This window comes from Thunnus maccoyii, chromosome 5 (assembly GCF_910596095.1).
Source record: "Thunnus maccoyii chromosome 5, fThuMac1.1, whole genome shotgun sequence".
NCBI classification, from domain to species: Eukaryota; Metazoa; Chordata; class Actinopteri; order Scombriformes; family Scombridae; genus Thunnus; species Thunnus maccoyii.
The window spans coordinates 5,219,807-5,504,798 of NC_056537.1; the positions used below are offsets into that span (position 1 = coordinate 5,219,807).

General features: G+C 39.1%; 27 protein-coding genes and 1 long non-coding RNA gene across 34 annotated transcripts; 13 read left to right on the forward strand and 15 right to left on the reverse strand.

The window, feature by feature from the left end:
• Positions 1–20,244: 20,244 nt before the first annotated feature.
• LOC121898055 lies at positions 20,245–22,343 on the reverse strand. Its single transcript, XR_006096343.1, has 3 exons — positions 21,966–22,343; positions 21,569–21,777; positions 20,245–20,761 (listed from the first exon to the last, which is right to left on the reverse strand). It is a non-coding gene; the product is annotated as an uncharacterized LOC121898055 (long non-coding RNA).
• Positions 21,729–27,459, forward strand: pdcd2l (programmed cell death 2-like). 3 transcript variants are annotated; one of them, XM_042412938.1, is made up of 3 exons: positions 21,729–21,805; positions 24,669–25,137; positions 26,485–27,459. In XM_042412938.1, the coding sequence occupies exons 1-3, from the start codon at positions 21,794–21,796 to the stop codon at positions 27,087–27,089; spliced, it is 1,086 nt and encodes a 361-aa protein (XP_042268872.1). In that variant the 5' UTR covers positions 21,729–21,793; the 3' UTR covers positions 27,090–27,459. The 3 variants fall into 3 exon arrangements, with proteins under 3 accessions (XP_042268872.1, XP_042268870.1, XP_042268871.1); XM_042412936.1 differs by lacking the exon at positions 21,729–21,805 and adding an exon at positions 24,354–24,426; XM_042412937.1 differs by lacking the exon at positions 21,729–21,805 and adding an exon at positions 24,354–24,426 and having other exon boundaries at positions 26,488–27,459.
• Positions 27,460–28,236: 777 nt separating this feature from the next.
• LOC121898052 (nuclear factor of activated T-cells, cytoplasmic 3-like) lies at positions 28,237–52,001 on the reverse strand. The gene is made up of 10 exons (XM_042412935.1): positions 51,601–52,001; positions 44,171–44,846; positions 42,727–43,143; positions 41,848–42,010; positions 39,684–39,883; positions 37,940–38,112; positions 36,895–37,035; positions 36,736–36,791; positions 34,676–35,480; positions 28,237–28,994 (listed from the first exon to the last, which is right to left on the reverse strand). The coding sequence occupies exons 1-10, from the start codon at positions 51,671–51,673 to the stop codon at positions 28,858–28,860; spliced, it is 2,841 nt and encodes a 946-aa protein (XP_042268869.1). The 5' UTR covers positions 51,674–52,001; the 3' UTR covers positions 28,237–28,857.
• Positions 52,002–54,389: 2,388 nt separating this feature from the next.
• On the reverse strand, positions 54,390–62,865 carry dus2 (dihydrouridine synthase 2). 3 transcript variants are annotated; one of them, XM_042412719.1, is made up of 16 exons: positions 62,775–62,865; positions 61,952–62,086; positions 61,818–61,863; positions 61,433–61,524; positions 61,275–61,318; positions 60,453–60,513; positions 60,327–60,374; positions 59,965–60,030; positions 59,436–59,506; positions 58,764–58,850; positions 58,398–58,566; positions 57,960–58,081; positions 57,434–57,574; positions 56,704–56,791; positions 56,483–56,556; positions 54,390–55,492 (listed from the first exon to the last, which is right to left on the reverse strand). In XM_042412719.1, exons 2-16 carry the CDS (start codon positions 62,066–62,068, stop codon positions 55,228–55,230), a joined length of 1,491 nt encoding a protein of 496 aa, XP_042268653.1. In that variant the 5' UTR covers positions 62,069–62,086; positions 62,775–62,865; the 3' UTR covers positions 54,390–55,227. The 3 variants fall into 3 exon arrangements, with proteins under 3 accessions (XP_042268653.1, XP_042268651.1, XP_042268652.1); XM_042412717.1 differs by having other exon boundaries at positions 61,952–62,089; XM_042412718.1 differs by having other exon boundaries at positions 61,952–62,117.
• Positions 62,866–65,596: 2,731 nt separating this feature from the next.
• slc7a10b (solute carrier family 7 member 10b) lies at positions 65,597–86,273 on the reverse strand. Its single transcript, XM_042412720.1, has 11 exons — positions 86,025–86,273; positions 78,593–78,797; positions 76,353–76,504; positions 71,710–71,835; positions 71,472–71,625; positions 70,582–70,705; positions 68,984–69,087; positions 68,793–68,889; positions 67,885–68,034; positions 67,604–67,781; positions 65,597–66,309 (listed from the first exon to the last, which is right to left on the reverse strand). Exons 1-11 carry the CDS (start codon positions 86,164–86,166, stop codon positions 66,179–66,181), a joined length of 1,563 nt encoding a protein of 520 aa, XP_042268654.1. The 5' UTR covers positions 86,167–86,273; the 3' UTR covers positions 65,597–66,178.
• Positions 86,274–87,842: 1,569 nt separating this feature from the next.
• Positions 87,843–91,035, reverse strand: LOC121897265 (Fanconi anemia core complex-associated protein 24-like). The gene is made up of 4 exons (XM_042411658.1): positions 91,017–91,035; positions 89,160–89,302; positions 88,923–89,078; positions 87,843–88,525 (listed from the first exon to the last, which is right to left on the reverse strand). Exons 1-4 carry the CDS (start codon positions 91,033–91,035, stop codon positions 88,274–88,276), a joined length of 570 nt encoding a protein of 189 aa, XP_042267592.1. The 3' UTR covers positions 87,843–88,273.
• Positions 91,036–91,117: 82 nt separating this feature from the next.
• LOC121897769 (tripartite motif-containing protein 16-like) lies at positions 91,118–92,852 on the forward strand. Its single transcript, XM_042412488.1, has one exon. The coding sequence runs from the start codon at positions 91,131–91,133 to the stop codon at positions 92,799–92,801; it is 1,671 nt and encodes a 556-aa protein (XP_042268422.1). The 5' UTR covers positions 91,118–91,130; the 3' UTR covers positions 92,802–92,852.
• Positions 92,853–95,427: 2,575 nt separating this feature from the next.
• On the reverse strand, positions 95,428–99,148 carry LOC121897267 (Fanconi anemia core complex-associated protein 24-like). The gene is made up of 4 exons (XM_042411659.1): positions 99,130–99,148; positions 97,289–97,431; positions 97,052–97,207; positions 95,428–96,163 (listed from the first exon to the last, which is right to left on the reverse strand). Exons 1-4 carry the CDS (start codon positions 99,146–99,148, stop codon positions 95,912–95,914), a joined length of 570 nt encoding a protein of 189 aa, XP_042267593.1. The 3' UTR covers positions 95,428–95,911.
• A 44-nt stretch (positions 99,149–99,192) lies between these two features.
• On the forward strand, positions 99,193–109,970 carry LOC121897268. The gene is made up of 4 exons (XM_042411660.1): positions 99,193–100,903; positions 104,017–104,295; positions 104,691–104,836; positions 108,125–109,970. The coding sequence occupies exons 1-4, from the start codon at positions 99,244–99,246 to the stop codon at positions 109,910–109,912; spliced, it is 3,873 nt and encodes a 1,290-aa protein (XP_042267594.1). The 5' UTR covers positions 99,193–99,243; the 3' UTR covers positions 109,913–109,970.
• Positions 109,971–112,479: 2,509 nt separating this feature from the next.
• Positions 112,480–115,739, reverse strand: LOC121897269 (Fanconi anemia core complex-associated protein 24-like). The gene is made up of 4 exons (XM_042411661.1): positions 115,733–115,739; positions 113,912–114,054; positions 113,675–113,830; positions 112,480–113,277 (listed from the first exon to the last, which is right to left on the reverse strand). Exons 1-4 carry the CDS (start codon positions 115,737–115,739, stop codon positions 113,026–113,028), a joined length of 558 nt encoding a protein of 185 aa, XP_042267595.1. The 3' UTR covers positions 112,480–113,025.
• Positions 115,740–115,772: 33 nt separating this feature from the next.
• Positions 115,773–117,533, forward strand: LOC121896857 (tripartite motif-containing protein 16-like). The gene has a single exon (XM_042410898.1). The coding sequence runs from the start codon at positions 115,816–115,818 to the stop codon at positions 117,481–117,483; it is 1,668 nt and encodes a 555-aa protein (XP_042266832.1). The 5' UTR covers positions 115,773–115,815; the 3' UTR covers positions 117,484–117,533.
• A 2,518-nt stretch (positions 117,534–120,051) lies between these two features.
• Positions 120,052–123,803, reverse strand: LOC121897270 (Fanconi anemia core complex-associated protein 24-like). Its single transcript, XM_042411663.1, has 4 exons — positions 123,797–123,803; positions 121,969–122,111; positions 121,732–121,887; positions 120,052–120,845 (listed from the first exon to the last, which is right to left on the reverse strand). The coding sequence occupies exons 1-4, from the start codon at positions 123,801–123,803 to the stop codon at positions 120,594–120,596; spliced, it is 558 nt and encodes a 185-aa protein (XP_042267597.1). The 3' UTR covers positions 120,052–120,593.
• A 92-nt stretch (positions 123,804–123,895) lies between these two features.
• LOC121896856 (tripartite motif-containing protein 16-like) lies at positions 123,896–125,638 on the forward strand. Its single transcript, XM_042410897.1, has one exon. It carries the CDS (start codon positions 123,925–123,927, stop codon positions 125,596–125,598), a length of 1,674 nt encoding a protein of 557 aa, XP_042266831.1. The 5' UTR covers positions 123,896–123,924; the 3' UTR covers positions 125,599–125,638.
• Positions 125,639–128,553: 2,915 nt separating this feature from the next.
• On the reverse strand, positions 128,554–129,737 carry LOC121897271 (Fanconi anemia core complex-associated protein 24-like; the record flags this gene model as incomplete). Its single annotated transcript, XM_042411664.1, has 3 exons — positions 128,554–128,956; positions 129,354–129,509; positions 129,591–129,737. Coding segments are annotated over 3 exons (555 nt in total), but the record flags the coding sequence as incomplete, so codon positions are not given.
• A 1,800-nt stretch (positions 129,738–131,537) lies between these two features.
• LOC121896858 (tripartite motif-containing protein 16-like) lies at positions 131,538–133,207 on the forward strand. The gene has a single exon (XM_042410899.1). It carries the CDS (start codon positions 131,543–131,545, stop codon positions 133,205–133,207), a length of 1,665 nt encoding a protein of 554 aa, XP_042266833.1. The 5' UTR covers positions 131,538–131,542.
• Positions 133,208–135,774: 2,567 nt separating this feature from the next.
• Positions 135,775–137,349, reverse strand: LOC121896859 (Fanconi anemia core complex-associated protein 24-like; the record flags this gene model as incomplete). Its single annotated transcript, XM_042410900.1, has 3 exons — positions 135,775–136,568; positions 136,966–137,121; positions 137,203–137,349. Coding segments are annotated over 3 exons (555 nt in total), but the record flags the coding sequence as incomplete, so codon positions are not given.
• A 1,635-nt stretch (positions 137,350–138,984) lies between these two features.
• Positions 138,985–148,963, forward strand: LOC121897272. The gene is made up of 5 exons (XM_042411665.1): positions 138,985–140,806; positions 143,777–143,841; positions 143,924–144,195; positions 145,080–145,225; positions 147,205–148,963. Exons 1-5 carry the CDS (start codon positions 139,148–139,150, stop codon positions 148,909–148,911), a joined length of 3,849 nt encoding a protein of 1,282 aa, XP_042267599.1. The 5' UTR covers positions 138,985–139,147; the 3' UTR covers positions 148,912–148,963.
• A 2,512-nt stretch (positions 148,964–151,475) lies between these two features.
• Positions 151,476–153,733, reverse strand: LOC121897273 (Fanconi anemia core complex-associated protein 24-like). Its single transcript, XM_042411666.1, has 4 exons — positions 153,718–153,733; positions 152,905–153,047; positions 152,668–152,823; positions 151,476–152,273 (listed from the first exon to the last, which is right to left on the reverse strand). The coding sequence occupies exons 1-4, from the start codon at positions 153,731–153,733 to the stop codon at positions 152,022–152,024; spliced, it is 567 nt and encodes a 188-aa protein (XP_042267600.1). The 3' UTR covers positions 151,476–152,021.
• Positions 153,734–154,670: 937 nt separating this feature from the next.
• LOC121897662 (tripartite motif-containing protein 16-like) lies at positions 154,671–156,596 on the forward strand. The gene has a single exon (XM_042412315.1). It carries the CDS (start codon positions 154,875–154,877, stop codon positions 156,543–156,545), a length of 1,671 nt encoding a protein of 556 aa, XP_042268249.1. The 5' UTR covers positions 154,671–154,874; the 3' UTR covers positions 156,546–156,596.
• A 2,918-nt stretch (positions 156,597–159,514) lies between these two features.
• On the reverse strand, positions 159,515–161,850 carry LOC121897274 (Fanconi anemia core complex-associated protein 24-like). The gene is made up of 4 exons (XM_042411667.1): positions 161,835–161,850; positions 161,028–161,170; positions 160,791–160,946; positions 159,515–159,903 (listed from the first exon to the last, which is right to left on the reverse strand). Exons 1-4 carry the CDS (start codon positions 161,848–161,850, stop codon positions 159,652–159,654), a joined length of 567 nt encoding a protein of 188 aa, XP_042267601.1. The 3' UTR covers positions 159,515–159,651.
• Positions 161,851–162,738: 888 nt separating this feature from the next.
• Positions 162,739–164,681, forward strand: LOC121897944 (tripartite motif-containing protein 16-like). The gene has a single exon (XM_042412752.1). It carries the CDS (start codon positions 162,943–162,945, stop codon positions 164,611–164,613), a length of 1,671 nt encoding a protein of 556 aa, XP_042268686.1. The 5' UTR covers positions 162,739–162,942; the 3' UTR covers positions 164,614–164,681.
• Positions 164,682–167,175: 2,494 nt separating this feature from the next.
• LOC121897275 (Fanconi anemia core complex-associated protein 24-like) lies at positions 167,176–170,927 on the reverse strand. The gene is made up of 4 exons (XM_042411668.1): positions 170,921–170,927; positions 169,093–169,235; positions 168,856–169,011; positions 167,176–167,969 (listed from the first exon to the last, which is right to left on the reverse strand). The coding sequence occupies exons 1-4, from the start codon at positions 170,925–170,927 to the stop codon at positions 167,718–167,720; spliced, it is 558 nt and encodes a 185-aa protein (XP_042267602.1). The 3' UTR covers positions 167,176–167,717.
• Positions 170,928–171,019: 92 nt separating this feature from the next.
• Positions 171,020–180,399, forward strand: LOC121897276. Its single transcript, XM_042411669.1, has 4 exons — positions 171,020–172,720; positions 175,832–176,110; positions 176,506–176,651; positions 178,544–180,399. Exons 1-4 carry the CDS (start codon positions 171,049–171,051, stop codon positions 180,329–180,331), a joined length of 3,885 nt encoding a protein of 1,294 aa, XP_042267603.1. The 5' UTR covers positions 171,020–171,048; the 3' UTR covers positions 180,332–180,399.
• A 3,063-nt stretch (positions 180,400–183,462) lies between these two features.
• Positions 183,463–186,147, reverse strand: LOC121897760. Its single transcript, XM_042412474.1, has 2 exons — positions 186,046–186,147; positions 183,463–185,371 (listed from the first exon to the last, which is right to left on the reverse strand). Exons 1-2 carry the CDS (start codon positions 186,057–186,059, stop codon positions 184,318–184,320), a joined length of 1,068 nt encoding a protein of 355 aa, XP_042268408.1. The 5' UTR covers positions 186,060–186,147; the 3' UTR covers positions 183,463–184,317.
• Positions 186,148–190,201: 4,054 nt separating this feature from the next.
• On the reverse strand, positions 190,202–197,656 carry LOC121897277 (E3 ubiquitin/ISG15 ligase TRIM25-like). The gene is made up of 2 exons (XM_042411671.1): positions 195,333–197,656; positions 190,202–192,062 (listed from the first exon to the last, which is right to left on the reverse strand). Exons 1-2 carry the CDS (start codon positions 196,995–196,997, stop codon positions 190,263–190,265), a joined length of 3,465 nt encoding a protein of 1,154 aa, XP_042267605.1. The 5' UTR covers positions 196,998–197,656; the 3' UTR covers positions 190,202–190,262.
• Positions 197,657–198,065: 409 nt separating this feature from the next.
• tdrd12 (tudor domain containing 12) lies at positions 198,066–221,607 on the forward strand. 2 transcript variants are annotated; one of them, XM_042411009.1, is made up of 37 exons: positions 198,066–198,175; positions 198,446–198,507; positions 200,831–200,995; positions 201,232–201,368; positions 201,697–201,816; positions 202,042–202,097; positions 202,198–202,283; positions 203,874–204,051; positions 205,131–205,192; positions 205,278–205,393; positions 205,525–205,590; positions 206,149–206,200; positions 206,667–206,746; positions 208,643–208,711; positions 208,890–208,967; positions 209,220–209,280; positions 209,828–209,935; positions 212,180–212,365; positions 212,710–212,863; positions 213,245–213,372; positions 213,522–213,713; positions 213,968–214,096; positions 214,444–214,561; positions 214,691–214,830; positions 214,954–215,183; positions 215,640–215,721; positions 216,093–216,274; positions 216,415–216,622; positions 217,180–217,272; positions 217,502–217,674; positions 217,786–218,049; positions 218,182–218,237; positions 218,578–218,659; positions 218,851–218,964; positions 220,972–221,125; positions 221,270–221,333; positions 221,443–221,607. In XM_042411009.1, exons 2-37 carry the CDS (start codon positions 198,484–198,486, stop codon positions 221,514–221,516), a joined length of 4,281 nt encoding a protein of 1,426 aa, XP_042266943.1. In that variant the 5' UTR covers positions 198,066–198,175; positions 198,446–198,483; the 3' UTR covers positions 221,517–221,607. The 2 variants fall into 2 exon arrangements, with proteins under 2 accessions (XP_042266943.1, XP_042266944.1); XM_042411010.1 differs by having other exon boundaries at positions 208,893–208,967.
• Positions 221,608–228,505: 6,898 nt separating this feature from the next.
• On the forward strand, positions 228,506–272,048 carry ankrd27 (ankyrin repeat domain 27 (VPS9 domain)). The gene is made up of 28 exons (XM_042412325.1): positions 228,506–229,177; positions 237,063–237,185; positions 241,327–241,437; positions 242,243–242,551; positions 243,367–243,426; positions 244,606–244,659; positions 246,299–246,364; positions 246,972–247,048; positions 249,100–249,221; positions 252,106–252,184; positions 254,294–254,426; positions 254,623–254,715; positions 255,591–255,712; positions 256,612–256,694; positions 256,854–256,969; positions 257,278–257,370; positions 258,152–258,349; positions 260,106–260,165; positions 260,890–261,006; positions 261,644–261,688; positions 261,800–261,916; positions 262,768–262,962; positions 264,873–264,992; positions 265,091–265,264; positions 265,918–266,011; positions 266,135–266,213; positions 266,301–266,364; positions 267,559–272,048. Exons 2-28 carry the CDS (start codon positions 237,084–237,086, stop codon positions 268,126–268,128), a joined length of 3,453 nt encoding a protein of 1,150 aa, XP_042268259.1. The 5' UTR covers positions 228,506–229,177; positions 237,063–237,083; the 3' UTR covers positions 268,129–272,048.
• Positions 272,049–273,407: 1,359 nt separating this feature from the next.
• On the forward strand, positions 273,408–283,326 carry LOC121897943 (palmitoyltransferase ZDHHC7-like). 2 transcript variants are annotated; one of them, XM_042412751.1, is made up of 8 exons: positions 273,408–273,481; positions 274,631–274,705; positions 274,909–275,226; positions 275,366–275,490; positions 276,770–276,866; positions 279,471–279,552; positions 279,816–279,946; positions 281,048–283,326. In XM_042412751.1, exons 3-8 carry the CDS (start codon positions 274,915–274,917, stop codon positions 281,225–281,227), a joined length of 927 nt encoding a protein of 308 aa, XP_042268685.1. In that variant the 5' UTR covers positions 273,408–273,481; positions 274,631–274,705; positions 274,909–274,914; the 3' UTR covers positions 281,228–283,326. The 2 variants fall into 2 exon arrangements, with proteins under 2 accessions (XP_042268685.1, XP_042268684.1); XM_042412750.1 differs by having other exon boundaries at positions 273,440–273,547.
• The last annotated feature ends 1,666 nt before the right edge of the window (positions 283,327–284,992 follow it).

Consider the following 284,992-nt stretch of genomic DNA (forward strand, 5'->3'; position numbering starts at 1 on the left):
GTGGATTTACACAGATGCTTGTTTACTTAAACGCAGGTCTTAAATATGCTTGTTTGATGCCAAATTCTGACTCTCCAATAATGCCCCCACAAACTCACACTGCAATGAATAACATCCTGATAAAGACTGACATGTCAGCATATTTTGCCCTCTCTCACAAACTCTGACAACTACTATGATGTTCAGTGATGTTTTATTGAAGAGCACAACCCATTAGACAGTCTCCCATTAGTCTGCTCTTGAGTTCACATGGCCATTGACCAGTGGTGGAAGAAGTACTCAGACCCTTTACTTACCTAAAAGTACCAAATGTAGCAATATAAAAATATAAAAGTCCTGCATGAAAAATCCTATTTAAAGGTGCTGTCATGAAAAGAGCACTTTGCCAACTGTTAAGCCTGGAGGTGGATCTATCATGCTTTGGGGTTGTGTTTGCAGCCAGTGACACAGGAAACATTGTACAGGTGGAGGGAAGAATGGAAATACCTGCAAATTCTGGAAGCAAACATCACACCGTCTGTAAAAAAAAAAGCTGAAGCTGCAAAGAGGATGACTTCTACAACAGGATGATGATGATCCTAAACATGCAGTTGTATGCAAAAGTTTGGGAACCAAATGACAAATAACATATTTTGTTGATTTATTTTAATAAAAAAGATGTAAACACAGCCTCTCTAGGATATGGAACATAAAACACAGTATTCTCAGCAAATATTAATGCATAGTTACTTTTTATGTCATGAATTGAACAAAAATCAAAGAAATGAAAACATCATTGTGGAATGTGCAAAAGTTTGGGCACCATAAGAGTTCTGAAGTCTCAGATTCTTTTTAACAAGGTCTCAGACCTTAATCAGCTCGTTAGGCCTGAGGCATGTCAACGATTATCATTAGGAAATGTCAGCTGGTGCCGATTTCAAAGCTTTACAAATACTCTGACTCTTCAAGCCTTGTGCGAACACTCAGCAACCGTGAGTTCCTCTGAGCAGCTGACTGAAAATTAAAGTTACTAATGCCGACAATGCAGGGGAAGGCTACAAGAAAACAGCAAAGCGTTGTCAGCTTGCTCAGCTTCCTCAGTGTGAAATGTAATTAAGAGATGGCAATTTAGATCAACTGTAGAGGTCAAGATGAGATCTGGAAGACCAAGAAAACTCTCAGAGAGAACTGCTGGTATGCTGGTCAGAAAGGCGAATCAAAACCCCCGTTTGACTGGAATGGTGCGACGTTCCACTGCGCAGCGACGCTCACACAAACAAGACCTTCATGGAAGAGTCAGTCGAAGAAAATCTCACCTGTGTGCTCATCATAACATCAGAAATATGCAACAGATCATCTGCAGAAGTCTGATGCGTTCTGGAAACAAGTGCTGTGGACTGATGAAGTTAAATTAGAACTCTTTGGCCACAATCAGCAGGTAGAGGAAATGTAGTGCAACTCAAAACACCACATCTGCTCTACACACTGGCGGCGGTGCACATTTACTCCCTGGAAAAGCAGCAGTTTTATCATATTCGCTCCCTGGATGGGCACATCTCAGCCACTGTACATCTCAGACTTCTACTACAGTCTGTATCGTGCGTCAGATGTGCGCTACAGACTCGACGTGATGCTGTCAGCTTTAAACATCTGGAGCCTTTGCGGCGACTTTAAATCCGCTTTAACATCTAGCGGTAACAACAGTTCAGCCGCACAGCAGCAGGTCAAACCAGGATCTATAAAACTTGATAATGAGCTGATCTCAAGTTGTTTCAACCAAGTCCAGCCGGCTTCTCAGCAGCGAGAAGAGAACTTTGAATTGGCTTTCACACTTTCATGTTGGGAAGGGAAACAGTCAAACTTTATTTTAGGGTCTGTGATTTCTAAGAGGAAAGAATTATTTAATCTGGTAATAACTGCAGGGAAATGGAGACGAAGTTCTGAGACAGTTATTTTAATTACAGCTAAAGTTAAAGAAGTTGTTGAAAGAACTGCTTCATTTAAAAAAAAACAAAAAACTGGTAACCTTTGTCTCATGACCTCAGTATTCATTAAATCCTGCCATACAGACACACAATTATTTAATATCATCTGCACTGGTCTGCAAAGTTATTCAGAAGTGCAAGTAATGCTTATTTTCCATCGTGTCTTTGTCAGTTTGCAGTTTAATGCACAAATGTGGGGAAAATATCAGACTTTTGTAGTCAGCTTATGACACTGTACAGCAATGTTTTATATCTAATTTAAAATTTAAGTAAATAATGCAACATTGATGCAGGTTTATATATAACGCCTCAAGTTGTATTTCTGAAGGACGATGAATCTTCCTCCCTCTGAGTGCAGTCAGTCTATCTGCTCAGCATACACAATATATGATTATATAAACTACACAACTTGTTTCTCTCCCGGCTCCTGTCTCATTTTTACTTTTCTTAATTAAAGGGAATCACGTTTCATAGTGTCTGACACAGTAGAGACGTATTCTGGGATGGAAAATTTATGGAGCTTTTGAACTTCTTTTAAAACTATTTTTGATGTAGCAGCCCAAACTATGAAACACAGAAGATCAAACACTTTATTATTAATACAAGGACAAAATTTATTAAAAAATTTGACAGTTAATTTTATATATTTTAAGCCTTTCAGGTCCTTTCATTTAAGCTTAAAGATAATGTTTAGTTTTTGAAAACAAACCACTTTCAGATACAAACAAAACCAGCTGCAGGTTAACAGTCTCACTGACATCTATCTCAAATTTATTCAGTCAGAATAAACCCTCCCATGAATATGTCTCCTCTGTGTTTCTTTAGAGAATACCTGTGTCAAAATGTTTTCAGTTTATTTTGCTCACTTCAAACACCAGGAGCGCTTTACTTTGAACCTCGCTGCCCACCGTCAGGCTGAATCCTAAAAAGCCGCTGCATGAGTCAGGAATCCCAGATTCAGAAGAGGCAGAAAAACCTGTGTTTTATGGACCGTTTCACATCTGAGCGATGAAACAACCGAGTCCAGGGTAAAGAAAACATGACTGAACCCTCCGGCTCGCCTCTAATCTCCACAGATCAAGGAGTCTGTGATTCTCCACCTTTGCTGGTCCTTTTTACCTCTAAAGCTTGCAACCTGGAGTCTGATAAACCCTGCAGAGATCTGGACTCGCTGGTCAGTAGAGTTTCTTTTTCATGGGAAAATTCAAACCTTTAGTGTCCCACGACCTGAAACATTAAAACCCCTGTATGACGGCGGTAAACATGATTCATATAAAAGTAATATAAATTTAAAACTTACAATGTAAGTCCAATTAGAGGTGCATAAATACAATCTGCAGAAACTTGATGTTGGCGATTTGTATTATCATGTTGTCTCTTTCACATTGTAAAAAATACATGAATGACCAAAGTCTTTCAGATTAAATGACTAAATACATTGTTGGTCCAGTCCAAATTTTCTGACCAAATCACGTTTTATGACATGACAACAACACTATGGTTAAGGTTTAGGAAAAGATCATAGTTTGGGTTAGAATTACTTTGTTCAATTGTCACTTGAATGTACACATATGATGTTTTGGGGCATCTGTTGAAATGACTGATTTTGTTGTTTTTCTTAGGAGGAGTGTCTCTGAAAGACATCTGTGTCGTCATCGACAGGTCACTGAAGAGTATCTGGAGTTTGGCTTTCATGGCTTGGCTATCGTCTTTTTTCATTACAAAGCAGAAGATGCTGAGGCGGGTTAAAATAAGTGGCAGTCGCCAGAGTTGACAGTTGTGATAGGTTGGAACCAACCAGCAGCTGCCACGTCTTGAGGCTGAAGTACCTTTAAGTACCACCGACGGCCACTAGATGCTCCAACTGACCCCCATTCAAAAAACCTCAACTTCTCTCTAGATATAATAAGTCAATCCATTTTTTCAGCAAGTCATTATGGTTTCAGTCTCTCAATTCAGGCCCTCTAATAAGTGTGCTCTTGGTCATTTTGGAAATTATCGCTCCGTTAATAAGATTTGAAGACATGTTGTAGCTTTGATGTCTGCTGTGTGGGAGTTGATTGACAGTTGGCTCACCTGTTACTTTCCCCGGCCCCCGGACTTGCTCCGGGAGTCAGACTGTTGTTGCAATATTTCACTAAGTTTAATGTTACTTGGTTATGATACCTGCCCTGTTAGCACAATTTAGCTAAAGTAGCTAACCCAAGTGTGCACCACTCTGTTCCCAGTATGTGTATGTATCCCCTACCCAACAACCTGGCCATCATCAAACTAAACGATCTTGGCCTCAACAGCCACCTGTGCAACTGGGTTCTGGACTTTCTTACAGGCAGACCATAAACAGTGCACATGGGCATTTCTAACCCCCCATAACACTGAACACTGGAGCACCACAGGGCTGTTTGCTGAGCCCCCTCCTATTCTCCCTCTTCATGTATGACTGCAAATCCATCTATGATTCTAACATTATAATCAAGTTTGCAGATGACACCATCATGATAGGTAGGATCACCAGTAACAACGAGTCCGCCTTCAGAGAAGAGCTCAAGAACCTACAGAGCTGGAGCCTGGACAATAACCTCATTCTCAACCCAAAGAAAACAAAAGAACTGATTTCGGACTTCAGGAGACTCAAACATAACAGCCACAATCCCATCAGCATCAACGGTGAGAAGATGGAGGCAGTTCAGAGCTTCAAATACCTTGGAGTCCACATCAGCCAGGATCTGTCATGGTCCATCAACACAACGGCAATGGCTGAAGAAAGCACAACTTCAGCTGCTGGTCAACTTCTACAGGTGCGCCATAGAGTCAGATCATTACATACTGGATTACAGCACTCTGGCTGCACCTCTAAGAACAGGAAGGCCCTCTAACGCATCATCAAAACGGCTCAGAGGATCATCGGCTCATAGCTCCCAACACCGGAAGAGATCTACAGAACCCACTGCAGCCGCAACGTCATGAACATCTGCATCTTCACCCTTCTGCTGTCTGGCAAGTGCTACAGAGCCCTGTATGCTCACACGACCAGGCTGAAGAACACCACCACTGTAACTGAACTGGACCTCAGCTACACTACACACATTTAAACACTTACACATGTTGAACATGTGCAACTGTTCGTACTGGCGCTAACTGCATTACATCTTGACCACTGTGACTGTTTATTAGTCATCTTACCTCTCTTAAAGTGCAATTATTTATCAACCGCTGTGTTCCTTTATTTATGTCACCGCCCCCCCAATTCTGTGTATATACAGTATTTCATTCTCATATATTTTATATTTTTTGTATCTTATACTGTATAGTGTCTATATGTTTCTTTTTATAGTTTTTTATTCTTAATTAGGCATCTGTAGGCTTGCTCCAAACGACATTTCATTGTATTTGTACAGTGACAATAAAGTATTTTATATCTGTTATGGTTCTGTTCCAGTCTGGCTCTGTGTTCCTCCACCGGTCTGCCAGTTGCCCTCAGGCTTCTCTGCTTGTTTCAGACTGGACTGAATGAGAGTAGAAGAGATAAGAGAGGTTGCAGATTATATTTAAGGGCCACTTGTGATACTGTTGCTTGCTACATTGACTCTCATAGTAACTGAGTGCAAAAAATGAACTGAAACTCAGAGCAACAGTCGCCGATTAATGTTACACGCAGCCTCAATATGCAGACCACCACACTCGACAGGTTTAATTAAAGTGTCTAGTTTTTTTGGTAAAGGTAATACTGAGGTTTGTTTGCTGTGTTTGCTCAGTGTGATATGTTCACTTATTTAAGTTATATTTATCTCCAAGACAGTTTAATGAATGACAGTTTATATATGAAGTGGATTGTAGATGATTATATTGCAAACTTTTATTTGGCTCATGGATGGAGTTCAGTTTTTGATTTGTCCTCAGTACACAGCAGCTATTTCCTTTTTGTGTGTTTTTTCTCTTGTTTTCCTTCCCTCCACACCTGCCCTGCATCAGTCTCGTTAGTCCTGCTCTGCTCCCTGCCTCTTCCCAGCAAATCAGCTCCCAGCCTGCCCTTGTGTCTTGCCACCTGTTCCTTGTTGTTTCATTAGTTTAGTGTTTGTATTTAAATTCTGGTTTTCAGTTCAGTTTTGTTCAGTCTGTTCTGTTTAGTTCTTGCCTGCACTTGAGCCTACATAAAGATATTCTTCAGTTTCTGTGCCTGATGTCTCACCTGCTTCGCTCCACCTAACAATGTCCACATATCTTAGCTCAAGATCAAAATAAAAACCTTATTAAATCTAAGCGATCCATTGTGAGGGTGTACACTGGACCAGAGGATGGCATGAAGGTTAAATCAGTTAAATTCAGAGCACAGATTAGTTATTTTTTCTTCACTAACGTCCTCGGTATATCATCTTTTTTTATTCCACGTTTTCTATTTCCTCGTTAAAACCTGGTGCCTACGTTACCCACAATGCAACTCGAACACTGACAGTTGGGTTGCATATTCAATCATGTATTTGTATTCATAATATGTTTTAAATTCCCTGTGGTGTCACAGCGTTATACCTTTTTTTATGGCTCTCTGTAAGATTATACAGCAGGTCTGTAAAATGATGAAAAAACAGAGAAAATAATGAACATATATTGATCCAAACCTTTCCTCACCAGACTCCATTCACTGTTGACTTAATTATGCTATGAGTAAAAAAAAAAACAAATAGATTTTTCTCTGTTGTTCATGACTGTGTGACACATGAACCAGATCAAGATTATTCCACCCTGAAGCCTCTATAATAATTATAGCAATTAGAAATTATAATGGTGACTTGCCTGCAGAGACTGTAATCTGAGTGAGACCTCTGGGTGCCGAGATGTGTGACAGACACTGAGAGGAAAAGAAAGAATCTGCATGCGGTCAAATACTATTTTACAGTTTCATCAGGAAACATGAAGAGCTGAAGACAACAGTGAAGTGTGACTGCCCCCTGCTGGCAGGAGGCTTCACATTCAGCCTCAGAGTGTCACACACAAGTGCAAAAATGTTAAAGATGACACATTGTTTTTAATAATGATAATAATAATACCTTCTTACCTTCTAATTTTATATGTTTTCTTATATGTTTTTATATATCTAACATCTCCTTATTTTATGTTTTATCTTATTGGTTTTATATATGTAATGTTAATGTAATGTTATATGTTTTTGTCATGTATGATCTTTACTTGTTTTTAAGCACATTGAGTTTACACCTTACTTCGTATGAAATGTGCTATATAAATAGATTTGACTCTTGATACCAACATCATCACCAATAAAATCACTTCAAGCAAAACATCCAAACAAGAAAATATGAGAAAAAAACAAACAAAAAAACATTCAAATTATGATTAGTTTACACTGTCAACTTTCTAAAACTTTCTTTGTCTAAAAAAATAACTAAAGCGGTCAAATAGTAGAAACTACAATACAGTAATTTCCCTCTGAAATGTAGCAGAGTGGTTTATTGGTTCTTGTTTATGTCGACAGAAATTAAAAAGGTATAATATGTAATTATTCCACATTAAAATGCCTAAAAACAACTAGACCTATGTTATATATGTTGTTGAGTTGTGTACTTACATTATCCCAAATGTGCCCAACAATTTTCAAGCCCAGAGAAATCTGTAATTTAATCAAAGTAACGGATCGTTTCATTTGGTCACATGTCAACGGCGTCATACCGTTGACATGTGACCAAATGAAGAGTAAACACGCACAAGACGCATACGGCGGCGCTGTGTTTGTCCGCTACAATGGCGTCTACCAAAGAGTAACTTACACACATACAAGATAATACATCGGCGTTGTGGTTGTTCCACAGAAACTGTTAAAAATTGACTTTTATTCGGTTTTAAGCCACATTTTCATGATAAATTTAGGTTGCTTTTAACTATATCTTTTAGCCGGAAGAAGGATTTTAGTCATTGGACGTCTGGATCTTAAGTTATCAGAGAAATAAACTGGGAAAACGTTAGCAGCAGCTCGACTAACAGCCCCTCCAGGAAGTCCGGTGGTGAAACAGCTTTATTCAGTGTTTTTACCTGTAATCACCAGGTCCGTTTGTTCTGGAGAGGAGGAGACCTCTGCCGGTAAAAACATCCCAAATGATTAACACTTGAGTAATCCTATCCCAGTGAAGCTGGTTATTTAATGACGAAGACAACAACTCCCATGATCCCTTGCTACTTCACACTGTCATCACACTGTTTTAATTGAGACCCCTAGCGGCTGAAATGACATATTGTGCCTTTAACATTTCTAGTTTTTTTGGTAAAGGTAATACTGAGGTTTGTTTGCTGTGTTTGCTCAGTGTGATATATTCACTTATTTAAGTTATATTTATTTCCAAGACAGTTTAATGAATGACAGTTTATATATGAAGTGGATTGTAGATGATTATATTGCAAACTTTTATTTGGCTCATGGATGGAGTTCAGTTTTTGATTTGTCCTCAGTACACAGCAGCTATTTCCTTTTTTTCTTTTTTTTTCTTGTTTTCCTTCCCTCCACACCTGCCCTGCATCAGTCTCGTTAGTCCTGCTCTGCTCCCTGCGTCTTCCCAGCAAATCAGCTCCCAGCCTGCCCTTGTGTCTTGCCACCTGTTCCTTGTTGTTTCATTAGTTTAGTGTTTGTGCTTAAATTCTGGTTTTCAGTTCAGTTTTGTTCAGTCTGTTCTGTTTAGTTCTTGCCTGCAATTGAGCCTACATAAAGATATTCTTTAAGTTTCTGTGCCTGATGTCTAACCTGCTTCGCTCCACCTAACAATGTCCACATATGTCCCAAGATCAGAAGTATAAAGTAGCGTAAAAATGGAAATACTCAAGTAAAATACAAGAACCTCAAAATTGCACTTAAGCACAGTATTATTATTGTTATAAAACAGAAGACTGGAGGCTTTAAGATGTAAATATATATATGTTAGAGAGCAGAAACAGAGCTAAAAGAGAGTGAACATTGGACTCACATTCACCAGGTGGACAGAAACACGACTGAATGAATGATAATGTTGCTCCATAACTGCTAGATGTGGAAATGAGCAACTGTTTGCTAACAAGTTCAACATATCAGTTTAAAAGATGATGTGTCAATGTTGTGTTCAATACTTATTTCCTGTTACTGCAGGTTTATAGACATTAGAAAATCATGACCCACAAAACCAACATTAGTTAGAAACTGTTTCACAAAGATGTGAGTCAGATCTATATCAGACAGTTGTGTTTAATTAATACCTGGTGCTCCACAGTGAGACGTACGTGGGACATATTTCCAGGGACACAGTGAAGGTAAACCCTCACCTCCCCCGCCCTGTTTCAGGCTGATTATAAATCAGCAGGTCGTCTGGATGTGTTGGTGTTGGCGTCCTGCCTGCAGCTGCTCTGGTCAAGACAGCAGAGGAGAGTTTCAGTAACGGGGTCACCCTCCCGGTCTCATCAGTGCTGGAGAGTCTGGAGCAGGCTGCAGGAGTCCGCTGATTCTGAAAGGATGAATGTTTGTTCATGTTGTTGTTCACTTTCAAATGTTTTGTGTATATGTATATTGTACCTATCCTGGGTAAAAGAGCACAAATATAGAAAATAACCAACAGAGGTGGAGACTGGCTGAATAATTGACAAGATAATCTCATTTTAAGGGAGTTTTTGCTCATATTCACAACATTCAATCTGCATTAACTGATAGTTTTGTCCACTAGTTTTCAGCAGAAATAAGTAGTGAACACAACTCTGACATGTCACCATCTTTTAAGTTGATATGTTGAACTTGTTAGCAAACAGTTGTTTATTTCCTCATCCAGCAGTTACAGAGCAACATTATCATTCATGTGGAGTCGAGTTTCTGTCCACCTGGTGAATCTAAGTCCAATATTCACTCTCTTTTAGCTCTGTTTTACCAACTCCTGAGGGAAATATCTGACTCTTTACCAGCCCCGTATTATGTGCCTTTGCTCTCCATACACTCTCTGACTTCTCAGTGCAAACTTTATAGGGGAAATACAATAGTTCTCCAGCAGTGGTTTACATCCTCCAAGATATTTTTGTGGTCGCATGGGAAGACATCTTTACTCAGTACAAAACCAACGTTTAAATCTAGAATTTACACAAACTGTGCCCAGCTTCTCAGAAACAGAACTACAAATATGGTCCCCGCTGTTCTCGTATTTGCTGTATATGATATATGTTCACCATCAGCAGACTTCTCCCATCAGCATCACAAATGTACCCACTAGAAAGAAAAACAGATTCAGGTTCATTTCCAATCCAATGACTTTATTGGTACAACAAGCTCCTACAGTCAAACTGTACAACAGTGCTTTTATTAACAGTTTTATTTATTTCTTAACAATCAATCTCTGTACAAAATTTAAGCCCAAAAATCTGTTTCAAAATGGTATTTATATGATCTGTAAACAGGAACAGAGTTCAGATGTAGAAGAACAAAAAAAATGAGCTGAAACTCTTCCTGAAGGTGCCAACGTGCAAAACAAAACAAAAACATTAAAGCCGGTATGAATAGATATTTTAAGTATCTCAGCTATAAAAACTGAACTATAAAAACTTTTTACATGTAACAAATATCCACATAGGTATAAATTCAACACACTGAACGGAAGCATCAAACTGTTTTGTCAGTTATAACTTTAATATCAGACATCAAAAACATTTCACATATTTGTCACTATCGTTGTTTTATCAGCTTGCTGGAATGATCTTAAACCAGCGTATCGCAGATTAAAGGTCCACCTTAAATGAACAGAACAATACTGGATTCATAATATCAATACTGCTTATTTTAGAATATAAATAACAATAATAACTGATATATTTGCTGATTTAAACTGTTCTCCATATTTGTCTTTCTTTGAAATTTAAGATCAATTAAGTCACCTGATGATGATCTAAACAGCAGCTTCGCTCCTGATATTTATGACCTCAGCAGACAGAAACACCATCTCTGATCTTTTTAGCTGAAGCTTTCATTTGTAGTGATTTCTTGGCTTTAGCAGAGGTGCTATAAACCGCTGTGACCAGTTGAGCCAGAACAGAACCAGTGCCGGACAGTGTGCGGGCTCAGTATGTGTGAGAGGTCTAGTAGTACTCAGTAGTCAGTCTAATCGAGGCAGGTAGGGTCTCGGTACACGGTATCAGCTCTGATCATGTGATCCATTACAACCACTGCGGGAGGAAATGTTGTGTTTAGAGGAGAAATGAGAATGTAAACTGTGAAGTGAAGAGAAAAATGGAGGCGTTCTTTGTCTACATGAATTTGATTAACAGATATTAACAGGTCTGTTCGGGTCGACCACATTTTGGATCGAAGTCTCTCTCTTTTGAAAATCAATTTATGCACTTCGGGTTCAGGCAGGTTTTCCACGGGTCTGTTTGACCCATGAAGACCTCTAGTTCTTGCCTCTTGAAATCTGCAACATCAAGGTTTCAAACATAAATAAAACAGTTTAATTTCAGCACTTTTTGAACAAGAAGTGAGGAGTGCTTTTAAGAGGAGGAAAATCAAGACTTTGTCAGTTTATGTGGAACCATAAAATAATATAAAAGAAATAAAACAGTAATATTATGACAAATAGAGAAATAAAGCAGTAAAAAGAGATGACAGAATGAATAAAAGAGAAAGAAATAAAAAGTAAAACGGCCGTTGTGGAAAGCAGCTCTATAAAAATGGATTTTTGAGCTGAGATTTAAAAGTACAGACGTCGCTGGCAGGCACAGAGCTGAAGTGAAGACCTCCATGAATGTACAGTAACTGACAGAAATAAAACAGGGCAGTTCACCGGGATAGATTATCTATCTGTATCTATCTGTGTCAAGTGTCTCTAACTTTATTTTAACAGCAACTGGACGTGAGGTGAAACAGACGGCTGAATCAATCTAAAAACCGCTGCTATGATTTTAAAAACTCAAGTCTTCAGTGATGTAAATTGCAGGTGATTTGTAGCAATTTGGCTAAAACATGCAAAATCACTGGTGTGTCATTTAAAAACCTCTGCTGTGGTTTCACTAATGGAGCTGCATCTCAGAGGCTCATCAGTGTTGGAGCTAATTAGCCGCTGCAGCTGTGAACAGACGCCGGTTCGGCAGCAGATACGAGACGAGAGGTTACAACTAGTTCAACACCGGAGAGAAACATTTTTAAAACTCACTCAACTGCCCTGAGGAAGAAATAGTCAAAGTAGGACAAAAAAAAACATGCATTAAGAGAAACTACTGGTGCAGAGTGGAGGGTTATTTTAACCCTTAAAGATCTTAAAAAATACTGATTAACAGTCCAGACTCCAAAGATATTCAGTTTACTATCATGTTGGACTCAAAAAGCTTCCAATGCTCATATTTGAGAAGCTGCAACTAGCATATTTTTTGGCATTTTTGCTGTAAAAATGGCGTAAAAACGATTATTCGATTATCTAAATAGCTGCCGATTAATTTTTTGTGAATCAGCTAATCGATTAATTGTTGCAGCTCTAAACAATTCCTCTTCTTCAAGCTAATATGTAGCTTCAGTTAGCTAAAGCCAGTCTTCCAAAGTTACAGTCTGTTTAGTAGCAAATTAGTAGCAATGTGCTTCTTTGCTAAGCTGCAGCGAAGGGAAACATTCAAAACAAATCAAAAGTGAGATGTGAGTGGTGCGTACACGCTATAAACCCTTTTCACGGACAGACATTTTGACTTGTCAAAGCAGGAAAAGCACAGGTGAAACTAATGACATTAACGATGGCTGCGTTCCATTAAAGATGCTATATGTAAGTTTCAGAGATTCCTTCTCATTAGTGACACCGGTGGCCGTTATGTGAGCTGCAGTCAGCATCCTCTTGCTCTGTAAGTGCGAGCCAGCAGCGGCGAGCGAGCTATCTCTAGCAGGTGGAGCACAAAAAATACTATCAGTGATGTTGCGGCCCTGAGTTTGAGTGTGTAAGAGTGTGTGTGCGGCGGACCGGACAGAGCGGAGGGACGGAGCCGCTGCTCGCCGACAGACGCTGAGCGCCAGGGAGCTGTGGGCTAATTACACCTGGACAGACGGGCTTCACAAGATAAAACTTTTGTATTTTTAGGCTTAGGTGGAGTTTGTGTTGGACTCTGTTGTGGTGGGTGCTGGTCGTTTGTTGACGTTAGCGGACCCCCTTTATTTCTAAGCTAACGTTAGCTAGCGTTGCACCCTGTTGGTGCTGTGGCGGGAGAGAGGCAAGGCACTCGGGAGCACACATAAATGTCACACTGTTTGGATTATCTCTCTTTTATATATAAAGGCAACTGAGAAAGTCAGGAAAAGTCTTGTTTTTTTAATTTCAGTTAATGTCTGAATGTTTTAAATTAAAAAATTAAACCTTACTTAAATAATTCTTACATATTGCACCTTTAATTGTCCCAGTAAGCCATGTCAGAGTCCTGGAACTGGCTCACCTAAATGTACTGCAGCCATCATTAATGTAATCAGTTCCACCAGTTTTTTCTGGTTTGACGAGTTAAAATGTCTGCTGTGAAAAGGGTCTGTTGAAACGACCTGCGTTCAGCGTGTCTGAACCGGCTGTCTGTCAGAGAGGACAGCCGCCGGCCAAACTGCCGTCAACAGACTGACTGACAGCAGAAATTTACTGAACCAAAATATTTTTCATGTGGGCTCCACGGGAGGAAATCACCAGTGTTTGTGTTTATTGATTCGCTGATTTTATTTCCCCGCCAGCTATAGCAGGCGAGGGGAATCCTGGATTACCCTGTAGTGAGACCGGCAAACTGACAGGCAGAGTGGGAGCCGATCAATCAATATAGAAAGTGTTAATAAGTTCAGAACATATATAGTCAACAGCAGGAGCTTTATAGGATTAAACAGGTGCATATTACGCTTCACTAAACATGACAGAGGAGAGAAAAGGCTCAGAGCGTAAAAAATGTGGGAGGTTCAGTGTGTAAAAAACACTTCTAAGAATGATTTCTATGTGGACTGACAGTAACATGTCACAGAGAAAATTGCTCACATACTTTACATTTCTGTAGTTACCCCAGGAGAAGTGAGGACAACTGTCTAATTGGGCGATGATCTTATTAGGGTTCAACACTAACTGTCATCTTCATCTTTACCTGAGGAAGACTTTCTGTGGTCATATACATGTACAATAAAAGAAATTAAGGAGCGAATAAGTGGTGTAAAGGTATTTTTAGGAATTTAATTTTTACCAATTTGGTTATTTAATGTCTTTGTTTTTGCCATTTTTTCAGCTTCAGGCCTTTAACGAGCTTAAATCTTGTTCAAAAAACAAAATATTACTGATGATTTGAACATCTGCTGTGGGATTTGATGAATTAATGGGTATTTTATAAACTTTTAAAAACATTTTTGCTCTGAGCACCTTGTTACGTTCTGACCCTGGAGCTTCATTTCGTGCAGTAATTGTGATTTTTTTTTTTTCTTTTCTTGCACACTCGCTGCAACAGCTCCTCCTTCCTCTTTCTGTTGCTCCTCCACCTCATTCTCTTCCTCTTCCTCCTTATCTTCCTCTTTGTCCTCCATCTCACCGTTCTCCTGCTGTGACTCACTGCTGGCCAGGTGCTCCAGGACCTGAGGGAACTGTGTCTTTAAGATATTTCTTTATATATATAGTTATTTCCTCTAAAGTGACAAGACTAATACAGATATTTTTGGTTTAAAAACATTATGACAGAGAATTATTAAATTCAAAATCAGGGAAGTTTAAGTTGTAATTTTGTGTGAAATTGTCCGATAAATAGAAAGAAATTGGCAATTTCTGACCTTAATGGATAATATAACAAGCTTTTAAAATACAACACATTGTTAAAGATGAAACCAGTGGTTTCCAACCTTTTTGGCTTTTGACGTCTTACAAAAAGCAGTGTGTAGTCGGGGTCACATTTCACATGTCTATGAGTTGTGAACAGCTCCACCAAATAGTGATTTTTCCCTCTAAACTTCTCACATGCTTTCATTTCAATAATTGTTCAAATGATCCAATATTTCAGCAAAAATCAAAGATTAGAGAGAATTTCAAAAATCTGAAAACAGATTTGTGTATCAGAACTTTGTTTTGCAGGACTTTTACTTATAATGGAGTATTTTTACATTCCTGTATTGGTACTTTTACTTAAGTATCTTTAGGATCTGAGTACTTCTTCCAACACCGCCTATAATGACCACTGCAGAATCCCTATTGATGACCTTTCCTTCGGCGCCTGCCTCAGGCCAAACTTTATTTTTTGACCCTCGAGCAGCAAAGACCTGAGAAAAACAAAACTCCATTTTCATTTATCTGACAATTTTGTTTTCTATGAACATTACAGGGCTGCTAGTGTCGCTACAGACCAAGTCTTGTTTCTTTTTGTAAATGGCCACATTAAGAACGTACTGATAAACTTCAAGATGTCCCAATATAGAAAACTCTGGAGGAGGATGATGATGATCTGGTTGATGTTTGGCCGAGCGTCGGCTACAGGGACGGCAGCCATGTTGTCAGTGGCGGCCTCCCTGGTCTCCATCATGTTCAGGGGTATCGTGTCGGACATGATGTGCCCTGCTCGAGCCAGGAGCACAGACACAAGTTGAGGACACACAAACACTCAGTATTTACCGGTATAAAACTATCTGTATTCATAAAATATTCAATAAAACTTTCACTAAATGTCACAACTGACTCATGCATACAAATAAATCTCATTTCCCTTCATTACATCATCATTGTGCTTGCAAGTCATTTGCTTAGTCTTTACTGTATCTCATTATTGTAATGATTCCCAAGTTGCATTTATTTTTCCATCATTTAATCTCCTCATTATGTTTCCCAGAGGTGTTTATTTATTCATCAGTATATCCCGTCATTATGTTTCCCAGCAGGATTAAGCTCTTTGTTAACTAACTAATGTACTCTCAAATTATAATTACCATATTTCCCAGAGCACATGAAGGCAGCAGCAGTCAGCAATGTTTTTTTTTCTTGTTGTTGGTTTTGTAGGTAACGTTATTTGCTAAAAGGTTGATGACTTAAAACTGCAGCAGAGTTATGAGTGTTATGAGTGTGTGTGTGTGCATAGGTGTGTGCGTATGTTGCCCTTCAGTATTACTGTGTTAACAGATCTGGATATTTTTGTCGACTTGATTTGGCCGTTCTGACAGATATGAAGCTTCTGCTCCAAACAAAGATTTGATTTAATATTGTTTTTCAGCCTCCTCGTTGTCTCTCTGGTGCAGAAAGAGTATTAATGTTAATATGTGTGTGTGTGTGTGTTTTCTTTCTTTCTTAAACTGTTAATGTTTGTCCAAAACCTTTTTATGCATCCATTAACAATCTCTGTAATCGAAAAGCACAAGAAAACATTGTGACGCACATCTTTATTTCTAGCAGTAGTTGTGTGATCTACTTTTTTATTAGCCCTGACTCATAATTTGACTATAGAGCTGCTATGTAGGTCCAGAAGAAGTGTGTCTGTCGTCCTCCTGTTCTGTTTGTCAATAAAGTTTTTTTTAAAAATGAATGTAGAGCTCCACTAATCAATATATTTCCTGTTAGAATTGAATCTAATGACTCTTCAGTTGGAATAGTCATCTGTTGATGAACCCACAGAGAATTATCACCAACTTCAATATGGACATGTTATACATCATTAGATCGATAAGATTCTCCACAATTCAACCGTTCAGATCGTTTTACGGAAACAATGACCACCAAAGAGTAATTCATTCAGATTTACCAGCATGGTAAACAAAAGAGACAAAAAAAAGGGGTGACTCCCTACCTTTGAAGCGGACATTAAGTCCAAATATGTGTCCATTCCTCGATTATTTATATTCCTTCAGTCCGTAAGGATCCATCGATCAAAAAAATCAAAAGGATTTTTCTTGTAATTAATCCAACCTGTAAATATTGCTGTGTGAAGTCCATTGCTAACTGTCTGCTGACTTCATTTGTCAAACAAAAGATGCACTTCTCCTGACTAAAAAATATTTTCTTTTCATTACGTTGCTGCCTACAAAATGAGTGTCCCTACCTTTTTCAGTTTAGTTTTCACCCTGGGACAGCCCCTTAAGTACTGCAAGTGCTCCCAGTTTGGAAGGCCAATAGGCTGTGGCATCTCATCTTTGACGCCACTGTAGGTCATCAGCTGAAGATAGTGGTTCTGACTGGGAGCCTGACTGTAGGCCAAAGCGGCAACACTCCTCTTCTGCAGCAACCAGCGCCATCTCCCTTGCTGGGTCGGGGGACGCTGCTTCCAGCACATCCACTGCTGGACTTTCACATTCCCGTGCTGCCAGAGGCGCTCAGGGTAGAGGCAGGACACCCAGTGCATCAGGCTCTCTTCATGCCCCCCAAACAGCAGAACGGCAGTGGCATACTGTGGATAAAGAGGAGGTTGAACCTGCTCTACTGGTCTCCATGCCAGTAAAACAGCCTGGACCGCAGCAGGGGACCAGGGTTGCTCGCAGTCCATTGCAATTCTTTAGGCTGTTCTTTACAGATCCTGTGCTTAGGACTTTGTTGGCAAACACCAATGCATATTGTGCGAAGGAACAAGAAGGGAAGAGAGGAGCATGGTGCAACATCACCATCAGTGACATGTTCTCCTTCCTTGCTTTGGTGATTTACATGGGCTTGGTGAAGTGCTCTACACTGGTGGACTTCTGGAAAGGATCTCGACTCTACAGTCTTCCATTCCCCTCCTCTGTCATGTCACGGAAAAAATTCTTCACCATTTGCTGTGCTCTGCACATAAGTGACACCAAAGCTGATGAGGAGAATGACACCAAGAGAGGGACATCCGGATACAACCGTCTTGGCAAGACAAAGCCCCTCTACAACCAAATTGTTGAATCATGCAAGTCACACTTCCAACCTGGTCAGCATATTTCAATTGATGAGCGAATGGTAGCATCAAAGGCGAGGATCTCAATCACACAGTACATCCCAGTCAGGCCTACAAAGTGGGGATACAAGCTATTTGTACCGGCTGATTCCAACTGTGGCTACACATTGAACCTTTTCCTGGACTTGTTGAAAAAGAGGATCGGGGCTTGTGGTACTGTTTGTTCCAACAGAGTTTGTTTCCCGAAGACCAAGGCCAACGATTTCACCAGGGTTAGTCCTCGGGGCACCATATTTTGGATCAGGGACAGTGAAGTGCTTTTTGTGAAGTGGATGGACACCCAAGAGGTCCTCATGCGTTCCAACATCCACAAGGCCTTCAATGGTGATACAGTCCAAAGGAGAGTAAAGACAGCTGGGAAGTGGGTGCAGACTGATGTCCTTGTTCCAGCCGCAGTCAAAGACTACAACCAGCACATGGGGGGGGGGAGTTGACCTGTCTGATGCTCTCATTGGGTCCTACAGTGTCATGCACAAGATCCGGAAGTGGTACAGGACTATTTTCTTCCATTGCTGTGGTATACAGACACATTCTCCACCAATAAACCCAGAAGGAATTCCAGGAGGCCCTTGTTGAGAAGCTTGCAGACCACGGCTCTGAGTCAATGTCTCAAGCTTCTAGCAAAAGATACATTGCACCCCCTAACCCAGCAGCTTCACAGAAGCTGCAGTACTTTGCAGAGGGACTTGATGTGCCTAAATGGAACTGCAGGTAGAAGGAACTGTATGCTCCACCACCAGAAAATACCAGTTGGCTGCGTGTCATGTGATGTGCCCTTGTGCTTTGTGGCACAAAGGGACTGTTTTAACACCTGGAGCACACTGAAAGGTCTGTAGACAATGATCAGAACGCCAGGACTGCCTTGGATCATTCAAATATGACTTATTATAGACGAGCACCAAAAACTATTTTCAGCCATGTTTGAACTGATGCAGTTTAGGTTGTGTTTTCACCACATGCTAAGAACTCTTGTGCATTAGTCACAAATTGTTTTACTGTTTACATTTGTTGGTGACATACAAATAAAGCAACCAGGTCACCAAACTCACCACTGACGTTGTGATATAATGCAAGAGCTCGAAGAGAGAGAGAGATTATTTATATGATTTAAAAAAAGGATGGGATATGTAGTATGATTACGTTTTAACTGTTCGTACTGTTGTTTTGATTGTTGTTGTTTTACGTTAGTGGATGTTTCAGGTTTTAGTTGAATTTATTCTGAGTCCGAGACTTATTTCCACTGTGGTCCTTAGCAATACAGAATTAACTTAAATGCCATACCAATAATGCAAGCTGACATTTAAAAATAAACTGAAACATTGAGAGAAATGCCAGTGGTAAGAGTGTACCCCCCTTTAACCAATCCTGCTCTATGGTGAGAGAAATTCACCAAAATAAATAAATACGATTCCTATTCCTGTGAGATATCCTGTTTATTTCTTTAAATCTGTAGACTAAGAGTTTGTTTTTCCTTCGCTCTGCTGGAAACTTTCATCTGACCTTCCAGAAAACTCAGTTTTAATTTCACAGCTAGTTTGTCTCATTAAACGATTTGAGTTTGTAGTTTTCTTCCTTGAGTTGAAGTATTGTTATGTGAAACAGAGTCTGTGGGTCGAGACCTAATCTCGATAGTGACCTCACTTAGATTTGACAGAATGGGTGGCTGGCTTGGTTGTTTATTTCACTGAATGGAGTAATCTGTTTATATTGACTTTTAAAGAGAGAATGCACATGGGTGCTGATGAGAAAATGTTTTTTTGACTGAACTTTTTTTTTGCTTGTGTCCAGGTTGTGTGATGAGCGAAGACACCTAGAGGGGTCTGGGGGCATGTCACGTCAGCCATCTTGGATCTCGTGCGACGTCATCTCGCCAGATCACGTCCACCGTCTTAAGGTCGCGTGACGTCATCTGGCCAGATCTCAGCTGCATGATCTGATGAACTGATCTGGGAAGCTCTTTGGTAATTTACTGCTGGTGCTAATGTCTCCGTAGCACTTTGTTATCTTGACGACGCCATAGCGCAGATTCACTGTAAACAGTAAGCTTTATGCTACATTCAGTGAGTGATAATTCTATGAGAATGTTGGTGGTTTATGGTGATAGGCTGCCCCCTGTTTGTTTGGTGCAGGTGGCCAAATCTTACATATTGCAACTTTTAAAATGTCATAATATAAAAAATGTCAATCACTGTTTCCCAAATCCCAAGGTGATGTCTTCAAATGTCTTCCTTTGTCTTAAACAACAGTCCACAACCAAACATATTCAGTTTACTGTCATAAAAGAAACCAGAAAATATTCATATTTGAAAAGCTGGAACCAGAGAATTTTAAATATTTGCTTTAAAAATGACTCAAAACAATGAACCAATTATCAAAATAGTTTGTGATTAATTTTCTGTCAATCAACTAATCAACTAATTATCAAAATAGTTGCCATTTAATTTTCTACCGATCAATTAATTGACTAATCATTGCAGACCTACACTGATCACAGGTTTGACTTACAATACATTTTTTAATCTATTAGACTTCAGTTTTGCTTTTATTATTATTTTGGGTATTTTTGCCTTTACTTGTAGTAGATGTGAGTGTATAAATAGACAGGAAACAAGGGGAATGTGAGGGCACACTCTGTGTGTCTTAACCACAAGCCCACCGGGTCTCCGCATGTTTAGTTTTGGGTCTTAATTTTACTCAACAACTGTGTAACCAGGATTCAAAGTTTCTATCTGAGTGACCTAAAAAGCTCAGAACTGAACAGCTTTACCTTTCCAGGGCCAAATCACAGACGCCATCCTGCAGAAATCTGGAGTTGAATGTAATATCAATATGATATTAATATCAAACTTAACAGCAAACAGAAACACCAACCTTTTTTTCACCGACACGGAGCGGCACGAACCTGACACACTGGATTAGTCTGGCTGTCAAAGGCAAAATACAGCAGGCGATGTTTACCATCACCGGCACACAGAGCTGCAGAATAATTATTAAAATGAGCTCACAGTGCCTGAATTATCACATGTCAAACTCCAAAGAAGAGTATTGCACAGGATGAAAGCGTGAAAAGTGAGAAGACATCAAATAAAGGGCAAGAAATACAGCTTTACTGAGTCTTGAGAAATGATTTAATAAAAATTAAAATACTGTCCTTCATGAATACTGGTTTTAATCAGGGGAGGGGCCCGACCCCTAGGTTGGGAACCACTGGACTAAACTAGCTAACTATATATAAAGTAGTTGAAACTAGCTCCACCTCCAGCAGCTACAACAGTAACATGCTGCTCTAACACTGATGCTTCACTATTAATAATCTAATGATGTCATATATAATAATATATCAGTCAGAGGGACCAAACCACTACTTTTACTGCAATACTTTAACTACATCAAACTCATAATACTTATGTACTTTTACTGCAATACTTTAACTACATCAAGCTCATAATACTTATGTACTTTTACTGCAATACTTTAACTACATCAAGCTCATAATACTTATGTACTTTTACTGCAATACTTTAACTTCATCAAGCTCATAATACTTATGTTCTTTTACTCAAGTAGGATTTTTCATGCAGGACTTTTGCTTGTAATGGAGTATTTTTACATTGTTGTATTGGTACTTTTACTCAAGTAAAGGATCTGGATACTTCTTCCACCACTGCTTCAGAGTATTATTTTGCAGTATATATATCTGCAAACACACACACACTACAGTTTTTACTCACGCATGCATCAACGCTGTCAGTCAGCAGGTGCAGGGGAGCATCTGCACTCAGGTACTGTCCGGCCGTCCCTGAGGAGGCGACTGCTTTGGAGCTGTGGGCCGCGTAGATGTGCGTCTATTCCGGGCTAGAGGAGCAGACGGTCAGGATGGTCCAGGCCAGCAGGGCAGCACCCACGGCCGTGTATGTGCGGGGCCAGCAGGGAACCGCCGCTGGAACGAGAAAGTCATGACGGTGAAGGTAACGGAGGTTTATGGTGCGAGATAACACGAAAACCGCTGTTTACACTATTTAAATGCCACATACTGGTGTTGGTTACATATTATGCGGCTAAAACTGCCCGATGGTTCAATATAACATGTAAATCGTAATTTAGTTGTGGCAGTTTCTTTTCTTTTACCTTCTCCTGTAACGTTTTTCCTGTAACGCCAACGTCACGTTACTAGCTGGAGTAGTAACGTTAGCTACCCAAACACCCATAAACCGTCACCGTCAGAGTTCGTATATATATAGACATATTTAAAATAAATGGGTCATCATGCAAATTGTTTTCCAGCTCCGTTTTCATTCTTCAAGTATTTTCGAGCTTGTGGAATTTTGCTGAACTGACTACATTGATCAAGAAGTGAAAGCTAATTGATCGTTTCATCGCATCCTCAGCGCGCAGAAGCTGACCGTTAACGTTACGCCTCCGCCATTTTGGAGTGAAAGCGATTAACTATTATCAAAGAACTTAGTGGCGCCAGAGAAACATCCCGCCTTCAAAGTGCCATTCAAAAGTAAGACAAATTTCTTTCTATTATATCGTCACATATTTAAAAAGGAAAATTAGGGATTTTTCCTACCTAGATCCTATTTTTCCATCATTTTCTATCTAAGTGACTAATGGGGTCAACGACTTTTGAAATTGGTCCAGTATTGAGCGAGAGCGCTTCAGCCAGATAATAGGGCTGTAATATAATCCTCTGGAGAAATTACGCCCACCAGTGTGAATCCACAAAAAGTGCTTGTTTTTGCCACTGACATGCTCAGATTGTTATTTTAAGTGTCTGACAACATTATAGAAAGGATCCTTACAGAGAAATGAAATGTTTTTTCTTTACCTTTCGCTTGATCCAGTCTGTTTGTTATTGTGCCTAACCAAATCTTGCGCGATGATAAGTCTCGCGAGAGTTGACACAAGTGTAACTTCCATCACTCAGTCAGTCACGGGAGGTTACAGGGCTGGTAAATTTTGTAAATTCAACAGGTGTGTAATGTTCTTTATTGTTGTGTGATCTAGTAAACTTTTTATAGAAGGTGTTATGACCCAATTTCTGTACTCTCTTTTTTCTAACAATACAATATATTAATGAATGTTGGTGACGTAGATTCTAATATATGGGATGATGAATCTGATATAATGTGTACGGTTGATATTTGTGATGCTTTTGGTGTGTTGTTTTTTTTAAGTATGGCTTTCTTTTACTGCTTTTTTCTATACTATATTGAATTGTTAGTTGTTTTGGGATGTTTATCACCCTGGGCGGCTTGGATGGTTGACCACAGCTGTCATCATAGAGCCTGTCAGCCTATTGGTGTGTATGATGTATAAATATGGATGTGTTTTCCAATTTTACAAATATTCTGACCTGACGAAGATAAGTCGGATCGAAATGTTGTCATCATTAAATATTTGTGGCTTGGAGTAAGTTAGCAGACATGACCTTTTTTTCAGAATACAACTGACTTCTTTTGAAGACATTTACAAACAAAACCAGAATCAGGTTTGTTGCCAAGCAGGTTTGCACATACAAGGAATCTGCCTTGGTGTTGTGGTGCATCAGTCAAAACCATACACAAAATTAAGTAGTCCTAAATGATATGAAAAAGAAAGTAAGAATTTACAATTTAAAAAAAGATGTAAAATATATTCTAAGTGAGAAGAATTGCTACAGGTTTAAATTTTAAATTGAGGAGAATGAGATGAAATGTACAAAATATTGACCAGGAGTAAACAGTATATGCAGGTGCAATTAATAATAATAATAATAATAATAATAATGATGATGATGATGATGATAATAATGATGATAATAATAATAATAATAATAATAATGAGAAGAAGAAGAATGCAAATTCAAGGCTTTAAAAAATAATTAATTTTGATTTTTCAAAATTGAAAATTTACATACGTATAAAAAAAACAATATGTAAGAAAAGTACAGAGCACGTATGTAACAAAGGTAGCCAAGTTAAAATTGAAGAAAAAAAAAAAACATGAAAAAAAACAGTACAACTGCAGAGAGGTACTGTTGGGACCATCAATAGGGAATTTATATCATAGCAAGTTAAAACATAATTACATTATGAACTTTGATTTACACAGAGGCAGTCAATAAAAATATAATTAATAGAAAGTCGCCAAGAATTGTACAATGTTTTACCCTTGTTTCTCAACCAATATGTAATTTCTTTAAAGAACAGGTTCAAAATGATTTAAGTCAGTCTTAAAACAACAGTCAGGTGTCCAAATGAACAGTGAAAGAGGTTTTCCTTGCTGTAATCATTCGTCTTGTTCATACTGGCTATTAAAAGATCCTTCAAATGTGCTTTCAACGTAAGTGATGGGGGACAAAATCCACAGTGCAAAAATGTATCTAAAAGTTTATCTGAAGCTAATATGAAGCTTCAGCGTCCAAATGAGTCAAATCAAGTAGATATCGTTCAACGTTACAGTCTTACTAATTTAATACTTTAAGTGGTATTGATACTTTTACTTAAGTAAAGGATTCTTCCAACACTGCAGGTCACAGAATATGATGGATGGATACCAAATACGGTGTAACACCGGTCTTGACACGCCGGGCTGTAGAGTTCCGGTGGGAACCTTTTTCATTCTCGTTTACAAATGTATATATAAGCTTCAAATTGTTTTTCCCGTCTTGTCACAGCTGTGTGGTTCGTTTTTTATTTATTGCACTATTTTGCAGCTTGTTTGCATTTTTACAACACCGCAGTTATATATTTTACTGGCGGTTATATTTTGATGACGGACCTCTGACGCTAAAGTTCCCTTCCGGTTGGTGTTTCCAACATGTGAGAGATGTCTTCTGCTACCCAGGAGGTGACTCTGATCGGTCTGTGTGATGGGGAGCTGGACTGTAAGAAATACCAGTCCTCATATCTGACCAACAAAGTCGGCGGTCAGCCGGACTGGTGGCCGGTGGTCCCCCGGCAGCCCCCCCGCTGTGGCCGCTGCGGAGCCCCGTTAGCACAGGTGGTGCAAGTGTACTGCCCGCTGGAGGCGTCCCCCTACCACAGGGACCTCCACCTGTTCGCCTGCCCGGGTGCTGAGTGCAGCGGCAGGGCAGACTGTTGGAGGGTGCTCCGCTCTCAGTGTCTGGAGACTGAGGTGACGGCAGCTCAGACATCCAGCCGGCCCGCCCCGGCCCAGGAGGCGTCTCTGTCGGCCACTGACTGGTGTGAAGCCGCTGATGACTGGGGGATGGAGGAAGGGGATGATGGGTGGGGAGGAAGCTTGAAGAAGGAAAGCCAGGTTCAGGAGAAGGCAGCAGCTCCCGAGACAGAAGGTAAGGTTGAGCAATATACATATTTTATACAAAATTGGTGGTAAACTATTTAAAGTCCTTCACCACTCAAAAATGTGTTTTGCTTATTCTAACTTCAGTTGAAAGTTTGAGCCTCGCTTTTTTGTGGAAAAATCATATCAGACACAAATAATTATTCCAAGCAGAGTATTTTTATGTTTTAAAACGTATCTGGAGGGGAACTTTAAAGGACAGGTTTACAGTTTTTCAAGTGTGTCTTAAAACAGCAGTCAGGAGCCCAAATGAACAGTGAAACATGTTTTTCTTGCTGTAATCATTCCTCCTGTTCATACTGACCATTAGAAGATCCCTTCATAATGCATTTACAATGGAAGTGATGGAGGACTGTGGATTTTGTCCTCCTTCTGTGCAAAAATGTATTTAAAAGTTTATCTGAAGCTAATATGAAGCTTCAGCATCCAAATGAGTCAAATCAAGTAGATATCTTTCAACATTACAGTCTTTTTAGTGCCAAAGTTCCTCTTTTTGTTACTATACTTCCACCGCAGCTCAACAGGGAAACACTGTCCGAGGAAACACAAAGAGGGAATCTGATGCTAAAAAGACTGTAAATGTGTCAGATATCCACTTGATATGACTAACTCAGACTGCTGAAGCCTCATATAAGCTTCACATCTACTTTTAAATGACTGTGTGGACACACTGTGGATTTTGGCCTCGATCACTTCCATTGAAAGCACATTTGAAGGATCTTTTAATATCCAGTATGAACAGGAGGAATGATTACAGTGAGGAAAACCTCTTTCACTGTTCATATGGACACCTGACTGTTGTTTTAAGACACACTTGGAATATTGTGAATCTTTCCTTTAAGTTAAAGCTGCATTAACATTTATCACCACTAGGGAGCAAAAAAACACCAAAACAAACTGACACACAGTTTATCAAGTTGTTAGAGTTAATATACACAAACATGCCTACATTATATTTACTTTCCTCTGGAAATCACTGTATTGATCTTTCTTGAAAAGCATTAATACATTTAGAAATAATTGGCAACTATCTCAATAATTGATTGTAGATTAAGTCACTTTTCATTCTCTGGTTCCAGCTTCTCAAATATGAGTTTTCTCTGTTTTATATCATTTTAAACTGAATATGTTCAGGTTTCAGACTGTTGGTCAGACAAAACAAAGACATTTCAAGACGTCCCCTTCAGCTTTAGGCAATTATGAGCATTTTTTCATTATTTTCTGACATTTATAGACTAGACTGAGCTTGTTTAGAGGGTTAATGACAATGTAGGAAATCATATCATGATATACATCTGCTAGAAGGTCTCATATTATTTTTTCCCATATTGCTCAGCAGTCAGTGAGATGGATGTCAGCAGCAGACTTCAGGATCTCTGTCTGGGAGGATCACAGGAAGACGTTCCCGTCTTCCGTCCGTTCTTCATCAGTGTGATGGAGGAATCGGATCTGTGTGGAGAGGAAGGCGACCTGGAACACGCCCAGAAGCTGCTGAGGGAGTACGAGAGGAGAGAGGGGGTGACGGTAGGAGAGGTGGAAGGTGACGAGGGCGGCGGGGAGGAGAAGTACGAGAAAACCAAAGCCCGACACGGAGACGCCGTCTTCTCCAGGTTCATGAAGAAGATCTCGCTGTGTCCTCAACAGATCCTGCGCTACTGCCGCGGCGGGAAACCTCTGTTCATCTCCGAGCCGCCGTCCAACCTGGCTCAGGTGGTGTCGGCGTGCGGCTCCTGCGGAGGATCCAGGACGTTTGAGCTGCAGCTGATGCCGGCGTTGGTCAGTCTGCTGCGGGGGAAGGACGGCGGCGCTGAGGTGGAGCTGGAGTTCGGGACGGTGCTGGTTTATACCTGCACCAACAGCTGCTGGACGGCCGGCTCACACTCACCTGTGGAGGAGTTCTGCTTTGTTCAGATGGACCCAGACCAGCAGCTTTTTAAATGACTGGAATGAACATTAGTCTTATTTTGCTTTGTGCACTAAAATTGAAACGAAGAAAGAAGAAAGAATCTAAAACCGAATATGATTTCTGAGTTTTCAAAGAATCTAAGAAATCCCCCGATTAAATCACATCCGTTGTTTTACACGCTGTGCAGAGGAAGTCTGACAGAGCCGAAGATGTTAAAAGAGCAGATCGACACTGAATCACAGACGGAAGAAATATGCTGCTACAGGTTTTAAACTTTAAACAGGAAACACACCCAATCAATCACACAAGAGAAGAAGTGAAAGAATAAATTTGGAGCCAAACCAACAATGAACTGATCTACTAACAAGTATTGTGTGTGTATCCAAAGCCTGATATATTTTATTCCTCTGTTGTTGTCCAAAAACTGTTAAAAAGTGAGTCACACCGCTGCACTGGGTGACATGTTCCTCTGTTGTGAAGAGTTTGGTCACGTTAGTTTGTTTAGAAACGGCTCCAAAGACTAATAACAGCGTCATGTTTGTCTGGAAAGTAGTTCTGTAAAAGGAAGACACCATTTAGCATGTGCAGGAACACTGTTTTGTTTACACCTTCGCTAGCTTGTTGTGCTACGTATCACAACCTCTTGACTTTGTGCTGAAGTTGATGTACAATGTAGTATCTTTCATACACTAAAACAGGGTGTAATGGGAATAAAAGTTCAAATATGTATATATATTTAATATATCAGGCTTTGCACACACAATACTTGATAGTGGATCGTTGATTTGGCTCCAAACATGAGATTTATTGACAATAAGAAAAACGCAGAAAATAACCAGACTGATCCTTTAATCTCATTAAAATCTAATTTTGTAATATTTAGGATCATTTTGCTTCTTTTTTTTTTCTTACAGAGCAGTGCAGCAGCAGTTTTCTCCCTGTGTGATTCAGTGCGGATTTACCCTTCAATAACATTCTTTGGTTCGGTCCTGCAGCTTGCTAATATTACCAGCCTTGACCTTTGACCTCCCTGTAATGAAATGTTGCTGCTATGAGAACCGAAAAGTCACACAAGTGCTACAAAGACGACTGAGGACTGTTGGAAACGCTGATATCTCAGCTCACACAGAATAAATTATTTTCAAACTTGTATCTCCTTTGTATCAATCATCAGGACACACATGATTTTACTTCACTTTTTACTTCAACCTTACGATACATTTCTATAATTCAGTGTCTTAAGCTTCACACCAAAAACAGTTCAGGTTGAACAGCAATAATGTAATTCAGCGAAGGAAATGTAAACCGTACAGAGTTAAAACCAAGCTATAAAAAATGTAAATAATCAGTTAGAGGACTTTTAGTTTTTACTGGACAAGATCCAGAGTATCAAAAATAGATTTCTTAATTAACTGGCCAATAAATAATGTCAGGATTTTTCTCATTCGTGTGCGACTTCAGCCTCTGTAACGGCATTAAGATTGTTAGGATGTGATGGTTGAATTACAGCCCTTTTTTATTGTTGTTTTCTACAGTTCATCCAATTCTCTTGTGAAACGTTATAAAATCTTTGGTTTGTCCGTGAGGTATGAGTCGTCTTCACGCTTTAATTCCTGAGACAGATGAGGAGACAGTAACCTGACGTGATACCCTGATAAACGAGGCCACAGGCCCGGCGGAGGCTGCTGATTGGATTTCAGGCACTTGAAGATCAGTTCGATGCACTTTGTGCAAACGTCACTGTCGGTTCATTTTTTTGTCCAAAGAGCGAACAGTAGAAGAAGCACTGAGAGGGCAGTGAGACTACTGCGGACCTCCGCAGAACGGTAAGGCGGCGTCACTGGACTTGTGTTCCCAGTCGTACTGGTGGTACTGGTCAAACTGGTCGGGCTGGGCACCGCTGCTCAGACTGCAGATGTCTCTGTCGATAATCTCGTTCACTGCAACAAAAACAGAAGCCAGAGACAAAAATCTTTAAAACATTTCTATTTACTGATGCACATTTCAGAAAACGATTCTTAAACTTATGAAATCTGAAAAGTTGAAAACATGATAAAAAATATTCATCTGAATTTTCTGCAGAAATTTGTGGCTGTGAAGCAAAAGTCTCTTGCTTATTGTTGGTGACAGTTGTTAACAATTTTTAAAGTGTTTTAAATAGATGATTAATCAATTAGTTGGCAACGATTAAATTAATCAGCAACTATTCTAATAATCGATTTGAGTCGTTTTTAGAAAAAAATTGTCCAAATTCTCTGATTCCAGCTTCTTATATTTTCTGGTTGTGGACTGTTGGTCGGGACAAAACAACATTTAAGGACGTCATCTTGAGCTTTGGGAAAAATGATCGTCATGTTTCACCATTTTCTTATATTTTATAGACCAAACAACTAATTAATTGAGAAAATAATCAACAGATTCATCGATAAATAACCGTTAGTTTCAGCCCTAGTTTTAACATCAAATAACTCCTGACTGAAGGTCCAATCACTTGCTTTTTTTTTGAGCTTTCAGCCCCGTTGGTTTGAGATCTGCTGAAAGTTTGTGAAAAAAGCTAGTAAGTGGACCTTTAGTTATGTTTTTTTTGTTTTGTTTCCCCTGCTTCTTGCACAAATGCATGCTGGGTTGGATTTTTGTTCAAATTACTGAGTAGACATGAAATGTCCTAATTTAAGGAGCGATTACTAGACTTCTTCAGTTCCCTGCAGGGCCACAGGAGGGCGCAGCTGGACACCAACTGTGACTTTCAGCTTTAAATATTTTCTCCATGTTCAACTTTCTATGATGCCTGAAGCAAAATAAATGTACGTGAACAAGTTCGTCTGGTTGTAAAAGAGATAAACTGGCTTTTTATCTACTAACTAATACATTATTTACTATTAACTGATTCCACATCATAAATCAGCACTTTAATTTACGACACATGCTGAAGTGGAGGTGACAAGTGATGTTTATTATTATTATTCGTAGCGGTAGTAAAGCTGCTCCGCTGAGTCTATTTGCAGGGCAGCAAATGGCTCCTTCTCTGCTCCATTCAGTCTATTCATAGCTCTGCTGTGAAACCTGAAGCTCATGAAGTGAACCAACACCAAACACCCCCCCTCCTACCCCCCCCATTCCTCCTGTTCATACTGAGCATTAGAAGATCCCTTCATAATGCATTTACTATGTAAGTGATGGGGGACAAAATCCACAGTCCTCCTTCTGTGCAATAACTATATTTAAAAGTTTATCTGAAGCTAACATGAAGCTTCAGCATCCAAATAAGTCAAATCAAGTAGTTATCTTTTACCTGTCCTTTAATACAGTAGTGGTTGAAGTAGCCTTTATAGTAGTAACAGTGAACACTGATATGGTGATTTTAAGGTCAGAACTTGGCTTAATTTTGTTGAAAAGTCAAAGTTTTTCAGTCCACTACTTGGGTTCAGACTGAAACATCTGAACTATCAGATTGTCATGAAATTTTGTAGACATTCATGTTCCCCAGAGGATGAATCTAATTATTTCTGTGATCTCCTGGCTTTTCCTCTGGTGCCACCATGAGGTTGACATTTGTGGTTTTGAGTGAAATGTCTCGACAGCTACTGAATGGATCAGAATGAGATTAAGTTCCACACATTCACGCCCCCCCTTCCGGATGATCTGTAATAACTTTGATGATCCTCTGACCTTTCATCTATTACCATCATCAGATCAAAATCATAGACGGTAAAAGAAATATGAAAGTAGCCACCGTTACGTCACCCATCGGTTTCTGAAGAACCATTTTGAAGCTCAAAGTGGGCCGTCCCAGCCATTGCCATCTTGGCAGTGCCTGACTTCGCCTAACTCCCAGGTGATCTAAAATGGGCAAAGAGGTGGAGCTGAGGCGGCCGAATGAAGCCTGGTTGCTGAAACAAGCTGCCTAGCAACTAGTGACCTGTCACTCAAAGCAGCCACGTTCTTAATTATGCATAACTTTAAGTCTTAATAAAATTTAAACAGCTGAGTTATAAAAAAAATCACCCCCCATACAGTTGTCATGAAAGGGGAAATTAGCTATAGAAACCAAAACTGTTTTTTGGCTGTAAACATGTTTATTTCTGCTGTTGGGCATTTTAACATGGGGGTCTATGGGGATTGACTCGCTTTTGGAGCCTCAAGTGGTCATTCAAGGAACTGCAGTTTTTGGCACTTCGACACTTTGGTTTATGACCAAATACCTGCAAAACTAACTAACAAACTAACTAACTAACTAACTACTTCCAATAAGCAGTACAAGAAACGAAGCCTACTAAACGTCTCATACTTAACGGAAACAATACAAAACCTCCTGCATAGGACGTCGTATCATCTGAGACAACTGGCGCTTTGCTTTATAGGACAACAGCGTCCACCTACAGCAAACTTTAACATCCACTGTGTCTAGTCTACATGCTGTCTAATGTCATGATTTGTGACATCACAACTGGTCCAGACATAAATTATTATTCAGAGTATTTTATTTACATCTTAAAACATTCTAAACCTGCTTAGGATTTGTGTGTTGTATGGCTTTGGGACACAGTCTATGGTTTAGATATACATTTTAATTTCTATATTTCAGTGTGAAGCATGTCTAAAACACATTGAAACACAGTAAGTGAAATAGTTTTCTAGACATCTAGAAATATTTAACTTTTTGCACCATTTAACCAAGGTTCAAACCAGATCAACGGCTTCCCAACATAGAGTCTCTCTACAGGGATCCCAAGATGAATGTTTGGGCTCAAAAGATGATCAACAAGATAGGAAAGAAGAAAAAGCATTCTAATCTTTATTCTGATCTTTTCTTTTTTGCTTGTGAGTTACTGGATAACTGCATCTACTCTAACACTAAGTTGAACTGTCACAACATGTAGACAAGAGGTCACAAAAACGTTGTTTTAAGGGGTCAAAACCCGAAGCACCGACGTAAACATCTAAACATGTTTTAGCCTTCAAATCACTAAATTAATCACCAGCAGCAGCAGGAATATTCTTAAAAGTGCTGCAGTCACAGTGGTTTTACTCGTGTGCTTTAATCTGTAACTTAAGTGTGAGGTTGAAGTTTCTTCGAGGTTCAAAGTCAAGCTGAAAAGTGAGGAGGGGGGCGGCAGCCAGGCGGAGGGGTCGGAGGCCTGACGACAGCTGCTGCTCGCCAGCTGAGACACGGCAACAGATTTAACCGCCGTCTGCAGCAACCAGCGCACACGGCTATTATTAACCCAGATCAGAGGGAAACACAGTATTCACACACAAACACACACACACACACACACACACACAAGGCCTGACATATAAATAACCAACATCATAGAGCAGCACGGTGTAGACAAACTGACACACACACACACACACACAGATGGATTGGATTTCCCACATTTTGAAAATCAAGTCAAAGCATTTAATTTTGGAGATCACTATTTTGTGACTGATCTCCTGAATGATGCACAAAACCTCTCAGCGTAAAAGGTCGCGGCAATTCGGCCAACAGAGTTTGTGATACAGTCACAGAGTAACAGTCAACACCGCCCGCTAAACACTGATCTGAGTCTCCTGCAGTTCATAAGACATTAAGACATCTATGTAAAAAAACAGGTTAAATTCGGTTTAAAAGTTTAGATGTCGTCTAAGTTACACATAACCGTTGGTTCAGCAGCAGTTAAATAACTATATTTTATATTTTTAGGACCAACTTCACACTGAAATCCCCTTTTCACCAGCAAATCAACAAATGTGTTTACTGGTTACGTGCATGCAGATGCGTCGAGATTGGATGTTTAGAAGTGTTTTTAATAAGTCTTCACAATACAGTATATAAACATGAAATCACTTTTCTGTATGTTTTTATCCGTATTTAACTCTGCCTGCTACACACAGACCCCCCCCCCCAGCTTCAGGACACATTAGCTGCTGCTAGAATAACTAGCTTGAATCTCCGAGCTAACTGTCAACGGTCCAGTTACCCATTATGGGTAATGTAGGCAAGAAAAAAAAGGAAAATATCGCTGGTTCTGTTGTAACACTTTTCATCCCTTTTTAAAAAAACCCTTCATCATGACTGTTACAGAAGTGTAATGCTAAACAGGGGGAGTACTGTCTTAATCCTCATCAATGCATAATTAAAAACAAGACCAATATGTATCGACCTGGTTGACTGGTCTGGACCGGTTTTGATAACACTCTCAGTATCAATTTTTTATATATTTTTTTTTAGCCACAATAAAATTAATCACTCCGGTTAGACACAAATAGCACTTCCCCCCGTTGTGTTTTTCTAGCTCTGTTTTTGTTTCGGAAAACTGAGCTTTAATATTTAATGTATTTAAATGATACGTTTGTTTGTCAGTTTATTTTGACTCAGTCATGCATACTGTCCCGCCGCAGGAAATACTCACCACAGCACAAAATGTGTATAAATCCGCAGCTGAAAATAGTCTCCAACAAAGGCCTGTTTGAGTAACGTTTGCTAAAAACTACAGTGTCCAGCTGTTTTGGTTTTTTTTTAGGAAAATTTTAGGAAATTACCACAGAGCCTTTTTTTAATAATGGAACTGTATATGTGTGGGGTGTTTTTAAAGGGGCCATATTATGAAAACTCACCTTTTCAGTGCTTGTGTTAATGTATTTGGGACTCTGATGAGCCTACTAACACAAGCTGCGAAATAAGAATAAGTCAGTTTGGTGTGGGTCGGCTGGCTCTGTACTCTTGTGATTGAACAAGCTATTCAGATTTGACGCCCCTTCTTACATCACACGGGGCGAAGCTAAACTAAACTAAGCTAAGGGTGAAAAACTTCCATATCGTGGGGCTGAACCAGGGGACAGAGCCACTGCTTGCCAACAGACGGCTGCTGAACGCCGGCGTCGCTGCTGCTGTTTCATCTTCTGGAGGAATAAACACTCGATTCTTCTCTGATCCGAAGCAGTTTACCAGCAGGAGGAGTTTGTTTTTTAAACTTTTGACCTAGCCGGTGCTAAGCTAACAGCGGAGTCACACACCACCATCTTAAATGCCGGTGAGGTAATAAATAGTTTTTAAGTTACACAGTATGTAGATATCTATGTGTATAAACAACAACATCACTGCTGTATTTTTGCCTTTAGATGAGTGCGGATGGAGCAGCTATAATGTTAGCGTAGCTCTGTTCCCTCTGAACTCCCTTCAGAAAACGAGCATTTTAAAAGTAGTTTGCTTGTTGTGCGGACAGACCTGACTAAGGATGAATTTTTACAAATTGACATCATGATGTAGTTATTTCGGCATCCCTTTGATCCGTTTATTGCTATTAAATCACAGCAAAATCTAAGTTTATTTACACTCAAACCAGCTGTTCTGAACAGGGCTGTTTAGACAGGATGAGAAGGCTGCTGTGCTGTTTGATCCTTGTGGTATTTTGACCAAAGCATGTCCAATACATTTTATTAAGACCCCAGGGAACTGTGTTAAATTGTGGAAAAAGAGTATAATATGGCCCCTTTAAAAGATCTTCAACAGGAAACAGTGAGCCTGGGGCTGAGAGCCACATACAGAGAAGGGAAGTCAGGAAGTATTGAGGTCTTTTCATGGGATTTGGTGAAAAATAAGCCAGCTGATGTTTTAATAAACCAAACTTCCTACCATCATCCAGTGTGATCTCCTGGAGGCCCAAGGATCCCGGATTTGGCTGGTCCACTGGCTCCTGCTTGATGCTCAGCACCCCTCTTGGGCTCTGGGAGAGCAGAGAGTCCTTCTGGGGTTCAGCGGGGGTCACAAAGGCTCTCCTGGGAATCAGAGACGGAGACGGATCCCTCCGAGGTCCACCGGAGGAGGTGTGAGTAGGGACGGAGGAAGTCTGAGGAGGCAGGGAGGAGGGCTGAGGCGGGATGGTGAAGGTCTGAAGGGGCACCGAGGAGGCCGGGGGAGGCATCGTGGAGATTTGGGGCGGGATCGAGGAGGTCTGAGGGGAGATGGTGAAGGTCTGAAGAGGAATCAAGGTCTGGTGGGGGACTGAGGAGGTCTGAGAAGGAATGGAGGAGGAGGTGTGGAGAGGGATGGAGGAGGTGTGAGGAAACATTAAGGAGGTCTGAAGCGGTGCAGAGGAAGGAGGGGGGTGATGGAGACGAGGGGCGTTCTGGGTAGAAGGACCACAATGCACTGGGAGGTTGCAGGCATCATAATAAACCACTTCTGGGCTGAGGGCTCGGTCATGAGGGGCCGCCTGACAGAAGCCAGGTGGATTGTGGGAGATGTGGTCCGGCTCCCAGCGCTCCTGTTTGACCAGCGGAGCTCCGGCCGCGGCAGGCAGGTGGCGTCTGGCTCCGGGCAGATAGGTGAAGCTCTGCGTTAGACTTCTTCTTCTCTTCCCGTTGGAGATGTAGAACTGGACTTGGATCGGACATGTTGTCTTTTTATTGTAAGGAGGGATCTCAACCACAATGTTGGACTGCAGGACAGAAACACAGAGACACAAAAACACAAAAACAGCTGCTGTCAGATTAATCCAGTAACACCAAACACCTGTTTATAGGATCTTACATAGACAGGCTCCCAGTTTGCATCAGAATAAATGACCTTCTTCCACTAAAATATAGTGGGAGCACAGCCAACAGTATATTATTATTCTATTTATTTTTATATTTGAGTTAGTCTATTTAGTTAATGTATAAAATTCAACCTTTAATAGTTTGTTTCTTTGATCTCCCTCATTGTTTTTGTATTTTGATTTATGGTAAGTGGCTGCTGTAACAGTTTAATTTCCCTTTGCGATTAATAAAACATTATCTATCTATCTATTAGTGAAACGTGTCAAAATGAATGCAACAGGAAATAATCTCATGATGCAAGTCACAGCTTGCGTGTTGCAAAGTTGGTGAAACAAATTGATGGTCTGCAGCAGGAGGTTTGGATGTGTAATTACATTTCCTCTTAATCTGTCAAATGTTTTATACTTTTTAACACTTTTTTCATCAATAAATAAAGAGCTGCAATGATTATTCAATTAATCGAAAATAAATTTAAAAAATCTAATAATTGTTTTAGTCATTCTTTAAGAAAAAATGCCAAAAACAGTAACTGCTTTTAGCTTCTCATATGTGATGATTTAATTTTTTCTTCATCAAACATGACAGTAAACTGATTCTCTGATTGAACCCAACTCCACCTTTGACTGTGGGAAATTATAAATTATATTTTTCACTATTACCTGATGTTTTATAGACATACTATTTATCACTTAATCAACGAAATAGTCGGCACATTATTCAGTAATGAAAATAATCATTAGTTGCAGCCTTATATAAAAAAATCATGTTTTTAATATTACTTATATTTCATATCTGCCACTTTTTCTAATTAGTTTAAGATGACAGACAACATTCAACAATATGAAAAACAAGACTAGAGCTGCAACGGTTAGTTGATGAAAAGAAAAATCTTGAACTGAATATGTTTGGGTTTTGTCGGTCGGACAAAACAAAATGATTTAAAACATCTCTAAGAGCTGCGGGAAATTATAACAGAAATTTTTTTCTGACAATTTGCAGACTAAACAATTAGTTTAGAAAATAATCAGTAGATTAATAGATAATGACGAGACAATATTGCAAAAAAAATATAGCAAACATAGTAAAAAACAATTCAAATGCAACGTTTTTTAATATCATGTAAAATATTCTTTATTTAATAGTATTTCTACTTACTCCGCTGCATTTTTCTGGCACAACTCTGGCATCAATTTCCCACAGCGATCTCCCATCTGAGAAGACATCAGTCACATAAACACGCTGGTTAAAAATCTCCTTCATGTGATTCGGGTGGTGGGATGTAAACTTATTCAGCGTATAGTGACGTGATCTCACCAGGCCCTTTCTCCATGAAGACGACTTTGGACTGCGTAGAGATGTTGGATCCGGTGATGAGCAGCTCCTCTCCTCCGTCCGCCGAGCAGCTGGTCGGACTGAAGCTCTCCACATGAGGAAGCTCCTGGCCCGATCGCTGGGCTGAAACACAACACGACACGACACGGTTTTTGTTTGGGTATTTAAACGCACGCAATATGCAATTTCTGCCACTAGGGGTCTCTCAATCAAAATAATAACAAAAGACGGAGTTTGATGACGTCGTGAAGTAGAGTTGTTTCTCTGATAACTTAAGATCCAGATGTCTGATGACTAAAACCCTTCATCTGGTTAAAAGATTCACTTTAAGACGACCGAGATCTAAAAAGTTAATCATAAAAATTTGGCTTAGAACTGGATAAGAGTCAATTAATGAGAATTTCTGGCAGGAAACCACAACGCTAGCACATTATCTTGTATGCATATACTCATTGCTAGATGCCATTGTGGCAAACAACCACAATGCTGATGCATCATCTTGTGCATGTTTACTCTTCGGTAGAGGGATGTATGACACCATTGACAGGCGACCAAAGGAAACAGACCGTTACCTTGATTAAAATGACAGATTTCTCTGGGTTTGAAGATTGTTTGGAAACATTTGGGATAATTTAGGTACATAACTCAACAAAATATATAACATAGGTCATTTTTAGACATTTATAGCGGAATAATTAGATATTATAGCTTTAAATATGTCTGTAGTTTCTCCATGTTAAATGACAGACTACAGGAGCGGCACATTCACTTACAGAGGAAACATTCACACAACAGGAAGAAAAAACCTCACTGATTATGATCTGTGTTTGTCAAATTTAAGCAAGATGAAGCAATACTTCACACCCTCTGAATTTCCTCTTGTGTTTTCTTCTATTATAACCCAGTTTCAAAATATAATGTGAATATAATGTTGAATATAATGTGCTGCTGACCTCACTGGAAGTCACACAGTGAACAACAAAGTCAGATGTAAATGTGATGCATTAAATATTACAGAGTGACTCACAGCACTCCACAGGAATAGATGCCGTCTGCAGCCATAACATCCGGCCGCCCGGCTGTGGCAAGGCGACCCTGAACACAACTCGCACCCTCGTGTTCTTCCGCCCGATATCCGTCTCTCCTTTCTTCAGCTCGATGTCGGCGTTACGCAGCTTCAGGATGCCGGCGCAGTCGATGCTATCGGAAAAGAAACAAACAAAAGACACACTGTTCATAATGCATTATCTACTTTAAAAGGGATGCTGTGGAGTTTTTGATTTCTAGCGAGGCTTTAAAGCAGTGTTTTTATGAGCGAGTCCCTCTCGTTCTGGTTGTATTCGTGCAGAGGGCAGTGATGCAAATGTTTAATACCTGCAAGCTATAAAACAGGAGGAAAAGGAAGACTAAGCAGGTGTCATCTGCTGACCTTCCCCAGGTGTCATCTGTGGTTCTCAACTTGGACGACAGGTTAAATCAGTCAGTGTGATGTTAAATGATATTGGCATTCACTTCAAAAAAATGGGCCTGTATAAAAGCAAAGCCATATATGTCCTTTGACGCCCTTTTACACTATTCCACTGATCAACAGTTGGTGGCAGTTATGTGCCAAGACATGTAAAAGACTGATAGACAATACTAATGCGGATGTAAATAATGCAGGTTTACAAATGTTGGTATTAAGAAATAGGCTTTGTTAATATCTGTTTTATGAGAGAGGAAAAGCCTTCAACACTTGGCCACTTTAATGAGAAACACTGAACACAAACACAACTTTCTTTGTTAAAAGAAACCTCCACATGGCACCTTTAACTCAGATCTTCTCTTCAGCCCACAGATGCTAAAAGCAGAAGTACTGCAACACTGCATATTGTTAGTTCTACTATGACTACTAAAAGATAACACTCATTTGTAATGTGTGAGAGTTGTCTAAATGTGTTTGTGCTGTTTGTATTGATTGTTGTAACAGATTAAAATGCATTTTTAATCTCAAAAAGACTATCAGCACTGGTAACAACCTACTACTATTACTACTGCTAGCATTACCCGTACTTCTACGACAACTGTTAAACCTTATTCTTACCTCTACTACTACTACTACTACTACTACTACTACTACTGCTGCTGCTGCTGCTGCTGCTGCTGCTACTAGCCTGAAGCTACTACTATAATGTAATTTCAGTACAATGATCAGGCTAAAATTTAACATTAAGATTATAATGAAAAGCGGATTGGGCCAAGAATTGAGCCCTGTGGTACTCCAAAACTGAACGTTGAAGTAAAAGAGGAAAGAATGTGTGCTGAGAGAGACGCATATCAGATCTGAGAGGCGCACATTATCTTAGCCTCCTTATCAAGCACATCTATGCGTGGTCACGTCGTCGAAGTTTATCTTAAGGTCAAGAACCACTAGCAAAGAACACTGGCTATAAGCAACGTGTATAAAAATGTCACGAGTAACTGCAGTTTCTGAGCTGAAATCTTTCAAAAATGTTAGTATTTAATGACTTGTAACATCTGGGATGAATAGTATTAATAATCTAATTATGTCATTTATAATAATATACCAGTCAGAGGGAACAAACCACTACTATTTTTCATGCAGGACTTTTACTTTACTTAATGGAGTATTTTCACACTGCTGAATTGGTACATTTACTTAAGTAAAGGATCTGAATATTTCTTCCACCACTGAGGGTAAACTCAGATTTTAATGCCTTAAAAATCAACTGTAATACTAAATCCAGGTGTGATACTGTTGCCGTTGTTACCTGGCGGACATGTTGTTTTCTGGAAGCAGAGGGATCTCCAGAACCTTGGTGCATTCAATTATTTTCTCCTGGCAGGTGGTGGTAACTGTCTTCCCCGTCACCCGGTGGACCTGGTAGAAGCAATGGGGGCGAAGGCATCGGTCGTCCGCCGTGCCGATGAACAACAGCAGGCTGACCGGCTGCTCGCTGTATCCGCTCAACTGAAGACAGAAATTCAATGATACAAACAAATTTGATGAAAAGCTGAATGGAGTCTTAAAATAAAATGGTCGAATGTGAAACTGAAATGTGAAATTGACTAAACGCAGTGTGAAGCATTGATGTTGTTTGGCAGGAAATTCTGGTGTTTTCATACAGTATATTGACTGGTCTGATTGGTGAATATGATTAAAGTTTAAAGGAATAAATGTTATATTTATATACCAAAGAACACTGGTTTGCACAATAATAATAAATAAAACAAAACAACAGTAAGCAAAAAAGTGTTTTGGGTGAGATATGGAGGCCCGAAAGTGAAATGAGAAATAAATTTTAAAAAATGCCAGTGATTGATTAAAAATAAATAAATACATTTTAAAATTTGCCAAAAAACAATAAATAAAGAAATGTGGATGATAAAAGAAATTTTAAAAAAATGAAATTTTAAAGGTGGAAATAATTAATAAAAAATACATATTATTGACAGATTATTGATTTATTGCACGCTTATCTATTTATTCTTTTATTTGGCAAAATGTATATCTATTTATTTTCTATTAATCACAGTGATGTATTTATTTATTTATTTATTTACTGTGTCATTTTTGGGCCCCCGTATCTACGGACAAGTACATAAAAAATAGACTGATTAAACATGAATGAATGAATAACAAACACATTGTGTAAAAACATTAATTCATTTAACAGGATCTATTTTAATCACTATACAATAAAAGGCTGAAGTGCATCAAGTCACGTTTGATCCTCCGTAGCTTTCTGACCATCTTTTCTTCACCTCCCACCATCAGTATGATTTTCAGTTTCCTGTATAACCTGTGCCCTTCTCTTGACAGTAAACGCTGTCAGTTTTTACACATGCTGCTGCAGAAAGCTCATCTGGCCTCAGCAGCGGCCTGAGAATGCGACACCCAGAATAGCCCTGCTGGTATCCGTTACATACGAGGCCTTGACGGAGCTTTACTGGTCTCGGCCTGCCTCTGTTCTCTGATCCAGAGGATCCGCGGCATCGTTCGCCCACAACATCAGCAAAAGACGACCGACACAACCACAGTTGCCCTGTGGTTTTTTTTTTATCTTTGGTGGATCATCAGAGGCTCAATCAGTATGGCCTTCAGTGTGTGGAGCCTGCAGGAGTCTATATGCAGTTTGAGAATATTTTCAATCTAATTACAAGGCTGCAACTAATGTTTATTTTCTCTTTTGTTTTTTTTATCAATCCATGAATCATTTATTTCACATTCATGCCATATCAGAGATGTATCCGACTTATCTCTTTTTAATAAAAATAAAAGCTCGCAAGTCATAAACATCTCTGTCATCCATCCCGTATGACGTAACTGCTGCATCACTCTATAAAATGTCTGAGAATAGCGAAAGTTGCCCTTAACCAGAAACCATGGGTACGTCATCAAATGATGTTTTTGTCCTATAAAACAGTCCGATTCCCAAAAATGTTCAAGTAACAATGACATAAAACAGAAAAACAAAAATAAAGGGTCATCATCATCATCATTTTTGAGAAGCTGGAACCGGAAAGCGATTAGCATTTTTTCTTGATAAATGACTTAGACAGAGCAGCTGTGACTCAGGAGGTAGAGAGGGTCATGTGTTAATCGCAGGGTGAGTAGACATATAAAAGCACTACATAATACAGTCTGTTTAATCGGTTATAAAAATAGTTAATCATTCATTTTCTGTTGATCACAGAATCACATTATGATGATTTCAGCACTGATGGTAGCAGGTAATCTTAATTACTGGGCTACAGTCTGTTCGATGAGGGAGAAAAACTACATCAGATGAAAATTATCATTAAAACATTCTGTATTTTTATATGTCTTCAAACCTTGTGCCTGATATAATGTAAATCTAATACAATTAAGTTTAAAGTAAAAAACCTGAGAGAAATGTTTGCTTGTTTACTCAGTTATAAGTGAGGACTTACCTTGACAACAGGGTGTCCTCCAGTAGGCGCCTTGATGGACCCTCGACTGCCCTCCGTCTCATAATGCGCCCTGTGGTAGGACTTGGGCTGGACCTCCAGCTTCAGCTCATACTGGTCATACTGGCTGGGCAGAGGCCAGTCCAGAGGAGGGGGCGACGAGGTCCTGGAGGCAGAGACAGCAGACATTTGAGTAGAGCCACAACAATTAATTAATTCATCGAATAATGGCCAACTATTAAATTAAATGTGAATATTTTCTGGTTTCTTTAGTCCTCTGTGACAGTAAACTGATTATCTTTGGACTGTTGAGGATAAAACAAGACATTAAAAGATGTCACCTTGGGCTTTTGATCAACATTTTTCAACATTTTCTGACATTAAATGGCCCAAACGAGTAATTGATTAATCAAGAAAATAAATGACACATTAATCAATAATAAAAATAATTGTTTGTTGCAGCTCTGCATTTGAGCAGTCATTCAGAATTCATTATCAAGATGATAAAATAACACAAATAAAGCTCGGCAGTACTGGATTTTTGAGACCCCATACCAGTACTGACATCTGAGTTTAAAAAATTCAATAACAATATAGTAGCAGATATGAATCTTTTTGCATTAACACATACAGACTGATAAGGATTCTGCTATTAAATAATTGTGATCAATATAAGTTCTAGCTGAGACATTTTACAGTGTAAAAATAAACTTGTCTGTGCTCTCTGGTGGACAAACTATGTGATGTTTACAAATAACACATCTTTGGCATTTCTTGACGCTTGTTGGCCAACATATACACCAATCCTGATATCTCTGTGATAGGCCGATAAGCTCTACCAGAATGCACTTATCAGAGAATGAAAGCAGTCATGAAGCCAACCTGAACAGAGGAGGGTTTCCCGGCTTGGGTTTGTTCCAGCTGAAGTGGGAGGGCACCTGAAGGAAGAGCTCAGCCAGGCCGTCCTGTTCTCGTGTCTCCTCCCCAGGAGAATCCTGGAAAGGTATCACGGTTCTCAGCTCTTCCAGTCCGGGGTCCCCCTGACTGGCCAGGAGGCCTAGCTGGCTCCCAGACGTCCTCCTGGTCTTTGAGGGGACGTCCAGCTCCTGGTAGCTGGACATCAGGAGGGGCCCCATGGCGCCGGCGGGGCTTCCCACCCAGGTGTCGTCCGTCACGCTGCCCCGTGGGGAGGCACCCGGTGTGGGGCTGGGGGAGTGGTGAGGGGAGGGCGAGCGGGCATGGGGGTCGGCACTAGAGTGGCGTCTCTTCCCACAGGGGGACGTCGGTCTGGATGACGGCCTGCAGGGAAGGTTGGGATTATCAGAATATTACCAGGTCAATGTTGAATCAATGCAAGACTCATATTCAACATTTGTACCAAAAACATTTTAAATTAAACTTGACTTCCTGTGTAGAATTAATGGCTGTCTGTCTTTTCTAAACCATAAATCTATTCTGCACTACAAAGCCAAAACAGCAGTAACTACATTGTTGGTTGAAATTGATTTATTTAGCTATAAAAATTATTACGCCATAGAAAAAAAACCTACAAAACAGGTAAAAACCAAACCGCACTGATGGCACTCTAGCTAGTTAAGGCTAGCTGACAGCTAGCCCTTGCTAAAGCTAATTTAACAACTTTATCCAAACTGTTTACTGTAATTGAAAAATCAATTCTGATGCTCCAACATCTTAGTAATGAATGACAAAATGAAGTCATGAGGAGAAAAAGTAATACCAGATATACTAGTCCTGCTAAAAGCTAACCAGCCTAGCTTAGATTGTCCAAACATAAAGTGCAGTATTTGATTTTATATGACTTCTTTTTTGGTGGGAGGAAACTTTTAAAGCTGTTAGACCATAAAACTTTAAAACCTTTTCTTTCTCAACTTCACCACTTCTGCAGTTACTGCTGTCTGCCTTTGCAAAGCAGCTTCTATGTCTGAACTTGATTATAGAGATATCCTGTACTGTCAGGCTGCAGCAATTAAAGCCGGTTTATCACAGTGCTTTTCACTTTATCACTACTGCCAAATCACTCGATGGACTCCCTGGCTGACAAGAAGGAATAATCATCCCCTAATATTCATCTTCCCAACTACTTCACATTTGTTTTGTCACTCTAATCTTGTGAATCTAAGTTAAATCTATGTGCTTTTTGTCACTTGTTTGTGCTTGTGTAGCTTTATGTATATGTGTTGTTTTTGTATTGTGGTTGTCAGGCACTCATGTCTCTCCTGAAGAAGAGATCTTGATAATAGATCTCAGTGACACTAAATGAATTAAAGTTAGTGATTAGACATTTGGGAACCATGGTGACATCTACCTGGAGGTGGGCCGGCGGTTCAGCCAGCTCTCCTCTGTGACGCTGGTGCGAGGAGAGTGGCAGGGTGACTGGCGGGGCGACTGATGAGGCGACAGCGCCGGGCTGAAGGCCGAAGGATGCTGATACTTCTGCTGCCACAGCTCCACCCCAAAAGCCCCGCCCCCGCAGCCCGGGGACCCCACAGGTGACCCCACAGGGGACCCGAGGGCGAGGCGGGCGGCATCGCGCAGCTCCCCGTCCACGTCCTCGTAGATGTGGGAGAAGGACTCACAGGAGGAGAGGTCGGACATCCAGCTCCTAGAGGACAGGCTGCTGCAGGGGCTCGGGCAGAGTACCGGGTCCCGGTAACAGGGGTCCAGAGGGAGGTAGAGCTGGCCTCTGGACCAGGAGGTCTCCAGGTAACCCCCCTCTGCCCCGCCCACCGCCAAAGCCTGCTGGCTACTGCATGGTTCGCCATGGTTGTTAGGAGCTATGGAGGTGATCTGGATGCTGGGGCAGTCAAAGGCTCTGGGGTTCCCCTGGGCTCCATACTGGGGCCCCTGGATTTGGTAGCCGACCTGCTGGTAGTCGTTTGCGGTGGGGAGGCATGGAGGGTGACCCTGCAGCTCTGGGCTGATGGGCTGCTCAGCCAGAGCCTGTGTGGAGGAGGTAGGCGTCCTCACATGGAGATCTGGACCTGCGAGACGTGAGAGATGAACCAGTATGCAAATCAATGTGATCATTTGCATTGCAAACACGCTTTTATTGCCTTCAGCATTCAGAGTTCTGCAGCCGACAGCAGTACTCTGAAAACAAATCAAACGAAAATGCTTATCAGTACATTCTGTTCACTGAGTCTCACAACACAAGCTGTAAAATCTAAATGTTACTGTGCTGCTTCTGCCGTCTTTAGAACATGTTGTTCTTTATTTAACTAGTTAACAGATAGTTGTAATATTTGTTAACTAGACTGTTTACACATAAATATCTGTGTCTCTCTTTGACAAAATAATCTGCAGATTAACCAATAATGAAATCATCAATGCAATAAGTAGTCAGTTAATCAATTAGTCAATCAACAGGAATTAATCGGCAACTATTTTGATAATCAAATAATTGTTTTAGTCCTTTTTTAAGCAGAAATACCAAAAATTTGCTGATTGCAGCTTCTTAAATGTGAAAATGTTTTTTTTTGTCATTCATGACAGTAAACTGAATCTTTGGATAACTGGACTGCTGAGAGGATAAAACAAGACACTTGAGGACGTAACCTTGGGCTCATTTCTCACAAATTTCTCACATTTTATGAGCAAAGCAATTAAGAATTTTAGATTAATTGTTAGTGAAAACAGCTGCAGCCCTACTTCTGATGGACAGTTACAAAATGATGCAGCATAACTAGAGATATTGTCTCATTTAATTCACACATTCTTCTTCCTCGTCAAAATCTGGTGTCTGCATTACCCACAATGCAACTCACTCGACTCACACCATTGTGGTGTGTTATGCTAGTAGCTGCTAATGTAGCCTCCAGCAGAGATGAGGAGAGGTTTTTTTTTATTTTTTTAAACTTGTAGTCTTCAACCGACGCCCACTCGAGTAACATCACTTGAGGCAATTTATCAGATTTCATACAGCTTCCTCTGGAGAAACAAAAGGTTTTATACTACTTTTTTTAAACATATAACACTTTGAAACACACTCTGAGGTGTGAAATCACCCTTTAATGTTAATCCGGCTGCAGCAGCGGTTCAGTGAAACTACAGCAGCAGTTAATAGCACGTGCACACTGACAGAATATCTACAACACTTCAGTAGGTTCATTCACACAGCTGCACCCCCTCCTCACCACAACACGACTATTAATACCGCTCTTTCTCTCTCTCTCACACACCTTGCGTGCTACATGCAAAGAAGGCGTCAAAGCGGCAACTGCGATCTGCTTCGCCGGCTCTACTCGCTACCTCTGTGCAAATCAGCCTGCATGTGCTGAACACAAATACGTGACATGTGATGCAACAGTTGTCCCCCCTCCAGGGCAGACAGGAGGAGGAGGAGGAGGAGGAGGAGACAATGCCCACCACCAGCTGCGTGCCACAAGGCGGTTAGAAAACCAGGAAGTAAAACCTTCCTGGCAGACAGGCCGGGCGACACAGTGTCTGAAAATAACCAGTCATCACGCATATACAGTATCTAACTATCTATCTGTTTCTCTATGCTGCTGAATGTGAACAGAGCATCATCTGGTTGGTTGCATACAGCTTACACACACACACCCACACACACACACACACACACACACACACACACACACACACACACACACACACACACACACACATTGGTTCATTACCACAATAACTACTGACTGTGGTTAAACAAAGACGGTGAAATATTACTGTTAGGCAACCAGCAACCAGAAACTGACGAGGACTCTTTTATTCTCAATTTCGAGATTCTCCAGCTGAGCTTTTACACGTTGAACACAAATCTGATCAATTTAATGTGATTTTAGACTCTAACAAGTCATTAGACTCTTCCCTTAAACCTCACATTAAATCTTTTCCTCATGTGTAGGCGTTACTACGGCTGCAATTAACAATTATTTTCACTATCGATGAATCTGTCGATTATTTTCTCGATTCATCAGTTAGTGTTTTTGGTCCAGAAAGTGTCCGAGATGACGTCCTCAAATGTCAACCAACAGTCTACAACCCAAAAAATATTAAGTTTACTGTCATAAGCACCTTTCACATAATGCACTGCGACCCTGAAGTTATCCAGACATTACCCGGAGCCGTATGTGTGAACGCAAATGTCCGAATCAGTCGGACCGGATGTTGAACGGACTTTACCCTGCAGGCTTCCTACTACAAAGTAATGTCCAGTTGAGCCCATGAGTGAACACAGCGGTGATTTCACAGCGAGCGAGTGGGCGTGACGTTTCTATCACGCGGCTGGCGTTGGATAAACGCAGCAGGACTGAGCCTGAACGCTCCGCCGTGAAGCCAGCGCTTAATGAGAGAGAGAGCACTTCCTGTGATTTCTCATAAAATAAAAGCTGTTTTATTTCTGGTGAAAAGCTTAAAAATCTGAATTACAACTGCAGCGTACTTTTTGTGTCGTGTCCTGCTGCCTGCACGCTCTACCGAAGCACCACCCCTCGCCTAAACCAAAAAAATAGTGAAATAGCTGTCGATCAATCCAATTAATCAACTAATTGTTGCAGCTCAAGAAGTGAGTGATAAATAAAAAGCCATATTTCATGTCATTCTGTCATTATTCTATCTCTGTGAGTGTTTTATATAGTTTTAGTCAGCATCAGGAGTTCAGACAGTATAAAACATGACTGACATGAGCTGATCCCAAATAACTACTGCTCCTAATCAATACATTCAAACTACAGCCCACTAATCAATAACATTGATTAGTTCAGTAAAGAGTGCCTGCAGCTCTCAGTGGAGGCTGATTTATTCTCTTCTTCCCCTCCTGATCCAACGTTCAAAAACTCACCTAAATTTAACAGCAGACAGCTGGATGTGTCACGTCCACCACAAGACCTAATGACTTCCTGTTACCATTTTCAAAGTAAAAGCCTTTTTTTAGAGCATATGTTAATGAGGCGAATTTAAGCCGTGTGAGATAAAACAACAGTCATGATAATGTGCACAGACACAAACACTCTCCTCCTTTTCTCTCTCCCCTTTTTATTTAAATTACGGTTTTAATTATGCCTTTAAAGGACCCATATGTAAGATTTAGGAGGATCATATTCATAAGTATGTTTTAATTAGTGTATAATCACCTGAAAATAAGAGTTGTTGAGTTTTTGTTACGTTATAATAAGCCCTTTATATCTACATAGGGAGCAGGTCCTCTTCTACAGAGGCCGCCATGTTTCTACAGTAGCCCAGAAAGGACAAACCGAACACTGGCTCTAGAAAGGGGCTTTTGTTTTGTTTTTTTGCAAGTTTTGCAGCCACCGTAGGTTCTCCTACACGCTTGGAAGGAGAGGGGGAGTATTCAGTTTGTTTTTATCTGCAATCTCACCACTAGAGTCAGTATCATCATTTAAATCTCTTCTACAATACAGACTTTACTGTGAGAGCTTATCGTTTGACTTTCGCGTGTGTTTAATTGACGTTAAGTGACATTTCTTTAATCTTGCAAACAGGAAGTGGCTTTAACTAAGATAATATATGGTTAATTTGATCATTTGATTTGAATTTGCTGCCTCATGTGAAACACTTTGTAACTTGGATTTTAAAAGTTTTTTTTAAAAAAAAAGTAGTTTATCATCTGGAAAAGATCATTTTTTAAACAACCGTCAACAACGTGATGACATTTGTGAACATACATAACACACACACAGTCTATCTCTTCCTCTCACCCCCACCCAACACACACCCACACACACACGCACTCACTCACACCCACCCACACACACACACTCTTCCCTACTAGACAATATTTTTATTTTTATTAAAAAATATCTAACTGCAATTATTTTGACTGATAGATCAAGTGTGATATGATTTGCAATATTAGAGGGGATGATCATTTTTACAGCATTATTCTCATTTTAATTGAAAAACATATTATTATATGTATTATATATTATTATAGTGTGATTTTTTTTTTGCAGGGATCTGAACCAAACAGATGTTTTCTTAAGTCTGTAGAACATGATGTGTAGGTCAGAACATCTCTGCAGCAGAAAGATATTTCATTTAAAATGATATTTTGACACATAAAAAAATATATCGCGCCTCCTGCGAATTGAAAACTGCAGTCGGCCATATTGTGATTTACACAACATTTTAATTAATTGTTCAGCTCTACTTTTTTTGAGAAGCCTTTATCACTTGTGGGAAATACACTACTAATCTATTCATCAAGTGCAATATTGCACTTGTGCAGCAATGTGCAATAGAAAGTATGTTCGTCTCTTATCTCTCTCCTGTTTTTTTTACTCGTTGTAAATGTAGCTTCTGTTTAATATTTTCATTAGGAAATATGGCACATGAGAAGAATGTTGGTTTAACAATGAGAATCAGAATTAAAACATAGCAACATAATAATAATGATGATAATAATAATAGTAATAATAGTATAATCAAACTACTGTGCATCTCAATGGATCAAAAGAAAAGACAAGACGTGCTGCTTTCTGCTCACAAAACCAAAACGAAACAAGAAACAAACACACACACACTTCTATGAGAAAGAGAAAGGAGAAAAAAGAAATAAGTGAATTAATTAATTGTTGATTAATTGGTTGAGTGATTGATTAATTAATTAAAACAACAAACAAAAACAAAACAAAAAAGGAGGAAGAAATAATTGTAAATATTTTATTATATACTCTAATTGGAACTAGACTTGAAGAAGCCAAATTTCACTGCTTTTAATGTAGGGCTGGGCAATATATCGAAATTATATCATTAATGTGATATGAGACAAGATATCGTCTTAGATTGTGGATATCGTAATATCGTGATATGACATAAGTGTCGTCTTCGTCTGGTTTTTAAGGCTGCATTACAACTTACCAGACTGTTGTAGCTGTTCTATTATTTGCCTTTAACCACTTAGTCATTACATCCACATTACTGATGATTATTTATCAAAAATCTCATTGTGTAAATATTTTGTGAAAGCACCAATGATCATCCCTACAATATTGTCGCACTATAGATATTGAGGTCATCTCTATAAACAGATATCTGCATATGAATGCAGAATCTGTAGGCAAGGGACAAGATTTTGGGATCCGAAGTGTTCTGGTTTCCGTTTCGGCGATTTCTATCAAGTGGGTCTATGTGAGGACTCGCGGTATCTACACGACACACCTTGGTTAGGTAGAGGCATGAGGAGTGAGATGGTAGGTAAACAGTCCACGTGGGGAGCGAAAGAGTTGGCCGATATGTCGTCTGAACGTAAAAGTATCTATGTTAGTTTGGTTTTAAAAACTGTTAACTGAGTGTAAACTGGCTACTTAACAATCCGATCGTAGACTTCATCTCTCAACTCCATTCTCGCGTCTCCAGTTGCTAATCGGACTGTAAACAATGACCGGCGCACAGAAGAGGAAGTCTTGGCCCAGATAGCCCAAGTAGGTCTATCTACGGACTTGCAGTATCTACACGACACACCCACTTTACTACATGACACACCTACTTGGTTAGGTTTAGGCATGAGCAGTGAGATGGTTAAAGGTTAGGGGTGTCGTGTCGTAAAGTAGGTATGTCATGTAAATTTGCAAGACTGCAGATAGACCCTCCTCATTTATACAGGAACATGTTTTAGTTGTATGCAGGTAAACAGTCCATGTGGGGAGCGAAAGAGGCGGAACACAATGGCCAATATGTTGTCTGGACCTAAACACCAACAACAAGTGTCGATGTTAAGTTTCGTTTTAAACTGTAACTGTAAACTGGCTACTTCAATCCAGTCATGAACATCATCTCTCATCTCCATTCTCACCTCTCCAGTTGCTAATCAAACTGTAAACAATGACCGGCGCACAGAAGAGGAAGTCTTGGCCCGGATATCCCAAGTGGGACTCCCAGCATCTACACCACACGTCCACTTTACCACATGACACACCCACTTGTTTAGGTTTAGGCATGAGCAGTGAGATGGTTTGGGATCAGGGGTGTATGTCATGTAAGTCTGGACACTTTAGACAGACCCTCCTCATTTCTACAGGAACATGCGTTGGTTGGACGCAGGTCAACAGTCCATGTGGGGAGCAGGAGAGGTGGAACGCAATGGCCGATATGTCGTCTGGACCTTAACACCTACAACAAGTATCGATGTTAGATTGGTTTTAAACTGTTAATTGGCTACTTGTGAAACAATCCGGTCGTAGACGTCGTCTCCAACTCTATCTGCGGACATGCAGTACTTTACACGACACACCCACTTTACTATGCGACACACCCACTTTACTACACAACACACCCACTTTACTACATGACACACCCACTTGTTTGGGTTTAGGCATGAGCAGTGGGATGGTTAGGAGTTAGGGGTCTGGGGTCAGGGATGTGAGTCTTGCAGTAAAGTGGGTGTGTCATGTAGTAAAGTGGGTGTGTTGTATGGGTCTGCTACACTGCAGGTTGCCCCCAAACGTTGACAGTTGCCCCCAGAGACTAAATCGTCGTTAGAAAATAGCTGATAGTTTCCAAGATTGATATCGAGGTATTTGTGTCAAAAAATATTGTAATATTTGATTTTGTCCATATCGCCCAGCCCTACTTTAATGTTTCTATTTGCTGTGTTGCTGTTGCATGTGACAGTAAAAACCTCTTGAACCCCTTTCAAACATTGATTTTCATGTTTCCGTTCTTTATTGTTAAAAAACCGCAGCGGTTCAGTTCCGATACTCGCTCTTGTCAACTTGACGCTGTTGAGACATTGCTAACGTCGCCGAAAATGACACGTACCTGCTGTCTGTCTCCCGTCCTCCTCAAAGATCAGTCTGAAGTCCAGCTCCTCCGCGAAGTTTACTGTGGACATTGAACCGGAGAGACACCGCAAAAGTCCTCCGAGGGAGCCGTTAAACCGACCTGTTTGTCTTTAAAACGGACCTGTCTCGCTCACTTCCATCCGACTGAAAGCAGAACTCCGTTTCAACTGAAGCGCCAACAATACGTCGACCAAAATCCCGATTAAAAGTTGTTCAACGACATCAACACGATCAATAAACACGCCTTCGTACTCCGTAGTTTAAGCAGAAAAGTCCCATTACTGCGTGAACTTGTCGTGTTCGCGGTTTGTTGGTCGGTTGCAGCGAGTTTTACTCTCCTCCAGGTTAATCCGTATGCTGCTGCGTTCATGGTCTCCTCGTAAATATAAACTACTTAAACCGTCCGTGGTTTGTTGTCAAAGTTGGAAATCAAGCAGCAAGGTGTTAAGTTTGTCCCCCCCCCCCCCCAATTTAAAAAAAAGGCTAATTGTGTGTCAACAATTCATTATTTACTTAATATGTATGGTTTATTTATATCTGGTACTTCTTCTCTATTTATTTTTTGTATTGCTCTGTGTATGTATGAAGCCTAGAGCATGCCACCAAAATAATTATACACTTTAACAGTGTTTTATTACCTTCATAAATTGATAGATTTTAAAAAGCCAAAATTAATCAGATTTACCTTTAAATTATACAATACTTGCAGTCAAAAAATAGTATTTAACTTGCGAATAAATAACTTTATAGAGATTAAGTTACAATTACAAAACATTTGAGTTATATAATTTAAGCAATCACAAAATGCAATCTATAAATGTTAAAGCAGGAGACACGTAACTGTGAGGTGAAATGTGATGGGCAGATATGAGTAAACACAATAACCAAAAGGTAAAATTAAAAAGTCTTTTTACAACTGGAAAACCAAAAGTTTTCATCCATAATTTAACAGAGTAAGGAAACAAAATGATTAAATTTCAGGTATTTAAATTTATAGTTTACAGTTGTAATTTCTGAAGACTCAAGGTTTAATATCATATGAATAGTGTAGATGATCACGATGTTTATTATGTTTAAGTTTTATTTAGTTACTTATGAATACTCTGCATCTGTTTTTATACTTCCTTTTGCTGCTGTGACACAAATTTTGTAGTTTTTACTTAATTGATCAGTGGGTGTGCATGTTTTAACATTTTTGAAATGTTTATACCGAAATTCTTTAAATGAAAATGTAAACGTATACCAGCTCAAAGGCAAAATTTGCACAAAATATTCAGTAGCTTTAAGTTTAGTCAGTAAACTCTACGAGGTATGATAATAACTTTTGCGTACAGTACCGTAACAAAAGTTTTGTCCCAGAATTGCAATCAACGGCTTCGTCGGTTCCCCTCGGTGATCTCAAACGGATCGTGATTGCCATATTTCCCAGCGCACTTGAAAGCACCATTAACCAGCCCTGTGGTGACGTCAGTAGATGGGTGTCTACACCTCTCAGGTTCAATTCAGGACTTTCCCCAAACTCGGGGTCAAACTAAGATCAGCATTACAGTTTGAAATGAAAACATCAGACTGGTGTTATTTATATCAACAGACTGTATCATACTATTAATTACATAATGTTAATGATGTCAAACACACTGGCTTTCATCGTAGTGAAGGAATATGTCGTCTAAATGCAACAGCTTGGCTCTTTCATGTGTTTTTAATAGTTTTTTGTTGAGGAATCAGCTACATCAGGCTGCACCGACACCGACCGTGCAAGTTCACATGATAAGTTCATGAATAATTTTGGTCTTTTAATTGAAACTGTAGACATTAACAAAATATAAAACAATACCGGCCTTTTTCCTTCAAATGAAAGTTAAAGTCTAGAGGACTTAGAAGACTGTTTACTGTAACATTTTACAAATGAATGAAAACAAACATATGGCACCATGACTGTATTGTAGTGAACAGTGATAACTGACTTAAACTTATTTAATCCTATGTCAGTCTTCATGAACAGAGATGACACAAGAGGACAAACAATGGGTTTAAGACTCATTCAAATATCAGGATTTAACAAAAAAAAAAAAAAAAAAGTTCCTCTATAAGGCACCAAGGTCAAAATTCATACATGTGTTTATCTGATATAATGAAACCTGCATAAAAAGGTTCAGCGCTGCCCTCTGCTGGCTGCAAACATACATCTTCAGTTTCCAGATAAAATGTGAAATAAAAATATGTTTTGTAGGTTTGAATCCCAGGCTGAACAAGGACAGGTTTACAATTTTAAAGTCAGTCTTAAAACAACAGTCAGGTGTCCATATGAACAGTGAAAGAGGTTTTCCTCGCTGTAATCATTCCTCCATCCACAGTGTGTCCACACAGTCATTTAAAAGTTGATGTGAAGCTTTTATGAGGCTTCAGCAGTCTGAGTTAGTCATATCAAGTGGATATCTGACACGTTTACAGTCTTTTTAGCATCAAATTCCCTCTTTGTGTTTCCTCGGACAGTGTTTCCCTGTTGAGGAAGTATAGTAACATAAAGAGGGACTTTGGCATTTGGGCGGCTGAGGCTTCATATCAGCTTCAGATAAACGTTTAAATACATTTTTGTACAGAAGGACGACTGTGGATTTTGAATAAGGGATCTTCTAATGGTCAGTATGAACAGGAGGAATGATTACAGCAAGAAAAACAGGTTTCACTGTTCATTTGGGCTCCTGACTGTTGTTTTAAGACACACTTGAAAAATCGTGAAACTGTCCTTTAACGAGGTGCAATATGTAAGAATTTTGAGTTTAAAACATTCAAAAATTAACTAAAAAGTATCAACAGAATGTGAAGAAATAACAGTTTTGAGGTGATGTTAAAGACATCTATGTATTGTGTTGCAGAGATATCTACTTAAGTTAGCATGCTAACCAGCTAGCACCGGCCCGTCCTGTCTTGTAATACCTTTTTGTACCTTAAGAGGCGATATTGAGTCACTGTAGCATCCAGTCTGCCCTCAGTCCAACATGAGAGGATGAAGAAGTAGCACTTCCTCCTCTAGGTTAGATTTATTCAAGCAAACGTTAGCTCAACGTTAGCACTGAATTGATATTGCAATCATACTCAGTCAAAATCCTAGTTACCTAATTTGCTAGCTAACAGCACTGATAGTGAACTATTGATTGGGCGCTAATGTAGCGTAGCGTAACATAATGGTGATATGCTGCCCCCAGTTGGTTTTGAGTGTGGATATGCCAGTTCTTACATATTGCACCTTTAAGACTCTCCCAGCTGATCCAGTGGAAGACTGCTCTTGTACTGGACAGATTCCAGTTTAAAATGTTTTTCTACTGAACCGATGACAGTAAAAATAAAAGTTAAGAAACATAAAAAGGCAGAATTGAGCATCTGCCAGTGTTGATAATCCTCAAATAGTCAAACAGGAAATGAACTGACGAGCTTTTTGGTGGAGAGAAAACAAAAACCACCAATAAAGGCGACTTTTTAAAACTCCCATCAGCCTCTGCTGGAAGCTTGATTTGTTCTTCTAGTCCACACAAACATTCATCCGTCGTCAGAGAAGCTTCTTATCCTCCTGTTTAACATAAAAGAGTCATCTTCATCAACTCTACGGTTGTTTCGGAGGCGTGTTTGGTTTGTGATGGTCACCGTTAGCCACCGCAGTGCTCTTCAGGTTTTCTGTGTCCTGTTCGATATCAGTGACGCGTCGTTTGATGCTCCCCTCTTCCTCTGTGGTGCCGTTCATCTTCCCCTCCCTCTTCCTCTTGCAGACCAGGCCGGAGTCTTCCTCACCGATGCGACCCTCCGGTATTCCTAGAACTCGCAGGCAGACGATGGCCGCTGCTTGCTCTGCGAATTTCTTCGACTTCTCCCTGAAAAACAAGAAAATTAAAAACATGAGTCCTGTCTCCTGTCACATCATCACCAACGTCACGATTTTCTTTCAATCATTTATGCTTCAACAATCTAGAAAAAAAAATCTAAATAGTTGCTGATCTTTTTTCTGCCAGTCTGTGTGTGACTGTACTTGTATTACTCACATTGTGGGGACTCTATGGGGCCAAAAAGGAGGTCCCCATACATTTTATGGTGAAGCCTTGGTTTAAAGGATCAGTTCACAGTTTTTCAAGTGTGTCTTAAAACAACAGTCAGGAGCCCAAATGAACAGTGAAACATGTTTTTCTTGCTGTAATCATTCCCCCTGTTCATACTGACCATTAGAAGATCCCTTCATAATGACCTTACCATGGAAGTGATGGAGGACAAAATCCACAGTCCTCCTTCTGTACAAAAAGTTTACCTGAAGCTAATATGAAGCTTCAGCGTCCAAATGAGTCAAATCAAGTAGATATCTTTCAACGTTACAGTCTTTTTAGTGCCAAAGTCCCTCTTTTTGTCACTATACTTCCACCTGCAGCTCAACAGGGAAACACTGTCCGAGGAAACACAAAGAGGGAATTTGATGCTAAAAAGACTGTAAATGTGTCAGATATCCACTTGATGTGACTAACTCAGACTGCTGAAGCCTCATATAAGCTTCACATCAACTTTCAAATGACTGTGTGGACACACTGTGGATTTTGGCCTCCATCACTTCCATTGAAAGCACATTTGAAGGATCTTTTAATATCCAGTATGAACAGGAGGAATGATGGAAGGAAAACTTCTTTCACTGTTCATATGGACACCTGACTGTTGTTTTAAGACACACTAGAAAATTGTGAAATTGTCCTTTAAGGTTTAAGTAACATTAAGGTTAGGATAAGTCTCCAGGAAATGAATGTAAGTTAATGTAATGTCCTCTAAAGTGATGGAAACATGACTGTGTGTGTGTGTGTGTGTGTGTGTGTGTGTGTACTGACCACAGTGAAGATCTGTATTTCTTCTCTGCTACAGTCACAGTGGACTGAAAGGCTCGATCCTGAGCGCGCTGCACCTGGAGACACAAACACAAACTCTGGTGTGACAGAAACCGTGGAAGCGGGTGGACGTGATGGTATCACTACAAAAAAGATTCTTTTCTCCGTCTGAAACATTTCTAAACAGATTTCAGTACATTTTCTTCGCTGGATTCTTCTCTTACCACCTCATACAGCGGCTGCTCCAGCTTCTCCTTGCGGCTCCACTCCAACAGGAACATTTTTGGAGTGATGTGAGGCGGATACTCCCTCCTGGAAGCACACACACACACACACACGTCAGATCATAAAACCTTTCATGTTTCGTGTCATTTTCCTATTTATGAAGCTTATACATGTTCAGTTTTCGTTGACGTTGTCAGAAAGGTGATAATTCTATTTTATGTTTATTATTGAGGTTGTAGTGGGTGGTGGTGGTGGACTGGGGTACATTATACTGAAAAGTATTCCTAATATTTTACCTCCCTCATGTATGTTAATGAGGTGGACAAAGTAAGAATGTACGAGTGTATATTGATTGATCTGATTTCGGTCAGTCCAGTATCTTAATCATGTTGAGTGAAATATTTCCACCAACAGCAAATATGCTAAATATTAGCAAGAATTCTGATAATAATCAGAAAAATAACTAATAACATGTTTATTACTTATGTGCAATACCACAGTTGCATACCAAATGTGCAATCTAAAGAACGTGACAATAAAAGCTCTTGAAATCCTGAAATGTAGATCTGGATCCACAAATTCAACAATTAAAAAAAAAAAAGAAGTTCATACATATAATTCAGGTGTGTAGTGTCTGACAACATGTGTTTTAAGATGACAGACAAACGCTGTAAATGTTTGGGTTTTTTTTTTTTGTTTTTTTTAATATAAACGATGGTTTAAACTGACCGTTCAAACTTGACGGCCATGGTGGTGACGTCTCCGTCCATGACGGGCCGGTCAGGCTGACTGTTGCTCTGCAGAGCGTCCCGTCTGGCCTGCAGCTGTTCCTGAGTCTGCTGGTAAAACTCCTGCAGCCCGTACGCCTCGCTGCAACACAAACCCATATCAATAAAAAGGTTATAAAAAACAGTTTTTGCATTTATAAGTGCTCTTGTTCACCGCAATTCCGCCCGCGTTGTGATCAATATGCAAATTAGCTAGACGGGACCGGCAGACGAACATGGAGCATGGGAAGCAATGTCGTGGATGGGCATCATTCATTTTTTAGGTGATCTTTTAACTTGCTGGATGGATTTTCTTCTTAAGAATGTGGTCAGGCTGTACAGACAGATCGAATTGTGATCGATCTGAGTGCATTAACAAACCTTTTTCCTTATCCAGATAGGAAATCCAGGTACAGACGTTAATGTGAGGTATAAATGGGGTCAACACTAATAATCAGCCGTGTCACCTCCGCTCTATAACATCCTACCTGATCTCAGCGTTGGTCTGAGCCGCCTGCAGCTGTTTCCCCAGAGGAGACTCCACTTTGTCTCTCAGCATCTGACACAGACAGTATTTACTGTTGAAGGCGTGGTTGTCGTACCGAATTGCCTGGAAACACAAGAGGAAACACAAACCCTCAGTCCAGATAATAATCCCTGCTCCATTTTCAACATCACACCTTGTTCAGCAGTCAGTAACAGAAGTTCTACGGTTGAGAAATGCTGTCTGACGGCAAAGTAAAGCGGTGAAAATATTCTAAATATAGTGTGCACTTAAACTGATATGAGTATCTCATACAACCCCACTTCAAAAAATACAAACTATCCCTTTAAGACTGTCTGGATTCTGCTAAAAAAAACTGTCATTGCACCGGAAAATAATTAAGATACTTAATTAAAAACTGTGTGATCATGAGGAGACTCACGTATTTGAGGTATTCCTCCATGACCTCCTCCACAGGAAACGGTCCCCGGGCGCTGAACACGGATGGGTTCCACATGGCGGATCGAGCCAACATGACCGACGAGGCGCCCGTCGCCTTCCTGAACTCCTCGATGTCGGCGTTGGTCTTCACCAGATCCAGAGAACCTCCGCTGCAGAACGAACGAGACACCGACTAATTATCACTGTTGAAAGTTTGTAACAATGTGGTTATGCGAGCGAGCAGAAACACTCTGTGCTTTTAAAAAAAAAAAAGACACAGAAGCTCTGATGTTGAAGTTGGCGACCAAACATTTTAAACCGGTTTTCTGATGTGAGGACAAACACATCAGCAGGAGTCGAAGCTTACTTGGCGATGACGGGGATGGAAACAGCCTGAGTGACGGCCTGAATGTAGTCGCAGTGGACGGGATGTCTGGGACGCTCCTCCTTAAACCTGAACAACACAGTCATGAATGAGACACCAGTGAAACAGGCAGCTATATGAATTTATATATATATATATATATATATATATATATTTTGGGGCATTTTTAGGCCTTTATTAGATAGAGACAACAGGAGAGATGACAGAAAATGAGAGAGAGAAACTAATTAGTCTAAAAGTTAAAATACCAAATATGCAGGAACTGCTTGTATGAACAGATTTGTGGCACATTTGAGTGATTCCAGAGAAATTTGCAGCAAATTTGTGACCAATATGCTCTTTGACACATTGAAATTTGCGAGATCCAGATCAGATTCTCATGTATGTTAATGGAGTGGACAAAATATTAGCAACACTTTCAATATATTGCACTCCAGCACCACCACCCACTACGACCTCAATAATAAACATAAAGTAGAATTATCACCTTTATGACTATGTCAACAAAACCTGAACATGTATAAGCTTCGTAAAAGTAGAATTTATAGCAGAGCTGTTGTATTTAATTGTATTATACTGCACAGGTGTTCCTAATAAAGTGCTCGCTGAGTGTTTGTGCCGCAGCGTGTTAACACGGTTACAGAAGTGGTTTACCTGCCGTGAACGGCGACAGCAGCGACTCCGGTCTTCTCGATCCTCTGAACCAGACTGAGCGTCTCCTCCAACTGAAACCAGTGAAGACATGAAACCAGTCAACAGCTGATGCGTCTGCCTCTAATGTTAAAGCAGGCGTTTGAAAGATAAAATGAAATATGAACTGACAATTACAACAATGGAGAACATAAAGTGAGACTTTTATATAATCTCAAAGCTTTGTGAAACATCATAAGAGCAGTAAAACATAAGACAATAAATAAAAATGATGAAAAGAAATCTGATGTATTCTGAATGAAATTAGAGACTTTGTTAAAAAAATCAAAACTTTATTGTTCACCTTTGTTGCACAAAAGTAGAAATTTGTCTTCAGCTTCAATCAACATCAGTATCACATGTTGGAATATGATATAATAAATATGGAAATAATCTGATACATGCAACCATAAGTAGGAATATAAATATAAAATGAAGATATGATCATAAACGGATGTGAGATGATGAACGTGGTGAATTTTTCAGGTCTTACCGAAGGCAGGATTCGGATTTTACACGTCACTGGAACAGAAACTCCTGTGACGAGCTTCCTGAGGATCTACAGGAGGACAAAAGTTATATTCAAGTTTCCTTAAAGGAATTAAAAATCTAGAGTCTGTTTGTGCATAAAACTGTATGAACGACGTGATTATTATTTAAAGGACACATATTCTGCACATTTCCAGCTCTATATTTATATTCTGGGGCTCTACTGGAATATCTTTGCATGATTTACAGTTAAAAACTCCTTATTCATCTTCTACTGGTCCTTTCTGCAGCCCCTCAGTTCAGCCTCTGTCTGAAACAGGCCGTTTTAACCCTTTAATAAAACTCGACATCATGAAAGCTACTCACCGCTTCAATCTTGTCAGGATCTGACAGCAGAGCAGCTCCCATCCCGCCCTGCAGGACAGCAGAGGTCAGAGGTCAGCAGGAGGTCAAAAGGTCACTAACAGGTTGGTCACTGACAGGAAAACTCACCTTTGTGGAGTATTCCTTCGGACATCCCATGTTCACGTCGATAGCAGCGACATCATGTTCCCTGTGTGACAAGAGAGGAGAACAGTTCACTATAGTCATGTTTCCATTACACTTTTTATTTATCTTTTATTAGTTCTATTGTATTTGACTCTATAAATGTGTATTTTAATGTTTTTTCCCAGTTAGTGTTTTGAGCTCTTTAAACATTTTTCAAATTTTGATTTTAACTCAAAACTGAAGTTCAACCCAAAAATTAAAAAAAAAAAACAACAAAAAACTGCATCTCAATTTCAAACTACACACTTATTCTACACAAATTATAATATAAATATATTAATATAAATATATAAAGTATATTCATAGATGTCGGCATGCAGACTACATATGTTAAATTATTATTTTTGATAATAATAATAAATAGATAAACAAAAATAATAAATACATAAACAGAGTGAATGACTACAAATAATGAAATTATAATTAAAAAACTAGCAACAACTCAACTTTTTATTGGACATTCGTCCTGCTTTCGTCCTGTTTTTTTTTTCTCTTGATTAAGTTTGACTGTCAGTAGAATTTTGGTACAAAATGTGTTGATTTATTGAGTATCAGCTGCAAACACTGTGAACTATAAAAAAGTATTTAAAAGTATGAAAGTGTGACACGGACTCACAGAGCAACAATCAGATGGATTTAGAGACAAACGATTGAACTGTGGATCCAAAAATCCAATAATTACTTTTAATCATCTCATAGATCGTGACACAACTTCAGTTTCAATTAATCAACTAATCAATGCAGCTTCAAAGATGTTGAACTCACACAAGCCGAGCCACGATCAGCGCTCTGTCTGGGTCAGCAGTCCCCTAAAAGAAGAAAAGAAAACTCACAGCTTTAACTTTGAATGTACAACAAACTCACAGCAAATAAAAAGGAGGGAAATATTCATGTTGTCTAGTTTGAAATGTTTTCTGTCTCACCATCTGGAAGACGACTCGGTCCTTCTCCTTCTCACAAGTCCTGAACATCACTCGATCGTCTGGAGCTACAAAATCCACCGTCTCCAAAACCTCTGACAAACAAACAAACACACAGACAGACACTATGAAAACCACAATATCATCTGGACCATCAGCTGCCAGACTACTGATGTCATATATAATAATATATCACTCAGAGGGACAAAACTACTACTTTTACTGCAATACTTTAACTACATCAAGCTCATAATACATATGTACTTTTACTGCAGTAGGATTTTTCATGCAGGACTTTTACTTGTAATGGAGTATTTTTACATTGCTGTATTGGTACTTCTACTTCAGTAAAGGATCTGAATACTTCTTCCATCTCTGTAAATCTTACCGTTTACTACCCTCTGACACTGGGCCATCTTGATATCAATCAGCTCCTGGAAAAGACAGCACAGAGTTAATAACACTGATATAAACACAAGGGTCCAGTTTAATTCTCTCCCTGTTAAAAGCCTCCATCCTCACCTCACAGTAAACCACATCAGCTCCGTAGTCCAGAGCCAGCAGCCTCATGGGCAGAGTCCCGACCCGGACCATGGGAGCCAGCGCGGTGATGTTGCTGAAGCTCAGCCTGCCTGCCATGATGACGGCTCAGTCCTCCTGCTAACAACAGTCACACCGACACTTATCTTTAAACACAGAGATATATATTATTAACTCTTCTCTGCTAGTTTTGCTGTGGTAAAACGCATTATTTTCCACTGAAAGACCGTCACACAGAACTCCCTTCAAAAATCCGTTAATTTACTGCGGTTTCATTTCTTGTTCAACCGACGAAAACTACAAACCTTAAACTTAACACCAGAATTTAAGAAATGTATTATTGGACCCGGAAAACAATTAGCACACAATGCAACATATATAACGAGTAATATTCACTTTTAACACTACTTACATGCATCTAACAGCTCCTAAACGTCGGCTCAATTACTCTGGTTTACTACAGCGGTGTGAACCCACAATAAACTTGGATTTTACGGTGATTTAATTGAAATAAACATGTCAAAACGATGCCGAAATAACTACAACATAATGCCAATTTGTAAAAAAGTCTGTATTCATGTTTTATCAAGTCTGTCTGCAAGACGAAAAGCAAACATCTTTTAAAATGTTTGTTTTCTATGTGGAGCTCGGATCGATGGGAGGCTATGCTAATGCTAACACTGTAGCTGCTCCATCCACACTCCAAATAACGTCGTTTGAATTAGGCATAAATACGCCAGAGACGTTATTCTTTATACACACAGATATCTACATACTGTCTAACTTTAAAATTATATAAACTCACCGGCATTTAAGATGTTTATTATTGATGACAGCAGCTGTAACGTGCGGTCACGTGGGGGTGGAGCGAATGAAGCGTGCTCTTTTTAAACTTCCTGTTTAGACTTCTACGTCATCGTGCCATTATAGATAAACATCATGTAGATCACCAAAACATAGAGCCGAAATATATAGAACCATAGAAGGGTAAATGTGGATCAATTAATAATCATTATTTAATTCATCAGCACAGTTTATAAAAGATAAACATCATCAGTCATGTTCCAATTCATTCTCGATTTATTGTGCCGCTACAGTTATTTTACTCATTTTTACAAAAAGTGCTCTAAAATACATCCCAGTTAACATTCCATGTAATGATCCCGTTTGTAAACACGATGCTTTACAAATAATTTACAGTGAAAAAGTGTCTATTTCGAGGCAAAACGAGACAGGTGAAGACGCCGGCTGCTACAGATCCCTGCTGTGGTTTTCCTCTTCCTCTTCAATGGGAATACAGCTGGATTTCAGCTTTTTTCTTTTTTTTTTTTTTTAACTGTACATGTTATTTCACCCACAGCCTGTATATCAACAGTTATCAACAGAATGACTCCCCCCTCTCTAGTCAATGAAGATAGAAACACTGATGTTTCTATATAAGGCCATTAGAGATCTTTTCTTACAAAGTACAGTTTCCACCATTTGAGAAAACACTTACTGGTATGAAAAATGAGATCTGATTATTATATCTAGAAGTGCTGAGTCAAAGAAAACCAAATGTGCTAATCTTGAAGACATTTCAAGAATCTACAACAGTTCCAGTTGCCTTTGACCCAACTTTTCTACATATCTTATGACCTGAATCACACATATTTTTGCCCCACAATCATTTGGCAGCTTTTGGAGAGAATGCAACCGAGAAATCCTCAGATTAGGGGGCATCTACTGTAGCTTGAATAGTGCATGAAAATATTAAAGGACAGGTTCACAGTTTTTCAAGTCTGTGTCCATATGAACAGTGAAAGAGGTTTTTCCTCGCTGTAATCATTCCTCCTGGTCATACTGGCTATTGAAAGATCAGTCATGTAGTGCAAAAATGCATTTAAAAGTTGATGTGAGGCTTCAGCAGTCTGAGTTAGTCATATCAAGTGGATATCTGACACATTTACAGTACTTTTTAGCATCAAATTCCCTCTTTGTGTTTCCTCTGACAGTGTCCTAATGGTCAGTGTGAGCAGGAGGAATGATTACAGCAAGATTTAAGCATATTTCAATGTTCATTTAGAAACCTGACTGTTGTTTTAAGACAGACTTGGAAAATTGTGAGCCCGTCCTTTAAAGTAAAGGACTCAGAGTCCGCTGGTCTCTACATTCAAGCAGAAGCAGGTGAAGCAAAGAGGAAAAAAAGGTCACATTAACAGCCCGGGGCATGAATAACGGTAGCTTCGGTTTGTGCCTCTCATGTATGAGCAGGTCACAGAGGTAACCATCAGTTTCTATAAAAGATAATTAACGTTTAAAAAAAAAAACCCAGAAGATCATTAAAAAATACTTTCCAAAATCCTCAAAGACTCTTCTAACCATCAGGGTGAAAAAATATTCAGTCCGCTGCACGATAAAAAAAAAGACTTTTAACCACGTTTCCTGATTTGCGACTCTGTTTCCGACCTTTGTTTTGATTCTGAAACAGAGGCGCAACTTGGGAAGCTGTTAAAAGTCTTTTTTATTGTACAAAGTGTTACTGATGTCATACTGAAACATAAAATAAGTGATCACAAAGGGTCAGAGGTTACAGGAAGTCGGCTTTGTAATGTTGATAGTGATGGTGAGAAGAGATTCATACTCTGCTGAGAAGAAGTGGGACGACGTGGGAAATATTTATGAAAAAAAGAGCTATTTTCTGTCTCTGTCACATACTGCATTAGACTTAACATACATACAATAAGCTGACACAGCAGCATTTTAGAATCTTAATTTCTCATTAAAAAAGAGCTGCAAGAATTTGTCAGTATTTCTACATCTGATTACAATCAAAGTCAGTAAATCGGTTAATTCCAACAAACCAGAGTGATGAGGGTCGAGGTGAGAGTAGCAGCGGGTAAAGTGAAAACAAACTACTCTGTTAATGAATAAAGTCGAGCTCGCCCTTGGTCGTAGACGGTGCTTTGTGCAAAAATGAGTCCAGTTCATACTGAACAGTGAGGAAAAGAGACGATGGAAGACCAAAGTGCTTCTCAAATAATCAAATGAAATACACACACACAAAGCAAAAAGGCACTCGCAAAATATACTAAAAATCTAATATAGTGAATCAGTTAATAAACAACATTTGAAATATATTTTCCCCAGTAAAAAAAGCCTTTTCACACCAAGTCTGAAATTTACACAGAAAAAATAACAAGTGTCGTGTTGTGATGGTGCTTTTTAATTCTATTCAAAGCTGCTGTGGTGGAAAGTAACTCAAATACTTTACTTAAGTACAATTTTGAGGTACTTGTACTTTACTTGAGTATTTCCATGTGATGCTACTTTATACATTTCAGAGGGAAATATTGTACTTTCTACTCCACTACATTTATTTGACAGCTTTAGTTACTTTTCAGATGAAGATTTGACACAATGGATAATATAACAAGCTTTTAAAATACAACACATTGTTAAAGATGAAACCAGTGGTTTCCAACCTTTTTGGCTTTTGACGTCTTACAAAAAGCAGTGTGTAGTCGGGGTCACATTTCACATGTAAGTGCATCATGAAGGGATCTTCTAATGGTCAGTATGAACAGGAGGAATGATTACAGCAAGAAAAAACATGTTTCAATGTTCATTTGGGCTCCTAACTGTTGATTTAAGACAAACTTGAAACATTTTGAACCCGTCTTTTAATGAACATGGTGTCAGAATCACACGTTTGGCTGTCCACATACTTTTGGCAATGTAGTGTTTGGAGTCTTTCCAACTCTCTTCTGAAATAATTTGCAGCAGACTTGGTTTAAAAAGCAGAATATTGACTCTAAATGTGTGTTTCAGACTTGGTGTGAAAAGACTTTAAGGCACGATAAAACACCAGCAACATTCAGAAGAAATAACCGTGCGCTGTCAGTCAGTCGGTCAGAGTTCTGTCATGTTACAGAAGAGGAAACAAATGGGTCCAAAAACGGGAATAAAAGTCACTTTCAAAGTGTGACACTGCTGGCATTAGGTTGTTGTACTTGACGACTTAGTAGAAAAGAAAGAGAAAATAAAAAGTGCAAGAAGCCCGTGACGAAAAAAAGGCGTTTCCAGTCGATTGTAGGGAAACCAGAGTCTCGGAGGGTCAAAGGTCAAGACAGGAAGCTCCCATACCAGGAGCAGGTGTCTGGACTTAGACAGTGGCGGAATAAAAACAGGAGACAAAAACAAAGATCTTCATATATTCAGAAAAGAGTTTTAAGAGTTGGCAGAAAAACTGCTCCTGCCTGATGATCGGTCAGTCCATTCTGAAGGCTCGGCGATCTCGATGGGGTCAAACTGAGGAAAGACCACGAAACACAACCTCTGGCCCACGAACGTCGCCGTCTCTGCGGGAAAAGACAACAACGGGTCGAGAGTTATACATCAGAAAAAAACAGACAAAAACTGTGTCATTTAAAGTAATAATCTCAAAGAATATCATTTAAATAAATGTCGTTTGAGTCACTATCTATCGCTGAATGAGGTGATGAAGCCCTTTGCAGTATTATTAGTATTACAAACTGGGTTTCGGTGGTGACGTTCCTGGGAAAAAACACAAGCAACGCATAGTTGGTGAGTCGTTTTCCATCACCGAGCACTGGTTGGTCCACCAGAGATGCAACAGACTCGCTCTTCAAGTCACGTGTGTGAAGCTGCGTACTGTTTTTTATGGTCTCTGCTAGCGTTGCCAACTGACTGACGTTACACAGGCGACATTGCTTAGATCTCTGGGAAATGAGGTCCAAAAACACACCGAAGAGAACGAAACAGATCTATGGGATTGTTACTTTAAGCAGACTTCCTTCACCAACTTGTGATTTGAACATTTAGCCCCCTCCCATCACCACCACCACCACTACTACCACTACTACCACCGCCGTTGCTGCTCCTCCTGTCATTTAAATCCCATCTGGAGCAACACCCTTGTATTTTAAATTGGATCTCTGATTCCGTTTCATTTCATCAGCTCGGTGGGAAATTTGACTTTTGTTTGAAAATGAAGGAAGTCAAACATGTTTTTGCTAATCTGATACATGGAAACATGCTAACACCAACATACAGACATACAGGCCTACTGCTGTTTTCTTTCGGCCCGGTTTTCAGATGATATTTGTTTAAATTTTCGCAATTAAAAGTGTGCCGAATTAGCTGTTAGCAGTTCCTGTTTGCAGTGTAACATGGATGTACAGACAACTATCACTGGGTTACTTTGATACTGAAGAAAACTTAAAAATGTGATGATTCTCAGGGAAGTTCTGCAGCTTTTTTTTTCTATGATATGGAGGTTTATTGTTGATGGACATCAGAGATAATGATATCTTCAGGAAGTGTAGGTCAGACTGAATGATATCAACATGTGTCTCACGTCTGTGTGTTTATATTTGACTGAGTTATTACTTAAAGAAGGAGGACCATTTTTGACTCTTCTTCAGCTCACACAGTGTCTGTCTCACCTTCATCTCTCCGGCGCCAATGTCCATGTCTATAACAGATCATATCCTGTTATTTCCCCCGTGGTTAAAATGACATCCAGAGCCATGAGTTGAATTACCGAGAAGCACAGATAAATTTAATTCCCCACCTCCTCCTGTGATGTTCATCCTGTCTGAACGCAGCTTAAGACCTTCTTTAGAAACTCACCAATGAAGTCGTAGATACACTTTGGTTTTTCTTTCCAGTGAACACCCAGGAAGTAGACAGGTACGCCGGTGAGCATGATGACCAGGCCGACACCACAAACCACCGGCTCTGAGTAAAGACTGAAACCCAGCAGCAACGCCCAGAACATCAGGTAAAACACAGGAACCAGCAGGTTCACCTGAACACAACATGTAGTTAAAAGTTTACAATAATTCATGATTCATCGATACAAAACAAATGACATGTATGTGGTGACATGGGAAGCTGTCTGGCGTCGGTACCTTGATGGGTCGGTACAGGTTGGGTTTCTTCCAGCGGTAGTACAGCAGGCCTGCGATGGTGACGCCGTACGACAGGTAGTTGATGAAGGAGACGTAGTTGATCAGGTTGTGCGTTTCTCCGATGCAGAGTATCACAAGAGTGGCAGCGCACTGCAAAACACAGCAAGGTGTAACAACGTGATGTCTGATAACCCTGATGATGTCATAGTGATGTCACCTGGGTTATCACGATTAGACTTTTTTTTTTTTTTTACGAAGCTTTATGTAGCTGCTGGAGTTGGAGCTAGTTTCAACTACTTTATATACAGTTAGCTAGTTTAGTCCAGTGGTTCCCAACCTAGGGGTCGGGCCCCTCCAAAGGGTCAGCAGATAAATCTGAGGGGTCGTGAGATGATTAATGGGAGAGGAAAGAAGAAAAAACAAAGTTCTGATACACAAATCTGTTTTCAGTTTTTGGACTTTTTCTCTAATCTTTGATTTTTGCTGAAATATTGGATCATTTGAACATTTATTGAAATGAAAGCATGTGAGAAGTTTAGAGGGAAAAATCACTATTTGGTGGAGCTGTTAACAACTCATAGACATGTGAAATGTGACCCCGACTACACACTGCTTTTTGTAAGACGTCAAAAGCCAAAAAGGTTGGAAACCACTGGTTTCATCTTTAACAATGTGTTGTATTTTAAAAGCTTGTTATATTATCCATTGTGTCAAATCTTCATCTGAAAAGTAACTAAAGCTGTCAAATAAATGTAGTGGAGTAGAAAGTACAATATTTCCCTCTGAAATGTAGTGGAGTGGAAGTATAAAGTAGCATCAAATGTAATGGAAGTACAATATTTTCCACCACTGTATAAAGTCCATAGAAAACTGAGATTGCCGTATTTTCAGGGTGAGGTTGTACGTACGCAGACCAGCAGGGCGGGGATGGGCGTGCAGTTCTTGAAGTGGATCATGGCCAGCAGGCTGGGCAGGTGACCCTCTCTGGCTCCAGAAAAACACAACCTGCAGGTAGAAACATCATCAGACAGGCCGTCAGCAGCCAGACTGAAGCGACGTGAAGAGTTAAGAGAAAGCAGAAACAGAAAGCGGAGTTCACCTGGACGAGGTGAACAGGTAGCCGTTGATTCCTCCGAAGGTGGACAGAGCCACAGAGATCGGCATGATGACGGAGAACATTCCTAGCAGCTTCTCTCCAAACGTCTGAACAGCAGCACAACAGACAGAATCACTGATGTGTACAGACATGAAAAACACTACAACATGGATTCTGGGTGACTCGTGTGATTCATCTGAAAATATTTCTGCTGGAAACAGCATGTTTAGGGTAGATCATAATGACTTTGGTGAGACTCTGACTTTTCCTCTAGCGCCACCAACGGGTCAAAATTAAGACTTGTACAACACTTGAGTTGTATCAGGATACCAATGAACAAATGCTACTGTACTCATGTTAAACCTGCAATCAACTAGTGAACACAACACTGATATATAATCAGCTTTTAAGTTGTTATGTTGAACTTGTTAGCAAACAGTTGCTTATTTCCACGTCCAGCAGTTACGGAGCAACATTATCATTCATGTGGAGTCGTGTTTCTGTCCACCTGGTGAATGTAAGTCCAATATTCACTCTCTTTTAGCTCTGTTTTTGCTCTCTACCAACTCCTGAGGGAAATATCTGGCTCTTTAGCTGCTAAATGCTCCACTATGTTCACCAGCTAGTCTACAGCTAACTGTGTCTGTTTGCCGTTTGGTGCTGAGCAGATAGTGTACAGTGACTTTTTAGAGCTTTTTCTCTGAAAACAGCTGCCTGCTGGTGCCGAAAAACAACGCTATGAGAGCGCTGAGAGTGAACCGAAACAGTTATAGGGTCAAGGAGCTAAAATAATGTTTTTAATAGTGATATTTGCACTGTAAAGTAAATGTAGTGGAGTAGAAAGTACAAAATTTCTCTCTGAAATGTAGTGGAGTGGAAGTATAAAGTTGCAAATAATCATTTCTGTAATAAATAACAGAAATAATCAAGTAAAGTACAAGTACCTAAAATTGAACATAAGTACAGTACTTGAGTAAATGTACTTTCCACCCCTGCCGTCCTCCAATCAAGGGTATGAAATGCTGACTTTCAGTATGAAGCCTTCCCACAATTCACTGCAACATGAGGCTGGACGCTGGAGGTGCACTGAAGCAAGAAAGACTTGCTAAAATCATAATTTCATGTTTAAATTTAAATATATAAATTTAAAGTTTGTAAATCTGTTTTAATTTTCTGTTCATCTACGTTCTGTACTGCGGACAGGTTGTTGTCAAAAGAAAAAAATTATATTACCAACTTTTTTTTTTTCTTTTTAATCAACATTCGTTATGGAAACACATACAGACACAGCTACTAAACAGCTGAACTGTTATCAAACTGGACTTTACATTGTACATTGCATTCAACCTCCACTGTTATGTAATTTAATTATTTATTGCTCTTGTCACCTTCATATATTTCATACACATCATTTATTTGTCCATAGCACAGTCTATATATCTGTATTTATATTATTATGCCATTCTTAATTTGTTTGTTGTTCTTTGTTTATTTCATCGTCTATTTTGACCCGCTCTTTCTATGCTGCATAATTGGCTACTAAACAGATTCTGATCTTCTGAAATGTGACGTCAGACTCGTCGTTCGGCCACGTTACTCACTACAGCCACAGCATTGGATGACAGCAGCTCTTCGGGCGACATGGAGGAGAAGTAGGCGATGTTGGTGAGCGTGTACACAAAGGTCACCAATGGGATGGAGATGTAGATGGCACGAGGTAGATTCCTGACCGAGGCGACACACCATGCACAGATGATACAGTCAAAACCCCCCCAAAAAATCAATAAACATGCATGAAAGTTGATAAAAAAGGGCACTAGAAATAAGTTTTTAATTTAATTTTTAACATTAAATATTCATGTTTAGCAGTTTAAGATCAGAAAAAAACCCAACCAACATAAATCTCTACAACAACTAACAATGATGCTCATTATTTTTAGTTTTTACCCAATTTTCGCCCCAAAAATTGTAGATTTTCACCAAATTTCTATGATCCCCCGCTCACAAATGATATTGTGTTTGCTGCTGCCAGAGGACATGAGCAATATGTTTTACGGTAAACAAGGTTTACTTGGGATAAGCAAAGCTCAGAGAATTGTCTGGTTGCAAAAACTGAAGAGTAAATAGAAGGGAAAAAGCAAATTAGCTGCTAATTATGCACCAGACTCCCTCTACAAACAAGAAATTGTTAGACTACAGAGTATTTGTGTTGTAAATAGTATCTTAATAGTCAAAAAATGTACACATATTGTAATATTGATCATTTTTAAAAATTCGGTTACGGTGCACCGGTGTTTTTAAAAATAAAAACCTAAAATAATGAGTCCTAACAATGTGTTATATCACTCAACAGAAGAGTGAAGACAGATTTTCCCCTGAAAATGCCCCAAATGTCGCCCGCAATCTGGCCGAGCAGGACAAAGAAACAAGCTGAGATGGAAGCTGAATAAGGTCACAGCACTGGAAGATGTTTAAAAGCATAAATATTCACCGTCTGGGTTCGACCACTTCTTCTGTGACATAGTTGAGGAAGTTCCAGCCGCTGAAGGCGAAGGAGGCCTGCAGGAAGGCCAGAGCGATCTGCCCGACCGACGGCGTCCTTTCCTGGGAGAACGCCACCTGAGGAGTCAGCGCCTCATAGTTCCCTGCGAGATAAATCACACTTTGTTTGACTTTGTTTTTCACTTCGGGGAGCAGTAAAGCTTTCAGCTACGGGCTCTAGAGGTTACCGTTGCAGATCTGGACCAGGCCCACCACAATGATGAGGCCCAGAGCCATCAGCTTCCCCACGGTGAAGGCGTCCTGGATCCTGGTGGCCATACGAACGCTGGAGCAGTTCACCCAGGTCAGCAGCACTGAGCAGGAAACACAGGAACACTCAGATCACACTCAAACCAGGAGGACACACATAGGGGGATGAACAGGAGCAAGTCATTATGGATAATGTGCTGTAACTGTAATCGTGCAAAAGCCAAAAGTGCAACATTCTGGGAAACACAAAATCCACCTGTAAAGCTCATTAATTGACACGCTACATCTCATTTGTTTAATCCAAAGAAAGAAAAGTATAAAAACAATGATTTGCTGTTGTTGCAGGAGGTTACATACCGGACTATTTCTAAAAGACATGAGACATCTTATTTCCCAAAATTCTGAACTAATTTTTTTTTTTTTTTTTGTGACCAACTTTTTTAATTGCTTTTTTTCCTCATGTAGTTTGATAAAGGTTCAGGACACACAACACAAAAGGAACTGTCATACAAAGAATATAAGCTCCATATGAATCAAAAACTCAGTTAAGATGTATCAACATCTCTGTCCAAGGTCCCCCCCCCCTCCTTTTTCTGTTTATTTGTTTTTTTCTTTTTCTCTTTTCTCTGAAAACACAGAGTTGGTGACATTCAGGGTTTTTGTCATTGTGACAGACACCCAACTCTAATTGCTGATCAATATTTGAATATTGATTAGAATACTGATTTGTTGAATATATTGATTTGTAGAACACTTGTTGTTTATCATTATCTGTACATCTTGTTCACACTGAACTTGGAAAAAGTGGGTTCAAATACTTGAGCTGCAGAAAAATATTAAGTTACACTTTCTTATTTCACTTGAACATTTTAAAAGATGCAATTTGCTTTTCTTTGCTTGCAATTGTTTTTCTTAATGTGAAAATAATGTCTAATGTGTGTCTGTCCACACTTAAACTGTATGTGTTTATTCTTGTACACAAGTCTCTCTTCGAAGAAGAGATCCTGATCTCAATAAGACATTGAGACGGTTTAAATAAAGGATTAAATTAATAAATGAAAATATAATTGTCAGTTTTTAAAAAGAGTAACAAATACTGACTGTTGTCCTTATTATTAATTAAAAAGGTTGACAATAACATAGTCATAAATAATACTATCCACCTGAGAAAGTGCCATTCACTGAAGAAAGCTGTGCGATACAGTCAAAAGCTAAGGAAAAGTTAGTAAGTGGACTTTGGGTTTATTACGGATGTGTGTTTCCAAGGTCACGAATGAAGTGTCATATATCTGTGCAAACTTAACTTCCATCAAAACTTCAAATAAAAATGATTTTGGAGGTTTCAGTGAGAGTTTTTTATTTTCTCATCATGTTCTAAAGGTATTACAGGTTTAAATCTAAAGGATTTTGAATTTTATCATTAATTATCACCAATTAGCAGCTTCGATCTAATGTACTCTAGTGATTTAGTGCTGCACTTCTACAGAGTTGGGGGACTTGTGAGGGGCACATTTTCAAAAGAGATGTCGAAACCCAAGCAGAAAAGGCTGATATATCTTGTACTGGTCTCTAGTAGGTTTTAAGTTCCTACATTTCCCATAATGCAACTTAACAGCATCTTTCATTAGACCCTCCCTGCCTGGTAGACACCAACATCTTTCAACCTCTACTTTGTCATGCAGGCTTTCTCTTATAAATTTGTAGTCTCTAAATCTAAGCTGAGATAACCCTGATGACATCATCATGACATCATCAGGGTCACTTTCACAGACTTGATAAAGATCCTCCGCAGCCACAGAAGACGTCATACAGCTGTTTTCACAGGCTGAGTAGAACTAACCATGGCGGGTTAACAGACCTAGAGACATACAGTTGGTGTAATGCCCCTTTAAATATTAAATATATCTGTATCAGCCTTCATAAAGCCACATCCCTACATCGGGGACCCGGTGTTGGAGTTCAGTGGGCGGCAGCAGCCAGTTGCCATGGGAGGCAGGAATGTGGAAATGGGGGAAAGCGAGGGAGGGCGTGATTGTTTCACCTCGTCCATCACTGTCACCAACTTTGCCCTGCTCGCTCTCATGGTGGCCTCGCTCTCCGACACAAAGACGAGCTGTCAGCCCCACAAAACAAAACACTTCCGTTGCGGAGGGCAACAAAACGTGGCGATGTCCACCGCCACCCCCCAACCCCCACCACCCCCACCCCTCTCAGGCAAGACACCAAGCAATTAGGCAGCCTGACAGGTCCACACGGACGACTGTAACGTCAGCTGTGGGCTGTACAACCAGGAGATGAAGTCTGCTTGTTCTGTCACAGTCACTCCTGCTGCAGCAGCCTCATTCATTCATCTTTGATATGAACATCTAAATTTTTGAGGAGTGAGGATGCTCTCTGCAGCTTTCACATCTCATCAGAACTCAAAGATTTCTTCAGTTTTGGTGGAGTTACTGTTATTATCTTTTCTTCTCCTTCTTTCATTAAAGACTTTCTGTGAATATTTACATGCAGAGTGGATTTTTGTCACGTTTGAACCCTTGAAAGCTCCTCAGGTTTCATAAAGACGTCAGTTTGCTTCAAACAAAGTGTCTGAAACCCCCCAACTAACACCTAACTAACACCTTTCTAACATTGGGATTGGTGGTGGGGGTTAGCTTAGCAATCATCAATGCTCAGGTACAGTATGGTCACATTTCACTTCTATCCTGTGAATATTTGCTCTGTTTTTCATTCCTCCGACGGACGAATTCCAGCATGCATTTCCTTTTTCAGTGCAATGTCCTGCCGAAATTGTCATTTCAGCCATTTGTCTACATCCTTCTGAAATTAAACACCCATTGTTTCAAAAATTACTGTCTCCTACTGTTATTACTGTAAACTGCTTATGTGCGGTGTAGCAACAGTAATTAAGAGGGGCGGGGCTTAGCAAACGGCCAGGTATGAGGTAAGAAAGTAAGCTCTCTTTTTCTTCACACAACTTCTTCTGTCACTTTAAACACCACTGAGGCTGTTTACACTTGGTTTTAAAATGTGTTTCGGTGATCTGAACACAAGAAGGTCAAAGGACCCTGCGCACAATAATTATGTCAGTCTTTTGCCAGACAAACGCCATATTTGTTACGCACGGGCTAGCTAAGAAAGCAAAAATATTTCAAGAATTAATATACATGTACAGGCTATTCCAACTGTCGAGGTTAGCCGGACTAAGTCATTTGGTGTTGGTGTGCTGTCACCAAAACAACCACCACGTCCTGCGTTGATGACGTATTTTCCTGTTACTTCCTTGTCTGGGACGCATCAGGACGCATTAGCGTTTACACTACACAACATATGTGGTCAAATGCATCCCAGACCACCTCGGCAAGTGGTTTGAGTGATCGGCTCGTAATGCATCTCGGTGGTCGTTTACACTTGCATTTAGCGCTGTTCACCTGACCCAAGACCACACAAATGCACTCAAGAGGAGAAAATGTGTAAACAGGTATAAATATTTTATACACTTGATATAAACTAGTATACCAAGTCTGTCTTAAAACAACAGTCAGGAGCCCAAATGAACAGTGAAACATGTTTTTCTTGCTGTAATCATTCCTCCTGTTCATACTGACCATTAGAAGATCCCTTCATAATACACTTACAATGGAAGTGATGGGAGACAAAATCATATTTTCATAGTCAGGTGTTCATATGGACACCTGACTGTCCTTTAATGTGAACCAATAAGTGTCTTTTTCTTTCTCCTGGGAACAGTTTTGCTGTATATTTTAACTTTTTGTGGCAGGTTTATAGTATCTGGTGATATGCAGTATTTATCACAAGCTTTCGTATTCCAAACCACAAACCAAATGTTCCTCCTCATCCCGTCTCCTGGTCCTGTTCTCCTCCTTCCTCCTGGGATGCATTTTTTAGTACAGCTGCTAAAAAGAGATTTTAAAAAGCCTTCAGCCTGCGGTTACATAAGAGAAATTTTACATGCGACCACTTCCCTTCTCACATGTATGCTAAAGGAACAGACCTGTTTTCTAATGATGCAGGAACCTGAGGTGGATTATGATCAGCATTACGGGAGATATGACTTTAATTATGATATGATTTCAGAGCAGTCATTTGGGGACGAGTACAGAGGAAAGATCAGCATCCACCAGCAGCAACAGAACAACCACAAGAACATGTCGTCCTTCATGAATGATGCAAGCGCGCTGTGGGCCAGTCAGCAGCAAGATGCAGCATTTCTCCAAGCTGCAGGAACATTATTACAGCAGTAGTGGAGAGCTGTCGTAGCCTTTCAGCATCTCTAATAATATTTATTTTGTATGAAAAGGCCTTCATTACACCTCTATGTGGGGTGAATTTATTTTATTTCTTGTTAAGTTTTATGCAGATGATGCTTCTTACAGAGATGTTGCGGTTTGGGATTCTGGAAGAGCCCTGTTTGCATCTGTGTGTGTTTTATGTTGTTATAATATTGATTGTTTTATGTTAATTACATATTAGTATTATTTATTTGTTTATTTATCTGTTAATTTCCATATTTTAGTGCCAGAGGATTCCTTTGAAAACTACCTAGTTGCATCTCAAGGGGCTTTTCCCTCAAATTAAAAGTTTCAAATCAGACACTTACGGAGACAGGTGGCGGACAGCAACCGTGTCGCCATGTATGGAGGAACACAGTTCGGGAAGACAGGCTGCAGGACGTAGCTGGAGAAGGTGAGGGCGATGACGGCCAGCGTGGTCGGGTACATGATGAGGACGGCACTCCACAGCAGGAGAAACCTGGACGACAGAAAGATATTTAAAGGTTTAAAGAACATCTTCATCTGAAATGGTTCTTAAAAAACATTTAGATTTGATTCGACACATGAATATGCATTATTTTTACTGCTACTACTACAACTAAATGCTATTTCAGGGTCTTAAATGCAGCACATAAGTGACTTCAATTGAAATTTTTAAAGCTTTTTCACTAAAAAAATGTGTTTTTCTTCTTGTTCCTGCTGTTGGATGTTGTTCTTTTCTTATATGAGGCTTCAGCAGTCTGAGTTAGTTGGTTAGTTATTTTGTCCTCCATCACTTCCATTGTAAGTGCATTATGAAGGGATCTTCTAATGGTCAGTATGAACAGGAGGAATGATTACAGCAAGAAAAACATGTTTCAATGTTCATTTGGGCTCCTGATTTTTGTTTTAAGACACACTTGAAAAATTGTGAACGCATCCTTTAAAACAGCGCTCCACATATTTAGCATCACACACATAAAAAGCAACGCAGCAGAACCAGAAATATCATCTTTTTTATTCCACACATTCTCCTTACATGTCAAAACCTGGCGCCTACATTACCCACATTGCAACCCAACTCGATTCACTCAAATATACAGATTGCAGTTATGTTTTGCTAGTAGCGGCTAATGTAGGGAGATCCTTTAAAGGCGTGTACCTACGAGCATGATTTGTGACATCACAACTAGTTTGGAGCCAATCATGGTCCAGTATTCAACTTACACAAGTGTGATGTGGAAACTCGAAGCCTCCAGTTCACAAACACTGAGAATAGACATCTTGTGTCCAGCAGTTAAACTTTAGAAATAAGAAATAATTAGATATTCAGAGATTCTGGATTTTCTGTGATGGATGAGGAGAGTTTTTATCAAGGTAATTCAACTTTTTTTTGGAAAAAAAACAGATCATTAATCAAAGCAGAGTATTTTTGTATCTCTTAAAACATGTCTGGAGGGAATCTTTAGAAACATCAGCATATGTAACTCATAACCTGGACCCTCATATGGACGCATCTCATAATAGCAACTACATCTGAAGGCACCAGTACAGCTGAGGCTGACAGGAAGTCACTCATTAGTTTTGGGTCTAATGAACTGAAACGTGTGACGAGTGGAAGTTCTGATGGTGCTGAATGAAAAGTCGGGGGCTCACCAAAGTTATTACGGTTCCATGGGGACCGTGAGTGTTTGTACTTAATGACGATTAGATGATTAATTGATTTGTTGCCAACTATTAAATTAATTGCCAACTATTTTGATAATCGATTCATTGTTTTGAGGCATTTTTTAAAGAGGAAAATGTCACTTTGGGAAACAGCGATCAACATTTTTCACTATTTTCTGACATTTTATGGAGAAAATAATCGGCAGATTAATCAATAATGAAAATAATCATTAGTTGCAGCCCTAATTGCAATCCCATTCTAAATTGGAAAATTCATTCTTGACTTTCTTGGGAATAATAGTTTAATAAAGCAAAAAATTTAACACAAGGTCAAATTTTCAGGGTTTCCCAGGGCTTTCAACCACATCTCAACCAATCCACAGTCCTCCTTCTGTGCATAAATGCATTTAAAAGTTTATCTGAAGCTAATATGAAGCTTCAGCGTCCAAATGAGTCAAATCAAGTAGATATCTTTCAATGTTACAGTCTTTTTAGTGCCAAAGTTCCTCTTTTTGTTACTATACTTCCACCGCATCTCAACAGGGAAACACTGTCCGAGGAAACACAAAGAGGGAATTTGATGCTAAAAAGACTGTAAATGTGTCAGATATCCACTTGATATGACTAACTCAGACTGCTGAAGCTGAATATAAGCTTCACATCTACTTTTAAATACATTTTTGCACTAAATGACTGTGTTCACTGTTGATATAGACAACTAACTGTTGTTTTAAGATAAACTTGAAAAATTGTTAACCTGTCCTTTAAGACTATTTTGTAAAACATCCAACAGTTGTTGAGATATTTCAGTCTAAACCAGACTGTTGAACTGACAACATCCTTCACAGCAGAACATTTCAGACTTGAAAACCTCTTCAGCCTCTTCATCATTCCTTCAAGCGTCCTCGTCTTTACTCACCCCATCAGACCACCAAATATCTCAGTGACGTAGGAGTAGTCGCCCCCTGATTTGGGGATGGTGACGCCCAGTTCAGCATAGCATAAGGAGCCCAAGGCGGCGATGCAGCCTCCCAATAACCAGACCACCAACGCCAAACCCACTGAGCCCGAGTGCTCCAGGACCCCCTTAGGAGAGATGAAGATCCCTGAGCCAATGATGTTCCCTGTGGAGAAGAGGAAGTGGGTTTAAGAGACTGACATTGAGTTCAACATGTCTTACTTTACCTTCTTATCTTTCTCAGTTTTCTATAGACTATATACAGTGGAGGACAATATTGTGCTTCCATTACATGTGACTTCTCACATGCTTTCATTTCAATAAATGTTCAAATGATCCAATATTTCAGCAAAAATCAAAGATTAGAGAAAAAGTCCAAAAACTGAAAAGAGATTTGTGTATCAGAACTTTGTTTTTTCTTCTTTCCTCTCCCATTAATCATCTCACGACCCCTAAGATTTATCTGCTGACCCTTTGGAGGGGCCCCGACCCCTAGGTTGGGAACCACTGGACTAAACTAGCTAACTGTATATAAAGTAGTGTAAACTAGCTCCACCTCCAGCAGCTACAACAGCAACATGCTGCTCTAACACTGATGCTTCACTATTAATAATCTAATGATGTCATATATAATAATATATCAGTCAGAGGGACCAAACCACTACTTTTACTGCAATACTTTAACTACATCAAGGTCATAATACTTATGTACTTTTACTGCAATACTTTAACTACATCAAGCTCATAATACTTATGTACTTTTACTGCAATACTTTAACTACATCAAGCTCATAATACTTATGTACTTTTACTGCAATACTTTAACTACATCAAGCTCATAATACTTATGTACTTTTACTGTAGTAAGATTTTTCATGCAGGACTTTTACTTGTAATGGAGTATTTTTACGTTACTGTATTGGTACTTTTACTTCAGTAAAGGATCTGGATACTTCTTCCACCACTGCTTGAGACTCAAAAACAATTACTTAATCCCACTTCTGCATGTAATGTAATTTTTCTTTTTCTGTTGGTCCACCACTTCAAATATTTCAACAAATATTGGAAGAGGTTGGGTTATTTACCCAAACTAAAGCTTGTTATAATCTACTCTTTTTAAACTTAGATGTCATTGTTGGTTATTGATTGTTAATAACTTGTGTATCTTTTGAATGTCATATGCACATTGTTTTGCACAGTCTTTAGCTAACACCTGAGCTTGTCGTGTGTAAGACTGGTAAAGTTAACCCAGTGTTGTGTTGGTGCTATATCGACCCAAACTGGGTAAGAATTTAACCCAGTGATTTTTAGTTTGTAGACTCTTTATGTCTTAATTCCTGAAATATCAAGTGTAAACGCAGATGGAGATGAAAACAGCTATGAATCTAAGCTAGCTGTGAGTGCTCTGAGGTCAGGATGTGGGAAACATGTTTACATATAACAGCACACGTGCTTTTCACATGTGACTTGCTCTGAAGGGTTTTCACATGGTACACTTCACCCAGAACGTCTCCAGCGTTTACTGTTGCACCTTCAAAAACACCCAACGACCCATTGAGCAAACCTCAGTCACACAATCCAAACTGTTTCCCTGCGAGTCTATACAGAGGGCATTAAAACACAAAGAGCTCTACAACAGAGTGAGTTAGAGAAGGAGGTAAAGGCCATCACTCAGGCCGGGACAATCCCTCCTGCCCAAAGCCTCAGTATGCAGTGTAGAGTACCAGCAGATCCGACACATTCAGACTACAGCGCTACCAGTAGCACGGCAGAAGGCAGCCAAGTGGCACAGACAGCCGTTACATAACCAGACATAAATTATCCACTCTGGGCTGCAGAGGTGGGAAGTGACCGACTCACCTTCTGCATCCGTTTATTCCTGCAGCTTCCTAAAAGTGACACACAAGTGAAAAAAAAAAACACATTGGTGCTGTAGAGATTAAAACCTATAAAAAAAAAAGTTCTGTTCTCTATAATCCAGTGACACATGACTTCTGAGGCTGAGCCCGGTTTGGTGTACAGAGCAGCCAGCTTGTTTTCTCCGTCTCTTTGTGAATGGAAAGGTGCTTCAGCATTCTGCACACAGGACCTTTCTCTTGTTCTGAAGAAGGATTTTCACAAAAATGTCCGCCTTGAGCAACTGAGAACACTCAGCTTAGCCGAGCCGGGGCAGCAGGGAACGTGGCCCGATTAGCCAATACCTGCACCGAAACCAAGCAGGACACAGGTCCGACCCCTATATGGGTCGCCGTATCCTTCAACTGATAAAAAAAAGCCCTTCAGCAGGACCATGCAGCTGCAGTCTGCTCCCCTGCTGCATTTAGCTCTTAAAGGACAGGTTCACAATTTGTTCTAAACCAAGTCAGGTGTCCATATGAACAGTGAAAGAGGTTTTCTTTGCTGTAATCATTCCTCCTGTTCATACTGACTATTAAAAGATCCCCTTCAAATGTGCTTTCAATGTAAGTGATGGAGGTCAAAGGTGATATCTGACACATTTACAGTCTTTTTAGCATCAAATTCCCTCTTTGTGTTTCCTCGGACAGTGTTTCCCTGTTGAGCTGCGGTGGAAGTATAGTAACAAAAAGAGGGACTTTGGCACTAAAAAGACTGTAATGTTGAAAGATATCTACTTGATTTGACTCATTTGGACGCTGAAGCTTCATATTAGCTTCAGATAAACTTTTAAATACATTCTTACACAGAAGGAGGACTGTAGATTTTGTCCCCCATCACTTAAATTGTAAGTGCATTATGAAGGGATCTTCTAATGGTCAGTATGAACAAGAGGAATGATTACAGCAAGAAAAACAGGTTTCACTGTTCATTTGGGCTCCTGATTGTTGTTTTAAGACACACTTGAAGAATTGTGAACTCGTCCTTTAAACATCGCACTCCAATAACATTTTCAGACTCACAATCAAGAGTCAAAAAAAGGATCAAAATCGATGCAGCAGAACCAGAAATATCATCTTTTTTCTTCCACACATTCTTATTCCTTGTCAAACCTGGGGCCTACATTACCCACAATGCAGCTCATCCCGATTCACTCAAATATACACATTGTGGTGCGTTATTCTAGTAGCTGCTAATGTAGCCTGGAGCTGCCTCTGGGTGATATGTTCCTTCATCGCCATGAACACACACTCTGTAGTTTATCTTGACTCAATCCCACACACACACACATTCACTAGAGCACCAAATGTGGATTCATCCGCCGCTGGAAATAGTCCCCAACAAATGCACTATTTCCTCCTGATTTTAAAACTGAAACTATATATTTGTGAGCTGTTTTTAAGGATTTACGGGGCTGAGAGTCACAGACAGAGCAGGAAGTCAGAGAGTATTGAGAGACAGATTAACACATTTGTAGATCCTATATTTTATTGACATTTGTTGAAAAATAAGCCTATCCTTTAAGCTCAATACACAGCTGAGACTGACAGAAATTCTGTACTTATGGAGGTATCTTAGTGCTGTAAACGGAGTTGCTTTCCCGCACATGCTCAGTGGCGTCTGCCATACACAGAACTACTCTCCAGAGGCTGAAAACGTGATCGTTGTTTTAGTCTTTGGATTTGTTTCTAAAGGAACATGTCACCCAGTGCAGCGGTGTGGCTCATTGACGTATTTTTAATAGTTTTTGGACAACAACGGAGGAATCAGATATATCAGGCTTTGGATACACACACAATACTTGTTAGTAGGTCAGTTCATTGTTGATTTGGATCCAAACATGAGATTTGTTGACAATAAGAAAAATATATAAATTTGTCAGCCAAATCCTTTAATGGTGGTTGTTGTTTTCTTATCATACTTCAGCTCCTGCATGTCTCTTATCATCTCATAGTTTCCCGGATTTTCCATCTACAAACAACAGACAGGATGACAGCAAGTTCAACAATCTATTCTGTATTGATCAGATCCCATGAAAAAAAAAAAAAGCTTGTGCAGCAAAATCTAATTATTTCACAGCCAAATGACTGCACTGAGAGTCTAGTGAGTACGTCAGTATCCCCTCTGTTTTCCTCTGATGATGATGATGATGATGATGATAATCATATTCCTCCTACAGCACTCTGGTAACACAATACAGACTGAGCATCTATTGACTTGAAAAAATATGTTCAGTGAATAAACGAGAGGAGGTAAAAAGGTTTGTAGACATATTGATGGACATATTTTGATTTTATTGAAGCTGAAAAAATAAACTGCTGTAGTAAATTAAAGGCTGGTTGTCAATACAAAGACAAGAGACAAGAGAGTTTTTATTTTAGGGTGAATTCATCTTTTCAGGCTCCACATGTTCGCTCATAATCACTGCTATTTATTCAGCCAAAAAAAAAACAACCTCTCTCTCTGTCTATATATATATATGAATTGATCCAGGTGGTTGGATTAACCTTTTAGGAGTCATTGTGGTCCTTTGATTAAACACCACTTTATTAAGAATATGAACCATGTGAGCACAATAAACTAAAATAATTACGTTGCCAAAAATAATCTCACCACGAGCTCCATTTAGTAGTTGTTCTGTAGTTTACGACCATATCACAAGATCTTCATCAGCAGATGGAGTTTGACTAGTTTTCATAGAATTGTAGATGTTCCCACTTACATTGTTTTTCTGACTTTAAAGATCTTTAAAGATCCTCTCCATGCATGTTTTAAGACATTAAATGCCTTAAATAAAATAATTATTTGTGTTTGATATGTTTTTTTTTCTTCACAGAAAAGAAAATTCCCAAAGCAACATTATCTCCGTCATGTAAAAATCCAGAATCTCCGAATTCATCCTCAGTGTTTGTTCACTGGAGGCTTCAAGTTTCCACATCACACTTGTGTAAGTTGAATACTGGACCGTGATTGGCTCCAAGCTAGTTGTGATGTCACAAATCATGCTCATAGAAACACGCTTTAAACTGAGACTACAGCCTACATCTTTAATAATTTGAGTTTTTCATTCATTATTTAACGATTCGGACTGACTTTTGCATTTTGAATTGTGATTGGAAGACTTCTGGTTCTCAGCTAATTGGATCGTTAAGGATAATGATAACAGGCACTTCTGCATTATTAAAGACCCCCTCCAGACATGTTTAGACATATAACTACTCTGCTTGGAATCAGGGTCATGTGGTTTTTCCACAAAAAAAGTACAATTACCACATTAAAATTCTTAAAATGACATCTTCTGTTTCTCCCTCACTAAAAAATCCCAAATCTCTGAATATGCAAATATTTTTAATTTCTTAAATTTAACTGTTGGACACAAGATGTCTCCTCCTTCACTGTAAAGTCCACTCACAGTGTTTGTGCACTGAATAATGAATGCAAAGATATTTTAAAAAGGAACTAAAATGTCAACCTTAAGGTGGCGCTACAGGAAAAGTCAGAGGATCACCTAACTCGTTAGGATACATCGTCTGGGAACCAAATTTTGTGCCAAACCATCTCTTAGTTGTTGATATATTTCAGTCTGGACCGATAGATACTGTAGACTGACAGTATCATACAGAGCCATACTGCTAGTATGCATGCAGACCACAGTAGCACTTACTGATTTATCTAACAAACATTTGTCTATAAATGCTCATCATAATTTCTTTAAGCCAAAGGTGACATCAACTGTCCAACCAACAGTCCACAACTCAAAAACATTCAGTTTTCAGTCACATGAGACAAAAAAGCAGCAAATCCTCACAATTTAAAGGGATTTTTGAGGCACATTTGCTTAAAAATGAATGAATTAATCACCTAAACAGTTGTCAATTTAATTTCAGCTGATCATGTATTCAATTAATTGATTAATCATTTCAGCTCTGGTAAAAACATACAAAACCCCAAAAACTTTAATAAGGTTTCTTGTCAGTGAAAATCCTGTTTTTTTGTACGTTTTTGAAGTCTGATTTATAAGATTACTACATAAGAGAGCAGTGGTGGAAAGTTACTAAGTACATTTACTCAAGAACTGTACTTGAGTACAATTTTGAGGTACTTGTACTTTACTTGAGTATTTCCATGTGATGCTACTTTCTACATCTCAGAGGGAAATATTGTACTTTCTACTCCACTACATTTGTTTGACAGCTTTAGTTACTTTTCAGATGAAGATTTGACACAATGGATAATATAACAAGCTTTTAAAATACAACACATTGTTAAAGATGAAACCAGTGGTTTCCAACCTTTTTGGCTTTTGACGTCTTACAAAAAGCAGTGTGTAGTCGGGGTCACATTTCACATGTCTATGAGTTGTTAACAGCTCCACCAAATAGTGATTTTTCCCTCTAAACTTCTCACATGCTTTCATTTCAATAAATGTTCAAATGATCCAATATTTCAGCAAAAATCAAAGATTAGAGAAAAAGTCCAAAAACTGAAAACATGATTTGTGTATCAGAACTTTGTTTTTTCTTCTTTCCTCTCCCATTAATCATCTCACGACCCCTCAGATTTATCTGCTGACCCTTTGGAGGGGCCCAACCCCTAGGTTGGGAACCACTGGACTAAACTAGCTAACTGTATATAAAGTAGTGTAAACTAGCTCCACCTCCAGCAGCTACAACAGTAACATGCTGCTCTAACACTGATGCTTCACTATTAATAATCTAATGATGTCATATATAATAATATATCAGTCAGAGGGACCAAACCACTACTTTTACTGCAATACTTTAACTACATCAAGCTCATAATACTTATGTACTTTTACTGTAGTAGGATTTTTCATGCAGGACTTTTACTTGTAATGGAGTATTTTTACATTACTGTATTGGTACTTTTACTTGAGTAAAGTATCTGAACACTTCTTCCACTACTGTCAGAGTGACCTTTGTGCTGCAGTCTGGGGACTCCTAACAGCACATTCAGTCACTCTGACATTTCACCATCACTGAGCTGCACTGCTGTTAATATCAATACCAGCTGATATCTAAGAGCAGCCGGCCCTCTGCATGCAGGCCTCCCTCTCCATCCAGCCTGCATGATGCTCATATTTACTGTGCTTAGGTGTGTTTAAAGGTCCCTGCTGTTCATTCTGCTCCAGCAGACAATGTTCTTCTGCTTGACCACCAGCCTGCTTCTGGACTTCATATATTTCAGCCACGTAAGCGCTCAGTTTCATCTGAATCCACATGCAAACAAACATGGAGTCCCTCATTTTCTTATGACCAATGCCACAAAACTCTGAGTGCCTTTTATTTAAGTTTCCCCAGCCTACTCATGCAGTTCATAAACCATCTGAAGCAGCGTTTTAACACTTATTTGTGATGTAAAAGTCCTGCAGCGATCTGCAGAAGTCAAACACTAACTGCAGCTTTTTAAAAGTTCTGCAGTAATAAAGTAGAAGCAGAACTGATGCCGACTGGCAGCTCTTGTTTTCCTGCCTCACCTATGATGATGGTGCAGGCGCTCAGCAGCCCGATCTCCTTCTTCAGAGTCACTCTGTCGGGGATTTTCTCCTTCTTCTTACGGTCTGTCACGGTTCCCTGCGGCCGGGAGCAGATGCTGCTGCTGCCGTTCTGTCCATCCATGTCCGCCTGCCCGGGTCCGGTCCGGTCCGTCCAGTCCACTGTGTCCTCCCAGTCCCAGTACTCCCAATGCTCCCAGTGCTCCTGTCCTCTCCTCACTCCGTATTCATGCACACTGAATGGGCTGCGCTTGCGCAACAACCTGCCGCTGTCCAGGGTAGAATGTTAAATACCCAGGACTCACCATGAGGCGTTCAGGGACTCCGGATCTTCTATTTCTCCGAATCCAGTCTTCACAGTTCAGCTTAAAGGTCCAAGATTGTTTGAGTGATTTAATCTTTTTTAGGTCATAAGAGTGAAAAAAGTAAAATCAGTGATAGAAGAAGTATTCAGATCATTTACTGAAGTAAAAGTACCAATACAGCGATGTACAAATACTCCTTTAAGAGTAAAAGTCCTGCATGAAAAATCCTACTACAGCAATCAGACAAATATAGTGGAGTAAAGGTGCCCCTGCAGTTCAGTTTACTTCTTCCCACCTATGAGCATGATTGCTCAGCTCTTTTTGCCTTATTTGTTGCTGTCTTGTTGTTTTATCAATAATAATTAAATCATAATGTAAAAGGACAGTATAATGTCTGATCAGTGTGTGAGGAAACCAGCTTATGAAACAAAAATCAGTTATCAGGTTTCTTTCTACACCAGTGATTCCCAAAACATCTCTGTCATGGCTGCTTTGGAAGATGCAAAAATGTCCCACTGTCCACGTGCACCTTCAGTTTTTCTGGTTATCTTCTACTTTACACATCATTTTCCATCCAGAGTAAATCTCTTTAACATGAATCTTGCCAGTCGTTTCTTTATTATTCCCAAATAAACCCAATTTATTGTCCTTTTTTTAAAGCAGACATTTTGAATTGCCAAAACAGGAAAAGCACAGGTGAAACTAAGAAACATTAAGGATTGGCTCTGTTACAGCAATTATTGCAACACAATACTGCGATTAATAATGTTAACACAGTAGTTTGTACAACTGACTGTGATTGAAAAGTCAAAATGTGAGCAGAAAAAAGGTCGAGTCACATTTTTGCCCCTTTATGTTGGAGGTAAACTGTCCTCCACCAAGCTTCAGGTCATAATAAATTATCTCTAATCAAAACAGGCTGAATTATCAACATATGTCTTAGAACAAGCCGTTTAATAACACATTAGTCATGCAGAGCACATACAGCCCCGAACATGTACCCTCATCCCTGAAGAGCCTGGTTACCGTAGTTTGATTAGAAATGCTGTGCAAGGAGTTACAATCTTATCGCGGTCATTAGTGTTTGGAGCCGGTTCTAAATAAACTACAATCATCACTCTGTCCATGATGAAGGAACATGTCACCCAGTGCAGCGCTGTGGTTCACTGATGTGTTTCTAATAGTTTCTGGACAACAACGGAGGTCTACAGCACAGAGGAATCAGATATATCAGGCTTTGGATACACACACAATACTTGTTAGTAGATCAGTTCATTGTTGGTTTGGATCAAATCATGAGATTTGTTGACAATAAGAAAAACAGAAAATCAACAGACATATCCTTTAATCCAAACGAATAAGAAAACAAGAAAGTGGACAGACCTCTAATATAGATTTATTGTACCAATCAGTCCACATATCAACAAACCACTGACTCCTCGTCACTGCTTTATCTTTAATCACATATACAGTCAGAAGTTTGGACACAGCTTCCATTCTCCGGAATGAGGAAATGTGTCCAAACCTTTGACTGGTACTGAATATGGACATCATCCCTAAATAAAGATGCTAATATATTCTATTTTAAACCACAAAATATGTAAAATATCTGCTGACTTCATAACATACGTCAGTTTCACAAAGTGACATCAACAGTAAATAAATATTTCTTAAAGTTTGTACACTTATAACAGGACAAATATTGATTTTCAACATTGTAATCTTTCAAGTAAATAATGCTCATGTGAGACAAAGTGCTTCTGATAAAGTTTTTGGTGGTGTCCCAGCAGTCATTTAAATCTAAAGCTCCTCACATCCTGTGCAGCAGACACGGCGACCAGGGAGCATGTTTCAGGTGAGCAGTATCATTAGATCCAAACCTCTCTGGTTAAATAAAGACCCAGACTGGATCCATGTGGAGCGCCTTCAGGTTCCAGCAGCTGTGGCTTTGTGGAAGAAGCTGTGGATTTGCTGAGCAGCAGCCTGACCCACGATGGGCTCCAGCTCGGCGGGGGCGGCGTTACAGAGCTGCTGGATGCTGGGGAAATGCTGCAGCAGGGCCAGAGCTTTGACCCTGCCCACCCCCGGGACCTGCTGTACCAGGGCCAGGACCAGGGGGTCCAACAGCCGAGACGCACTCCTCCGCCTGAAAGGGTTCTCCCTGCTCTCCCCATGGACCTGCAGAGGATCAGAGCAGCATCAGACAGCTGTAGGTTCGGCTTCTTAGATCCATGTTTACCCCTCTGACACCAAAGATCTGTGTTTGACTCTTTTATACAAAAACAAATAGAGACTAAATGAGTCTCCGGCTACATAAATGAGCAATCACTGTGTAACCTATAACCATAAATAATATTTATGAGATCTCACAAAAGTTTTCACTTGGGTCAATGTGTTCTTGGGTTTACTTGGTCACCATGGAAACAACAACAATAGAGCAGACACATGCATGGGAGCGGTTCATAGTTTTATGTCAAACTACAGCCTTAAAATGAAGACTGATGAGTTGAATCTCCCTTTGACACTATCAGCAAATTAAAGTCATATTTATTGCAGGTGTAAAGTATTGTTTTACCATCTGAGTGATGAGCTGTGAGGCTTCAGTCTGCCCGCTGACCGGCAGGAGAGTCAGGCCGAGGTCAAACACCACAAACTTCTGGACAGCAGAGAAGTACTGCTCACTGAGTCTGGTGTTCTCCACCAGCACCAGCTGCTGGAAGCTGCTGCTGGCCTTCAAATCAGGAGGGACGGTGGTTCATATCAGATACATCACAACACGTCATCTTTTTAGCAAAAAATTCATTAAACTCACATTTCTGTAGCGAACCAGTTTCCTCTTGTAGCCGTTTCCTGCTATGATGTCGCACTCCGACACGTACAGGATGCAGCTTTTGTTGGGCAGGTGGAAATCTGCCACACCGAGCTCATTCTCAAAGAGGATTTTCACACCTCCACCTACAGCACAAGATTAATTAGTTCTTCATGAGCAAAGCAAGATAAAAGACATGGCACGCTATAAACTGCAAAAAGAAACATCAAATAATGTAAAATACATGATGCAACCAAAAAATAAAGAGTTATTATATCAATTTTAAATGTTAGTTATGAACGTTAGTAAGTCTGGTTAACTACACACATGTAACAAAGGTGTAGGGCTGCAACTAACAATTATTTTTATTATCAATTCATCTACAGACTATTTTCTCAATTAATCGTTTGGTCAACAAAACATCAGAAAATAGAAAAAGCCTATTATAATATATTAAAGCCCAAGTGGACATATTCAAATAGCTTGTTTTGTAATAGCAACAGTCCAAAAGACAAATATATTAAGTTTTAGATCAAACAGCAATAAGGAAACCAGCAGATATTCACATTTGTGAATCAGATTAATTTTCTGTTGACTAATCAATAAAAGGACAAATTTTATCAGCTGTAAAAAACTGCATGGAACATAAAATTCAATTTTAGGTAATGCTGAAAAGAAAATTCACTCAACACAACAGATAAATGAGATATGAAAGATGGTCAAATTTTTATTTTATTTAAAAATGTTTCGAAATCTGGTGTTTCAATTTCAAGTTGGAAACACACTTTTACATAAACCTGTAGAATAGGACTCCAACTAACGATTATTTCATTATTGATTAATCTGTTAATCGATCAATCTGTCGATTATTTTCTCCTTTGATCAATTAGTTGTTTGGTCCATAAAATGTCAGAAAAATGTCTTGTTTTGTTCCGACCAACAGTTCACAACGCAAAGATATTCAGTTTACTGTCATAGAGGACTAAAGAAACCAGAAACTATACACATTTAAGAAGCTGGAATCAGAGAATTTGGAAGTTTTCTTTTATTTTCTTAAAATAACAATGACTCAAAATGATTATTCTTTTCAATAAATGACCCGACTACACACTGCTTTTTGTGAGACGTTAAAAGCCAAAAAGGTTGGAAACCACTGGTTTCATCTTTAACAATGTGTTGTATTTTAAAAGCTTGTTATATTATCCATTGTGTCAAATCTTCATCTGAAAAGTAACTAAAGCTGTCAAATAAATGTAGTGGAGTAGAAAGTACAATATTTCCCTCTGAAATGTAGTGGAGTGGAAGTATAAAGTAGCATCACATGGAAATACTCAAGTAAAGTACAAGTACCTCAAAATTATACTTGAGTAAATGTACCACTGATTATTAGTATTGTGTTAAGATTTTTGTTTTAACTAAACTAAATGAGCAATATTTGATTTAAACATATTCTGCAGGCTGCAGCTGTTTTTATTGCTCCTTTACGTCAGTTCTGTTCTTTCAGTAATTAACAGATTTAATCGTCTATTTGTGTCTTATTCTGTGACAGACAGACGCTGCTGTAGATCTATAATCAAATGATAAAACATTGGAGCTGTTATCAGGTGTTTTCCTTGCAGCAATCAATATGTAGAAATTATTAATTAACAGGTTAAACTGGAGCCATGTTAGCCAAATGAAAAGCAGCCAGTATCCCTTTAAAACTGCTCCTCTACCTGGAATGAATCAACGCTTGATAAGCCCTCCCTCTTCTTCCTGATCTCAAACACAACAAGCTCCACTCTGTGCTCATATTTCCTTGTTCCCTCCCCTTCAGATCTACAGTTTGAAGATGGGCGTAACCAACATGTAATGTAGCACAAGAGCTGTCAGGCTCCATTTCCTGCAGAAACACATGTTGTCCAGATCAAAGTTCAAACTTGTTTCATTTCTCAGGAAGTGAAACTCAGACAGTCGTTACCACTGAGAGCTGAAATGGCGCAGAAAGGAGTTCAGCTGGACCGAGAAACCTTCTCTTGTTCCATCTGTCTGGATCTACTGAAGGATCCGGTGGCTATTCCCTGTGGACACAGCTACTGCATGAGCTGTATTAAAGGCTTCTGGGATGAAGAGGATCAGAGGAAGATCTACAGCTGCCCTCAGTGCAGACAGACCTTCACACCGAGGCCTGTCCTGGTGAAAAACACCATGTTAGCAGCTTTAGTGGAGCAGCTGAAGAAGACTGGACTCCAAGCTGCTCCTGCTGATCACTGCTATGCTGGACCTGAAGATGTGGCCTGTGATGTCTGCACTGGGAGGAAACTGAAAGCCCTCAAGTCCTGTCTGGTGTGTCCAGCCTCTTACTGTGAGAAACACCTGCAGCCTCATTATGATGCAGCTCCATTAAAGAAACACAAGCTGGTCGACCCCTCGGAGAAGCTCCAGGAGAACATCTGCTCTCGTCATGATGAGGTGATGAAGATGTTCTGCCGTACTGATCAGCAGAGTATCTGTTATCTCTGCTCTGTGGATGAACATAAAGGCCACGACACAGTCTCAGCTGCAGCAGAAAGGACTGAGAGGCAGAGAGAGCTCGAGGTGAGTCGACAAAACATCCAGCAGAGAATCCAGGACAGAGAGAAAGATGTGAAGCTGCTTCAACAGGAGGTGAAGGCCGTCAGTCGCTCTGCTGATAAAGCAGTGGAGGACAGTGAGAAGATCTTCACTGAGCTGATCCGTCTCATCCAGAAAAGAAGCTCTGATGTGAAGCAGCAGATCAGATCCCAGCAGGAAACTGAAGTGAGTCGAGTCAAAGAGCTTCAGGAGAAGCTGGAGCAGGTGATCACTGAGCTGAAGAGGAAAGACGCTGAACTGAAGCAGCTGTCACACACAGAGGATCACATCCAGTTTCTACACAACTACCCCTCACTGTCACAACTCAGTGCATCTACAGACTCATCCAGCATCAATATCCGTCCTCTGACATACTTTGAGATTGTGACAGCAGCTGTGTCAGAGCTCAGAGATAAACTACAGGACATCCTGAGGGAGAAATGGACAAACATCTCACTGTCAGTGACTGAAGTGGACGTTTTACTGTCAGAAGCAGAACCCAAGACCAGAGCTGGATTCTTAAAATATTCATGTGAAATCACACTGGATCCAAACACAGCAAACACACATCTGTTATTATCTGAGGGGAACAGAAAAGTAGAACGAACAAGTCAACAACAGTCTTATTCTCGTCACCCAGACAGATTCACTGGATATCATCAGGTCCTGAGTAGAGAGAGTCTGACTGGACGTTGTTACTGGGAGGTGGAGTGGAGCAGGAGAGGAGTTCGTGTAGCAGTCGCATACAAGAATATCAGAAGAGCAGGAGACTGGAATGAATGTCAATTTGGATGTAATGACAAATCTTGGATGTTAGATTGTAACACTGACAGTTATATATTTTGGTTCAACAACATCATAATTCCCGTCTCAGGTCCTGGTTCCTCCAGAGTAGGAGTGTACCTGGATCACAGAGCAGGTATTCTGTCCTTCTACAGCGTCTCTGAAACCATGACTCTCCTCCACAGAGTCCAGACCACATTCACTCAGCCTCTCTATGCTGGACTTTGTCTTTATTATGGAGGCACAGTTGAGTTGTGTAAACTCAAATAGACAGAAGTCATTTCAGACTTCATGTGTCAGATTCTGTTGTAATTCTTCATGTTTTTGTCTACATTGTGTCTGAGAGCTCGTTGCTGTGGTGTTTCTGAACTGCACAGAGATCAGCTGTCAATCAAACTGGGATTGTCAACACTTATTTTATTTTCATTTGTTCTTTTAATGTTTTCAGTTTCTTTAAATGTGACTTTTTCCTGTGTGTTTTTATCCATGGAGGCTATCACTGCTCATGATGATGTTTTTAACCTTCACTGACGTTTCTTCAGATGAAAATGTGAACTTCTCTTTGTTCTAAATGTCAGTTTCATGTTTGTATTGATGTATTTGTGTGCTGTTGTTTCTCTTCCACTTCAGCGTCTTAAACAGAGAAAACAGCAGAACTTCCTTCATCATTGATATTTTGTTCTCATCACTTTGTAAATTCATAAAGAAATGTACAATCAAACTGTAATTATCATGATAATAATCATTTATTATGTTCTTGTACATTCTGGGTTAAACTAACTGATTGTGTGGATGAAGTGAATCTGTACATGAAATCATTGAACAAGAGTCATTTAACAGACTTTACTGATCAGATGTGTGAACAATCTGAAGCTTTACATAATCAATAAAGTTATTATTTCAACAGTGAGCAAAGTGTTTTCTTCTGTCTTCATCTCAGGATCTCATTCAAAGCTTGTGGAGAAAATGTGAAACTAAAATGAGAGTTTATTTGAGGCAGTTTTCCTCCTGAAACACCACAAAGTACAGAGTTCATGTTCAGAGCAGACAAACGTTTGTCAGTCAGTCTCTGTACTTTCAGCTTTCTTCACTAAAACATTTTAATGCTTCCCAGGTGGAGCTAATTTTAACACCTTATACTGTTAAACAGTCTAATCTTTAACAATACATATATTATTGATATAATAGATAATTAAAGTTGTCAAATAAATGTAGTGGAGTAGAAAGTACAATATTTCCCTCTGAAATGAGTGGAAGTATAAAGTAGCATCTAATGGAAATACTCAAGTAAAGTACAAGTACCTCAAAATCTACTATATTGTGAATTCAGGCCTTCTAAACGTGAAAACACGATAAATGTAGGTGTCAACTTTAGACTCAGGATAATCTTCTGATGCTTTAATAGACACTCTTCATGTCAGCATCAGTAACATCCTGTTTGCAGGTTTTATTCCTGTAAAATGTCAGTTTATCCTGCAGATAAATACAATGCCCTGCTGTGTGAGCAGCTTAAACAGATGATTTTCAGTTGAGCTGAATTAAAGACTGGAGCTGTTTTATACAGAAAATGTATACAGTCATATTCCACCAGGTGTGTTTGTCTCCTTTTAAACGAAACAATCTTATATATTAATATTTCTGAATGGAATTTGGTGTGTTTGATGTCTCCAGGTTAAAGAGGACGACACAGACTCTGGCTAATCAAATGTAATCAAATTTAACACTCTTGTATAGTTTTATTGTAAGTTTTGCCTTTGACATCATTTTTATTTTTGTTTTCAATTTATTTATTTTTGATTCTTGGAAGATTTTGTTCAATTGTCGACACAAAGTTAATCCCATATAACACTGGTATTTATTTTGTACATGTTTGCATAAAAAGTGTTCTTAGATTTATGAAGTAGACATTAGGACAATTTGGCTAAATGTTTTTGATGTTGTTACACTAAAAGTCATTTATTCAATAAAATATGTACTTTAAAAAAAAATGGCCATCATATCTACACATATCTAAGTGACTTTACACCACAACCTGATTTTTCCCTTGAAATATAAGTCTGGTGATATTCTGAATTATTCTTATTGTCAACAAATCCCACGAAAAGGCCAAAACCAACAATGAATTGATCCCACTAACGATTATTTTGACTCAAATTAAAATATAAATGCAGTAACACAAACTGAGTTGGTGAGAGTTACAGTTCACACAAAGATTTTAAACAAAAAAATGGTTTTAATTATTTCTACAGCTTTTGGATTAAAGGAAAATCAAATTGAATCAACTGGTTGTCCTCCTTTGTTTAAGAAATTCAACTTTTTATCTGTAAATTTGCTTTTATACATATGAAATTTATTATATTAAAAGATTTGTAATCAATTTAGAGTTACCTTCTAGTATTCCAAACAGTTCATGTTCCCAGAATAATATGAAATGTTCATCAATATGACTGTTGATAAAGATAAAAACCTAAAAATACTGGTATTGATTTTGTGAAAAAAAAAAAGTTTTTATATTTAAAAAGCCTGGTCATTAGTGTTTGGAGCCGGTTCTAAATAAACTACAATCATCACTCTGTTCATGATGAAGGAACATGTCAACCAGTGCAGCGCTGTGGTTCACTGATGTGTTTTTAATAGTTTCTGGACAACAACGGAGGTCTACGACACAGAGGAATCAGATATATCAGACTTCGGATACACACACAATACTTGTTAGTAGATCAGTTCATTGTTGGTTTGGATCCAAACATGAGATTTGTTGACAATAAGAAAAATATAGAAAATCACAGCCTGATCCTTTAATCAGAACTAATAAGAAAACAAGAAAGTGGACAGACCTCTAATATAGATTTATTGTGCCAATCAGTCCACATATCAACAAACCACTGACTCCTCGTCACTGCTTTATCTTTAATCACATATACAGTCAGAAGTTTGGACACAGCTTCCATTCTCCTGAATGAGGAAATGTGTCCAAACCTTTGACTAGTACTGAATATGGACATCATCCCTAAATAAAGATGCTAATATATTCTATTTTAAACCACAAAATATGTAAAACATCTGCTGACTTCATAACATACGTCAGTTTCACAAAGTGACATCAACAGTAAATAAATATTTCTTAAAGTTTGTACACTTATAACAGGACAAATATTGATTTTCAACATTGTAATCTTTCAAGTAAATAATGCTCATGTGAGACAAAGTGCTTCTGATAAAGTTTTTGGTGGTGTCCCAGCAGTCATTTAAATCTAAAGCTCCTCACATCCTGTGCAGCAGACACGGCGACCAGGGAGCATGTTTCAGGTGAGCAGTATCATTAGATCCAAACCTCTCTGGTTAAATAAAGACCCAGACTGGATCCATGTGGAGCGCCTTCAGGTTCCAGCAGCTGTGGCTTTGTGGAAGAAGCTGTGGATTTGCTGAGCAGCAGCCTGACCCACGATGGGCTCCAGCTCGGCGGGGGCGGCGTTACAGAGCTGCTGGATGCTGGGGAAATGCTGCAGCAGGGCCAGAGCTTTGACCCTGCCCACTCCCGGGACCTGCTGCACCAGGGCCAGGACCAGGGGGTCCAACAGCGGAGACGCACTCCTCCGCCTGAAAGGGTTCTCCCTGCTCTCCCCATGGACCTGCAGAGGATCAGAGCAGCATCAGACAGCTGTAGGTTCGGCTTCTTAGATACATGTTTACCCCTCTGACACCAAAGATCTGTGTTTGACTCTTTCATACAAAAACAAATAGAGACTAAATGAGTCTCCGGCTACATAAACGAGCAATCATTGTGTTTACCTATAACCATAAATAATATTTATGAGATCTCACAAAAGTTTTCACTTGGGTCAATGTGTTCTTGGGTTTACTTGGTCACCATGGAAACAACAACAATGGAGCAGACACATGCATGGGAGCGGTTCATAGTTTTATGTCAAGCTTGGCCTCAAATACAAAGAAATTTTCTTTAATTTAGTTTATTATATGTTTTTTGTTACATTACAAAAGCTTTGTGAGATCCCGCTGAAGCAGATCTTTTTTTCCCCCTTTGAAAATATTTTCCTCTTTCTGCTTCCCAGGCTACATAAGTGCATTATTTTCACCATGATTCCTAATATTTTGCCCCTCCTCATGTATGTTAATGGGTTGGACAAAATATTAGGAACACCATCGTCACACACTACGACCTCAATAATAAACATAAAGGAGAATTATCACCTTTCTGACAATGTCAACAGAAACTGAAAGTGTAGAAGCTTCATTAAAGTAGAATTTATAGCAGAGCTGTTGTATTTTATTGTATTAGATTGCACAGGTGTTCCTAATAAAGTGCTCGGTGAGTGTACGTCAAACACAGAAAAACTATATTAGTAAAGAGGAACGAGACATTGACTGAACATTGATAACAGGACGTTTTCTTAACAACAAGCTACAGCCTTAAAATGAAGACTGATGAGTTGAATCTCCCTTTGACTGTATCAGCAAATTAAAGTCATATTTATTGCAGGTGTAAAGTATTGTTTTACCATCTGAGTGATGAGCTGTGAGGCTTCAGTCTGCCCGCTGACCGGCAGGAGAGTCAGGCCGAGGTCAAACACCACAAACTTCTGGACAGCAGAGAAGTACTGCTCACTGAGTCTGGTGTTCTCCACCAGCACCAGCTGCTGGAAGCTGCTGCTGGCCTTCAAATCAGGAGGGACGGTGGTTCATATCAGATACATCACAACACATCATCTTTTTAGCAAAAAATTCATTAAACTCACATTTCTGTAGCGAACCAGTTTCCTCTTGTAGCCGTTTCCTGCTATGATGTCGCACTCCGACACGTACAGGATGCAGCTTTTGTTGGGCAGGTGGAAATCTGCCACACCGAGCTCATTCTCAAAGAGGATTTTCACACCTCCACCTACAGCACAAGATTAATTAGTTCTTCATGAGCAAAGCAAGATAAAAAAAAAAGACGTGGCATGCTATAAACTGCAAAAAGAAACATCAAATAATGTAAAATACATGATGCAACTAAAAAATAAAGAGTTATTATATCAATTTTAAATGTTAGTTATGAACGTTAGTAAGTCTGGTTAACTACACACATGTAACAAAGGTGTAGGGCTGCAACTAACAATTATTTTTATTATCAATTCATCTACAGACTATTTTCTCAATTAATCATTTGGTCAACAAAACATCAGAAAATAGAAAAAGCCTATTTTAATATATTAAAGCCCAAGTGGACATATTCAAATAGCTTGTTTTGTAATAGCAACAGTCCAAAAGACAAATATATTAAGTTTTAGATCAAACAGCAATAAGGAAACCAGCAGATATTCACATTTGTGAATCAGATTAATTTTTATGTTGACTAATCAATAAAAGGACAAATTTTGTCAGCTGTAAAAAACTGCATGGAACATAAAATTCAATTTTAGGTAATGCTGAAAAGAAAATTCACTCAACACAACAGATAAATGAGATATGGTCAAATTTTTATTTTATTTAAAAATGTTTCTAAATCTGGTGTTTCAATTTCAAGTTGGAAACACACTTTTACATAAACCTGTAGAATAGGACTCCAACTAACGATTATTTCATTATTGATTAATCTGTCGATTATTTTCTCCTTTGATCAATTAGTTGTTCGGTCCATAAAATGTCAGAAAAATGTCTTGTTTTGTTCCGACCAACAGTTCACAACGAAAAGATATTCAGTTTACTGTCATAGAGGACTAAAGAAACCAGAAACTATTCACATTTAAGAAGCTGGAATCAGAGAATTTGGAAGTTTTCTTTTATTTTCTTAAAAAAACAATGACTCAAAATAATTATTCTTTTCAATAAATGACCTGACTACACACTGCTTTTTGTGAGACGTTAAAAGCCAAAAGGGTTGGAAACCACTGGTTTCATCTTTAACAATGTGTTGTATTTTAAAAGCTTGTTATATTATCCATTGTGTCAAATCTTCATCTGAAAAGTAACTGAAGCTGTCAAATAAATGTAGTGGAGTAGAAAGTACAATATTTCCCTCTGAAATGTAGTGGAGTGGAAGTATAAAGTAGCATCACATGGAAATACTCAAGTAAAGTACAAGTACCTCAAAATTATACTTGAGTAAATGTACCACTGATTATTAGTATTGTGTTAAGATTTTTGTTTTAACTAAACTAAATGAGCAATATTTGATTTAAACATATTCTGCAGGCTGCAGCTGTTTTTATTGCTCCTTTACGTCAGTTCTGTTCTTTCAGTAATTAACAGATTTAATTGTCTATTTGTGTCTTATTCTGTGACAGACAGACGCTGCTGTAGATCTATAATCAAATAATAAAACATTGCAGCAGTTATCAGGTGTTTTCCTTCCAGCGATCAATATGTAGAAATTATTAAGTAACAGGTTAAACTGGAGCCACGTTAGCCAAATGAAAAGCAGCCAGTATCCCTTTAAAACTGCTCCTCTACCTGGAATGAATCAGCGCTTGATAAGCCCTCCCTCTTCTTCCTGATCTCAAACACAACAAGCTCCACTCTGTGCTCATATTTCCTTGTTCCCTCCCCTTCAGATCTACAGTTTGAAGATGGGTGTAACCAACATGTAATGTAGCACAAGAGCTGTCAGGCTCCATTTCCTGCAGAGACACGTGTTGTCCAGATCGCAGCTCAAACTTGTTTCATTTCTCAGGAAGTGAAACTCAGACAGTCGTTACCACTGAGAGCTGAAATGGCACAGAAAGATCAGCTGGACCGAGAAACCTTCTCTTGTTCCATCTGTCTGGATCTACTGAAGGATCCGGTGGCTATTCCCTGTGGACACAGCTACTGCATGAGCTGTATTAAAGGCTTCTGGGATGAAGAGGATCAGAGGAAGATCTACAGCTGCCCTCAGTGCAGACAGACCTTCACACCGAGGCCTGTCCTGGGGAAAAACACCATGTTAGCAGCTTTAGTGGAGCGGCTGAAGAAGACTGGACTCCAAGCAGCTCCTGCTGATCACTGCTATGCTGGACCTGAAGATGTGGCCTGTGATGTCTGCACTGGGAGGAAGCTGAAAGCCCTCAAGTCCTGTCTGACTTGTCCAGCCTCTTACTGTGAGAAACACCTGCAGCCTCATTATGATGCAGCTCCACTAAAGAAACACAAGCTGGTCGACCCCTCGGAGAAGCTCCAGGAGAACATCTGCTCTCGTCATGATGAGGTGATGAAGATGTTCTGCCGTACTGATCAGCAGAGTATCTGTTATCTCTGCTCTGTGGATGAACATAAAGGCCACGACACAGTCTCAGCTGCAGCAGAAAGGACTGAGAGGCAGAGAGAGCTCGAGGTGAGTCGACAAAACATCCAGCAGAGAATCCAGGACAGAGAGAAAGATGTGAAGCTGCTTCAACAGAGGATGAAGGCTGTCAATCGCTCTGCTGATAAAGCAGTGAAGGACAGTGAGAAGATCTTCACTGAGCTGATCAGTCTCATCCAGAAAAGAAGCTCTGATGTGAAGCAGCAGATCAGATCCCAGCAGGAAACTGAAGTGAGTCGAGTCAAAGAGCTTCAGGAGAAGCTGGAGCAGGAGATCACTGAGCTGAAGAGGAAAGACGCTGAACTGAAGCAGCTCTCACACACAGAGGATCACAACCAGTTTCTACACAACTACCCCTCACTGTCACAACTCAGTGCATCTACAGACTCATCCAGCATCAATATCCGTCCTCTGAGATACTTTGAGGATGTGACAGCAGCTGTGTCAGAGCTCAGAGTTAAACTACAGGACATCCTGAGGGAGAAATGGACAAACATCTCACTGGCAGTGACTGAAGTGGACGTTTTACTGTCAGAAGCAGAACCCAAGACCAGAGCTGGATTCTTAAAATATTCACATGAAATCACACTGGATCCAAACACAGCAAACACATATCTGTTATTATCTGAGGGGAACAGAAAAGCAACATACATGAGTCGACCACAGTCTTATTCTAATCACCCAGACAGATTCACTGGATGCAATCAGGTCCTGAGTAGAGAGAGTCTAACTGGACGTTGTTACTGGGAGGTGGAGTGGAGCGGGTCAGGAGGTCATGTAGCAGTCGCATACAAGAATATCAGCAGAGCAGGAAACTGGAATGAATGTCGATTTGGACTTAATGACAAATCTTGGATGTTAGATTGTAACACTAACAGTTATACATTTTGGTTCAACAACATCTCAACTCCCGTCTCAGGTCCTCGTTCCTCCAGAGTAGGAGTGTACCTGGATCACACAGCAGGTATTCTGTCCTTCTACAGCGTCTCTGAAACCATGACTCTCCTCCACAGAGTCCAGACCACATTCACTCAGCCTCTCTATGCTGGACTTCGGCTTTGTTATAATTTTGGAGACACAGTTGAGTTGTGTAAACTCAAATAGACAGAAGTCATTTCAGACTTCATGTGTCAGATTCTGTTGTAATTCTTCATGTTTTTGTCTCCATTGTTTCTGAGAGCTCGTTGCTGTGGTGTTTCTGAACTGCACAGAGATCAGCTGTCAATCAAACTGGGATTGTCAACACTTATTTTCTTTTCATTTGTTGTTCTTTTAATGTTTTCAGTTTCTTTAAATGTGACTTTTTGCTGTGTGTTTTTATCCATGGAGGCTATCACTGCTCATGATGATGTTTTTAACCTTCACTGACGTTTCTTCAGATGAAAATGTGAACTTCTCTTTGTTCTAAATGTTAGTTTCATGTTTGTATTGATGTATTTGTGTGCTGTTGTTTCTCTTCCACTTCAGCGTCTTAAACAGAGAAAACAGCAGAACTTCCTTCATCATTGATATTTTGTTCTCATCACTTTGTAAGTTCATAAAGAAATGTACAATCAAACTGTAATTATCATGATAATAATCATTTATTATGTTGTTGTACATTCTGGGTTAAACTAACTGATTGTGTGGATGAAGTGAATCTGTACATGAAATCATTGAACAAGAGTCATTTAACAGACTTTACTGATCAGATGTGTGAACAATCTGAAGCTTTACATAATCAATAAAGTTATTATTTCAACAGTGAGCAAAGTATTTTCTTCTGTCTTCATCTCAGGATCTCATTCAAAGCTTGTGGAGAAAATGTGAAACTAAAATGAGAGTTTATTTGAGGCAGTTTTCCTCCTGAAACACCACAAAGTACAGAGTTCATGTTCAGAGCAGACAAACGTTTGTCAGTCAGTCTCTGTACTTTCAGCTTTCTTCACTAAAACATTTTAATGCTTTCAACACATTATACTGTTGAATAGTCTAATCTATAAAAATACATATATAACAGACTGAAAAGTAATTAAAGCTGTCAAATAAATGTAGTGGAGTAGAAAGTACAATATTTCCCTCTGAAATGAGTGGAAGTATAAAGTAGCATCTAATGGAAATACTCAAGTAAAGTACAAGTACCTCAAAATCTACTATATTGTGAATTCAGACCTTCTAAACATGAAAACATGATAAATGTAGGTGTCAACTTTAGACTCAGGATAATCTTCTGATGCTTTAATAGACACTCTTCATGTCAGCATCAGTAACATCCTGTTTGCAGGTTTTATTCCTGTAAAATGTCAGTTTATCCTGCAGATAAATACAATGCCCTGCTGTGTGAGCAGCTTAAACAGATGATTTTCAGTTGAGCTGAATTAAAGACTGGAGCTGTTTCATACAGAAAATGTATACAGTCATATTCCACCAGGTGTGTTTGTCTCCTTTTAAGTGAAACAATCTTATATATTAATATTTCTGAATGGAATTTGGTGTGTTTGATGTCTCCAGGTTAAAGAGGACGACACAGACTCTGGCTAATCAAATGTAATCAAATTTAACACTCTTGTATAGTTTTATTGTAAGTTTTGCCTTTGACATCATTTTTATTTTTGTTTTCAATTTATTTATTTTTGATTCTTGGAAGATTTTGTTCAATTGTCGACACAAAGTTAATCCCATATAACACTGGTATTTATTTTGTACATGTTTGCATAAAAAGTGTTCTTAGATTTATGAAGTAGACATTAGGACAATTTGGCTAAATGTTTTTGATGTTGTTACACTAAAAGTCATTTATTCAATAAAATATGTACTTTAAAAAAAAATGGCCATCATATCTACACATATCTAAGTGACTTTACACCACAACCTGATTTTTCCCTTAAAATATAAGTCTGGTGATATTCTGAATTATTCTCATTGTCAACAAATCCCACGAAAAGGCCAAAACCAACAATGAATTGATCCCACTAACGATTATTTTGACTCAAATTAAAATATAAATGCAGTAACACAAACTGAGTTGGTGAGAGTTACAGTTCACACAAAGATTTTAAACAAAAAAATGGTTTTAATTATTTCTACAGCTTTTGGATTAAAGGAAAATCAAATTGAATCAACTGGTTGTCCTCCTTTGTTTAAGAAATTCAACTTTTTATCTGTAAATTTGCTTTTATACATATGAAATTTATTATATTAAAAGATTTGTAATCAATTTAGAGTTACCTTCTAGTATTCCAAACAGTTCATGTTCCCAGAATAATATGAAATGTTCATCAATATGACTGTTGATAAAGATAAAAACCTAAAAATACTGGTATTGATTTTGTGCACAAAAAAGTGTTTTTATATTTAAAAAGCCTGGTCATTAGTGTTTGGAGCCGGTTCTAAATAAACTACAATCATCACTCTGTTCATGATGAAGGAACATGTCAACCAGTGCAGCGCTGTGGTTCACTGATGTGTTTTTAATAGTTTCTGGACAACAACGGAGGTCTACGACACAGAGGAATCAGACATATCAGGCTTTGGATACACACATAATACTTGTTAGTAGATCAGTTCATTGTTGGTTTGGATCCAAACATGAGATTTGTTGACAATGAGAAAAATATAGAAAATCACAGCCTGATCCTTTAATCAGAACTAATAAGAAAACAAGAAAGGGGACAGACCTCTAATATAGATTTATTGTGCCAATCAGTCCACACGTCAACAAACCACTGACTCCCCGTCACTGCTTTATCTTTAATCACATATACAGTCAGAAGTTTGGACACAGCTTCCATTCTCCTGAATGAGGAAATGTGTCCAACAATTTGACTGGTACTGAATATGGACATCATCCCTAAATAAAGATGCTAATATATTCTATTTTAAACCACAAAATATGTAAAACATCTGCTGACTTCATAACATACGTCAGTTTCACAAAGTGACATCAACAGTAAATAAATATTTCTTAAAGTTTGTACACTTATAACAGGACAAATATTGATTTTCAACATTGTAATCTTTCAAGTAAATAATGCTCATGTGAGACAAAGTGCTTCTGATAAAGTTTTTGGTGGTGTCCCAGCAATCACTGAAATTTAAAGCTCCTCACATCCTGTGCAGCAGACACGGCGACCAGGGAGCATGTTTCAGGTGACCAGTATCATTAGATCCAAACCTCTCTGGTTAAATAAAGACCCAGACTGGATCCATGCGGAGCGCCTTCAGGTTCCAGCAGCTGTGGCTTTGTGGAAGAAGCTGTGGATTTGCTGAGCAGCAGCCTGACCCACGATGGGCTCCAGCTCGGTGGGGGCGGCGTTACAGAGCTGCTGGATGCTGGGGAAATGCTGCAGCAGGGCCAGAGCTTTGACCCTGCCCACCCCCGGGACCTGCTGTACCAGGGCCAGGACCAGGGGGTCCAACAGCCCAGACGCACTCCTCCGCCTGAAAGGGTTCTCCCTGCTCTCCACATGGACCTGCAGAGGATCAGAGCAGCATCAGACAGCTGTAGGTTCGGCTTCTTAGATACATGTTTACCCCTCTGACACCAAAGATCTGTGTTTGACTCTTTCATACAAAAACAAATAGAGACTAAATGAGTCTCCGGCTACATAAACGAGCAATCATTGTGTAACCTATAACCATAAATAATATTTATGAGATCTCACAAAAGTTTTCACTTGGGTCAATGTGTTCTTGGGTTTACTTGGTCACCATGGAAACAACAACAATGGAGCAGACACATGCATGGGAACGGTTCATAGTTTTATGTCAAACTACAGCCTTAAAATGAAGACTGATGAGTTGAATCTCCCTCTGACACTATCAGCAAATTAAAGTCATATTTATTGCAGGTGTAAAGTATTGTTTTACCATCTGAGTGATGAGCTGTGAGGCTTCAGTCTGCCCGCTGACCGGCAGGAGAGTCAGGCCGAGGTCAAACACCACAAACTTCTGGACAGCAGAGAAGTACTGCTCACTGAGTCTGGTGTTCTCCACCAGCACCAGCTGCTGGAAGCTGCTGCTAGCCTTCAAATCAGGAGGGACGGTGGTTCATATCAGATACATCACAACACGTCATCTTTTTAGCAAAAAATTCATTAAACTCACATTTCTGTAGCGAACCAGTTTCCTCTTGTAGCCGTTTCCTGCTATGATGTCGCACTCCGACACGTACAGGATGCAGCTTTTGTTGGGCAGGTGGAAATCTGCCACACCGAGCTCATTCTCAAAGAGGATTTTCACACCTCCACCTACAGCACATTATTAATTAGTTCTTCATGAGCAAAGCAAGATAAAAAAAAAGACATGGCATGCTATAAACTGCAAAAAGAAACATCAAATAATGTAAAATACATGATGCAACCAAAAAATAAAGAGTCATTATATCAATTTTAAATGTTAGTTATGAACGTTTTCAATCCAGCTTTCGTCATCAACACAGTACTGAGACATCACTACTAAGAGTAACAAATGACATTCTCATTCTTATGCTGACAAAGGTGAATACTCCATTCTCATTCTACTTGACTTAACTGCTGCATTTGATACCATCAACCATAACATCTTACTTGATCGATTGCATAACTGGGTGGGCATTTCTGGTACAGCTTTAAACTGGTTTCATTTATACTTAACGAATAGATTTTTAATGTTTGTGTTAATAATCATATATCCTCCTTAGCTCCCCTCCAGTGCGGAGTCCCTCAGGGTTCCGTCCTTGGGCCAATCCTGTTTTCATTGTACATGCTCCCTCTGGGTCAGTTGTTCAGCCGCTTTCATGAAATATCATATCACAGTTATGCTGATGATACTCTGATCTATTTCTCTGCCAAACCCAATAACTTGAACCAACTGTCCTCCCTCCATGAGTGTTTAGCTGCCACCAAAGAGTGGATGAGTCAAAATTTCCTCCATCTAAACCCTGACAAAACTGAAGTTCTTTTAATTGGCCCTAAAATCTTTGTCACTGCGGCTACTCAGTTTATTGGCCGACTTCAGCCGAACATTAAATCCACTGCTAAGAATCTCAGTATCATCTTCAACCAGTATATGACATTTGACCATCACGTTAATAAGCTTGTTCAGTCCTGTTTTCTTCAGTTAAGAAATATTGCGAAAATAAGCCCTATATTGTCCTCTACTGTTCTTGAACAACCAATCCACACATTCATTTTCTCCCTATTAGACTACTGTAACTCCCTCTACAGCTGCCTCAGTCAGTCTTCTCTAAACGTTTACAGTTAATCCAAAATACAGCAGCTACACTTCTAACCAGAACTAGCCGTGGGTCCCACATTACCCCTGTTCTTGCCTCTTTCCATTGTCTTCCGGTGAAGTTCAGAATAAACTACAAGATCCTGCTGATTACATATAAAGCACTCCACAACCTCTTCGATCCTCAAATCTCAGCCCTCTATCTATCCCCCGCATAGACCACAGATCAAAAGGTGACCACGCATTTGCATTCTTAGCCCCAACGCTGTGGAACCATCATCCACAATCTGTCAGATCTGCCGAATCCTTGGACAGTTTTAAAAAAGGCCTCAAAACCTGTTTATATCGGCAAGCTTTTCTATAGACTCTCCCTTCTTGTTCCCATGTCCTGTTTAATTTAATGTTGGTTGATTTCTCTCTGTGTCGTGTTTTTCTATTTTATTAATCTATCTGTTTCAATTTTGCATGTGTATGTGTCTGTAAAGCACTTTGTAACTGTGTGTTTTAAAAAGTCCTATATAAATGAAAGCTTACTTACCTTAGTAAGTCCAGCCAACTACACACATGTAACAAAGGTGTAGGGCTGCAACAAACAATTATTTTTATTATCAATTCATCTACAGACTATTTTCTCAATTAATTGTTTGGTCCACAAAATGTCAGAAAATAGAAAAAAGCCTTTTATAATATATTAAAGTGTACATATTCAAATAGATTGTTTTGTAATAGCAATAGTCCAAAAGACATTAAGTTTTAGATCACACAACAATAAGGAAACCAGCAGATATTCACATTTGTGAATTTTAGCCATTTTTGTTCCAAAAATGAAAGAGAAAAATAATTAATTGATTCTCAAAACAGTTTCAGACTAATTTTCTGTTGACTAATCAATAAATGGACAAATTTTATCAGCTATAAAAACTGCATGTGAGATAAAATTCAATTTTAGGTAATGCTGAAAAGAAAATTCACTCAACACAACAGATAAACGAGATATGAAAGACATTTTTATTTTATTTAAAAATGTTTCGAAATCTGGTGTTTCAATTTCAAGTGGGAAACTTTTACATAAACCTGTAGAGTAGGACTGCAACTAACGATTATTTTCATTATCGATTAATCTGTCCATTATTTTCTCCTTTGATCAATTAGTTGTTTGGTCCATAAAATGTCAGAAAAATGTCTTGTTTTGTTCCGACCAACAGTTCACAACGCAAAGATATTCAGTTTACTGTCATAGAGGACTAAAGAAACCAGAAACTATTCACATTTAAGAAGCTGGAATCAGAGAATTTGGAAGTTTTCTTTTATTTTCTTAAAAAAACAATGACTCAAAATGATTATTCTTTTCAATAAATGACCCGACTACACACTGCTTTTTGTGAGACGTTAAAAGCCAAAAAGGGTTGGAAACCACTGGTTTCATCTTTAACAATGTGTTGTATTTTAAAAGCTTGTTATATTATCCATTGTGTCAAATCTTCATCTGAAAAGTAACTGAAGCTGACAAATAAATGTAGTGGAGTAGAAAGTACAATATTTCCCTCTGAAATGTAGTGGAGTGGAAGTATAAAGTAGCATCACATGGAAATACTCAAGTAAAGTACAAGTACCTCAAAATTATACTTGAATAAATGTACCACTGATTATTAGTATTGTGTTAAGATTTTTGTTTTAACTAAACTAAATGAGCAATATTTGATTTAAACATATTCTGCAGGCTGCAGCTGTTTTTATTGCTCCTTTACGTCAGTTCTGTTCTTTCAGTAATTAACAGATTTAATTGTCTATTTGTGTCTTATTCTGTGACAGACAGACGCTGCTGTAGATCTATAATCAAATGATAAAACATTGCAGCAGTTATCAGGTGTTTTCCTTCCAGCGATCAATATGTAGAAATTATTAATTAACAGGTTAAACTGGAGCCACGTTAACCAAATGAAAGCAGCCAGTATCCCTTTAAAACTGCTCGTCTACCTGGAATGAATCAGCGCTTGATAAGCCCTCCCTCTTCTTCCTGATCTCAAACACAACAAGCTCCACTCTGTGCTCATATTTCCTTGTTCCCTCCCCTTCAGATCTACAGTTTGAAGATGGGTGTAACCAACATGTAATGTAGCACAAGAGCTGTCAGGCTCCATTTCCTGCAGAGACACATGTTGTCCAGATCGCAGCTCAAACTTGTTTCATTTCTCAGGAAGTGAAACTCAGACAGTCGTTGCCACTGAGAGCTGAAATGGCACAGAAAGGAGTTCAGCTGGACCGAGAAACCTTCTCTTGTTCCATTTGCCTGGATCTACTGAAGGATCCGGTGACTATTCCCTGTGGACACAGCTACTGCATGAGCTGTATTAAAGGCTTCTGGGATGAAGAGGATCAGAGGAAGATCTACAGCTGCCCTCAGTGCAGACAGACCATAACACAGAGGCCTGTCCTGGGGAAAAACACCATGTTAGCAGCTTTAGTGGAGCAGATGAAGAAGACTGGACTCCAAGCTGCTCCTGCTGATCACTGCTATGCTGGACCTGAAGATGTGGCCTGTGATGTCTGCACTGGGAGGAAACTGAAAGCCCTCAAGTCCTGTCTGGTGTGTCTGGCCTCTTACTGTGAGAAACACCTGCAGCCTCATTATGATGCAGCTCCACTAAAGAAACACAAGCTGGTCGACCCCTCGGAGAAGCTCCAGGAGAACATCTGCTCTCGTCATGATGAGGTGATGAAGATGTTCTGCCGTACTGATCAGCAGAGTATCTGTTATCTCTGCCCTGTGGATGAACATAAAGGCCACGACACAGTCTCAGCTGCAGCAGAAAGGACTGAGAAGCAGAGAGAGCTCGAGGTGAGTCGACAAAACATCCAGCAGAGAATCCAGGACAGAGAAAAAGATGTGAAGCTGCTTCAACAGGAGGTGAAGGCCGTCAATCGCTCTGCTGATAAAGCAGTGGAGGACAGTGAGAAGATCTTCACTGAGCTGATCCATCTCATCCAGAAAAGAAGCTCTGATGTGAAGCAGCAGATCAGATCCCAGCAGGAAACTGAAGTGAGTCGAGTCAAAGAGCTTCAGGAGAAGCTGGAGCAGGAGATCACTGAGCTGAAGAGGAAAGACGCTGAACTGAAGCAGCTCTCACACACAGAGGATCACAACCAGTTTCTACACAACTACCCCTCAGTGTCACAACTCAGTGCATCTACAGACTCATCCAGCATCAATATTCGTCCTCTGAGATACTTTGAGGATGTGACAGCAGCTGTGTCAGAGCTCAGAGATCAACTACAGGACATCCTGAGAGAGAAATGGACAAACATCTCACTGACAGTGACTGAAGTGGACGTTTTACTGTCAGAAGCAGAACCCAAGACCAGAGCTGGATTCTTAAAATATTCACATGAAATCACACTGGATCCAAACACAGCAAACACATATCTGTTATTATCTGAGGGGAACAGAAAAGCAACATGCATGAGTCAACAACAGTCTTATTCTAGTCACCCAGACAGATTCACTGGTTATCATCAGGTCCTGAGTAGAGAGAGTCTGACTGGACGTTGTTACTGGGAGGTGGAGTGGAGAGGGGGAGGAGTTCATGTAGCAGTCACATACAAGAATATCAGCAGAGCAGGAAAGTCGAATGAATGTCGATTTGGATTTAATGACAAATCTTGGATGTTAGATTGTAACACTGACAGATATACATTTTGGTTCAACAACATCCAAACTCGCGTCTCAGGTCCTCGGTCCTCCAGAGTAGGAGTGTACCTGGATCACAGAGCAGGTATTCTGTCCTTCTACGGCGTCTCTGAAACCATGACTCTCCTCCACAGAGTCCAGACCACATTCACTCAGCCTCTCTATGCTGGATTACATCTTTATTATGGAGGCACAGCTGAGTTGTGTAAACTCAAATAGACAGAAGTCATTTCAGACTTCATGTGTCAGATTCTGTTGTAATTCTTCATGTTTTTGTCTCCATTGTTTCTGAGAGCTCGTTGCTGTGGTGTTTCTGAACTGCACAGAGATCAGCTGTCAATCAAACTGGGATTGTCAACACTTATTTTCTTTTCATTTGTTGTTCTTTTAATGTTTTCAGTTTCTTTAAATGTGACTTTTTCCTGTGTGGTTTTATCCATGGAGGCTATCACTGCTCATGATGATGTTTTTAACCTTCACTGACGTTTCTTCAGATGAAAATGTGAACTTCTCTTTGTTCTAAATGTTAGTTTCATGTTTGTATTGATGTATTTGTGTGCTGTTGTTTCTCTTCCACTTCAGCGTCTTAAACAGAGAAAACAGCAGAACTTCCTTCATCATTGATATTTTGTTCTCATCACTTTGTAAATTCATAACGAAATGTACAATCAAACTGTAATTATCATGATAATAATCATTTATTATGTTGTTGTACATTCTGGGTTAAACTAACTGATTGTGTGGATGAAGTGAATCTGTACATGAAATCATTGAACAAGAGTCATTTAACAGACTTTACTGATCAGATGTGTGAACAATCTGAAGCTTTACATAATCAATAAAGTTATTATTTCAACAGTGAGCAAAGTGTTTTCTTCTGTCTTCATCTCAGGATCTCATTCAAAGCTTTGTGGAGAAAATGTGAAACTAAAATGAGAGTTTATTTGAGGCAGTTTTCCTCCTGAAACACCACAAAGTACAGAGTTCATGTTCAGAGCAGACAAACGTTTGTCAGTCAGTCTCTGTACTTTCAGCTTTCTTCACTAAAACATGTTAGTGCTTCCCAGGTGGAGCTAATTTTAACACCTTATACTGTTGGATGGTGTAATCTATAACAATACATATATTATTGATATAATAGGTAATTAAAGCTGTCAAATAAATGTAGTGGAGTAGAAAGTACAATATTTCCCTCTGAAATGAGTGGAAGTATAAAGTAGCATCTAATGGAAATACTCAAGTAAAGTACAAGTACCTCAAAATCTACTATATTGTGAATTCAGACCTTCTAAACGTGAAAACACGATAAATGTAGGTGTCAACTTTAGACTCAGGATAATCTTCTGATGCTTTAATAGACACTCTTCATGTCAGCATCAGTAACATCCTGTTTGCAGGTTTTATTCCTGTAAAATGTCAGTTTATCCTGCAGATAAATACAATGCCCTGCTGTGTGAGCAGCTTAAACAGATGATTTTCAGTTGAGCCAAATTAAAGACTGGAGCCGTTTCATACAGAAAATGTATACAGTCATATTCCACCAGGTGTGTTTGTCTCCTTTTAAACGAAACAATCTTATATATTAATATTTCTGAATGGAATTTGGTGCGTTTGATGTCTCCAGGTTAAAGAGGACGACACAGACTCTGGCTAATCAAATGTAATCAAATTTAACACTCTTGTATAGTTTTATTGTAAGTTTTGCCTTTGACATCATTTTTATTTTTGGTTTCAATTTATTTATTTTTGATTCTTGGAAGATTTTGTTCAATTGTCGACACAAAGTTAATCCCATATAACACTGGTATTTATTTTGTACATGTTTGCATAAAAAGTGTTCTTAGATTTATGAAGTAGACATTAGGACAATTTGGCTAAATGTTTTTGATGTTGTTACACTAAAAGTCATTTATTCAATAAAATATGTACTTTAAAAAAAAAGGCCATCATATCTACACATATCTAAGTGACTTTACACCACAACCTGATTTTTCCCTTAAAATATAAGTCTGGTGATATTCTGAATTATTCTTATTGTTAACAAATCCCACGAAAAGGCAAAAACCAACAATGAATTGATCCCACGAATGATTATTTTGACTCAAATTAAAATATAAATGCAGTAACACAAACTGAGTTGGTTAGAGTTACAGTTAACACAAAGATTTTAAACAAAAAAATGGTTTTAATTATTTCTACAGCTTTTGGATTAAAGGAAAATCAAATTGAATCAACTGGTTGTCCTCCTTTGTTTAAGAAATTCAACTTTTTATCTGTAAATGTGCTTTTATACATATGAAATTTATTATATTAAAAGATTTGTAATCAATTTAGAGTTACCTTCTAGTATTCCAAACAGTTCATGTTCCCAGAATAATATGAAATGTTCATCAATATGACTGTTGATAAAGATAAAAACCTAAAAATACTGGTATTGATTTTGTGCACAAAAAAATGTTTTTATATTTAAAAAGCCTGGTCATTAGTGTTTGGAGCCAGTTCTAAATAAACTACAATCATCACTCTGTTCATGATGAAGGAACATGTGAACCAGTGCAGCGCTGTGGTTCACTGATGTGTTTTTAATAGTTTCTGGACAACAACGGAGATCTACGACACAGAGGAATCAGATATATCAGGCTTTGGATACACACACAATACTTGTTAGTAGATCAGTTCATTGTTGGTTTGGATCCAAACATGAGATTTGTTGACAATAAGAAAAATATAGAAAATCACAGCCTGATCCTTTAATCAGAACTAATAAGAAAACAAGAAAGTGGACAGACCTCTAATATAGATTTATTGTGCCAATCAGTCCACATATCAACAAACCACTGACTCCCCGTCACTGCTTTATCTTTAATCACATATACAGTCAGAAGTTTGGACACAGCTTCCATTCTCCTGAATGAGGAAATGTGTCCAAACCTTTGACTGGTACTGAATATGGACATCATCCCTAAATAAAGATGCTAATATATTCTATTTTAAACCACAAAATATGTAAAATATCTGCTGACTTCATAACATACGTCAGTTTCACAAAGTGACATCAACAGTAAATAAATATTTCTTAAAGTTTGTACACTTATAACAGGACAAATATTGATTTTCAACATTGTAATCTTTCAAGTAAATAATGCTCATGTGAGACAAAGTGCTTCTGATAAAGTTTTTGGTGGTGTCCCAGCAATCACTGAAATTTAAAGCTCCTCACATCCTGTGCAGCAGACACGGCGACCAGGGAGCATGTTTCAGGTGACCAGTATCATTAGATCCAAACCTCTCTGGTTAAATAAAGACCCAGACTGGATCCATGCGGAGCGCCTTCAGGTTCCAGCAGCTGTGGCTTTGTGGAAGAAGCTGTGGATTTGCTGAGCAGCAGCCTGACCCACGATGGTCTCCAGCTCGGCGGGGGCGGCGTTACAGAGCTGCTGGATGCTGGGGAAATGCTGCAGCAGGGCCAGAGCTTTGACCCTGCCCACCCCCGGGACCTGCTGCACCAGGGCCAGGACCAGGGGGTCCAACAGCCGAGACGCACTCCTCCGCCTGAAAGGGTTCTCCCTGCTCTCCCCATGGACCTGCAGAGGATCAGAGCAGCATCAGACAGCTGTAGGTTCGGCTTCTTAGATACATGTTTACCCCTCTGACACCAAAGATCTGTGTTTGACTCTTTTATACAAAAACAAATAGAGACTAAACGAGTCTCCGGCTACATAAACGAGCAATCATTGTGTAACCTATAACCATAAATAATATTTATGAGATCTCACAAAAGTTTTCACTTGGGTCAATGTGTTCTTGGGTTTACTTGGTCACCATGGAAACAACAACAATGGAGCAGACACATGCATGGGAGCGGTTCATAGTTTTATGTCAAACTACAGCCTTAAAATGAAGACTGATGAGTTGAATCTCCCTCTGACACCATCAGCAAATTAAAGTCATATTTATTGCAGGTGTAAAATATTGTTTTACCATCTGAGTGATGAGCTGTGAGGCTTCAGTCTGCCCGCTGACCGGCAGGAGAGTCAGGCCGAGGTCAAACACCACAAACTTCTGGACAGCAGAGAAGTACTGCTCACTGAGTCTGGTGTTCTCCACCAGCACCAGCTGCTGGAAGCTGCTGCTGGCCTTCAAATCAGGAGGGACGGTGGTTCATATCAGATACATCACAACACGTCATCTTTTTAGCAAAAAATTCATTAAACTCACATTTCTGTAGCGAACCAGTTTCCTCTTGTAGCCATTTCCTGCAATGATGTCGCACTCCGACACGTACAGGATGCAGCTTTTGTTGGGCAGGTGGAAATCTGCCACACCGAGCTCATTCTCAAAGAGGATTTTCACACCTCCACCTACAGCACAAGATTAATTAGTTCTTCATGAGCAAAGCAAGATAAAAAAAAAAAGACATGGCATGCTATAAACTGCAGAAAGAAACATCAAATAATGTAAAATACATGATGCAACCAAAAAATAAAGAGTTATTATATCAATTTTAAATGTTAGTTATGAACGTTAGTAAGTCTGGTTAACTACACACATGTAACAAAGGTGTAGGGCTGCAACTAACAATTATTTTTATTATCAATTCATCTACAGACTATTTTCTCAATTAATCGTTTGGTCAACAAAACATCAGAAAATAGAAAAAGCCTATTATAATATATTAAAGCCCAAGTGGACATATTCAAATAGCTTGTTTTGTAATAGCAACAGTCCAAAAGACAAATATATTAAGTTTTAGATCAAACAGCAATAAGGAAACCAGCAGATATTCACATTTGTGAATCAGATTAATTTTCTGTTGACTAATCAATAAAAGGACAAATTTTATCAGCTGTAAAAAACTGCATGGAACATAAAATTCAATTTTAGGTAATGCTGAAAAGAAAATTCACTCAACACAACAGATAAATGAGATATGGTCAAATTTTTATTTTATTTAAAAATGTTTCGAAATCTGGTGTTTCAATTTCAAGTTGGAAACACACTTTTACATAAACCTGTAGAATAGGACTCCAACTAACGATTATTTTCATTATCGATTAATCTGTTGATTATTTTCTCCTTTGATCAATTAGTTGTTTGGTCCATAAAATGTCAGAAAAATGTCTTGTTTTGTTCCGACCAACAGCGCAAAGATATTCAGTTTACTGTCATAGAGGACTAAAGAAACCAGAAACTATTCACATTTAAGAAGCTGGAATCAGAGAATTTGGAAGTTTTCTTTTATCTTCTTTAAAAAACAATGACTCAAAATGATTATTCTTTTCAATAAATGACCCGACTACACACTGCTTTTTGTGAGACGTTAAAAGCCAAAAGAGTTGGAAACCACTGGTTTCATCTTTAACAATGTGTTGTATTTTAAAAGCTTGTTATATTATCCATTGTGTCAAATCTTCATCTGAAAAGTAACTAAAGCTGTTAAATAAATGTAGTGGAGTAGAAAGTACAATATTTCCCTCTGAAATGTAGTGGAGTGGAAGTATAAAGTAGCATCACATGGAAATACTCAAGTAAAGTACAAGTACCTCAAAATTATACTTGAATAAATGTACCACTGATTATTAGTATTGTGTTAAGATTTTTGTTTTAACTAAACTAAATTATCAATATTTGATTTAAACATATTCTGCAGGCTGCAGCTGTTTTTATTGCTCCTTTACGTCAGTTCTGTTCTTTCAGTAATTAACAGATTTAATCGTCTATTTGTGTCTTATTCTGTGACAGACAGACGCTGCTGTAGATCTATAATCAAATGATAAAACATTGGAGCAGTTATCAGGTGTTTTCCTTCCAGCAATCAATATGTAGAAATTATTAATTAACAGGTTAAACTGGAGTCACGTTAGCCAAATGAAAAGCAGCCAGTATCCTTTTAAAACTGCTCCTCTACCTGGAATGAATCAACGCTTGATAAGCCCTCCCTCTTCTTCCTGATCTCAAACACAACAAGCTCCACTCTGTGCTCATATTTCCTTGTTCCCTCCCCTTCAGATCTACAGTTAGATGATGGGTGTAACCAACATGTCATGTAGTACAAGAGCTGTCAAACTTGTTTCACCTGTCAGGAAGTGAACCTCAGACAGTCGTTACCACTGAGAGCTGAAATGGCACAGAAAGATCAGCTGGACCGAGAAACCTTCTCTTGTTCCATCTGTCTGGATCTACTGAAGGATCCGGTGGCTATTCCCTGTGGACACAGCTACTGCATGAGCTGTATTAAAGGCTTCTGGGATGAAGAGGATCAGAGGAAGATCTACAGCTGCCCTCAGTGCAGACAGGCCTTCACACCGAGGCCTGTCCTGGTGAAAAACACCATGTTAGCAGCTTTAGTGGAGCAGCTGAAGAAGACTGGACTCCAAGCTGCTCCTGCTGATCACTGCTATGCTGGACCTGAAGATGTGGCCTGTGATGTCTGCACTGGGAGGAAGCTGAAAGCCCTCAAGTCCTGTCTGGTGTGTCTGGCCTCTTACTGTGAGAAACACCTGCAGCCTCATTATGATGTAGCTCCACTAAAGAAACACAAGCTGGTCGACCCCTCAGAGAAGCTCCAGGAGAACATCTGCTCTCGTCATGATGAGGTGATGAAGATGTTCTGCCGTACTGATCAGCAGAGTATCTGTTATCTGTGCTCTGTGGATGAACATAAAGGCCACGACACAGTCTCAGCTGCAGCAGAAAGGACTGAGAGGCAGAGAGAGCTCGAGGTGAGTCGACAAAACATCCAGCAGATAATCCAGGACAGAGAGAAAGATGTGAAGCTGCTTCAACAGGAGCTGAAGGCCGTCAATCACTCTGCTGATAAAGCAGTGGAGGACAGTGAGAAGATCTTCACTGAGCTGATCCGTCTCATCCAGAAAAGAAGCTCTGATGTGAAGCAGCAGATCAGATCCCAGCAGGAAACTGAAGTGAGTCGAGTCAAAGAGCTTCAGGAGAAGCTGGAGCAGGAGATCACTGAGCTGAAGAGGAAAGACGCTGAACTGAAGCAGCTGTCACACACAGAGGATCACAACCAGTTTCTACACAACTACCCCTCACTGTCACAACTCAGTGAACCTACAGACTCATCCAGCATCAATATCCGTCCTCTGAGGTACTTTGAGGATGTGACAGCAGCTGTGTCAGAGCTCAGAGATCAACTACAGGACATCCTGAGGGAGAAATGGACAAACATCTCACTGTCAGTGACTGAAGTGGACGTTTTACTGTCAGAAGCAGAACCCAAGACCAGAGCTGGATTCTTAAAATATTCACGTGAAATCACACTGGATCCAAACACAGCAAACACATATCTGTTATTATCTGATGGGAACAGAAAAGTAACATGCATGAGACAGTTTTATTCTCATCACCCAGACAGATTCATTGGATATCATCAGGTCCTGAGTAGAGAGAGTCTGACTGGACGTTGTTACTGGGAGGTGGAGTGGAGAGGGGGAGGAGTTCATGTAGCAGTCACATACAAGAATATCAGCAGAGCAGGAAACTCGAAGGAATGTGGATTTGGATTTAATGACAAATCTTGGATGTTAAATTGTAACACTGACAGTTATACATTTTGGTTCAACAACATCCAAACTCCCGTCTCAGGTCCTGGTTCCTCCAGAGTAGGAGTGTACCTGGATCACAGAGCAGGTATTCTGTCCTTCTACAGCGTCTCTGAAACCATGACTCTCCTCCACAGAGTCCAGACCACATTCACTCAGCCTCTCTATGCTGGACTTCGGCTTTGTTATAATTTTGGAGCCACAGCTGAGTTGTGTAAACTCAAATAGACAGAAGTCATTTCAGACTTCATGTGTCAGATTCTGTTGTAATTCTTCATGTTTTTGTCTCCATTGTTTCTGAGAGCTCGTTGCTGTGGTGTTTCTGAACTGCACAGAGATCAGCTGTCAATCAAACTGGGATTGTCAACACTTATTTTCTATTTTCATTTGTCGTTCTTTTAATGTTTTCAGTTTCTTTAAATGTGACTTTTTGCTGTGTGTTTTTATCCATGGAGGCTATCACTGCTCATGATGATGTTTTTAACCTTCACTGACGTTTCTTCAGATGAAAATGTGAACTTCTCTTTGTTCTAAATGTTAGTTTCATGTTTGTATTGATGTATTTGTGTGCTGTTGTTTCTCTTCCACTTCAGCGTCTTAAACAGAGAAAACAGCAGAACTTCCTTCATCATTGATATTTTGTTCTCATCACTTTGTAAGTTCATAAAGAAATGTACAATCAAACTGTAATTATCATGATAATAATCATTTATTGTGTTCTTGTACATTCTGGGTTAAACTAACTGATTGTGTGGATGAAGTGAATCTGTACATGAAATCATTGAACAAGAGTCATTTAACAGACTTTGCTGATCAGATGTGTGAACAATGTGAAGCTTTACATAATCAATAAAGTTATTATTTCAACAGTGAGCAAAGTATTTTCTTCTGTCTTCATCTCAGGATCTCATTCAAAGCTTTGTGGAGAAAATGTGAAACTAAAATGAGAGTTTATTTGAGGCAGTTTTCCTCCTGAAACACCACAAAGTACAGAGTTCATGTTCAGAGCAGACAAACGTTTGTCAATCAGTCTCTGTACTTTCAGCTTTCTTCACTAAAACATGTTAGTGCTTCCCAGGTGGAGCTAATTTTAACACCTTATACTGTTGGATGGTGTAATCTATAACAATACATATATTATTGATATAATAGGTAATTAAAGCTGTCAAATAAATGTAGTGGAGTAGAAAGTACAATATTTCCCTCTGAAATGAGTGGAAGTATAAAGTAGCATCTAATGGAAATACTCAAGTAAAGTACAAGTACCTCAAAATCTACTATAGTGTGAATTCAGGCCTTCTAAACGTGAAAACACGATAAATTTAGGTGTCAACTTTAGACTCAGGATAATCTTCTGATGCTTTAATAGACACTCTTCATGTCAGCATCAGTAACATCCTGTTTGCAGGTTTTATTCCTGTAAAATGTCAGTTTATCCTGCAGATAAGTACAATGCCCTGCTGTGTGAGCAGCATAAACAGATGATTTCCAGTTGAGCCGAATTAAAGACTGGAGCTGTTTCATACAGAAAATGTATACAGTCATATTCCACCAGGTGTGTTTGTCTCCTTTTAAACGAAACAATCTTATACATTAATATTTCTGAATGGAATTTGGTGCGTTTGATGTCTCCAGGTTAAAGAGGACGACACAGACTCTGGCTAATCAAATGTAATCAAATTTAACACTCTTGTATAGTTTTATTGTAAGTTTTGCCTTTGACATCATTTTTATTTTTGTTTTCAATTTATTTATTTTTGATTCTTGGAAGATTTTGTTCAATTGTCGACACAAAGTTAATTCCATATAACACTGGTATTTATTTTGTACATGTTTGCATAAACAGTGTTCTTAGATTTATGAAGTAGACATTAGGACAATTTGGCTAAATGTTTTTGATGTTGTTACACTAAAAGTCATTTATTCAATAAAATATGTACTTTAAAAAAAAGGCCATCATATCTACACATATCTAAGTGACTTTACACCACAACCTGATTTTTCCCTTAAAACATAAGTCTGGTGATATTCTGAATTATTTTTATTGTTAACAAATCCCACGAAAAGGCCAAAACCAACAATGAATTGATCCCACTAACGATTATTTTGACTCAAATTAAAATATAAATGCAGTAACACAAACTGAGTTGGTGAGAGTTACAGTTCACACAAAGATTTTAAACAAAAAAATGGTTTTAATTATTTCTATAGCTTTTGGATTAAAGGAAAATCAAATTGAATCAACTGTTTGTCCTCCTTTGTTTAAGAAATTCAACTTTTTATCTGTAAATTTGCTTTTATACATATGAAATTTATTATATTAAAAGATTTGTAATCAATTTAGAGTTACCTTCTAGTATTCCAAACAGTTCATGTTCCCAGAATAATATGAAATGTTCATCAATATGACTGTTGATAAAGATAAAAACCTAAAAATACTGGTATTGATTTTGTGAAAAAAAAAAAGTTTTTATATTTAAAAAGCCTGGTCATTAGTGTTTGGAGCCGGTTCTAAATAAACTACAATCATCACTCTGTTCATGATGAAGGAACATGTCAACCAGTGCAGCGCTGTGGTTCACTGATGTGTTTATAATAGTTTCTGGACAACAACGGAGGTCTACGACACAGAGGAATCAGATATATCAGGCTTTGGATACACACACAATACTTGTTAGTAGATCAGTTCATTGTTGGTTTGGATCCAAACATGAGATTTGTTGACAATAAGAAAAATATAGAAAATCACAGCCTGATCCTTTAATCAGAACTAATAAGAAAACAAGAAAGGGGACAGACCTCTAATATAGATTTATTGTGCCAATCAGTCCACATATCAACAAACCACTGACTCCCCGTCACTGCTTTATCTTTAATCACATATACAGTCAGAAGTTTGGACACAGCTTCCATTCTCCTGAATGAGGAAATGTGTCCAAACCTTTGACTGGTACTGAATATGGACATCATCCCTAAATAAAGTAAAATATTCTATTTTAAACCACAAAATATGTAAAACATCTGCTTACTTCATAACATACATCAGTTTCACAAAGTGACATCAACAGTAAATAAATATTTCTTAAAGTTTGTACACTTATAACAGGACAAATATTGATTTTCAACATTGTAATCTTTCAAGTAAATAATGCTCATGTGAGACAAAGTGCTTCTGATAAAGTTTTTGGTGGTGTCCCAGCAGTCATTTAAATCTAAAGCTCCTCACATCCTGTGCAGCAGACACGGCGACCAGGGAGCATGTTTCAGGTGAGCAGTATCATTAGATCCAAACCTTTCTGGTTAAATAAAGACCCAGACTGGATCCATGCGGAGCGCCTTCAGGTTCCAGCAGCTGTGGCTTTGTGGAAGAAGCTGTGGATTTGCTGAGCGGCAGCCTGACCCACGATGGGCTCCAGCTCGGCGGGGGCGGCGTTACAGAGCTGCTGGATGCTGGGGAAATGCTGCAGCAGGGCCAGAGCTTTGACCCTGCCCACCCCCGGGACCTGCTGTACCAGGGCCAGGACCAGGGGGTCCAACAGCCCAGACGCACTCCTCCGCCTGAAAGGGTTCTCCCTGCTCTCCCCATGGACCTGCAGAGGATCAGAGCAGCATCAGACAGCTGTAGGTTCGGCTTCTTAGATACATGTTTACCCCTCTGACACCAAAGATCTGTTTTTGACTCTTTCATGCAAAAACAAATAGAGACTAAATGAGTCTCCGGCTACATAAACGAGCAATCATTGTGTAACCTATAACCATAAATAATATTTATGAGATCTCACAAAAGTTTTCACTTGGGTCAATGTGTTCTTGGGTTTACTTGGTCACCATGGAAACAACAACAATGGAGCAGACACATGCATGGGAGCGGTTCATAGTTTTATGTCAAGCTGGGCCTCAATTACAAAGAAATTTTCTTTGATTTAGTTTATTATATGTTTTTTGTTACATCACAAAAGCTTTGTGAGATCCCGCTGAAGCAGATCTTTTTTTCCCCCTTTGAAAATATTTTCCTCTTTCTGCTTCCCAGGCGACATAAGTGCATTATTTTCACCATGATTCCTAATATTTTGCCCCCCCTCATGTATGTTAATGGGTTGGACAAAATATTAGGAACACCATCGTCACACACTACGACCTAAATAATAAACATAAAGGAGAATTATCACCTTTCTGACAATGTCAACAAAAACTGAAAGTGTAGAAGCTTCATAAAAGTAGAATTTATAGCAGAGCTGTTGTATTTTATTGTATTAGATTGCACAGGTGTTCCTAATAAAGTGCTCGGTGAGTGTACGTCAAACACAGAAAAACTACATTAGTAATGAGGAACGAGACATTGACTGAACATTGATAACAGGACGTTTCTTAACAACAAGCTACAGCCTTAAAATGAAGACTGATGAGTTGAATCTCCCTTTGACTGTATCAACAAATTAAAGTCATATTTATTGTAGGTGTAAAGTATTGTTTTACCATCTGAGTGATGAGCTGTGAGGCTTCAGTCTGCCCGCTGACCGGCAGGAGAGTCAGGCCGAGGTCAAACACCACAAACTTCTGGACAGCAGAGAAGTACTGCTCACTGAGTCTGGTGTTCTCCACCAGCACCAGCTGCTGGAAGCTGCTGCTGGCCTTCAAATCAGGAGGGACGGTGGTTCATATCAGATACATCACAACACGTCATCTTTTTAGCAAAAAATTCATTAAACTCACATTTCTGTAGCGAACCAGTTTCCTCTTGTAGCCGTTTCCTGCAATGATGTCGCACTCCGACACGTACAGGATGCAGCTTTTGTTGGGCAGGTGGAAATCTGTCACACCGAGCTCATTCTCAAAGAGGATTTTCACACCTCCACCTACAGCACAAGATTAATTAGTTCTTCATGAGCAAAGCAAGATAAAAAAAAAAAAGACATGGCATGCTATAAACTGCAAAAAGAAACATCAAATAATGTAAAATACATGATGCAACTAAAAAATAAAGAGTTATTATATCAATTTTAAATGTTAGTTATGAACGTTAGTAAGTCTGGTTAACTACACACATGTAACAAAGGTGTAGGGCTGCAACTAACAATTATTTTTATTATCAATTCATCTACAGACTATTTTCTCAATTAATCGTTTGGTCAACAAAACATCAGAAAATAGAAAAAGCCTATTATAATATATTAAAGCCCAAGTGGATATATTCAAATAGCTTGTTTTGTAATAGCAACAGTCCAAAAGACAAATATATTAAGTTTTAGATCAAACAGCAATAAGGAAACCAGCAGATATTCACATTTGTGAATCAGATTAATTTTCTGTTGACTAATCAATAAAAGGACAAATTTTATCAGCTGTAAAAAACTGCATGGAACATAAAATTCAATTTTAGGTAATGCTGAAAAGAAAATTCACTCAACACAACAGATAAATGAGATATGGCCAAATTTTTATTTTATTTAAAAATGTTTCGAAATCTGGTGTTTCAATTTCAAGTTGGAAACACACTTTTACATAAACCTGTAGAATAGGACTCCAACTAACGATTATTTTCATTATCGATTAATCTGTTAATCGATTAATCTGTTGATTTCTCCTTTGATCAATTAGTTGTTTGGTCCATAAAATGTCAGAAAAATGTCTTGTTTTGTTCCGACCAACAGTTCACAACGAAAAGATATTCAGTTTACTGTCATAGAGGACTAAAGAAACCAGAAACTATTCACATTTAAGAAGCTGGAATCAGAGAATTTGGAAGTTTTCTTTTATTTTCTTAAAAAAAACAATGACTCAAAATGATTATCCTTTTCAATAAATGACCCGACTACACACTGCTTTTTGTGAGACGTTAAAAGCCAAAACGGTTGGAAACCACTGGTTTCATCTTTAACAATGTGTTGTATTTTAAAAGCTTGTTATATTATCCATTGTGTCAAATCTTCATCTGAAAAGTAACTAAAGCTGTCAAATAAATGTAGTGGAGTAGAAAGTACAATATTTCCCTCTGAAATGTAGAAAGTAGCATCACATGGAAATACTCAAGTAAAGTACAAGTACCTCAAAATTATACTTGAGTAAATGTACCACTGATTATTAGTATTGTGTTAAGATTTTTGTTTTACCTAAACTAAATGAGCAATATTTGATTTAAACATATTCTGCAGGCTGCAGCTGTTTTTATTGCTCCTTTACGTCAGTTCTGTTCTTTCAGTAATTAACAGATTTAATTGTCTATTTGTGTCTTATTCTGTGACAGACAGACGCTGCTGTAGATCTATAATCAAATAATAAAACATTGGAGCTGTTATCAGGTGTTTTCCTTCCAGCGATCAATATGTAGAAATTATTAAGTAACAGGTTACACTGGAGCCACGTTAGCCAAATGAAAAGCAGCCAGTATCCCTTTAAAACTGCTCCTCTACCTGAAATGAATCAACGCTTGATAATCCCTCCCTCTTCTTCCTGATCTCAAACACAACAAGCTCCACTCTGTGCTCATATTTCCTTGTTCCCTCCCCTTCAGATCTACAGTTTGAAGATGGGTGTAACCAACATGTCATGTAGCACAAGAGCTGTCAGGCTCCATTTCCTGCAGAAACACGTGTTGTTCAGATCGCAGCTCAAACTTGTTTCATTTCTCAGGAAGTGAAACTAAGACAGTCGTTACCACTGAGAGCTGAAATGGCGCAGAAAGATCAGCTGGACCGAGAAATCTTCTCTTGTTCCATCTGTCTGGATCTACTGAAGGATCCGGTGGCTATTCCCTGTGGACACAGCTACTGCATGAGCTGTATTAAAGGCTTCTGGGATGAAGAGGATCAGAGGAAGATCTACAGCTGCCCTCAGTGCAGACAGGCCTTCACACCGAGGCCTGTCCTGGTGAAAAACACCATGTTAGCAGCTTTAGTGGAGCAGCTGAAGAAGACTGGACTCCAAGCTGCTCCTGCTGATCACTGCTATGCTGGACCTGAAGATGTGGCCTGTGATGTCTGCACTGGGAGGAAGCTGAAAGCCCTCAAGTCCTGTCTGGTGTGTCTGGCCTCTTACTGTGAGAAACACCTGCAGCCTCATTATGATGCAGCTCCACTAAAGAAACACAAGCTGGTCGACCCCTCGGAGAAGCTCCAGGAGAACATCTGCTCTCGTCATGATGAGGTGATGAAGATGTTCTGCCGTACTGATCAGCAGAGTATCTGTTATCTCTGCTCTGTGGATGAACATAAAGGCCACGACACAGTCTCAGCTGCAGCAGAAAGGACTGAGAGGCAGAGAGAGCTCGAGGTGAGTCGACAAAACATCCAGCAGAGAATCCAGGACAGAGAGAAAGATGTGAAGCTGCTTCAACAGGAGGTGGAGGCCGTCAATCGCTCTGCTGATAAAGCATTGGAGGACAGTGAGAAGATCTTCACTCAGCTGATCCGTCTCATCCAGAAAAGAAGCTCTGATGTGAAGCAGCAGATCAGATCCCAGCAGGAAACTGAAGTGAGTCGAGTCAAAGAGCTTCAGGAGAAGCTGGAGCAGGAGATCACTGAGCTGAAGAGGAAAGACGCTGAACTGAAGAAGCTCTCACACACAGAGGATCACAACCAGTTTCTACACAACTACCCCTCAGTGTCACAACTCAGTGCATCTACAGACTCATCCAGCATCAATATCCGTCCTCTGAGATACTTTGAGGATGTGACAGCAGCTGTGTCAGAGCTCAGAGATCAACTACAGGACATCCTGAGGGAGAAATGGACAAACATCTCACTGACAGTGACTGAAGTGGACGTTTTACTGTCAGAAGCAGAACCCAAGACCAGAGCTGGATTCTTAAAATATTCACATGAAATCACACTGGATCCAAACACAGCACACACATGGCTGTTATTATCTGAGGGGAACAGAAAAGTAACATACATGAGTCGACCACAGTCTTATTCTAATCACCCAGACAGATTCACTAAGTGGAGTCAGGTCCTGAGTAGAGAGAGTCTGACTGGACGTTGTTACTGGGAGGTGGAGTGGAGCGGGAGAGGAGTTTATGTAGCAGTCGCATACAAGAATATCAGCAGAGCAGGACACTCGAATGAATGTGGATTTGGATTTAATGACAAATCTTGGATGTTAGATTGTTACACTGACAGTTATACATTTTTGTTCAACAACATCAAAACTCACATCTCAGGTCCTGGTTCCTCCAGAGTAGGAGTGTACCTGGATCACACAGCAGGTATTCTGTCCTTCTACAGCGTCTCTGAAACCATGACTCTCCTCCACAGAGTCCAGACCACATTCACTCAGCCTCTCTATGCTGGACTTCGGCTTTGTTATAATTTTGGAGACACAGTTGAGTTGTGTAAACTCAAATAGACAGAAGTCATTTCAGACTTCATGTGTCAGATTCTGTTGTAATTCTTCATGTTTTTGTCTCCATTGTTTCTGAGAGCTCGTTGCTGTGGTGTTTCTGAACTGCACAGAGATCAGCTGTCAATCAAACTGGGATTGTCAACACTTATTTTCTTTTCATTTGTTGTTCTTTTAATGTTTTCAGTTTCTTTAAATGTGACTTTTTGCTGTGTGTTTTTATCCATGGAGGCTATCACTGCTCATGATGATGTTTTTAACCTTCACTGACGTTTCTTCAGATGAAAATGTGAACTTCTCTTTGTTCTAAATGTCAGTTTCATGTTTGTATTGATGTATTTGTGTGCTGTTGTTTCTCTTCCACTTCAGCGTCTTAAACAGAGAAAACAGCAGAACTTCCTTCATCATTGATATTTTGTTCTCATCACTTTGTAAGTTCATAAAGAAATGTACAATCAAACTGTAATTATCATGATAATAATCATTTATTATGTTCTTGTACATTCTGGGTTAAACTAACTGATTGTGTGGATGAAGTGAATCTGTACATGAAATCATTGAACAAGAGTCATTTAACAGACTTTGCTGATCAGATGTGTGAACAATCTGAAGCTTTACATAATCAATAAAGTTATTATTTCAACAGTGAGCAAAGTATTTTCTTCTGTCTTCATCTCAGGATCTCATTCAAAGCTTTGTGGAGAAAATGTGAAACTAAAATGAGAGTTTATTTGAGGCAGTTTTCCTCCTGAAACACCACAAAGTACAGAGTTCATGTTCAGAGCAGACAAACGTTTGTCAGTCAGTCTCTGTACTTTCAGCTTTCTTCACTAAAACATGTTAGTGCTTCCCAGGTGGAGCTAATTTTAACACCTTATGCTGTTGGATGGTGTAATCTATAACAATACATATATTATTGATATAATAGGTAATTAAAGCTGTCAAATAAATGTAGTGGAGTAGAAAGTACAATATTTCCCTCTGAAATGAGTGGAAGTATAAAGTAGCATCTAATGGAAATACTCAAGTAAAGTAAAAGTACCTCAAAATCTACTATATTGTGAATTCAGGCCTTCTAAACATGAAAACACGATAAATGTAGGTGTCAACTTTAGACTCAGGATAATCTTCTGATGCTTTAATAGACACTCTTCATGTCGGCATCAGTAACATCCTGTTTGCAGGTTTTATTCCTGTAAAATGTCAGTTTATCCTGCAGATAAATACAATGCCCTGCTGTGTGAGCAGCTTAAACAGATGATTTTCAGTTGAGCTGAATTAAAGACTGGAGCTGTTTCATACAGAAAATGTATACAGTCATATTCCACCAGGTGTGTTTGTCTCCTTTTAAACGAAACAATCTTATACATTAATATTTCTGAATGGAATTTGGTGTGTTTGATGTCTCCAGGTTAAAGAGGACGACACAGACTCTGGCTAATCAAATGTAATCAAATTTAACACTCTTGTATAGTTTTATTGTAAGTTTTGCCTTTGACATCATTTTTATTTTTGTTTTCAATTTATTTATTTTTGATTCTTAGAAGATTTTGTTCAATTGTCGACACAAAGTTAATCCCATATAACACTGGTATTTATTTTGTACATGTTTGCATAAAAAGTGTTCTTAGATTTATGAAGTAGACATTAGGACAATTTGGCTAAATGTTTTTGATGTTGTTACACTAAAAGTCATTTATTCAATAAAATATGTACTTTAAAAAAAAAGTCCATCATATCTACACATATCTAAGTGACTTTACACCACAACCTGATTTTTCCCTTAAAATATAAGTCTGGTGATATTCTGAATTATTCTTATTGTCAACAAATCCCACGAAAAGGCCAAAACCAACAATGAATTGATCCCACTAACGATTATTTTGACTCAAATTAAAATATAAATGCAGTAACACAAACTGAGTTGGTGAGAGTTACAGTTCACACAAAGATTTTAAACAAAAAAATGGTTTTAATTATTTCTATAGCTTTTGGATTAAAGGAAAATCAAATTGAATCAACTGGTTGTCCTCCTTTGTTTAAGAAATTCAACTTTTTATCTGTAAATTTGCTTTTATACATATGAAATTTATTATATTAAAAGATTTGTAATCAATTTAGAGTTACCTTCTAGTATTCCAAACAGTTCATGTTCCCAGAATAATATGAAATGTTCATCAATATGACTGTTGATAAAGATAAAAACCTAAAAATACTGGTATTGATTTTGTGCACAAAAAAATGTTTTTATATTTAAAAAGCCTGGTCATTAGTGTTTGGAGCCGGTTCTAAATAAACTACAATCATCACTCTGTTCATGATGAAGGAACATGTCAACCAGTGCAGCGCTGTGGTTCACTGATGTGTTTTTAATAGTTTCTGGACAATAACGGAGGTCTACGACACAGAGGAATCAGATATATCAGGCTTTGGATACACACACAATACTTGTTAGTAGATCAGTTCATTGTTGGTTTGGATCCAAACATGAGATTTGTTGACAATAAGAAAAATATAGAAAATCACAGCCTGATCCTTTAATCAGAACTAATAAGAAAACAAGAAAGTGGACAGACCTCTAATATAGATTTATTGTGCCAATCAGTCCACATATCAACAAACCACTGACTCACCGTCACTGCTTTATCTTTAATCACATATACAGTCAGAAGTTTGGACACAGCTTCCATTCTCCTGAATGAGGAAATGTGTCCAAACCTTTGACTGGTACTGAATATGGACATCATCCCTAAATAAAGTAAAATAATATATTTTATTTTAAACCACAAAATATGTAAAACATCTGCTGACTTCAAAACATACGTCAGTTTCACAAAGTGACATCAACAGTAAATAAATATTTCTTAAAGTTTGTACACTTATAACAGGACAAATATTGATTTTCAACATTGTAATCTTTCAAGTAAATAATGCTCATCAGTGCTCCTGATAAAGTTTTTGGTGGTGTCCCAGCAGTCATTTAAATCTAAAGCTCCTCACATCCTGTGCAGCAGACACGGCGACCAGGGAGCATGTTTCAGGTGACCAGTATCATTAGATCCAAACCTCTCTGGTTAAATAAAGACCCAGACTGGATCCATGCGGAGCGCCTTCAGGTTCCAGCAGCTGTGGCTTTGTGGAAGAAGCTGTGGATTTGCTGAGCGGCAGCCTGACCCACGATGGGCTCCAGCTCGGCGGGGGAGGCGTTACAGAGCTGCTGGATGCTGGGGAAATGCTGCAGCAGGGCCAGAGCTTTGACCCTGCCCACCCCCGGGACCTGCTGCACCAGGGCCAGGACCAGGGGGTCCAACAGCCGAGACGCACTCCTCCGCCTGAAAGGGTTCTCCCTGCTCTCCCCATGGACCTGCAGAGGATCAGAGCAGCATCAGACAGCTGTAGGTTCGGCTCCTTAGATACATGTTTACCCCTCTGACACCAAAGATCTGTGTTTGACTCTTTTATACAAAAACAAATAGAGACTAAATGAGTCTCCGGCTACATAAAGGAGCAATCATTGTGTAACCTATAACCATAAATAATATTTATGAGATCTCACAAAAGTTTTCCCTTGGGTCAATGTGTTCTTGGGTTTACTTGGTCACCATGGAAACAACAACAATGGAGCAGACACATGCATGGGAGCGGTTCATAGTTTTATGTCAAACTACAGCCTTAAAATGAAGACTGATGAGTTGAATCTCCCTCTGACACTATCAGCAAATTAAAGTCATATTTATTGCAGGTGTAAAATATTGTTTTACCATCTGAGTGATGAGCTGTGAGGCTTCAGTCTGCCCGCTGACCGGCAGGAGAGTCAGGCCGAGGTCAAACACCACAAACTTCTGGACAGCAGAGAAGTACTGCTCACTGAGTCTGGTGTTCTCCACCAGCACCAGCTGCTGGAAGCTGCTGCTGGCCTTCAAATCAGGAGGGACGGTGGTTCATATCAGATACATCACAACACGTCATCTTTTTAGCAAAAAATTCATTAAACTCACATTTCTGTAGCGAACCAGTTTCCTCTTGTAGCCGTTTCCTGCTATGATGTCACACTCCGACACGTACAGGATGCAGCTTTTGTTGGGCAGGTGGAAATCTGCCACACCGAGCTCATTCTCAAAGAGGATTTTCACACCTCCACCTACAGCACAAGATTAATTAGTTCTTCATGAGCAAAGCAAGATTAAAAAAAAGACATGGCATGCTATAAACTGCAAAAAGAAACATCAAATAATGTAAAATACATGATGCAACCAAAAAATAAAGAGTTATTATATCAATTTTAAATGTTAGTTATGAACGTTAGTAAGTCTGGTTAACTACACACATGTAACAAAGGTGTAGGGCTGCAACTAACAATTATTTTTATTATCAATTCATCTACAGACTATTTTCTCAATTAATCGTTTGGTCAACAAAACATCAGAAAATAGAAAAAGCCTATTATAATATATTAAAGCCCAAGTGGACATATTCAAATAGCTTGTTTTGTAATAGCAACAGTCCAAAAGACAAATATATTAAGTTTTAGATCAAACAGCAATAAGGAAACCAGCAGATATTCACATTTGTGAATCAGATTAATTTTCTGTTGACTAATCAATAAAAGGACAAATTTTATCAGCTGTAAAAAACTGCATGGAACATAAAATTCAATTTTAGGTAATGCTGAAAAGAAAATTCACTCAACACAACAGATAAATGAGATATGGTCAAATTTTTATTTTATTTAAAAATGTTTCTAAATCTGGTGTTTCAATTTCAAGTTGGAAACACACTTTTACATAAACCTGTAGAATAGGACTCCAACTAACGATTATTTTCATTATCGATTAATCTGTTGATTTCTCCTTTGATCAATTAGTTGTTTGGTCCATAAAATGTCAGAAAAATGTCTTGTTTTGTTCCGACCAACAGTTCACAACGCAAAGATATTCAGTTTACTGTCATAGAGGACTAAAGAAACCAGAAACTATTCACATTTAAGAAGCTGGAATCAGAGAATTTGGAAGTTTTCTTTTATTTTCTTAAAAAAACAATGACTCAAAATGATTGTTTCATTTCAATAAATGACCCGACTACACACTGCTTTTTGTGAGACGTTAAAAGCCAAAAAGGGTTGGAAACCACTGGTTTCATCTTTAACAATGTGTTGTATTTTAAAAGCTTGTTATATTATCCATTGTGTCAAATCTTCATCTGAAAAGTAACTAAAGCTGTCAAATAAATGTAGTGGAGTAGAAAGTACAATATTTCCCTCTGAAATGTAGTGGAGTGGAAGTATAAAGTAGCATCACATGGAAATACTCAAGTAAAGTACAAGTACCTCAAAATTATACTTGAATAAATGTACCACTGATTATTAGTATTGTGTTAAGATTTTTGTTTTAACTAAACTAAATGAGCAATATTTGATTTAAACATATTCTGCAGGCTGCAGCTGTTTTTATTGCTCCTTTACGTCAGTTCTGTTCTTTCAGTAATTAACAGATTTAATCGTCTATTTGTGTCTTATTCTGTGACAGACAGACGCTGCTGTAGTTCTATAATCAAATGATAAAACATTGGAGCTGTTATCAGGTGTTTTCCTTGCAGCGATCAATATGTAGAAATTATTAAGTAACAGGTTAAACTGGAGCCACGTTAGCCAAATGAAAAGCAGCCAGTATCCCTTTGAAACTGCTCCTCTACCTGGAATGAATCAGCGCTTGATAAGCCCTCCCTCTTCTTCCTGCTCTCAAACACAACAAGCTCCACTCTGTGCTCATATTTCCTTGTTCCCTCCCCTTCAGATCTACAGTTTGAAGATGAGTGTAACCAACATGTAATGTAGCACAAGAGCTGTCAGGCTCCATTTCCTGCAGAGACACATGTTGTTCAGATCAAAGTTCAAACTTGTTTCATTTCTCAGAAAGTGAACCTCAGACAGTCGTTACCACTGAGAGCTGAAATGGCACAGAAAGGAGATCAGCTGGACCGAGAAACCTTCTCTTGTTCCATCTGTCTGGATCTACTGAAGGATCCGGTGGCTATTCCCTGTGGACACAGCTACTGCATGAGCTGTATTAAAGGCTTCTGGGATGAAGAGGATCAGAGGAAGATCTACAGCTGCCCTCAGTGCAGACAGGCCTTCACACCGAGGCCTGTCCTGGTGAAAAACACCATGTTAGCAGCTTTAGTGGAGCAGCTGAAGAAGACTGGACTCCAAGCAGCTCCTGCTGATCACTGCTATGCTGGACCTGAAGATGTGGCCTGTGATGTCTGCACTGGGAGGAAGCTGAAAGCCCTCAAGTCCTGTCTGGTGTGTCTGGCCTCTTACTGTGAGAAACACCTCCAGCCTCATTTTGAATCAACCACATTTAAAAAACACAAGCTGGTCGACCCCTCCAAGAAGCTCCAGGAGAATATCTGCTCTCGTCATGATGAGGTGATGAAGATGTTCTGCCGTACTGATCAGCAGAGTATCTGTTATCTCTGCTCTGTGGATGAACATAAAGGCCACGACACGGTCTCAGCTGCAGCAGAAAGGACTGAGAGGCAGAGAGAGCTCGAGGTGAGTCGACAAAACATCCAGCAGAGAATCCAGGACAGAGAGAAAGATGTGAAGCTGCTTCAACAGGAGCTGAAGGCCGTCAATCGCTCTGCTGATAAAGCAGTGGAGGACAGTGAGAAGATCTTCACTGAGCTGATCCGTCTCATCCAGAAAAGAAGCTCTGATGTGAAGCAGCAGATCAGATCCCAGCAGGAAACTGAAGTGAGTCGAGTCAAAGAGCTTCAGGAGAAGCTGGAGCAGGAGATCACTGAGCTGAAGAGGAAAGATGCTGAACTGAAGCAGCTCTCACACACAGAGGATCACACCCAGTTTCTACACAACTACCCCTCACTGTCACAACTCAGTGCATCTACAGACTCATCCAGCATCAATATCCGTCCTCTGAGATACTTTGAGGATGTGACAGCAGCTGTGTCAGAGCTCAGAGATCAACTACAGGACATCCTGAGAGAGAAATGGACAAACATCTCACTGACAGTGACTGAAGTGGACGTTTTACTGTCAGAAGCAGAACCCAAGACCAGAGCTGGATTCTTAAAATATTCACATGAAATCACACTGGATCCAAACACAGCAAACACATGGCTGTTATTGTCTGAGGGGAACAGAAAAGTAACATGCATGAGTCAACAACAGTCTTCTAATCACCCAGACAGATTCACTGGATGGTGGCATCAGGTCCTGAGTAGAGAGAGTCTGACTGGACGTTGTTACTGGGAGGTGGAGTGGAGAGGGGATGGAGTTTGTGTAGCAGTCGCATACAAGAATATCAGCAGAGCAGGAAACTCGAAGGAATGTCGATTTGGATTTAATGACAAATCTTGGATGTTAGATTGTGACAGTTATACATTTTGGTTCAACAGCATCCAAACTCACGTCTCAGGTCCTGGTTCCTCCAGAGTAGGAGTGTACCTGGATCACACAGCAGGTATTCTGTCCTTCTACAGCGTCTCTGAAACCATGACTCTCCTCCACAGAGTCCAGACCACATTCACTCAGCCTCTCTATGCTGGACTACATCTTTATTATGGAGACACAGTTGAGTTGTGTAAACTCAAATAGACAGAAGTCATTTCAGACTTCATGTGTCAGATTCTGTTGTAATTCTTCATGTTTTTGTCTCCATTGTTTCTGAGAGCTCGTTGCTGTGGTGTTTCTGAACTGCACAGAGATCAGCTGTCAATCAAACTGGGATTGTCAACACTTATTTTCTTTTCATTTGTTGTTCTTTTAATGTTTTCAGTTTCTTTAAATGTGACTTTTTCCTGTGTGTTTTTATCCATGGAGGCTATCACTGCTCATGACGATGTTTTTAACCTTCACTGACGTTTCTTCAGATGAAAATGTGAACTTCTCTTTGTTCTAAATGTTAGTTTCATGTTTGTATTGATGTATTTGTGTGCTGTTGTTTCTCTTCCACTTCAGCGTCTTAAACAGAGAAAACAGCAGAACTTCCTTCATCATTGATATTTTGTTCTCATCACTTTGTAAATTCATAAAGAAATGTACAATCAAACTGTAATTATCATGATAATAATCATTTATTATGTTGTTGTACATTCTGGGTTAAACTAACTGATTGTGTGGATGAAGTGAATCTGTACATGAAATCATTGAACAAGAGTCATTTAACAGACTTTACTGATCAGATGTGTGAACAATCTGAAGCTTTACATAATCAATAAAGTTATTATTTCAACAGTGAGCAAAGTGTTTTCTTCTGTCTTCATCTCAGGATCTCATTCAAAGCTTTGTGGAGAAAATGTGAAACTAAAATGAGAGTTTATTTGAGGCAGTTTTCCTCCTGAAACACCACAAAGTACAGAGTTCATGTTCAGAGCAGACAAACGTTTGTCAGTCAGTCTCTGTACTTTCAGCTTTCTTCACTAAAACATGTTAGTGCTTCCCAGGTGGAGCTAATTTTAACACCTTATACTGTTGGATGGTGTAATCTATAACAATACATATATTATTGATATAATAGATAATTAAAGTTGTCAAATAAATGTAGTGGAGTAGAAAGTACAATATTTCCCTCTGAAATGAGTGGAAGTATAAAGTAGCATCTAATGGAAATACTCAAGTAAAGTAAAAGTACCTCAAAATCTACTATATTGTGAATTCAGGCCTTCTAAACGTGAAAACACGATAAATGTAGGTGTCAACTTTAGACTCAGGATAATCTTCTGATGCTTTAATAGACACTCTTCATGTTGGCATCAGTAACATCCTGTTTGCAGGTTTTATTCCTGTAAAATGTCAGTTTATCCTGCAGATAAATACAATGCCCTGCTGTGTGAGCAGCATAAACAGATGATTTTCAGTTGAGCCGAATTAAAGACTGAAGCTGTTTCATACAGAAAATGTATACAGTCATATTCCACCAGGTGTGTTTGTCTCCTTTTAAATGAAACAATCTTATATATTAATATTTCTGAATGGAATTTGGTGCGTTTGATGTCTCCAGGTTAAAGAGGACGACACAGACTCTGGCTAATCAAATGTAATCAAATTTAACACTCTTGTATAGTTTTATTGTAAGTTTTGCCTTTGACATCATTTTTATTTTTGGTTTCAATTTATTTATTTTTGATTCTTGGAAGATTTTGTTCAATTTTCGACACAAAGTTAATCCCATATAACACTGGTATTTATTTTGTACATGTTTGCATAAACAGTGTTCTTAGATTTATGAAGTAGACATTAGGACAATTTGGCTAAATGTTTTTGATGTTGTTACACTAAAAGTCATTTATTCAATAAAATATGTACTTTAAAAAAAAAGTCCATCATATCTACACATATCTAAGTGACTTTACACAACAACCTGATTTTTCCCTTAAAATATAAGTCTGGTGATATTCTGAATTATTCTCATTGTTAACAAATCCCACGAAAAGGCCAAAACCAACAATGAATTGATCCCACTAACGATTATTTTGACTCAAATTAAAATATAAATGCAGTAACACAAACTGAGTTGGTGAGAGTTACAGTTCACACAAAGATTGTAAACAAAAAAATGGTTTTAATTATTTCTATAGCTTTTGGATTAAAGGAAAATCAAATTGAATCAACTGGTTGTCCTCCTGTGTTTAAGAAATTCAACTTTTTATCTGTAAATGTGCTTTTATACATATGAAATTTATTATATTAAAAGATTTGTAATCAATTTAGAGTTACCTTCTAGTATTCCAAACAGTTCATGTTCCCAGAATAATATGAAATGTTCATCAATATGACTGTTGATAAAGATAAAAACCTAAAAATACTGGTATTGATTTTGTGCACAAAAAAGTGTTTTTATATTTAAAAAGCCTGGTCATTAGTGTTTGGAGCCGGTTCTAAATAAACTACAATCATCACTCTGTTCATGATGAAGGAACATGTCAACCAGTGCAGCGCTGTGGTTCACTGATGTGTTTTTAATAGTTTCTGGACAACAACGAAGGTCTACGACACAGAGGAATCAGATATATCAGGCTTTGGATACACACATAATACTTGTTAGTAGATCAGTTCATTGTTGGTTTGGATCCAAACATGAGATTAGTTGACAATAAGAAAAATATAGAAAATCACAGCCTGATCCTTTAATCAGAACTAATAAGAAAACAAGAAAGTGGACAGACCTCTAATATAGATTTATTGTGCCAATCAGTCCACATATCAACAAACCACTGACTCCCCGTCACTGCTTTATCTTTAATCACATATACAGTCAGAAGTTTGGACACAGCTTCCATTCTCCTGAATGAGGAAATGTGTCCAAACCTTTGACTGGTACTGAATATGGACATCATCCCTAAATAAAGTAAAATATTTTATTTTAAAGCACAAAATATGTAAAACATCTGCTGACTTCATAACATACGTCAGTTTCACAAAGTGACATCAACAGTAAATAAATATTTCTTAAAGTTTGTACACTTATAACAGGACAAATATTGATTTTCAACATTGTAATCTTTCAAGTAAATAATGCTCATGTGAGACAAAGTGCTTCTGATAAAGTTTTTGGTGGTGTCCCAGCAGTCATTTAAATCTAAAGCTCCTCACATCCTGTGCAGCAGACACGGCGACCAGGGAGCATGTTTCAGGTGACCAGTATCATTAGATCCAAACCTCTCTGGTTAAATAAAGACCCAGACTGGATCCATGCGGAGCGCCTTCAGGTTCCAGCAGCTGTGGCTTTGTGGAAGAAGCTGTGGATTTGCTGAGCAGCAGCCTGACCCACGATGGTCTCCAGCTCAGCGGGGGCGGCGTTACAGAGCTGCTGGATGCTGGGGAAATGCTGCAGCAGGGCCAGAGCTTTGACCCTGCCCACCCCCGGGACCTGCTGTACCAGGGCCAGGACCAGGGGGTCCGACAGCCGAGACGCACTCCTCCGCCTGAAAGGGTTCTCCCTGCTCTCCCCATGGACCTGCAGAGGATCAGAGCAGCATCAGACAGCTGTAGGTTCGGCTTCTTAGATCCATGTTTACCCCTCTGACACCAAAGATCTGTGTTTGACTCTTTTATACAAAAACAAATAGAGACTAAATGAGTCTCCGGCTACATAAACGAGCAATCATTGTGTAACCTATAACCATAAATAATATTTATGAGATCTCACAAAAGTTTTCACTTGGGTCAATGTGTTCTTGGGTTTACTTGGTCACCATGGAAACAACAACAATGGAGCAGACACATGCATGGGAGCGGTTCATAGTTTTATGTCAAACTACAGCCTTAAAATGAAGACTGATGAGTTGAATCTCCCTCTGACACTATCAGCAAATTAAAGTCATATTTAGTGCAGGTGTAAAATATTGTTTTACCATCTGAGTGATGAGCTGTGAGGCTTCAGTCTGCCCGCTGACCGGCAGGAGAGTCAGGCCGAGGTCAAACACCACAAACTTCTGGACAGCAGAGAAGTACTGCTCACTGAGTCTGGTGTTCTCCACCAGCACCAGCTGCTGGAAGCTGCTGCTGGCCTTCAAATCAGGAGGGACGGTGGTTCATATCAGATACATCACAACACGTCATCTTTTTAGCAAAAAATTCATTAAACTCACATTTCTGTAGCGAACCAGTTTCCTCTTGTAGCCGTTTCCTGCTATGATGTCGCACTCCGACACGTACAGGATGCAGCTTTTGTTGGGCAGGTGGAAATCTGCCACACCGAGCTCATTCTCAAAGAGGATTTTCACACCTCCACCTACAGCACAAGATTAATTCGTTCTTCATGAGCAAAGCAAGATAAAAAAAAAAAAGACATGGCACGCTATAAACTGCAAAAAGAAACATCAAATAACGTAAAATACATGATGCAACCAAAAAATAAAGAGTTATTATATCAATTTTAAAAGTTAGTTATGAACGTTAGTAAGTCCGGTTAACTACACACATGTAACAAAGGTGTAGGGCTGCAACTAACAATTATTTTTATTATCAATTCATCTACAGACTATTTTCTCAATTAATCGTTTGGTCAACAAAACATCAGAAAATAGAAAAAGCCTATTATAATATATTAAAGCCCAAGTGGACATATTCAAATAGCTTGTTTTGTAATAGCAACAGTCCAAAAGACAAATATATTAAGTTTTAGATCAAACAGCAATAAGGAAACCAGCAGATATTCACATTTGTGAATCAGATTAATTTTCTGTTGACTAATCAATAAAAGGACAAATTTTATCAGCTGTAAAAAACTGCATGGAACATAAAATTCAATTTTAGGTAATGCTGAAAAGAAAATTCACTCAACACAACAGATAAATGAGATATGGTCAAATTTTTATTTAGTTTAAAAATGTTTCTAAATCTGGTGTTTCAATTTCAAGTTGGAATCACACTTTTACATAAACCTGTAGAATAGGACTCCAACTAACGATTATTTTCATTATCGATTAATCTGTTGATTTCTCCTTTGATCAATTAGTTGTTTGGTCCATAAAATGTCAGAAAAATGTCTTGTTTTGTTCCGACCAACAGTTCACAACGCAAAGATATTCAGTTTACTGTCATAGAGGACTAAAGAAACCAGAAACTATTCACATTTAAGAAGCTGGAATCAGAGAATTTGGAAGTTTTCTTTTATTTTCTTAAAAACTCAAAATGATTATCCTTTTCAATAAATGACCCGACTACACACTGCTTTTTGTGAGACGTTAAAAGCCAAAAGGGTTGGAAACCACTGGTTTCATCTTTAACAATGTGTTGTATTTTAAAAGCTTGTTATATTATCCATTGTGTCAAATCTTCATCTGAAAAGTAACTGAAGCTGTCAAATAAATGTAGTGGAGTAGAAAGTACAATATTTCCCTCTGAAATGTAGTGGAGTGGAAGTATAAAGTAGCATCACATGGAAATACTCAAGTAAAGTACAAGTACCTCAAAATTATACTTGAGTAAATGTACCACTGATTATTAGTATTGTGTTAAGATTTTTGTTTTAACTAAACTAAATGAGCAATATTTGATTTAAACATATTCTGCAGGCTGCAGCTGTTTTTATTGCTCCTTTACGTCAGTTCTGTTCTTTCAGTAATTAACAGATTTAATCGTCTATTTGTGTCTTATTCTGTGACAGACAGACGCTGCTGTAGATCTATAATCAAATGATAAAACATTGGAGCAGTTATCAGGTGTTTTCCTTCCAGCGATCAATATGTAGAAATTATTAAGTAACAGGTTAAACTGGAGCCACGTTATCCAAATGAAAAGCAGCCAGTATCCCTTTAAAACTGCTCGTCTACCTGGAATGAATCAACGCTTGATAAGCCCTCCCTCTTCTTCCTGATCTCAAACACAACAAGCTCCTCTCTGTACTCATATTTCCTTGTTCCCTCCCCTTCAGATCTACAGTTTGAAGATGGGTGTAACCAACATGTAATGTAGCACAAGAGCTGTCAGGCTCCATTTCCTGCAGAGACACATGTTGTTCAGATCGCAGCTCAAACTTGTTTCATTTCTCAGGAAGTGAAACTAAGACAGTCGTTGCCACTGAGAGCTGAAATGGCACAGAAAGGAGTTCAGCTGGACCGAGAAACCTTCTCTTGTTCCATCTGTCTGGATCTACTGAAGGATCCGGTGACTATTCCCTGTGGACACAGCTACTGCATGAGCTGTATTAAAGGCTTCTGGGATGAAGAGGATCAGAGGAAGATCTACAGCTGCCCTCAGTGCAGACAGACCTTCACACCGAGGCCTGTCCTGGTGAAAAACACCATGTTAGCAGCTTTAGTGGAGCAGCTGAAAAAGACTGGACTACAAGCTGCTCCTGCTGATCACTGCTATGCTGGACCTGAAGATGTGGCCTGTGATGTCTGCACTGGGAGGAAGCTGAAAGCCCACAAGTCCTGTCTGGTGTGTCTGACTTCTTACTGTGAGAAACACCTCCAGTTTCATTATGAATCACCTAGATTTAAAAAACACAAGCTGGTCGACCCCTCGGAGAAGCTCCAGGAGAACATCTGCTCTCGTCATGATGAGGTGATGAAGATGTTCTGTCGTACTGATCAGCAGAGTATCTGTTATCTCTGCTCTGTGGATGAACATAAAGGCCACGACACAGTCTCAGCTGCAGCAGAAAGGACTGAGAGGCAGAGAGAGCTCGAGGTGAGTCGACAAAACATCCAGCAGAGAATCCAGGACAGAGAGAAAGATGTGAAGCTGCTTAGACAGGAACTGAAGGCCGTCAATCGCTCTGCTGATAAAGCAGTGGAGGACAGTGAGAAGATCTTCACTGAGCTGATCTGTCTCATCCAGAAAAGAAGCTCTGATGTGAAGCAGCAGATCAGATCCCAGCAGGAAACTGAAGTGAGTCGAGTCAAAGAGCTTCAGGAGAAGCTGGAGCAGGAGATCACTGAGCTGAAGAGGAAAGATGCTGAACTGAAGCAGCTGTCACACACAGAGGATCACAACCAGTTTCTACACAACTACCCCTCACTGTCACAACTCAGTGCATCTACAGACTCATCCAGCATCAATATCCATCCTCTGAGATACTTTGAGGATGTGACAGCAGCTGTGTCAGAGCTCAGAGATCAACTACAGGACATCCTGAGGGAGAAATGGACAAACATCTCACTGACAGTGACTGAAGTGGACGTTTTACTGTCAGAACCAGAACCCAAGACCAGAGCTGGATTCTTAAAATATTCACGTGAAATCACACTGGATCCAAACACAGCAAACACACATCTGTTTTTGTCTGAGGAGAACAGAAAAGTATTCATGAGTCAACAACAGTCTTATTCTAGTCACCCAGACAGATTCACTGTATGCAGTCAGGTCCTGAGTAGAGAGAGTCTGACTGGACGTTGTTACTGGGAGGTGGAGTGGAGCGGGAGAGGAGTTCATGTAGCAGTCGCATACAAGAATATCAGCAGAGCAGGAGACTCAAAGGAATGTGGATTTGGATTTAATGACAAATCTTGGATGTTAAATTGTTTTGCTAACAGTTATATATTTTGGTTCAACAACATCTCAACTCGCGTCTCAGGTCCTCGGTCCTCCAGAGTAGGAGTGTACCTGGATCACAGAGCAGGTATTCTGTCCTTCTACAGCGTCTCTGAAACCATGACTCTCCTCCACAGAGTCCAGACCACATTCACTCAGCCTCTCTATGCTGGACTTCAGCTTTATTATTATGGAGGCACAGCTGAGTTGTGTAAACTCAAATAGACAGAAGTCATTTCAGACTTCATGTGTCAGATTCTGTTGTAATTCTTCATGTTTTTTGTCTCCATTGTTTATGAGAGCTCGTTGCTGTGGTGTTTCTGAACTGCACAGAGATCAGCTGTCAATCAAACTGGGATTGTCAACACTTATTTTCTTTTCATTTGTTGTTCTTTTAATGTTTTCAGTTTCTTTAAATGTGACTTTTTCCTGTGTGTTTTTATCCATGGAGGCTATCACTGCTCATGATGATGTTTTTAACCTTCACTGACGTTTCTTTAGATGAAAATGTGAACTTCTCTTTGTTCTAAATGTTAGTTTCATGTTTGTATTGATGTATTTGTGTGCTGTTGTTTCTCTTCCACTTCAGCGTCTTAAACAGAGAAAACAGCAGAACTTCCTTCATCATTGATATTTTGTTCTCATCACTTTGTAAATTCATAAAGAAATGTACAATCAAACTGTAATTATCATGATAATAATCATTTATTATGTTCTTGTACATTCTGGGTTAAACTAACTGATTGTGTGGATGAAGTGAATCTGTACATGAAATCATTGAACAAGAGTCATTTAACAGACTTTACTGATCAGATGTGTGAACAATCTGAAGCTTTACATAATCAATAAAGTTATTATTTCAACAGTGAGCAAAGTGTTTTCTTCTGTCTTCATCTCAGGATCTCATTCAAAGCTTGTGGAGAAAATGTGAAACTAAAATGAGAGTTTATTTGAGGCAGTTTTCCTCCTGAAACACCACAAAGTACAGAGTTCATGTTCAGAGCAGACAAACGTTTGTCAGTCAGTCTCTGTACTTTCAGCTTTCTTCACTAAAACATGTTAATGCTTCCCAGGTGGAGCTAATTTTAACACCTTATACTGTTGGATGGTGTAATCTATAACAATACATATATTATTGATATAATAGGTAATTAAAGCTGTCAAATAAATGTAGTGGAGTAGAAAGTACAATATTTCCCTCTGAAATGAGTGGAAGTATAAAGTAGCATCTAATGGAAATACTCAAGTAAAGTAAAAGTACCTCAAAATCTACTATATTGTGAATTCAGGCCTTCTAAACGTGAAAACACGATAAATGTAGGTGTCAACTTTAGACTCAGGATAATCTTCTGATGCTTTAATAGACACTCTTCATGTCAGCATCAGTAACATCCTGTTTGCAGGTTTTATTCCTGTAAAATGTCAGTTTATCCTGCAGATAAATACAATGCCCTGCTGTGTGAGCAGCTTAAACAGATGATTTTCAGTTGAGCTGAATTAAAGACTGGAGCTGTTTCATACAGAAAATGTATACAGTCATATTCCACCAGGTGTGTTTGTCTCCTTTTAAACGAAACAATCTTATATATTAATATTTCTGAATGGAATTTGGTGCGTTTGATGTCTCCAGGTTAAAGAGGACGACACAGACTCTGGCTAATCAAATGTAATCAAATTTAACACTCTTGTATAGTTTTATTGTAAGTTTTGCCTTTGACATCATTTTTATTTTTGTTTTCAATTTATTTATTTTTGATTCTTGGAAGATTTTGTTCAATTGTCGACACAAAGTTAATCCCATATAACACTGGTATTTATTTTGTACATGTTTGCATAAAAAGTGTTCTTAGATTTATGAAGTAGACATTAGGACAATTTGGCTAAATGTTTTTGATGTTGTTACACTAAAAGTCATTTATTCAATAAAATATGTACTGGCCATCATATCTACACATATCTGACTTTACACCACAACCTGATTTTTCCCTTAAAACATAAGTCTGGTGATATTCTGAATTATTCTTATTGTTAACAAATCCCACGAAAAGGCCAAAACCAACAATGAATTGATCCCACTAACGATTATTTTGACTCAAATTAAAATATAAATGCAGTAACACAAACTGAGTTGGTGAGAGTTACAGTTCACACAAAGATTTTAAACAAAAAAATGGTTTTAATTATTTCTACAGCTTTTGGATTAAAGGAAAATCAAATTGAATCAACTGTTTGTCCTCCTTTGTTTAAGAAATTCAACTTTTTATCTGTAAATTTGCTTTTATACATATGAAATTTATTATATTAAAAGATTTGTAATCAATTTAGAGTTACCTTCTAGTATTCCAAACAGTTCATGTTCCCAGAATAATATGAAATGTTCATCAATATGACTGTTGATAAAGATAAAAACCTAAAAATACTGGTATTGATTTTGTGAAAAAAAAAAAGTTTTTATATTTAAAAAGCCTGGTCATTAGTGTTTGGAGCCGGTTCTAAATAAACTACAATCATCACTCTGTTCATGATGAAGGAACATGTGAACCAGTGCAGCGCTGTGGTTCACTGATGTGTTTATAATAGTTTCTGGACAACAACGGAGGTCTACGACACAGAGGAATCAGATATATCAGGCTTTGGATACACACACAATACTTGTTAGTAGATCAGTTCATTGTTGGTTTGGATCCAAACATGAGATTTGTTGACAATAAGAAAAATATAGAAAATCACAGCCTGATCCTTTAATCAGAACTAATAAGAAAACAAGAAAGGGGACAGACCTCTAATATAGATTTATTGTGCCAATCAGTCCACATATCAACAAACCACTGACTCCCCGTCACTGCTTTATCTTTAATCACATATACAGTCAGAAGTTTGGACACAGCTTCCATTCTCCTGAATGAGGAAATGTGTCCAAACCTTTGACTGGTACTGAATATGGACATCATCCCTAAATAAAGTAAAATATTCTATTTTAAACCACAAAATATGTAAAACATCTGCTTACTTCATAACATACATCAGTTTCACAAAGTGACATCAACAGTAAATAAATATTTCTTAAAGTTTGTACACTTATAACAGGACAAATATTGATTTTCAACATTGTAATCTTTCAAGTAAATAATGCTCATGTGAGACAAAGTGCTTCTGATAAAGTTTTTGGTGGTGTCCCAGCAGTCATTTAAATCTAAAGCTCCTCACATCCTGTGCAGCAGACACGGCGACCAGGGAGCATGTTTCAGGTGACCAGTATCATTAGATCCAAACCTTTCTGGTTAAATAAAGACCCAGACTGGATCCATGCGGAGCGCCTTCAGGTTCCAGCAGCTGTGGCTTTGTGGAAGAAGCTGTGGATTTGCTGAGCGGCAGCCTGACCCACGATGGGCTCCAGCTCGGCGGGGGCGGCGTTACAGAGCTGCTGGATGCTGGGGAAATGCTGCAGCAGGGCCAGAGCTTTGACCCTGCCCACCCCCGGGACCTGCTGTACCAGGGCCAGGACCAGGGGGTCCAACAGCCCAGACGCACTCCTCCGCCTGAAAGGGTTCTCCCTGCTCTCCACATGGACCTGCAGAGGATCAGAGCAGCATCAGACAGCTGTAGGTTCGGCTTCTTAGATACATGTTTACCCCTCTGACACCAAAGATCTGTTTTTGACTCTTTCATGCAAAAACAAATAGAGACTAAATGAGTCTCCGGCTACATAAACGAGCAATCATTGTGTAACCTATAACCATAAATAATATTTATGAGATCTCACAAAAGTTTTCACTTGGGTCAATGTGTTCTTGGGTTTACTTGGTCACCATGGAAACAACAACAATGGAGCAGACACATGCATGGGAGCGGTTCATAGTTTTATGTCAAGCTGGGCCTCAATTACAAAGAAATTTTCTTTGATTTAGTTTATTATATGTTTTTTGTTACATCACAAAAGCTTTGTGAGATCCCGCTGAAGCAGATCTTTTTTTCCCCCTTTGAAAATATTTTCCTCTTTCTGCTTCCCAGGCGACATAAGTGCATTATTTTCACCATGATTCCTAATATTTTGCCCCCCCTCATGTATGTTAATGGGTTGGACAAAATATTAGGAACACCATCGTCACACACTACGACCTAAATAATAAACATAAAGGAGAATTATCACCTTTCTGACAATGTCAACAAAAACTGAAAGTGTAGAAGCTTCATAAAAGTAGAATTTATAGCAGAGCTGTTGTATTTTATTGTATTAGATTGCACAGGTGTTCCTAATAAAGTGCTCGGTGAGTGTACGTCAAACACAGAAAAACTACATTAGTAATGAGGAACGAGACATTGACTGAACATTGATAACAGGACGTTTCTTAACAACAAGCTACAGCCTTAAAATGAAGACTGATGAGTTGAATCTCCCTTTGACTGTATCAACAAATTAAAGTCATATTTATTGTAGGTGTAAAGTATTGTTTTACCATCTGAGTGATGAGCTGTGAGGCTTCAGTCTGCCCGCTGACCGGCAGGAGAGTCAGGCCGAGGTCAAACACCACAAACTTCTGGACAGCAGAGAAGTACTGCTCACTGAGTCTGGTGTTCTCCACCAGCACCAGCTGCTGGAAGCTGCTGCTGGCCTTCAAATCAGGAGGGACGGTGGTTCATATCAGATACATCACAACACGTCATCTTTTTAGCAAAAAATTCATTAAACTCACATTTCTGTAGCGAACCAGTTTCCTCTTGTAGCCGTTTCCTGCAATGATGTCGCACTCCGACACGTACAGGATGCAGCTTTTGTTGGGCAGGTGGAAATCTGTCACACCGAGCTCATTCTCAAAGAGGATTTTCACACCTCCACCTACAGCACAAGATTAATTAGTTCTTCATGAGCAAAGCAAGATAAAAAAAAAAAAGACATGGCATGCTATAAACTGCAAAAAGAAACATCAAATAATGTAAAATACATGATGCAACTAAAAAATAAAGAGTTATTATATCAATTTTAAATGTTAGTTATGAACGTTAGTAAGTCTGGTTAACTACACACATGTAACAAAGGTGTAGGGCTGCAACTAACAATTATTTTTATTATCAATTCATCTACAGACTATTTTCTCAATTAATCGTTTGGTCAACAAAACATCAGAAAATAGAAAAAGCCTATTATAATATATTAAAGCCCAAGTGGATATATTCAAATAGCTTGTTTTGTAATAGCAACAGTCCAAAAGACAAATATATTAAGTTTTAGATCAAACAGCAATAAGGAAACCAGCAGATATTCACATTTGTGAATCAGATTAATTTTCTGTTGACTAATCAATAAAAGGACAAATTTTATCAGCTGTAAAAAACTGCATGGAACATAAAATTCAATTTTAGGTAATGCTGAAAAGAAAATTCACTCAACACAACAGATAAATGAGATATGGCCAAATTTTTATTTTATTTAAAAATGTTTCGAAATCTGGTGTTTCAATTTCAAGTTGGAAACACACTTTTACATAAACCTGTAGAATAGGACTCCAACTAACGATTATTTTCATTATCGATTAATCTGTTAATCGATTAATCTGTTGATTTCTCCTTTGATCAATTAGTTGTTTGGTCCATAAAATGTCAGAAAAATGTCTTGTTTTGTTCCGACCAACAGTTCACAACGAAAAGATATTCAGTTTACTGTCATAGAGGACTAAAGAAACCAGAAACTATTCACATTTAAGAAGCTGGAATCAGAGAATTTGGAAGTTTTCTTTTATTTTCTTAAAAAAAACAATGACTCAAAATGATTATCCTTTTCAATAAATGACCCGACTACACACTGCTTTTTGTGAGACGTTAAAAGCCAAAACGGTTGGAAACCACTGGTTTCATCTTTAACAATGTGTTGTATTTTAAAAGCTTGTTATATTATCCATTGTGTCAAATCTTCATCTGAAAAGTAACTAAAGCTGTCAAATAAATGTAGTGGAGTAGAAAGTACAATATTTCCCTCTGAAATGTAGAAAGTAGCATCACATGGAAATACTCAAGTAAAGTACAAGTACCTCAAAATTATACTTGAGTAAATGTACCACTGATTATTAGTATTGTGTTAAGATTTTTGTTTTACCTAAACTAAATGAGCAATATTTGATTTAAACATATTCTGCAGGCTGCAGCTGTTTTTATTGCTCCTTTACGTCAGTTCTGTTCTTTCAGTAATTAACAGATTTAATTGTCTATTTGTGTCTTATTCTGTGACAGACAGACGCTGCTGTAGATCTATAATCAAATAATAAAACATTGGAGCTGTTATCAGGTGCTTTCCTTGCAGCGATCAATATGTAGAAATTATTAATTAACAGGTTACACTGGAGCCACGTTAGCCAAATGAAAAGCAGCCAGTATCCCTTTAAAACTGCTCCTCTACCTGAAATGAATCAACGCTTGATAATCCCTCCCTCTTCTTCCTGATCTCAAACACAACAAGCTCCACTCTGTGCTCATATTTCCTTGTTCCCTCCCCTTCAGATCTACAGTTTGAAGATGGGTGTAACCAACATGTCATGTAGCACAAGAGCTGTCAGGCTCCATTTCCTGCAGAAACACGTGTTGTTCAGATCGCAGCTCAAACTTGTTTCATTTCTCAGGAAGTGAAACTAAGACAGTCGTTACCACTGAGAGCTGAAATGGCGCAGAAAGATCAGCTGGACCGAGAAATCTTCTCTTGTTCCATCTGTCTGGATCTACTGAAGGATCCGGTGGCTATTCCCTGTGGACACAGCTACTGCATGAGCTGTATTAAAGGCTTCTGGGATGAAGAGGATCAGAGGAAGATCTACAGCTGCCCTCAGTGCAGACAGGCCTTCACACCGAGGCCTGTCCTGGTGAAAAACACCATGTTAGCAGCTTTAGTGGAGCAGCTGAAGAAGACTGGACTCCAAGCTGCTCCTGCTGATCACTGCTATGCTGGACCTGAAGATGTGGCCTGTGATGTCTGCACTGGGAGGAAGCTGAAAGCCCTCAAGTCCTGTCTGGTGTGTCTGGCCTCTTACTGTGAGAAACACCTGCAGCCTCATTATGATGCAGCTCCACTAAAGAAACACAAGCTGGTCGACCCCTCGGAGAAGCTCCAGGAGAACATCTGCTCTCGTCATGATGAGGTGATGAAGATGTTCTGCCGTACTGATCAGCAGAGTATCTGTTATCTCTGCTCTGTGGAGGAACATAAAGGCCACGACACAGTCTCAGCTGCAGCAGAAAGGACTGAGAGGCAGAGAGAGCTCGAGGTGAGTCGACAAAACATCCAGCAGAGAATCCAGGACAGAGAGAAAGATGTGAAGCTGCTTCAACAGGAGGTGGAGGCCGTCAATCGCTCTGCTGATAAAGCAGTGGAGGACAGTGAGAAGATCTTCACTCAGCTGATCCGTCTCATCCAGAAAAGAAGCTCTGATGTGAAGCAGCAGATCAGATCCCAGCAGGAAACTGAAGTGAGTCGAGTCAAAGAGCTTCAGGAGAAGCTGGAGCAGGAGATCACTGAGCTGAAGAGGAAAGATGCTGAACTGAAGCAGCTCTCACACACAGAGGATCACAACCAGTTTCTACACAACTACCCCTCACTGTCACAACTCAGTGCATCTACAGACTCATCCAGCATCAATATCCGTCCTCTGACATACTTTGAGGATGTGACAGCAGCTGTGTCAGAGCTCAGAGATCAACTACAGGACATCCTGAGGGAGAAATGGACAAACATCTCACTGGCAGTGACTGAAGTGGACGTTTTACTGTCAGAAGCAGAACCCAAGACCAGAGCTGGATTCTTAAAATATTCACATGAAATCACACTGGATCCAAACACAGCAAACACACATCTGTTATTATCTGAGGGGAACAGAAAAACAACATTCATGAGTCAACAACAGTCTTATTCTAGTCACCCAGACAGATTCACTGGATATCATCAGGTCCTGAGTAGAGAGAGTCTGACTGGACGTTGTTACTGGGAGGTGGAGTGGAGCGGGTCAGGAGTTTATGTAGCAGTCGCATACAAGAATATCAGCAGAGCAGGAAAGTCGAATGAATGTGGATTTGGATTTAATAACAAATCTTGGATGTTAGATTGTAACACTGACAGTTATGAATTTTGGTTCAACAACATCAAAACTCCCGTCTCAGGTCCTCGGTCCTCCAGAGTAGGAGTGTACCTGGATCACAGAGCAGGTATTCTGTCCTTCTACAGCGTCTCTGAAACCATGACTCTCCTCCACAGAGTCCAGACCACATTCACTCAGCCTCTCTATGCTGGATTACGTCTTTATTATGGAGGCACAGTTGAGTTGTGTAAAGTCAAATAGACAGAAGTCATTTCAGACTTCATGTGTCAGATTCTGTTGTAATTCTTCATGTTTTTATCTCCATTGTGTCTGAGAGCTCGTTGCTGTGGTGTTTCTGAACTGCACAGAGATCAGCTGACAATCAAACTGGGATTGTCAACACTTATTTTATTTTCATTTGTTCTTTTAATGTTTTCAGTTTCTTTAAATGTGACTTTTTCCTGTGTGTTTTATCCATGGAGGCTATCACTGCTCATGATGATGTTTTTAACCTTCACTGACGTTTCTTCAGATGAAAATGTGAACTTCTCTTTGTTCTAAATGTTAGTTTCATGTTTGTATTGATGTATTTGTGTGCTGTTGTTTCTCTTCCACTTCAGCGTCTTAAACAGAGAAAACAGCAGAACTTCCTTCATCATTGATATTTTGTTCTCACCACTTTGTAAATTCATAAAGAAATGTACAATCAAATTGTAATTATCATGATAATAATCATTTCTTATGTTGTTGTACATTCTGGGTTAAACTAACTGATTGTGTGGATGAAGTGAATCTGTACATGAAATCATTGAACAAGAGTCATTTAACAGACTTTACTGATCAGATGTGTGAACAATCTGAAGCTTTACATAATCAATAAAGTTATTATTTCAACAGTGAGCAAAGTGTTTTCTTCTGTCTTCATCTCAGGATCTCATTCAAAGCTTTGTGGAGAAAATGTGAAACTAAAATGAGAGTTTATTTGAGGCAGTTTTCCTCCTGAAACACCACAAAGTACAGAGTTCATGTTCAGAGCAGACAAACGTTTGTCAATCAGTCTCTGTACTTTCAGCTTTCTTCACTAAAACATGTTAGTGCTTCCCAGGTGGAGCTAATTTTAACACCTTATACTGTTGGATGGTGTAATCTATAACAATACATATATTATTGATATAATAGGTAATTAAAGCTGTCAAATAAATGTAGTGGAGTAGAAAGTACAATATTTCCCTCTGAAATGAGTGGAAGTATAAAGTAGCATCTAATGGAAATACTCAAGTAAAGTACAAGTACCTCAAAATCTACTATATTGTGAATTCAGGCCTTCTAAACGTGAAAACACGATAAATGTAGGTGTCAACTTTAGACTCAGGATAATCTTCTGATGCTTTAATAGACACTCTTCATGTCGGCATCAGTAACATCCTGTTTGCAGGTTTTATTCCTGTAAAATGTCAGTTTATCCTGCAGATAAATACAATGCCCTGCTGTGTGAGCAGCTTAAACAGATGATTTTCAGTTGAGCCGAATTAAAGACTGGAGCTGTTTTATACAGAAAATGTATACAGTCATATTCCACCAGGTGTGTTTGTCTCCTTTTAAACGAAACAATCTTATATATTAATATTTCTGAATGGAATTTGGTGCGTTTGATGTCTCCAGGTTAAAGAGGACGACACAGACTCTGGCTAATCAAATGTAATCAAATTTAACACTCTTGTATAGTTTTATTGTAAGTTTTGCCTTTGACATCATTTTTATTTTTGTTTTCAATTTATTTATTTTTGATTCTCGGAAGATTTTGTTCAATTGTCGACACAAAGTTAATCCCATATAACACTGGTATTTATTTTGTACATGTTTGCATAAAAAGTGTTCTTAGATTTATGAAGTAGACATTAGGACAATTTGGCTAAATGTTTTTGATGTTGTTACACTAAAAGTCATTTATTCAATAAAATATGTACTTTAAAAAAAAAAGGCCATCATATCTACACATATCTAAGTGACTTTACACCACAACCTGATTTTTCCCTTAAAATATAAGTCTGGTGATATTCTGAATTATTTTCATTGTTAACAAATCCCACGAAAAGGCCAAAACCAACAATGAATTGATCCCACTAACGATTATTTTGACTCAAATTAAAATATAAATGCAGTAACACAAACTGAGTTGGTGAGAGTTACAGTTCACACAAAGATTTTAAACAAAAAAATGGTTTTAATTATTTCTACAGCTTTTGGATTAAAGGAAAATCAAATTGAATCAACTGGTTGTCCTCCTTTGTTTAAGAAATTCAACTTTTTATCTGTAAATTTGCTTTTATACATATGAAATTTATTATATTAAAAGATTTGTAATCAATTTAGAGTTACCTTCTAGTATTCCAAACAGTTCATGTTCCCAGAATAATATGAAATGTTCATCAATATGACTGTTGATAAAGATAAAAACCTAAAAATACTGGTATTGATTTTGTGCACAAAAAAATGTTTTTATATTTAAAAAGCCTGGTCATTAGTGTTTGGAGCCGGTTCTAAATAAACTACAATCATCACTCTGTTCATGATGAAGGAACATGTGAACCAGTGCAGCGCTGTGGTTCACTGATGTGTTTTTAATAGTTTGTGGACAACAACGGAGGTCTACGACACAGAGGAATCAGATATATCAGGCTTTGGATACACACACAATACTTGTTAGTAGATCAGTTCATTGTTGGTTTGGATCCAAACATGAGATTTGTTGACAATAAGAAAAATATAGAAAATCACAGCCTGATCCTTTAATCAGAACTAATAAGAAAACAAGAAAGTGGACAGACCTCTAATATAGATTTATTGTGCCAATCAGTCCACATATCAACAAACCACTGACTCCCCGTCACTGCTTTATCTTTAATCACATATACAGTCAGAAGTTTGGACACAGCTTCCATTCTCCTGAATGAGGAAATGTGTCCAAACCTTTGACTGGTACTGAATATGGACATCATCCCTAAATAAAGATGCTAATATATTCTATTTTAAAGCACAAAATATGTAAAACATCTGCTGACTTCATAACATACGTCAGTTTCACAAAGTGACATCAACAGTAAATAAATATTTCTTAAAGTTTGTACACTTATAACAGGACAAATATTGATTTTCAACATTGTAATCTTTCAAGTAAATAATGCTCATGTGAGACAAAGTGCTTCTGATAAAGTTTTTGGTGGTGTCCCAGCAGTCATTTAAATCTAAAGCTCCTCACATCCTGTGCAGCAGACACGGCGACCAGGGAGCATGTTTCAGGTGACCAGTATCATTAGATCCAAACCTCTCTGGTTAAATAAAGACCCAGACTGGATCCATGCGGAGCGCCTTCAGGTTCCAGTAGCTGTGGCTTTGTGGAAGAAGCTGTGGATTTGCTGAGCGGCAGCCTGACCCACGATGGTCTCCAGCTCGGCGGGGGCGGCGTTACAGAGCTGCTGGATGCTGGGGAAATGCTGCAGCAGGGCCAGAGCTTTGACCCTGCCCACCCCCGGGACCTGCTGTACCAGGGCCAGGACCAGGGGGTCCAACAGCCCAGACGCACTCCTCCGCCTGAAAGGGTTCTCCCTGCTCTCCCCATGGACCTGCAGAGGATCAGAGCAGCATCAGACAGCTGTAGGTTCGGCCTCTTAGATCCATGTTTACCCCTCTGACACCAAAGATCTGTGTTTGACTCTTTTATACAAAAACAAATAGAGACTAAATGAGTCTCCGGCTACATAAACGAGCAATCATTGTGTAACCTATAACCATAAATAATATTTATGAGATCTCACAAAAGTTTTCACTTGGGTCAATGTGTTCTTGGGTTTACTTGGTCACCATGGAAACAACAACAATGGAGCAGACACATGCATGGGAGCGGTTCATAGTTTTATGTCAAACTACAGCCTTAAAATGATGATTTAGTTGAATCTCCCTCTGACACTATCAGCAAATTAAAGTCATATTTATTGCAGGTGTAAAATATTGTTTTACCATCTGAGTGATGAGCTGTGAGGCTTCAGTCTGCCCGCTGACCGGCAGGAGAGTCAGGCCGAGGTCAAACACCACAAACTTCTGGACAGCAGAGAAGTACTGCTCACTGAGTCTGGTGTTCTCCACCAGCACCAGCTGCTGGAAGCTGCTGCTGGCCTTCAAATCAGGAGGGACGGTGGTTCATATCAGATACATCACAACACGTCATCTTTTTAGCAAAAAATTCATTAAACTCACATTTCTGTAGCGAACCAGTTTCCTCTTGTAGCCGTTTCCTGCTATGATGTCGCACTCCGACACGTACAGGATGCAGCTTTTGTTGGGCAGGTGGAAATCTGCCACACCGAGCTCATTCTCAAAGAGGATTTTCACACCTCCACCTACAGCACAAGATTAATTAGTTCTTCATGAGCAAAGCAAGATAAAAAAAAAAGACATAGCATGCTATAAACTGCAAAAAGAAACATCAAATAATGTAAAATACATGATGCAACCAAAAAATAAAGAGTTATTATATCAATTTTAAATGTTAGTTATGAACGTTAGTAAGTCTGGTTAACTACACACATGTAACAAAGGTGTAGGGCTGCAACTAACAATTATTTTTATTATCAATTCATCTACAGACTATTTTCACAATTAATCGTTTGGTCAACAAAACATCAGAAAATGGAAAAAGCCTATTATAATATATTAAAGCCCAAGTGGACATATTCAAATAGCTTGTTTTGTAATAGCAACAGTCCAAAAGACAAATATATTAAGTTTTAGATCAAACAGCAATAAGGAAACCAGCAGATATTCACATTTGTGAATCAGATTAATTTTCTGTTGACTAATCAATAAAAGGACAAATTTTATCAGCTGTAAAAAACTGCATGGAACATAAAATTCAATTTTAGGTAATGCTGAAAAGAAAATTCACTCAACACAACAGATAAATGAGATATGGTCAAATTTTTATTTTATTTAAAAATGTTTCTAAATCTGGTGTTTCAATTTCAAGTTGGAAACACACTTTTACATAAACCTGTAGAATAGGACTCCAACTAACGATTATTTTCATTATCGATTAATCTGTTAATCGATTAATCTGTCCATTATTTTCTCCTTTGATCAATTAGTTGTTTGGTCCATAAAATGTCTGAAAATGTCTTGTTTTGTTCCGACCAACAGTTCACAACGAAAAGATATTCAGTTTACTGTCATAGAGGACTAAAGAAACCAGAAACTATTCACATTTAAGAAGCTGGAATCAGAGAATTTGGAAGTTTTCTTTTATTTTCTTAAAAAAACAATGACTCAAAATGATTATTCTTTTCAATAAATGACCCGACTACACACTGCTTTTTGTGAGACGTTAAAAGCCAAAAGGGTTGGAAACCACTGGTTTCATCTTTAACAATGTGTTGTATTTTAAGAGCTTGTTATATTATCCATTGTGTCAAATCTTCATCTGAAAAGTAACTGAAGCTGTCAAATAAATGTAGTGGAGTAGAAAGTACAATATTTCCCTCTGAAATGTAGTGGAGTGGAAGTATAAAGTAGCATCACATGGAAATACTCAAGTAAAGTACAAGTACCTCAAAATTATACTTGAGTAAATGTACCACTGATTATTAGTATTGTGTTAAGATTTTTGTTTTAACTAAACTAAATGAGCAATATTTGATTTAAACATATTCTGCAGGCTGCAGCTGTTTTTATTGCTCCTTTACGTCAGTTCTGTTCTTTCAGTAATTAACAGATTTAATCGTCTATTTGTGTCTTATTCTGTGACAGACAGACGCTGCTGTAGATCTATAATCAAATAATAAAACATTGGAGCTGTTATCAGGTGTTTTCCTTCCAACTATCAATATGTAGAAATTATTAATTAACAGGTTAAACTGGAGTCACGTTAGCCAAATGAAAAGCAGCCAGTATCCCTTTAAAACTGCTCCTCTACCTGGAATGAATCAGCACTTGATAAGCCCTCCCTCTTCTTCCTGATCTCAAACACAACAAGCTCCACTCTGTGCTCATATTTCCTTGTTCCCTCCCCTTCAGATCTACAGTTTGAAGATGGGTGTAACCAACATGTGATGTAGCACAAGAGCTGTCAGGCTCCATTTCCTGCAGAGACACATGTTGTCCAGATCAGAGCTCAAACTTGTTTCATTTCTCAGGAAGTGAAACTCAGACAGTCGTTACCACTGAGAGCTGAAATGGCACAGAAAGGAGTTCAGCTGGACCGAGAAACCTTCTCTTGTTCCATCTGTCTGGATCTACTGAAGGATCCGGTGACTATTCCCTGTGGACACAGCTACTGCATGAGCTGTATTAAAGGCTTCTGGGATGAAGAGGATCAGAGGAAGATCTACAGCTGCCCTCAGTGCAGACAGACCTTCACACCGAGGCCTGTCCTGGTGAAAAACACCATGTTAGCAGCTTTAGTGGAGCAGCTGAAGAAGACTGGACTCCAAGCTGCTCCTGCTGATCACTGCTATGCTGGACCTGAAGATGTGGCCTGTGATGTCTGCACTGGGAGGAAACTGAAAGCCCTCAAGTCCTGTCTGGTGTGTCTGGCCTCTTACTGTGAGAAACACCTGCAGCCTCATTATGATGCAGCTCCATTAAAGAAACACAAGCTGGTCGACCCCTCGGAGAAGCTCCAGGAGAACATCTGCTCTCGTCATGATGAGGTGATGAAGATGTTCTGCCGTACTGATCAGCAGAGTATCTGTTATCTCTGCTCTGTGGATGAACATAAAGGCCACGACACAGTCTCAGCTGCAGCAGAAAGGACTGAGAGGCAGAGAGAGCTCGAGGTGAGTCGACAAAACATCCAGCAGAGAATCCAGGACAGAGAGAAAGATGTGAAGCTGCTTCAACAGGAGGTGAAGGCCGTCAGTCGCTCTGCTGATAAAGCAGTGGAGGACAGTGAGAAGATCTTCACTGAGCTGATCAGTCTCATCCAGAAAAGAAGCTCTGATGTGAAGCAGCAGATCAGATCCCAGCAGGAAACTGAAGTGAGTCGAGTCAAAGAGCTTCAGGAGAAGCTGGAGCAGGAGATCACTGAGCTGAAGAGGAAAGATGCTGAACTGAAGCAGCTCTCACACACAGAGGATCACATCCAGTTTCTACACAACTACCCCTCACTGTCACAACTCAGTGCATCTACAGACTCATCCAGCATCAATATCCGTCCTCTGACATACTTTGAGATTGTGACAGCAGCTGTGTCAGAGCTCAGAGATAAACTACAGGACATCCTGAGGGAGAAATGGACAAACATCTCACTGTCAGTGACTGAAGTGGACGTTTTACTGTCAGAAGCAGAACCCAAGACCAGAGCTGGATTCTTAAAATATTCACATGAAATCACACTGGATCCAAACACAGCAAACACATATCTGTTATTGTCTGAGGGGAACAGAAAAGTAGAACGAACAAGTCAACAACAGTCTTATTCTCGTCACCCAGACAGATTCACTGGATATCATCAGGTCCTGAGTAGAGAGAGTCTGACTGGACGTTGTTACTGGGAGGTGGAGTGGAGCAGGAGAGGAGTTCGTGTAGCAGTCGCATACAAGAATATCAGAAGAGCAGGAGACTGGAATGAATGTCAATTTGGATGTAATGACAAATCTTGGATGTTAGATTGTAACACTGACAGTTATATATTTTGGTTCAACAACATCATAATTCCCGTCTCAGGTCCTGGTTCCTCCAGAGTAGGAGTGTACCTGGATCACAGAGCAGGTATTCTGTCCTTCTACAGCGTCTCTGAAACCATGACTCTCCTCCACAGAGTCCAGACCACATTCACTCAGCCTCTCTATGCTGGACTTTGTCTTTATTATGGAGGCACAGTTGAGTTGTGTAAACTCAAATAGACAGAAGTCATTTCAGACTTCATGTGTCAGATTCTGTTGTAATTCTTCATGTTTTTGTCTCCATTGTGTCTGAGAGCTCGTTGCTGTGGTGTTTCTGAACTGCACAGAGATCAGCTGTCAATCAAACTGGGATTGTCAACACTTATTTTATTTTCATTTGTTCTTTTAATGTTTTCAGTTTCTTTAAATGTGACTTTTTGCTGTGTGTTTTTATCCATGGAGGCTATCACTGCTCATGATGATGTTTTTAACCTTCACTGACGTTTCTTCAGATGAAAATGTGAACTTCTCTTTGTTCTAAATGTTAGTTTCATGTTTGTATTGATGTATTTGTGTGCTGTTGTTTCTCTTCCACTTCAGCGTCTTAAACAGAGAAAACAGCAGAACTTCCTTCATCATAGATATTTTGTTCTCATCACTTTGTAAATTCATAAAGAAATGTACAATCAAACTGTAATTATCATGATAATAATCATTTATTATGTTCTTGTACATTCTGGGTTAAACTAACTGATTGTGTGGATGAAGTGAATCTGTACATGAAATCATTGAACAAGAGTCATTTAACAGACTTTACTGATCAGATGTGTGAACAATCTGAAGCTTTACATAATCAATAAAGTTATTATTTCAACAGTGAGCAAAGTGTTTTCTTCTGTCTTCATCTCAGGATCTCATTCAAAGCTTGTGGAGAAAATGTGAAACTAAAATGAGAGTTTATTTGAGGCAGTTTTCCTCCTGAAACACCACAAAGCACAGAGTTCATGTTCAGAGCAGACAAACGTTTGTCAGTCAGTCTCTGTACTTTCAGCTTTCTTCACTAAAACATGTTAGTGCTTCCCAGGTGGAGCTAATTTTAACACCTTATACTGTTGGATGGTGTAATCTATAACAATACATATATTATTGATATAATAGATAATTAAAGTTGTCAAATAAATGTAGTGGAGTAGAAAGTACAATATTTCCCTCTGAAATGAGTGGAAGTATAAAGTAGCATCTAAAGGAAATACTCAAGTAAAGTACAAGTACCTCAAAATCTACTATATTGTGAATTCAGGCCTTCTAAACGTGAAAACACGATAAATGTAGGTGTCAACTTTAGACTCAGGATAATCTTCTGATGCTTTAATAGACACTCTTCATGTCAGCATCAGTAACATCCTGTTTGCAGGTTTTATTCCTGTAAAATGTCAGTTTATCCTGCAGATAAATACAATGCCCTGCTGTGTGAGCAGCTTAAACAGATGTTTTTCAGTTGAGCTGAATTAAAGACTGGAGCTGTTTCATACAGAAAATGTATACAGTCATATTCCACCAGGTGTGTTTGTCTCCTTTTAAACGAAACAATCTTATATATTAATATTTCTGAATGGAATTTGGTGCGTTTGATGTCTCCAGGTTAAAGAGGACGACACAGACTCTGGCTAATCAAATGTAATCAAATTTAACACTCTTGTATAGTTTTATTGTAAGTTTTGCCTTTGACATCAATTTTATTTTTGGTTTCAATTTATTTATTTTTGATTCTTGGAAGATTTTATTCAATTGTCGAAACAAAGTTAATCCCATATAACACTGGTATTTATTTTGTACATGTTTGCATAAACAGTGTTCTTAGATTTATGAAGAAGACATTAGGACAATTTGGCTAAATGTTTTTGATGTTGTTACACTAAAAGTCATTTATTCAATAAAATATGTACTTTAAAAAAAAATGGCCATCATATCTACACATATCTAAGTGACTTTACACCACAACTTGATTTTTCCCTTAAAATATAAGTCTGGTGATATTCTGAATTATTCTTATTATTAACAAATCCCATGAAAAGGCCAAAACCAACAATGAATTGATCCCATTAACGATTATTTTGACTCAAATTAAAATATAAATGCAGTAACACAAACTGAGTTGGTGAGAGTTACAGTTCACACAAAGATTTTAAACAAAAAAATGGTTTTAATTATTTCTACAGCTTTTGGATTAAAGGACAATCAAATTGAATCAACTGGTTGTCCTCCTTTGTTTAAGAAATTCAACTTTTTATCTGTAAATTTGCTTTTATACATATGAAATTTATTATATTAAAAGATTTGTAATCAATTTAGAGTTACCTTCTAGTATTCCAAACAGTTCATGTTCCCAGAATAATATGAAATGTTCATCAATATGACTGTTGATAAAGATAAAAACCTAAAAATACTGGTATTGATTTTGTGCACAAAAAAGTGTTTTTATATTTAAAAAGCCTGGTCATTAGTGTTTGGAGCCGGTTCTAAATAAACTACAATCATCACTCTGTTCATGATGAAGGAACATGTCAACCAGTGCAGCGGTGTGGTTCACTGATGTGTTTTTAATAGTTTCTGGACAACAACGGAGGTCTACGACACAGAGGAATCAGATATATCAGGCTTTGGATACACACACAATACTTGTTAGTAGATCAGTTCATTGTTGGTTTGGATCCAAACATGAGATTTGTTGACAATAAGAAAAATATAGAAAATCACAGCCTGATCCTTTAATCAGAACTAATAAGAAAACAAGAAAGTGGACAGACCTCTAATATAGATTTATTGTACCAATCAGTCCACATATCAACAAACCACTGACTCCCCGTCACTGCTTTATCTTTAATCACATATACAGTCAGAAGTTTGGACACAGCTTCCATTCTCCTGAATGAGGAAATGTGTCCAAACCTTTGACTGGTACTGAATATGGACATCATCCCTAAATAAAGTAAAATATTCTATTTTAAACCACAAAATATGTAAAACATCTGCTGACTTCATAACATACGTCAGTTTCACAAAGTGACATCAACAGTAAATAAATATTTCTTAAAGTTTGTACACTTATAACAGGACAAATATTGATTTTCAACATTGTAATCTTTCAAGTAAATAATGCTCATGTGAGACAAAGTGCTTCTGATAAAGTTTTTGGTGGTGTCCCAGCAGTCATTTAAATTTAAAGCTCCTCACATCCTGTGCAGCAGACACGGCGACCAGGGAGCATGTTTCAGGTGACCAGTATCATTAGATCCAAACCTCTCTGGTTAAATAAAGACCCAGACTGGATCCATGCGGAGCGCCTTCAGGTTCCAGCAGCTGTGGCTTTGTGGAAGAAGCTGTGGATTTGCTGAGCGGCAGCCTGACCCACGATGGGCTCCAGCTCGGCGGGGGCGGCGTTACAGAGCTGCTGGATGCTGGGGAAATGCTGCAGCAGGGCCAGAGCTTTGACCCTGCCCACCCCCGGGACCTGCTGCACCAGGGCCAGGACCAGGGGGTCCAACAGCCCAGACGCACTCCTCCGCCTGAAAGGGTTCTCCCTGCTCTCCCCATGGACCTGCAGAGGATCAGAGCAGCATCAGACAGCTGTAGGTTCGGCTTCTTAGATACATGTTTACCCCTCTGACACCAAAGATCTGCGTTTGACTCTTTTATACAAAAACAAATAGAGACTAAATGAGTCTCCGGCTACATAAACGAGCAATCATTGTGTAACCTATAACCATAAATAATATTTATGAGATCTCACAAAAGTTTTCACTTGGGTCAATGTGTTCTTGGGTTTACTTGGTCACCATGGAAACAACAACAATGGAGCAGACACATGCATGGGAGCGGTTCATAGTTTTATGTCAAGCTTGGCCTCAAATACAAAGAAATTTTCTTTAATTTAGTTTATTATATGTTTTTTGTTACATCACAAAAGCTTTGTGAGATCCTGCTGAAGCAGATCTTTTTTTCCCCCTTTGAAAATATTTTCCTCTTTCTGCGTCCCAGGCGACATAAGTGCATTATTTTCACCATGATTCCTAATATTTTGCCCCTCCTCATGTATGTTAATGGGTTGGACAAAATATTAGGAACACCATCGTCACACACTACGACCTCAATAATAAACATAAAGGAGAATTATCACCTTTCTGACAATGTCAACAAAAACTGAAAGTGTAGAAGCTTCATAAAAGTAGAATTTATAGCAGAGCTGTTGTAATTTATTGTATTAGATTGCACAGGTGTTCCTAATAAAGTGCTCGGTGAGTGTACGTCAAACACAGAAAAACTACATTAGTAAAGAGGAACGAGACATTGACTGAACATTGATAACAGGACGTTTTCTTAACAACAAGCTACAGCCTTAAAATGAAGACTGATGAGTTGAATCTCCCTCTGACACCATCAGCAAATTAAAGTCATATTTATTGCAGGTGTAAAATATTGTTTTACCATCTGAGTGATGAGCTGTGAGGCTTCAGTCTGCCCGCTGACCGGCAGGAGAGTCAGGCCGAGGTCAAACACCACAAACTTCTGGACAGCAGAGAAGTACTGCTCACTGAGTCTGGTGTTCTCCACCAGCACCAGCTGCTGGAAGCTGCTGCTGGCCTTCAAATCAGGAGGGACGGTGGTTCATATCAGATACATCACAACACGTCATCTTTTTAGCAAAAAATTCATTAAACTCACATTTCTGTAGCGAACCAGTTTCCTCTTGTAGCCGTTTCCTGCTATGATGTCGCACTCCGACACGTACAGGATGCAGCTTTTGTTGGGCAGGTGGAAATCTGCCACACCGAGCTCATTCTCAAAGAGGATTTTCACACCTCCACCTACAGCACAAGATTAATTAGTTCTTCATGAGCAAAGCAAGATAAAAGACATAGCATGCTATAAACTGCAAAAAGAAACATCAAATAATGTAAAATACATGATGCAACCAAAAAATAAAGAGTTATTATATCAATTTTAAATGTTAGTTATGAACGTTAGTAAGTCTGGTTAACTACACACATGTAACAAAGGTGTAGGGCTGCAACTAACAATTATTTTTATTATCAATTCATCTACAGACTATTTTCTCAATTAATCGTTTGGTCAACTAAACATCAGAAAATAGAAAAAGCCTATTATAATATATTAAAGCCCAAGTGGACATATTCAAATAGCTTGTTTTGTAATAGCAACAGTCCAAAAGACAAATATATTAAGTTTTAGATCAAACAGCAATAAGGAAACCAGCAGATATTCACATTTGTGAATCAGATTAATTTTCTGTTGACTAATCAATAAAAGGACAAATTTTATCAGCTGTAAAAAACTGCATGGAACATAAAATTCAATTTTAGGTAATGCTGAAAAGAAAATTCACTCAACACAACAGATAAATGAGATATGGTCAAATTTTTATTTTATTTAAAAATGTTTCTAAATCTGGTGTTTCAATTTCAAGTTGGAAACACACTTTTACATAAACCTGTAGAATAGGACTCCAACTAACGATTATTTTCATTATCGATTAATCTGTCGATTATTTTCTCCTTTGATCAATTAGTTGTTTGGTCCATAAAATGTCAGAAAAATGTCTTGTTTTGTTCCGACCAACAGTTCACAACGCAAAGATATTCAGTTTACTGTCATAGAGGACTAAAGAAACCAGAAACTATTCACATTTAAGAAGCTGGAATCAGAGAATTTGGAAGTTTTCTTTTATTTTCTTAAAAAAACAATGACTCAAAATGATTATTCTTTTCAATAAATGACCCGACTACACACTGCTTTTTGTGAGACGTTAAAAGCCAAAAGGGTCGGAAACCACTGGTTTCATCTTTAACAATGTGTTGTATTTTAAAAGCTTGTTATATTATCCATTGTGTCAAATCTTCATCTGAAAAGTAACTGAAGCTGTCAAATAAATGTAGTGGAGTAGAAAGTACAATATTTCCCTCTGAAATGTTGTGGAGTGGAAGTATAAAGTAGCATCACATGGAAATACTCAAGTAAAGTACAAGTACCTCGTACCTTGTGTTAAGATTTTTGTTTTAACTAAACTAAATGAGCAATATTTGATTTAAACATATTCTGCAGGCTGCAGCTGTTTTTATTGCTCCTTTACGTCAGTTCTGTTCTTTCAGTAATTAACAGATTTAATTGTCTATTTGTGTCTTATTCTGTGACAGACAGACGCTGCTGTAGATCTATAATCAAATAATAAAACATTGGAGCTGTTATCAGGTGTTTTCCTTCCAACTATCAATATGTAGAAATTATTAATTAACAGGTTAAACTGGAGTCACGTTAGCCAAATGAAAAGCAGCCAGTATCCCTTTAAAACTGCTCCTCTACCTGGAATGAATCAGCACTTGATAAGCCCTCCCTCTTCTTCCTGATCTCAAACACAACAAGCTCCACTCTGTGCTCATATTTCCTTGTTCCCTCCCCTTCAGATCTACAGTTTGAAGATGGGTGTAACCAACATGTGATGTAGCACAAGAGCTGTCAGGCTCCATTTCCTGCAGAGACACATGTTGTCCAGATCAGAGCTCAAACTTGTTTCATTTCTCAGGAAGTGAAACTCAGACAGTCGTTACCACTGAGAGCTGAAATGGCACAGAAAGGAGTTCAGCTGGACCGAGAAACCTTCTCTTGTTCCATCTGTCTGGATCTACTGAAGGATCCGGTGACTATTCCCTGTGGACACAGCTACTGCATGAGCTGTATTAAAGGCTTCTGGGATGAAGAGGATCAGAGGAAGATCTACAGCTGCCCTCAGTGCAGACAGACCTTCACACCGAGGCCTGTCCTGGGGAAAAACACCATGTTAGCAGCTTTAGTGGAGCAGCTGAAGAAGACTGGACTCCAAGCTGCTCCTGCTGATCACTGCTATGCTGGACCTGAAGATGTGGCCTGTGATGTCTGCACTGGGAGGAAACTGAAAGCCCTCAAGTCCTGTCTGGTGTGTCTGGCCTCTTACTGTGAGAAACACCTGCAGCCTCATTATGATGCAGCTCCATTAAAGAAACACAAGCTGGTCGACCCCTCGGAGAAGCTCCAGGAGAACATCTGCTCTCGTCATGATGAGGTGATGAAGATGTTCTGCCGTACTGATCAGCAGAGTATCTGTTATCTCTGCTCTGTGGATGAACATAAAGGCCACGACACAGTCTCAGCTGCAGCAGAAAGGACTGAGAGGCAGAGAGAGCTCGAGGTGAGTCGACAAAACATCCAGCAGAGAATCCAGGACAGAGAGAAAGATGTGAAGCTGCTTCAACAGGAGGTGAAGGCCGTCAGTCGCTCTGCTGATAAAGCAGTGGAGGACAGTGAGAAGATCTTCACTGAGCTGATCAGTCTCATCCAGAAAAGAAGCTCTGATGTGAAGCAGCAGATCAGATCCCAGCAGGAAACTGAAGTGAGTCGAGTCAAAGAGCTTCAGGAGAAGCTGGAGCAGGAGATCACTGAGCTGAAGAGGAAAGACGCTGAACTGAAGCAGCTCTCACACACAGAGGATCACATCCAGTTTCTACACAACTACCCCTCACTGTCACAACTCAGTGCATCTACAGACTCATCCAGCATCAATATCCGTCCTCTGACATACTTTGAGATTGTGACAGCAGCTGTGTCAGAGCTCAGAGATAAACTACAGGACATCCTGAGGGAGAAATGGACAAACATCTCACTGTCAGTGACTGAAGTGGACGTTTTACTGTCAGAAGCAGAACCCAAGACCAGAGCTGGATTCTTAAAATATTCACATGAAATCACACTGGATCCAAACACAGCAAACACATATCTGTTATTGTCTGAGGGGAACAGAAAAGTAGAACGAACAAGTCAACAACAGTCTTATTCTCGTCACCCAGACAGATTCACTGGATATCATCAGGTCCTGAGTAGAGAGAGTCTGACTGGACGTTGTTACTGGGAGGTGGAGTGGAGCAGGAGAGGAGTTCGTGTAGCAGTCGCATACAAGAATATCAGAAGAGCAGGAGACTGGAATGAATGTCAATTTGGATGTAATGACAAATCTTGGATGTTAGATTGTAACACTGACAGTTATATATTTTGGTTCAACAACATCATAATTCCCGTCTCAGGTCCTGGTTCCTCCAGAGTAGGAGTGTACCTGGATCACAGAGCAGGTATTCTGTCCTTCTACAGCGTCTCTGAAACCATGACTCTCCTCCACAGAGTCCAGACCACATTCACTCAGCCTCTCTATGCTGGACTTTGTCTTTATTATGGAGGCACAGTTGAGTTGTGTAAAGTCAAATAGACAGAAGTCATTTCAGACTTCATGTGTCAGATTCTGTTGTAATTCTTCATGTTTTTGTCTCCATTGTGTCTGAGAGCTCGTTGCTGTGGTGTTTCTGAACTGCACAGAGATCAGCTGTCAATCAAACTGGGATTGTCAACACTTATTTTATTTTCATTTGTTCTTTTAATGTTTTCAGTTTCTTTAAATGTGACTTTTTGCTGTGTGTTTTTATCCATGGAGGCTATCACTGCTCATGATGATGTTTTTAACCTTCACTGACGTTTCTTCAGATGAAAATGTGAACTTCTCTTTGTTCTAAATGTTAGTTTCATGTTTGTATTGATGTATTTGTGTGCTGTTGTTTCTCTTCCACTTCAGCGTCTTAAACAGAGAAAACAGCAGAACTTCCTTCATCATAGATATTTTGTTCTCATCACTTTGTAAGTTCATAAAGAAATGTACAATCAAACTGTAATTATCATGATAATAATCATTTATTATGTTCTTGTACATTCTGGGTTAAACTAACTGATTGTGTGGATGAAGTGAATCTGTACATGAAATCATTGAACAAGAGTCATTTAACAGACTTTACTGATCAGATGTGTGAACAATCTGAAGCTTTACATAATCAATAAAGTTATTATTTCAACAGTGAGCAAAGTGTTTTCTTCTGTCTTCATCTCAGGATCTCATTCAAAGCTTGTGGAGAAAATGTGAAACTAAAATGAGAGTTTATTTGAGGCAGTTTTCCTCCTGAAACACCACAAAGCACAGAGTTCATGTTCAGAGCAGACAAACGTTTGTCAGTCAGTCTCTGTACTTTCAGCTTTCTTCACTAAAACATGTTAGTGCTTCCCAGGTGGAGCTAATTTTAACACCTTATACTGTTGGATGGTGTAATCTATAACAATACATATATTATTGATATAATAGATAATTAAAGTTGTCAAATAAATGTAGTGGAGTAGAAAGTACAATATTTCCCTCTGAAATGAGTGGAAGTATAAAGTAGCATCTAAAGGAAATACTCAAGTAAAGTACAAGTACCTCAAAATCTACTATATTGTGAATTCAGGCCTTCTAAACATGAAAACACGATAAATGTAGGTGTCAACTTTAGACTCAGGATAATCTTCTGATGCTTTAATAGACACTCTTCATGTCAGCATCAGTAACATCCTGTTTGCAGGTTTTATTCCTGTAAAATGTCAGTTTATCCTGCAGATAAGTACAATGCCCTGCTGTGTGAGCAGCATAAACAGATGATTTCCAGTTGAGCCGAATTAAAGACTGGAGCTGTTTCATACAGAAAATGTATACAGTCATATTCCACCAGGTGTGTTTGTCTCCTTTTAAACGAAACAATCTTATACATTAATATTTCTGAATGGAATTTGGTGCGTTTGATGTCTCCAGGTTAAAGAGGACGACACAGACTCTGGCTAATCAAATGTAATCAAATTTAACACTCTTGTATAGTTTTATTGTAAGTTTTGACTTTGACATCATTTTTATTTTTGTTTTCAATTTATTTATTTTTGATTCTTGGAAGATTTTGTTCAATTGTCGACACAAAGTTAATTCCATATAACACTGGTATTTATTTTGTACATGTTTGCATAAAAAGTGTTCTTAGATTTATGAAGTAGACATTAGGAAAATTTGGCTAAATGTTTTTGATGTTGTTACACTAAAAGTCATTTATTCAATAAAATATGTACTTTAAAAAAAAGGCCATCATATCTACACATATCTAAGTGACTTTACACCACAACCTGATTTTTCCCTTAAAACATAAGTCTGGTGATATTCTGAATTATTCTTATTGTTAACAAATCCCACGAAAAGGCCAAAACCAACAATGAATTGATCCCACTAACGATTATTTTGACTCAAATTAAAATATAAATGCAGTAACACAAACTGAGTTGGTGAGAGTTACAGTTCACACAAAGATTTTAAACAAAAAAATGGTTTTAATTATTTCTACAGCTTTTGGATTAAAGGAAAATCAAATTGAATCAACTGGTTGTCCTCCTTTGTTTAAGAAATTCAACTTTTTATCTGTAAATTTGCTTTTATACATATGAAATTTATTATATTAAAAGATTTGTAATCAATTTAGAGTTACCTTCTAGTATTCCAAACAGTTCATGTTCCCAGAATAATATGAAATGTTCATCAATATGACTGTTGATAAAGATAAAAACCTAAAAATACTGGTATTGATTTTGTGCACAAAAAAATGTTTTTATATTTAAAAAGCCTGGTCATTAGTGTTTGGAGCCGGTTCTAAATAAACTACAATCATCACTCTGTTCATGATGAAGGAACATGTCAACCAGTGCAGCGCTGTGGTTCACTGATGTGTTTTTAATAGTTTGTGGACAACAACGGAGGTCTACGACACAGAGGAATCAGATATATCAGGCTTTGGATACACACACAATACTTGTTAGTAGATCAGTTCATTGTTGGTTTGGATCCAAACATGAGATTTGTTGACAATAAGAAAAATATAGAAAATCACAGCCTGATCCTTTAATCAGAACTAATAAGAAAACAAGAAAGTGGACAGACCTCTAATATAGATTTATTGTGCCAATCAGTCCACATATCAACAAACCACTGACTCCCCGTCACTGCTTTATCTTTAATCACATATACAGTCAGAAGTTTGGACACAGCTTCCATTCTCCTGAATGAGGAAATGTGTCCAAACCTTTGACTGGTACTGAATATGGACATCATCCCTAAATAAAGTAAAATATTCTATTTTAAACCACAAAATATGTAAAACATCTGCTGACTTCATAACATACGTCAGTTTCACAAAGTGACATCAACAGTAAATAAATATTTCTTAAAGTTTGTACACTTATAACAGGACAAATATTGATTTTCAACATTGTAATCTTTCAAGTAAATAATGCTCATGTGAGACAAAGTGCTTCTGATAAAGTTTTTGGTGGTGTCCCAGCAGTCATTTAAATCTAAAGCTCCTCACATCCTGTGCAGCAGACACGGCGACCAGGGAGCATGTTTCAGGTGACCAGTATCATTAGATCCAAACCTCTCTGGTTAAATAAAGACCCAGACTGGATCCATGTGGAGCGCCTTCAGGTTCCAGCAGCTGTGGCTTTGTGGAAGAAGCTGTGGATTTGCTGAGCAGCAGCCTGACCCACGATGGGCTCCAGCTCGGCGGGGGCGGCGTTACAGAGCTGCTGGATGCTGGGGAAATGCTGCAGCAGGGCCAGAGCTTTGACCCTGCCCACTCCCGGGACCTGCTGCACCAGGGCCAGGACCAGGGGGTCCAACAGCGGAGACGCACTCCTCCGCCTGAAAGGGTTCTCCCTGCTCTCCACATGGACCTGCAGAGGATCAGAGCAGCATCAGACAGCTGTAGGTTCGGCTTCTTAGATACATGTTTACCCCTCTGACACCAAAGATCTGTGTTTGACTCTTACATACAAAAACAAATAGAGACTAAATGAGTCTCCGGCTACATAAACGAGCAATCATTGTGTAACCTATAACCATAAATAATATTTATGAGATCTCACAAAAGTTTTCACTTGGGTCAATGTGTTCTTGGGTTTACTTGGTCACCATGGAAACAACAACAATGGAGCAGACACATGCATGGGAGCGGTTCATAGTTTTATGTCAAGCTTGGCCTCAAATACAAAGAAATTTTCTTTAATTTAGTTTATTATATGTTTTTTGTTACATCACAAAAGCTTTGTGAGATCCCGCTGAAGCAGATCTTTTTTTCCCCCTTTGAAAATATTTTCCTCTTTCTGCTTCCCAGGCGACATAAGTGCATTATTTTCACCATGATTCCTAATATTTTGCCCCCCCTCATGTATGTTAATGGGTTGGACAAAATATTAGGAACACCATCGTCACACACTACGACCTAAATAATAAACATAAAGGAGAATTATCACCTTTCTGACAATGTCAACAAAAACTGAAAGTGTAGAAGCTTCATAAAAGTAGAATTTATAGCAGAGCTGTTGTATTTTATTGTATTAGATTGCACAGGTGTTCCTAATAAAGTGCTCGGTGAGTGTACGTCAAACACAGAAAAACTACATTAGTAATGAGGAACGAGACATTGACTGAACATTGATAACAGGACGTTTCTTAACAACAAGCTACAGCCTTAAAATGAAGACTGATGAGTTGAATCTCCCTTTGACTGTATCAACAAATTAAAGTCATATTTATTGTAGGTGTAAAGTATTGTTTTACCATCTGAGTGATGAGCTGTGAGGCTTCAGTCTGCCCGCTGACCGGCAGGAGAGTCAGGCCGAGGTCAAACACCACAAACTTCTGGACAGCAGAGAAGTACTGCTCACTGAGTCTGGTGTTCTCCACCAGCACCAGCTGCTGGAAGCTGCTGCTGGCCTTCAAATCAGGAGGGACGGTGGTTCATATCAGATACATCACAACACGTCATCTTTTTAGCAAAAAATTCATTAAACTCACATTTCTGTAGCGAACCAGTTTCCTCTTGTAGCCGTTTCCTGCAATGATGTCGCACTCCGACACGTACAGGATGCAGCTTTTGTTGGGCAGGTGGAAATCTGTCACACCGAGCTCATTCTCAAAGAGGATTTTCACACCTCCACCTACAGCACAAGATTAATTAGTTCTTCATGAGCAAAGCAAGATAAAAAAAAAAAAGACATGGCATGCTATAAACTGCAAAAAGAAACATCAAATAATGTAAAATACATGATGCAACTAAAAAATAAAGAGTTATTATATCAATTTTAAATGTTAGTTATGAACGTTAGTAAGTCTGGTTAACTACACACATGTAACAAAGGTGTAGGGCTGCAACTAACAATTATTTTTATTATCAATTCATCTACAGACTATTTTCTCAATTAATCGTTTGGTCAACAAAACATCAGAAAATAGAAAAAGCCTATTATAATATATTAAAGCCCAAGTGGATATATTCAAATAGCTTGTTTTGTAATAGCAACAGTCCAAAAGACAAATATATTAAGTTTTAGATCAAACAGCAATAAGGAAACCAGCAGATATTCACATTTGTGAATCAGATTAATTTTCTGTTGACTAATCAATAAAAGGACAAATTTTATCAGCTGTAAAAAACTGCATGGAACATAAAATTCAATTTTAGGTAATGCTGAAAAGAAAATTCACTCAACACAACAGATAAATGAGATATGGCCAAATTTTTATTTTATTTAAAAATGTTTCGAAATCTGGTGTTTCAATTTCAAGTTGGAAACACACTTTTACATAAACCTGTAGAATAGGACTCCAACTAACGATTATTTTCATTATCGATTAATCTGTTAATCGATTAATCTGTTGATTTCTCCTTTGATCAATTAGTTGTTTGGTCCATAAAATGTCAGAAAAATGTCTTGTTTTGTTCCGACCAACAGTTCACAACGAAAAGATATTCAGTTTACTGTCATAGAGGACTAAAGAAACCAGAAACTATTCACATTTAAGAAGCTGGAATCAGAGAATTTGGAAGTTTTCTTTTATTTTCTTAAAAAAAACAATGACTCAAAATGATTATCCTTTTCAATAAATGACCCGACTACACACTGCTTTTTGTGAGACGTTAAAAGCCAAAACGGTTGGAAACCACTGGTTTCATCTTTAACAATGTGTTGTATTTTAAAAGCTTGTTATATTATCCATTGTGTCAAATCTTCATCTGAAAAGTAACTAAAGCTGTCAAATAAATGTAGTGGAGTAGAAAGTACAATATTTCCCTCTGAAATGTAGAAAGTAGCATCACATGGAAATACTCAAGTAAAGTACAAGTACCTCAAAATTATACTTGAGTAAATGTACCACTGATTATTAGTATTGTGTTAAGATTTTTGTTTTACCTAAACTAAATGAGCAATATTTGATTTAAACATATTCTGCAGGCTGCAGCTGTTTTTATTGCTCCTTTACGTCAGTTCTGTTCTTTCAGTAATTAACAGATTTAATTGTCTATTTGTGTCTTATTCTGTGACAGACAGACGCTGCTGTAGATCTATAATCAAATAATAAAACATTGGAGCTGTTATCAGGTGTTTTCCTTCCAGCGATCAATATGTAGAAATTATTAAGTAACAGGTTACACTGGAGCCACGTTAGCCAAATGAAAAGCAGCCAGTATCCCTTTAAAACTGCTCCTCTACCTGAAATGAATCAACGCTTGATAATCCCTCCCTCTTCTTCCTGATCTCAAACACAACAAGCTCCACTCTGTGCTCATATTTCCTTGTTCCCTCCCCTTCAGATCTACAGTTTGAAGATGGGTGTAACCAACATGTCATGTAGCACAAGAGCTGTCAGGCTCCATTTCCTGCAGAAACACGTGTTGTTCAGATCGCAGCTCAAACTTGTTTCATTTCTCAGGAAGTGAAACTAAGACAGTCGTTACCACTGAGAGCTGAAATGGCGCAGAAAGATCAGCTGGACCGAGAAATCTTCTCTTGTTCCATCTGTCTGGATCTACTGAAGGATCCGGTGGCTATTCCCTGTGGACACAGCTACTGCATGAGCTGTATTAAAGGCTTCTGGGATGAAGAGGATCAGAGGAAGATCTACAGCTGCCCTCAGTGCAGACAGGCCTTCACACCGAGGCCTGTCCTGGTGAAAAACACCATGTTAGCAGCTTTAGTGGAGCAGCTGAAGAAGACTGGACTCCAAGCTGCTCCTGCTGATCACTGCTATGCTGGACCTGAAGATGTGGCCTGTGATGTCTGCACTGGGAGGAAGCTGAAAGCCCTCAAGTCCTGTCTGGTGTGTCTGGCCTCTTACTGTGAGAAACACCTGCAGCCTCATTATGATGCAGCTCCACTAAAGAAACACAAGCTGGTCGACCCCTCGGAGAAGCTCCAGGAGAACATCTGCTCTCGTCATGATGAGGTGATGAAGATGTTCTGCCGTACTGATCAGCAGAGTATCTGTTATCTCTGCTCTGTGGATGAACATAAAGGCCACGACACAGTCTCAGCTGCAGCAGAAAGGACTGAGAGGCAGAGAGAGCTCGAGGTGAGTCGACAAAACATCCAGCAGAGAATCCAGGACAGAGAGAAAGATGTGAAGCTGCTTCAACAGGAGGTGGAGGCCGTCAATCGCTCTGCTGATAAAGCAGTGGAGGACAGTGAGAAGATCTTCACTCAGCTGATCCGTCTCATCCAGAAAAGAAGCTCTGATGTGAAGCAGCAGATCAGATCCCAGCAGGAAACTGAAGTGAGTCGAGTCAAAGAGCTTCAGGAGAAGCTGGAGCAGGAGATCACTGAGCTGAAGAGGAAAGACGCTGAACTGAAGAAGCTCTCACACACAGAGGATCACAACCAGTTTCTACACAACTACCCCTCAGTGTCACAACTCAGTGCATCTACAGACTCATCCAGCATCAATATCCGTCCTCTGAGATACTTTGAGGATGTGACAGCAGCTGTGTCAGAGCTCAGAGATCAACTACAGGACATCCTGAGGGAGAAATGGACAAACATCTCACTGACAGTGACTGAAGTGGACGTTTTACTGTCAGAAGCAGAACCCAAGACCAGAGCTGGATTCTTAAAATATTCACATGAAATCACACTGGATCCAAACACAGCACACACATGGCTGTTATTATCTGAGGGGAACAGAAAAGTAACATACATGAGTCGACCACAGTCTTATTCTAATCACCCAGACAGATTCACTAAGTGGAGTCAGGTCCTGAGTAGAGAGAGTCTGACTGGACGTTGTTACTGGGAGGTGGAGTGGAGCGGGAGAGGAGTTTATGTAGCAGTCGCATACAAGAATATCAGCAGAGCAGGACACTCGAATGAATGTGGATTTGGATTTAATGACAAATCTTGGATGTTAGATTGTTACACTGACAGTTATACATTTTTGTTCAACAACATCAAAACTCACATCTCAGGTCCTGGTTCCTCCAGAGTAGGAGTGTACCTGGATCACACAGCAGGTATTCTGTCCTTCTACAGCGTCTCTGAAACCATGACTCTCCTCCACAGAGTCCAGACCACATTCACTCAGCCTCTCTATGCTGGACTTCGGCTTTGTTATAATTTTGGAGACACAGCTGAGTTGTGTAAAGTCAAATAGACAGAAGTCATTTCAGACTTCATGTGTCAGATTCTGTTGTAATTCTTCATGTTTTTGTCTCCATTGTTTCTGAGAGCTCGTTGCTGTGGTGTTTCTGAACTGCACAGAGATCAGCTGTCAATCAAACTGGGATTGTCAACACTTATTTTCTTTTCATTTGTTGTTCTTTTAATGTTTTCAGTTTCTTTAAATGTCACTTTTTGCTGTGTGTTTTTATCCATGGAGGCTATCACTGCTCATGATGATGTTTTTAACCTTCACTGACGTTTCTTCAGATGAAAATGTGAACTTCTCTTTGTTCTAAATGTTAGTTTCATGTTTGTATTGATGTATTTGTGTGCTGTTGTTTCTCTTCCACTTCAGCGTCTTAAACAGAGAAAACAGCAGAACTTCCTTCATCATTGATATTTTGTTCTCATCACTTTGTAAATTCATAAAGAAATGTACAATCAAACTGTAATTATCATGATAATAATCATTTATTATGTTCTTGTACATTCTGGGTTAAACTAACTGATTGTGTGGATGAAGTGAATCTGTACATGAAATCATTGAACAAGAGTCATTTAACAGACTTTACTGATCAGATGTGTGAACAATCTGAAGCTTTACATAATCAATAAAGTTATTATTTCAACAGTGAGCAAAGTGTTTTCTTCTGTCTTCATCTCAGGATCTCATTCAAAGCTTTGTGGAGAAAATGTGAAACTAAAATGAGAGTTTATTTGAGGCAGTTTTCCTCCTGAAACACCACAAAGTACAGAGTTCATGTTCAGAGCAGACAAACGTTTGTCAGTCAGTCTCTGTACTTTCAGCTTTCTTCACTAAAACATGTTAGTGCTTCCCAGGTGGAGCTAATTTTAACACCTTATACTGTTGGATGGTGTAATCTATAACAATACATATATTATTGATATAATAGGTAATTAAAGCTGTCAAATAAATGTAGTGGAGTAGAAAGTACAATATTTCCCTCTGAAATGAGTGGAAGTATAAAGTAGCATCTAATGGAAATACTCAAGTAAAGTAAAAGTACCTCAAAATCTACTATATTGTGAATTCAGGCCTTCTAAACATGAAAACACGATAAATGTAGGTGTCAACTTTAGACTCAGGATAATCTTCTGATGCTTTAATAGACACTCTTCATGTCAGCATCAGTAACATCCTGTTTGCAGGTTTTATTCCTGTAAAATGTCAGTTTATCCTGCAGATAAATACAATGCCCTGCTGTGTGAGCAGCATAAACAGATGATTTTCAGTTGAGCCGAATTAAAGACTGGAGCTGTTTTATACAGAAAATGTATACAGTCATATTCCACCAGGTGTGTTTGTCTCCTTTTAAACGAAACAATCTTATACATTAATATTTCTGAATGGAATTTGGTGCGTTTGATGTCTCCAGGTTAAAGAGGACGACACAGACTCTGGCTAATCAAATGTAATCAAATTTAACACTCTTGTATAGTTTTATTGTAAGTTTTGCCTTTGACATCATTTTTATTTTTGTTTTCAATTTATTTATTTTTGATTCTTGGAAGATTTTGTTCAATTGTCGACACAAAGTTAATCCCATATAACACTGGTATTTATTTTGTACATGTTTGCATAAAAAGTGTTCTTAGATTTATGAAGTAGACATTAGGACAATTTGGCTAAATGTTTTTGATGTTGTTACACTAAAAGTCATTTATTCAATAAAATATGTACTTTAAAAAAAATGGCCATCATATCTACACATATCTGACTTTACACCACAACCTGATTTTTCCCTTAAAATATAAGTCTGGTGATATTCTGAATTATTCTTATTGTTAACAAATCCCACGAAAAGGCCAAAACCAACAATGAATTGATCCCACTAACGATTATTTTGACTCAAATTAAAATATAAATGCAGTAACACAAACTGAGTTGGTGAGAGTTACAGTTCACACAAAGATTTTAAACAAAAAAATGGTTTTAATTATTTCTACAGCTTTTGGATTAAAGGAAAATCAAATTGAATCAACTGTTTGTCCTCCTTTGTTTAAGAAATTCAACTTTTTATCTGTAAATTTGCTTTTATACATATGAAATTTATTATATTAAAAGATTTGTAATCAATTTAGAGTTACCTTCTAGTATTCCAAACAGTTCATGTTCCCAGAATAATATGAAATGTTCATCAATATGACTGTTGATAAAGATAAAAACCTAAAAATACTGGTATTGATTTTGTGAAAAAAAAAAAGTTTTTATATTTAAAAAGCCTGGTCATTAGTGTTTGGAGCCGGTTCTAAATAAACTACAATCATCACTCTGTTCATGATGAAGGAACATGTCAACCAGTGCAGCGCTGTGGTTCACTGATGTGTTTTTAATAGTTTCTGGACAACAACGGAGGTCTACGACACAGAGGAATCAGATATATCAGGCTTTGGATACACACACAATACTTGTTAGTAGATCAGTTCATTGTTGGTTTGGATCCAAACATGAGATTTGTTGACAATGAGAAAAATATAGAAAATCACAGCCTGATCCTTTAATCAGAACTAATAAGAAAACAAGAAAGGGGACAGACCTCTAATATAGATTTATTGTGCCAATCAGTCCACACGTCAACAAACCACTGACTCCCCGTCACTGCTTTATCTTTAATCACATATACAGTCAGAAGTTTGGACACAGCTTCCATTCTCCTGAATGAGGAAATGTGTCCAAACCTTTGACTGGTACTGAATATGGACATCATCCCTAAATAAAGTAAAATATTCTATTTTAAAGCACAAAATATGTAAAACATCTGCTGACTTCATAACATATGTCAGTTTCACAGAGTGACATCAACAGTAAATAAATATTTCTTAAAGTTTGTACACTTATAACAGGACAAATATTGATTTTCAACATTGTAATCTTTCAAGTAAATAATGCTCATGTGAGACAAAGTGCTTCTGATAAAGTTTTTGGTGGTGTCCCAGCAGTCATTTAAATCTAAAGCTCCTCACATCCTGTGCAGCAGACACGGCGACCAGGGAGCATGTTTCAGGTGACCAGTATCATTAGATCCAAACCTCTCTGGTTAAATAAAGACCCAGACTGGATCCATGCGGAGCGCCTTCAGGTTCCAGCAGCTGTGGCTTTGTGGAAGAAGCTGTGGATTTGCTGAGCAGCAGCCTGACCCACGATGGGCTCCAGCTCGGCGGGGGCGGCGTTACAGAGCTGCTGGATGCTGGGGAAATGCTGCAGCAGGGCCAGAGCTTTGACCCTGCCCACTCCCGGGACCTGCTGCACCAGGGCCAGGACCAGGGGGTCCAACAGCGGAGACGCACTCCTCCGCCTGAAAGGGTTCTCCCTGCTCTCCACATGGACCTGCAGAGGATCAGAGCAGCATCAGACAGCTGTAGGTTCGGCTTCTTAGATACATGTTTACCCCTCTGACACCAAAGATCTGTGTTTGACTCTTTTATACAAAAACAAATAGAGACTAAATGAGTCTCCGGCTACATAAACGAGCAATCATTGTGTAATCTATAACCATAAATAATATTTATGAGATCTCACAAAAGTTTTCACTTGGGTCAATGTGTTCTTGGGTTTACTTGGTCACCATGGAAACAACAACAATAGAGCAGACACATGCATGGGAGCGGTTCATAGTTTTATGTCAAACTACAGCCTTAAAATGAAGACTGATGAGTTGAATCTCCCTCTGACACCATCAGCAAATTAAAGTCATATTTATTGCAGGTGTAAAATATTGTTTTACCATCTGAGTGATGAGCTGTGAGGCTTCAGTCTGCCCGCTGACCGGCAGGAGAGTCAGGCCGAGGTCAAACACCACAAACTTCTGGACAGCAGAGAAGTACTGCTCACTGAGTCTGGTGTTCTCCACCAGCACCAGCTGCTGGAATCTGCTGCTGGCCTTCAAATCAGGAGGGACGGTGGTTCATATCAGATACATCACAACACATCATCTTTTTAGCAAAAAATTCATTAAACTCACATTTCTGTAGCGAACCAGTTTCCTCTTGTAGCCGTTTCCTGCTATGATGTCGCACTCCGACACGTACAGGATGCAGCTTTTGTTGGGCAGGTGGAAATCTGCCACACCGAGCTCATTCTCAAAGAGGATTTTCACACCTCCACCTACAGCACAAGATTAATTAGTTCTTCATGAGCAAAGTGAGATAAAAGACATGGCACGCTATAAACTGCAAAAAGAAACATCAAATAATGTAAAATACATGATGCAACCAAAAAATAAAGAGTTATTATATCAATTTTAAATGTTAGTTATGAACGTTAGTAAGTCTGGTTAACTACACACATGTAACAAAGGTGTAGGGCTGCAACTAACAATTATTTTTATTATCAATTCATCTACAGACTATTTTCTCAATTAATCGTTTGGTCAACAAAACATCAGAAAATAGAAAAAGCCTATTATAATATATTAAAGCCCAAGTGGATATATTCAAATAGCTTGTTTTGTAATAGCAACAGTCCAAAAGACAAATATATTAAGTTTTAGATCAAACAGCAATAAGGAAACCAGCAGATATTCACATTTGTGAATCAGATTAATTTTCTGTTGACTAATCAATAAAAGGACAAATTTTATCAGCTGTAAAAAACTGCATGGAACATAAAATTCAATTTTAGGTAATGCTGAAAAGAAAATTCACTCAACACAACAGATAAATGAGATATGGTCAAATTTTTATTTTATTTAAAAATGTTTCGAAATCTGGTGTTTCAATTTCAAGTTGGAATCACACTTTTACATAAACTTGTAGAATAGGACTCCAACTAACGATTATTTTCATTATCGATTAATCTGTCCATTATTCTCCTTTGATCAATTAGTTGTTTGGTCCATAAAATGTCAGAAAAATGTCTTGTTTTGTTCCGACCAACAGTTCACAACGCAAAGATATTCAGTTTACTGTCATAGAGGACTAAAGAAACCAGAAACTATTCACATTTAAGAAGCTGGAATCAGAGAATTTGGAAGTTTTCTTTTATTTTCTTAAAAAAACAATGACTCAAAATGATTATTCTTTTCAATAAATGACCCGACTACACACTGCTTTTTGTGAGACGTTAAAAGCCCAAAAGGTTGGAAACCACTGGTTTCATCTTTAACAATGTGTTGTATTTTAAAAGCTTGTTATATTATCCATTGTGTCAAATCTTCATCTGAAAAGTAAGTAAAGCTGTCAAATAAATGTAGTGGAGTAGAAAGTACAATATTTCCCTCTGAAATGTAGTGGAGTGGAAGTATAAAGTAGCATCACATGGAAATACTCAAGTAAAGTACAAGTACCTCAAAATTATACTTGAGTAAATGTACCACTGATTATTAGTATTGTGTTAAGATTTTTGTTTTAACTAAACTAAATGAGCAATATTTGATTTAAACATATTCTGCAGGCTGCAGCTGTTTTTATTGCTCCTTTACGTCAGTTCTGTTCTTTCAGTAATTAACAGATTTAATTGTCTATTTGTGTCTTATTCTGTGACAGACAGACGCTGCTGTAGATCTATAATCAAATAATAAAACATTGGAGCAGTTATCAGGTGTTTTCCTTCCAGCGATCAATATGTAGAAATTATTCATTAACAGGTTACACTGGAGCCACGTTAGCCAGATGAAAAGCAGCCAGTATCCCTTTAAAACTGCTCCTCTACCTGGAATGAATCAACGCTTGATAAGCCCTCCCTCTTCTTCCTGATCTCAAACACAACAAGCTCCACTCTGTGCTCATATTTCCTTGTTCCCTCCCCTTCAGATCTACAGTTTGAAGATGGGTGTAACCAACATGTAATGTAGCACAAGAGCTGTCAGGCTCCATTTCCTGCAGAGACACATGTTGTCCAGATCGCAGCTCAAACTTGTTTCACTTCTCAGGAAGTGAAACTAAGACAGTCGTTACTACTGAGAGCTGAAATGGCGCAGAAAGATCAGCTGGACCGAGAAACCTTCTCTTGTTCCATCTGTCTGGATCTACTGAAGGATCCGGTGGCTATTCCCTGTGGACACAGCTACTGCATGAGCTGTATTAAAGGCTTCTGGGATGAAGAGGATCAGAGGAAGATCTACAGCTGCCCTCAGTGCAGACAGACCTTCACACCGAGGCCTGTCCTGGGGAAAAACACCATGTTAGCAGCTTTAGTGGAGCGGCTGAAGAAGACTGGACTCCAAGCTGCTCCTGCTGATCACTGCTATGCTGGACCTGAAGATGTGGCCTGTGATGTCTGCACTGGGAGGAAGCTGAAAGCCCTCAAGTCCTGTCTGGTGTGTCTGGCCTCTTACTGTGAGAAACACCTGCAGTCTCATTATGATGCAGCTCCACTAAAGAAACACAAGCTGGTCGACCCCTCAGAGAAGCTCCAGGAGAACATCTGCTCTCGTCATGATGAGGTGATGAAGATGTTCTGCCGTACTGATCAGCAGAGTATCTGTTATCTCTGCTCTGTGGATGAACATAAAGGCCACGACACAGTCTCAGCTGCAGCAGAAAGGACTGAGAGGCAGAGAGAGCTTGAGGTGAGTCGACAAAACATCCAGCAGAGAATCCAGGACAGAGAGAAAGATGTGAAGCTGCTTCAACAGGAGGTGAAGGCCGTCAATCGCTCTGCTGATAAAGCAGTGAAGGACAGTGAGAAGATCTTCACTGAGCTGATCCATCTCATCCAGAAAAGAAGCTCTGATGTGAAGCAGCAGATCAGATCCCAGCAGGAAACTGAAGTGAGTCGAGTCAAAGAGCTTCAGGAGAAGCTGGAGCAGGAGATCACTGAGCTGAAGAGGAAAGACGCTGAACTGAAGCAGCTCTCACACACAGAGGATCACAACCAGTTTCTACACAACTACCCCTCACTGTCACAACTCAGTGCATCTACAGACTCATCCAGCATCAATATCCGTCCTCTGAGATACTTTGAGGATGTGACAGCAGCTGTGTCAGAGCTCAGAGATCAACTACAGGACATCCTGAGGGAGAAATGGACAAACATCTCACTGGCAGTGACTGAAGTGGACGTTTTACTGTCAGAACCAGAGCCCAAGACCAGAGCTGGATTCTTAAAATATTCATGTGAAATCACACTGGATCCAAACACAGCAAACACATGGCTGTTATTATCTGAGAAGAACAGAAAAGTAACATTCATGAGTCAACAACAGTCTTATTCTAATCACCCAGACAGATTCACTAGATGGTGGCATCAGGTCCTGAGTAGAGAGAGTCTGACTGGACGTTGTTACTGGGAGGTGGAGTGGAGCGGGAGAGGAGTTTATGTAGCAGTCGCATACAAGAATATCAGCAGAGCAGGAGACTGGAATGAATGTGGATTTGGATTTAATGACAAATCTTGGATATTAGATTGTAACACTAACAGTTATACATTTTGGTTCAACAACATCTCAACTCGTGTCTCAGGTCCTGGTTCCTCCAGAGTAGGAGTGTACCTGGATCACACAGCAGGTATTCTGTCCTTCTACAGCGTCTCTGAAACCATGACTCTCCTCCACAGAGTCCAGACCACATTCACTCAGCCTCTCTATGCTGGACTACGTCTTTATTATGGAGGCACAGCTGAGTTGTGTAAAGTCAAATAGACAGAAGTCATTTCAGACTTCATGTGTCAGATTCTGTTGTAATTCTTCATGTTTTTGTCTCCATTGTTTCTGAGAGCTCGTTGCTGTGGTGTTTCTGAACTGCACAGAGATCAGCTGTCAATCAAACTGGGATTGTCAACACTTATTTTCTTTTCATTTGTTGTTCTTTTAATGTTTTGAGTTTCTTTAAATGTGACTTTTTCCTGTGTGTTTTTATCCATGGAAGCTATCACTGCTCATGATGATGTTTTTAACCTTCACTGACGTTTCTTCAGATGAAAATGTGAACTTCTCTTTGTTCTAAATGTTAGTTTCATGTTTGTATTGATGTATTTGTGTGCTGTTGTTTCTCTTCCACTTCAGCGTCTTAAACAGAGAAAACAGCAGAACTTCCTTCATCATTGATATTTTGTTCTCATCACTTTGTAAATTCATAAAGAAATGTACAATCAAACTGTAATTATCATGATAATAATCATTTATTATGTTCTTGTACATTCTGGGTTAAACTAACTGATTGTGTGGATGAAGTGAATCTGTACATGAAATCATTGAACAAGAGTCATTTAACAGACTTTACTGATCAGATGTGTGAACAATCTGAAGCTTTACATAATCAATAAAGTTATTATTTCAACAGTGAGCAAAGTGTTTTCTTCTGTCTTCATCTCAGGATCTCATTCAAAGCTTGTGGAGAAAATGTGAAACTAAAATGAGAGTTTATTTGAGGCAGTTTTCCTCCTGAAACACCACAAAGTACAGAGTTCATGTTCAGAGCAGACAAACGTTTGTCAGTCAGTCTCTGTACTTTCAGCTTTCTTCACTAAAACATGTTAGTGCCTCCCAGGTGGAGCTAATTTTAACACCTTATACTGTTGGATGGTGTAATCTATAACAATACATATATTATTGATATAATAGGTAATTAAAGTTGTCAAATAAATGTAGTGGAGTAGAAAGTACAATATTTCCCTCTGAAATGAGTGGAAGTATAAAGTAGCATCTAATGGAAATACTCAAGTAAAGTACAAGTACCTCAAAATCTACTATATTGTGAATTCAGGCCTTCTAAACGTGAAAACACGATAAATGTAGGTGTCAACTTTAGACTCAGGATAATCTTCTGATGCTTTAATAGACACTCTTCATGTCAGCATCAGTAACATCCTGTTTGCAGGTTTTATTCCTGTAAAATGTCAGTTTATCCTGCAGATAAATACAATGCCCTGCTGTGTGAGCAGCTTAAACAGATGATTTTCAGTTGAGCCGAATTAAAGACTGGAGCTGTTTTATACAGAAAATGTATACAGTCATATTCCACCAGGTGTGCTTGTCTCCTTTTAAACGAAACAATCCTACATATTAATATTTTTGAATGGATTTTGGCGCGTTTGTTGTCTCCAGGTTAAAGAGGACGACACAGACCCTGGCTAACGTTACAAGCTGGAAGGTTGTTATTAAAAGAATACAAATAAAACGATTGTTGTTTAAAATAAAATGATATCTTACCCTTTAAGCTTTGAATTAGTGACGAGTTTCTCCACTTTTCGCAGGCTATGACATGTCCGTACGGAGGAACAGCATTCAGCACAACATTCGCTTTGGTTTCCATGAAGTCAAACGCAAAACGGTTTCACCGCCTCATTGCGGTTAAAAACACATTTATTAAACTCTCTATCGGGTTATCGGTATATATTAAAAGTTGACCGTTTCCATACAGTCGTGTCCAAAGTACTAAAGACTGTCATTTGTTTGGTTTTGCCTCCCAAACGTCCAAATGTCTTCCTCTACGGTTTTAAATCGGTTCAGGTGACGCACAGACGCCTTTACGTCGCCCCCTGCAGGACAGAAGAAGAAAAACCAAACCTTAAACTGAAGGATTACATTTGGGTCATAATAATTGAACAAAATATCCCAAAAATAAAAAACAGAAACATAAATAAAATAAAATAAAATAAAATAAATTTTAAAAAATGAAGCTGAATAAAAATAAATTGAAGCCAAAAAATGACCTCAAAGGCAAACCTAGAGTGCAACACTTGATTACAATATTCTCACTTTTCTTTCACTCATCAGGATTTCTCTTTTGCCGTCATTTTTTTGGTTTTGTTCCTGAATTTTTCTTTTCTGACACAAAGCTCTCATGTGGACAGGTGTTACACCGTCGCATCCTGATTGGACAGTTACTTTTGGAGGGACAGGTCGATGCTTTGTGTCAGAACTGAAACATGAAGCAGTGAAACTGAACGAGAAATGCAAATGCAAAAGAGAAACCCCAATCAGTGAAAGAAAAGTGAGAATATTGTAATCAAATGTAGCGGTCTTGTATAGTTTTATTGTAAGTTTTTCCATTGACGTCATTTTATTTTGGTTTCAATTTATCTATTACTGATTCTCGGAAGATTTTGTTCAATTGTCGACACAATTAATCCCATCCCACAGTTAATCCCATATAACACTGGTATTTCTTTTGTGCATGTTTGCATAAAAAGTGTTCTCACATTTATGAAGTAGACATTAGGACAATTTGGCTAAATGTTTTTGATGTAGTTACATTAACAGTCATTTATTCAATAAAACGTACTTAAAAAGAGCCACCATATCTACACATATCTATGTGACTTTACACCACAACCTGATTTTTCCCTTAAAATATAAGTCTGCTGATATTCTGAATTATTCTTATTGTCAACAAATCCCACGAAAAGGCCAAAACCAACAATGAATTGATCCCACTAACGATTATTGATTCAAATTAACATAAAAATGCAGTAACACAAACTCTGAGCTGGGTAGAGTTACAGTTCACACACAGATTTTAAACAAAAAAACAGTATTAATTATTTTTTATAGCTTTTTGATTAGAGGAAAATCAAATCGAATCAACTGTTTGACCTCCTTTGTGAAAACCAAGAAGTTCAACTTTGTAAATTTGCTTTTATAAATATGAAATTTAGCCAATAAATTTGACAAAGATTTGCAATAAATAGCTGAGAATTCAATTTAGAGTTACCTTCTAGTATTCTAAACAGTACATGTTCCCAACATAATATGAAATGTTCATCAATATGACTGTTGATAAAGATAAAAACCTAAAAATACTGGTATTGATTTTGTGCATAAAAAAGTATTTTTATATTTAAAAAGTAGATATTGGGGCAATTTGGCTAAATGTTTAATTTAGTGAACATTTTTACATAGTTACACTGAGTCATGTCATCAATAAAACATGTACTTTTTAAAAATGGCCTTCATATCGACACACATATCTATATGATTGTACATAATAATCTGATTTTTCCCCAAAAATATAAGTCTGGTGATATTCTGCGTGATTCTTATTGTCAACAAATCAAAAGAAAAGACCAAAACCAACAATGACTTGATCCTACTAACGACTCAAATTGACATACAAATGTACATTTTCTACTGTTTTCTAAAACCAACAGAGTTCAGTTGTTTTAGTTATTACTGTTAAAAACAGTAATAACTAAAACCAGTGAGCTTGGTGCTGAGAGCACAGACAGGGTGGGGAGGTCAGAGTATCAACAGACAGAATGACATATGGTTGGTTTCAGTCTTTTCATGAGATTTGTTGACAATAAGAAAAACATAGAATAACACCAACCTTATTCTATAAACATGTTATTATGCTAAAGTTAGAGAGAAAATATTTGTCCACACTGTATGAAAGTACAGTGTATATTTTCCAACACTTCATTGAAGCTATATGATATTATATAGTGATGCGAACAAACCCAAGACTCCATGTTTTTTAATGGCTGCAACATCCTATCAAATGGAAATATTATACATCTTGTGCATAATTTTGTAAATATTTCCCCAAATATTCAGCCTGATATATTTGTTATCTTTGCAAAGTGTCTACTAAATTAAGACCTCCCTGAAAACGAGATGATGCTTCCCAAGAAGTTTACCCTCGAATTAAAAATAAAATCTCAGAGTTGGAACAACTCTACACATTATTACAGCAGAGGACCTTGAAAGTTAGTCAGCAGAGCACAGACTGTCCACAGCTGGTTGACTGAACCACAAAGTCCGGACAGCACCGCATCATCAAAAATGTGGTACTCTTTGGTGCGTCTAATCGCCCTCTCCACGTGGATTCTCAAGTGGACAACGTCTTGTGTGTGTGTCACATCGTCTACATCCAACTGTCCCTTTGGCCTAAGGAACGTTGGGATGACGAGGTTGACTCCGATGGCATCCAGGAGGTCTTTGATATCTAAGCTCTTGCTCGCCATCACTTCATCACCAGGCTCCAAGAGGTTCATAATCCCGCACTCTTTTATGATGTCCTTATCTGAGAGGGAGGCTGTGAAGACGTTGCTGACAAAGCTGACTGCCCCAGAGGGACTGATACCAACCAGCGACTTCAGTGTTGTGGTGCCTCTATAATCAGAAGAGTTCCCTGTGCACGCTGCTGTTTGGATGTGGATCCTAGTTGAGTCCAGCACCACCCGTGTTTTGGGAAACGTCGTTCTGAAGAACAGCGGCATTAGCTCATCTACAGCCTGTCTGCTCGGCCATATTGGCAGAGTTCCCAGCATAAAGAACAAGTACTGGCACCACGTTATACAGGTCGCCCTGACTATGGCCTGTGACACGTGGAACCGCTCAGACATGTCAACAGGAACAAAGCCCCACCTCACACTGCAAAGGAACAGGAACAGCTGATCAAGGAGACACAGGTGCTGCGCATCAAAGCCAGCGTTCATTGCGTTTTCTTCAGTATTATTAAGGTTTAGTACGTGACTCCATCTCCCAATAGTCTCCGCTGTGGGCTGAAGGGCTAAGTTGAACGTTTTGAGTGTGTTGTAGTCTTTGAATCCACTGTAAAACATGATCATCTCCGGCTCACCTTGGAAGCGCTGGAGAAAGAACTGCTCACTTTTCAGTTCTTTGCTTATTTCCTCCAGGAAGTCGAGCTCCATCTGAGTGGCCTGCAGCTGCTCTCTCACAGTGACGGGCTTCTTCAAATAGTCATGATCATGAAGCGCCTCCAAAACATCGTACGGACTGTGAGTGAGACAGAAAACACAGGAGAAAATAGCAAAGAAGAGAGGGGATCAGCCACCAAACTACAACTACAACCGAGATCAGACTGTACAACAACACAATGGCTTCTTTTTAAACGGATGTTTCTGCATCAGTGCCTGGTGAAGAGCATATTATTGATGTTGTGTTATCCCTTTTATGTAGTAGTTCATCTATGGACTGTCTGGGCCCTGCCAAGTGTTTTTGTGACAGCAGAGCACAAATAATTTTGTAATTTGTAACTTACGAGTAAAAAGTGACATTTTAAGAATAACAACTGTATTAATAACAAAAAAAATTCACTAAAAAACCCCAAAAATGCTAGGTTAAAGTGGTAAGACTAAAATACAAGGGCTACAACGAATAACTACTCTCGTTATCAACAGATTTATTATTGAATAATAAATAAATAACTCATTTACTATCAGGCTGGATGAACAAATCAATTAATCGTTCCATACTACACAATTGGCACTAAACACACAATCATTATCTTTCATCTATAGCTGCAAAGATTACTTGTTTAGTAATTACTCAACAGTAAATTAATTTGCAACCATTTTGATAATTTGATAAAAATGATTTCATAGTTTTTCAAGTTGTCAGTAATAACAGCTCTCAGATAATAGCTGAACTATAGAGGTGCAGATACTCACTGTGTTGCCTTCATCTTCTAAAGGACCGGTTCACCATTTTTCAAGTGTGTCTTAAAACAACAGTCAAGTGTCCATATGAACAGTGAAAGAGGTTTTCCTTGCTGTAATCATTCCTCCTGTTCATACTGGATATTAAAAGATCCCCTTCGAATGTGCTTTCAATGTAAGTGATGGAGGCCAAAATCCACAGTGTGTCCACACAGTCATTTAAAAGTTGATGTGAAGCTTATATGAGGCTTCAGCAGTCTGAGTTAGTCATATCAAGTGGATATCTGACACATTTACAGTCTTTTTAGCATCAAATTCCCTCTTTGTGTTTCCTCAGACGGTGTTTCCCTGTTGAGCTGCAGTAGAAGTATAGGGAATATGAAGGTATGTCACGCCACGTTGCATGTTGGAACAGGGGCGCCATCTTGTGAGGAACACGCACTGTTACCTGTAACTGCTACAGTGATAAACTGCTTACCTTCTGTTTTGTTTGGCTAAGAAGTTGGTTAAAATCGGTCAAATCTAATGGAGAGGGGAACAGAGAAAGAAATGGGTCCCTACTGGGAGAAATTGAATCGCAATGCAAAGCAACGGTATTTGGAGAAACTAAACGCGATAAACAACATAGATCCATATGATTTAGCAGCCAAAGTCTGGATTACAGACCCCGATGCAGTACCTCCACTCACATACCCAGACATTATAAACTGTCTTGTTTTTGGACTGAGTGCAAAGTGTAAAAGTCCGTAGAAGCTCATGAACAGTTTTGCAGTGGCTGGGTGTAAGATCTGCTAATTCACAAGCCGGTAAACTGCAAGAGCACAGTTGTACTTGCAAAGGTAAGGTGACACTCCTTTGTTGGCTGGACTGCATCAGTGGAGAAAGCCTGACACACAGGAATGTGTGTGAGTGAGAGAATGAGTAAGTGAGTGAGTCACTGACTGATGACGTTGTACCAGCTTTATATAACAGAGTTGTGTAAAGTTATCGCTGACGCAAACCAAACATTTCCTGCTAATTTTTTGCTGCTTAAAAAAATTAAAAACTTTTAAATTACTAAATATTGGGAGGGTTTTATTGTGAAGAATTTACAGGAAGTTACAGATGTTCCTCACTGAATTAGTGGAGCTTCATTAGCACCGCTAAAAACCGGTTAAAACAACAACATATGGAGATATTTGGAGCTGTTTGTTGAGCGGGATCAATTAGAAATAATGCAGGGAGGAATAGTACAAGCAGAAACAGCCACAGTGATGATGATGTTTGATGAAGAGCTGCAGACAGCGAGCACACCTCCAGCAAGTAAACTACATATTTTACCCCTAGGTTGGGAACCACTGCACTAAACTAGCTAACTGTATATAAAGTTTTAAGTATTAAAGTAACATATTTAAAGTATGAAAGTATTAAAGCCCAACAGTATGTGATCATGCAGAGCTATCCTTTGGTTTTATAAAGTGAAACATGATAGAAGATAAATAAATGATGCAAACTAGTTGGTAAATAAAATAAGTAAATCAAAGCTGCAAGCAGTGTTGGTCGGGACCTCGCACTGTGGCCCATTGGGGACAGATCATTTTGCTTTTTAAAAATGAGGGATATTTATTACAAGTGTGGTGTGCTTTTATTTTGAAAGATTGATTGACAGGATGAGAATTTTCTGCTCACACCTGTGTCATCAAAGTCATGCAAGTTTTGGGCCCATTCACTTGAATTTCAGTTGGTGAACTGAAAACTCTTGATGAGTTTGTGTGTAAAACAAATTATTTTCCTAATTTTCATCAAGTCTATTTTTAGAAAAGGAAAGACTTTTAACCCACATGATCTGGTCAAAGTTTGATTTGAATGGAGAGTGTGAGCGAACCCACACCTTTTTGAACATTTACTGCTTCCACATAGTTTTAGATACAAACTTCATTTGAACTTTAAATGGGTCACAAGACTTTGACCTACAAATCTTGAATTTACATGTTTTTTCTATCTTTTATTGTTTTTGAGATATTAGAGTGCGAGTTTTAAAGTCTTTTCTTGCTCCTCCTGTGATTTTATAATGAGTGTGTATTGCAGAATGTTTCACAGCACTGAGGGAGTGACATCACCAGGAGCAGTTGGAGAGGAGGATTTTAGATTATGCTTCTTGTGAAATATCCTCATCAATCCCATGACTTTGGCCAAATCTAACATTAAAAATCATATTTTAGTAGGAAATTTTGTGGCGAATCCATTGATACAGGTTTGAAAGTGGTCAGACTTATAGTTTAGATGTCAGAAGCCTCTGTTTGACACAAAGTTCATGCCCATAGATTGCCTCCCCATTGTTTTACATTGTAAGGTGTGATGTGGCACTGCAAATTTCAGGGCTTATAAAATCCAAACCGTTCGAGTTATTACAAAGTTTTTAACAGCTTTTTTTTCAGCACAGTGCCATAAGTCATGTATTAAAGTTTGAATTTAGGGTTTAAGTGGCGTAATAATAAAGAAAGAACTAGAAAATGCAATTTCTGTAGAAATTGCGTGTGATTGCTGAAAGCGAATTTAGATTGCATAACTGGAAGCTGAACACTATTGAAAAATCTAGCAAGATTAAAATCAGCAATGGGTGGAACTGAACCTAAACCGTCATGTTTGTAAGACAGACATGCTATGTATTGAGCTAACATGTCACACAGTAATGTCAGGCCAGATTCTGGTATTTAGCCTGTCAATTGCATGAATTGACAAACAAGCAGTTCAGTTCAGCTCATTAAGCAGATCGACATCACCTGGACTCCTTCATCTCTACTGACCCCTTGAAACGCAGCAAAAAACGTACGGAAGACGAAATAAGAATAAAGAGTGAGAAGAACAATGTATGATTGCTTCAAGCAATCACACAATTAAAAGAAGAAAGAAACAAACACACGAAATACAATAGGGTCTTCGCCCCTTTGGGGCTCAGGCCCTAACAATAGGGTCTTCGCCCTTAGGCGAGGACTACTGTTTTACAGTAGTCCTCTGCCTTTTGGGCTCGGTCCCTAATTAAAAAAGTGAATAAAAAATACCATGAATATCATAGTCATCCTATTAACATGTATAATAACAATAATAGTAATAATCGTCTGTAAAAAAAAACAACATCATCGTACTATTAGAGATGATCAGTGTATATAATATATAATATTTAAGCATTTAAGCATAATAATCATCATATCATCATCACCAATCTCAACCTACTAATAATAATTTATATAACAATAATGCTAATCATCACAATCATCATCATTCATCATTAATAAATTGTGGAATATTAATAATATTCCAGATCAATATATTACACACAAAACATTTGATCAGTCTGTTATATATGTATTGTTATAGATTAGACTATTCAACAGTATAATGTGTTGAAAGCATTAAAATGTTTTAGTGAAGAAAGCTGAAAGTACAGAGACTGACTGACAAACGTTTGTCTGCTCTGAACATGAACTCTGTACTTTGTGGTGTTTCAGGAGGAAAACTGCCTCAAATAAACTCTCATTTTAATTTCACATTTTCTCCACAACCTTTGAATGAGATCCTGAGATGAAGACAGAAGAAAACACTTTGCTCACTGTTGAAATAATAACTTTATTGATTATGTAAAGCTTCAGATTGTTCACACATCTGATCAGTAAAGTCTGTTAAATGACTCTTGTTCAATGATTTCATGTACAGATTCACTTCATCCACACAATCAGTTTGTTTAACCCAGAATGTACAAGAACATAATAAATGATTATTATCATGATAATTACAGTTTGATTGTACATTTCTTCATGAATTTACAAAGTGATGAGAACAAAATATCAATGATGAAGGAAGTTCTGCTGTTTTCTCTGTTTAAGACACTGAAGTGGAAGAGAAACAACAGCACACAAATACATCAATACAAACATGAAACTAACATTTAGAACAAAGAGAAGTTCACATTTTCATCTGAAGAAACGTCAGTGAAGGTTAAAAACATCATCATGAGCAGTGATAGCCTCCATGGATAAAACCACACAGGAAAAAGTCACATTTAATGAGACTGAAAACATTAAAAGAAAAACAAATGAAAAGAAAATAAGTGTTGACAATCCCAGTTTGATTGACAGCTGATCTCTGTACAGTTCAGAAACACCACAGCAACGAGCTCTCAGAAACAATGGAGACAAAAACATGAAGAATTACAACAGAATCTGACACATGAAGTCTGAAATGACTTCTGTCTATTTGAGTTTACACAACTCAGCTGTGACTCCATCATTATAACAAAGCCGAAGTCCAGCATAGAGAGGCTGAGTGAATGTGGTCTGGACTCTGTGGAGGAGAGTCATGGTTTCAGAGACGCTGTAGAAGGACAGAATACCTGCTGTGTGATCCAGGTACACTCCTACTCTGGAGGAACCAGGACCTGAGACACGAGTTTGGATGTTGTTGAACCAAAATGTATAACTGTTAGCAAAACAATCTAACATCCAAGATTTGTCATTAAATCCAAATTGACATTCCTTTGAGTTTCCTGCTCTGCTGATATTCTTGTATGCGACTGCTACATAAACTCCTCTCCCGCTCCACTCCACCTCCCAGTAACAACGTCCAGTCAGACTCTCTCTACTCAGGACCTGATAATAAACAGTGAATCTGTCTGGGTGACTAGAATAAGACTTTTGTTGGTTTATGTATGTTGCTTTTCTGTTCCCCTCAGACAATAACAGCCATGTGTTTGCTGTGTTTGGATCCAGTGTGATTTCACATGAATATTTTAAGAATCCAGCTCTGGTCTTGGGTTCTGCTTCTGACAGTAAAACATCCACTTCAGTCACTGTCAGTGAGATGTTTGATGTTTGCCTTTTCTCCCTCAGGATGTCCTGTAGTTGATCTCTGAGCTCTGACACAGCTGCTGTCACATCCTCAAAGTATCTCAGAGGACGGATATTGATGCTGGATGAGTCTGTAGATGCACTGAGTTGTGACAGTGAGGGGTAGTTGTGTAGAAACTGGTTGTGATCCTCTGTGTGTGAGAGCTGCTTCAGTTCAGCATCTTTCCTCTTCAGCTCAGTGATCTCCTGCTCCAGCTTCTCCTGAAGCTCTTTGACTCGACTCACTTCAGTTTCCTGCTGGGATCTGATCTGCTGCTTCACATCAGAGCTTCTTTTCTGGATGAGACGGATCAGCTCAGTGAAGATCTTCTCACTGTCCTCCACTGCTTTATCAGCAGAGCGATTGACGGCCTCCACCTCCTGTTGAAGCAGCTTCACATCTTTCTCTCTGTCCTGGATTCTCTGCTGGATGTTTTGTCGACTCACCTCGAGCTCTCTCTGCCTCTCAGTCCTTTCTGCTGTAGCTGAGACTGTGTCGTGGCCTTTATGTTCATCCACAGAGCAGAGATAACAGATACTCTGCTGATCAGTACGACAGAACATCTTCATCACCTCATCATGACGAGAGCAGATGTTCTCCTGGAGCTTCTCTGAGGGGTCGACCAGCTTGTGTTTTATAAATCTAGGTGATTCATAATGAAACTGAAGATGTTTCTCACAGTAAGAGGCCAGACACACCAGACAGGACTTGTGGGCTTTCAGCTTCCTCCCAGTGCAGACATCACAGGCCACATCTTCAGGTCCAGCATAGCAGTGATCAGCAGGAGCAGCTTGGAGTCCAGTCTTCTTCAACTGCTCCACTAATGCTGCTAACATGGTGTTTTTCCCCAGGACAGGCCTCGGTGTGAAGGTCTGTCTGCACCGAGGGCAGCTGTAGATCTCCCACTGATCCTCTTCATCCCAGAAGCCTTTAATACAGCTCATGCAGTAGCTGTGTCCACAGGGAATAGTCACCGGATCCTTCAGTAGATCCAGACAGATGGAACAAGAGAAGGTTTCTCGGTCTAGCTGAACTCCTTTCTGCGCCATTTCAGCTCTCAGTGGTAACGACTGTCTGAGTTTCACTTCCTGAGAAATGAAACAAGTTTGAGCTGCGATCTGAACAACACGTGTTTCTGCAGTAAATGGAGCCTGACAGCTCTTGTGCTACATTACATGTTGGTTACGCCCATCTTCAAACTGTAGATGTGAAGGGGAGGGAACAAGGAAATATGAGCACAGAGTGGAGCTTGTTGTGTTTGAGATCAGGAAGAAGAGGGAGGGCTTATCAAGCGCTGATTCCTTTCAGGTAGAGGAGCAGTTTTAAAAGGATACTGGCTGCTTTTCATTAGGTTAACGTGGCTTCCCTCACTCACGTCTCAGCTCCTCCCAGTGAGGACGGAGGAATTAATTCACCTAAACGTCCTCACTCACTACGACCTTATTTTGAGGAGATGTCAATGATGCACAGTGTCTCCACTGTCAAATATGTAGAAGTCAGCTATCAATACGTAGAAATTATTACAGTTTAAAATCTAAAGGTTAAATTTAAAATTTATGTACAATTAATTAACAGTTTAAACTGTTACTTTACAATTTCTACATATTGATAGCTGGAAGGAAAACACCTGATAACTGCTCTAATGTTTCATCATTTGATTATAGATCTACAGCAGCGTCTGTCTGTCACACTTCCACTCCACTACATTTCAGAGGGAAATATTATACTTTCTACTCCACTACATTTATTTGACAGCTTTAGTTCCTTTTCAGATGAAGATTGGACACAATGGATAATATAACAAGCTTTTAAAATACAACACATTGTTAAAGATGAAACCAGTGGTTTCCAACCTTTTTGGCTTTTTACGTCTTACAAAAAGTGTGCGTATACGGAGTCACATTTCAGATGTTTTATTGTTTTTATTGTTTTATGGTTTTTTTAGGATCCCTTTTAGCTGCCAGTTTAATGGTCGCTAGTCTTCCTGGGGTCTTCACAAGAAAATGATTACAACAGAACACAAATACAGAGTGTCATTGATAATAAATTAAAATAAGAAAAGGAGTTGTTAACAATGATGATAAACTAATAGAAAGCATGAGAAAAGTCTTAAATTCATGCTGACTTTGACGACTTAGCACAACATTAAATTAACTGTTTACCCATTCACGAAGATAGTGAAATAAAAAAAAAGTTTAAAAGAAGAAGATAAATATAGGAGAAAAACAAAAACATTAAAACAACAGTCAATCATATGTTCATCTGCAATAGTTCACTTTTCAGTGTCTTTTCAAATCTATGTTTATTCTGTACTAACCTTGTGGATGCTGGTAGCTTGTTCCAATTATAATATGGCTCTTTAGCACACTGTAGATTATAAATTATTATTTCTAGTTTGAGGAAGTACCAGGTCGCCACCTAGTGCCTGTCTGGTGAAATGAGTGTCACTGTTTTCTATATACACTAATTGATCAGCTAAAAATGAATGTAGGATTCTTGAGGATAAAACCTTCCTAAAAAATGAGAGAAGGCTAACAAGGAGTCTGCATTCAACTGTCAGTCATGAGAGAAGTTTATGCAGAACAGTCACATTTGTTCTATATGAGCATTGATGTCTATGAGTTGTAAACAGCTCCACCAAATAGTGATTTTTCCCTCTAAACTTCTCACATGGTTTCAATAAATGTTCAATCGTGTGTGTGTGTGTGTGTGTGTGTGTGTGTGTTTGTGTGTGTGAGGATATAGTGAGGACGGAGTGCAGAAGGGACAGAAGAGAAAAAAGAAGAAGAAGAAGAAGAAAGAAGTGAAAAAAAGAAAGAAGAAAGCTACAGTGCTGTTCAGGGGCATCTCTGGTTGGGTCCAAAGATGAAGGGGCGCCAAGGTGAAACCAGGACGGGTCAGAACAGCTGGACCAGGGCAGATTTGTATTTATTTATTTTTTCCCCATTTTTAATTATGTCTAAGTTATTATACTCCCCTTTCTCTCCTCCTCCCCCTTCCTTGCTAGGAGGTTACCGGCCTGTTGCAGGTCAGATCCCCTCTAGAACAGCCCCCACCCCTACAGGAGGGGTCTGATCATTTGGGTCTGAGGAGCAACTTTCTATTTGAAGGGGGTTTAAATGGAGATTCGACCCTCAGACACTAAGCTGTCCAAACCAGTCAGGCCCCCCAAGCCTCCTCAGCCACCAGTATGAGATGTTCCATCATGCAGAGCTATCCTTTGGTTTTATAAAATGAAACATGATAGAAGATAAATAAATAAATAATGGAAACCAGTTAGTAAATAAAATCAGTAAATTAAAAAAGTGAGTAACAAATCCCATCAATATCATCATCGTCATCCTATTAACATGTGTAATAACAATAATAATAATAATAATCATCTGTATAAAAATCAACATCATCGTACTATTGAAGCTAATTAGTGTAATAATTTTTAGGCATAATAATAATCATCAAATCATCATCATCACCAATCTCAACTTACTAATACTGATCAACATCAGGATCATCATCATTCATCATCAAAATTGTGTAGTACTAATAATATTTCTATCAGATCAATATTTTACACATAAAACATTTGATCAGTTTGTTATATATGTATTGTTATAGATTATAGAGACTGACTGACAAACGTTTGTCTGCTCTGAACATGAACTCTGTACTTTGTGGTGTTTCAGGAGGAAAACTGCCTCAAATAAACTCTCATTTTAGTTTCACATTTTCTCCACAAGCTTTGAATGAGATCCTGAGATGAAGACAGAAGAAAACACTTTGCTCACTGTTGAAATAATAACTTTATTGATTATGTAAAGCTTCACATTGTTCACACATCTGATCAGTAAAGTCTGTTAAATGACTCTTGTTCAATGATTTCATGTACAGATTCACTTCATCCACACAATCAGTTAGTTTAACCCAGAATGTACAAGAACACAATAAATGATTATTATCATGATAATTACAGTTTGATTGTACATTTCTTTATGAATTTACAAAGTGATGAGAACAAAATATCAATGATGAAGGAAGTTCTGCTGTTTTCTCTGTTTAAGACGCTGAAGTGGAAGAGAAACAACAGCACACAAATACATCAATACAAACATGAAACTAACATTTAGAACAAAGAGAAGTTCACATTTTCATCTGAAGAAACGTCAGTGAAGGTTAAAAACATCATTGTGAGCAGTGATAGCCTCCATGGATAAAAACACACAGCAAAAAGTCACATTTAAAGAAACTGAAAACATTAAAAGAACAACAAATGAAAAGAAAATAAGTGTTGACAATCCCAGTTTGATTGACAGCTGATCTCTGTGCAGTTCAGAAACACCACAGCAACGAGCTCTCACAAACAATGGAGACAAAAACATGAAGAATTTCAAGAGAATCTGACACATGAAGTCTGAAATGACTTCTGTCTATTTGAGTTTACACAACTCAGCTGTGTCTCCATCATAATAATAAGGACAAAGTCCAGCATAGAGAGGCTGAGTGAATGTGGTCTTGACTCTGTGGAGGAGAGTCATGGTTTCAGAGACGCTGTAGAAGGACAGAATACCTGCTGTGTGATCCAGGTACACTCCTACTCTGGAGGAACCAGGACCTGAGACACGAGTTGAGATGTTGTTGAACCAAAATTCATAACTGTTAGTGTTACGATGTAACTTCCAAGATTTGTCATTAAATCCAAATCCACATTCCTTTGAGTTTCCTGCTCTGCTGATATTCTTGTATGTGACTGCCACACCAACTCCTCCCCCTCTCCACTCCACCTCCCAGTAACAACGTCCAGTCAGACTCTCTCTACTCAGGACCTGCTGCCACCCAGTGAATCTGTCTGGATGACGAGAATAAGACTGTTGTTGACTCATGTATGTTGCTTTTCTGTTCCCCTCAGATAATAACAGCTTTTTGTTCACTGTGTTTGGATCCAGTGTGATTTCACATGAATATTTTAAGAATCCAGCTCTGGTCTTGGGTTCTGCTTCTGACAGTAAAACGTCCACTTCAGTCACTGTCAGTGAGATGTTTGTCCATTTCTCCCTCAGGACGTCCTGTAGTTTATCTCTGAGCTCTGACACAGCTGCTGTCACATCCTCAAAGTATCTCAGAGGACGGATATTGATGCTGGATGAGTCTGTAGATGCACTGAGTTGTGACAGTGAGGGGTAGTTGTGTAGAAACTGGTTGTGATCCTCTGTGTGTGAGAGCTGCTTCAGTTCAGCGTCTTTCCTCTTCAGCTCAGTGATCTCCTGCTCCAGCTTCTCCTGAAGCTCTTTGACTCGTCTCACTTCAGTTTCCTGCTGGGATCTGATCTGCTGCTTCACATCAGAGCTTCTTTTCTGGATGAGACTGATCAGCTCAATGAAGATCTTCTCACTGTCCTTCACTGCTTTATCAGCAGAGCGTTTGACGGCCTCCACCTCCTGTTGAAGCAGCTTCACATCTTTCTCTCTGTCCTGGATTCTCTGCTGGATGTTTTGTCGACTCACCTCGAGCTCTCTCTGCCTCTCAGTCCTTTCTGCTGCAGCTGAGACCGTGTCGTGGCCTTTATGTTCCTCCACAGAGCAGAGATAACAGATACTCTGCTGATCAGTACGGCAGAACATCTTCATCACCTCATTATGACGAGAGCAGATGTTCTCCTGGAGCTTCTCCGAGGGGTCGACCAGCTTGTGTTTTTTAAATCTAGGTGATTCATAATGAAACTGGAGGTGAGTCTCGCAGTAAGAGGCCAGACACACCAGACAGGACTTGAGAGCTTTCAGCTTCCTCCCAGTGCAGACATCACAGGCCACATCTTCAGGTCCAGCATAGCAGTGATCAGCAGGAGCAGCTTGTAGTCCAGTCTTCTTCAGCCGCTCCACTAAAGCTGCTAACATGGTGTTTTTCACCAGGACAGGCCTCGGTGTGAAGGTTTGTCTGCACTGAGGGCAGCTGTAGATCTTCCTCTGATCCTCTTCATCCCAGAAGCCTTTAATACAGCTCATGCAGTAGCTGTGTCCACAGGGAATAGTCACCGGATCCTTCAGTAGATCCAGACAGATGGAACAAGAGAACGTTTCTCGGTAAAGCTGATGTCCTTTCTGCGCCATTTCAGCTCTCAGTGGCAACGACTGTCTGAGGTTCACTTTCTGAGAAGTGACACAAGTTTGAACTTTGATCTGAACAACACCTGTTTCTGCAATAAATGGAGCCTGACAGCTCTTGTGCTACTTTATATGTTGGTTACACCCATCTTCAAACTGTAGATCTGAAGGGGAGGGAACAAGGAAATATGAGCACAGAGTGGAGCTTGTTGTGTTTGAGAGCAAGAAGAAGAGGGAGGGATTATAAAGCGCTGATTCATTCCAGGTAGAGGAGCAGTTTTAAAGGTTATTTGGCACATTTGGCTAACGTGGCTCCAGTTTAAACTTTTACTTTATAATATCTACATATTGATAGTTGGAAGGAAAACACCTGATAACTGCTCTAATGTTTTATCATTTCATTATAGATCTACAGCAGCGTCTGTCTGTCACAGAATAAGACACGAATAGACAATTTAAACCTATCAGTTACTGAACGAACATAACTGACGTAAAGGAGCAATAAAAACAGGTGCAGCCTGCAGGATATGTTTAATTCAAATATTGCTTATTTAGTTTGTGACAGTCTGATGTCCTTTTCAGGCTCAGGATGATTTTATAGTAGACATGCTGCTGTGTGACGTCATATTTTCCTGAAGGAGATGAGACCTACTGAAACAGAAAAGACCAGTATGATTTTGTTGGACCGATATATGACATATGTATTATATCAGATTTCAGATTTTAGCCAACTATAACAGTCTAGTTCATGAAGATTGTCTGTTTTACTGACAGAAATATTTCTATTTGGATCAGAGTTCTTGTTGCATCACTTCTAGTGGACAGCAGGGAGAGTTTGGCTGCTAAAATTACAGTTAATACGACTCCAAACTCCTGAAAGTGTTCAGTGTTCATGCCTGGAGATGTTTGATTACATGTAAAATAGTACTCACAGTACTTTTACTCAAATACTTTAAGTACACTTTGCTGCTAATACTTATGTACTTTTACTCAAGTAGGACCTTTCATGCAATATTTCTTCCACTTCCGATTGAAATAAACAGTTAAAAAATTAAAACAGAGGCTCCTTGTCACCTCGGTCTCCATAGCGACCCCTAAAGGTCAGACTCAGAATGAGGCTCTCCTCCCTTTTTAATCTTTGCTACCGATACACCGACTGTTCCCGTTTACAAGCTCGTAAAGAGGTACGTTTTACGGTTTAAATTACATGTGAATCAAACAGAAGAATTACAAAACATCACATTAACGAACACCTGTCAAATTTCGCTTCATCTAGGTACAATTTTTTGCATTAATTCTCCGTTAACTAGCATAACTCCGGCGAGCTAACGTTAGCTAGTGAGCGTGGGCATCTCAGGTGGAAAAATGTCGACTTCAGTCTAACTAGTCCGCACTTGAACGTTATTTGGCTTAATTACTAGAAAATCATTTAACATTCTCATGTTGTCTTGCAGTGTCTGTTGTTTTGCGTGGATCGACGAACCCACATACAATGCTGAAAATATCAATTTTGAAGGTAAGTGAACTTTTCATTAACGGTTAGCTAACGGTAGATACGTTAATTAATGTGAGTGCGGCCAGTCAGCGCCGAGATCAGGTAAGAACGTGACATCGACTTTATGGATGAAAGTGGATATGTTATACTTTTTATTTGGTTGTCAGTATGTTTTTTTTGAGCACAGTGTGTCCTTCATTAAATCATGTCGACACGGACATAATTTAAAACATACTTTATGTAAAAGTAAAGTCCTAACTTTTAAAGGATGGTTCCATAATTCACAAAGCCTTTCTTAAAACAGCAGTCAGGAGCCCAAATGAACAGTGAAACCTGTTTTTCTTGCTGTAATCATTCCTCCTGTTCATACTGACCATTAGAAGATCGCTTCATAATGCACTTACAATGGAAGTGATGGGAGACAAAATCCACAGTCCTCCTTCTGTGCAAAAAAATATATTAAAAGTTTATCTGAAGCTTCAGCGTCCAAATGAGTCAAATCAAGTAGATAACTTTCAACGTTACAGTCTTTAGTGCCAAAGTTCCTCTTTTTGTTACTATTCTTCCACCTGCAGCTCAACAGGGAAACACTGTCCGAGGAAACACAAAGAAGGAATTTGATGCTAAAAAGACTGTAAATGTGTCAGATATCCACTTGATATGACTAACTCAGACTGCTGAAGCCTCATATAAGCTTCACATCAACTTTTAAATGACTGTGTGGACACACTGTGGATTTTGGCCTCCATCACTTCCATTGAAAGCACATTTGAAGGATCTTTTAATATCCAGTATGAACAGGAGGAATGATTACAGTGAGGAAAACCTCTTTCGATGTTCATATGGACACCTGACTGCTGGTTTAAGACTGACTGGAAAAAATTGTCCTATATTCCACAAACATGTTAAAGAATTCTATTCATCCACACAAACACACACACTATAAGCGAAAAGAGAAAAACAAGCTGAAGATAATCTGAAAAGTCACCTAATTACAAAATGACCATGTAAAATTTCTATGTTAATCATATCAAACTGGCTGTAGTAAACAATAACTGTACTTTCAGCTAAGTGTGACTTACAGTGATAAGCCAAGTACAAGGATCTCCTCAAGATATGTGTTAGGACATGTAAATGCTTTGACTAATGATTTGTGACTGATATGTTTTTTCCACAATTAAGTTCATTACTACTGTTAAAAATTACATTCATAAAACTATTCCATCCCTCTAATTGAGAAATCCAGGCACTATTACTATACAAATATTTGTATATGTATGTTTGTGCACCGGAGGCTTTAAGTTTCACATCACACCAGTGTAAGTTGCAGACTGGACCATGATTTTTTGGGGGGGTGAATAAGAAAAAACGGCGGGAAAAAAATTCAGGGTTTTATTAAATCAACTGCAATTTGGAATATCACAAACACTTAAGAAGGTAGATTAACTTTATAGATTTAACTTCACATGAATTAACTTAGTAAACAAAAATAAATAAATAAATGAAAACAGAATCACAGAATTTCCGTGACCGGGGCCTTTATTTACCTCAACATCAGAGGGTACCAGGCCTTTACTGGAAGCAGGCTGATATTAGAGAGAGGCGTTTATTTCTAATTCCCTCTGTTTGATAACTATATGTGCTCATGTTTTAATGTGAAGCTTGTATCCTGATCAGCTTCCGTTTGCTCTGTTAATTTCTTGTTACTGCATCAACTGCTGCCAAACGGAGATCTGAGTCAGTGTGCATTGAATTAGAGCTGTAACGATGAATCGGTTAGTTTGCAACTATTAAATTATTACCACTTTTTTGACAATTTATTGATTGTTTTGACACATTTTTTAAGAAAAAAAGTCGAAATTCTGATTCCAGCTTCTGAAATGTGAATATTTTCTGGTTTCTTTAGTCCTCTATGACAGTAAACTGAATATCTTTGGGTTGTGGACTGTCGGTCAGACAAAACAAGACATTTGAGGACGTCACCTTGGGCTTTGGGAAACAGTGATCGACATTTTTTCTGACAATTTTCTGACATTTTATACACCAAACCATGAATCGATTGATGAAGAAAATAATGGACAGATGAATGAGAAATGAAAATAATCGTTAGTTGCAGCCCTACATTGAATGGCTCACGTCTCACTTTTGATGTGAAACTTGAGGTTGTAGTTATGCGTGTGAAGAGTGAGTGAAAAGCGAGTTGTTATACAGCTGTATTGATAAAAATAGAAACACATCTATTTGATGTGATGTGATCTGAAACGTCTCCTGTGTAGACGGGGTGTAAATCGACTGTTTCTGCTGCCTGTTTAAAATGTTGCTTTTGGCCTTTCCACCTCTGCAGGTTGAGAACCCGTCCTGCCTCTGGGGTCGGGTCGTCCGGGGTCCCGGCGGTGAGGAAGAGACCGCCGAGCAGTACGACAATCTGCTGGCTCAGATGAACCTCTTCTACCATGACGTCACCCAGGACCTGCGAAAGTTGAAGCCCACGTCGTTAGATGAGGGACAGGTAAAGCAAAACCTGCAGTCTGTCTGTCTTCAGACGTATTTTTACACACCTCATCCAGGCTGGGGGAGGGGGAGGGTATTCAGTTTGTTGCAATCTAGATGCCACTAAATCTTACACACTGGTCCTTTTAATTGGTCTGCAGGTGGAGTGGATGTGTGTGTTGGTGTATTTTCTGTCAGTTGTGTATGTGTGTTGTCTGTGGTGGTTCACGTGTGTGGTCCTGTATTTCCTCTCAGGTGTGTGTGGTGTACTGGTCAGTGATGAAGTCGTGGTGTCGGGCCGTGGTGGAGTCGATCATCATGGACTCGGTGTCCTGTCAGGCTCGCTGCCTTCTGGTCGACTACGGAGAACGGCTCGTTGTTCCCTCAGACCAGTAAGACCAGACCAGCACCAGTGCTCCTCACTACTGGACCACTGATCCATCCAAGAAACTATGACGACCTTGATTATAAGTTGTTTGATTGCATAATTTAATGCTCTTTGGTTTCAAGCAGTATTTACCAAAAAAAGTTTGGTACATTTTTATTAAAGTATGATACTGAGACAAGTCACTCAAAGCCTGATGGCAGTAAAACCAGGATCATGTCAAAGAGTTTGCAGACCTGAGAGCTTCTGTATTTGGTTGGTTGCAGATGTGTGTCTGTGATTGTATGTCTGTGCCATTTGAGTTTTAACTCGTGTTGTCATCTCTGTCTGATTAGAATTCGAGTCGCCGTGCGGAACTTCCTCCAGCTGCCCTTCTGGGTGAAGAGGTTCCACCTGGCGGGAATCAAACCAACAACCCTGCGAGTGTCTGTGTATGAGGAGAAGGCAGAGCTCATGTAAGACAAGCTGTGTACCTCTGAACTGATGATGGATTGTGAAGCACTTGACACATTATTTAGGCTTTCAACAGTCCTTAAAAATGTGAAAAACTATTATGTAAAATCTAAAGAAGTTCTGAAGTGCACACATCCCTCCCTGCTTTTCAGATCTTTTTCTCTTCATGCATCTCATCAAATTTAATGAGACTTTTTTCACCATAATGTTTTTCTTTTACTCTGCAGTCCCTCCAGTCAGTGGGACAGCTCTGCTACGCTTTACCTACATAACCTGCTGCAAGGTGAGCATGTTACATGTGATGAACCCTAAACCGTTGTGCTGTGGGATTGATGTTATAACGTATTTGCGATCTTGAAAGTTTGCTTCCATCCGTCTTAAAGCGTCGACACGGACAGAGGCCGTGTTGCTTGAATCTGGTTCGGACTCCATCTCCATCGAGCTCTACCTGACGGTCGGGAACATCAAGGTGAACTTTGAACCCTCAGTGTAGGATTTAAAGCTATAACATGTAACCATTCAGCATTAAAATGTCTAAAAACAACTAGACCTATGTTATATATTTTGTTAAGTTGTGTACTTACATTATCCCAAATGTTTCCAACAATTTTCAAACCCAGAAAAATACGTACTTTTAATAAAGGTAACGGTCCGTTTCATTTGGTCGCCTGTCGATGGCGTCATACCTCCTCTACTAAAGAGTAAACACGCACAAGATGCATGTGTCAGTGTTGTGGTTGTCCACCAGAAACTGTCATAGAGGATATTTTATTCACTTAAGCCACATTTTTACCATAAACTACTTAGATATTTGTTGTTTTTAACTGTATCTTTTAACCGGATGAAGGATCTTAGTCATCAGACGTCTGAATCTTAAGTTATGAGAGAAACAAACTTTAGCAAACGTTAGCAGCCCCTCCCAGACGTCCTCTGTCCACTGAACAGCGTCGGAGAAACAGATGTTTTATGTGAAACTGCTTTATTCAGTGTTTTTACCGGTTTTAATCTCCGGTCTGTTTGTTTTGGAGAGGAGGAGACATCTGCGGATAATTCAGCTCCCGGTAAAAACATCCTGAACGATAAACACTGGAGTAATCCTAACCAGAAGAAGCTGGTTGTTTAACAATGAAGACATCAACCCCCATGATCCCTCGCTACTTCACAACGTCATCACGCTCCGTCTTTTGCAGAAATTATGTATTGTGCGTTTAACAAGTCACATTAATTCAGAAAATATCTGTAAAAGATCATACATGAGGTCTGCTACTCAGATGTTAAAATGTTTATTTCAAATGTTTGAAGTCTTTTCCTAAAATATACCTTTACAAATGAGCAATTTCTTCTTAACAATGTTAAGAGAAGAGAGAACTCCTGCACATTGTCCTTTTATTTGCAATAAACTTTACTAGAGATACGTACCATTTTGGTTCTTAGAAGGTCCTTAAGTTGTTGTTTGAATGCAACTTAAATTTCACTTTGGACTATAGTAAAGAAAAGGTACGCTTTTTAGACGTGGGTTATGAGAAGTGCTGGTGTGTTATCCACAACCTTGTATAGGAAGGAGACAGATAAAAACACTCCACCCCACACCTTTAGAAGAGGGCTCTCCCTAAAAGCCAATTCTATAGACTAAGAAGGATTTTGTCACTCTACTGAAGATTTCTCTCTCGAAAAAGCTCATGAAATGAAATCAAAGTTTGTTCAGTGAGGATATCCTATGCCTTGGGTCAACCAAGCGTACAACTTAACACTCCAGAAACCTCACGCTGAACTTTTCAGCACCAGCAATAAAAACAAGAAGTTCTCTGTCACATACATGATTATATATTCTCCCAACTCACACGTTATAAACACTGTTACATTTTACTGTCAGATCCAGAACTATCTACTGTCTGTCAAGATCCGTCTTTGTTTTTAAACACGACCGCAACTTGAAAGACTACTTGGTACATGCAAATTTTGCACATAAGAATAGACTTTACTTACTTGTGCAATTTGTTATCAGAACATGTATTTTCATGATCAGAAAAGAATAATCAGGATTTCTTTGACTTTTCAGATCTGTGTGAACGACGATCTGGTGGCCAAGAAGTTTGCGTATTATGGCAGAGAGTCAGCCGACAGCAGCGGGCTGGACGAGGTGGACCGATATCCCGTCATGTTGTCCTCCAGCATCTTAAGTCAGACTGTCTCCACGACTTCAGTCAAGCTGCCAGCGCAAAGCCCACCACGTCCTGGTAAACACACAGATGTGACTTCCTGTTCAGAGCTCTCACGGTCTAAGACGTACACGGACACAGTCGTACATTTTGGGCTGCATGCAGATCCTTGTGGACAAGATTTATGTCAAGCTGGCCCCCATGGCTATGTGAAGTGGAAAGCATAATTTGAACATAACACTGGATCATTACTATAATTGTTTTGAGTGATGTCCTCAAATGTCCCGACCAACAGTCCACAACCCAAAGATATTCAGTTTATTGTCATAGAAGACTAAAGAAACCAGAAAATATTCACATATGAGAAGATGGAATCAGAAAATTTAGACCTTTCTTCTTAAAAAATTACTCAAAATGATTAATCGATTATCAAAATAGTTGGCAGTTAGTTTAACAGTTGACAACTAATCAAGTATCTAATCATTTAAATCAAATCCTACAGATGTGATTGGATCATTCAAAAGTGGGCGTGGCTCAGCGAATACAGTCCAATATAGCTGCAGAGAACTGCTGCGCTCCACACACACGCCTCTCTCCCCAGCTCTGTTAGATCAGGAGGAGGATGAAGGTGAAATGTATAAATCAGACCTCAAACACATCATTTGGAAATGTAAACAAAGGTTTATCCAGATAAAATCCCACAAGCTAACAATCAAGTGTGTTGTTATATGATGGGTGAGGTTAGCTAGTAACCCAAATACACTATGACTGGATACATTTATGTAACCATCGCTGAGCTCAAGGTGAGTCACCAAACATATTTTTACATTTTACAGGAAAATAAAAGAGAGGGCTCAAGTCAAGTACTCAAATTATTTTTATACACATATTTAGCATAACAAGATAAATGAATGATAAACACAGGGACAGGATTAGAACTTGTCAACATTTCACTGTGTCTTTAATGGAAATTTTAAGAACCTATGTGGATGGAAAGTCGTGAAGTGATCATAAAAAATGAAAAATTGAACATCTGCAATAACAACAGATGCTTGTTTTTTGTGTCTACGCTTTAATTCTGATGATAAGTGAAATAGTTCTGTGAATCTGTTTCAGTATGGCATTCACACTTGAGTCTAATCTGGTTTAACCCTCAGTGACGCCAGAGAGTGCTGCAGTCGGAGCAGGTGATTGGCTGACGGCTCCCTCTACACCGCAGGTCAGCAGTTCTGCTCACTGTCTTACTTGTCAGTATTGCAGTAAATATCCACACATCCTCACCTCTGACCTCTGTGCTGCTTCAGAGCCCACAACATGAGCTGAGGACCTGTGAGGGAGGCAGCGGGTCAAAGGTCACAGAGGGACAACAGTCTCCAGGCAGCCAATCAAAGAACGGCTCAGACAGTGCTGCTACAGAGAGGTGAGCGCACATGTGGTTCAGTTCAGAAGTTTACTGTTGAACAGAGAAATGAGTACTGATGATGCCACTGTATATTTAGTTTGTTTAATGAATATCTAAATTAACAGAACTATTGTCATATGTTGTTTCAGCGACTCATCAGAGGACACAGACTCTTCTCTGGCTGCAGCTCTGACCAAAAACCTCAGTCTGTTCAAGTGAGAACTGACCTCAGTCACACAACCAACCAATATCACAACACTGTCTGATCTGACTGTGTTTAGACTGCAGGGACAAAGAACTTTTTGAGGAACCTGAGTTTCCACCGGAGGGACCAGGGTCTAAATTAAGTTCTGGGGAGATTCTTTTACCACCAAAAAAAACAATTTTTTCACAGCGGCCACAGTCTAAAGCACAAATAACCATCAAACACTCAACAGATGATTTACTGTGGAGACACTCTTAGTTTCTGTTTAATTTTCCTCCTCTATATTTCTGTTTTTCATTCATTCATTACATCCAACTAAAGCAGCACTAAATACAAAGAACAAATGGATAAATCGGGGTTGTATTTTCCTTGTGTGAATGCTGTGTTTTGAAATTCCTCATGGGTCTAATTTGCATGATGTACCTCGTTCCTCAGATGCAAACAGTACTGCACAGCAGAGACTTAAAGTTACAAGTTTAGTTCCTGAGATTAGTTCCTGTGGGTTCAAATTACCTGGAACTTTTGGTCTAAACGGGGCTACTGACGGAGCACTTCATGTCCCCTTCAGGTTCCTGAGGTTCCTGAATCCTGGCAGCAGCTACGAGCAGGTGGCTCCCAGTGTGAGTACAGATCCAGCTCCAGTTTTCAGCACATTTTCTAACGCATAACATTTGGACACATATTGTAGGTTGCTTTCAATGTAAGTGACACTACTGTCATGTAGTGCAAAAATGCATTTAAAAGTTGATGTGAAGCTTATATGAGGCTTCAGCAGCCAAACAAAAAGAGGGACTTTGGCACTAAAAGGACTGTAACGTTGAAAGATATCTACTTGATTTGACTCATTGTAAGTGCATTATGAAGGGATCTTCTAATGGTCAGCATGAACAGGAGGAATGATTACAGCAAGAAAAACATGTTTAAATGTTAATTTGGGCTCCTGACTGTCAAGACACACCTGAAAAATTGTGAACCAGTCTTTAAGAAGAAATGACGCTGTGTCAGAAAGCATCTTCACAATCTAGTCATTAACTCCTTCACATTGAAATCTAGAACCAAAATCTGCTTTGCTCTGTTCGTCGTCAGGTCAGTCAGCAGAAAGAGCTGGAAGCCTGTCAGCCTGAAGAGACAACTGCAGCCTCCAGCACCTGCACGGCACAGGAAGTGTATGCTGCCAACACACCTTCAAAAAATTGTTTAAGTGACTAATTGTCACTTATCACTGTGTCTTTCTTTGATTGCAAAAAAGGGTTCAGTGTCAGAACTGCCACCTTATGTCATCTCACTTGAGTTAGCAGACGTATGCTCAACTGCTTGCAGAACTTGTACATATAAATCAACATCTGTTACATTCAAGCCCTTGCCAAACGAGTTCACACAGTGCTGATTAAGCCTATCAGCGCCAAGTTAATCTCTCTGTATTTCACAGTATACAGGTGGACAGTGTTTATGTGATTACTTTCACTGCCAGAAGTGGAGACAAAAGTTCTGCACTCCAGCTTTAAACACAACAACTCAGTGTTATCGTACGTAAAATATTTCCTGTGTATGTTTTTGTCACACAGATTAACCCCTTTACACAACAGTGAGCCTGTGACACAGGACGAGCAAGCAATATGTTGGTATTAGTTAATTAAGCTGATTGTGTTGATTTCTTTTATGTTAAAGGCACACTATGCAGGATTTGTCAGTTAATGTTTGTAAACACACAGGATTCACATTTAGCCCCTCCCTCCGGGCTCAACGAGCCAGCCAGAGAGGGAGAGAGAGAGAGCGCAGCAGTGGTCGAGAACAAAGCCGTGAATTGGATAAATAAAACATTATTTTCTGATTGTTTCGCGGTAGTTACATTCGAAAGCACAATTAAACACGCCCACACCTTGCACGACCCTCCAGGAAGGTGTCGCATTGTTGGATTTTGTGTGAATGCAGAGTTTCATCCTGTCTGCTGTGGCCTCTCTGCTCTGCGTGTGTGTAGCTCAGCCCCGCCCTCGGTCAAGCAGACACACAGACCTGCAGCTCTTTATACATCCATGAGACAGAGAGCAGAGACAGAGAGCAGAGCGGAGCAGAGAAGAGAGACAAATACAGCTATGTAATCTGGTCGCCACGTTGCGAGTCCCAAGCTTACACCCTGTGCTGTGATTGGCTGGGGGCTACATAAACACTGCCCAAAGGTTGACGTCCAGAAACGTCCCGAACACAGCAAAATAATAAGGAAATACAGGCTCAAAAACACTAAAAGATAGAAAAAACATTTTTAATCCAAGATTTGAAGGTCAAAGTCTTGTGACTCATTTAAAGTTCAAATGAAGTCTGTATGTAAAACTATGTGGAAGCAGTAAATGTTCAAACAGGTGTGGGTTCACTCACACTCTCATTCAAATATATGAGTATTTTTCTGTGTCCAGCTTCAGTTACTTGTCTCTACACACCTGACAGTACACATGTCAATCAAACTTTCAAAATAAAAGCACACCACACTTTTAAGAAAAATCCCTCATTTTTAAAAAACAAAATGATCTGATCCTGATGGGCCAGAGTGCGAGGTCCCAACCAACGCTGCTTGCAGCTTTAATTAGGAACACTTCTCAATATAATGCACTCCAGCACACCACCACCACCCACTGCTACCTCAATGATGAACATAAAGTAGAATGATCACCTTTCTGACTATGTCGTAAAGTAGAATTTATGACAGAGCTGTTGCATTAGATTGCACAGGTGTTCCTAATAAAGTGCTCGGTGTATGTTTTGCATGTGGGGAAACAGTTTGGCTGAACAAAAAGAAACAGTTGAAAAAAGAAAATGATGTGTGTGACCGCTTAACGAGAAAAGGACCGATGGGGAATACAGTTCATACATACAGTGCACAAAACAAACGTCAAGTCTGCTGTTCTAGCACATGTGTCCATGCTTTCGTGGACCTTTGTGGACATGGGGTAGATGACAAAATTTACATCATGCAGACCTTTGCAGTCATGCAGATGTAGCAAAGATGATTTGGCTTTTAGTAACTGGTCTTAAGCTACACTGTTACCTAAACTGATTTATCTTTTCAGCTTTGGAAAAAGTGGAGCTGAAGGTCTTGAGGGCAGTCAGGTTGAATATCCGGCAGATGAAGAAACAAGGTACAATAAGATGTTATTTATGCACTAGTAGAGCTGAAGCATTTTTCCCCAACGATAAACCTGCATCTGCATAACTACATTACACTGTGAGTGTAAAGGTGGTGTAAATGTAATCCATCTTAATTAGATTAAGAGTACCAGGTGGAACGTCTCACCACTCTGTCTCTCTGTTTTCCAGCAGTTCCAGTAGATCAGTAGAGTCAGGACCAGCAGAGACAGAGAAGATGATGAGTGAAGAGCAGTTGGCCTGTTCAAGGTGAAAGATTCACAAACAAAATAAGATATTTCTCCATAAGGACAATGTTTCATCTCAACTTGTTCAACTGACATGTAACAGCACAGGACAGTATATCATGGTGGCTTGTAGTGGATTCCTGGTCAGGTTATCATACATTTAAGCCTGAATGTTAATAGTTTAAATTGAAAAAGTGGTATGGTTGCTTTTAAGTAAAGAGACACTGTTGAATATTATTCAAGTCATAATTTCTGACTTTTGTGTCGAACGCAGGCTTTTGGAGTGGTTGAACCCAGAACCTCTGAACCCTGTTCCAGACGCAGCAGAAGACCTGGTTAGTATTCTCAGGTCATTCAGAATTTTTACAAACAAAACATTTGATTTATTGCTTGAGATTAGTTGCTGCTTGTTGTGGCAGCGACCCAAGAACCAAGGAATTGCTAGACTGTAGGAGATCTTAATCTGCCTGTAAATAAACGTCAGCTTAGTTAGTAGAGAACAGCCTAAACAAGACCCACATTCATTAAATCAAAGGCATTCTCTGCTTCTTCCTGAAGATGAATACTTTTCCTCAGAAGTTTATTATTTTTTATGTTTGTGGAGGTAGTGGTTATTCCAGATGAGGTGTCCGACCTCCATTATAAATCTGTTGGAAACCCTGAAAGTTTTCTAGTAATCTCATGTAGATGTATTGATCGTTAAAGGAAAAACTGAACAAAAAAGAAAACACCTGTTGCTCTGTCGCATCTGTGTCGCAGAATCTGCTGCTACGATGTAACATAGATAAACCTCAGTGTCACGTGATTGCACCAAGTCTTTAGGATATTACCATCATAGTTACTCTCTCATTTGTCTTTGGCCTGTCTTCTGACTGTCCCCAGGTTGTTCCCAGCGATCCCAGGAGGAGTGGGATCGTGGTGCACTCTGCCCTCCCAGTGGAGCCGTGCACCAGCGTGGATGACGCCCCCATCACAGATAGTCTCCGCTGGGTAAACAAGGACATGCTCTGAATTTTGTTTTGAGGCTATTTAGACATGAAAATGAGGGAAAATTACAAATAACACAAAATATTGAAGGTGACATACACGGTCATGAGAAAGGTGGGATAACTTTATAACCTTTACGAAGAGGTTGAACTGGAAAATCATTTCACTGTCACTAACAGGGTTCCAGTTTCTGTCCACTGGCTTCCAACACTAGACAAATATGTGTACATGAATGGCTCGAGGAGAGTTTCAGTGTTCCAGGAATATCAGATTCTAAACATTAGTGGTGTCATAAAAATATTGATAGTGCAACATGAAACAAGTTAATATTGACTTACTTTGATTAGGGGGTCAATCATGCTTTTAGTTTTGGAACAACAGTTCCCATAATGCCATGCTGTTGTTGTTGTTGTCTCCTACCCTCCTTCTCCCTTTTAAGTGTCTTCTGGCACTTGCCAGTCCGTCATTGTAAATAAGAAACTGTTCTTAATGTCTTGCCTGCTAAAATGAAGGTAAAATAAAAAAGAAAAAAAATGCTTTTGGGATGTAAACAGGCAGTATAATGTTTTCATGGATTCTGAGAGTTAGCTGTGGCCTACAGTTAGAGCCCTGTTTTTTTCTAGTCTATATTTATTTACATTTTGGCAAATTGGCTCCATTAAAAGTCTACTGAATTCGCTGTTGGCAGATCCTGTTTGCAGTGTAGCCATGGATGTACAGACGACCAACACTGGGTTACTTTGATATCGAAGAGAACTTAATAATGTGATCATTCTCAGGCAAGTTCTGGAGTTAAAGGGAACTGCTTTTTTTCTATGACTTCAAACCAGATTTACAGACTTTTATTCACAATGAGATGACAAACTGTCAGAAAGTGTAGGTCACAATGAATCTACAAACATGTTTATCATGTCTGTGTTCAGCGTTCATGTGGAGTTAAACGTTAACCACAACACAGACTTCTGACACATTGATGTGTAGTAGGGCTCATGTGTTAGTGTCACTCTGGACCAAAGTTAATTGATATGTTAAACTTACCTGTTTAATGAGTTCCAATTTGTTTTCTATTGTCCTTTTTATTGTGAACTGCTTTGTTTGGTAAGTTGTTCATGTATTGTTCACATATGAAACATATACATTAGCCTGTTATGTGGAGAAAGCCTGCGAGAAGAGGAAAAAAGCTCCTTATCGAGATCATTTTTAGATATGTAACAGTTCTTTATATGAAAAGTTCATTTATGTTTTGTTCTTATTGTTTGTGTTTCTTTTCCTTTCCCACATGCTTTTATATGCAATACTGCAAGATGTATGTTTTGTAAAATAGTGGTGTCTTGTAATCCCAAGTGGGATGAGCCAAATGTTTATCATGCCACAGAAATAAAACTAAAACATATGCAGACATGGAGAAATACAGGTTTCATCACAGATATTTCCTGTTCACAGACAAAAGTTATTGGCTAATTCTAATATTATTATTGCTAAAAGGTTTTGTAATTTCAGCCATATTGTGCTTCTTTTCCAGTTGTCAGTTATATTTTTCAGGGCTTTTTGAGGATATTCAGTGAGTTTCAGCATCTCCACATTTTAGGCATATTTTTTTAGAGGTATGGTAGCTGATATCTATCGTTTTATTGGTTGCAAAAATCTCCACATGCTTGAACTTAAACCTTCTTTAGGATTGTATCTGTGGGTGGAGGCGGGCGTCTACCACAGTATCTTTTCTGTTACCACTGAGGCTTTAATAGAAATAATTTGCATTGTAATGGAGGCATGTAAATGGTAGGAAGAGGTACAAGATTAAAACGTATACGTCACACTATCCATGTAGCTGATACTGTAGTGGTTGCCACAGTTACCACAGTTACAGCTGCCACTGCAGGCTGTCACACAGCCAGCACCAGAGGACCAGAGGACCTCCCTCCAAACTCCAGCTGAAGCAGTTCCAGGTGTCCGCTGGTCCTGTCCTGTCTGTCTCAGTCTCAGCAGCCGACATTCAGATGGTTTTTGGCAGTGTGGATAATGATGAAGGGATCCGTTGAGAAGACTCGAGATCCCTCAGTGACATCATCCAGCTGCAACTGTCACTGTCCCAAAAGCTGATGATAAGGGGACTTTGAGCAAGAAGGCAAAATGAATTGGATAATTTATATCAAGTGACAGGACTTGTGTTTTCCGTTCTACGCACCTGCTACATGTTTAAACTCCACCCGAAAGCCTGTTTTCACACAGCGACCGGTTTGTCTCCAGGTGTTACGGAGGAAGTCGTTCTGCGCTCTGTCTCCGGCTGATCGTCACAGCTGGCCAGCCGTGGCTCGAGGATGCAACACCATCGTTGTCTCCCAGAATGCTGACCAGCCGCTCAGCTACCTGGCCCCGCTGCTCACCCACATCCTGCTCAACTCCATCTTCACCTCCCTCACCTCCAGCGCAGGGGTGAGTATATCAGCACCAAGAAGGGAGGCGTTTACTGAATGAATACAGCTATGAATGATATACGTGACTAATACTGAGCTTGTCATGCAAACATTAAGCGTCTTTGAGCATCTCCCATAGGTGCATTCTCATTAAGAAATGATATAAAAAGATGTTTCTACTATTATGGCTGTGGATGCATGCAAGAAAAGGTGTATGTGCCTGTTTGAATGGATCCACTGATTTCATAAAGATCAATTAATCTTTATACAGCACATTATAATACCACATTTACTTGACTGATTTCAAAGGATGCTTTCTCATTTTTGCATCTTTACTGTCTGAGTTGACATGTTCGTGTCCAGCCCGTAGCGGTGGTGCTGTGTCCCGGCTGGGAGAAGGTCCAGACGGTTTATGACCTGCTGGAGGACAGCAAGGTGTCCCAGACCCTCCACCCGGTCACCGTGCTGCTGGGCGCCGGCAAAGACGAGGCCAAGTCCATCAGGATCCCAAAAAACTGTGAGCCTGCTTTAACCGCCATGGATGGAAACGTTGTAAATAGTAAAAACATTAAAATGCTTAGAATTTCCAGAAAAGTTTTATTCCAAATTTGGCTTTTTTCCACAACTGAGAAAAGTGGAAGCCTTTAACAATTTTTTTCCAAAGAAATAATAATAAATAAAGGTTAAGGTATTTGTTTGACAGTCAGCAAATGTAATAAGCAGAATTGTGAAAGCTTTCTAAATAAAATAAATATTTCCGGTGACACTTTAAAAGCACACATACTCCACTTTTTGTGAGGTTATAGTTTAAAATCTCCAAACGCATTTGTTTGTTTACAAGTGGGAATAACGCAAACTAATTTAGTCACATAATTTCCTGAATTTTTCTTTTTCCCAGGCCTGCTGTTAGTGACCACTCCTTTCAGTCTGGTCCGTCTGCTGTCCTGCCACTGCTTCCTGTTCCTGCGTCTGTATCACCTGATTCTGGACGAGGCCGACCGACTCTTTAATCTTGCTCCAGACCAGGTGACAGTCTGGTTGTCGTTCGCACTCAAGCAGCTGCTAACAGGCTGCCTGAAAATAAAGTTATCCATAGAGAAGACTTTGACGCTGTTGGAAGTTGTGACAGCAAATACACAAATGTCGCAGCAGCCGTTCTTGCTTTTCCCTGTTAGATGGCGACCATATTGCAGCATTTTCAGAAAGTGACCTCCAGTGAGGAGAAGGCCTCCTGTCCTCAGCAGCTGGTTGCAGTGGCCAAGCGATGGACCAGTCACATGGAGAGTTTGTTAGCCAATCACATGCCTTACCCTTGCATTGTCATGACAGTCCCAGAGGAAGCTGCTCTCTATGGCGACGTTCAGCAGGTCAGTGTCAGCAAGTCATCTGTAAGTAGAACTTTATGTTGTTTGCATGGTATGCTTGGCTTTTTCAATCCTAAATTATCAGTTTTACTTACTTACTTTAAGGACAAAAGTGAATTACAACAAAAATATCTGGATAACTGTGATGTGTGATCTGCTCCGACTGCAGGACTGTGTAGTGATGCTGGTGTCATGAGGTTTTTTGTAGACTTATACTCAGCTGTATGGTCTGAAGTCTGATGTTTCTCTTCCCACAGATCATCCTCATGACTCTAGAGAATAATAAGATCTCAGTACTATTGGGCGCGTTAGATTTCAACCCTGACGTCGGCCAGAAGACTGTAATCGTAACCAACTCTGCTGAGGAGGTGGAAGACGTATTCAAGGTGAAACGACACCTTCACTTTTACATCCCAGTGCTTTAAATCTTTAAAGATCATCAGCCCAACAGATCATTAACCCTTCTTATGTGTATTGTCTTAGTGTGAAATACTAAATAAAAAAAATATATTTTGTGAGTTTTTCTGTGCTGCCAGAATGTAATACAGCAACAAGACAGGAGAGGTTGTCAATGGCAGCAGTAACAGTCTCTTAGTAGCAAGTTGAAGAACTTCTGTATCACTACCTCTTCCACATTCAGGCATAATCTACAGATTGAATGAACATGACAGTGGAAAGAGCATCCAAAGGAGAGTTTTCCTTGAAGCTTACAAGTGTATTTTCTAATCTTCAGGCTGTTAGCAACAAATCAGCATTCTGCCTCAAGACCCACGAGGGGTTAACACACCAGTTTGACTTTGTGGTCCAGCAGTGGAGGAAAGACATCGGACCTGGCACTCATGTTATTCTGGGTAAACTGAATGTTTCACCGCTAACATTCAGAACATTATCAGTAATAAAGATATTTATTCACTGAATTTCCTGTCAGGACATTAAAATGCTGTTTTAGTTTTTGTTGTGTTTGACCTTTTGCTCTCTAGTGACCACCAATGAGTGTCTGAGGTGTTTGGGGATCAGAGATGCGACTTGCGTCGTCCACTACGGTTTCCCCACGTCACCCAAACTGTTCGGCAGCCGACTCTTCTGCATGGCCGAGAACTTCCGAAACCTCTCAGAACGAGTAAGACTAAGCAAACAGACGGATAAATTTGTTGGATAAAAGCTTCTTTTCCTGTATAAATGATCAGTGCGTAAACATAACCACAGTTTGTGTTGCTTTTTTTCATGTGGTTCCTCCTCCAAGGTTTCCTCCCAGGATCAAACAGAGAGTCGCCCTCATGTCACCAGATCGGTGCTTCTGATCTCAGAGAGGAATGCCCGCCATGTAGTCGGGGTTCTGCGGTACCTGGGACGAACCAACGCCCTGCTGCCCCCTGAGCTGCTGTCCTTCGCTCAGGGCGTCCATGTGGCCCGAGAGGACCAGAAGACCAACAGGCCTCTCTGCAGCTACCTGAAGAGCTTTGGAGTCTGCAGGTGTGACTCACTGCTTCGAATTATAACCGCTCAGAAGTCTAGATTTTGAAATTTCTCTAGATTTATAAAGGTTAAACAGAACCCTTGTTTATCTGAATGGGAAATATCCAGCAGTTTATTAATCACAGTCCAGAGCTGAAACAATTAATTGATTAATTCACAGAAAGTCAAGCTACAACAGCAGCTGACAGCAGATTCATCCTTTATGTATTTTATCGATCTCAAATGTGAGGATCGTTTTTGACTCTGAACGATGTTTGATTTTTTTTTTTTTCTTTTTGTTATTTTCTGACATTTTCTGGCTGCTCGTCACACCAATTAACACTTCTTTACCCAGAGCAGATGAAGTTCTCAGTGTCACAAGTGTCACAATAAGTTGACTTAATTTCGAATAGGAACTTGCATTTTGAATCAGTTTAGGTAATTAAGAGAAATTGTGTGTGCTCTCCTCTGCAGAGACAGCAGTGTGTGTCCCAACCGTCACAGGTTCATGTCCGTGCTGGATCAGTCTGTCCTCCCTGCCTCTGGAGTCATAGAAGTGAGGATGTTCACATGTTTATCTGTTTGTGTTGTGTGAACTTTGAGATTTCTGTCCAGAGAACGCTGCTCTACAGAACTCACAAATCAAATAAACAAGATTTAGTTCATTTTAGGAAAAATGCAAACTTAAAAACTATCTCCAAATGTCCTGAAACAAAGTTCTAACATAATCAGAGTAAATGAAGATTGTGATGTGAAGCAGAGTTTACTGTATATTATTCCTCTTTCACAGTCCCTGGCCTTCATCTTTATTCATTGATCATAAAATTGTTAGTTGAAACTGCTTTTATTACAGAACACTTTAAATGAAACGACATCCGTGACTCCACTGTAGCTGAAGTGAACCTGTGTTGTGTCTGATGCTCCCAGGTTGTTCCTCTCTACATCAAGACCGCGTCAGTCTTTTACGGTCGTATCGTCAGGAAGGAGGACGGCGGGTATGACAGCATGGCGTCTGAGATGGCTTCTTACTATGCCGGCAAAAAACCTGGAGCCAAGAAAGTGCTGGAGGGAGGTTTATACGCCGTGCAGGAGGGCGACGTCTTCCATAGGTCTGATATACAATACCTCAGATGCTTGAAGCCTGATGCTGTCTGTTTTTATCACAAATAACTAGTTTCTTAGTCGTCTGTACGGATCAGTGCACCGGAGATGCATATCTCTTAACGTAACGTCGTGCTTCCTGTGGCAGGGTGAAGGTCCTGTGTGTCCCCGAAATAGGCGATCGGCTCTTTTTCAGCGTCTTCGTTCGGTTTATTGACATCGGAAAGGAGGAGGAGGTCAAATCCCATCAGATCCTGCAGCTGCCGGAGGAGTTTCACTCTTTGCCCGACCAGGCTGTAGAGATCATCGTCTGCAGAGTCAAACCAGTCGACGCAGAGATCGACTGGCACCCCAAGGTTTCCTCTTCACATCCTCACTTTGCTCTCAAACACAAACACTATTTCTGAATTTGATATCTTCTCTAGTGTTTCTTCCCTGAAATATAATTCGCCACTTAGGCTTTTGACAGGCTAACAGAAGATTTAAGTGTCTTGTTTCATTTTGTAGAAGATTCCAAGTATCAGGAGCAGCATATCTAAAAGCTGTTTTACTAAACTCTGTTTGAAACTTAAGTCAACAAAAAATGATTTGTGAGTGAAGAGCATAATTGTTTGCAAGTTTCCTTTTCATGATTAGCTCAGTACACACATACATACAGTGTGTGTGTGCACTGAGCTAATGTGTGTGTTGGGTAGCTCACCATTTAGCCCGCAAGAAGTCACTGTGTCAGCAAGCCTCCAGCACCACCTGTGTCAAAAGGATGTGCAGATGAAAGACTTTACTAGGATAAAAATCATCATGTTAAAATTACCACGTAGGTCAGTCCGTCCACTTCATGCTCTTGAACAGAAGGTCCAGTCCTCTGTGACGCGAGCTGTCAGGTGCCAAACATGTGACACTCTTTGGCTTGCAGGTTACCAGAGCTGTCAGCCAGAAGATCCGAGGTCTGCAGCACAGAGCCAGAGTAGTTCTCAGTCTTGGAAACACAGTTTTCGTCGATCCCATGGTATGTTTTCACCTTCAGTTTTCTCCTTATTCAGTCTGATGACAAATTTCCTCTCTGAATGAATAACAGATATCCAGGTTTCCAAGGTAGACTGTCTACAGTTTAAGTGTTCTCTAATCCAAAAGTAGCATCAATCTTATTTGTCTTTGTAATAAATAATACAAGTCTAATGTGATCTGTTTTGGGTGCGGTGGCCACCAGTAAACTTGGGTCTTTCCTGTTTCTGAAGGTCCGGGTGACACAGGTGCCAGGTATGAAAACTGTCATCAATGAATACAACGTGCAGTCTGAGATTTTGAGCACGGGGATGGGAGTAGGAAACCAGGAACATCTGGACCTGCTGAGGGTTCTGTGTCAGGAAGGTGTGGCCAGCTGCAGTAAGGAGGCCGGACACATTTCTGGGTAAAGAAACACTCAACTGACCAAACTGTCCTTTAGTGATGTGAACGTGTCAGGATTTCCCAGCCACCTTCACTAAATGATGAACGAAGCAGCGGCTGTTGTTGATTGTAGGTTGGGGGACGGTTCAGCGTCTCTGGAGGTCAGGATCAAAGCTGAGGAGGAAGTTCTGGCCGAAGCCTTCAGAGCAGCCGAGGTCAAGAAGCTCGCCGTTCCAGATTCTCCTCACCTCATGACATATGAGCCGGTATCATTACTGAACCAGTTCCTGGTCCCAGCACCACCAGCACCTGAAGTCCAAACGGTCTCAGTTTATGATCAGAAATCCCCGTCAGATATCCAGACTGCTGATCTGGGGTCAGCTGTGCAGATGATGAGGTTTAGACTTTTGTGCACTCTTTTTTTGTGTATTTTAAATTAATAAATTAAATTAATTAATTGGAAAGAAAAACTTATCAGTGTTTGTCTGATTCGAGAACTAAACTGAAACTTTTTGATTTTGATACACAGTTCTGGAGACGGAGGTGAACTTTGTCCCACAACAAGCCTCAACTGCTGCCAAGATGGTAAAAATATTATTATTCTTTCTTTCTAACTTTTTAAAATCCTAATACAGTCTAAATATAAAGTGTAGATAGACAGTGAGAATGAAGATCATTACATTTGAAAGATAAAGTAGTATTCATTTATAATGGATTTTAGTAAATATCAACTTCTAAATACAGCAGAGTGTAAACAAGAGCTTCTAGTTGAAAAAAACAGCAAATAACAGAATTTACTTTCCTGAATTTGCGAAACTTGATTTAGGAAAATAATCTACATTATAATTTTTGCCTTGATAGTCTCACCTGCAGACACACAGTAAATCATTTAAGTGTGAATAAACTGTGTGTTGTGTGTATTCAGGTGTCTCTGCATGTGATGATCAAACCAACAGTCAGCAGCTTATCAGCAGTAATGGCTCAGAGTGTGACGACTCTGCAAAAAGGTACAAGATTACTTCAGATCTCTTTATTAAAACACAACAGCTCCTTCAAAGCTACTAAATCCACAGTAGACCATAAAAGTGGAACTTGAGTTGTTTAGTGTCTCTGAAACAGAACATTTTAATTTGAAGTGGAGGTTTATTTTCGAGCTCAACCCTAAATGTCTTTTATTTTCCCTCCGCTTGTGTTTCAGTTTCCACCCTCAGGTCCGCTGGTACCAGACGTCCGACTCGGTGATTGTAACGGTGAAGCTGACGAACCCGGAGAGTCAGCACTGTGATTTCTACCCTGACAGAGTCGTTTACAGGTCTGTCAGGACCAGACCACCAATGATCGCTCACTTACTTCACATCACATCCAACATTCAGTGGAGCTTTCTATCCAGAGCTCTTTACACTGGCGGGAGCGGATACATGTTTAGCATGGCGAGCCTTTGTGTGAATTAATCACACAAACATGAGTTTACACCACCGGCCAGCAGGTGTCACATCAAACATAGTTCTGGTTTACAGTTTAATAATCAAGTATGAATAATGTATGTAGAAGCACTTTTCTTCGTGGGGACATCGGTCCTTGAAGTGTTTCCGTTATCTGTTGTTCTTCAATAATAGAGCTGTTTCACAGCTTAGGATTTAATCAAATGAATCTGTGACACCATGTGGCACAAAATGCTAGTGCAATCAATCAAGAGTTTACTTTGAATTTATTCTGGCAGAACTGGTTATTACTGGTTAGTTCTGAATTTCTGTTACAGTTCTGCTACAGTAACAGTATGATTTTAACAACCTACAGATGTTTCTGTAAATACAATTTTGGTTTTTGAATTACTTTAGCTTGTAATAAAATGTTTTAAAAACATTTTTAGTGTCACATGATTATTATATTATATAGGTGTATGATAATTATAAAACTCAATTACACAGCAGGTGGTTGACATGATGCTATCTGCCAGATGTCAACATTTTACCTCTGTAATTCTTCTTCTGTAATTTTACCTCTGTAATTCTGTAACGGTGTCTAACTTACTGTGTTGCTGCATTTACATTCTAGACCTCATAGTGTCAGCAAACAGAGGTTACTAGCTAACATTTGTATTTATTGTAGAATTCAGTCAAACAGTCTTTTTAAACAATAACAAGCAAAGCTAGTAGTGTGCCATTTTTTCACCTGTAAACAAACTACAGAAGTCAAGAAATGAAAGTGCACTGGTAGTACTGGGGCAAAAGTCTCGGCCACCTGAACTTCAATACCCGGTAGCGGTACCTCTGGCTTCATTGTGAGTTCGGACAAGCGCGCTTTGCTGTGTTCGTTGGTGGGAAGCCAATGAGGCATCACATCCTTATAGCTGCACTCGCAACACTAAACTGGTTGATTAAGGCACCTGCGCAGGTCTGGGGAAACGTAGTGGAGAAAGCAGTGGAAATATCCGCAGTGCATAAACATTAGAAATTGGAGAAGAAAAAGGGTCCTCCAAATATTAAAAAAATGTAATTTAATCAATTACCAACTGGTGCTACAAGAGCTAAAATATTCTATTAAAAAAGCTTTAAAGGTTCATGTTAAATAAATAGTTTGAGATTTAGGAAATTAGGCTCCTGTCAGTTGGATGACAAGATCAGCACCACTCTCATGACTGTTTGGTAAAAATGAAGTTAAAGATCGCAGCCGGTTAGCTTAGCTTAGCATAAACTCTTAAGTAGGGGTTTTTCTCCAAATGTAAAAACAAATCTGTCTATGAAGCACCTCCAAAGCTCACTAACATGTTACATCTCGTTTGTTTAATTGGTACAAAAACTAAATGTGGTTCTTACAGGGTTTATGTGTGGTACTATCTTACCTTACTACTTCTTACCATCGTCACTTTTGAAGACCTTACCATATGCCCTTGCAAGTTGTAATGGGTATTTTTCACAATTTATGAGCTGAGTGGTTAATCAATAAGTCAAAAAAAAATACGACAAATTGAACAATATCAAAATCTTTAGTTTCAGCCCTACTTCATTTGTATTTCAGCACATGTGCTGAGCTGGTGTTTGGGAACATCTGGGGACAGACTGAGAAACCAAACCTAAATAAATGACACACAACTTTATACACAGGCCTCAGATCTGTTGCTCTGATTAGCTCGGTTCCCGACTGCCTGAGGACTTGAGGGAGGCCATCCTGAGGAGAGGTGAAGATGTGCTTGTGAGGAGAGTGGTACTTTACAGCCTGTGGATGTGTGGAAGGCAACCGCTTTGAATTTCATGACAGTAAGTGAAACAGCTCTGTGTAGTAAAGAATGAAATGCTTTCTCTCTGTTGGTTGCGTTCAGAGGCAGAGTGAACGGTCGAACCTACAGAGCCGACCTCCAGCTTCAGGCAAACGTCACCGCTGACCGCTGCTGCTGGGAAATGAAGTCCAACGAGCCAGTCCTCAAACTGGTCAAACAACAGCAGGGATACTGGGAGAGACTCCTTAGGAACAAGGTATTGATGTTACTTTTGTTCACAGCAGACCAACCATACAGTATGAAAATAATATTTTTGACTAGTAAATGTATTTTGAGCTGCACCAAAATGAGGAACAAAAACAAAAAATCTACGATTAATCCATTTTTTTTCTTTTCACAGAATATTTTTGTGAGTTACGACATGGACCACTTTGAAGAGGATGAAGACCAAAGAGCACCAAATGGTGAGAAACAAAGTCAAAGCTGAAAATAATGTGAAATATTGTCTTTGATACTTTCTGTAAACTTCTGCACTGAACTGATGTCTGTATTTTTTGTGTTTTTGTTCTTCAGGTCTGTGGTTTTTGGCGAACACAGGAGAAGATAACTGGTATGTGAACTCAGAGACCGGCAGTGACAGTGACTGAGGATTAAAGACAAACAAGAGTCTAGGGATAGAGGATGTTGTATGCTGTGATTTTGGGCTATATAAATAAAACTGATGTTTTTTTTCAGTCACCACTAGCTCCAGTCAACTGTTTGAAGCAGAGAAAACGTGCATGGTTTGTGTTCGTTGGGATTGTTATGTAAAATATGAAAAATTTCAACTGCAGCGTTCGTCATTTAAAAGCTGTACTGTGCCGCTGTTGAAGCATTTAGGAGAAACACTGGTCTGATTATCTAGCCTTGTTAAAAGGCGGAGCACTGTAGGACTTTATGAGTATACTTGATGACCCAAAGATCCACTATGGAGAAGAGAAATTTATTTTAAAAAAATCTATATTTGGATGAACTCGTGTAAATGAAAAGTGTGTCGAGCAACTAAATTCAGAGAAAATGAGGGAAAAATACAGAAAAGTTAAGAATTAAAATTTAAACAAATGCATGAAACTACTAGTCTGGTCTTTTAAGATGAAACACAAAATAAACTGTTTAAATGCTTCAAGACACCAAACGCTCTGCAGCTTTAAGGTAGTTGCAAGTTAGGTGTTTGCGACTGCTCATTCAGTCAGTGCTCTCTGGCACTATAGAGCTTTAACTAGCAGTAGGGCTGTGCGATATGACCAAAATCTCACATCCTGATATAGATAATTTCACATCCTGATAACGATACATATCACGATATAACACATTTTCTGTAAATTGAAATTCCCCCCTCCCCTTCTGTCCATCTTTTGCGTGGATTAAATTACTCTTTTTGCATTTTTACTTGGGAAGCTTTTATTGCACTTACAGTAAGTGTTGTTGTTGTTGTCAACTTGAGTACTTCACCTGGTTCAGTGTCTCTCCTCTGCTCTGCTGTGTGCAGCACACACATGGACATAAATTAGGTAGATAACAAATAAACATTCTCAACTGTGTTTTGCTGGCATTTATGGTCGGGCTGCTCTACTATACTCTCTGTGATTCAGCAAGGGCAGGGCTGAGCTCTCCGTGTCTGTGATGCACACACAGCGGAGCAGAGGAGAGACAGTGAACCAGGTGAAGTACGCGAGTTAACAACTTCACATATATCACACGATATACATCATCATATCACACAGCCTTAAGTAGCAGTAACCTGATCATGAACTGAGAACTGTTCAGGTGTAAAAAGGAACTCAGTTTTTATTTTGGCTTAGAATTGTTGAGATTTAAGGTTAGATAAGCATCTCTGCTCCAAGATGGATCCATAAACGATGACGTTAAAGGACCAATGTGTAGGATTTAGTGGCATCCAGTGGTAAGATTGCAACCAACTGAAAACCCTCCCCTTCCAAGCATGTAGGAGAACCTGCGAAAAACACGAAAGGCCCTCTCTAGAGCCAGTGTTTGGTTTGTCTGTTCTGGGCTACCGTAGAAACATGGTGGTGCAACATGGCGGGCTCTGTGGAACATGGATGTACTATAAGAGCTGGATACCGGACTAAAAATGGCGCCCATTCAGTCCAATAAGAATTGCTTGGCTGGAGCATACGCCAAAAAAGTTTCTAGCTTCCGGGTTTGCTTCCGCGTTGTGCAACCTACTGAATATGCGCAGTAGTGTTTCCCCCGCTGGCCCTGCCTGCGAGTTCCTGCCTGACCCATAGACTTTACATTTAGATGACGTCACAGATTTTAAATCACTTTTCTCGGCTTAAGAAAAGTTTTACAAATATAAAATCTCCATGGATCAAAAATTCATAATAGAAAAGTCATAATTGACATTGTTTGCAGTTCGCGGTGTCCTGTCAACAGTTTTACAGAAGTCTATTTTACAATGGTGGTCTATGGGGAAAATGCTTTTTGGGCCACAGGGGGATTTTTTGCTGCAGTACTGTGAATGACCAGTGGGAAAAAATTGGCTGCAAGGTTGAGCGGCAGCGCCTTATCCAGCTCTTATAATACATCCATGCCAATTTTTTATTTGTATAGCCCAACATCACAAATGACAAATTTGCCTCAGTGGGCTTTACAATCTGTACAGTAATACAACATCCTGTGTACTTGACCCTCGATTCGAATAAGGAAAAACTCCCTAAAAAAAACCCTTAAACAGGGAAAAAAATGGAAGAAACCTCAGGAAGAGCAACAGTCAGTCATGTGACCTCCTCCCTGCGTATTAAGCCTGCAGGGAATGAAGATAGATTTACGAGGCTAATTGCTGTCCACTTTGCTCATATGATTTCCAAATATTCAGTTCAACCACAAGACTTCTGAAGTAACTGTTTTACCTTATTTTTGAAATATCCAGCTTGTTATGGAATTATAGCGTTGAAACAAATTGATCACAGTACATACTTTGATTTCTGAGATTACATTTGAAGAAATGATTTGAAATTATTTGGGGGAAATATGAAGGAATTTATTTTAAGATACAGCTGAGAACTTGCCATTCTAAACTTTCAGTTTCGTAATTTTAATTACTATGGTTTTGTTGAAAGCGTTGTAAAGTTTACGCAATGAGCCGACTGTAAAAATGTAACCATTTCATTTGTTGATTTGATTTGTTTTGTATGACTGTTGAGTGGATATTCAAGCCTACAGTGTTGTTTATTTCATTATAACAACTGTAAAAACTTAATGGAAACTTAATTGATGGTGAAACCTGGTTATCTGTAAAGTTTCACAGTAAAATGGTTTGTTTTCTGTTTGAGAAACTAGATTCTGCTCCTTAGTGCTTGTTTTTTATGTCATAACACTTTGGTGATAAGTACAGGACTGTTTTATGTTGTGTAAATAGTTAATATTGTATTTACAGTCGCAGTACAATAGATTGCAAAAATATTCACTTCTATGAGTTTTGAGAAATTGTTCCTGTACCACAAAATACATAATTTACCTAGCTGAGACACAAAAGAATTATTTGATAAAATAATAATAATAATAATACATTTCTTTTTTACTGCACTTAAGATATTGCTTCAGAGTGTCTAGCTTATGTCTCCACTTTGTTGATGGAGAAATGGCTTTAATAAAGCCAGTCAAATCCTGCATAAAACGATAATGTGTTGCTCTACCACAGTCAGAGCAGACGGTCACACTGAGCCTGATTGCATCCTGCTACACAACACAAGAGCCACTGACTCCACATTAGCCACATTAGCTTTCATGCTAAAGTCTCCTTCTTATCTAACTTACAAACATGAACACACGTCTTGTCCTGCAGCTTGTTGAATGAGCCACCAAACAAACATTCACCAGGGAAAATTGCACCACTAACATCAGTTAGCAGGCTACATAGCTAATTAGCTGCTCAGCTGCAGCACAGTAAACAGCATGTAAACATACCTGCAAATGTTACTTTGGACCTGTTAGATGCTGGTTTGATTGTTGCTCTTCAAAATCCCTGTTGGGGACAAGCTGTCTGTCCATGACTTGTAGCTACAGCAGTTTGTTTACTTTGTTTCCGCTCTGTATGGTGTAACGGCCAAAATACACCGGGCATGGACATGGTGTGACACGTTTGTCGCAGCAGAGCTTGTCCATTATAATCAACAATTAATCGTCCATGATCTACTTTATCTAGATCTAGTTTATGCCTGGTATATTTCAGCTGTAACACTGGTAGCTGCCAGCTAATGTCAATCAAACACAGACACCGACACACTACCCCAGCCAGCTGAGACTAAAAGGAGCTTTTCTGATATTTCCCCCAAAGGGTTTAAAGTTTTAATATACGTTACAAACTAAGCTAAACAGTTGGGCTACATAAACACCGCTTTCATTTTATTAGCCTAACCAGCGCGCTGTGGTTGTATAAAACATCCCGGCGGTGGATGGGAAACTGCGGGCAAAGCAGGTGGAAATATTGCTTTCCTACATGTGTTTGCTTGTTGAACAGGTGGTTTGATAAAGAACTCTTATTGGCTTTTTACTCGTAAAGCTTTTATTGCACTTACATTAATGAGTAAGTAAGAAGTCATCTTTCATTCCACCTGGTTTATAAGATTTCAAAACAAAAGTTACAAAGTTCTTTACATTAAAAGCATCAAACAAACATAGTTAAAAGATTTATAATTACACAATAGAAATAATAACAAAAAGCAAACATCGGTTTAAAAAAGGGAATATAAGTAAAACCTGAGAGGACAAACACTCTGAAGTCACTTTAAAGTTATAAAAATGGAGTGGAAGTATAGTAACAAAAAGAGGGACTTTGGCACTAAAAAGACTGTAACGTTGAAAGATATCTACTTGATTTGACTCATTTGGACGCTGAAGCTTCAGATAAACTTTTAAATGCATTTTTGCACAGAAGGAGGACTGTGGATTTTGTCAGATTTTGGACAGGAGAAATGATTATGGCAAAAACTGCGAACCCAAACTTTCTAAATAGTCACTTTTAGGATTGATTTTGAACATTTTTCTCTCGACATAAACAGCATTACATGGTCGAGCCCATACTTTAAAAGGTTGTGCCTCTTCAAGGCTGAAACCTACAGATGATTGTGCTTTTTGCAGCCTCCAGAAAACTTCCAGAAAAAGCCAAAATCAGTGCACACATGTATAAAAAGCATCTGAAAACTCTCTTGTTTTCTCTGGCTTTATTCATTCTCTTGGTGGTACAAGACTAAAAGTTCACAGGATTGAATACTTTTGCAATCTATTGTGGTAGAAGTGTGACAGACTGCCCTTCATTTTGAGAGGTCAGTTGAGGTCTGGACCAAACTGTGGGTTAGAAGGACTAAAACAAAAGCCTGGCGTTACATTAAACACAAGTCAGATTTAATCTAACAGATGGTTTCATGGTTTCCTGTTTTTGTCTTTTATGTTATTTTCCAAATGTATAACTTGAACACAGCTTGAACACAGAGTGTGAATGTTACTTTGTTAATCCAATAAAAGAAGGCAGTTATTGGTTCAGTAATTTCACATACAGTATGTCTCCTCCACAGACAAGTTTTTCATTTTCTTCATCTAAAACACTGACGGAAAGTTAGTTGTTTTCAGTCTGTGTAAGAACGTCTGTACTGACTTTGAACGTGACACCAGTGTGGAGGTAAGTCTACTGTGACTTCAGTTTAACATCACCAAAGATAGTTTTACTGACTTTAAATCTTGACTTTTATCTTTTAACTGAATACTAGTTTTGTTGCTACTAAACATCTACTTACAAATGCAGTTAAAATGTTATTGCAAAAAGCAAGTTTCCTCCTCCTAGTGTCAAAAATTCCACATTAAATCCCCTTTGATTCGATGCTGTAAAACATGAAAACTTCCAAGAGGTGTGAATACTTTTCACAGGCACTATATATCCGTGTGTCTATATATAATACATATAACACTGAGCGAGGCATTTTGTTTATTGAGTACTTTTATTTTTGTACTTTTGCAATACACAAGTAGTTGCAAAATTTACGTAAAGTCCCCCTCTGCTCAAAAATGTGTTTTTCTTCTTGTTCCTACAGTTGGATGTTTGGGATCCACTGTGCAGAATGATGTATGTGCAGAGATTGTTTTTAACATTCATGTGCTGAAAGTGAAAAATTTTCTCTTTGCTCATTGATAATCTGATTTTTAGGGGCATGATTTGTGACATCACAACTACTTTGGAAGCCAATCCTGGTCCAATATTCAGCTTACACAAGTGCGATGTGGAAACTTGAAGCCTCCAGTGCACCAAACACTGAGAATGGCCTTTACAGTGAAGGAGGAGACATCTGGTGTCCATCAGTTAAACTTCTGAAATGAAATATATTAACATATTCATAGATTTTGGATTTTTTCTGAAGGAGAAAGTAGATGCCATATTAAGGATTTTTAAATCAATAATTATACTTTTTTTGTAGAAAAAACATTATTGTTCCAAACATTATTCCACATTTTATATGTCTTAATACATGTCTAGAAGGGATCTTTAACATAAGATTTTAAATGCAGGACCTTTACTTGTAATGGAGTATTTCTTAACTGTGGTATTTCAACTTTTACTTAAGTTAAAAGTGTCAATACTCCTTCCATAGAAAGTGTCAAAGAGTTCCCCTTAAAGGAGGGGTTCACAATTTTTCAAGTGTGTCTCAAACCAACAGTCAGGAGCCCAAATGAACAGTGAAACATGTTTTTCTTGCTGCAATCATTCCTCTTGTTCATACTGACCGTTAGAAGATCCCTTCATAATGCACTTAGAATGGAAGTAATGGGGGACAAAATCCACAGTCCTCCTTCTGTGCAAAAATGTATTTAAAAGTTTATCTGAAGCTAATATGAAGTTTCAGCATCCAAATGAGTCAAATCAAGTAGATATCTTTCAACATTACAGTCTTTTTAGTGCCAAAGTCCCTCTTTTTGTTACTATACTTCCACCGCAGCTCAACAGGGAAACACTGTCCGAGGAAACACAAAGAGGGAATTTGACGCTAAAAAGCCTGTAAATGTGTCAGATTTAAAGCAATGTAGGTCCATCATCATACAAAACCTTAAAATAGTTAAAAGTTGAATAGAGCAACTCTGATAATTATTTAATTAAAGCAGACTGAACTCTAAATGAAAGCCAAAAGCCCTCTGCTTTTAAAAATCTTGACTTTTCCAAAGCAATTAAGAGCTGCATGACTTTAATTCAGGTTTAAGAGTAACCAATAGGAGTGTCTTCTTTTCAATTTAAATTTTGGTGCAGCCAATAGGAACCTCTTACCTTAATCTAGACTTTAATCTATCCAAAAACCATCTTCTCCCCTTAATATAATAATAATCTTTATTTATGTAAAGTGTCGATTCAAAGTGCTTTACAAAAAAACATAAACACATAAAATGCAGATAGTTAAAACTAACTTAAAACCATAAAACTGTAATTGAATCACTCTGCCACGCTGATCTCATCAGACCAGTCATTCCAGAGTTTAGGAGCTCTGACAGCAAAGGCTCCTTCACCTTCGTGTTGGTGATCTTGAATCTTGAATCTTGTGATACCTTGCTAGTATCCGTATATTGTGCAACACTAGGTTCCAGCACATGTTGGGGTTGAGGGCAATGAGGTGGCAGATAGGGTAGCTAGGGCAAGTTTAGGCAGGTACAGGGTAGATGTGCAGGTACCATTTGGCAGGATGGAGCGCCAAACCATCAATGACAGCAAGAGGGATACAGACAGCAGAGAGAGAAACAACATCCAACCATCAGTTAAACCTAGCAATAGAGTGAACATGCCTCAGAAAGATGAGATCAAATTGACAAGGCTAAAGCTGGTATATTGTGGATTAGCAAGTGCTAGTGGGGAAGCACAGAGACAGCAATTGGGGAGTCCTGGAGTCTGTACTACATGTCTTGATACATTGCCTGCTCAATGACAGGGAAAAGAGGGTTTTATGCATTGAATTAGGCAAACTGGGGATTTAAAAAAAATACCTTAGAAGACTGCTGGGTGTTTCAAAAAGAGAGAGCTAGGAAAGTAGTACACTTAAAACCATTGATCTATATCACAAGATATACAGTAGGTTTCAGAGGGCAAAAGTAGCAATGACGTTATCACACCAGCGGGGGGCAGCAAAGCGCTAACCAGTGGTTGGTCTGCCGGAAGAAAAGAAGACGAAGAAGTCGCCAGCTGATCGCAGCAAACAGCTTCTGACAGGCGGCTGCGGGTGTTTGTCTCTGCCATGCCAAAGCCTGGATGACCTGCGGGACTCACTGATAACAGGTAAAACACTCATCTTACTGTAATATCGCTTCTGTTGTCCGATTTGAGATGTCTAACCGGTCATGCTAACATGTTAGCCAGCTAACGTTAGATATCCTAATACCAACCTAGCAGCGCTAATAGCAGCTATCAGGCTGCGCTTTATATTCTTCTTGTTTGTAGCTAACGTTATCGTACGCTAATTATAAAACGTCCGGTCCCCAGTTTTGATTGTCTGAGTCACGTTAGAGACACCCCAATATCTGAATTCACAAATGTGACCAAACTGCTGTTGGCTAGCAGTTAATTTAGCTAAATAAGTCCAAAAATTCTTCCTTCCACCTGCGAGGTGCGGCTGGGAGGAAGCTAGCGTTATAACTGCTTTATTAATCAGAGTTTATTGCTTATCCTAAATACCAACCTTAACGGGGATGTCACGCCAATTTCCGTCCACTAAATGTAGAATTCAACGTTGAGAAATGTGTTTAAGAACATGTTATACATATTTCAAATCGCAGTTCCTTCAATATAAAACGACTTAATAACAAAGACAATTGGTTCGCCTCCACTTCCACTCAGTGTCATTGTGGATGGAGGGATGGGGCTGCATAAAAGACAAAAAAAATTGAGTTTTACTTAATTTAACGTCCAGCTAGGACGATTATTTGTTTGCCGAATGTATCAGAAGACAGAAAAGATTCACCAGATTGCACATGGCCTGTTGTGTGTGGTTTGTAATTACGTCAATAAGCAAATAAACTTTAAAGTGACGTATTTATAAATTGAGTTTGGTTTGATTTTTTTTCTGCGCACAAAAGAAACCAGCTAGAGGTGCTGCACCAAATGTTAACTAGAGCAGACAATCCAACCTGAAAGCTTAATAGCACAATGTACAGCAATGTAAAAATAACAATAAAAAAAAATCCTACAACAGTAAAAGTACATAAGTATTATGAGCTTGATGTAGTTAAAGTATTGCAGTAAAAGTAGTGGTTTGGTCCCTCTGACTGATATATTATTATATATGACATCATTAGATTATTAATAGTGAAGCATCAGTGTTAGAGCAGCATGTTACTGTTGTAGCTGCTGGAGGTGGAGCTAGTTTACACTACTTTATATACAGTTAGCTAGTTTAGTCCAGTGGTTCCCAACCTAGGGGTCGGGTCCCTCCAAAGGGTCAGCAGATAAATCTGAGGGGTCATGAGATGATTAATGGGAGAGGAAAGAAGAAAAAACAAAGTTCTGATACACAAATCTGTTTTCAGTTTTTGGACTTTTTCTCTAATCTTTGATTTTTGGTGACATATTGGATCATTTGAACATTTATTGAAATGAAAGCATGTGAGAAGTTTAGAGGGAAAAATCACTATTTGGTGGAGCTGTTAACAACTCATAGACATGTGAAATGTGACCCCGACTACACACTGCTTTTTGTAAGACGTCAAAAGTCAAAAAGGTTGGAAACCACTGGTTTCATCTTTAACAATGTGTGGTATTTTAAAAGCTTGTTATATTATCCATTGTGTCAAATCTTCATCTGAAAAGTAACTAAAGCTGTCAAATAAATGTAGTGGAGTAGAAAGTACAATATAGTGGAAGTATAAAGTAGCATCACATGGAAATACTCAAGTAAAGTACAAGTACCTCAAAACCTTAGTTACTTTCCACCACTGATTGCTCGTTATCGCACTGTAACATGTTGCTGATTATTTATCAGTATCGACTGTATGTTGATAAAGCGCCTGTAAGTTTCCTCCTTTGAGCTTGACACAGTCTTGTTTTATCTTAAAGGTCAGTTGACTTTTAAATTCTTCACACCTGGCTGTTTGAATCAGAGATCTGAGTCTGATAAGTTCTTTAAAAGTTAAAGGTCGTCGGTGTTGTTCTTTCAGCTCACAGTCTCACTCAGAGGAGCGTTGTGTTGTTGTATCATGCATCATGAGTGCAGCCCCGAGGACGTGATGTGAGAGTCACGTTCAACTCGAGCTGTGAATCCTCTTTGCGCTGGTTTTAACATTCAGCTCCTGAGAGATTTTTCATTGATCCAGTGAACCCAGACGGCAGAAACGGTGTCTTCTTTCACATCGCCGGTTCAACCGGCTCATTTACTCTCCCCTGCCATCTGCTCACTTATCAAAAAAACCCGTCTCCTCTCTTCTTATGTCTCTTTGTCTTTCTCACCTGATCAGTCTGTAGTTTGAATAATATTCAAATCAAACACAACTTTATTCGCAGTACAATGACGTGCTAACCTGCCTGTCATTAATGGAAGCAGTGACACAGTCTGAATAACACTTTGTTTAACACTTGTATTAAGTTGGTTTACTAATTATTATACCTATTAATACTCCTGTAGAAGATATTGGTGGCTGCTTCTGGTCCTCACAGCTTTGTTTCCTGCACTGTTATGTTGATCATTGCTCTATAAACGTGGTTCTTATATCTCTGAAACCCTGACGATCTCCTCCGTCCGCTCATATATGGAGATCTGTGCTGGATTGAAAACCACTAAAGACAAAACATCACAAAATCTCATGTTAGATTTTAAGTCTCCTAGATAATGTATAGTCCTACTCGCATGCAAAATGATATTATTGTCCTGAGAGGAACGATATAAGGCAGCTCGGTGACACGTATAGTGACTCATAGCACAAACGCCTTTAGATTGAAAGGGTCGTGTCATTAGGAAAGAGGATGATGTGTTCAGCGCTCCATATCAATAGTGAAAGCATCCTACTGTTGTTTCGTATTGACTTTAGTTTATCTAATTATCTCGTCATTTCCTGTCTTTTCCCTGTTTCTGCTGCCGGTATTGAAAGGCTTTAAGCTTTTTATGCCATTAAGCGTGTGTGTATGTGCACATGTTGAGAATATTCAATTCTTTGTGTTGTTACTGACTCATTTGTAAGGCCGCAAGTAATCATTATTTTCATTATTGATTAATCTGATTATCATTTTCTCGATAATTGTCTTTAAAAGTCAGAAAAAAGTGAAGAATCATCATCATCATCGCCAATGTGATGTCATCATATGTCTTGTTTTGTTCGTCCCACAGTCCAAAACTCAAAGATATTCAGTTTACCATCACGTTTTATAAAGAAAATCAATAAATCATCACATTGGAGAAGCTGAGAAAGACTAAAACGATGATTCAATTTACAAAATAACTGCAGATTAATTTTTTTATCAGTCGACTAATTGATTAATCTACTAATCGTTGCAGCTCTAATTATCTTGTCACTTCCTGACTTCTATCGCCAGTCTGGAAATGCGTTGTGGCCGTTATGTGTGTGCACATGTTTATTCAATTTTCCAACTCTCCTGCTTTCAATGGCTCCTTTCATATCTTCTTTGTGTTGTTACTGACTCGTTTGTAGGGCTGCAAGTAACACTTATTTTCATTATCGATTAATCTGATGATTATTTTCTCAATTATTGTCTTTAAAATGTCAGAAAATAGCGTTCATGTCTTTTTTTTTTTGTTCGACCCACAGTCAAAACTCAAAGATATTCAGTTCGTCTTTGACAAAGAAAAGCATTCAGTCACCACATTTGAGAAGCTTCCACCAGCAAATGTTTGGCGTTTTTGTGTAAAGAAATGACTAAAACGATTGTTCAGCTATCAAAAAAGTTGCAGATTAATTTTTTGTTGATCAATAAATCGACTAATCGTTGCAGCTCTACTCATATTCCACTTTTTTGTGGACTCATACAACAACTATAAGACTCAACCCAGCCTTGAACCCGGGTCACTGACGACATGTTTAGCATCTTAAACCAGGATCTGTACGTTTTGATTGATAATTATTGATCCGTTTGAGGTGTGATCGGTGAATATCGTCAGACTGGTTGGACTTTAATCTCCCTTCTGTTGGTTGTTTGTTCCGCTGCTGCTGTAAGTAATTCTCCTGTTCACACACATTATAAGCCAGAGGCTCAGACGTCAGCTGAATGACTGTAAGTGTGTCACGTCACGGTGTGTTCGGCCCGAGGGGGGGGGGGGGGCGGACATTCCTCCGCACCGCAGAATACGCTGTGAGATTGGAGCTTGTGAGGTCACGAGGACATCAAGGGTCACGTGACTCATTCCTCAGTTTCTTCTCGGCTGAGTCGGCTGACGTGGGGCCGCTCGAGTGGTGGTGGTGGTGGTGGTGGTTGGTGGTCTGCTCTCCGCTGCTCTGCTGAAGTGGTTCCCAGTTCGTCTGAACGAGCGCTGAGAGAGGATGAAGCTGATCTCTGAGCAGAGAGATGAGGTGAGTCGATCAGCTGTTGGAGGAAGAGATTTAAACTACGGATGGACAACGTGGTCTCAACATCTCTGATCCTGATCCAGCTGCAAAAGATTGATTTAGAAGAAGGTTCGGTGGCTGTTAAGGCTGCAGGATCATTGAGATGCAAAGTTTGGTTTATTGCAGGAGCTTTGTGAACAGTAAATATAAAAAGCAGTTGGCATTTTCATTCAGTTTACAGGCTGTTAAAAGCACTTTTATAACTGAAACTGAATATAAACTGCTCGTTATTATAATGATGTTTGTAGCCATGGTCACTCTTGAATGTTTCTATGTGTAAGAATGATATTGTGTTGTTTGTTCTTTGTGGACTTTGCTCCGTTGTTATCAAAATTGAATTTGGTCCATCTAGCAAAGGTGTGTCAATTGGATTGTTGTTGCTGCAGAATAATTCATTGATTATTATATTGTTATACAGTAGATACACACAAACATCAGATTACTGTGACTTATCAGCGTCAGACAGGTCACTGGATAAAGTGTAAATTTGTCTTTTTTTTCCTCGTAGGACAAATTAAGTTGCTGCTCCGTCTTGCAGTTGATTACTGCTGATACTGTAGGAGATGATATGAGCTGTCCTATTGGATCACATTAGATTGCGCCTGCAGGTGTTCCTAATAAAGTGCTCGTTGAGTGGATGTTTTAGTCTTTACTGTTATTCAGTTTTAGTTTAGCCACTTGAGGCTTCAGTAGTGTTACTTTACAGTGTGATCATGTTACTGATGGAGGCAGAAATCTGTTTACTAGATTATTTTTTTTAGATTTTTTTGTACACACACACTGACTGAACGATGACCGAGATAAAGTGGCTCTGTCTTCAAATGAAAGCATAAAATTATGAATGTAAAAGTGGTACATTATGTTCATCTTCAGTTTTACTGTCATTAATATCGTCCCACCCCCTCCACACACACACACACACACACACACACACACACAGAGGAAACTTGACACAGTTATAAACAACCTTTTTGACGCTACGTTCTGCTGAAACGACCTTTAAGCGAGAAGCTTGTGGTTGTGGTGGGATTATTAGACTGACCTGGTGCTGCATAAGTAGTGATAAATAAAAGCTTGAACCAATAAAATATGAACACATTTTTAAGGGTGATGTTAAATGTTGTCATGTGAAGTGAACACTGCATTATTTTGACATTGGAGATATTATCAAAGAAAGTATCTGGGCTCAGTGATATCGTCATGTGTTCATACAAGAGCGGCTTGACAAAAATCTTCACGCTTTCGGACCGAAGGAACTTTTTTGTAGTTCTAAAAACTGTTGGAGGATCCATCCTCCTTTTATTGTGTCTGCACTGCAGGAACTGGGAACGATGGTAGTTCTTGGAACGCCATTTTAAGTGACTTTTTTAGCTTCTACTTCAGGGCAGCTTCTCTCAGTCCAAGAGGAACCTTGAGTGATGTAAGTGTACCGTCTGGCTTACGTCTCTTCAGCGGTCCTATTGTTGGTGCCAATGCAAACAGCAAAAAAAAGCCCTTGAATGTATGTAGTTGTCGGAGGAGTTCCCCAGTGGATCTGAAAGCGCCAAATGAAAATTCATGGTTAACAGTTTTCATATTAAAATAAATTCTCAACTCTAAAACTCAGTCTTTGTAAAGCCCCGTCGTCAGCGTGTTTTTGAATGTGCTCTATTAATAAATCATCCAGTGATATTTTAAATACTAGTGAAACATGCTTTATTAGCCACGCTAGTGATGTGGCTGAAAGTTAGTTTAGTTCAGTTCAGTTTATTAAACCTTTAGAAGTGTCCGTGGCAATTGTCAGACAAACAAAACAACAACAAAAGACATTACAGTTTAATAGAGCTGCAACAATTAGTGGATTAATCGATTATTTGCCGACTATTAAATTAATTTGAGGATGTCACCTTGGGCTTTGGGAAACAGTGACCGACATTAGGGGTGCAACTCACGATTATTTTCATTATCGATTATTCTGTTGATTATTTTCTCGATTTTAGTCGTTTGGTCCAAAAAATGCCAGAAAATAGTTAGATAGAAAATGTTGATCTTTGTTTCCCAAAACCAAAGGTAACGTCTTCAAATGTCTCATTTTGTCCCGACCAACAGTCCACAACCCAAAGATATTCAGTTTCCTGTCATAGACGACTAAAGAAACCAGAAAATATTCACAAAGAAAAGCTCCAAACGTTTAATCCATCACCAAAATAGTTGATTAATTGTTTAGTTGTTACTATTAAATGAATCAACTAATCGTTGCAGCTCTACACAGCTGTCAGTGTTTGTTTGTGGGAAGCCGGTGAGGGATCGTGTCCACGTTGTTGCATCAGTGACCCCTATTGGTCGGTCGGAGCATCTGCTGAGTTTGCGGCGACTGCAGTTCTGAAAGAATCGTCAGAAAATGATAAAACATAAAAGAACCTCCTCAAAGAAGATTCAGGAAAGTGTCTGAAAGAGACTTTTGTCTGGTAGCCTGAACATAATATTTGATTTATTAATAATATTTCCCATCATGTACTTGGCCTTTGTCTCTGAAATATTTTAGGGTTTAATTTGGAAACATGCTGGAATCATGAGATCTGTCTCGGAGCTTTGTTTTCTGTTCTCTCTTCAAACATCTATAATCGGCCGTAACTCAGTTCTTGACAAAGCTCCAGTATTTCCACATGCTTTTGTTTTGAAACTCAGCAGTCACTGTCATCACTGGTCTATTACTATCTATTTCATTAATATCTATTTATAGCTGTTGATTTTGGTGCTTCTTTCTCATGTTCTTTCCTCTTATTAAAACTGTCTTTCAATAACCAAAAACCCATGAAGCTCCAGTCCCAAACGATGTATACTTCAGTACGGTTATCCAAGTCTTTCTTCATAGCTGCTCTGTAGCAACAATCAACAACAAAAAAAGATGAACAATTAGCCGCACATGCTATGGATTAATGCTAGAAACGCCAGCGGTCGGTGTATACCTAAAACCACCAACGGGTGAAATGTAGCCGTGCACCTGGCTGCCACATTTCTAACACTAAAGATGTCATCTGTCACTGTATTAAGACATTGTCTTCATGAAGGAATGTCTGAAGTTACGAAATGAGTTTGTTTAATCATCACCTGTGTTTTGGTCCTGTTGGGGGTATTTTAAGTTGTCTAAATCAGTCTAATATGACACTGATAATGGATATTAGAAGAAAATATTTGCATATTTGGGTGATGTGATGATATTATAAAGCAACATTCATCACATAATGAGGTAACTCATGTTATTTAAATGACCAAAGTAGCCTAAATACCCCACATGGACAATAAGGAGCCTTAATATTAACAATAAACAACCACCACACTTATAGGCAACAAAATCGACATGACAAAGTCAAGCGCACAATTTCACCTCATCAATTATTAATTTAGGCATTTCAACGATGTGTAAATAAGAGAAAATCACCAAGAAATGTGAGGTAACCAATAAAGCTTTTTTTCTTTATAAGATCATAATGCAAATATATATTTTTCTCTTTTGGTTCCATTCATGAAAACAGAGTAAGTTATCATTGATTTAACTTCGTCTCCATCACAGCATCTGAATCTCCTCTCCTCCTCTTCCTCCTCTTCCTCCTCCTCCTCCTCCTCCTCCACAGGATCCAGACTCCCAGCTCCTTATGGCTGTATATGATGAGAACATCCTGAAGAATCCTTTCTACTTGGCGTTAGAGAAGCAGAGACCGGACCTCTGCAGCCGAGTGGCAGAGCTCCACGGCATCGTGAGTCATGACTTTTAAGTTGAAATTCACCTCTTTAAAACTGTGTGTTTGTCAGAAGTATAACAAGAAAAAAACCAAAAGAGCAGGGATTTAGGAAACATGGATGTTGTTAAAAAAAAAAGAATGACTTGAAGCTTTGTTTTTCTTGCATAAATAAGGTTTTGTTCTTTTCATGAGGTCTCTGTGTTACCACATAATGATAACATAACAAAAAAAACCCCACTGTGTCCAAATGTTGAATGTCATACATCATCTATCAACCAGTTTCAAGTCCCTGTAAGCAGATTTTCTGGTTCAAAGTAGGATTTTTCATGCAGGACTTTTACTTGTAATGCAGTACTTTCACATCGATGTATTGATACCTCAATAAAGGATCTCAGTACTTCTTCCACCACTGAAAAGACCACAACTATAACAACAAGTCTGTTTCCCCTTCTAGCAAAACTCAGCAGCTGATTTCACAGATCACTTCCTCCTCCTCTCTGGTTGAAGGCATTTTGAATCAGTAAAATAATCTGCTGTATTTATTGTTTAGAATTAAACAAACTACTACTGGACTTAAAGGCACTGTGGTGGAAAACTGCCTTTCCATGAGGAGTTAGCAAGAAGGCTAATCTGTGGTGTAGCATTGTGGGTTTTCTGTGTAAAATGATTAAAGGCCGCCATTTTTAGTGTGAGAAAAAGGTGGATAAGTCACACTTGTATTATCACCAAAGTGTCAAGGTCACTTATGAACTTATGAAATAATGACCAGATGGTTGAACATAAGTAACAATGAGGAGGAGACTAGAAACTAAGCTCCACAATATGAGGTTTTATGATGTTGCATAAGGTTTTTCTTCGTCCCGGGATAGAGGCCTCGGTTTGCGCTGTATCTCTTTATGCACAGTAAATCTATTCACATTGAACTCTACCAGTTTCCAGTGTATTTTTTTTAGTTTTTCTCTTATAAGTTTTGAGTTTAATACTAAGTTGTGGGTGACCTGAGGACTTATTGGCCCATTTGAAGATTTTTCCACAACACCAGCAGCAGCTCCCTGGTTGATTCTCTACAGTTGTGCTGCGGATTCTCTCGGTTAAACCAGTCACAGCTCAGTTAAATGTGCGTCAGACGTAAACAGCCTCTTTACCAGAAATCCCTGAAGTGCCCACCAGTCTGTATCAGACCCATTAACCAGTGTAATGAGTAGGAGTCATAGGCGACTGGTTTCCGCTTCATTTTCAAAGTGAAACTAAATGTTTAATGTCCTAATAGCAGATCAAGCTGTCAGTTCAGCGCTGTGTGTGTGTGTGTGTTTTTTTTGTGGTTTTAACACTCTCTTAGCTGCGTTCCTCTCTGAGCCCACACGTCTACACTCACTGCACTTGTCAGTTTATATTTAATCATAGAATTGGTCTGAGCATTAGATGAATATTTGTTGAGGTAAAGCTGGGGTGATTGATTAATGAGTTTTCTCTGTTTCTTCTGTTTCAGTTACCCTTTCGGACTGATTCTGGTTTATAAAAGTTATTGATATATAATCCATCACAGACAACATTTAACTTCATGGTATCACACAATGATAACGGTGCATTCAAGGCTGCTCAGACATGTGAGACCTCTGTCTAAAAGGCATTGCTTTGAAGAGCTGTGCTGTTTAAAGATCCTCTCCAAACATGTTTTAAGACATACAAATACTGTCCGTTATTTTCTCGATTAATCGATTAGTCGTTTGGTCTATCAGATGTCAAATGTCTTGTTTTATCTGATCAAAGCTCAAAGTAAACTTTACTGTCATCCAAGACCAGAGAAGTGAGACGTGCACAGTAGAACGAAACTGTGTTTACTACTAGTTCAGTGTGCAAAATAAAAACAGATAAAAACATAAAAACAGACTTCATACATGTCAAGTAGCAGCAGTTATAGTGCAAACGTTCTATCCATAGAGTTTATACTGTATATGTGAAGACGTCTTCAGATGTCTTAATGTTGTTAGATCAACAGTCCAAAACCCAGATATTCAGATGTTAAGTTTACTATCATGCACGACGCATAAAAGCTTCACACTTGAGAAGCTGCAACCAGTAAATATTTCCTTAAAACAATGAACAAAATGATTAATCGATTATCAAAATAGTTGCCAATTAATTTTCTGTTGATCAACTTATCGATTAAATGACTGATTGTCGCAGCTCTAAACCAACTGAGTGTGTGTGTGTGTGTGTGTGTGTGTGTGTGTGTGTGTGTGTGTGTGTGTGTGTGTGTGTGTGTGTGTGTGTGTGTGTATGGAGGTGGTTAAAGGGAGTTCATGAGGGGTTTAGCTTTTCAAAATAAGATATTCAGTTTACCATCATGAGTGACACATAAAAGCATCAAATCATCTCATTTGAGAAGCTGAAACCAGCAAACGTTTGTTTTTCCTTTTAGAAAATGCCTATTCGATGGTCAAAATAGTTGCAGATTAATTAATGTAGATCAACTAATTGATTACTAGTACAAATAATGATTAGTTGCTGCCCTCCTAATTTTAAAACATACAATGCTTTGCTGCAAAAAAGTAATGAATTACATTTACTCTTTGAACATTTTAAAAACAGCATTTTACTCAGAGGGCTTGGGGGAAGAACCTCTGACAAGGTTTAGCTTTTCAAAATAAGATATTCAGTTTACTATCATGAGTGACAGATGAAAGCATCAAATCATCTCATTTGAGAAGCTGAAACAAGCAAACGTTTGTTTTTCTTTTTAGAAAATGCCTAAAATGATTATTCGATTATCAAAATAGTTGCAGATTAATTAATGTAGATCAACTAACTGATTACTAGTACAAATATTGTTCATTTACTTCACTGTAAAGTCCGTTCTCAGTGTTTGTGGGTGAAATCAAACATAAAGCGCCGGCCCCTTCAGTAGCCAATCAGTATAACGTTTTGACTTGTATTCCAATATTCAGTAATACGTCTTCAATAAACTCACACATCCAATAAAAGCCGGAGATCTAATCTGGTTTATTAACATCCATATTCAGATAAATCACACTTTGCTTCTCTCAAAAAGGGAAAACTTGGAAATATACAACCTGTCCTCATTCATGATGATATTATACATTGTTTTATGCGTTATTATGTGTTCAAAAAACCTTTTTTATTCCACTCTTAAGCTTAGAGAACTTGCTTCTAATGTTTGTTACTGGAATAATAATAATTCAAGTAACAATGAACAGAAGTATTATAATAATACAAGTCTCAGCCATGTGTAATAATATGCACATAACAATAAGCTTAATTCTAATATTTAACTTTCAACAGGTGAAAACAGTCTTCTGGTGCCAAACATGCATCACTCTGCACAGTTCAAGTCAAGTAACAATAAGCAAAACACATTTTTTTAAGTTGAAGAAGGACTTTAAAGACTCCAGTCCGCGGCAAAGTGCAACCACAGTGAAAAAATCAACATATGAAACGATCTAAACGAGTCAATAATCGTCCTATAAAACATGTTTAAGCTTGCCAAGACGCTTGAAAGTTCAGCAGATGAGAATCAGATGTTTTGGATGGTTTCCAGCAGCGGCTCTGACTCACTACTGGAAACTCAGATGATCCGCTCGCAGTCAAAACATCAGCAGAACACAGGAAAATACATCTAACTGGATTACAGCTGCTAATACGTGTTTCACAGCAGCAGACTGCTGACCTGGAAAATCAGTTATACAAGACAGTGTTCAAACACTACACACTGTGCGAAATGTCAGGGTTTCACTATGGAATAAAATTAGGGTCAACACAGCTATATAAACAGTATTTTAGTCACTTTTCTTTTCTTCTTTGTTTGTGTCACTGCTCATTACATCTCTATCAGTATTTCTCTCTAACTGCAGCGATTAGTTCAGTGATTAGTCCTGCTAGCATCAGCATCCGTCTGTTTCCTCTACTGTCAGCATGTTTAAAAACCAGAACGCTTCTTTTATCTGATGTTTCTGTCGTTCCTGGTCTGGACAGAATCAAAACTGATTCCAGCCGCAGAAAGAATTTGCGGCCCAGTGTGACTGGAAACAGTCATGAGTTATAGACTGGATTTAGTTTTGTATAAACTGTTTGATCTTTAACACTGAGTGATGATTAAAAATGTAAAACTAATAATATCTTTGTTCCCGTGTTGCAGGTTCTGGTGCCTTGTTGTGGAAGTTTAACCGTCAGCAGCTTCTCAGACTCTCAGTTCGACAGTTATGTCCTGCAGCCTGAGGGGGACGGATACCGGACTGTGGATGGAAAGGTTCGTCTCACTTTGTAAAGATCAATGACGTCAGAATCATCTTAAAACTAACAACTAAATAACTAATATACCAGAGTCCAGTCTGACACACATAATACTGGATACGGACTGATTTGAAAACAAGCTGCAGACATTTGATTTGTCACAGCAGGAAAAAAAGCACAGGTGGAACTAATAACATTATTGATTAATGTCACTGAATCGGCACATGACAGCAGTGTATGAGGTCAAGACGGCAAGAGACCTGGACCTGTCACAGCTAAACACAATGCCATATATAATGCCACAGAGCAGATCTTCAGTGTCTCTTCTGGTTCCAACATCATGAGACAAACACCAACACGAAGGTGAAGGAGGCTTTACTGTCAGAGCTCCTAAACTCTGGAACGACTGGTCTGATGAGATCAGCGCGGCAGAGTGATTCAATTACATTTTTATGGTTTTAACTTAGTTTTAACTATCTGCATTTTATGTTTTTATGTGTTTTTTTGTAAAGTACTTTGAATAACACTTTACCTAAATAAAGATTAGTATTATTAGATTAAGGGGAGAAGATGGTTTTTGGATAGTTTAAAGTCTAGATTGAAGTAAGAGGTTCCTATTGGCTGCACCAACATTTAAATTGAAGAGAAGACACTCCTATTGGTTACTCTTAAACCTGAATTAAAGTCATGCAGCTCTTAATAGCTTTTGGCTTTCATTTAAATAATCTTCAGTTACTTTATTCTACTTTTAACTATTTTAAGGTTTTATATGATGATGGGCCTCCATTGCTTTAATGTTGCGCTGCTGTTGTATGTTGCAGGAGGTCAAGATCCAGGACAGGCAGGTCCTGCTGGGATCCGGTTCCCCGGCCTCTGTGTCAGTCCCCATCCTGTTTGAGGAAACGTTCTACAACGACCAGGAGCAGAGCTACAGCATCCTATGCATCTCCCGGCCCGTCGAGGTGGACCCGAGTCCGGCCGAGCTCAGCCCGCCGCCCCCTTACTGCCTGAAGAGCCTGGAGGATGTCAGGGAGTTCCTGGGCCGTCACGCCCAGAAACTGGACAAGTTCATCCACGGTTTCTGTCAGGCCTTCAAGGAGCAGGAGAGGAAGGGACTCCGACACCACATAGTAGGACAAACTCTACGTCTTCCTCACTTCTGTTGTTGTTCTCGTTCCTTCCTCTTTATTATTTTTCCAACTTCTTGCTACCTGTTGTCTTTGAACTTCTTCTTCCTCTGCTTCTTTTTCATCTTTCCTTCTGCCTTTTCCTTCCATTTCCTCACCTCTTGTCACCAGTCAGGTGTCCATATGAACAGTGAAAGAGGTTTTCCTCACTGTAATCATTCCTCCTGTTCATACTGGATATTAAAAGATCCTTCAAATGTGCTTTCAATGGAAGTGATGGAGGACAAAATCCACAGTGTGTCCACACAGTCATTTAAAAGTTGATGTGAAGCTTAGATGAGGCAGCAGTCTGAGTTAGTCATATCAAGAGGATATCTGACACATTTACAGTCTTTTTAGCATCAAATTCCCTCTTTGTGTTTCCCTGTTGAGCTGCGGTGGAAGTATAGTAACAAAAAGAGGGACTTTGGCACTAAAAAGACTGTAACGTTGAAAGATATCTACTTGATTTGACTCATTTGGACGCTGAAGCTTCATATTAGCTTCAGATAAACTTTGAAATACATTTTTGTCTCCCATCACTTCCATTGTAAATACATTATGAAGGGATCTTCTAACAGTCAGTATGAACAGGAGGAATGATTACAGCAAGAAAAACATGTTTCAATGTTCATTTAGGCTCCTGACAGACTTGAAAAACTGCGAACCCGTCCTTTAAGGGTGTATTTTTCCTTTTTAATAGAAGATGAACAGTTTTGGTGATTGATCAGTTAGCTTCCCTGCAGCACTGACCGCTCGTCTGTTCTCTCTCCTCTCAGGACTCAGTGAACGGTCTCTACACTAAATGTCTTCAGTGTCTGCTGAGAGACTCTCGCCTGGTGAGTAGAAACCGACCCGCAGGTTCAGCTACGGTCGAGATCTATGCAGATATTGGAAGGTTTTGGGTGAGAAGTTGAGCTGTAGATTCAGAGCAGGATTTCCTCAAGCGGTTTGCCCAGTTGTCATGGAATTGAAGACGTCCAAGTATAATATTTTTCTGAGCGCTCTAAAGACTTAATGTCCATGTTGGCTTTAAAAGTTTCCAAAGTCAAGAATAAACTTTAAATCTCAGCCTTTAAGCTAACGTGGACAAAGAGTCCTTAAAGTGCTCAGATGCCCTTTAAAGCAGCGTTTAGATGATCCTCGTCTACTTGTAAAATCTGGAAATCTTAAACAACTACAGCTGCAAAAATCAGTCGATCAATCTAAAATTTTTTGAAGTAAAAAATCCAATAATTCTCTTGTTTAAGATTCTCAGATGTGAAAATGTGCGTGTATTTGTCTTAATATTATAGTTGATTGAATATTTTGAGGTTTGGGACTTTTTGGTCGGACAAAACAAGACATTTGATGACATCACTTTGGGCTCTAGGTGATGGGAATTTTTCGGATTTTATATGGGCCAAAAAATAAATTTAGAAAAAAACATTGATTATGAAAATAATTGTTAGTTGCAGCCCTACAGACAAGCATGTTGCATTTACCAGGTATGTATGCTAATGACATGAAGTGGACTAATGAGAAAGAGCCGCCGGAAACCAGATGTTCTGCTGCCTGAACATATTCTTCATCCCTGGACGTCACAGATAAAAGGAAGTTATATGATTTTATGGCCAGTTGTGCATCATGTGCTGCAGTTAAACATCGCATTGTCCCACTTTATCACTGATATACTTTTGTTGACCATTTGAGGACAAATTATTGGTGTTAAACCTGGAAATTCTTGGTGCTCAAATGCATCTTAAGTTTCTGTCTCATTTGTGGACGAGGGGGAAAGCCCCCCCTCCCTACAACCCCCCCAAAGATCCACAGGGACACAAACTGTATGTTGATCAGTGAAGACACCACATGACACCAGAGACGTCAAGTTTAATATGATAAGCAGCAGCCCCTCTCCTCTCTCTGCTCAATTTTCTGCCTGATCACAGAAGTCGGGACGAGTTGCGTCACATCCTCTGCGGTGACTAATCCATTTCTCTGCATTAACTGATTCTGATGAGTATTTTGTTTATCTACAGAAACTTCTGGCGAAGCAGGAGCTTCAGATGACTCTCCTCAAACAGGCAGTGGAGGTAACTTTACTCAGTGTTCATGGGTTTAAGTTAACAGGTTTGTTTCTGAGACACATTTAAAACGGATGAAAATGAAGCTCATGACTTGGATTTGAATTGAAGGTCAGCAACCGGCCTTCGTTTCTTATAATTATAAACACTAAAAGAAAGAAAACTACATTTTGAAGGCAGGAACAGGAGCGTAGGAGCCCGTGCAGCACATACACAAACATATCCGATTATACACTCATGAACGCAGCCTTTAATCCGCTCAGTCCCGGACCAGGAAGTGTCTATTTGTACTACATTTTAGTTTTCAGATATTTGATGTGAGTAGTTGTATTCAAGGTTTATGAGGGATTAAATAAACTGGTTCGTCTACCAACAATCCAATCACAAAAGGCGTTTATTAGAAAAACAGAAAGGTGTAAAACATCATAACAGAACAGTAATCTTTTGATATTTTCTGTCTGACTAACAGCAACTATGTCCAACAACAGCATCATAAATAATAAATAACAAAAAATTCAACAACAAAGCCTTACTCATAGGAACTTTTACTCTACTTGTAAACTTTTAATCCCAGCTGAACACCATTTAAACCATGAAGCTAACAAGCAGCCAGCGGATACTGCAGCGATCACCTGTGCTCTCAAAAAACTTGTATATTTTTTAGCACTTTTACGTTCAGCCTCCTTTTTCACCGTCTGCGTGGCGTCTTATGTCGTTCATATGCTGAAATATTTCCTTTTAAAGTCACAGCTAGAGCGTCTTTTAGCTTCCGTATTGTGACGTACAGTTACGAGAGGCGATTACATCAAATCGGAGCGCTGAAACGTGGGCTTTGATTAGTGAATACGGAGCCGCAGAGAGAAACTGGACTCCACACACACACACACACACACACACACACACACACACACACGCACACACACACACACACTTCCCTCAACCGTGCGGTTTGATCAGAAGGAGCACGAGGGGGGAAATAAATGAATTAGAGCTCAACCGCAGTGTTTAGGAAATGAAAACAAACTGATAGAACACACGAGCGCTCACGTGTAGTTTTTTTTTTTTTTATGATGCGTGTTAGTTTAGTTGTTTTGTTTAAAGATGAGTCATCAAACATCTGAAAACCTTTTTACAGGAAGAGAGAAAAGAAGGATTTTGATGTAAAAAAAATGATCAAAATGAGTTTTTTGGACGTATAATTGTCATATGAGAAATGAACAACTAACAGGATTAAAATGTGTTTTTTTATTTCACTCTTTAAATTTATTTAGAAAAGAATAATTTAACAGTTAGTCGATAGTTAGATTTTTTTCAAGCAAAAATACAAAATTTGATGTTTTCGTTTGGTTTCTCAGATGTGAGGATTTGCTGTTTTACTTTGTCTTAATAATATTTGAAAAAAAACAAAACATTTGTTGACATTTTTCATTGTTTTCTGTTTCATAAAGCAGGCGATTAATTAATCAATCCAGAAAATGATTGTCATATTAACTGTTAATGAAACTATTAATGAGTTGCAGTCTTTGTTTAGTGACTCTGTTAAATCAAACATGCAAACATATTTCACATAACTGATGCTGGATTGTGTCTGACTGTTGCTTTGCTTTCTCACAAAAGTTCTTCTTCTTCTTCTTCTTCTTTTTTCCAGATCTATGTTCATCATGGTATCCATGATTTAATCTTTAACTTCGTGGGAACGCTTGAAGCCAGCCAGGTAGGTCTGAGACGTCTCGCTCCTCAAACACACTGAAAACACTGAAATGTGTCTTTTACAAATAAAAAAAAACAGACAAGTGCTGAGTATGAGGTGTTGCAGGTGTTGAAATGAAATGATGCTCCACCTGCAGATAGCGGTTATATTTATTGCATTTCTGGCTCAGTTTAGTGTTTTGATCTGTTCTCGTTCCTGTGGATAGATCGCAAAATATCAGCGATCAAGAGCTTCTTTGCAGATCAGCAATTTTGCAGAAACATACAGCAGAAATCCACCATAGAAGAAGAAGGAGAAGCAAATACCGTCTGCAATGCAGCTACAAGAGGTTTAGTTTAAATCTAACAGAACACAGTCAGAGCTCAGAGCTTGAACGCATTAAGTTGGCTGACAGACAGGCTGCAGAACATCAGAGCACAAAGGAGATCAGAGATTATCTATAAATCTTATTTCTTTCTTTCCGTCTCTTTGATCCCGCTGACACGCAAACATCCCCGTTAGTGAATCAAAGCTGCAGTTAAATTTGATGTCGATGTGTAATGACAGTAATGTGATCAGACCTCATGTCTTCATTTCTCTCGCGTGTGTTTGTGCTGCTCATCATCGACAGGACGCTGCGTTCAACAAAACCACGAGGAGCCTGCAGGACCTGCAGCAGAAAGAACTGGGAGTCAAACCGGAGTTCAGGTCAGTTCAACGTGTCATAGCTGCTGTTTTAAGAAAATACTTCATCTGTTTGGCTGGAGACAACCGGACACATCTTCTGTTTAGAGCTGATTAGTCGATTAATCGATTTATTGCCAACTATTAAATTAATCGCCAACTATTTTGATAGTAGATTTATCATTTTTAGTAATTTTTGAAGAAAAAAATGTCCGAATTCTCTGATTCCAGCTTCTCAAATGTGAATATTTTCTGGTTTCTTTAGTCCTCTGTGACAGTAAACTGAATATCTTTGAGTTGTGGACAAAACAAGGACGTTAGGTTCTGGGAAACAGTGATCGATATTTATGTCCAATCGATTAATGAAGAAAAATAACCAACAGATCAATCAATAATGAAATGTTTCAGTTACACTGATTGGCTGTTATGAAGGCTAAAAGGTCAAAGTTATTGATAGATAATCCATCACAGACAACGTTTAAGTCGCTTTAGTGTTTTTGTTATCATTGCGTGGTGCGTTCAGGAACACTCAGACATCCGAGGTCAAAACGACATCGCTTTGATGAGCTGTGCAGCGGACAAACAACAAGCAAACATGGATGTCATGAAGGATCATGTGAATTTGATTTATTTTATTAAAAATGTTTTCCTCAAATTTCATTTATTTGGCAAACGCTTTGGTCCTAATCAATTTATACAGTATAATTGCAACAATAGTGATAGTGCTTTCAGAGTCTCATCTCTGATTTCAGAATGACCTTTAACACACCGTCAGGTAGACTTTTTAATGCAGCTAAATGATCATATGATAATGTAACATTGACAAGAAGATAAGAACAAAAAAAACACTGTTAGAGATTATCTACCTAGAGCTAATTTCAATCTCTAAAGGTTAATTTTCATATAAATAAACTAGGGATGCACGATATTGGATTTTATGCCGATATGCCGATATTTCCAACTCATTGTGGCCGATTGCTGATGCCGATATATGCACATATTTTTTTCCAGCTGGCGGAGGAGACTATTATGCATGCAAGCATAGATTATACTAAGTATGATTGAATAACAAATCGGGGCTCGGTGGTCCAGTTGGATCCACATGGAGAGCCGGGCCTAACGTTAGCTGAGAGGAGGGCGGAGTGTTAGCCGCAGCATGACCGGAGGGAAGCACAGCCAGCTAGCCTCTGCTAGCCTCCCAGCTAACGTTAGCCCCGGCTCTCTATGTGGAGCACCAAGCCCCGGTTTGTTATTCGGGTTAAAGTAGGAAGAAGCAGCGGGTCTGACGGGCAGCTGAGTGAAGTGGAGCCTGCGGAGGAAGCACCGGGACCGTCAGGGTGACACACTCCATCAAGGGAAGCACAGTCAGGCGGCGGAGGAGATGGCGACATATCAGCCTCTCATAATCGGCAGAATTCGCCGATGCTGATATTTCATTTTAGAGCTTTTATCGGCCGATACCGATGACGTGCCGATAATATCGTGCATCCCTAAAATAAACAGGAACCAACAGCTGCCTTCACCACAGAAAATCAATGGAACTGATGGGATGATTTGGCAAATATTATAAAGTGTGAGAACAACAAACCCATGTAATGAATTTAAATGTGAATCCAGAACAGAGTTGTATCAAGCTGCATCCTGTCTGCCACTTTATATTGTCTTTTGTTCTCATTCTCATTCATAACGTTGATCAGTTTTCTCCCTTATATCATATAAAGGCCTTTAGCAGCCTAAAATGTCCCTTCTGATCCTTGCAGACAACCTGTACATTAGTATTTTCTTAAAACCTGAGTACCTGCAATGTTGAAAAGTCTTTAAAAAAACAAAAAAACCCTTTGAATATATTAAATAGTGACAATTATGTATTTCATAAATAATTGTAGGCCTTTTTGTCCCTACTGGTTTTTCATCATTCTTTGAGTGTTATGACCATGAAAAAGGTATAAAATTTTATTTTTTGTGGTGTTAAAAAGGTCATCTGTTGCAGAAACCCTGATTAAAGTTAATTTACATGATGTAACATTGTGTTGATGAATGTTTGAAGCTGAGCTGTAACCGTTGTGTTTCTGTAGTATTAACTTGTCTCGGGCCAAAAGAGAGCTGAGTCAGCTCAACCAGCAGACCTCCCCCCTCCTCAAACTGCTCTGCCTGCGTAGAGTCGCCCTGACCGCCACCCAGACCCCCCGACGCACAGGTGAGCACTGTGTGTGTGTGTGTGTGTGTGTGTGTGTGTGTGTGTGTGTGTAACTCCATGTGAATCTCTGTCTAATGAACTGAATTAGTAAAACTGAATGAATCTGAAGACTTAAGCTTCTCTTGACAGTTTTTGCACCTTGAGAGCAGAGGAAGAGTCTCACACTTCACCTCCTCCACAATTCACATGTACAGTTTAATGTTTATGGGCATGAGTCACATTTTCATACTTCTTCCTCAGCCCTGTTTTGAGGAAGTGGTGACTTCTACCGAACAGTCACCGCAGCTGTTGGGTATGAAGATACGTTGGCACATAGTTTATGTGTTCAGCTCTGACAGAACAGCTGTTTTTCTGTGGAAAATCAACACAAACACTTTTGTTTTATGTGAGGCATTACTCCTGCGTGTTGATAATTGTATCAACTACTCGTTGTCGGGACACTTTTTGCAGCAGCCTGCTTTTGTGCTGTCGTGCAGCTGCAGGTCAGGTGAGGACAGGCTCGATACTGGAGTCTGATTGGCCAACAGCAGCAGTGTTGTGAAGTGGAAGAAGGAGCTCTCCACTCTGAAAAATCCTTCTTTTAATCATCTCCTCAATATTTCTTAAAGCAGTCATAATCAATAACTAATCTAAGAACTGTCAGTGTTTAATGTGTTGGCGTTGGCTCGTAGTGATGAACCTACAGAGAATTATCAGCGACTCTGCTCTGTTTCAGCTCATTGTTTATCTGTCCGGCTGCAACTTCTACTGTTTTGATTCACTCTCAGCGCTCTCATAGCGTCGTTTTCAGAGAAAAAGCTGTAAAAAGCCGCTGTACACTACCTGCTCAGCACCAAACGGCAAACAGACACAGTTAGCTGTCGACTAGCTGGTGAACATAGTGGAGCATTTAGCAGCTAAAGAGCCAGATATTTCCCTCAGGAGTTAGTGGAGAACAAAAACAGAGCTAAAAGAGAGTGAATATTGGACTTACATTCACCAGGTGGACAGAAACACGACTCCACATGAATAATAATGTTGCTCCGTAACAAACAACATATCAACTTAAATGTGAGGATGTGTGTTGTGTTCACTACTAGTTTCTGATGAAAACTAGTGGACAAAGAATCTGCAGGTTTAACACAGAAGCAGTGCTGTAGGTTTATATTATGGCCACAAGTTTTAATTCAATCAGTGTCAGTCTGTAAAACATGAAGATACCCATCAGCCTCAGCTGCTGTTGCATTGTAGAAGAAGCTGTAGATCTCTGCCACCATGACAGAAAAACTACGACAAAACTTTCTGGTTATAATGAGAAAATATCTTGAGGAAAAAAGGAAGGAAATTTTCAGTTTTTATTAAATGAAAAAAAAAGAGGTTTTGTAGAATAAACATGTTACATATTTCTCAAAATATCAAGAAAAGTATTGGAACCAAACGTAGGTATCATCACTAGTATCAAAAATGTTAAATGAAATATTTGATAATGAATAAAATAAATAAAGTCAAATTTATTTTTATAGCACATTTCATACGGCAGGTGTAAACTCAATGTGTTTAAAAACAAGTAAAGATAATACATGACAAAAATATATAACATTACATTAACATTACAGATATAAAAACATATAAGAAATTAGAAGGTGAGAAGGTATTATTATTATCAAAGAAATAATAAAATAATAATAATACTGTTTCTAAAAAGAAGGTTTTACCCATTAACCTAACTAAGAGCTTGCGAAAAAAGATTAGTTTGCTTTTAAAGGAAGACAAACAAACCTGAGTTCATGAGTAAGACCATAATGACTGAAGGCACCATGAGCTGATTCAGTATTTATTCTTGGTGAGGAGACCTTTATTTGATGATCTGAAGGGTCTGTCTGGTGTGTATCCAGAGAGCATGTCAACAACGTAGGAGGGAGCTAGACCGTTCATAGCTTTAAAAACAATAAGAAGTATTTTAATATCAATTCTTTGCTTTACTGGGAGCCAGTGAAGAGAAATTAAAACAGGAGTGATGTGTTCACACCTTCTGGTTTTGGTTAATACTCTGGCTGCAGCGTTCTGAATAAGCTGGAGTTTATTAACCAGTCCAGCAAAAAGAGTCCGTTACAATAGTCTAGTCGACTGGAAACGAATGCATGAACCAACTTTTCAGACCATGTCGAGAATAAACACTAAATCAGAGAAGAGGGAGCGCTTGACTCGATGCATCGGACCAGACACTTTGAATCAAACATCATCAGTGTTGTGTTTAATTCATCGTTTAAGTTAATGTATGACAGACTGTGCAGCTCTGAGTGTAACTCCAGGTTAGATTTCATCATTCTTCATCACTTCAGCTGAGATGCATTTCATAAAAAAACATCAGAGTAAGAATATCTAACATGCTGCTTCTCTTTATCTCAGTTTTATCTTCAGTTATTGGTGCACATTCATCAGAAAGTATTCAGGACATTTGCTTGGATTCACCTCATCAGAGAGAAAGTATGACTGTTCAAATCAGCCCGTCTGAACTCTGCGTGATCTCCTCTCGCCGCCGCGTAATCAGATCAGTGAGCAGGACAATATCCGCTCTGTCGCCCTCTAATGTGTTTGTCCAGTTTGTTTTGGAAATCCGAGCTTATTGGCCCACAAAAAAAACCCCGCTGTTAGTCCGCGGAGTGGTACGATCCCTTCATAATAAATGTTTGTCAAGCGGTCAATTTATTCATTTGGGTCAGGACAGAGGGGGCAGTGTGTCCCGCAGCGTCAGGATGACACGGCAGGATGAACTGAGCAGTGTGTCATATTTGTGGTTTTCTTTGTTTGTGTTCACCTAACTGTGTGTGTGTGTGTGTGTGTGTGTGTGTGTGTGTGTGTGTGTGTGTGTGTGTGTGTGTGTGTGTGTCTTCTCCCCCTGCAGTCAGTATAGAGGCCGTGTGCGCGGACGACCTGCTCTCCGTCATCCTCTATCTGCTGGTGAAGACGGAAATCCCCAACTGGTGAGCACGGAGGGAGATTCACTCTTGACCTTTGACCTTATGGCTCGTGGGGCTGAAAACACAGATGCTGAAAGTCATTTAAGGAGAACTTCCAGGAGCGTCGTTTAAAAAAACAAGACTGTCTCCTCGTCGTCTGTCGTGCAGTTTGAGCTGTTAATCGTGCTTCTACGTTCACCGTCAGCCAAGATAATATTCTGATACCAATTCTTTACATCCTACTAAATGTTGTATACAGTGTGCACTATATTATGATTACCAATGATCTATTACTGCAATGATTAGTCAATTAGTCTATTGAAAGGTGATAAATCTGCAACTTATTTGATAATCGTTTAACCGTTTTTATCAAAAAAGCCAAATATTTCATGTTTTCAGGTTCTTAAATTTGAGTATTTGGTGCTTTTCCTCATCTTACATGATAGTAAAGTGAATATCTTTGAGTTTTAGACAAAACAAGACATTTAAAGAAGTCACTTTCAAATGTTTTAAAGAAATTAGAACAACAGACATTTTCAAGACAATCGATCAAGCAACCAAAATCAGCATAGTGAAAATAATCATTAGTTGAAGCCATATGTTATATACTAATCTTAATAGTGTACAGTTTTTGCATTTAGACAAGGAATCATCATACTGCATTGTTTTGTATCAGCAGGAAACTCTGCACCGTTGTTTGCATTGTTGTGCAAAGGAAATATCACCTCGACCTCAGAGAACCACCTAAAGTTAAAGCTCACAACAATAAGACCACACGACGCTCGTTTCTGATCCGTCTCACCACCATCCACTCTTCCTTTTAAATGTTGCCCAGCCGTGAACAGCTCCTCCATTTCCTTTGTGCATTGCATTGTGGGAAAGAATAGTGTCCATTCAAAGCACACTTAAAAATAAAGGCTTTTTTTAGCTGGTTTGAGTATATTTAATTTGGTCATTTTTTTCCAGTATGAACACACTACAGACTGGAAACCTGCTTAGTATCAGTGTGTAATGTGGATTTGAGACACCGGTGATGTTTGACAGCAAAGACCATTTTATAACTGTCAATAAGGGGAATTATAGGAAGTCCAAATGACATGAGAGGAAGGATGTTCAGGAGGGAAACGTGGATACAAACTCTTTTAAAAAATATACAGTTTGGGGAGAAACGTCTTCAACATGGAATAGTTGTAGTTATTTATCAGACTGAGCTATTTCCACTAAAGGTTTATGATATCAGGTAGCTGTGACATTTAGAATTTATTCAGGGTGAAAAAACAGTATTCAAAGAAAAAAAAATTAGGAGCGGAGTGTGTCAATGTGTCCGCTAGGAGCAGAAATATTCAGATGGAATTAATCTTCTGAAACTAACTAGAGTTCATATTAATTGCGACAAGAAACACGAGTATAAACAAAAGTATTTTGACATGAAAGTTTCTGCTTTTGCATTCAAAAGTTTAGTTAACGAGCTAATGAGTTAACGAGCTGACAAAACATCAGTCAACGCAGGTTTAAATATGAATTATCTGACAAACAAATCCGATAATTCAAACTGTTGCTGCCGTGTGGAGCAGAGAACTGCTGATGTCGGCTTAATCAACTAATCATTGCTGTCAGACGATATTAAACATGATGATGATGATGATGAATCAAATCTCATGATCAGCAACACGAGTCTCGAGTGTGCCGTTAATCTGACAGATCAGAGCGAGATTTAATTAATCGACTGAATGTTGTTTAACATCTTGACGGGAGCCTGTTAGTAGAATTAGCAGAGAACAAACATCATCCTGCACATCCAGTCGTCTGGATGGAGGAGTTGTTGTTGTTGTTGTTTATCTGTGTATGTAGTTAGTTTAGAAAGCTGCTTTTGTTATTTTTCACAAATCTATTATTACATCTGTAGTCTGTTAGTGCAACACAAAGTGAACATTTTCATATACGAGTCATTTTTGCCAAATTTCTATTAATATAAGTCGCTCTAATTCTGTTGTTCCTCACCTACTAATGAAGAAAAATGACATTTGTTATTGGATACAGTTCTTAGAGAATAGTTTCATTTATCAGTTATACAGGCCTGTGTGACTGGTCCATGGTTGAATGTGTTTAAAGGTTTTTGTCGTTTGTCGTCAGGATGGCCAACCTGAGCTACATCAGAAACTTCTGCTTCAGCCACTCCAGTAAAGATGAGCTCAGCTACTGTCTGAGCACGTTTGAGGCTGCAGTGGAGTACATCAACCTGGGGAAGCTGCAGGACACACACTCCGTGGGTCACACACACACACACACACACACACACACACACACACACACACACACACACACACACACACACACATACACACACACACACACACACACACGAATAGGACTATTATTATGTCATCACGGTGTTGCATCTCAGCTCGGGAGTGTTTGATGGTACTGAACGTCCTCCGTGTTTTCTTCTTTTGTCCCCTCAGGGCTCAGGTGAGCTGAACGACAAGGCGTTGTTCAAAGAGAGAATGAGTCTGCTGACTCAGAGCACCGCTACGCCCATCCACTGTCTGTTCGAGGTGAGCTGCAGGAAACTGAACCACCAACATCCACCGAACACTTTCACAGTTTTTACCAGACAGTTAACTCCTGGTTAATATTACAGCTGCAGTTACTTACTGTTTTTCAGCAAATTCGCTGGTCCTGTAATTTAGATCCCATCCAGAGCAATGAATCACCTAGAACTTCCTTGATAAAGACCAAATACTTCATGATTAAATAATGTTATGACGTTATACAAAAAACTATTTCAAATATCATTAATTAACGCCATAAATAACGTTTCATCTCCATCTTTACTGCAAAGAGATCAGTCTTTTACTGCATTATCTTTGACTGATGATCAGTTCCAACATCTTTTTAGGAGAATTATCTACAAATAAAAGATTATGAATTATTGTTTTATTCAAAAATGCAGAGGAGGTTCAGGACTTTTTTAAACCCTGAGTAGTGCCTGCAGGCAGCCCCAACAGCTTCCAACAGGATGACAGGCCAACGTGAGGCCAAACACAGAGCAGAAAAACTCTTAAACCATCGGGATTTTGGCAGCTGGACAGTGAGAGGAGGATATTTACAGAGATTTCAGTAAACATATGAAACTGAAACTGCCCCCCCAACCACACAGCTAAAAGTCAAGTCATGTAATGGGCGGGGTCAGCTACTTAACATAATCACTCCCAAGTTAAAAGATGAGTAATCAAAACTATTTTACATCTCACGAGAAAAGAAAAGTGAGAAATTTTGATATAAAACTATTCAAAAATTATTTTTTTGATTGATAATTAGCACAAGGACGCCGGATTAGAATGTGGAAAATGTATTTCACTGTGTTTAAAAGAGGTGTTTGTTTCTGTGTGTGTGTGTGTGTGTGTGTGTGTGTGCGCGTGTGTTACAGCACATAGCAAATGGAAACGAGGTGGAGGTCGAACGTCTGCTGAGTGAAGGAGAGAGCGACGAGGACGTTAAGATGTGTCATCCCCTCTGCTCCTGTGACCTCTGTGACCTCCAGCTGTCTGGGTCAGCACACACACACACACACACCCCCATATATGTACACACACACACACACACAGGGGTATACACGGCACACACTAGGGTACACGAGAAATACAGCGCACTAATGAAGCTGCTTCGACACTCGGGTTTATCATGTTTGTGTGTTTTAGAGGAAATGAGAAACATTTTGCAGAATCTTTTTTTCCAGGAAACCTTCTGGCTTCTATTTTCTTTTCTGCTCATTTTTCTACTCCACATCATTTCCCCTTTTGCTCCGTTTTCTGTTGCATCAGAGCTGTGAATCAGGAACAAAAAACTTTTTGCTCTTTCACTTCCCACTTGAACATACTACCCACACACACACACACACACACACACACATGCAGGGTATCTAGTTTATGAAGTCTGTCTTAAAACAATAATCAGGAGCCCAAATGAACAGTGAAACCTGTTTTTCTTGCTGTAATCATTCCTCCTGTTCATACTGACCATTAGAAGATCCCTTCATAATGACCTTACAATAGAAGTGCTGTATTCACTTTTCATCAGTCCTCGTATCGGCAGAAATGTATTTAAAAGTTGATCTGAAGCTGATACTAATATAAGCTAATAATCATCTACACAGACTCACAGGGGACGAGTCAAATATTCGACATCACGCTGAGAAAACTGTGACGAGGGTGTGATTTTACAACGTTTTCTCAAAACCTTTACAAAGACAGATCATTCGTTTCTTGTTAATAAATCCCCCCTGAGGGCTCATTACTGTAACTGAGATCAGCTGTGAAGTTTCCTCTTTTTGGGTTTTCTTTTGTAGTATTTTGAGTGTCAGTGGGGGGTTTCCGTCTTTAATTTACCTGCTGAGCCGTCACTTACAGCTGTAAAGTGACTTTGGTTGTCGTTTTATTTTCCTGTTTCAGACGGTTGAACGACCCGTCCATCGTCACGCCGTTCTCCAGAGACGACAGAGGTTACACACCGCTGCACGTTGCAGCTATCTGTGGTGAGCAGCTGCTTTAAACGCACAGAGGGATAAAACATGAGCTGCTTTAACGATAGGATCCCTATTTATAGATGTAGAAATGATAAACCAACCTGTGTGTGTGTGTGTGTGTGTGTGTGTGTGTGTGTGTGTGTGTGTGTGTGTGTGTGTGTGTTTCAGGTCAGGCCCAGCTGATAGACCTGCTGGTGTGTAAAGGAGCACCGGTCAACGCCACAGACTACCACGCCCTCACACCACTACACCTGGCCTGCCAAAAGGGATACCAGGGAGTCACGGTGAACGACACACTCCTCACACACACACACACACACACACACACACACACACATACACACACACAAACACTCGTACAGCACAACATTTGTCAGTGTGTGTATACGAAAGAATTATGAAAATAACCTGTATGTACAGAAAAATCATTTAAAACCGAGTTATAAAACATAGAAGAAGTTCAGAAAAATGAATAAATGTTCATGTTAATTAAGACAAAGATAAACTGAAGGCTATAATACTAGATAATACAACAATAACATGAGTAAAACTTGAATATTAATGTATTAAATGTGTGTTTCTGTCCTTTTAGCTGCTGCTGCTGCACTACAAAGCAAACACAGACGCTCAGGACAACAACGGCAACACACCGCTGCACCTCGCCTGCATGTACGGACACGAAGACGTGAGTCAAACTCTCTTTGTTAAAATCACTTTGTCAGAATAGAAAAGAATTTAGTTAATTTATTAGTAGTTGAATCAGTTTCTGGAGGTCTGAAGACTTAAAATATTTCACAAAAAAGAACCAAAGATAAAAGAAAAGGTGACCCCCAGATTTGGAACCAATTTGGATTAATCAACAAATATAGATTTTATTGATCAGTTGTACTATTTGATTAAGAGATTAGTTGTTAAAAAATTATAAATAATTTGCTTGTTGCAGATTTTCAAATGAGAGGATTTCCTGCTTTTTCTCTTTTTCACATCATCTTAAAATGAAGTATCTTTGGGGTTTTAACTGTTTTTAACATCGTTCTGGATCTGATGAGATTGATGCTGCAACTAAGAATCATTTTCATAATCAATTATTTTTTCATCTAATCAATTAATCATTTGCCAACAGTCCCAAACCCAAAAATATTCAATTAACTATAATGAAGGCAGCAAATTTTCAGATTTAAGAAGTTTAATGTTTAATTTTTTATTTGAAAAATGACTTAAAATAGTTGATGATTAATTTTCAAATGATCAGTTAATCATAACTAATCATTGCTACTCGAGATGTCATTATTATTGACATTCTATACACCAAAGATTCTACATATAATCAATATGTCAATCAATAATTAAATTAACTGAGCTGTGAGCCTCGGAGTCAGTTCATCTCCTCAGATGTTTTCTGGGATCAAGATGTTGTGCTGATGGCGGTCGTGCTGTGTGTGTGTGTGTGTGTGTTTGTGCGTCAGTGTGTGAAGGCTTTGGTTTACTACGACCTCCAAACGTGTCGCCTGGACCTGCAGAACGATAAAGGTGACACGGCGTTGCACATGGCGGCTCGCTGGGGCTACGAGGGAATCATCCAGGTGCTGCTGGAGAACGGAGCGAGCACCGACATCGTCAACAAGAACAAAGACTCTCCTCTGCAGTGTGCGCTCAACTCCAAGGTGAGCGAAACGCACACACGACAGACCATAATACTCCGTAGGATTCAGAAGTTTGTCCATGAATATACTGAACTTTTCAAACGTCAGGATGTTGCTCTTAGAAACGGCAAGCTTCAAAATAAATTTAGCATAGCATCATTTTGGAGTAGCAGCAGTTAAAACAACATAATATTGATTCTATTTCAGATTTACAAAATGAACATAAAGGAGAAATATCTTTATATTTACAGATGAATTTATTACTAGGGATGCACGATATTATCGGCACGTCATCGGCCGATATAAGCTCTAAAATGAAATATCGGCATCGGCCCGAAATGAACATTTTCTGTCGATTATGAGAGGCCGATTTGTCGCCTTCTCCTCCGCCGCATAACTGTGCTTCCCTCCATGGACTGTTTCACTCTGACGGTCCCGGTCCTTCCTCCGCAGGCTGCACTTCACTCAGCTGCCCGTCAGACCCGCTGCTTCTTCTAGCGGAGGCTAGCTGGCTGTGCTTCCCTCCACTCATGCTGTGGTTAAAGCTCCGTTAGCCTTTCAGCTAACGTTAGCCCCGGCTCTCCGTGTGGATCCAACCGGAGCACCGGCAACCAGCGTATTAGGTGCATTAGAAAGTCAGTTAACTGTCAAATATGACAAAGAAAAGCATTAAATCCTTAAATTTTAGAAGCTAAAATCAGCTCATTTTTGGCATATTTGCTTAAATGAATCTGTAGATTATTTTCTCAATTAATCATTGAATCATTTGGACTATTAAATGTCAAAAAACAGTGAAGTCATTAAGTCTTGTTTTCAGTTTAAAAGGATATAAAACAGAGAAAAGCAGAACATGATGACAGTTTCTGCTTAAAAAAACAAAAACTTTCTGTATTTTTTTTTTTTTCAATCAACAAATAGATGAATCCAGATGTTTTCATAGTGGGAGCTCGGCCTCTCCGGGGGGGGGGGGGGGTCTAAACAGTTTCAGGGAAGCCTCGGTGAATTGAAGTGAAAAAATATTACATTAATCAAAAGGAGATCGCATAGAAGAGCAATTCTAGAGGAGGAATTTTACTGGTTTTACCACTTTCTCAGAGTTAGAAACTAATAAATGTATTTGATGTAGTCTGAAGTCTAACAGCAATATCTCGGCTCAACTGTTGATGATATCAAATAACATAATCATGATCCCAAAGGCATCCAGGAATCGAGTAAGCCAGTAAATTAAGGGGGGGGGTGAGAGGCGCCTTTTTCCAAGCTTTGTCTGAGTGGAGGCCTGCAGTCTCAGACTTGGATTAATCACTTTGTTGTTGCAGCTTTCCAGCAGCGCAGCAGTCGGACTCTCATACTGTAACCATCAGTCTTTGAAGCTGTTTGCTGCGTCTCATCATGAGCAGTAAAGTTTGTAAAATGTGGGAACTGAGCGACATTAAAGAAAAAAAAACAGAAATCAAAGCCACGTTCGCTCCGTCTCAACCGACATTGTTTTCATGTTTCAGAGCTCTGTAGTTAATCTGATAAGCTGCTGTTGTTTCCAGGAACAGAAAGTGTCGGAGCGGTCGTGGGAACAGAGCTGCCTGATCCTCTTACGCAGGATTCATCCCTGCACAGACCAGGGTGGTCCGGATCTGACCTCAGATCAGCTGGAATGATTGTAACAGATGCTGAAACATCCTTTCCTCCAGCAGCCTCCTGCCTGAAAATATGTTCTTTTTGGTGTCAGGCACATAAACTGTTTATATACTGTTCATACATGTGTTTTCTTTTTTTCCTGTAGATCCTCATGTTGTTGCAGTCGTCTCAGAACGGCCGTCAGCGCACAGGCAGCGGAGTCGATGTGAGTCTGATCTACTGTCATGTCTTTATCAGAGAGACCTTCAAGCAACCTGTCAGAGTCAGAGGTCAGAGGTCACAGACTCCAGACCTCAGATGCAAAGACGTTTGTCCCTAAAATGATCAACAGGTGCTAAATAAAGAGTTAAATCACAGCATTCAGAATATAAATTAATGACCATTTTTAGTAGTTAAAAACTAAATTCTCCTTGGAGTTACTAAAGTTTTCTTCTAATACAACTTCTTCTTCGGTGTGTTCAGCTGTTTCCTCACTTCCACCACAAAATTTCAAGTGTTTTGTATGTCAAACCAGCCAGTCATGATGAAAGAGATGCTTCTTGGTTTTATGTTTTTCTAAATAATCCGATAGAAAATGTTATGATCTGATGCAACAGAGCAGCATGTAAAGTGAAACAAACGTCTATTTTTATGGAAACAAGGTGCAAGATCAGGTTTTTACTCCAGTAATGTTATTTCCCACTAGTTTAATTCAGATCTACGACTGTGTGTCGCTCAGTATGAACAGTACTGCAGTTTTTGGATGTCTAGCATTTATGCAAAAAACTCTGCATGTGAAAAATGTTTTTTTATTTAATGATTTTGAGTTTTGTGTCTCTAAAAAGCTAAAATGGAAAAATACATTTTTTTTCTTCCCTCTCTCTCCCTCCTCCTCCTCCTCCTCCTCCTCCTCCTCCTCCTCCTCCTCCTCCTCCTCCTCCTCCTCTCAGTCTCCCAGTCGCTCCCCTCAGGCCTCAGACTGCAGCAGCCGTCGCTCCTCCATCTCCAGCACCTCCTCTCTGGGCTCCGAGGCCAAACCGGAGGGAGAACGGGTCCGACACAGAGAGGTAACCGACCGCAAAACACACCGAGAACAACAAGCTGATAGTACAGGAAACACTTTATATTAACCTTTCTAACATTCTCACCTCAAAACCAACTGAATACAAATACAACTGCACATCAAAAACTAGAAGAGCAGTTTAGTCTAGTAGTAGTAGTAGTAGCAGTAGTAGTAGTAGTAGTAGTAGTAGCAGTAGTAGCAGTAGTAGTAGTAGTAGTAGTAGTAGTAGTAGTAGTAGTAGCAGTAGCAGTAGTAGCAGTAGTAGTAGTAGCAGTAGCAGTAGCAGTAGCAGTAGTAGCAGTAGTAGTAGCAGTAGTAGTAGTAGCAGTAGCAGTAGCAGTAGCAGTAGCAGTAGTAGTAGCAGTAGCAGTAGTAGCAGTAGTAGTAGTGGTAGCGGTAGCGGTAGCGGTAGCGGTAGTGGTAGCGGTAGCGGTAGCGGTAGCAGTAGTAGCAGTAGTAGTAGCAGTAGTAGTAGTAGTAGTAGTAGTAGTACTGAGCTCCATGTGTGGTCTGTCCCTCCGTTCTTCTGTGGTTTTAACGCAGACGCATTTCATTAAACTACAGAAAAAGAAGCTTTAGAATCAATAGGCTGATACTGTTTCCATGGCGACTGACGCTGTCCGTGTTTGTGTGATTGACAGGTGGAGAAGCTGCTGCGTGCCGTTGCAGACGGTGATGTCGAGATGGTGAGAACAAACATTTTTTCTGTCTGAGCATCCTGAGGAGGAGAACGTGATTCGTTAATCAGTGCTGTTTTTATCTGTGTGTGTGTGTGTGTGTGTGTGTGTGTGTTTCAGGTGCGTTACCTGTTGGAGTGGATGGATGAGGACGAAGAGGACGAAGGAGATATTCGGTCTGAGGCTCTGCTCTGCCACCCGCTGTGTCAGTGTCCCAACTGCGCTCCCACTCAGAAGGTCTGAAATGTGATATATATATATATATATATATATATATATATATATATATATATATATATATATATATATATATATATATATATATATATAACAGGTCTTTATTTCACTTCCTCCATGTTGACCAGCTGTGTTGATTAATTTAGACTCATGTCAGATGCTCCACTTTGCCTTTTGCCCAAAACAATGTTAAGCTACCATAGATGAAAGTCAACACTTTCTCCAGAATTTACACATTTAAAGTCTTGGATCCTTTTTTAATAAGGAGACATATCATGTTTTTTTATATTCTGTAGGATGTCGGATGTTAAACATGCTATAAGTTCTAAAACTTGAGGTGAACGTATGTAAAACCGCTGCCTTCAAGTCAAGAGTCAGGGCTTCAATCTGCCCTGACTGCTGCGTTTGTTATCTCTACTTCCTCATCGTCAGATTGTTTCGCACACGCCCACAAATGGATGTCCGTTCTCTAATCGTCATTGTTAAGGTTGTTCTGTGGGTTGTTTTCTATATATTACTCAAACCAACAGTGACAATGATCTACTAACAAGTATTGTGTGTGCCTCCAAAGTCTGATATATCTTATTCCTCTGCGCTGTAGACCTCTGTTGTCCAAAAACTATTAAAAATTAATGAGCCACTTTGCTGCACTGGGTTTCAAGATATAACTTTCATCAACATAGCTTGTCAAGGATTTGCTGATCAAGACTCAAACTTCAAAAAATCTTGTAAGGATATAAGCGACAACCAAAGAGCTGATGGAAAAATGGTGTCAAGCGTCAGGCTGAATGTATCAAAAAGAGGATTTCAGTAAAAACGTTGCTCTCTCTGATCCTCCGTGTGTCCTGCAGCTGTCCGTCCTGCAGGCCGGAGCTCTCGGCGTTAACAGCTGTAACGCCGACGGTTTCACGCCGCTCCACGTCGCTGCCCTGCACGGCCACTCGGCGCTGGTCGCCCTGCTGATCCGCCACGGAGCCAACGTCAACGCCCGCACCAACCAGAACGCAACGCCGCTTCACCTGGCTAGCCAGAACAGCCACGTCCAGGTAGGAGCAAAGCAGGATGGGTAGTGGTACAAATTATTTAATTTATTAATTAATCATACAGAGCAGCAACACTCTGATACTCTGATGAAGAAGGTTTTATTGTGTTTATGGTCAAGTTATTGCTGTTAATGGAATAAAAATGATCTTTTTGCCTACATGTCATCTGTGACTGTTGATCTTATTGTGATTCAGTCATTCATGATAATAAACACTTAATAGACACTTAGAAATCACCATCATTTCATCATCACTGACAGCTGCAGTGTAACTTTAATGATGATACTTTTCCTTTAAGAACCCTTAATTAGCATTTACATACACAGCACCAGTCAAACGTCTGGACTGTATATATAAGCAGTATATAAAGAGTTAATTCATTGTTTTTTTACACTATAAGAAGTTATAAACAGGACATTTTAAGTGTTTATTAATGTACACTATTTGTCAACAATTATAACTTCTCATATGTTATATCATGTGTTTTACCATATTGTCGTTGATTTTCTGTTTATACAGCAGCCTCCTCATATTAGTGCCTGCAATCATATAATTATAATATTATATTATAAATAAGTATATCTGCTAATAACTACATTATAGTGTGTTATAAAGCATTTATTATATGTTTATATACTGATTATAAATGCTAAATAGGGGGCAAGTAAAGTGTTACCACTTTATATATATATATATATATATATATATATATATAATATACACATGATATAACATATGAGAATATATCCTATATACGTAAAGGTGAAGCTTTGCATAGTGTGATTTTTTTAGCAATTAATAGTATTCATGCTATAGAAACTGCACTTTTGCAGCTTTATATGTAATTTATACACTTTACACATTGAATGCAGACACTGATGTGTGTTCGGTAGCAGAGAGGAAATGATTTTGATTGGCCAGTGATGTTATTGAGACGTCTGTTCATTTTGAATATTAAACTGTTGTAAGAGAAGATATGGATGAAACTATTGATTATATATTTCATATCACAATGTTGACACATATTGTGATGTTGTACGTTTTCTATTGAGAAACTGTTTGGATAAAAAAAAAAAACTAGACAGGAATGTTTGATTTTAACTTATCCAGGAAATTAAAGCACTTTATCACATTGATGCTGAAGTGATGTAAAAATATTGCCATAAATCAGTTCTACTTATTAGTTTGCATCATTGCCCTGAATATCCTCATATAACCAGAGATATTAAAGACACAGCTGCCTCAGTGTAAACAGCATAGGAAAGTAAATCTATTATATCAGAGAAATCTAATCTAAATCTGATACTAATCTGTAGACAATGGTTCCTGGATGACAGCAGAGTCAGCGCTGAGGTGACAGCTGTAATTAAACACTGCTGTGTTACACTATTGTGTCATGTTAGTGATAAAAATTAAAAAAGATTACGGGAGAGTGTGATGTAGAAGTGGGTCAACCACACCGCTGGTCATTTCACTACAGTCAGCAAGTCTGCTTCATGTTTGTGAGGAGGTTTAACAGCAACACCTGCTGGCAAGAAGTCAGCAGCACAGGAGAAAAGATTTTAAGGATCAGAGTCCACGACAAAAGGCTTTTATCTGTTCAGAGGTTTTTGTCTTCAGTAGGAACTAAAGGGGTCAGAGTTTTGAGAGATGGACTGACGTGTTGTTGGTTTTGGTCTTTTCATAGAAATGTGTTCATGAGAAGAAGAATATAGGATTACACCAGCTCTTATCTTTTAAAACGTAGATGATATTTACTGTGTTTTACTTTGAATTTACTTCATATCAACAACAACAATCTGACTCAACAGTTTTTGGGTAGAAGCTAAAAACAAATGACCTCAGCTTGTCATAAAATATGTGAAGTCACATAATATCCTTCACATAAAGAAGTGACTGTGTGTGTGTTTTAGGTGGTGAGGTTTCTGCTGGAGTGCAACGCCAAACTCAATAAGAAGGATCACTACGGCAACACACCTCTGATACACGCCTGTCTCCGTGGAAACCTGGAGACAGCCACCACCCTGTTACAGGTAAACACACACACACACAGTCTCTCATGAATCCGGCAGACAGGATGTAGTTTCTAGAAGATCATTTTTTTAATAAAAACATGATTTTGTTTGTGCAGAGTAACGCGTTAGTGAACGTAGTGAACCATCAGGGGAACACGGCGCTCCATGAGGCGGTGCGAGGCGGACACCAGACGCTGGTGGAGCTGCTGCTGAGGGGCGGAGCCTCAGCCGGCGTCAGGAACAAGAGGCAGAGGACGCCGCTGGACTGCGCCTACGAACTGGGTGGCAAGGTGAGTGTGAAACACACACTACAGGGACAGTGAAGCTCAGGAATATGTATATATATGGTTATATGTATATAACCAGCAGAATATCTGCAGGTCTTGAGAAGTGTTTGAAAGCAGTTCCCTCAAACAGTTAAATAATAAAAAACAATTAAAAAGTCATAATCCTCCACATCTCAGGGTGTTTGAGAAGATGGAGAGAAAGGCAGAGTATCATATCTGTGACTGAATCCTGGACTTCACCGCACTGATTTTACTAACGTGTTAATACTTGTATGCTGTATTATAACTAATATCTATATTATAATGCTGTAATTTCATCTGAAACTGTTTTTTGTAAGGTTTGTGGCATTTAAGAGGCTAAAAATGTGTATCAGAGTGAAGATATTGAACATGGAAACCCAATGTTTTGGGTTTGAGTCGAACCTAAAATCTTTATCACATGACATCCACCGTCCACACTTATACTGTTCATTGTGTTGCACAATAGAAAAATGTGTTATTTGTTGTCAAGTATAATGTTATTACCAGTAATGATAATGGCAAGAACGTATTTATATGTGTTTACATCTCACTGACATGTTTAAATGTTGCATCAGTTTTTGGTTTCAGGAAACTAACTAACTAACTAACTAACTTGTTTGTGTTTGCTCCTGCAGAACACTGAGATCCTGAGAGCTCTGCAGAAAGCGTCAGGACTTTCCCCCGATGCTGAACCAATCAAACTCCTCTCTGTGCCCAAAGGAGCTCTGGGTAACAAACTGCAAATACACCATCTGTTTAGTTTAGTCGAGTCAGCCGCTAGGAGTAATGAGGCCCCCTTTGTGGACTTGATGAAGTGTAATTAATTTATATGATCCCTTGTTGTCACTGCAGCTCATTCGTTCGTTCAGCGTCTGAGGCTGCAGGATCACGCCAACGGCAGGAGGCAGAAACTGGCTCAATCCATCAACAGGTACAGCTATAGTCAACCAAAATCTACATAAATCTTTCTTATTCTTGGTTAAGTAATCAAATTAACTGTGTTTTTGTTTTTATTCAGGATTCAGCAGATGAAGAAAGGTTCCTCTGGTCCTCCTCCCAGATGTTCACCAAACCTCAACCAGGTACGCTGGCAACATGGATCTAGAAATAGCAACGATGGTCCAGACTTGTGTATATCTCATCAACTATTGGATTAAATTTTATACAGACATTGATGTTCCTCAGAGGATGAATCTGACTTTTCCTGTAGCGCCACCAGCAGGTCAGTTCATCAGGATTCCTCTAGAATAATGACTGATGACTTCCTGTCAGTATAATTTGTACTGAGATTAAAGGGGAACGTCAACTATTTTACACATGAAGATCTGTATGATGTTCACATGTCATGGCCTCTGAAAACCGTTGTATGGTGTCCTCTGTCTGCGTTGCTAAGTAACCAGATCACTCAGAGAAACCAGGTTGCATGTACGTTGTACATTTCATCTCATTCACTTCAATTTCAAATTTCAAATTTAATTTATAATTTCTGTAGCATCTCCTCTCACCTAGAATATATTTTACATATTTTTTTATTGTAACAAGTTTGTAAATTTCTTTCTCTTTTTATATTACTTAGGATTAAATTTTCCTTTAATTTTGTGTATATTTTATACTGTTATGCACCACAACACCAAGGAAAATTCCTTTTATGTGTGAACCTACTTGGCAATAAACCTGTTTGTGATTCTGATGTAACCTTGTTACTGTAAATCTGCGTATACATGCAGCAGTAACTTTATTTTGAAAGCTGAGCTCCTCACAAGTGTCTGAATTTAACAAAAATCAAACGTTCAGTGGTGTAAACTGACTTATTTAGACTTGTACAGGCTGCTTTGTTTTAGTTTCAGTTTTAGTTGGAATTTAATTTCAATTATTTGAAGTATGAAGACGCATCTCTCCATGTAACGATCTCTTCTTTCATCCAGCTGCTCTGCGCTGTGCTTCCCCTGTCTGCAGTCTTTATGCACATCTGTACTTTTATAAAGCTGATTAGAAACCTGGTTATGCGTATAAATGAGTAATCAGCGTTCTCCAGAAGAAATCTACCTGAGGGGACCAGGTTTCTCTAATCCCCCTACCCCGATTACAGAAACCAGGTTTCTTGTTTACATGACAGTTAAGAAATCAGCTTTATGGAGAAAGCCGACTATAACTTGATTACTGAAGTGCCTGTAAACGCACAGTGTGTCTTCTGCAGCTGAGACGTCTGAGAAGTCTTTATGTATTATCCAAATTTATAGTATTATTCTTATTACAACCTCCGTTTTTCTTCGCAGGTGAATCCAGACAGGAGGAGGTTGAGGCGAGTGGAAACGTTGGAGGTCAGCAGCCCCTCAGGAAGCCTCGCCGCCGCCGGGCCCCGGCTGAGGGAGCGGCCCCTGGGTCGCTGTCACACTCTGGACTCTGGAGAACACGCGCCAGAGCGTCAGGAGCGCGCACACACTCCCAACACGACTGAACACACTCCAAAAGAGAGCGATCAGCTGTTTAGAGACACAGATGATGACACCAATGAATCGCACTCCGCCGATGTCACTGACTGTTGCGCCGAGACCTCGCCGCCCCCGCCCTCACTCACCCCGACCAATCACTCCGCTTCGCTGGAGTCCGACAAGTCATCCGACAGCCGGAGCCCTCTAAACGGAGAGTTAGAGGAGTCGTCTGACCACCAGACTCCGCCTCATACCGAAGACACGTCCACGCAGTCAGACAGCGGGGACGGAGACTCTTATCTCAGCCGCCCGGCTGACCTCAACATCCCGATCCACACTGACGAAGGCGACCAGAGAGACGCTGAGCAACCACCAGACACCACCAGTACAGCTGAGTTGAATCAGGCAGACTGAAAAGGAGACGTTGTGAGGAAGAAGAGAAGTTATACACCTGCCATGAATGTGATGGAGGAGCAGGTTTAGGTTTCCCTTTAAAGAAAAACACCAAAACCTAAATGTTTGCCAAAAGGAAAAAAGAAAGCACATCATTTTATATCAGGTGGGACCAGCTGTTCCAACTGAGGATGCAGTAGTCTGACTCACACTGGAGGTTTGTCCCCTGGTGGAAAATACACACTGACGTAAAGTCAACAGAGTGACTTCAACCAACTAAGAACAATAACAACGGTTTTGAAATGTTTTTTTTTTTTTTTTAAAGAATTCACCCAAATTACAAAAACACATATTCTCTCATGTATCTCTCGTGGTAATTAGCCTTCGAGATAGTTTTGGTTTTGTCTGTCCAGGTATTTCTGTCCGATATCCGATTCAGATCGACACACAGTACAGTCAGGCGCTGCCGAGCTTCGTTACACTACCGTTCCTCTCATGGATGTAAAAAATCATTTAATGATGCTTTACTGATGTTTAGATGTCAGTAACCGACTCCTTTGAAAGAAAGAAAGAACGTCAGAGAAGTGTGTGTGTGTGGACAGAAGGAGAGCTGAAAATGAAACTTATGTTTTATTGGGTAATTCATAATAATAACTGTATTTGTACACAGGGCTGCGCAATATGACGATATATATATATCGCGTGACGATAGAAAAACACCGTATCGTTTCATATTATGATCTATTGTTAATTTCGTTACATTGCAAATCACACTCTTAACAGCAATATTTTTCGTGGTTTGGATTGCGTGGGTGTGTCGTGTGTTTACTCGGATGCAGGCAGGAAATTTGCATGAAGGCAACACAAACAAAGATGATGTAGGAGAGCAAACGTGAGGCAGACGAGACTAAAAACGAGGAGCTCGTAGACAAAAAGAGACGCTGCTTCTGTCACATGGATGTAGTTCGTGTATGAGAAGTCTGACTTTTCCATGTGGTCATTTTATATAAACAGTTTATTCACTGAACTTACAGAAAAATGTGATGTTTATGGTGATATTTATTGTTATCTGGATATGAAATGACCTGCAGTATATCAGGATTTGATGCAGCCTGAAGTGCTTTTACAAAACAAGATTAAAAGTAAAATTAGGCCAAAAACTAAAATGATAATAGTAAATAAAAAAAAATGACCACAGTACAATAAAATATTGAAATTTATACAATGAAAGTCAATAAACTGGAGTCTCTGCTACTTTAACATGCATAGAGTAGACGTGTGTCATACACAGATTCCTGCCTCCGGCCCAATAAATAATAAATAAATGAATACAGTCTAGTTAGTGCTGATTACAGAATTTAAACATTACATTTAAAACACTTTCACGTTTCCTGTTACTCTGTATAAACCACATAACACACTCTCGGCTGTTTTCATACACAGGGACTGTTTCTTTGGTAGAAAGTAGTTCCAGTGAAAACCACTGAAACTGACATCTGTGGGTTATACAGAGATAGTTTCTGGTAAACCACATTGCTGTTTATATTTTTAAATGTCATTTTCACTGCTGTCAGCACCACAAACCAGATTAAATTCTTCTCCATTGTATTGAGTTGAAGGTAAATGAATAAAGAAAGAAACGTCCGCACACAGATTAGATTAAAGACAGACAGATATCTCAAAACCTGGACAAATAAAACCAACACTGCTGTCTCTGTATGGCAGGTAAGTGAGAAACTATGTTTGTAATTTGGGTGTACTGACCTTTAAATATCACAATGAAACGTTAAAATGTAGTTTTCTGTTTCATGTAAATCTTTAAAGGGACCGGTCACTCCCTGATTTCCTTTTAACGTCATGTTATAGCTCCAACAAATCCCTCAGATTCCCTTCGAGCACGCCGATGACACAACTATCATTTGAAATTCTTACATTTGACTGATCCGTCGGGACAGAAACACCCAAAAAATTATAAAGTTTGATCCCAGAAATTTCCATGACCTTTCCTTCCTGTAAAACAGCATAATACTTTTTTATAGTTAAACTTAATAGACGCACAGAAAAACAATCAAAACTGCCTTTTTCATCCTAATTGACATCCTGTGTATTTACATTTTTTTTTGTAAATGTGCTGAAGCTTAACAGCCGCCTGCGCTGTAGTAACACAACTAAAAAACACGCAAAACATATTTTAAAAACTTCCTACATAAGAAGAAAATATTACAATACTCTGTCCCGATGATGCAATGACAGACTCTAAAAAAACTGCATTTCGTTGTGATTTTACCAGCTCAGATTTTATCAGTAATATTAACAGAATCCAGGACTTAAACTCCTCCTCCTCCTCCTCTTCCTCCTCTCACCTGAGTTTGAAGCACTTTCTTCTCCTTCTAGCCTCCACAAAAAGAAAAAAAAAGGGATGATGTTATTTTAGTTTGTGCGGTATGTTTTTATTTTTTATTTTAAGCCACTAGACCGTAGCTCTGATCTGACCGCCAGACTTCATCTGAAGAAGATGTTTGTTGTTTTACTTGAATACTAGACGTCAGCTCAGTTTCAGTGTTAAACATGAGTTTACAGTTGGTGGGTTTGCTCTTTCTTTCCCCCCTCCCCTCCCACGTTTAACATCATACTACTCTACTCACTGTTTTATTAGGATCATTTCATTTTATTTATGAGCCCTGTTGATGGCAGCGTGTCGTGTGTTCAGAGAGTTTCAGCTTCTCCTGAAGGTTAGAATGTGTTTTCTCCAGAGACGTAGAGAAACTGAAAGGGTCACATCGCTGGTTTCATGTGTTTGCTCATTTAAATACACATCACTGCTGACTTTTTTCCTAATCATACCGTATTTTTAGATTGATTTCCTTCCTCCCAGACAGACTTTACTTTGAGTTCATTTCTATTGAAATCAACTTGCAGAGATGTGAAACTCCTTGCAGACAGATGATCCATCACAGTCAATATTTAGTCACTTTTATTGTTATTTCTTTGTGAGAGTTATGTTATTGCTGCATTTTAATGGAGTTTAGGAGACATTTTCACATATATATTTATATACAGAGATTAAAAACCCTTTCTGCTGCAGTTTCCTGAACATCAGCAGCACATAGAACAAAAACAAACATAAAACATACTTATTATGAAATATGTAAAACTGCATCGGAAGTTAATCATAATTCTTGGTTTGATACTGATGGTTTTATCCATCTTAAGTAAGATTCAAGTCTCTGCTAGTTGATTTTCACAGCATATTAAAATGATCTTTAACCATTTTTTATCTGATGGTTTAATTAGTGGACAGTAGTCAGGAGTGCTGAGCTAATTAAAACACGTCAAACCATCAGTTCAGTCCTTTAACATTAGAAGATATTTAATCTTAAGACTGACACATTACACCATGATGCAGTATAAGTGTGACTGTTCACTTCACATGCTGTAGTTCACTGATCGTACACGTTTGACTGAATGAAGCTCAGTTTAGCTTCGGTGTAAACTGACCTCGATACCTCTCTGACCTTCTGTTTCTCTGTGTTTCTGTCAGTTTTTTTGTTAACTGACCGTTTGTTTCCCACCGTCAGTCGATGCAGTTCCTCTTTCTGTCTTTGGCTCTAAGAAGTCAAAACTCCAGCAACACTTTAAGTATAAAGAACAACTTTATAGTGACGTGTTGCTGGATTTTTGACCTCTCGAGACCTTGGAAGTAGGTGAAGTTTTGCCAGAAATCCCGACTCTACCGTCAGTTTTCAGCAAAGCAGCGTGTTTGTGTTTCACAGTGTTTAATTTAAGCTGAACGTGGATGTCAAACACAATCAGAAGTCAAGTCTTAATTATTTTTGTACCACTGTTTTTATTTTCTGGTTTGGATGTTTAAAGATGATGTGAATGTGCCTTATTTAATTCACACCCAAATAACCAATAATAAAACTTATGATTAAGATAAATTCTGTTGTTTTTTTTTAGCAGTCGTGTTTTATGGAAGAAGTTTCAAGTATATTAAAGTTGATTCTCTGGTTCAGGTTTTTGAAGATTTGCTGCTTTTCTTTGTTTTATATAATAATGAACTGAATATCTTTGAACTGTTGGTTGCACAAAACAAGATGAAGGTGAAATTTTTTACAAACAAAATCCTAAATCAAGACAATCTGCAGATTCATATAAGGGGAAAATAATCAAAAATATTCAATATACAGTTTACTACGAGGGGTTTGACCACATGTACAGTGGATTCAGAGAGTATTTTAACCCCCTTTGTGTACTTTATTGTGTTGTAGATTTAATATTAAATGGATAAAATTGACATTTTTGCCCATTAATCTACACTCAATAATCCATAATGACAAAGTGAAAATCTGTTTTTCAAAAATTTTGCAAATTTATTAAAATTCAAAAACTTAAATATCTCACTCATGTAAGTATTCACGCCGTGTATCACTGAACCAGGATATCATCAGCCACATAAATCATATGTATCAGTGTATTTCTTCAATAAATGTACTTGTATAATTTTAAAATAAACACAGGCGTTTATAGGTTGATGTACAGTAGTTGAGCCAAAACCTTTCATCCTGGTTTGACAAAGAAGAAAACTTAAATCAGGGTCCATTTATATTTGTGCTGTTTTCCTGATGTGTTAATATTTCAAAATTACAAATAGACTGTCTGAAAAAAAATCTGGTGTCTATATGAACCGTGAATGATCACTGTAATCATTCCTCCTGTTCATACTGGACATTAAAAGATCCTTCAAATGTGCTTTCAATGTAAGTGATGGAAGCTAAAATCCACAGTGTGTCCACACAGTCATTTAAAAGTAGATGTTAAGCTTATATGAGGCTTCAGCAGTCTGAGTTAGTCATATCAAGTGGATATCTGACACATTTACAGTCTTTTTAGCATCAAATTCCCTCTTTGTGTTTCCCTGTTGAGCTGCGGTGGAAGTATAGTAACAAAAAGAGGAACTTTGGCACTAAAAAGACTGTAACGTTGAAAGATATCTACTTGATTTGGCTCATTTGAAGCTTCATATTAGCTTCAGATAAACTTTTAAATACATTTTTGCACAGAAGGAGGACTGTGGATTTTGTCCTCCATCACTTCCATTGTAAATACATTATGAAGGGATCTTCTAATGGTCAGTATGAACAAGAGGAATAATAACAGCAAGAAAAACATGTTTCACTGCTCATTTGGTCTCCTGACTGTTGTTTTAAGACACATTTGAAAACTATGAATCCATCCATGAAGTTTAAAACCTAAAGACTGAACCAGAAGGGGGCGCTAATCCATTAGGATGTCAACTGCTGTTAAAAAACGAGAAGAAGAAGAAGAAGAAACGTCACTTCCTCCCAAAACAAGCGGAGCAGTCTGGAAAGAGGTAGAATAGTTGTCATTTATTATAAAACATCTGACAACAAACTAATTTCCTGTGTCTGTTGAGAAGGTGAGTTGTCCTACCTAGAGTTAAACTGAGAATAATATATTTCTGCTTAGCTACAACAGAACTAAAGAGACATATTTTCGCGATGGAAAACTGGAAAATTCTCATAATGTTTTATTTAATTCCGGTGGGAATAACCCTCAGAGAACGAATCATCCCGGGACGTTAATTTCAGGTGTAAAAACGAGATTAAATCTGATAAAATGACAGGTAGCTGCACAGCTGTTAGCCTGCTGTGGCTAGCTTAAGTTAGCTGACCTAACTGTCGTGTAACGTCTGTAACGGTAATTAACTTCTGTACCTTTGCTGTTATATCGTCCGTGTTTCCAACCATACCTGCTTTATTCCAGTTAAATTATGTACCGGTAGGAGGATTTGGAGCAAAGTTAAACAGCTAAAAATCTAGAAGAAGGTGTGTCACCGGTTTGTGATGCTATCATAGCGTTAACACAGCCATGCTAACATTTCATTTAACACACCAACACTCAGATCCAACTTTAAAGGTTCAAATGAGTCTTAAAACAACAGTCAGGAGCCCAAATGAACAGTGAAACATGTTTTTCTTGCTGTAATCATTCCTCCTGTTCATACTGACCATTAGAAGATCCCTTCATAATGACCTTACAATGGAAGTGATGGGAGACAAAATCCACAGTCCTCCTGTGCAAAAAATGTATTTAAAAGTTTATCTGAAGCTAATATGAAGCTTCAGCTCAACAGGGAAACACTGTCCGAGGAAACACAAAGAGGGGATTTGATGCTAAAAAGACTGTAAATGTGTCAGATATCCACTTGATATGACTAACTCAGACTGCTGAAGCCTCATATAAGCTTCACATCTACTTTTAAATGACTGTGTGGACACACTATGGACACTGGATCCCCATCACTTCCATTGAAAGCACATTTGAAGAGGATCTTTTAATAGCAGAACCTCCAGTGTCAAACTGCACACGTGTTATTCTCAGTATCACAGTCAGTCCAGCAGGCAGAGAGTTACTGTAGTGTTTTCTTCAGCTTTTGTTGCCTCCAAAAGTCCGAAAAGTTACACAGTAACAGTTCAGCTTCTATGTCTGCTGTCGACAGAAATGTGACCCAGCTTGAGAGTCCATTGTGCAGCTGAAAGAGAGAAGATAATGTCATAAAGTAAAGGCACTTTCAGTAAGTACGCATCAACATGAGATGGATCTGTGTGCAGACTTTTTCAGTTTTTCAGTTCATTTCCTCTGATATTGTAAATATTTTTGGTGTTTTTGAAATCCATGTTAGTAAAAACTCACTTCCACCTGCCTGTCCTCCTCCTCCTCCTCCTCCTCCTCCTCCTCCTCCTCCTCCTCCTCCTCCTCCTCCGTGTCTTCCATCAGGGCAGAATGTCCTCAGGCCACCGGCTGAGGGATGTGGAGCAGCAGCGCCCCCTGCTGGATGAGGAGGATGAGGAGGAGGCGGCGATGGCGAGGAATTACCGCAGCGAGGCTAAACAGCTGTGGTTCATCCAGGACGGCTGTGGCATGGTGTGCGCCTTCATCACCTGGTTCCTGGTCTTCTTCGCTGACTTCGTGGTCACATTCGTCATGCTGCTGCCCTCCAGGAGCTTCTGGTACGCCGTGGTCAACGGGGTGGTCTTCAACAGCCTGGCCGTGCTGGCGCTGGCCTCCCACCTCCGCACCATGCTGACCGACCCGGTGAGGAGGCTGAATGGTTTTTTGGGGGACCAGACTTTGGTTTAATGGGGAAAAATAGAAGCTCTAAGTTGCAGCTAAGCAATGAGATTTTTCCCATTTTATCGCTTCATCGCCTGCTTTTCTTCCTTCTTCTCATCAGGGAGCCGTTCCTAAAGGAAACGCCACTAAGAAATACATGGAGAGTCTGCAGCTGAAGCCGGGCGAGGTCGTCTACAAATGTCCAAAATGCTGCAGCATCAAACCTGAGAGGGCACATCACTGCAGGTCAGAGGAGTTCTTACAATCTGCAGGAAGTTTAAACATTAAAGAGAACATATTTTTCATATTCTGTGGCTCTACTGGAATATCTTTGCATGATTTACAGTTTAAAAAAAAAGTCTTTCTTAGCAACCGAGGCCTCAGAACGGACAGTCATTTATGAACATGCACAACGAGCCGACGTCAGCTCGTGGGCAAAGTAGAAGAAAACGTTGCAAATGAAGTGTTGGGAGCACGTTCAAGCCCTGACTTTTGACTTACAGGGAACATTTCTATAAACATTCACATTTTACCATGTTTAACATCTGACATCATAACAGGATATAAATAGCAGAAAATCACAAAAAGCATAATATGTCCCCTTTAAGTCTGCTGTGCTTAAAGCTGCATTAAGTGGGGCTTTTTTGTCCATTTTGGGGCAGCAGAACAAGCTGAAAACACATCATCCAGCAGACAAAGAGAAACATGAAAGTGGGTTCATCTGAGCTTCCTGCTGCTGCTCCAGAGAGCTCCAGAGTTGATGATAGCCTCTTTTCACAGTAGTCATTTGACCCATTAACATAAAAATATTGATTTTTGCAGTTTTATTTTTCTATTTATCCTCACATTGAGTCTTTTTCCTGCTACTTTATCATCTGGTTTGCAGAAAAGAAGAGAAGAAGAGAGATCTCTGTCTATAAAGATATTCCACATTTTGCTCAGTTGTCATGGAGACTGATCTGTTGATGTTCAAGCTTTAGTAGCTGCTATGATTTCATCCGTAGCACTTTTAGGACTTTGGGAGGTTCACCATCGAAGGTCAAGAATCAGCTTTGACGTTTTTCCTGTGAAATTCCTGGAAATGCAGTTTTTCAGCAATAACAGAGAATAACAGCAAAGATGACTTAAACATGTTTTATTTGGTTTGTTAACCCTGTCGTCTCTACTGAAATGTTTTGAAACTGTTCAGAAGTAAGAAATTAGTCTAATTTACATTTATATTTTGTTATTTGACGGACGATTTTATCCAAAGTAACATAGAAGCGAGGTGAGACAATCAAACGTTAGAGGACAGTGACTCAGAGAGAGACGAGGTACAAATTCTCAAGTAGCTTTTTTAAAATAATTATTAAAGCCAGAAACAACTGGAAATAGACCAATGCATTAGAAATACAATAAACAACAAGAAAGTAGTGCAACAATCGAGTGTCAAGTGTTGAGGTGTTCACAGAAGAAGAAGAAGCTTTCAGGCTTTTTATGAATATAAGAAGACAGGAAGTAATGCTGCCATGTTCTTCTTCTACAGTATCTGCAAGCGCTGCATCCGCAAGATGGACCACCACTGTCCCTGGGTGAATAACTGCGTCGGGGAGAAGAACCAGCGCTTCTTTGTCCTCTTCACTGTGAGTCACTTTACAATCCAGCAGCTACTTCCTGTATCCGACCCTCTTATGACAGAGTCCTACAAGCAAGCAACCGCTTTGTTTTATGGTTTATTATTTTGGTTGCTTCATATTTTGAGAAGATGACAGACCTGTTAACAGCTCAGATATAGATTCAAGGAGGATTTATGTGTTGCTGTTATGCAGATTTTCATAGAAGTTTCAAATCAGATCACAGCGAAAAAAGTATTTATTAAAAAAACAAATAAAAGTAGTTTAGTTGACATTCAGATAATGTGTTTTGGAGCTAAAATCCAGTTTGCAGACACTCTGCTCTTCTCCTTTATTGACTTTATTGTCCTGTACTTGGCCTAAACTATCATATCACAGACATTACAAGCAAAAAAAAAAGCAATGATGTGGACGTGAGAGAGATTGTGTGCCAAGAAAAGCTGATGAGAAGTGAAGAGAGAAGATGATAATTAGTAGAGTGTTGAGTGTATTTGTTTATTATTGCATCACTAAGTGATTTCCATATTCTTTCTTTTTTTTTAATGTTCAGTCCTCTGACTGTCAGCCGCCTGATTCATGAAGCGACATCGGTGACGAATCCGTATGTGTGAATAGTTTCGACTGTGACTGTGTTCAGTGCTGTTGTAGAATTACTTTTATTAATAGCTAGAAATGTTCGTTAGATGATGAGCTCCTTTACATGTTACTATTTTAATATAATATATCAATTAATCAATTAATAATACAAGTTAAAGGCTGGTGATTTTCTATATTTTTCTTATTGTCAACAAATCTCATGAAAAGACCAAAATCAACAATGAACTGATCTGTGCTGTAAACCTCCACTGTTGTCCAAAAATGTAATTTAAAAACAACTGCAGCTAAAAATTACTTTGATTATCCATTAATCTGGAGATTATTTTCTAGATAAATTGGTGGTTTAGTCTATAACTTGTCAGAAAATAATGAAAAATGCTTGTTATCATTTGGTGGAAACCAAGTACATGAACTCAAGTACTGTACTTAAGTACAATTTTGAGGTACTTGTACTAGTTGAGTATTTAAATTTCCTACTTTGTAGTTCAACTGCGCTACAATTCAGAGAGAAATATTGTACTTAATACTCCACTACATTTATTTGACAACTTTTCACATTCAAATTTGACATGAAATAAGAAAAGCTTCTAAATTACGCTGCACTATTTAAGATTTAACCAGCGATTTTCCAAAATTAAAACTCTAATATTTCACAAAAATGCAAAGATGAGAGAAAAATTCTAGAAAATGAATCCACATTTATGTATCAGAACTACTTTCATCTGTCGCTCAGATTTATCTGGTGACTCTTATAAAGTCCTTAAGATCAAATAATTACAATAAATGCTGCTTATGCACTGATTCATCAGTATTAATAATTTACTTTATTAAAAGTATGCAATATAGTCACAGCCTTATTTTCTGCAGAACAAGTACTTTTAATACTTTAAGTAAATTTACCTGATAATACTTCTATACTTTTACTGTAGTAGGATTTTGACATTGTGGTATTTCTACTTCAGTACGTCACCACTGAGAAGAGATTTATTAAAATGTCTTGTTTTGTCCGACCAACAGTCCAAAGATATTCTGTTTATTTTCATTTATGACAAAGAAAAACATCAAATCTTCACATTTCATGAAACTACAACCAGCGTAGGAGAGTCGGACAGTACTGAGAGACGGACGTAGACGTTGTTGGTTTTTGGTCTTTTTATGGTAAACATCCTCCAGCCAATGAGATGCCAGTTTGCTCTTCTGCCGCAATATAATACTATTTTTTGACTCTTAACGCAGCAGCTCTGCCTCTCATAGCTGTCGTTCTGCCTCCTCACACGGTTTGCTGTTGGTCGTTGGCTCAAATTCACGAGTCAGAGTTCTCCAGGTGAACACTCTAGGGCTGCAACTAACTTATTTTCATATTCATTATTGGCTAATCCCATTTTTCAATTAATCCACGGTGATGAGATGCACATTTTTCCGTAATGTAAGACAATGAAAAGAAACAAAAACTCAAATTTTAGAGCTCGAAACCATCAAGTTTTAGGCATTTTTGCTTAAAAAAAAAAGTACCTGAACAGTTAATCGGTTATCAAAATAGATACCGATTAATTTTCTGTCGATCAATCAATCAATTAACTGACGTTGCAGCTCTAGAACACTCTGAATGAGTGTGTTTCATGTTTTCCTGTAGACCAGCACCTCACTAGAATAGATGTGCGTTTTCCTTCAGTCGTTCATAGATGCAGGTTTGAACGGCTGTTAAACTGCTGGTGAACCGGTAGTGTTGCTTTTCTAACTAGCTGCTTTGTTTTAGTTTCTGCTGACCTTCATCATTTCAGTCAAAGTGGCCACAAAGCGGTTTCACACCAGGACAGAAAGCTCTCTAAATTACCTAAAAAGCTTAAATTTATACCATTTAAACTTCCTGTCCACTTGTTCTGGTAAATTTCACCCAAAATTCGGCACCACGACGGGCTGAAACTGATGAAAGACGTCGCGTTAGATCCGTCAGACGCTGAGGTGCTGAAACACCGACAGAGTGAAGAGGTCTGGTACATTTTCTTCTTCTCACAGATGTACATCGCTATGATCTCCAGTCACGCTCTGGCTCTCTGTGGATACCAGTTCATCACCTGCATCAGAGTCCAGTGGAGAGGTAAGTCCTAAAAACACTCCAACACCTCTCCGCTGATTTAACTTCCTGTTTTCTTTCATCATCAGGTATCTATATCTTATCCATAGCTGTGTATCAGCTATGTATTGTGAGTCCTGCAGTCGTCTCGCAGGCTCATGCATGAGGAACAAATAAGTTTTTTTTCTTTTGATGAGTCAAATGTGTCAAAATGAACCAAAAGAGGAAATGATCTCATGTTGAAACTGTGGTGAGACGAGCAGTCGGGTGTGTCTTCCTGTTTCCAGAGTGCAGCGATTTCTCTCCTCCGGTGACGATGATGCTGATGATCTTCCTCTGCATGGAAGGCCTCCTCTTCTTCACCTTCACAGCCGTTATGTTCAGTACGCAGCTCCACTCCATCTGCAACGACGAGACGGTGAGGACACGAACGCAGATATATTCTGCTGTATCAGGGCTGCGACTGATTTGTATTTTCATCATCAATTAATCTGTTGATTAATTTCTCTATTAATTATTTAGTCGTTTGGTTTGTAAAATGTCAGAAAACTGTCTTGACTTTGATTTCAAGTTCTTTGAGAAATTTATAATGTAGTTGAATGTCAGGAGGTTGCGATATGTAGCACAATAAGCTAGTAAAGCTAAACAGAAGCACGTTCCTGCACATGCTCAGTGGCGTCTGCCGTACAAGGAACTTCTCTCCTGAGACTCAAAATCTTATTACTGTTTTTACTCTTTTCTAAACAAACTATATCACATATATAGTATATGTATATATACAAAGGATACACCAAACATGAGATTTGTTGACAGTAAGAAAAGTTAATGTTATCCTCATGTGTTGTGGTGTTGGATGTTATTGGGTTTATATGATGAAATGTCTGGTTTGTTGTTGATTAATGTGTCTGAATAATTCCATGAGAGATGGGTCATATGAATGAACTGACAGGAAAATAAAACTATTCATTCATTCATTCATATGCTCCACGTGATGAGCAGACGGTTTGCAGTGGAGATGTCTTTTATCCAGCTTTCTCTGGTTGCACTGTCAACAGTCTCCACCAGTATGAGAAAACACAAGCAGACAATCACAGGTCACAAACAACTTTAGGGCTGCAACTAAAGTTTATATTTGTTACTGATTATTCTACCAATTATTTTCCTGATGAATCGATTATTTGTGTGGTTTGTAAAATGTCAGTTAATTGTGAAATATGTCCATCCCAAGCTCCCGGAGCCCATATTTATTCCTCAAAATGTCTTGTTTTGTCTGACCAACTGTCCAAAAACCAAAGATAATCAGTTCATCATCACAGAGGAGTAAAAAAAACAGAAAATATTCTCAGTTAAGAAGCTTGAACCAGTTCATTTTTGCCATTTTTGCTCAAAAAATTACTTAAAAAATTGTTCCGCTAATAAAATTGTTGTAATTTTTCTTAAAATCCACCTTTAGTGTGTCTGAGTGTGATGATGATGATGATGTCTGTGTGTAACGAGGTTGTGTATCTCTGTCCGTCAGGAGATCGAGCGTCTGAAGAACGAGAAGCCGACGTGGGAGCGTCAGACTCGCTGGGCCGGGTTGAGGTCGGTGTTCGGAGGTCAGCCGTCGCTGCTGTGGATCAACCCCTTCGCTGGACTCAGACTATCAACGCTTCTCCCCAAACGCGTCCGAAGAGGCGGAGCAGAGTTCTCCGTCTGACGAGCTGTCGTTTGACGGCGCGGATTTCTCCCGGTGAATCGAGACAAACTACGTTGGCGGAGTTTCACGGCATGAGAGTCGAGCTCCTCCGCAGTCTCTCCTCACACGGAGACTGTTCCTGTGCCGAGGAACACGGTTCACACTCTGCTGCAGTTCCCCTGAGCAACAACACCTGACCTCTGACCTTTTAGTTGGTGGAGCATCATCCCCGCTGGGAGCTATAAAAGATCTCTAAACCCAGTCAGACTGACTGGAGGCTGCTGGATGTGAGAAGTTTTTCTTCTACGTTAATCATTCAAATTTTCTCTGAGTCAGAATATTTTTTAAATTTGCTCGTTAAGATGCTGGATCCTCTTAGAGCTTTTCTCGACTATAGAAATTCTTTTCTGACTAAAAACCATAGATCTTGTTTTGTCAAACTGTTGGGAATCATTCCTCCTAAAGAATGTGTATCTGTGTGTGTAAAGTTGATGTGCATCAACATAAAGCTGAGAGGTCACAATGAAATGAAATATTATACAAATATGATCACTTTCTGTTGATTTTAAAAGCCAGAATATGAATCTATTTAAGAAATCAAGCTTTAAATTACACACCAGCAGAACACCCTTGTTTCTCCTTCTTTACAAACTGAGATTTTTTTCCTTTAAATCAAACTTTTCCTCTCATCTTAAAAATCACATCTGGTTTTTTCACTCTGGATTTTGTTTCCGTTAGAAATACGACACAGCAGGCCTCGTTCAGCAACCTTCTCCTCATCTCCTCGTTTTCCTCTCCGACTTTTTCTGTGAGTTTCGCTCGTTACGAATGTTTCACGTCGGGTTCTCTTGACTGGACAAATTTTTTGTAAATTGCTTGTTTCGAAATGATGGATGCCACCTGTGCTTTTGGAGATTTGATCAACGCCTTCAAATGTGCGAGTAGTGAGATTTTAAAAAGAAGTTAACCCCCAGCTGTGAAGTGGACATTAGCAGACAAAAACAATGTAAAAGTTATCACGTCAAAATAAATACAAACGCTTTAAGAGTGAGAGAAACTAATTAAAAAAAAAAAAATCCTGTTGTTGAACCTCTCAGTAAATTGGCAACCATGATGCACATCAAAATTCATATTATTATTATTATTATTTAATACATTGTGAACATTTTATGCCTTTAGAGATGACAGGAAACACATGACAGATGATAATCGAGTGTCATGTGTCTAAAACCAAATGTATTCAGATTAAGATCAGATAATTGTGATTCTTAAGTCAAACAAGTATTTCCCCCCCCATGAAGAATGTCAAACTGTCTGCACATAACTCGCACGTCGGATTCACTCATAAATGTTGTTTGTGCCTAAGAGAAAATTCTATATATGAGAAAATGACTGACAAATTATTTCATATTCCGCTTAAAGCTACAATATGCAAGTTGTGGAAATCAAAAATGCCATTTCACGGTGATGTTTTAGGTTCTGAAACTGTAAACTTGTCTGTTAAGTGTATAAAGAGAGACTGAATTCAGTATTGAGCCTCACTGAGAGAAAAGGAAATAGTTTGTGATACGTATGTTTTTCTGTTTCGAACCACTCTGACCCTCAGGACCGGACAGTTTTCCTTCAACACTTCTCAACAAGATGAAGCACACAGCAAAGTGTTTGTCTCTCTGGTGATTTCATGCTGCTTCCTCCTCCTGCTCAGAGGAGTTTTCTTACCCAGCATCACTGTATTATCCTTCACAAACTTACTGAAGTGTTGTTCTGTATTTATCTCTTCTTCTTTTTTTGCACATCCTGAAAAAAGTCTCAACTTATAGTATGTGACACAGGCCCTAAAACAATCTGTCATAGTCTTTAAAAGTGTTCTGTTGTCTCTGTGCCGAGAGGTTTTTCAGGATCATGTTGGTTATCATTCCCAAAATTGGTCAAAAGATCTTGAACTTAACCTGATGTGACATGGAAACACCTGGAAAAAGGTTTTGAAAAAAACTGATTTAACAAAGCAGTGATTGTACATTTTGTTTTATGAGATTCCAGATTCTTTTTTTTTTATATATGTTGATCTGTTTCCACTTTTCAGACATTTATTAAACCAAGTTCATCTCTACCTCTTTAAATCATCTCTGCTTCTGTTTTTGTGATGTCTAAATGCTTCTTAGTAATGCTAACAGTGTGGCTGTAGGGCAGCAGTCAGCAAATATGTTCAAACATGGGCCAGTTAGTTCAGGGTTTTTTCATTGGTGGCTGTTAACTGGTGCAGCAGAAACACCTGAACCACCAAGACCTATGTTAGTTTATTTAGTATAATTTATTTAAGGTAAACCTTGTCATTGTGGCCCAAAGCAAAGTTTAGAGAAAAGTCTGAAACTTAATGAGGCAAAATTTTATTTCTTCTTTCCTGTAACAGCTGATATCAGTCACAGTCACAGCAGCTGACTTTCTCTGCCAAACAAGTACTTTTAATACATAAGTATTATGAGCTTGATGTAGTTAAAGTATTGCAGTAAAAGTACATAAGTATTATGAGCTTGATGTATTAAAAGTAGTGTAGTAGTAAAAGTAGTGGTTTGGTCCCTCTGACTGATATATTATTATATATGACATCATTAGATTATTAATAGTGAAGCATCAGTGTTAGAGCAGCATGTTACTGCTGTAGCTGCTGGAGGTGGAGCTAGTTTACACTACTTTATATACAGTTAACTAGTTTAGTCCAGTGGTTCCCAACCTAGGGGTCGGGCCCCTCCAAAGGGTCAGCAGATAAATCTGAGGGGTCGTGAGATGATTAATGGGAGAGGAAAGAAGAAAAAACAAAGTTCTGATACACAAATCTGTTTTCAGTTTTTGGACTTTTTCTCTAATCTTTGATTTTTGCTGAAATATTGGATCATTTGAACATTTATTGAAATGAAAGCATGTGAGAAGTTTAGAGGGAAAAATCACTATTTGGTGGAGCTGTTAACAACTCATAGACATGTGAAATGTGACCCCGACTACACACTGCTTTTTGTAAGACGTCAAAAGCCAAAAAGGTTGGAAACCACTGGTTTCATCTTTAACAATGTGTTGTATTTTAAAAGCTTGTTAAATGATCCATTGTGTCAAATCTTCATCTGAAAAGTAACTAAAGCTGTTAAATAAATGTAGTGGAGTAGAAAGTACAATATTTCCCTCTGAAATGTAGTGGAGTGGAAGAATAAAGTAGCATCACATGGAAATACTCAAGTAAAGTACAAGGACCTCAAAATTGTACAGTACTTGAATAAATTTATTTAGTTACTTTCCACCACTTCTTATTCCTGCTGCAGGCTGGACAGTTCTTCCTCTCTATCAGCACTGACTCCATCTGTGCAGGCAGCCCAGTTTTCCCACTGACAGAGAACATTTTGGTGCCAGTTAATCATTTCTGATCTCTCCACACTACCACCTCCACCTTTTCATTTAGGGGAGAGAACTCCATTTTCCAGACATGTTGTGTAGGAGTCCATGCTTATTTCTTGTCCTTGTCCTGTTTTGGGGTCCGGTTCATGCCGGGCCCCTGACAGACCCCAACCCCGACATAACGGACCAGGAGCTGTTCTGGGGCTCCGACCAGTATGACTTCTCCGTGGTGCTTCGTGCTGCGGGGATGGAGTGTTTCTGGCACTTTGCTCACCGTGGAGAGAGATTCTACCTGAACTTCATGGTAAGATGAGCTGCTGACCACGTTTTTCACAAAATGACCAGATCTCTTAACCATTATTTCTATTTTGAAGCCACATAGAGTAAATTATTTTTCCAAGA

Coding starts and splice junctions, on each gene's coding strand:
- pdcd2l (XM_042412936.1), top strand. CDS start 24,364: ATGATGGATGGATACCAAATACGGTGTAACACCGGTCTTGACACGCCG. Junction 24,427..24,668: donor CGCCGGGCTGTAGAGTTCCG/GTGGGAACCTTT, acceptor TCTGCTACCCAG/GAGGTGACTCTGATCGGTCT. Junction 25,138..26,484: donor AGCAGCTCCCGAGACAGAAG/GTAAGGTTGAGC, acceptor CATATTGCTCAG/CAGTCAGTGAGATGGATGTC.
- LOC121898052 (XM_042412935.1), bottom strand. CDS start 51,673: ATGTCCACAGTAAACTTCGCGGAGGAGCTGGACTTCAGACTGATCTTT. Junction 42,011..42,726: donor GGAAACCCTCCTCTGTTCAG/GTTGGCTTCATG, acceptor CTCTGCCTCCAG/GACCTCGTCGCCCCCTCCTC. Junction 28,995..34,675: donor GGAGATCACACTGGATGATG/GTAGGAAGTTTG, acceptor TTTTTGTTGCAG/TGAACGAGATTATCGACAGA.
- dus2 (XM_042412719.1), bottom strand. CDS start 62,068: ATGGCAGGCAGGCTGAGCTTCAGCAACATCACCGCGCTGGCTCCCATG. Junction 61,864..61,951: donor CTGATGTGGTTTACTGTGAG/GTGAGGATGGAG, acceptor TGTCTTTTCCAG/GAGCTGATTGATATCAAGAT. Junction 60,375..60,452: donor CGAAGGAATACTCCACAAAG/GTGAGTTTTCCT, acceptor GCTGTCCTGCAG/GGCGGGATGGGAGCTGCTCT.
- slc7a10b (XM_042412720.1), bottom strand. CDS start 86,166: ATGGATGGACAGAACGGCAGCAGCAGCATCTGCTCCCGGCCGCAGGGA. Junction 78,798..86,024: donor CGCCTGCACCATCATCATAG/GTGAGGCAGGAA, acceptor TCTTCTCCACAG/GGAACATCATTGGCTCAGGG. Junction 66,310..67,603: donor GTGTATCTACGACTTCATTG/GTGAGTTTCTAA, acceptor CTTTTCCCGCAG/AGACGGCGACGTTCGTGGGC.
- LOC121897265 (XM_042411658.1), bottom strand. Junction 89,079..89,159: donor AACTGGTTCGCTACAGAAAT/GTGAGTTTAATG, acceptor CCTGATTTGAAG/GCCAGCAGCAGCTTCCAGCA. Junction 88,526..88,922: donor CACAGCTCATCACTCAGATG/GTAAAACAATAC, acceptor GATCCTCTGCAG/GTCCATGGGGAGAGCAGGGA.
- LOC121897769 (XM_042412488.1), top strand. CDS start 91,131: ATGGCGCAGAAAGGAGTTCAGCTGGACCGAGAAACCTTCTCTTGTTCC.
- LOC121897267 (XM_042411659.1), bottom strand. Junction 97,208..97,288: donor AACTGGTTCGCTACAGAAAT/GTGAGTTTAATG, acceptor CCTGATTTGAAG/GCCAGCAGCAGCTTCCAGCA. Junction 96,164..97,051: donor CACAGCTCATCACTCAGATG/GTAAAACAATAC, acceptor GATCCTCTGCAG/GTCCATGGGGAGAGCAGGGA.
- LOC121897268 (XM_042411660.1), top strand. CDS start 99,244: ATGGCACAGAAAGATCAGCTGGACCGAGAAACCTTCTCTTGTTCCATC. Junction 104,296..104,690: donor CAGAGCAGCATCAGACAGCT/GTAGGTTCGGCT, acceptor GTGAGGCTTCAG/TCTGCCCGCTGACCGGCAGG. Junction 104,837..108,124: donor CCTTCAAATCAGGAGGGACG/GTGGTTCATATC, acceptor CATGTAATGTAG/CACAAGAGCTGTCAGGCTCC.
- LOC121897269 (XM_042411661.1), bottom strand. Junction 113,831..113,911: donor AACTGGTTCGCTACAGAAAT/GTGAGTTTAATG, acceptor CCTGATTTGAAG/GCCAGCAGCAGCTTCCAGCA. Junction 113,278..113,674: donor CACAGCTCATCACTCAGATG/GTAAAACAATAT, acceptor GATCCTCTGCAG/GTCCATGGGGAGAGCAGGGA.
- LOC121896857 (XM_042410898.1), top strand. CDS start 115,816: ATGGCACAGAAAGATCAGCTGGACCGAGAAACCTTCTCTTGTTCCATC.
- LOC121897270 (XM_042411663.1), bottom strand. Junction 121,888..121,968: donor AACTGGTTCGCTACAGAAAT/GTGAGTTTAATG, acceptor CCTGATTTGAAG/GCCAGCAGCAGCTTCCAGCA. Junction 120,846..121,731: donor CACAGCTCATCACTCAGATG/GTAAAACAATAC, acceptor GATCCTCTGCAG/GTCCATGGGGAGAGCAGGGA.
- LOC121896856 (XM_042410897.1), top strand. CDS start 123,925: ATGGCGCAGAAAGATCAGCTGGACCGAGAAATCTTCTCTTGTTCCATC.
- LOC121896858 (XM_042410899.1), top strand. CDS start 131,543: ATGGCACAGAAAGGAGATCAGCTGGACCGAGAAACCTTCTCTTGTTCC.
- LOC121897272 (XM_042411665.1), top strand. CDS start 139,148: ATGGCACAGAAAGGAGTTCAGCTGGACCGAGAAACCTTCTCTTGTTCC. Junction 140,807..143,776: donor GAGGCACAGCTGAGTTGTGT/AAACTCAAATAG, acceptor GTGTCCCAGCAG/TCATTTAAATCTAAAGCTCC. Junction 144,196..145,079: donor CAGAGCAGCATCAGACAGCT/GTAGGTTCGGCT, acceptor GTGAGGCTTCAG/TCTGCCCGCTGACCGGCAGG.
- LOC121897273 (XM_042411666.1), bottom strand. Junction 152,824..152,904: donor AACTGGTTCGCTACAGAAAT/GTGAGTTTAATG, acceptor CCTGATTTGAAG/GCCAGCAGCAGCTTCCAGCA. Junction 152,274..152,667: donor CACAGCTCATCACTCAGATG/GTAAAACAATAT, acceptor GATCCTCTGCAG/GTCCATGGGGAGAGCAGGGA.
- LOC121897662 (XM_042412315.1), top strand. CDS start 154,875: ATGGCACAGAAAGGAGTTCAGCTGGACCGAGAAACCTTCTCTTGTTCC.
- LOC121897274 (XM_042411667.1), bottom strand. Junction 160,947..161,027: donor AACTGGTTCGCTACAGAAAT/GTGAGTTTAATG, acceptor CCTGATTTGAAG/GCCAGCAGCAGCTTCCAGCA. Junction 159,904..160,790: donor CACAGCTCATCACTCAGATG/GTAAAACAATAT, acceptor GATCCTCTGCAG/GTCCATGGGGAGAGCAGGGA.
- LOC121897944 (XM_042412752.1), top strand. CDS start 162,943: ATGGCACAGAAAGGAGTTCAGCTGGACCGAGAAACCTTCTCTTGTTCC.
- LOC121897275 (XM_042411668.1), bottom strand. Junction 169,012..169,092: donor AACTGGTTCGCTACAGAAAT/GTGAGTTTAATG, acceptor CCTGATTTGAAG/GCCAGCAGCAGCTTCCAGCA. Junction 167,970..168,855: donor CACAGCTCATCACTCAGATG/GTAAAACAATAC, acceptor GATCCTCTGCAG/GTCCATGTGGAGAGCAGGGA.
- LOC121897276 (XM_042411669.1), top strand. CDS start 171,049: ATGGCGCAGAAAGATCAGCTGGACCGAGAAATCTTCTCTTGTTCCATC. Junction 172,721..175,831: donor TGAGTTGTGTAAAGTCAAAT/AGACAGAAGTCA, acceptor GAGCGCCTTCAG/GTTCCAGCAGCTGTGGCTTT. Junction 176,652..178,543: donor CCTTCAAATCAGGAGGGACG/GTGGTTCATATC, acceptor CATGTAATGTAG/CACAAGAGCTGTCAGGCTCC.
- LOC121897277 (XM_042411671.1), bottom strand. CDS start 196,997: ATGGCGCAGAAAGGACATCAGCTTTACCGAGAAACGTTCTCTTGTTCC. Junction 192,063..195,332: donor GAGACACAGCTGAGTTGTGT/AAACTCAAATAG, acceptor CATGTAATGTAG/CACAAGAGCTGTCAGGCTCC.
- tdrd12 (XM_042411009.1), top strand. CDS start 198,484: ATGCTGAAAATATCAATTTTGAAG. Junction 200,996..201,231: donor CGTCGTTAGATGAGGGACAG/GTAAAGCAAAAC, acceptor ATTTCCTCTCAG/GTGTGTGTGGTGTACTGGTC. Junction 213,373..213,521: donor TTAATCTTGCTCCAGACCAG/GTGACAGTCTGG, acceptor TTTCCCTGTTAG/ATGGCGACCATATTGCAGCA.
- ankrd27 (XM_042412325.1), top strand. CDS start 237,084: ATGGCTGTATATGATGAGAACATCCTGAAGAATCCTTTCTACTTGGCG. Junction 254,716..255,590: donor CCATCCACTGTCTGTTCGAG/GTGAGCTGCAGG, acceptor CGTGTGTTACAG/CACATAGCAAATGGAAACGA. Junction 255,713..256,611: donor TGTGACCTCCAGCTGTCTGG/GTCAGCACACAC, acceptor TTCCTGTTTCAG/ACGGTTGAACGACCCGTCCA.
- LOC121897943 (XM_042412751.1), top strand. CDS start 274,915: ATGTCCTCAGGCCACCGGCTGAGGGATGTGGAGCAGCAGCGCCCCCTG. Junction 275,227..275,365: donor GCACCATGCTGACCGACCCG/GTGAGGAGGCTG, acceptor TCTTCTCATCAG/GGAGCCGTTCCTAAAGGAAA. Junction 279,553..279,815: donor CATCAGAGTCCAGTGGAGAG/GTAAGTCCTAAA, acceptor TCCTGTTTCCAG/AGTGCAGCGATTTCTCTCCT.